The following is a 243793-nucleotide window of genomic DNA, read 5'->3' on the forward strand; positions in this document are numbered from 1 at the left end:
CCCTGCAGAAAAGCTGTGTGCTGGGGGACTTTCCTGGTCGTCCACTGGTTAAGACTCCACGCTCCCAATGCAGGGGGCCTGGGTTCTATCCCTGGTCAGGGAACTAGGTCCTGCATGTCACAACTAAGAGCCCACATGCTGCAACTAAAGATCCTGCACGCGGAGAGACCTTCAAGATGGCGGAGGAGTAAGATGTGGAGATCACCTTCCTCCCCACAAATATATCAGAAATACGTCTACATGTGGAACAACTCCTACAGAACACCTACTGAACGCTGGCAGAAGACCTCAGACTTCCCCAAAGGCAAAAAGCTCCCCATGTACCTGGGTAGGGCAAAAGAAAAAAGAAAAAACAGAGACAAAAGAATAGGGACAGGACTTGCACCTCTGGGAGTGAGCTGTGAAGGAGGAAAAGTTTCCACACACTAGAAAGCCCCTTCACTGGCAGAGACGGGGGTGGTGGAGGGGAAGCTTTGGAGCCATGGAGGAGAGCACAGCAACAGGGGTGCAGAAGGCAAAGTGGAGAGATTTCCGCACAGAGGATCGGTGCTGACCAGCACTCACCAGCCCAAGAGGCTTGTCTGCTCACTCGCCGGGGCGGGTAGGGGCTGGGAGCTGAGGCTCAGGCTTCGGAGGTCAGATCACAGGGAGAGGACTGGGGTTGGCTGCGTGAACACAGCCTGAAGGGGGCTAGTGCACCATAGCTAGCTGGGAGGGAGTCCGGGAAAAAGTCTGGACCTGCCTAAGAGGTAAGAGACCGCCTAAATGAGCTCCAGAGATGGGCGCAAGCCCCTGCTATCAGCGTGGACACCAGAGATGGGCATGAAATGCTAAAGCTGCTGCTGCAACCACCAAGAAGCCTGTGTGCAACCACCAAGAAGCCTGGGTGCAAGCACAGGTCACTATCCACAACTCCCCTCGCGGGAGCCTGTGCAGCCCGCCACTGCCCGGGTCCCGTGATCCAGGGACAACTTCCCCTGGAAAATACACGGGGTCCCTCAGGCTGTTGCAACGTCACACTGGCCTCTGCCGCTGCAGGCTTGCCCCGCATTCCGTACCCCTCCCTCCCCCAGGCCTGAGTGAGCCAGAGCCCCCTAATCAGCTGCTACTTTAACCCCGTCCTGTCTGAGCGAAAAACAGACGCCCTCAGGCGACCTACATGCAGAAGCGGGGCCAAATCCAAAGCTGAACCCCAGGAGCTGTGCAAACAAAGAAGAGAAAGGGAAATCTCTCCCAGCAGCCTCAGGAGCAGCGGATTAAATCTCCACAATCAACTTGATGTACCCTGCATCTGTGGCATACCTGAATAGACAACGAATCATCTCAAAATTGAGGCGGTGGACTTTGGGAGCAACTGGAGACCTGGGGTTTGCTTTCTGCATCTAATTTGTTTCTGGTTTTAGGTTTATCTTAGTTTAGTATTTAGAGTTTATTATCATTGGTAGATTTGTTTACTGATTTGGTTGCTCTCTTCTGGTTTTTTTTATATATAGATATATTTTCTTTTCCTTTTTCTGTTTTTGTGAGTGTGTATGAGTATGCTTCTTTGTGTGATTTTGTCTGTATAGCTTTGCTTTTACCATCTGTCATAGGCTTCTGTCTGTCTGGTTTTTTTTTTGTTTGTTTTTTGGGTTTTCTTTAGTATAGTTTTTAGGGCTTGTTATAATTGGTAGATTTGTTTTTTTGGTTTGGTTGCTCTCTTCTTTCTTTTATTATTACTTTTTAATTTTTTTATATTTTTAATAATTTTATCTTTTATTTTAATAACTTTATTTTATTTTTCTTTCTTTCTTTCTTTTTTTGTCCCTTTTCTTGTGAGCTGTGTGGCTGACAGGGTCTTGGTGCTCCGGCCAGGTGTCAGGCCTGTGCCTCTGAGGTGGGAGAGCCGAGTTTAGGACATTGGTCTACCAGAGACCTCCCACCTCCATGTAATATCAAACGGCGAAGGCTCTCCCAGAGATCTCCATCTCAATGCTAAGACCCAGCTCCACTCAACGACCAGCAGGCTACAGTGCTGGACACCCCATGCCAAACAACTAGCAAGACAGGAACACAATCCCACCCATTAGCAGAGAGGCTGCCTAAAATCATAATAAGGTCACAGACACCCCAAAACACACCACCAGACGCGGTCCTACCACCAAAAAGACCAGATCCAGCCTCATCCACCAGAATACAGGCACTGGTCCCCTCCACCAGGAAGCCTACACAACCCACTGAAACAACCTTACCCACTGGGGACAGACACCAAAAACAACGGGATATGAACGTGCAGCCTGCAAAAAAGAGACCCCGAACACAGTAAGTTAAACACAGTAAGCAACCAAATCAGTAAACAAATCTACCAATGATAATAAACTCTAAATACTAAACTAAGAGAAACACACAGCAGATGAAGGAGCAAAGTAAAGACCCACCAGACCAAACAAATGAAGAGGAAATAGGCAGTTTACCTGAAAAAGAATTCAAAATAATGATAGTAAAGATAATCCAAAATCTTGGAAATAGAATGGAGAAAATACAAGAAACATTTAACAAGGACCTAGAAGAACTAAAGAGCAAACAAACAATGATGAACAGCACAATAAATGAAATTTAAAATTCTCTAGAAGGAATCAATAGCAGAATAACTGAGGCAGAAGAACGGATAAGTGACCTGGAAGATAAAATAGTGGAAATAACTACTGCAGAGCAGAATAAAGAAAAAGGAATGAAAAGAATTGAGGACAGTCTCAGAGACCTCTGGGACAACATTAAACACACCAACATTCGAATTATAGGGGTCCCAGAAGAAGAAGAGAAAAAGAAAGGGACTGAGAAAATATTTGAAGAGGTTATAGTTGAAAACTTCCCTAATATGGGAAAGGAAATAGTCAATCAAGTCCAGGAAGGGCAGAGAGTCCCATACAGGATAAATCCAAGGAGAAACACACCAAAACACAGGTTAATCAAACTATCAAAAATTAAATACAAAGAAAGAATATTAAAAGCAGCAAGGGACACACAAAAATAAATATAAATAAATAAATAAACCACACACAAAAAAAGCAGCAAGGGAAAAACAACAAATAACACACAAGGGAATCCCCATAAGGTTAAGAGCTGAACTTTCAGCAGAAACTCTGCAAGCCAGAAGGGAGTGGCAGGAATATTTAAAGTGATGAAAGGGGAAAACCTACAACCAAGATTACTCTACCCAGCAAGGATGTCACTCAGATTTGACGGAGAAATTAAAACCTTTACAGACAAGCAAAAGCTAAGAGAATTCAGCACCACCAAACCAGCTTTACAACAAATGCTAAAGGAACTTCTCTAGGCAGGAAACACAGGAGAAGGAAAAGACCTACAATAACAAACCCAAAACAATTAAGAAAATGGTAACAGGAACATCCATATCGATAACTACCTTAAATGTGAATGGATTAAATGCTCCAACCAAAAGACATAGACTGGCTGAATGGATACAGAAACAAGACCGGTATATATGCTGTCTACATGAGACCCACTTCAGACCTAGGGACACATACAGACTGGAAGTGAGGGGATGGAAAAAGATATTCCATGCAAATGGAAATCAAAAGAAAGCTGGAGTAGCAATCCTCATATCAGACAAAATAGACTTAAAAATAAAGACTATTACAAGAGACAAAGAAGGACACTACATAATGATTAAGGCATCGATCCAAGAAGAAGATATAACAATTGTAAATATTTATGCACCCAACATAGGAGCACCTCAATACATAAGGCAAATGCTACCAGCCATAAAAGGGGAAATCGACAGTAACAGAATCATAGTAGGGGACTTTAACAGCCCACTTTCACCAATGGACAGATCATCCAAAATGAAAATAAATAAGGAAACACAAGCTTTAAATGATACATTAAACAAGATGGACTTAATTGATATTTATAGGACATTCCATCCAAAAACCACAGAACACACTTTCTTCTCAAGTGCTCATGGAACATTCTCCAGGATAGATCATATCTTGGATCACAAATCAAGCTTTGGTAAATTTAAGAAAACTGAAATCATATCAAGTATCTTTTCCGACCACAACACTATGAGACTAGATATCAATTACACGAAAAAATCTGTAAAAAATACAAACACATGGAGGCTAAACAATACACTACTAAATAACCAAGAGATCACTGAAGAAATCAAAGAGGAAATCAAAAAATACCTAGAAACAAATGACAATGAAAACACGACGACCCAAAACCTATGGGATGCAGCAAAAGCAGTTCTAAGAGGGAAGTTTATAGCAATACAATCCTACCTCAAGAAACAAGAAACAACTCAAAAACAACCTAACCTTACACCTAAAGCAGTTAGAGAAAGAAGAACAAAAAAGCCCCAAGGTTAGCAGAAGGAAAGAAATCATAAAGATCAGAGCAGAAATAACTGAAAAAGAAATGAAGGAAACAATAGCAAAGATCAATAAAACTAAAAGCTGGTTCTTTGAGAAGATAAACAAAATTGATAAACCATTAGCCAGACTCATCAAGAGAAAAAGGGAGAAGACTCAAATCAATAGAATTAGAAATGAAAAAGGAGAAGTAACAACTGACACTGCAGAAATACAAAAGATCATGAGAGATTACTACAAGCAACTATATGCCAATAAAATGTACAACCTGGAAGAAATGGACAAATTCTTAGAAAAGCACAACTTTCCAAGACTGAACCAGGAAGGAATAGAAAATATAAACAGACCAATCACAAGCACTGAAATTGAGACACTGATTAAAAATCTTCCAACAAACAAAAGCCCAGGACCAGATGGCTTCACAGGTGAATTCTATCACACATTTAGAGAAGCACTAACACCTATCCTTCTCAAACTCTTCCAAAATATAGCAGAGGGAGGAACACTCCCAAACTCATTCTACGAGGCCACCATCACCCTGATACCAAAACCAGACAAAGATGTCACAAAGAAAGAAAACTACAGGGCAATATCACTGATGAATATAGATGCAAAAATCCTCAACAAAACACTAGCAAACAGAATCCAATGGCACATTAAAAGAATCATACGCCATGATCAGGTGGAGTTTAACCCAGGAATGCAAGGATTGTTCAATATACGCAAATCACTCAATGTGATAAACCATATTAACAAATTGAAGGAGAAAAACCATATGATCATCTCAATAGATGGAAAAAAGCTTTTGACAGAATTCAACACCCATTTATGATAAAAAAACTCCAGAAAGTAGGCACAGAGGGAACTTACCTCAACATAATAAATGCTATATATGACAAACCCACAGCCAACATCCTTCTCAACAGTGAAAAACTGAAACCATTTCCACCAAGATCAGGAACAAGAGAAGGCTGTCCACTCTCACTACTATTATTCAACATAGTTTTGGAAGTTTTAGCCACAGCAATCAGAGAAGAAAAAGAAATAAAAGGAATCCAAATCGGAAAAGAAGTAAAACTGTCACTGTTTGCAGATGACATGATACTATACATAGAGAATCCTAAAGATGCTACCAGAAAACTACTAGAGCTGATCAATGAATTTGGTAGAGTAGCAGGGTACAAAATTAATGCACAGAAATCTCTTGCATTCCTATACACTAATGATAAAAAATCTGAAAGAGAAATTAAGGAAACACTCCCATTTACCATTGCAACAAAAAGAATAAAATACCTAGGAATAAACCTACCTAAGGAGACAAAAGACCTGTATGCAGAAAACTATAAGACACTGATGAAAGAAATTAAAGATGATACCAACAGATGGAGAGATATACCATGTTCTTGGATTGGAAGAATCAACATTGTGAAAATGACTATACTACCCAAAGCTAACTACAGGTTCAATGCAATCCTTATCAAACTACCAATGACATTTTTCACAGAACTAGAACAAAAAATTTCACAATTTGTATATAAACACAAAGACCCCGAATAGCCAAAGCAATCTTGAGAAAGAAAAATGGAGCTGGAGGAATCAGGCTCCTGGACTTCAGACTAACTACAAAGCTACAGTAATCAAGACAGTATGGTACTGGCACAAAAACAGAAATATAGCTCAATGGAACAGGATAGAAAGCCCAGAGATAAACCCACGCACATACTGTCACCTTATCTTTGATAAAGGAGGCAAGAACATACAATGGAGAAAGGACAGTCTCTTCAATAAGTGGTGCTGGGAAAACTGGACAGCTACATGTAAAAGAATGAAATTAGAACACTCCCTAACACCATACACAAAAATAAACTCAAATGGATTGAAGACCTAAATGTAAGGCCAGACACTATAAAACTTAGAGAAAAACATAGGCAGAACACTCTATGACATTAATCACAGCAAGATCCTTTTTGACCCACCTCCTAGAGAAATGGAAATAAAAACAAAAATAAACAAATGGGACCTAATGAAACTTAAAAGCTTTTGCACAGCAAAGGAAACCATAAACAAGATGAAAAGACAACCCTCAGAATGGGAGAAAATATTTGCAAACGAAGCAACTGACAAAGGATTAATCTCCAAAATTTACAAGCAGCTCATGCAGCTCAATATCAAAAAAACACAACCCAATCAAAAAATGGGCAGAAGATCTAAATAGACATTTCTCCAAAGAAGATATACAGATTGCCAACAAACACATGAAAGGATGCTCAACATCACTAATCATTAGAGAAATGCAAATCAAAACTGCAATGAGGTATCACCTCACACCAGTCAGAATGGCCATCATCAAAAAATCTACAAACAATAAATGCTGGAGAGGGTGTGGAGAAAAGGGAACCCTCTTGCACTGTTGGTGGGAATGTAAATTGATACAGCCACTATGGAGAACAGTATGGAGGTTCCTTAAAAAACTAAAAATAGAACTACCATATGACCCAGCAATCCCACTACTGGGCATATACCTTGAGAAAATCATAATTCAAAAAGAGTCATATACCACAATGTTCACTGCAGCTCTATTTACAGTAGCCAGGACATGGAAGCAACCTAAGTGTCCATCAACAGATGAATGGGTAAAGAAGATGTGGCACACATATACAATGGAATATTACTCAGCCATAAAAAGAAACAAAATTGAGTTATTTGTAGTGACGTGGATGGACCTAGAGTCTGTCATACAGAGTGAATTAAGTCAGAAAGGGAAAGAGAAAAACAAATACCGTAGGCTAACACATATATATGGAATCTAAAAAAAAAAAAAAAGGTTCTGAAGAACCTAGGGGCAGGACAGGAATAAAGATGCAGATGTAGAGAATAGACATGAGGACACAGGGAGTGGGAAGGGTAAGCTGTGACGAAGAGAGTGGCATGGACATATATACACTACCAAATGTAAAACAGATAGCTAGTGGGAAGCAGCTGCATAGCACAGGGAGATCAACTGGGTGCTTTGTGACCACCTAGAGGGGTGTGATAGGGAGGGTGGGAGGGAGACCCAAGAGGGAGGAGATATAGGGACATATGTATATGTATAGCTGATTCACTTTGTTATAAATCAGAAACTAACACACTATTGTAAAGCAATTATACTCCAATAAAGATGTTAAAAAAAAAAAAAATATCCTGCACGCGGCAACGAAGATACTGCGTGCCGCAACTAAGACATGGCACAGCCAAATAAAGAAATAAATATTTAAATAGAAAGAAAGAAAGGCTGTGTGCTGTGTACTGGGAAACCTATCCAATCAGAGCCCACTCCTTGGGCAGGATAAATGACAGGTGATCAAGAAGGATCAGGAGGGAAGGTCCCCAGGAGGGAAGCATGTCCCTCTGAGCTCTGGCCACATTAGCACTGGAAGTCAAAGCAACTGTGTAACTGCCCAGAGGGTTCCTGGAGCTGCCCAACACCCTCATTTAGCCTTATAATAATCACTTGTCCATGATGATCACTGGTGTGCATCTCTTCCTTAGAACTTTCAAGAGCCTGATGCAAGTGCTCTCCCTATTAGCCCTGCCTAATTATTTCTTAAAAATTCTTCAGAATATTTTCACGTCCTGTTCCTCTTTTTTCTCCCAGTCCCCATACATCATTTAAAGAGACTGTTAATGGCAAGAGACAATGGTTGCTAAGAACAAGGAAGCCTGGGGAAATGGAACAGAGCATTCACAGGAACTTACTGTGTATTCTTAGGCATTCATTGGACAGATATTTTTGCTCAGTTTTCCCATCAAAAACATAATTGTTATAAAGAACAGTTATGCTGAAGGATGCATATATAGCATTACTCATTCTCTATGGTTTGGAGTTGGCTTGAGCCAGAGTAACAAGTCAGTGTAAATTTAAATGAAGTTCATAACTGGACCGGGAACTAATCCTCAGTGACAGCAGTACCTACCAGATATTACTTTTGTGCAATAGAAAAATAAGCTGTAATATAAGAAATATAAGCTATAAGACAAAATTATCAAAGATGAATAATCAACTGCCCCAGAATAAAGGTAAGTCAAAAACGCAAGAAAAGTTACATTTTTTGTCTTTAGTATTAACATAGAATAGATTCTCTCATTCAATAGTATTTTGAGTATTCAATAAATATTCTATGATGAATTATAGGAAACACAATACTTTGTTGCAGAACTCAAGAAGCTAAGAAAAACAGATGTAATGAGAAATAATATCTACTGGGCCAAGTGCCAGGTACTTTTACAGCTACTGTATCACTTATTTCTCCCAAGTGTTGGAGATGCATATTATTACCCATTTTATATCAGAAGAGACAGAGGCTTGGCGAGGTAAAGTACTTACCCAAGGTCCCACATCTAGCAAGTGCCAGAATCATGATTCAGAACTGGGTCTCTCAATAGATCCAAACCCTTACACTTCCCATAAAGATATATTTTCTCCTAACAAACATGGCAACTATAGGAATAATTATGAATTTTTAAAATTTCATAAGGGGACACATACATGATGCTGTAAATACTGAAAGATGTAGAGAACATGGAATGTTTCTCTCATAGATATTAACAGGCAATAGCAAAGAAAGGAGATGTTCACTACTTAAGCTCTGCAACAAAATGTAATTTAAAAGAAAAGCACCATGTACTATCATGAGCATAAAGGTTAAAATACAAGAAATACTCATGCTGTGTGTTCTCAGCTCTTTCTCAGCCCACCTAGTTATAGGGAACTCTTTAAACTACCGAATGGTGTATTTTTTTAAATTTTATTTTCTTTTAACATTCATATTCATTTTAAAGGCACCTGCGTTCTGAACTCCTGGATCTTTTTGGTCTCTATTTTGACTTCTTCTTTTTAAAATTAAACCTTTTTGCCCAGGTACAATACATGCGTCTTGTCCCTGACATCCCTGCATCTCCGACCCCCTCTCCAGCTGAGCTTGAATGTGCTGGTCTGGTGCAATGTATCAGTTATTCGTGGCCTAGTGTAGAAAAAGAGCCCTTAATGAGGTTTTATATTTCAAGCAGGGGACTTCTCGATTCCAAGCTCAACACAGAGATTCCAATACTGAGATGGCATTAATTAGTATATTACCTATGACCTGAGAGATCATGGCATTACATGGGTATAATTTATCACAGCCAAAAGCTGAGGGCATTTCATTTGAAATGAGACCATGTTCTCAGTGTGTAAGAATGAGAAACCGCTTGCCTTCACATCCTATCCCACTTTTATCACACAACCAGAAACAGCATCCAACTAGTCAGATGAACTCGTGCCTCTCTGCACCTGCCTGGTGGTTATGCACAAACAGGAAGCTGCACGTACAAATGACCCTGCCCGCCCTACCTCCCAAAGGGGACGTCAAGACTTCTTCGCTGGTCTTGATACTTACTGGTCACCTGAAGTATTTGATCAAATTTTCCAGAAAGGAGGGACAAGATACAAGAATGGAGTAGAATCAATCACAGACCACAAATTGATCCTGGAGCTAAGGGGTGATGACAACACACACCATTGGGAGGTAATGGGGCAGAAGCAAGAAAATGAAGACACTCACCAGTGAAGACCATGAACTAATGGCAGGAAACTAGGTTACAGCAAATTTGGGACATTTTATCATCTAAAGATGTTATTTACAGCAAGAATATCTGAGCAAAAAACAGCAACAGAATCACTGGCCACTTTTTCATCTCAACACAGGAGATAAGGATTACCCTAAGATCTTCATTTCCTTCTGCTCCCACATAATGAGCACATCATGAACGTTTGTTAAATGAATGACTGATGTCTCTGGGGAGCAGCTCCACTGAGGCAAGTCATCCCTCATTCTCCCATATTTGTACCATCTTCAAAGCACCTGAAGATTTTTCCATGTTTTCCCAGTAATCCTGTGGTGTAACTGGGCAAGGATATCACCCCATTTTACAGATGAGGAGATTATGATTCAGAAAGGTAGGATGACTCACCCAAGGTCACACAGGTATTTAATACCAGACGCTCACCTGGAACAAAGGTCCTCTAGTTCAGAGCCTTTAATTACATCCTTGAGAGGAGGCTGAAGAGGAGAAGCTCCATTTTTGCTCTCTTTATGTATTTCTCTCATTTCTGTGGGATCAGTGGTCACATATCACTGGGAATAATCCAGGTTATTTGTAATAGTTGCTAACAATGAGTTTAATAAGTGTTACCTTTGTGCTTCAGATTCCTCATCTTCAAGGTGGGATGTTGACAGTTCCTACCTTACAAGGTGGTTTTGAGGATTAAATGAATTAATGCATTTAGAAGAGTGGCTGGCACATAGCTAGTATTAGTGATACCTCCTTCTTTCTAATCTTGCAACCAAAGTGCACCTGCCCGCTGAAAATGCTTCCCTAGTTCCCTCTTTATGCAGTAGAGATGCAGTGTCTTCCAGGCTTCTCAGTTCTGCTGGCAATCAGGGTCCTCATAAGCCGTAGTTTAGAGGCTGAAATGCTTCCTATTTTTTGATTACCAAGAAGAAGAGTTTTATTATTTTTCCTATGTGTACTCATGTTTTAAAATTTTTCATCTACCATTTGCATTTGTTAAATAAAAGTCTACATGGCCTCCTTAATAGGAAATACACTACTGCTTTAGGTCTTTTAGTTCACAGACTTAAATTACTCTCTTAAGGACCACAGACTGAGAATCACTGTACTAACCCAACTTCTTGTTTCTGGGATAAAAAATGGAGGACCCAAAATGTTGGAGGATTTGTTCAAGGTCACTCAGCTAATTAAAGTCTGAACAGGATCCAAATCTTTTGACTCAATTGAGGGTGTTGAAGCTTTCCTACTCTAAATCCATATACCTAGTTAGGTCTTTTCTTCCAATGAAACCATTACACCAGTGCTCTTTGCAATCTGGACTTCTTAAAGTCAACACCAGCCCTCATCAGAATTGTAAAGAGATCTATTTTCACTATCCCCAGTGCAGAGTAAATGTTTCATAACCAGGCAACAGTCAAAAGGCTGAGCACTGGAAATGCAGATGCTGACCTGGCTATTCCAAGACATACATCTTGAGTTTTCCATTTGCTACAGCTGGATCTGTTGTGACCTTCAGGTCATTTCCTGCAATATCTCTGCCCCAAGAATTAGGTACTCTCTGGTGCTGTGCAGTTTGATGGTTCTCTCTAATATTACTTGGTAACTACCCTCTAAACTTCTACAGTTTTCAATCACCCATTTCTTCTTTTTTTTACACAGTTCAAGACTGACTTTCCAAGATACACGCCACCCCACCCAGCTGTTTTTATTGGCAAAATTAATGAGCAGATTCCTATTCCATCATCCCAGTGATTAAGGAAACGTTGACTAGGACTGGACCAAAGAAGGTCATTATGGAATTCCACTTAATCTTCCCATTGGCTGACACTGAACCAATGACATAATATTAAGCTACAATGCAGACTGGCTTTCCAAGTCATCCAGAAAAGACAAAACTCTAAAATCATTTTAGCTGTGTTAAGAATGGTATTTTAGCTGTGTTAAGGAAAAAAACAAATTTAAATTGAGAACAAATTTTACCCAAAGTGGGTATTCTAGCCCCTGATTACAGGAGCTATTAATATATATCTCTCCCTGCAAAAAGTCACACATCTGAAAGGAAATATTTAATGGAAATTTAGACCACACTTTTCTGTAATACCACATGCTTCTCGGCATCCCCAGCTGTGTTTTCCAGCATCCAGAGTCACCAGGGAATTTTCAGGCAGCTTGTAGTTTTCCACATTCATCAGCTGAGGCCAACTCTAAACACACAATCTCATCTCCAGTATGGGTTGTAGTGCGTGACTCTCCCCAGAGGGCCAGGCTACGGCATTTAATGAATATATTATAATGAGAAATATTCTTAAGTGTTTTTCATCTGAGAGAGATAGACTCTTATTCCAGTATTGTTCTTGTTTAGTTATTCCTTAACAAGAAACCAAAAAGCTGTCATTGTATAGTGAGCATAAAGACACAGTTGATCTGACAGCACCATACAATTTGGTAAAAGAGCCATTTCCTTTTTCTCACAATTTTCTGCTAACATGAACAAGAACCCAGTGGAATCCAAACCTGAGCACATGGCATTTCTGGCCATGATACAAAGGTCTACAACCTCCTCCTAAATATTTGATGACTCCTGGGATACCGCAGTGTAGCGCTGCTGTGGGAACAGCTGAAGCCACTAACGTGCACAGTACAGCTGTTTTTGTCTTCCCACACAGCTCAGAAGGCTGGCTGTGGGAGGCTGTGGAGAAGGAGGTAGAGTGCTGTTTGATAAAATGAAAAGTCCTCACCAAAGCCCACACAGTAGAGCCAGGCTGCCTGAGTTCGAAATTGCTGAACTCTGCTCCCCACAGACTACCCATCTGTAGCTGCCACCTCCAGTCCCTCCTCTCCCCTTCCTCACCAGGCTGAAAGATTCATGTCACATACAAGGCAAGCTGCCCAAAAAAGCACTAACCTCTCAGGGAAAGGGTGATGGCAATTAGTCTGGGGCTGTGTCCCTAGGGAGGGCAGAACAGAATGGTAATGATGGCAGAGGTGGTAGTGGTAATTCCATCACGACTAGTTATGCCATGAAAATAGCCTCCAGATAAGTGTTTTCAGGTGGTTGGGAAGGAACTGGTGGCTTCTGATAAAGAACAACCTGCAGATGCCTTGGTAATAAGAAGCTTGGTTCAGTTCCAAATTTCTGTAAAAATAATATCGCTCATTCTTCCCACATCACAGGCATAGCCATTCCAAGGGTGGCTTGGGGCTGAGGGGTCCTCTGTAATTTCCATAAGCCTCCTCCCATGTGACTCCAATAAGTACATATAATAGTGTGCTTGCTGTGCAAATGCCGCCTCAAGACAATGTCCCCATCCCCCCTTTCCACCCCGTCCAATCAGACAGCCACTCCAAAGACCCTTCCATATAGTAATTATGTAGCCACCACGAAGCACGGGGTTGATCCAAACAAATTAGAAACCATCCACAAGAATAAAAACACTACTGGGAATAGTATAATGGAAGAGCAAAATAAAAGAATAGAGTATTTTGTGGGGTTGTTTGTTATTGTCATGAAAAAAATAAGGGGTGTGTGTGTGTATTTGTCTGGTAGTGAGTAAGAAACGAAGAGTAAATACAAATTCATAATAAAAACCTGGGTCAAATGAAACAATATAAAATATTCTAGATATATAAGACTTACGCCAGTGAAACCTAGTGTTTTTTACTAGAACTAGGCACTCACTCCAGTATCATCTTTATTACCTCCTCCCCTAATCTCTTCTCCCTCCTTATTTTTCTCATCCTCTTCACTGTTTTCCCCTTCTCTTCCTGCTTCTCTTTCCCTCTAGTGTATCTGAAACCAATCTCAAGAGCTAACTGTGAGCCTCTGAGCATCCCTGGAATTATTGAATGATGCATGGTCGGCACAAAATTTAACCCATCACTCTGACAATATCACTTTCTAAGCATGCAGCTACACGCTCCAAAGCAATGTTTAGCTGTTGTTAACGCGCTGCTTCTAAACATGAAATATGCAACATCCAAGGCCTCTGTAGCCGTGGGAACCTGCCCAGCAATGCTCCCAGCAGTTTGCTGTGATAAGCAATCTTCTTATTACATACTTTTGACCCATAATGGTGACAGGTGACATTTTGCCTAAACAATGTCAGTGATCATCCATCATGGGTCACCCCTTTGCATTATCTGCCTTTCTGTGGGGATCATGTTCTTTCATGATCATTCAAAATGTGCTTTAGCTAATGTAATTTCTGGCTCTGAGATAGATCAAGGCAAAGACTAGATCATTCAGTATAGGAAACCAGAAGAGCACATTTTGCATTGGAAAAGCCTTTATACGGATGCCTTATGTAGGTTTCAGCCATCACAGGTCTCCAGCACAGTCCATTTACTCATGGACTACATTTCTTATGTTATCACATGCTCAGCCTCAAAGCATCCGTAAAATGAATTAAAACTGTTTTCTTTTAACCTGTGGTGCACTGCCCAGAACACCCCTCAGTGCAAAGACTCTGCTGTCTGGAGTTTTGACCCCTGACCAGATCAAAGCTAAGTTCCTGTGCAGGAATTCCCCTTGACTAAGGACAGCTGCCTCACTGAGGTTTACCCTTATCCCTCGCTACCAACCCTGGGGGCAGTGGGGGGGGGGCAGCCCAAATTCAATGACTGGCGAGGGTTCAAAGGTCTGGTTACTTCACCTCAATTTGGGATAACTGTCCAGCAGTTCAACATCTGCTACTACCCAATCCTCTTCCCTCATTCCCTACAGGTGTCCCAGGGAACATCCCTCAACAAACCTCCCTTGGGCTAATCTCCATCTCTGCTTCCTAGGTTAACAGACCTAGGACAACATCTAAGCAGAACTCCAGTAAATCTGGCGAAAGGTGCACCATTCTAAAAGCAGTAACAAGGGGATGGAATGCAACATGAGTGAACACTGACCCTTGCTATGATTCATAATGATTAATTTGCAAAGTTCCACCTTAGAGCAGTGGTTCTCAACTGGGAATGATTTTCCCCCCAGGGGACATTTGGCAATGTCTGGAGACATCTGTGATTGTCCTGACTTGGGTGGAAGGGTTGCTACTGGCATCTAGTGTGTAGAGGCCAATGATGCTGCTAAACATCCTACAAGGTGTAAGACAGCCCTCACAACAAAAAATTATCCAATCTAAAATGTTAATAGTGTTGCCTTTGAGAAACCCTTTTCTAGAGATATAAAAAAACATTTGGTATCTTATTCAAGTGAGCTATTCTTTGTCTCAGGATAATGTCTACCGGCTGGTCCTAGGCTAGACATGGTTCAAAGAAATATGACCATGCTTTGTAAGAGTATGGATCATGAGCTTGACCTCTCCCAGCCATGGGGAAGGCAGGATCAATGTGCCTAAGAGCTGCTGAGCACCCCATTTATCTGAGATGGGATTAACAACCAGGATTCAGTCATCTGGAATGCTTCTGACAGTGGAAGTGAGAGTTCAACCAGTGAGTAATGGGATGATCTGCACACCTATAGACTAGAAGAGGGCAGTTCCTTAGGGAAGGGACATCAGTGTTGATTGTTAAGAGGTAGGAAGGACACCAGAGTTAGGTAGAAGGTTTATCCACCTTATTTGTAAATGAGTAGGACTGCTGGAAGGAGGGCATTTGATACTCTATGGGGAAATACTATGGCTTGGTGAGTCTTCAAAATTTTTGTCACCTGTTGGGCGTGCAAATAAGATAATATTAGCCTCTCTTTCAAACTCCCTAGGGTAATAATTCTTAACTCTGCTCTTGGAAGTTGAAGTCACCACTTGAGAAGCTTTTAAAAAATATTAATGCCTAAGTCCCACCCCCAAGGACTAGATCAGAATTTCCATGGGTAGGGCTTAAGAATTTGTAGTTTGAAAACCCTGATACACAGCCAAGGTTGAGAACTATTGGTCTAGCATGCCCACCGAGAAAATGAGAGCAGAGGGGGCTGCTGCCAACTTTGTGGAAGAGATTGTGACCACAGGAGGCCCTGGTAGAAAAACAGTCTTCATCCAGGGCTTCAGGGAAGGCTTGTGGGCTGCATCTTGCCAGACTCAGTGGAACTTCATGATTTTCCTGTTGTAGGATGTATGCTCTTTGCAGAGTTTCTGTCCTGTAAGAAACGTTCTTGTAAACAGATTTCTTATAACTTGTACAGCTAGTGCCAGGCTGCTGAGTTCTCCATTAAGGAGATTTCACCACATCTTGAAAAGGAGCTCCAATCATTAGAAGCATGGGGACCATAAGAGGGACTTTGATTCCACTGTCACTTGTGACTCAAGAGTTACATGAATGACCAGAACTTAACACCAGCAAAGCCATTCATTGCAGATTCTAAAGACTAAAAAAATGGTCATAATTCGATTCACATGGAACAATCAGAAGTGATCATGAAAGTGAGACCATGTGTGGGTTGGACCACTGTCCATTTATCCATTGACAGCCATATAATTTTATATATATAATTATATATTAAAATTTATTTTATTTTACATATTATATTATTTTAATATATGATTATATACTTAAAATTATATAATTTTATATATTATTCTATATAAGTTTATAATTAGGTAAATTATATATGTCCTATATATTATTTAAATATATTATAAATAATGTGTTTATATATTCTATTATTTACATACAAATATATAATATTAAATTATATATATTTATATACATATATAATTATATTTTATATGTATATATATAATCTCATAATGGGAATTAGGAAGACAGTAATCTAGAAAAATATAACACCTGAACTCTGGATTATAAAACATTGTTATCAAAATTTTTTTTTAATTTCTTGAGGTTTCAGTCTAGTCTTTCAAGATCAGGCTATGAGCAGTAATGCTGACTTCCATGGCTGGTATTAGAGTAGAGAGAAATGTTATGCTTAAAAATGGTGTAAACTCATTAGTATACTAAGCTGCTAAAAATGCTGTCTGATCGATTAGTTAGTCCAAATTTCCTGCTTATGAAATTGTACAGATTAACTTGTTTTAAGAGGATAGGTCTTGCAGCCAAACCTCACTTGGAAAAGGCCTATTTAAAATTTAAAAACCAGAGGATTTTCACTCTGGCTTCTACCATTCACTTGCACAATATAAATATAAAGAGGACTTACTGGCCCACCTCCAATGTGCACTCTGAGCAGCCCAGATAGAAAATTAGAATTTCAGACCCTGAATTAAAATAGATTCTATATTCACGAAGGCCCTATGGTTGTCCCAGGTACCAGTGAGAAGACAAAAAAAAACTAAAAAATAATAAAAATCTTCCAGGAACTGTTTTTAATAGTAATAAAATTCCTATGTTTAAGTATAGCCAAAAGATACTTTCAAGACTCTAATGATGCAGAACCAATAATAGATTGATGAATTGAATATTGATTAACTGAGTACTTGAAGATAAACACCCAGACAGGTAAATAATACAAAGGAAAGGGATTTCCACGAGTAAATTAAAAATGCACGGCTGCAGGACCACCCTACAGAGCTCGGGTTTCGCTAGTCTACTTGATTAACACTTTTCTGGTGATACAGCTTATCTCATTTTCCCAAGAAGAGAACTGTTTATGAAAGTCACAGCCCTTTCTTTGACTGGATGGAAATGCTGCCCTCAAGCCGCCAGCATAACCTGGAACAGGAATGCTCACTGCCTCCGACAGGACCCCGGGGACTCTTACACACACATATTTATCTTCTCCCTGTGCGTACGAAATTCCACCATGAGGAAAAGCCATGCTCTCCAAGTCACTGGGCTTTCCACAACCCAAGTCTTCCACGGATTAGGGTAGCACTGCCTTCTCTAAGGCTCTCTGCCCCTACTCTAGCACCAGGGGACTGGCTTGTCTCTCAAACCCTGGGGCTCTGTGCCTTCCTCTTCTATTTCCTCCTCTCACCAAGCACCACACTCTCAAACCCCCTGCCCTCCATTCACTGGTCTTCAATCTCTCTGTGACCCTGAACGATAATCCTATTACATCCCTGAACTCTCTCCAGGACGTTCATCTCCATCCACCTTTGCAATGGCATTGTTAATGATTTGAGAGGAGTAAATCACAGTCAAGATAATGGCTGCAAAAAATTAATAGACATGATTTTTATGATATAATATACTAGTGTACTAATCGTGAGAACAGTTAATTGAAAAGCACTAAATATTTTATTATCCATTCAGCATTCTGTCTCCTTTTACCATTCAGCATTCTGTTTATTCTTTCCCCCATTCTGAACTTTTTACCTATTATTCTTTCATAATTCCCCATAAAGTGAAATTGCAGAGTAAGATAAAGGGGATTCTAATCACTACATCTAATTACAGAGATGAGTAAATCACAGTTTAATGTTTCATGGTCTTAAGAAAAAGGGACAAGGCACAATTCAAGGAGAAGTGAATGACTTAAGCTTGAGGTGAAATCTCAGATAACCTAAAAATTGTTCAAATACTTGAGAAAATGAGGTCTTTTTTCTTTCCAATTCCTGAGCAAGAAGCATCAGTAGCTCTTTTTTTTTTTTTAAGCCATGCTGCACGGCATGCAGGATCTTAGTTCCCTGGCCAGGGATTGAACCCATATCCCCTGCAGTGGTCCTAACCACTGGACTGCCAGGGAATTCCCCATCAGTAGTTCTTCTAAATGACAATATTTTTCAACTAACTAAACTGCTCATTGTTGGCCATTTAGGCTGCTGGCCTCATACCTGAGAGGGGGAAGCTCTGTGTCTGGTCCATCTCTGCAGCCTCAGCCTGGGGCCAGCACCAGGGCCCAACACTGAGGAACTTCAGGATTTCACCAGCACTCCACTTTTCCCACCACATATGCCATGAGAACACTGTTTCCTTTAGGACTGTAGAATATACTCAATTATTGTATATTTACCTTCTTCAAAGTTAAGAAAAATATGATACTCACTACCGGAACCTTCAACTTTCCACCATCAAATTGCAAAAGTGGCCTCCTCAGGATGAAGTTGGATACTTTCACATCTAATAAGTTCTAATAAAAGTTCTCAAAGACTGCGTTCAGCACTCAGACTTGCTGGTTAGTTTGCTTAATTGTTCAATTTCATTTTGTTTCTTAGGTTGAGAAGAGGATAAAAATCACAATACCATATAAATTCTTGAAAGCTAACAACCCTCTACCCCACTTATTATAATTATCATCTTCATCTCAAAGGAAGTAGGATAGCAAAGGTTACAAGCTGTGTTCACTCATCCAGAGCTGGCCCTGAGCATGTTTGTCAAATGGGCCAAGTTCCTCTTTGATTCTCCCCCCAGACTTTTTGATTTCCGAGTCCTCATTCCTCAGGCCTCCCCTCCACCATCTTCCACCTCCTCCTACCCCACTGTCTCTCTGCTGTCCCACCCACCAGCCCCACTGCTCTCCCCTACAAGATGAAAGGCCTTAAGTAGTAACTTTGCCAGAACATTTACATTTTTTCAAAGGATTCTTAAAGGTTGGGGAGAAAACTATATTTGGAATTTTAAGTCCTTGGAAACATAATCTTTGATCATTAGCCCCTAAAACCTAGAGGAATTTCAGAATTATCTGGGGAGATCGTATACTGGTCTGTTCCACAGGGCTGGAATCTCCAGAGGGCAGCCTGGCAATCTACCCCAGCAATTTTAAGGCAGCCAGGCCAGGGATCATCAACAGCCTGGCTTCAGGGAATTATCACATGATCTGCTACCTAAGCTCCTTCTCCAAAACTGGGCCTGCCTTCAGCAAGTTAGAATGGGAGCTTGAGGGGATTAATTACCAGCAAAGGCTGAAGCCATAATATTGATAATATGTACAAAATGGAAGAAAACAATCAGTCATATTAACCACATTTATATTTTGCTAAACAGGATGCTAGCTTCAATTCAATCAGCTGAGTCTACCAAATTGACACATTTGACCAGCCAATTGTATCCAGTAGGAAAATGAAATTGGCTATTTTTAACTTCTTCATTCCATTAGGCTACTGTAAAAGGCAGGATTTATAGGTATGCACAAAGGCCTTTCCTTTCCTTCCCTAGAAATGAGAATGAACCCTGGCCATCCCTAAACCCAATCTAACGTGTTTCAGTACCAGACCAATGTTGAGCAATATTCAGCTCCATTTTCACCTTATGAAATAAAGGCTTCCAGCCAGGGGAAGCCTCTTTCTTCACCCTTCCTGCCCTTTATAAGTTCATCTAAGGAAGGCTGACCTGGTGGAGGGTGCTCTGAGTTCAAGATCCTGCTCACCAACTCCATGACCTTGGGCATCATACTTACCAGTGGGGGGCGAGCATCTGTAAAATGGGCATCAAAGGTCCTATCCAAAGGGAGATGTTACGCCCCTCATCTCTCAAGGTCTCTTTCATCAGCTTCATCTCAATTCAGCCAGTCCCCTACCCTGTCATCCCCCAATTAAAACTATTTGATGCAAATGAGGACTCTTGCAGTTCAAACCTGATTATTTTCATACACTAGTAAATTTCTTTTTCAATAATAGACAATTATAATGTAATTAGCCATATTACTATGATAAATTAAGACTACGTTTATCTGAACCATGACAAATGTTACTTGTTGAGGAAATAATGTCAAGCATAGCTCAGATGGCCTTTTTGGAGGGTACAGAAGAAGGGGTCCAGGCATTAGCTGAGTAAATGCACCATAAACTCTAAGGATCCTTCCAACCACAGAGTCTGTGAAGTTATTATTAATCCTAAATAGTATTCATTCTTACACATATTATTAGTATCAGTCTACCTTTACTCAAAGATGCATTCTTGAAAACTACATTCTGGTAAATCAAGTCATATTTCACGTTAAATTACTGTGATTCTGCTACTCTAATGCAACATATACGCAATCACTTTGAGAAGCAAGGAACATTTATTGGTGTAAATAACCCCCTCATTTACCTGTTTTGAAAACTAGATTTCTTTTGGACCCATTTGATTCTTTTTCAAGTAGCACACCCTTGAATAGAGATTTTACACATGTACAAGAGCATAAAATTATGTATTATGGAAGTTGATGAAACAAGCTTTTTTGGAGTACTGTGTGACTCAACCCATGAAATTTACTTAATAATCATAAATAAAACAATAGATTCTCTTCCCATCCTCAAAGCATCATTTCCAAGATGTTATTGCCTTTGACCTATCATACAAAGTTTAGGGTCAAAACAACATTGGTATTATTGCCAAAGCCCTGGATCTGCAATATCATACAATTCTGCCTGAATGGTAGTCAGCTGTCAAAGAGAGTCACTATAAGCCATAAGGTCACTAAGAAGGTGCAGAATGTCCTTAATACTAACAGCAACATAATTACCCTCAGTGTTCACAAAGAACAGAGCCATCCGTGGCCAGATATTACGCATAGTTGGGGACCCCTTGCTTCTGTTTGTCCCTTCAGGTCCCACTCTCTACACTTCTCACTACTCTGGGTAACTTGTGTGAACTGAATCAGTGGGCTCCCTTGCTCTCAGGCATCCAGGTGGGTTCAGGCATTGGGCGTACCAGCAAAGGGAAGGAAGAGAATGAGATAAAGATATTTATTTTATTGACTGCCTCCCGGCATGGTGGCTTTGTGCTGGCTGCATGCTTCAGCTGAAGGCCCCAGTACTTGTCAAGCAGCCCTCTCCTTATAACACACATTCTGTCTCTCTCTGAGTTCCAGTAACCACTTATTCCCCTGCTCCATTAGGCCTAGTGGTGTAATACCTCTGTGCTGGGATTAATCCAGCAGTTATATACTATGCTTAGTTGCTTTTCCCAAACCCTACCCACACATTTGTAAATAGTCCATTTGTTAATCTCTCCTCAATCACCCATCTTGAATATGCTATCTGTTTCCTGCCAAAGTCCTGAATAATTCACTCCTTATATCACAGTTTACCTCTTTGATCAATTTATAAGATCTATAGGGTATGTCTTTTGGTAACACTGGGGTCTGTGGTCAGTAGCTCAGGTTCTAGTAATGGATCCAAGTAGGTCAGACTAGGAAACAGTGAGAGCCAACATCCAGCAAATAAATTGCAAGATACATCAAAGTCTAGAAGTCAAAAAAAAAAAAAATGGAGCTGGGCTACAAGGGATGACTACCTCACAGGTGAAGCTGAAGGCATGTCCAAACCAGGACAAAAGGCACAAAAAACTATTAGAACAAGTGCCAACTGGTGTTCCAGTCTAGGCAGGACATGGCAGGTGATCAGCTTACAGCCAAATGAGAGGCATTAAAGGTGTGTGTGTGTGTGTGTGTGTGTGTGTGTGTGTGTGTGTGTGTGTGCAGGTTTATGATGACTCAGCTATGGGGAGAACGTCAGTTCAGAGACAAGAAACAATGCAGGAAATAAAACACTGGGGAAAAAAACTCTTCTAATATCACTCAGAAAGAGGTACACATGGCAGGGCCTCAGCCACAGAAGAGCTGAACTGTCAGGCTCAGAATGAGACCAGATGCAAAAACCAACCAAGCAGATCAATGAGCACATGTCCTTGGACCCCTTTAAACCATCTGCCTGGAGTTAGGAATGGAACTGAAATCTGGGAGGGACTGAGCTGGAAAAGTAAGGAGAGTGGTGGATGGGGGTTAAATAAACCCAGTTGGCAAAATGATAGGGATTCATGAGTGGGATAACATGAAGGCTATTAAACACCACCCTACTTAATCCTACCTCTGGAACCTCATTTGGGGAAAAATGACCAAAATGTGGGAGTTTAAAAAAGAAAGGTAGTTTTCTGTATGTCTAGCATTTACTGAGAACTTACTATGTGCTAGGAATTGGGCTTTACATATATCTTCTCATTATGTCCACACAACAACCCTACAAGGTAGATACTACCATTACCTCATTTTATGGACCAGGAAACTGAGGTTTAGAGAGGATCGATCATTTCCCAAGGTCAGATGGGAAGTTAGTGGTGAAACTAGGATTCAAACCCATCCTGAGGCTACACTACCAACTACTAAGACACAGTCTCTGTAGCAACATAAAAGAGTCAATTAAGGCTGTACATATCAGTCATCAGTGGTGTGTACACAAGTGGGTGGTGTGTATATTTATCTAGACAAATAACTGCATAGTTGTAAGCCTCTGGGGAGTTATGTTCTGCTGCAGAGCACTCTCATATGTTATTGTTAGGACAATTTCCTTGTTCTCAGACTGTAATGTTATCTTTCTCCAGGAGAGATTTGTCTGCCTTCTCACCGGTGTGATCAGCGCTGGGTCTACTGCAAGGTGACATTCAAAAGTCCTACTAATTACCTGCCTTACAATGAAGTTTACCTATTGTACTCCCAGTCAAGATCAAGAGTAGAGGAGAAGGTGGGGAAAAAGGACCTTTGTAATGGCACATTAGGTATTCAACAGCTTTCAAACTGTTTTTTTAGCAGCAGAATCCTTTTGTAAATGCAGTCTTAACTCAGAAACTCAATAAATAAAGTTCATAAAATCAGAACTTCTCTGGTCTAAGTTTTGGGAGCAGCAGCAAAGCACAGCCAGCTCAACTTTCCCCCATTACCCTGAAACTCTAAGTTAAAAAACACTGATCTTCAATGGGACAGGATAAAAAGCCCAGAGATAAACCCACGCACATATGGTCACCTAATCTTTGATAAAAGAGGCAAGAATATACAATGGAGAAAAGACAGCCTCTTCAATAAGTGGTGCTGGGAAAACTGGACAGCTACATGTAAAAGAATGAAATTAGAACACTCCTTAACACCATACACAAAAACAAACTCAAAATGGATTAAAGACCTAAATGTAACGCCAGACACTATAAAACTCTTAGAGGAAAACATAGGAAGAACACTCTTTGACATAAATCACAGCAAGATCCTTTTTGACCCACCTCCTAGAGAAATGGAAATAAAAACAAAAATAAACAAATGGGACCTAATGAAACTTAAAAGCTTTTGCACAGCAAAGGAAACCATAAACAAGATGAAAAGACAACCCTCAGAATGGGAGAAAATATTTGCAAATGAAGCAACTGACAAAGGATTAATCTCCAAAGTATACAAGCAGCTCATACAGTTCAATATCAAAAAAAAAAAAATGCAATCCAAAAATGGGCAGAAGACCTAAATAGACATTTCTCCAAAGAAGATAGACAGATTGCCAACAAATACATGAAAGGATCAACATCACTAATTATTAGAGAAATGCAAGTCAAAACTACAATGAGGTATCACCTCACACCAGTCAGAATGGCCATCATCAAAAAATCTACAAACAATAAATGCTGGAGAGGGTGTGGAGAAAAGGGAACCCTCTTGCACTGTTGGTGGGAATGTAAATTGATACAGCCACTATGGAGAACAGTATGGAGGTTCCTCAAAAAACTAAAAATAGAACTACCATACGACCCAGCAATCCCACTACTGGGCATATACCCTGAGAAAACCATAATTCAAAAAGAGTCATGTACCACAATGTTCATTGCAGCTCTATTTACAATAGCCAGGACATGGAAGCAACCTAAGTGTCCATCAACAGATGAATGGATAAAGAAGATGTGGCATATATATACAATGGAATATTACTCAGCCATAAAAAGAAACGAAATTGAGTTACTTGTAGTGAGGTGGATGGACCTAGAGTCTGTCATACAGAGTGAAGTAAGTCAGAAAGAGAAAAACAAATACTGTACGCTAACACATATATATGGAATCTAAAAAAAAAAAAAAAAGGTTCTGAAGAACCTAGGGGTAGGTCAGAAATAAAGATGCATACATAGAGAATGGACTTGAGGACATGGGGAGGGGGAAGGGTAAGCTAGGACAAACTGAGAGAGTGGCATGGACATATATACACTACCAAATGTAAAATAGCTAGTGGGAAGCAGCCACATAGCACAGGGAGATTAGCTCAGTGCTTTGTGTCCACCTAGAGGGGTGGGATACGGAGGGTGGGAGGGAGACACAGGAGGGAGGAGATATGGGGATGTATGTATATGTATAGCTGATTCACTTTGTTATGCAGCAGAAACAAGCACACCATTGTAAAGCAATTATACTCCAATAAAGATGTTAAAAAAATTTTTAAAAAAACAACACTGATCTTTTGCAGTTTCTTATAAAGCTCAGTATAATCTTACTATATGACTCAGCAGTCAGACTCTTAGATATTTACCTAAATAAGTTGAAAACTTATGTTTACACAAAAACCTGCATGCAAATGTTAGTAGTAGCTTTATTCGTAATTGCCAACAACGGAAGCAATCAAGATGTCCTTCAGGAGGTGAATGGGTAAACAAACCTTGGTACCTCCGTACAAGGGAATATTATTCAATGATAAAAAGAAATGGGCTATTAAGCCATGAAAAGACATGGAGGAACCTTAAATGCATGTTAATAAGTGGATCCTTCCCCAGGGAAATATCTAGGTTCCCCATCCTCTAATCAATGATCACCCATCCAGTCATGACCTTAAGCAGTATATTATGGGGAAATATAACATACCATCACAGTTCATCACGATATATTTTTCAGAATAATGCTTAAACTAGGTTCACTTAAAAACAAAAACAAAAAACTTCCATTTCAACTGACTGTTTTATTGGGGGAAAAAAACACTTTGATGTACTGCAAAGAGTTTGTGCTTTGGAGCCAAAAAGACTGAATCTCAACTCCGACATTAGCTTTTGGTTATAACCACAGTACTTGACCTGAGCTTCTGTGTCTCACTGAGAAGTGATAAAATATAATCTACATAAGAATACAAAATATATAATGATATATAGACACACAAAATAATTTTCTAATGTATATAATGTTTTCAAGAAAATAAACACTGGAAGAAGTGTTAAGCTGTTCCTCTTTTGTTTTCAGTGATGTTCACTGAGCACATTATATACCAGTACCTCTAAGTAAATCACATGTGCCAGAGATTGCAATGGGAGAAGTGGGAAAGTGAAGAGAAGCAGGTAAATGGATCAGTCAGTTTATAATCTATCAACCCATGTAGTTTCCCATTTTTTAAAAAAAGCACTAACATTAGATAATTCGGTGATGTAGGTGTAGGCTCCTACATTTTTAAACTCAAAAGCCTGCCTATCCCTGATGTTTCCGAAAATGCCTCTGCTCCTGCATCTTCAAGATGTTTTCAAGATGTTTCCTGTTTAGAATTCATTGATAAACAAAGAACTTCACAGCAGAACTGGATCAATACCCTGTGTCTCTCTCTAAAAGACCGAATAGGTAATCCTCCATTGTTCAGAGTAATGATTGCATTTAACCCTTCAGTCTTGTCCTGGATACCACCAAAACCGCCCTGGGTAATTCACCTGCAAAGGATGTTACACAACTGAGTGAAAGATGATTCTAACAAGAAATGCTGAGATTTCTCTTTCCTAAAAGATTTGCAAAGCACGCTACCATTTTTTTTCTTTCCCAGGAAGTGTACAAATTGTTCTAAAATATAATCACCAGGCAGGCTCCCATGAACACAGAAAACATAATGCATCCTTTTAAAAGTAGCACCAACAGGGGAATTCCCTGGCAGTCCAATGGTTAGGACTCAGCACTTTCACTGCCGAGGGACTGGGTTCAATCCCTGGTCTGAGGAACTAAGATCTCATAAGCTATGTGGTGCGACTAAAAAAATAAAATAAAAATAAAAGTAGCACCAACAGACTTCCTGTCCCGTGGAAGGTCGATGAGACATCAGTGGGGTGAGGCATTCACTTGTACTTATCTACTTCTGAAGATTATCACAGAGCACTGAAAACAAGATAAAGTTATTACTCAACCAAAAAGATATATGACAACTCATAAGATTTTATCGTAGTATAGAAATATGTACTCAGCTTGAAAATAACTCCATGTGGGTGTATGTCCTGTATTTTTGAGCTATGAGATAAATCTATAAAATAATGAGATCAAGTTTTGAAAAATATGGCAGGACTTAAACGTTCTCAACAAAAGGTATCTCCCTCAAAGCAGAATCCTAGAAAGATATGTAATTCCCATGATACTGCTTTTATCAAAACATTTTTGTAGCTCCTTTCGAGGAGCTGCATTCTGAACTCAGGTATATCCTTCTGATATAATACAACGTTACTGGTTGCACATGTTGGTCCCTTGAGTGATGGATTTTATTGTTGCAAAGAATCCAAAGTCATTTGAAGCCTTGTTTGATTAGCAATGTAGGTTATCAATGGAGATTAAGCATTATGGATCAAAAACAAAGTTTGAAAATGAAATAAAAAACTGGCCAACAAGACAGCTCTAAAACAGAAGATTTAAAAGTGGACTGAGGGCTTCCCTGGTGGCGCAGTGGTTGAGAATCTGCCTGCCAATGCAGGGGACACGGGTTCGAGCCCTGGTCTGGGAAGATCCCACATGCCGCGGAGCAACTGGGCCCGTGAGCCACAACTACTGAGCCTGCGCATCTGGAGCCTGTGCTCCGCAACGAGAGAGGCCGTGACAGTGAGAGGCCCGCGCACCGCGATGAAGAGTGGCCCCCCACTTGCCACAACTAGAGAAAGCCCTCGCACAGAAACGAAGACCCAACACAGCCAAAAATAAATAAATAAATAAATTAATTAATTAAAAATGCAACTGCAGGAAAAAAAAAAAAGTGGACTGAGCAATGACATCACTAAACTAGGAATATAGGATTTCAAAGTGACTGTTTTGAAAGGAGAAACCCTCACTTGATGTATGCTACAGCATCTGTTTGAGAGAAAGTCTCATCACTTTTGAGAAGCAATTCTTAAATGCTTGGCCTCAGGACTCCTCTACACTTTTAAAATTATGCAGGACTCCAAAGAACTTTTGTTTACATGAGTTATAACTATTGATATTTACCGTATTAGAAATTTAAACTGAGAAATGTGTAAAATGTCTGTTGATTCATTTTAAAATAATAATAATAACCCCACTACATGTTAATATAAATAACATATTTTTATGTAAAATGACTACATTTTGCAGAACAAAACAAAATTTACCATGAATATGGCATTGTTTTACATCTTTGCACATCCGTTTAATTTCTGACTTAAAACTGCCAGATTCTCACACCTGCTCCTGTTGTGTGTGTTCTGGAAAACACTGTACACTATGAAAAATGAGAGTGAGAAAGACAGATAATATTTTAATGCTATAATGAAAATAGTCTGATTTTACAGAATCCCTGAATCTCAGCACCCCCAGGTTTCCTCAGACCACACTGGGAAAACCACTGCTTTAGAGTCGCACCTGGAGTCTGACAATAAACACAACTGTGTGTGTGAGTGAATGTGAGTATGTGTGCAGATGTCTGTGTGAGCAAGTGTGTGTGTGTGTGTGTGTGTGTGTGTGTATGAAAACTGAGAGCTAAAGCAAATACAGAATGGGAATTCAGAAGCTCCTTAACGTTGCTCTAAGGAAAGTAGATTCGTAAGCCTTCCTGTTTCTAACCTCACTTTTTACCCTAATAGAGTGTTGTGTTAATTTGCCCCAGCAGTTCAGCTAAAACACCATTATTTCCTGTACTATTTAGCCACACTGTTTGTGCCCTGAGTGTCCTTGCCTGCCAATTAAGTAGTCGTTTTAGTCTGCAGCAAGCAAAATGAGTCAGAGGAGCAACCTAGACCATCAACCACAGGTCTGTTGCTTAAGGAAACCATTTAAAATGGCTGGGGTGAGGACTTTTTTAATTTTAATTTTTCCTGATAACTCAATAATTTACATTGTTTATTCTAAACACACAGACTGTTCTCATCCCAAAGTGACCCCTGATATTACTCAGTTAACAGATCAGCCATGGAAGACCCGAGCTATCCATCCACAAAACACAGGGAAAGCATGGCGGGGAGGTGGTACAGGCATTCAGCTTCCAGAACTCCAAAAGCTGCAGGCACGCTCTCTCAGATAGTCAAGAAGGCATTTGCTGATGTCCGATGGTGAAGGTTTTGAAAATGAATATGTCTTGGACTGAACATTTGGGGAGAATATGATAGATTACAAAAAACTTCCATTGTCGGCGCACATAAATCGAGCTCTCCATGTGTTCTGGGTACTGCTTTCTTAGTAGAAAGATCACTCAATTGTGGAATCCAGATATCTGGGATCTGGTCCCTGGGCTGTATCTAACTAGCTGTGTGTCCCCGGATGAATCACCTAACTTCTCTAACCCCAGGTTTCCAAATGGTAAAAATGGGGACACTAAAACAAGTGAACTCTAATGACCTTTTTGTTCTAACATTCTGTAATCCTAAAGCCTGGTGGCAACCTACAAATACAGAGCAGAAAAAAAGACACTTTTAGCTGTGTGAGGAAGGAAGATTGTGGGCACATTTCTCTTATAACTGGGCATAAGGTCCGGGGCTCTTTCAAACGGTGTGAGTGCCCACCAGTGGAATGGAGGCGCTGACAGACGACGCAGACACCATCTAGAAATTCTTCCAGAGCCCCAGGAGCTACGGGCCATGAGCATTCCCCACCTCCACCAAGTATGGCTGCTTTCCAGGAACTCTGCCCTTTGCTGCTCAAGATCTCATTATTCCCAGCGCTCCAGATGGAACACACAAAGCCCTGTGACGCTGAGCATATGGCCTGGCTCAAGATGTGCTCTCCTGTGCAGAGAAATAGGACAGGTCACAGAGACAAAAATACCTGGTTGTAACCAGAATTCTCAATGGAATTATCCTTATCCTTGGAATCTGTGACCACAGCTAATGTTAAGCCTTCAGCTAAACATGAAAATTGTAGTAGCCTAGACTGTATTCACCTGAATGACACTTTCCCCCACCTCTCTCTCAGCTCTGCCACATGCTCACATGAAATATCAAATTGCTTGCAGCTCATATTGAATAATGAATATGACCACCTCAGCCTATCACCAAGCCTTCAGCAGTCCGCCTGGGGAACTGGGAGAGATGTTAGAGGTTTGCAGGCCAAGCACAAAATTGAAGACAAGCTTGAATTAATAATTTGCTTATTTCTATACATGTGCTTCAAAATAAAGTGCAAATTGAATAAGGTAATAACAGAGCTTGAGAGGGGGGAAAAAAAAAAAGCTTTCCTTTTGCAAACTGCTGACACTTCAATTTCATTATCTCTCACCACCCTGAATGCGATTTGCAAATGTGTTCTCCCTATGTCATCACGTGGAAATGTCTTCAGGAAGAGCCAAAAACGAATCGAAAACAATTCCATGGGGACACAGAAAAAAAAGAAATTACACGTCTCATTTTAAGCTGATTCTTTTAGAGCACTGTTTCTTAAAACTGGGCTCTGTGGACTTTTGCATCTGAATCACCTGAGTGTTCCTTGGAAATCTCAGGGAAGTTTCACATATTGTCTCTACCAGGTTACTTCAGCTTTGTCCTACACTGACACAAAAATCTCTGTGCTCTTCCTGCCAAACACAGCTGCATACATACCTCAGGAGCAATGTTTTTTGAACTATCATTTTCAAGCACATTTGCCCCTGCATGTTGGTGCCTTAAAATGTAGACCCATTCCCCCTTGTGTTTTTAATCAGTGTCTCCCTTAAATCATAATCAGGCACTTGTAGAAGAATGAACGCCTATTTGAATCTATTCCCAGCATCTTACCCTATCTAATTCAATTTTTTCTGTGGTCTGAGGACATTAGGGAGGAAATAGGTAAAAAGAGGTAAGGAGATAGGTACGTACACACACACACACACACACACACACACACACCCAGAAACAAATTTAGACGCAAAATATTGGAAAAAACACATCCCAAACAAACCTCAAAGAAAGAACAAGCTGAAGACTTCCCCTATTTCCCTGCTCCTGTGGAATAGAGGATTCTGAGGAATCCTGTCTCCTTAGCAAAAGTGATTCCTCTCTTCCTTCCCTCCCCTCCAAATCCCCTCACCTTCTCACTCTTATTCTGTCAGTCCTCTGCAAGCCTTTCGGATTCCTTAAGATTGGGTTAGGTTTCCTTCACACGTGTTCCCACTCTGGATTACAACTGCCTAATAATTTGTCCATAATTTCACTAAAATATAAACTGTAACATAAGGACTCCAACTTGTTGGGTTTTGCATCCCCAGTACTCTGTTCACTGGCTGGCATACAGTAGGAACAAAGGTTGGTTAAATGAATGAGTAAACAAACCAGCACACTTAGACCAGTCTGACTTGTTACCCAGAGGAAGGAAGGTAAGGCAAGCACAGAAAATGAAGTTTATGGATCTGGAGATTAGTGATGGGATACTATGTCTCCAATGATGAGGCAAGAATGGGTCCCAAGTTTCCAGTTTGGATAACAGGATGAATACCAGTGTCATTAACTAAGATAATGAATACTGGAGAAAAAGCAGATTTTTGAAAGGAAGGAGTAAGAGTTCAGCTTTGTACATGGGGAGTTTGAGGTTACTGGTTTGCATCCAAACTTGGTAGGCAACATGAAAATTGATATCAATAAATTCCTATTTGGTCATGGGTATTAACATCATTTCCAGCAGCCAAAATCCAAAGCCAGAGGAAATGGAAAATCACTATTGTCCATTTTAATTATCTCTATCCTCCAAGACATAAAGGGTTGGTTGGACAGTACAGGCCAACAATCATTTTTCCTCTAGAGGCAGGTTAGGAACCTCTTGGTGATCACAATCCATGAAAACCCAAACAAAAAGATGTCCCTGTGGACGTTCATCTTGCATTGCCTTTTGTCTTCCATTAAGAGGCCCAGGTAAGGACAAAGATGAGGAAGACAACCTAGCAAGGTCAATGATGACCACCTTCTCCCTTTGCAGAGAAGACCCTATACCTAAATATTAGAAATTGACAGAGATGAGACTGTGTAACATAATCTTGGAGAGATTTCAAGAAGGAGAAGGGAAAAAAACAACACAAAATGCCATATGGATACATTACAAGCTACTGGTCAGAAGTGAAGAGAAAGAAACAAAAACACCTCCACTTGGAGGTTTCAAGGGCATCAAAATTCTTTTCAGGGTATATCAGCCAGACAAGAAGAACCACTATAATAAAGAAAGTGCTTTCGTAGAAGGAGTAGGCCTTACACAATTGTGGATGCTGATGGAGTGGTCTATCTTGGCCATTGCCTCTGCATCTAGTTCTGACCCTGAAGTTATCATAGATCAGAAGGGCTGGTGATCAGAAGGCCAGCTGGATGTGGATGAGAGCAAGAAAAAATTGGAACTCATGAGGATGAACTGGAATCCACAAGGACAAATTGGAACCCATGTCTGCCTCTCACTACCTCCAATTTCAACTTTGGCCATGGAGCTGTCCACTCATGGCCCAGGACACGAAGAAGCTGAAGTAGGAGATCTGGCGGGAGCTTGAGGAGCAGTAGATCCAGGTGCTGCCTCACATCATTAAGGTGAGCTAGTGGATCTAAGACAGCATGCATGATTCGCCGCAGCCCATGAAGCCCTGCACCAACCTTCAGTGCATGAAAAGTATGGCTGGTGCTTCACTTCTGCCTTCCAAATCTCCCGCAAAATGTCTTTTGTGGCCTAACCAACCCACAATCATACAAGCAAGGGATTTCTGGGAAACACGGTTCAGCTTAGCTAAGTGGACACAATCCAATGCCACCACATGTGCCCTGTAAAAGCTGGCATGATCTGACCCCTGCCTACTTCTCCATCCTTGTCTGAGTGAATTTCTCCCCTTTTCTATTCTTTAAAGGTCATTCTCCGAGAAAGATTCCCTTGACCAAGATCTTCTGTAAAATATATAGTGCCCTTTTAATTGCTTGTTCAAAGTCTAGCTTTATCATTAGAGTACAAGCTCCAAAGGGGCAGGGACCATATGCACAGTACACACTACTATAGCCTAGCCCTGAAAGCCTGGTGCCTAGCACAGAGAAGGCACTCAATAAAGACCGGATCAGGAACATCAATCAGTATATCAATAGACGTCTTAGATAGGATTCCAGTTAAACAACACAGGATTGATACTTATCAAGCTTTATTTTCAAAGAATTTCTGAAGTATGAAAGACAGCTACTTGAATGAGAATTCATTCCAAAGTCTGACATTCATTTTCATTGTAATTCACCTAAATCTTTAATGCCTTTAAAACTACCCATTGACATTCCTATCTAAGAGACATAGGCCACTAAATTATTATATATTAGCACCGAGGAAGAGAAGAAATTCTCTCTCTTGGAGATTTATTAAAAACAGTACACAGCTAACATTCTTACATTATATTAGAACCACCTGCCCAAAAGCAGGAAGATGGCTTCTATGACCCTTTAGGGAAATTCTCATTCAATGAGCCTATCAAAGTTATTTTACTAGCACAGCCGTGTAAGATTAATCATCTTTGTGAATTGTTAATTGCTGTGGTTGGACAACCCCCAGAGAGTAATCATACACCGTGGCAGAACTCACACTCCTTTTTCATTCTTCCATAATGAAGGAGAAAGCAGGAAGAAGCAGTAGTTCACTACCATTTACTCATTAATTCATTCAAGAAATAACTATGGATGTTTCCTGCACAGTAAGTGCTACAGATACACAGATGGCTAAAGGAACTCAGAGTCTAGTGGGGAGAAAGGCACGTGAACAGACATGGTTGGTACTTCTTTAGAAGTATTTAAAGACAAGCAGATGCTTTAAAAAATCAATAAATAAGTGACCAAAATATCATAGAAAGTGCTCAGTAAGTATTAGCTAAATGTCAGATACTGATGTAAGCACATTACATGAATTAACACATATGTTCCCCATAACAACTCTGTGAGATGGATATGTTTATCGTTTCCCATTTCCATAGATGAGAAAACTAAGCCACAGAGAAGCCAAGTAACTTGCTTAAGGCCACACAGCAGGTCTCCAGAGCCCACTGCTTTACCACAGTGCTACCCTGCCTCAGTCTATCTCCCCACTCCCTTCCATGATCCCTCCATGACTATTAGGCCTAATGATTACAAATTAAGTTATTAGAGGTTCGATAATTAATTTTTAAAACATAATGAATTGTTGGCATTTTAACAAAAATTACATTTAAAATCTATAGAGGGATCAGCTTTGTAAACTCTTCATTTGTGAACATAAATATCTACATAGTCTCAAAAGATAAATACAAATTATTGCCCAGAAGCAATGCTTGCCATTGAACATGTCTCATCCTTGTCTGCATCTGTGCTTCCCCCTTTACCTAGGCCTGAACAATGAAGGAATTTTCCACTACCCAGCATACAAGTCACCACATTTTGCAGGAGAAAAGGGACAAAGGAATACCCAACAACTACACAATAAAATAGTTTCTACTCTTCTCCCTCAATCCTGGGATTTCCTCAGCAGGTTCTGCTGAGAAACAAACCGGTCTCAGCTCAGTCCTAGATGGAAGAGGGAATACAGCATATACAGAAAATGTGATTCTTTTCATTCTATCAGGAGAGGTAAATAGGCTTACAAATAATTTCTTGTTTGATTTCACACTGAAATGGACAGGATTGGCACCTAGAAGAACCCTCTTAAGGTGGTTCATTGCAGTATCTAATGTATTCCCTCACCTACCCAGCTCCAGTTGGTCCACACTGGATGCTACTGAAGCTCACTGAGGCAGCAGGAAAGGCTTCTCAGAAGATGCTGGGTTTGAAGAATATGACATGGTGAATCTGTTGAATTCAAGTAGTTCCCTATGACTGGAGGTTAGAGTAGTGGGTAAAACAGATGGTGAGGGTGAAGTGGGACAGTCCTAGAGATGAGCCTAAAGACATAATCAGGTGCTGGATCACTAAGGGTGCATAGACTTGACTCAGAGGGCTATGGAGAACTGCTGGAGAATCTGAACCAAGGGAGATCACTCCCAACAGTGGCGGTTTAAGGACAGATGAGAAGTCCTTTCCCTAGAACTTGTGTGGTGATCTAGCATCGAGGTAATATCCCTGCCTACTTAGTTGAGGTTTGCCATGGCACCTAATAATAAAAGATCAAAATAAAAGATAAGAAGGATCTCTTTGGTTTTCCCTTCTTCTTAGCTGTGGTCATAGAATATACATGAACCTAAGTCAGGTTCAAATGTTGACAGCAAAACTCAGTGAGATTCACAACTTGCCCAAGAGACTGTCTGGGGAAAGATGGATGAGAAGTTGAGATCTAGCCATGAGAAATGAAGAGTCTTTCTAAACTTGTTTATAAAGGGATAGATAATAGTCTTGAAAAAGAGTCCAACAAATGACAAGAAAGCATCAGATATGCTTAAACAACCTATATTGGGAACTGACTTTAAAATATGTGTAGGAGGATGCAGAAATTTACCCTCAGGACCATAGTCTGTCCTCTCTTTGTGGTGGCATGCCCACAGATACCACGGACAGAGAGGGCATGCATCAAGAGCAGCTTATGATCCTTTGTCTCATAACATTTGATCAGAGGAGAAGTTTTTATGATACTTTACAGTACATAGTAGTTAAATTGAACAAATATTATGACCACAATAAAACACATTCTTATCACTGGAACATAAATCAGTAATTGCTACATTGTGAGGGAGTGTCTCTCACAAGTCCAGGGATGCTGCTAGCATCAAATGGAGAAGTTTAATGGCAAAGCCACACCTTCGAATATCATTTAAAATCAAAACACCACAAAATTAAAACCTGTTCCCTCCAGGGCTTGAATGCTGCCTTTCAAACCTTTTACAAAAAGCTTTTTGCTCTGCAGTCGATCACTAAAAAGCCACCTACCTAAAGCCTATTAATAAGGACTCCAGTGGAGAGACTTGCCATAAAGTCAGGAATGCTTTGGAGCTCAGTAGAGATTCACTCCTGCCACACACAGCTTGGCAGCAGCAACTGCACTCAACCCCAGCACACATGTTTTCCATTACAAACTGAAGATTTCTATCAGTTAAAATTAATTGTTTTATACTGCTGGCATGGGAGAAACTCTTTGAGGAGGCAAATGTCTATAGCCCACGTAGTTGGACTTCTCAGGAAGAAGGCTGCACCACCCACTACGTGTCCAATTCAAGGAGGGGGAAGTGTTAAGACCCCGGAAAAGTGAAATCTGTTTTGCAGCTCTGCTTTGAATTCCTTGAGTTATCACACCTTCTCAAAATTGTGAAATCAAAGTTGCATCTCGTAACAACCTAAGGAGTACTTCTTATTTCTAGACTCTTTGGAGCATGGTAAGCTCTGGATATTTGAGACAACATTAAATGTCCACATTTTGCTCTTTCCATAGCTTAAGGTAGTCAAAATAAGGTAGCTCTGAAGGCAGTTTGAGGAACTTCTAAGGAAAATGAGCTCAGAGAGTGTTGCTCTTTCTTGATTTAATTTTCCTGATTCATATAAGCTTATGAATTTACAAGGTTACTATCTCCCTTTAAAAAAAAAAGATCTCATTTTTACGGAATGATCCAAGACAAGAGTAATTTTGGAGAAGAATTTTTTTTTAATTTAAAGTAACAAATTCCCCCAAAACATGGAAAGTGGTAGTTCACATCATAATTTTTTTTTTTAAGCCAGCAAATACTGAACACTTAGTATGTGCCAGCCATTGTGCCAAGAGATCACTCACTCAATCCTTAGCATCATAAGGTATGTGTTCTTATCCTCCATTTTATAAGTGAAGAAATTAAGGCTCAGGCAGTTTAAGTTGCTTGATGTGACACAGCTAATAAGGAAGGGTAGTAGGATTTGAACTCAACACTGTATCAGGGCTTATTGCTATAAAATGGTGCCGCCCTCTCAGAAATAACAACTGGTGTGAGGCCTCCATTTTCCCTCTACTGATGCATCAGGGGACAAAAGTCACCTCATTAAACATATCAACATTCATAACCATCATGCCTCTACTTTTTTACCAATCACTTCAATTACGTAAGGCATGTATTTCTAGGGAAGAAGTGACTTTATTGCTTTGGCAATAAATATGTATAAATAAATATGTATGCAAATGAGATCACTTTGCCTTTCATTGTACCTCCTAAAATGTGACATACAGATCACATCTGTGTACTCCAGACAACCAATGTATTTTCCGGTGCAGTAGATAACCACTATATTTATTACATACCCCAACAAGGGCACTGACAACTTTCTTACTTAAGCTTTTATAAGTGTGTCTTTTTTCACAAGAGGAAACAAGGCATGGTTTCTAACACACATAACAGAAATGTGACTCAGTTTTCAAGTTTAAAGTTTGCCGTGTGTGTTGAGACGTTCTCCTGCGATTGCTAACAATTCACCTTCAACACAATTGCAAAGAAAAGAGGACTTATTCAGTGCTCATTTTTTGGTGCTACCCAACTGCAATAGTTTCCCATCCAACACAGAGTTAACAATATATAATATATTTTCATTGCTCCAATTAATGCAGGGAAAAAAGCTAAAAAACTCTTAGGGCAACCTGCAAAAGGAACTCAAATCAACCTTGTAAAGAGTGCCTGTCTCTGGTTCTATGCTAATTGCCGTGTAAATTAAAAAAAGCGCAGCCCCACCAGCAAGGAAAATGAAGGTTTCTTCACAGACCATCAGCAATGTCGCCCCAGAAGCCTAAGTAGCATCATGCCTGTTTCTTTAGACAATAAAATGCCAAAGTTTTTCTTTTGCTGTCAGCAAATGATGAATACATGTGGTACTGATTATTTAATACCACTAGACCACCAGGGAAGAAGATTTAGGTGAACTGCAGCAGAACTATGCCATTTATTTTTATTACCATGCATTAAAAATTACATTTACAGATAATTGTTTTTCTCCTTCCAATAAAGCAAGATAAAAAAATCCAGAAGAATATTTAATAATACTGGACCGCCAGGGAGGAATTTTTAAAGTTGATTTTTTTATTGAAAAATTAGATTTGTTTTTTTAAAATTTCCAATTATTTTTAAGTGCAATTTGTGAAGAAATTATTTTAAACCAGGGCAGTATGAATTTTCTACTGGGGGAGTGTCTCACAGATTAAGTTACTCCTTTACAAGGGTAATTACCTAATCAAATCACACCCCCAGAACCATCAGATTTAAAATACCTGTGTAACTGACTGTGCGTTTTACAATTCTGTTCCATAGCACATTCTCATGGTTTCTATCAGAGTCGGTGTTTCTAAAATCCCCAGGTAAAATAAACTCTTGATTTTTTTCCAATGACGTTGTACTAAACTGTACTAAAATTCTTCTATTTACCAGTTTCTTTTAAAAAGGAGAAAGAAAAGTAAAAGGAGGAGGAGTAGCCACAGCAAACTGAGAAAAGGACAAAAAAAAGGAAAAAAAAGAGAACAAATCAAAAGGAAATTATATTAGGCTTCACTCAGTAGTTGAAATAATAATCTCTCTAAACTTCAGCTGGCATATTTACAATTAGGAAAGGAATTAATTGTCTCCCTCCCCTCCCCTCTCTCCTCCTCCTCCTGTCCCTCTCCCTCCCTCCCTCCTTCCCCTCCCCTCTCCCCACCCCCCTCCCTTCCCTACCCTCTCTTCCTCTCCCTCTCTCCAGAGTGCTAAGCCCTTCAATTAAAGGGAACTTTAGAGCTCTTCTAAGCTTATCCTCCATCAATATCATCTATATCAGAATGCCCTTCTCTGCATCCCTCACAGATGCCTGCCTACCATGCCAAAGCATTAGCTGATTTGCCCAAAAGGCAGGTCACTCTCTCGTCAGTGGACACCCCCTGAGGTGAGAGAAGTTCCTTGTCTCCCTGTTACTCTCACTTTGGGTCCTACTGCTACTCTTTGAAGCAATGAAAAGGAAGAAGAGTAGTTCTCAAGGCAACGTCGCAAATCTATCAGCCAACCCAAACTGCCCCTGCAGAATATGTACTTCTCTGTTTTTTTAATTAATTTCATGTAACAAAAGCAGTCCCTGTGTTCCGGGCTAAAATCAGTCAGGGAGGTAGAAGGACACACATACACACCTCAACTAGCGTTTTCCAAAAAGAAAGCTCCTTCCCACTGGTTCTCAGGATAAAAGAAGAAACCAGAACCAGACCCAGGCAAAATTATGAAATCATTCCAAGTTCTCTGGCTCTTCCCACTTCTTTTCCAGTTTGTAGATTAAGGGGTTCATTTCATCACAACATTGTTTGCTAAAATATCCTAATTATATTAAATAAGTTCATCAAAGATTAGTTCAAATTACTCCATTTTTTGTGTTTATACCTCTAACTACACAGAGCCCGTTCCCATGATGATTTTCAGGATGGACCTCCTCTATGGCTCATGTTTGTTATAGAACTACCAACATGCCCACATGTAAACCTGAAAACCATTTTCAATGCCAAAAGCTGTGTTTGTCTTGAGAGGCCAAGAATGTTTACCTACGATGCGGGACAAACCCGGATCACGCAGTGACTCCCTGCGGTAACCATACGGTCTTGGTACAGGTTCCTTTGATCTTAAGGCCAGCTTTGCTATGACGTAAAGCTAGCTTGCTGTGCTCAGTTCTTTCTAGACTAAGAAAAGCGCAGGCAGGCTGGAGATGGATCTGGTCATGGCTGATTGGAATTGAACTTGTTCTCACAGAGTGCAGGCCCCAGTTGGTGGGAGTCATGTGTGACCATGGACAGGCTCCTCGAAGACTTCTGGGCATGGCCCCTCACACTGGACCCTGACAACAGGGTCTCTGACTGACTTCTTCTGACTTCAAAGTATTTAATCTTCCCTCTGCTATAAAGCCAAAAATAATCTACCTCTTTATTACTTCTCCCTTTCAAGGAAATCACTTGCCCTTCTACCCCACTAAGCTATTATTCCGGAACATATGCCTTTAGATGTCATTTCTCTGGTTCCCATGTGCAGAGGCCCAGGAGCTCTGTGGGCCTCGAAGCAAAGGATCAGAGAAGGAGAAGAGGGATCAAATGCAAGCCTTACCCAGCTTAACACACTTCTGTGGCTCCTTACTGCCCACAGGGACCATGGCCATCTCCTTTCATTGGTCTACAAGGCTAGCCTATTTGGCCCTTGCCCTCTCCTGCCTCAGTGTCTCACACAATGAATCCCTCAACTACTTGGACTTCCAGGGACTTAGTGACCTCTGAACTTTTACACGTGCAGCTTCCTTGCCAGAGCTCTACTAAGAATGTCTCCCCATCTTAATCAGCAAGAGTAACGTAAGAACCTTGACAAAGGTAGAGCTCTAAGAAGGAACTAGGTCACTATTGGAGGGAAGAGTTTATGTCTAGAACAAATGTTCCCAAATTTTCGCGTTTGTGAGATTTTATTACCAAAAAAAAGAAGACGACGACAAGACAACCAAGACAGCATGAGGGTTTCAGACTGTCGATATCATGCATGTTCAGAAGACAGGGAAGTCCCTGTGGCTGCTCAAGGACAGTGTTTTGTCTTCTTGGCCACCTTCCTACAGCCATGTGGACCTCAGGAGATGAAGGTGGTTTGCAGAGAACAGGTATTCTAGAGACCAGAGGAACGTGCTGGTGGTCACGTATCACTCATTGCTGCTTATTTCCTGGGGTGGGGGTGGGGTGATTCTGAAACTAATGAGTCACCTCCCCAGCAGGTTGGTGGGCAGGGGGGTGCGGCTGGGGGGTTATCCAAAGAAGGTATGCCATCAGTTGACAAAGATATCCTGGGTCTGATGTTACCCTGCTGTATGCAGGTTCTCAGATCACTGTATGACTGTATGGGCCAAACGCACTCTCCTATAATCAAGCGTGGTACCTTTCCTCATCTAGTTTGCAACAACCTAACTTACTAGAATGTGGGCCACTGAACTGGAAATCAACTACAATTGTAATAATATAATAATAAAGCTACCACAGTAGTAACAAAAACCAATATGCCTCACGTTTGAACAGTGCCTCCCATTTTAAAAGACTTGCATAAATATCGTCTTTCTTGAAGATATAACCCTGCTTCACAACATTACTGTGAAGCAAGTGATCTTATCCCCACACCACAGATGAAAAACTGAGGTTCTGGAAGCATAAATGACTGGCTGAAGGCTACATAACTCATAAGTGGAGTTAGTATTCTAAGTCCATGTCTTCATACCAGGTCCTGTATTGTACTTTGCTGATTTTCACCAGGACTGAAAGCAACAGCAAAGCAATCAAGTAGAGACTTAATTCCCTAATCAGGACTCAAACTCAGTTCAACAAATGTTTATTCAGCCTCAACTCTGTACCTGCACATGGCATCACCCCAAATATCTCTCAAAGATCATGAGGCCCTCGTAACTTTCAATTGTCCAGGCTCCTGTTTTATTAAAACAAACTATATTATGCCAAGACAATTATAAAAATTGAGGGCACTTAAATGTTTAGAGTTAACAAATTAATGTGCTAAACACACATCCATACAATTACAATGACTGGATATAGATAACTCACTTGCAAATAATGTCCAAATCTAAATAAGAGCCTTGGTCAAGGTGAGACCTTCTGGGCCCTTGGGACAGACTACCTGTGCCAGGGAATTCCTAATTCACTAGAGAATCCAAGGATTTTTAGACTCTAAATGGGTTTTAAACAAAAAGATAGGTCTTTGATTAAATTCCCAAACTGCCTAATATCTGCAATTAATAAATGCAAGTGGGGCTGGGAAAGAGCACTGGACTAGGAGTCTAGAGACACAGGTTCTAGACCCAACTGTCTTGTACTGGCCAGGAAGCCATGATGTAGCCCCTCAACTTCCCAGCACCTCAATTCCCTCATCTGTCCATCAGTTGCTGGACTGTGCTGTGTGAGATGCTTACAGCTTCATGTTCTGTGATTTTAGTGCCCATCCCTGGAGAAGCTCCTTCCTGGTCCATGAGCTAAAACTAATGATCACTTCAGGCAAGGAGGACTGTGGAAACTATGTGAGAAAAACAAACAAGCCCTGCCTTCAGAGACCAAGCCATACCAAATAATGACAAATGGCAGTAACTCAGAGGCTTGCTGCACCCAAAAGGGTGTTTTGTTTTACATGATACTTGGGACCATTGTGAATTTTCATCAACATTCATGCACAGAAATTTCCAAAGCAAACATTCTTTGGAAATAAAAACTGCAGTCCTAGATGTCATCATTTTCCTAAGGCTGTGAGCACTCAGGTGACTGCATTCGGTATGTCCCTACCCCTAGGGGGCTTAAGAAATCTTAATTTGCCTAAGGATGCTAATCAAGTCTAGAGGCTTAGAGTTATGAGCTTGTGTGCTGATGTGCTGTGTTTGTTTTAAATCAGACCGCCTACTTGGTGTAAGGCTGAACCCTGTTATTAAATCCCCTTTTGTTCTGCAGGTACACCCATCAATCTTATCTTACAAATCAAATAAAGAAGAAATAGCATGTTTATAATTAATTCCTATAAGCTAATTCCAAATACCCAGTCAGGTGCCCTATACAAGGTGTATCCATAAATATCCTTAAAGTGAAGCTTATCTTAATGGTATTTATAATCCCTTTTGCTATAAAACAATGGCATGGAATCTCTTCTGGTTTTAATATAATTTAGACTATAGAACCTGCTTTGAGTTAGAGTATTATTCTGGTTATCTTGATTATATACAAGACAGGATAGTTTTATTAGAAATAAGGAAAAGAATCACTTATAACCAATGTCAACTAACTCTAAAAATTCCAAACTCATAAATATATTATTGTTTGTGTTACTAATTTGGAAATTGGGCAGAGACCGTTAACTGTCCCCCAGTATTCATCTCCTCCTTCTCTCTTTTAGAAATAGAATCCCCTTGTAAGCTTTAGCAAAGCACAGAGCCATCTAGATAAAGATTACATGGCTTCGCCTCCCTTGCAGCTAGGTGTGGCCACGCGACTAAATTCTTATAAATAGGATGTGAGCAGAAGTGATGTGTGCAACTTCCAGCTCATGGCATTTAAAAAAATCTGAGTCTGCACTCTTCTCTCTCTCATTTCCCCTTCCCGTGGGCTCAAGTATGGACATAATGCCAGCTTCAGCCAGGCAGACATGGGGAACACCTTTGGGAGTAGCAGAACAATAGGAGAGAAAGAATCTCAATTCCTGGATGATGCCGGACCCCTGCCTTCCTCTAGGCTGTTACATGAAAGAGAAACGAACATCAGTCTTGACTGAGCCACTGCACTTTGTTACAGCAGTTTAGTAAATACCCAAATAAGGAAATGCTGATTTAACCTTTTACCATACAGTCCCTTTTCCTACAGAAAACCAAACTTCCCCATGTATTTTTCTTACTGTGTGGACAGTCAAAAAATAAACATTTTAACATGTAGTGTATATATCTAGGGAGGCAGAATAGTGTAGTATTTCTGAGATCAGACTCCATAATTCAAATATTGGCATTGCCACTTACTAAGCTCTATGTATCTTTGAGGAAATTACCCTATCTAACCTCAGTTCCATCATCTATAAATGTGACGGTGACAATGCCTACCTCATAGGGTTGTAATAAGAATTAAATGGAATGCATACTGAGAACATAAGTTAAAGCTTAAGAAATCTGAGTCTGCACTCTTCTCTCTCTCATTTCCCCTTCCCGTGGGCTCAAGTGTGGACAAACTGCCAGCTTCAGCCAGGCAGACATGGGCAACACCTTTGGGAGTAGCAGAACAATAGGAGAGTTGAAGAGGGTAGAGAGAGAAGTGGTGTAATGACCAAACACTGGCCATTCCTGCCCTGGGGCTTGAGGAAGTCTAGGGGTGGGTGGAGAAGGTAGAAAGAGACCGTGTTGAGAACAATGGAAAACTGGTCATTATCAGATCTAGGACATTTATATTTTAGGTGTATAGGCTATTGATGATGACAATGGTAAAAATGAGGGATGATTAAACACTGTAGGGTATTAGAGTAAACGTTAACGTAAATACCAATTACAGACCCTAGAAGACTGAAATGAGAGGAGAAAACTCAAATTGCAGAGTTTTATAAATCATAAATTTTTATAAATCAGAGTTTTATAAATGCCTTAAAAACGAGGCATTAATAAGAGTGATGATAACGATGATGATGAAGATATTTGAAGCAGACACCTTTCACAATGCCTGTCATGTACAACCTCTCATGAGTTTAGCCTGCCCTGCCTGGGGCAGAGTAGCTCTTCAAGAACTACAGTATGCCATTCCCTTTGGCTGGAGCTGATGAAATGACTAGAAACACCTATTCCAAGATAGACCCTTTGGATTCTTTCTCTAGAACAGTTGGCTTCCACTTTTGGCTGTAATAAACTCGACTTATATCAAACCAACCCTCTTGCCAAGAACAACCAGATGAGTTAAAATACAAAACCCAAAAAATTAAAATATTTATTTATTTATTTTATGTTTGGCCGCGTCAGGTCTTAGTTGCGGCATGCGGGATCTTTCATTGTGGCGCACAGGCTTAGTTGCCCTGCGGCATGTGGGATCTTAGTTCCCCGACCAGGGATCGAACCCTGCATTGGAAGGCAGATTCTTAACCACTGGACCACCAGGGAAGCCCCCCCCCAAATTAAAATAAACTAAAATAGCTACTAAGGTAGCAAGACCTGAGAGCCAAGTTCCTGGAGAAAAGGAAAGGAAAGCACAGAGAGAGATTAACCTGACATTTGGCAATGCTTTTCTTCTTGAGGCATTGTAGCAAAGAGGCTGAAAAGCTGAGAAGAGCCTTCTCTTTCAGTTTTCTGCTACTGAGATAAAAAATCAGAGTTCAGGCCTCACCAAGAATAAGGGTCCTGGAAATACCCCAAACTTTCCTTTGGAATCACTGAAGGGCCACACCCTAAGGACATCTCTGTAAAGACTGAAACACAAATTTGAATTAGCTCAATTTCAGATTGGATTAAGGTAATTAGCCTCTATCCTAATAACTCTGTCCAAGGATCAGAAGCAAAAGTATATCCTCTCTGGGGAACGATAACATCATCTAGACCCTTAAACGATTTCTTCAATCTTTCATATACAATTTTCAGCACTCAATAGGAGACCATTTAACCAAAACCAAGAGATGAAAATATATCAGACAACAGAAACAAAGTTCAGGAGATCCAAATTTTGGAGTTATCATTTACTCACCAATTCACTGCATACCTGCTACATGTCATGAACCGTGCTAGGCAATGAGAATATACTGATCAGCAAAACAGTTATGGCTACTGCCTTCATGGAGCTTATAGTCTGGTGGGGGAGATCAACAATAATCCTTCATTTGAAATAAGAGAACTAAAAAGTCAGTGAGAGTCCATTAGATGGTGATAGGTAAGAAACTGAGATCATGTAGAGCAGTGGCCAGACCCCATGCGGGCATAAGTTTTGAAGGAGCAAAACCTAAGAACCTTGCAAAGAAAGCTTATCTGCCACAGAGGAGAATGGAGTATATTTATAGAAAAAATTTAGATGCAAGAATATATAAGCTCAAAGAGAGAGCCAGAGAGATCGAGAGTAGCTCCTTGATGGCGTTCTAGTCTCCAGGAAGCCCAGCTACATTTCCCATAACTGGGTTCCATGTGATTGACCCTATACTCTTTTAATCAGCACTTTGTTGACTTGAGCTTCCTTAAGTGAATTTCTGTTCCTTGCAACAAAGAGGATATCTGACAAAGACAGGAGTCATTTATGTGACCTGGGAACTATTAGGTGACTGCCATGCTGCAAAAAAGAGAAGAAATATTAGTTAAATGTGTTGGATTAGCCTGTTATGAGTTTTATCTGATTACCCTAGAAAACTCTACATAGGTATGATCAGACTTACACAGTGTAGTCACATGCTGAGAATGTAAGACAATAAGAAGGAATAGTAGGTACCAAGCAGTTGCGATCTGTGCCCCAACATAAGCTAAGCTGTCTCCAAATAAGTTGAGTTTACCTCCCAGACAAGTGAAAATCTAAATGCAGTTTTATTATGTTGTACTTTTGGACCAAATCTCAAAATATGTTCCCAGTGTTTTTAGCCATGCAGTTGTTCTTTTTCTGGAAGTATCTTATTGTGTTTCACCTGTCTTTTGCTTCTCTTCCTGCCACCTATGGCTCCAATTAGAAGGCTCCTCTGTCCAAATTGCATATATTCAAAGTGGTTCACGAAGAGAGTGCTCTGCAGAGGCAGACAGGGCAAAGATACATAAAGGCACACGAATGCACTGGGGGTATGTGCAGAAAGGTGGAATGGTACATGGGGGTTAGCAAAACAAAACCAAAAACCAATTTAAAAGTAACACAACTAAAAAATACTGAGCATATTTTAATTCCTAGAGCCAGAACTTCAGGACTCTTTTGAGACCTTGACCAAACATCCTCCGGGGATGGTAATTATACTTTCTCCTCACTCATTTTGGCTTATTTGCAAGTAGGTCAGATTATGTTCATTTACAGGTTCATATAATTTATGTTCATTTACTGGTTCATCTGTACACATATACCTCAAAACACATATAGTTTATGAATTTCAATCAAGCAGTATTTTTTTAAAAAGAGAAATAAATGTCTTCTGTTGGTGAATTCAACAGAGCACAGCTAACAATTTCACCCATAGAAACATCAGTTCCTTCTTTCCTCATCCAAATCCACAAAAATGAAACAAAGGAAACAAGCCTCAGTAAGTAAAATGAGCTAAAATTAACAAGCAGCAAAGATGATGCCAGTTGCCCAGGGCAACAAATGGTTGATGGATGGAATAATTAAGATCGACAGTAAACTAATCTCTGTTCCTTTATTAAAAACAAAGTCCCCTGAATCAATTAGCCTTGTCATGGATACCTTTTGTAAAACAACTGTGACATCCCAACCACTTCTCTTTGTTTATGGATTTGCCCACACTTCAGCAAATGCAGGGACTGATTTCACAAGCATCAGGAGATAATAATGGAAGATTCCAGTACATTAGGTACTGCACAAACAAATATAGCCACAGTCCTTGAAAAAAATATAAGTATCACAAAGTAGGCCCAGAAGACTTCATGGACATTTTCAAATAACGTCTCCAAAGTTTTGCTGCTAAGCGAAGTCTAAAAACCATCCTTTAAACGGGCCAAGCGTGTACCTGTTAGAATGGACCTCCAAGGACCTACCCTCATAAATGATAAGCAAATGGTGTTAAGAGGAGATCCTCTTGTGCTCACATAGTCACTTTGAGATCTGAGACAAAACAAAAAAGACAAGCTGAAAGAAACACAGAGTGTTTCCAGAGCAGGATGTTTGTGCTAACATTCTATACCAAATAGATCAACTCTGCGGCTACTGCAAGCATTACCCTTAAGTTAGGGAATAAATTGAAATGATCAGAGATGGCCAAGAACTATACTCTGGCTTCTGGTGCTTCTGTGACCTGAATTAAAGCAATGGTTGCTACAGTCACTTAAGAATCAGAGGAATTCTACAGTTAATCAAAAGGCTTGGGGCAGAGGGTTATGACTTAAGCATAAAACCCCTTTTTGAGTTATTTTTATAGAAAAGCCTGCTCATTTTATCTGTGTACTCTCTTCCTTCTTTTTCAGTCCAGCAAAAGAAAGCCATTTAGGGCTTCCCTGGTGGCGCAGTGGTTAAGAATCCGCCTGCCAATTCAGGGGACACGGGTTCGAGCCCTGGTCCAGGAAGATCCCACATGCCGCGGAGCAACTAAGCCCGTGCGCCACAACTACTGAAGTCCACAAGCCACAACTACTGAAGCCTGCGCACCTAGAGCCCATGCTCCGCAACGAGAAGTCACCGCAATGAGAAGCCCACGCACCGCAAGGAAGAGTAGCCCCCGCTCAACACAACTAGAGAAAGCCCACATGCAGCAACAAGACCCAGCGCAGCCATAAATAAATAAATAAATAAATAAATAAAAGCCATTTAATGTTTCTTTGATGGTATGGCTTCTTGCACTGTTTTCGAAATAGTACTTCTGAATATCCTGGTTGGCTAAGTTTAGGAAATATGGGTTTAAACAGAGTTTAAAGGATTTCTTTGCTGCAGAATATTTCAGAGCACTTAAAGTGAGTATATGAATTGAGAATGGAGTTGGGAGGTGGTATAGTACATAGTGTTTTAAAAATTTTTTGAGCACAGAACCCTTTTTTCACAAACATGTTATGAAACTATCTGTTGCCAAAATGCACTTCTAGAATTCCTATTTTAGAACTTAAATGGAGATGTGAAAGGTGCATGAAACTGTGATGAATAGCTATGACCTAAGGATATATCTTATGAACTGTCCATTAAAACCTTATATATTAGTGTGAGAGAAATAGGAAGGAGACTGGAGTTATTCAGTAAAGGAACTTGCTTTTTCTCTCTAAAATAGTCAAATGTCACAAATAAAAGCTAAGCAACTTAGGATATTTAATTACTTGATTACTTTTTTAAATAAGATTTTATTATAATGGTAATAAGCCTGGTAAATTTTTTTATGTAAGTATATGTGCTATACACATCTACCTTGTAATTTTTGCCTATAGAATTTTATCACACTGCTCTAAGATAAAAGATAAAAGCTTTAGCATCAAAGCTAAAACCAAGTGGTTCTGATTTGCCCCCAAAAAGTTGGCATCTGTCACAAATGTGCTAACCCAGGTCATATGTAAAACATCAATATTTCTGAAGTGAACATATACACAGCAAATCACAAGAGTTGGCTAACGTAGTCTGAGGTCATTTTACCTCCCAACAGAGAATGATAAAAGGGAATAATAATAGGTTTCACCTCACTGTAAAAATTTAAACCCTTTTTAATTGGCACTGACAGAAGTAGATTATTCCATTCTATTTTTTAAAATAAACATTTACTTTATGCAGATTTTAAAAGTAATATTTGCTCAGTTTAGGAAATCTGGAAATCACTGGACATTATTAATAGACACAAGACTAAAATAGCCTCCTAAGCTTGCCACCCACTATGGGCATTTTGGTGTACGTCCCTCTTAATACCTATTGTTTCAGAGTTTAGATCATACTGTGTATATTTTGCATCCTACTTGTTTCCTTCACTTACTAATGATCTGAGGCATTTTCTCATGTCTTAAAAACTCTTTGAAAACATCATTTGAAATGGCCGTCTGTGATTTCCAAGCCATTAACACACCCATTATAGAGAGCGCTCAGCAATATGGGGCTCTGATTTCTGCCTCTCCTGAGACCTCATCCTGGTGAAACTTCCCTGGCCGCATAGTTAGGACCTTGCCATGGGTGTATAGGCTTTGGGAGCCAGACCACTGAATATCCACTACACAAAAACAAGTATTTTCTTTTACATGGTCAATTTCAAGGGCCAAAGCTGCATTTGTCTCTCAAATTAAAATGTAAAAGGTACCCTACGGCCTAAAACACTATTTGCTTTTGCCAAACTCACCAAACGTAGGAATCATCTGTCCAGTGGCACAAGAGAGAAATGGCCGAAACTCCCCTCTGAGCGCTGTGATATTACAAACCCTCAATTCTGAGGGAAGCACACAGCCCAGAATTCAGTGAATCACAGGGTGGAGTTTTACTACCAGTAAGTGTATGTGCCTCTGGCCATTTAAAGTCCCTCTTTGTAAATAAATACATCCAGTGGTGAAAAGAAAACAAGTCTTCTTACATTTTTTTTCACGTGATTATGGGTCCCATGAGAAGTAATACAAAAATTCTATTATCAGTATAGGCAGTGGTAGGGAAGCTCCCTCCAACCATTCAAAATGCCATCCATTAACTAGGATGGTGCCATCTGTTGGAGAGAGAGGGCAGTTCAAGTTGAGCAGGTATTCCTCCTTCCTGGTGGGCTGAGGCTAGAGACCTCCAAACACCTTTTCCAGGGGTCAGGAAGAACCATCAGCAGGAAATAACTTTGAACCACTACTCATGTGGGCTGGATATGAACCAGCCCCCTAGAAATGCTGATCTGGACAGAGCAGCACTAAACTCCAGGCCCTGCCAGCCTCCCACAGCCCTGGCTGCTGACACTTTTATTTGCTGGCATTTACAATGTTGCAGCAGCTCAGCTCTGCTAATGTGGCTGCTTACAACATAGCACTTAGGCAAGGACTTCTTTGGGAGGAAAGCAAAAGGATGCTTCTCGGGGGTAAGAGGCCTCCACCAGTGCCATTCATGCAAAAGGGAACTGCATTGTCTCAAAAGCAAAAGCTGAGGACTGACTAGCCCCTAGTGTTTTCTGCTTCCCAAAGATCGTGATTATTCGTCACACACACGCACACACGCATGCATGCACATATCTGTTAAGGTACCTACCATTATTTTTTCCTTCTCCTCGTAATGAAGAAAAGAAATTTGCCATTTAAAACTGCAGCTGCCTCTTAAGGAAAATGGCCCTATTAAAAGGAAGATGAGCATCTACTAAAACTGGAGATAGCCTGGTCATCGGCCCGAGCTTTATATATATTAAAGATGGGTGTGGAGTCCAGTTTGGAAGTCAGCCTGGAGCAGTAGAGCTTAACCGCGTTGCAAAAGAGACAGAGGGAAGAATTGGGCATTCCCAGCCATCACTGTGGAGAGAGGCACAGAGGTGTAGGTTATGGAAAAGCAAAGGCAGAGAAGAGGAAGAGACAGGGGCCAGGAGGGAGCCGAAGGCCTGAGCCCTTTGCTGGGAAGTGCACTGGAGAGAAATCCTGATGGTGGATGGTCAAGAAGACTTTTCCCAACAGAGATGTCTTCATTTATTTGCTGTGGTGTGACCGTGGGGCCTGCAAACCTTCAGTGAAAATCCTGATAAATCCAACAGCCTTGTTTATTTAGTTGACTGGGAGAGCTAAAATTTTGAGACCTACTATATCTTAAATTCCTTGTACTTTACATGTACAAATGAATTGAATTCTTACGAGGGACCACAAGGTAGGTGCTTTTACCAAAATCATCTCCATTTTACAAATAAGGAAACTGAGGCAGAAAGAAGTTAGCAAGCTAGTAAATGGCAGGGGTGGGATTTGAGCTTAGGTGGTGGAGCTCCAAGGCCACATGCACTATACTACACTATACTAAATTAAGGGACAATAAGAATTCAATGCAAAAGGGAAAATGAGGCAGAAAGTAATAAGCCCTAGAGATAGTCCAAATACCTTAGACAAGGGCAGCCTTGGCCAGCCTTCCCCAGATCATATTGGGTAGGATGATCCTAGCTGATATCTGTGTTATATACCCTTCCTTTCATGATTCACTGATTCAATGCATATTTAATGAACATCCTACAAGGTGCCAGGCCATGTATTCGGCACAAAGAAAACTATGAACAAGGCAGTCCTGGCTCTTGCCCCCATAGAGCTTATAGCCTAAAGGAGAAAGAGACAAATGGGCAATCCTTACCAATATAATTGTGCTATGATAAAGGAAGTGTAATGTGCTTTAGGACACACAGGAGGGGCTCCTAACCCAGACTTAGAAGACCAGGCAAGGATTCCTGGGAAAAAAATCTAAGCTGAGTTCTAAAAACTTAATCAGAGTTAGTGAGGAATAAAAAGGGCAAAGAGAATCCCAGGCAAAAGAATCAACATGTGCAAAAACCCACAAACAGAATAGGCCAATAGGTTTGGTAGAGCTGGAACCATTCAGGAGAAAAATGGAAAGAAATATATTTGGATGGGTTACCAGGATCTGGATCATGTTGGCCACACAAAGATGTTACACTTTATCACAAGGCCAGTGAAACCAATTATCATATTTTAGGCAAAAGAAGGATATAATGCATTCATTCAACAAATATTTATTGAGCACCTACTACATGCTAGGCACTACTCTGGATGCTTGGGATAAATTGGTGAACAAATCAAAGATCCCAGCCTTACATGGGAGATGGTGAGGGCAGAAAATTAATATCAAACACAAAAAGTAAATTATGTAGAATGTTAGGAAGAGATAGAACTATAAAAAAGAAAAAGCCATGTGGGGTAAAATGGATAGGAAGGGGGGCAGGTGAAGGAAGCATGGCCAGATGCAATAGCAAATGAGTTGTCAGCAGTAGGCCTTATGCAGGCGATAGCTAGCAAAGACTCGAAGAATCTTATTGTTGGTCACTCTGCAACTCACAATCAATATATGCAAACAGATGATTAAATATTCAAAGCAAAACTTAGGACTTTTTCATGTCTGCTCTATGCCTACAAAGTCTTGCTTACCTAACCTGAAGTCATAGTCCCACTTTAACTCAGAAACACAAAATCACTTTAGACTATAGACTCCAGAGTCTAGGAAATTACCAAAAGCCAGAAATAAACTGAAATTTAGCCCAAACCTCAAGTATTTCCATAAGCTACTAATACCATATGTACTCCTTAGATGTCTTTAACTACTTGAAACCTTCTATATCCCCTTAGCTTCATGTCCACCTCCTCTAAAATATAACAGGTTAAAAATATTTGATTTACATCTGTTTTTCCTATAGCCACCCCAAGGACTTGCTTCCCACTGGAAGACAAAAGTAACCATATTTGGTCAATTTGGTTTCTTTCCCCCCTGAGTTTATAATTGTCAGGAACAGCTGTGTGCGTTGCCAATGCCTTCCCCCAAACTAACAGGGCTCTGACATACAAAACATCTACTCTGCTTCTAAATTTGTTTTTAATTATATTACAAGATGGAAAAAGAAATGCCTTAGCTGTTAACACTGGCTCGGTGGGGCCGACAGTAGACATAGAGCAGACATGAGGAAATACTTCAAAAAAAGTTTTTTAGCTTGCCGTGATTTAATAGCAGATATTCCTGGCTTTGAGTGAACTCTGCAATATCCCTGTGCGACAGAATAAATGACCATCTACCACTATTAATTTTAGGTCATAATGTCTGAAATGCCACTTCAAAAATAAATGCAGTATTTTCACTTTATTTGGTCAGGTAAATACTAAACTATTTTGTCATAATAACTTTACAGCACTGTGTTTCACCTTGTCTTGCCTTGACTGCTGAAGGTAATGGGGACCGTTTTATTATGTCCATAAATTGAGTCAATTGACTTATCCTTATATCCTGTTTCCTGAACTTAACGAGAGATTCTGCATCATTAGGAAAACACACCATCCTGCAGCAGGATCAAAAGCAAAGGAAGCCTGATAATAAGTCATTTTGATTTCAAGGAATGTTCACCAGGCAAACTTTCAATATTCTGGCAGAAGTAAAACAAATAACTGACTTTGCAAAGCATGGTTTGCTCAGAGCTGTGCTTATGCTGGAGACATCCCAGAAGGGTCCATATACCAAAAAAAAAAGAAAGAAAGAAAAGAAAAAAGAAAATAATCAACCTCTTTGAATATGAGGCACATGTAATGAGTCTGTAGATTTAGGTGGTTCAACATACCCATCAAAGAGCAAAATCAAAAATATATTTTTGCAAGGAAACTTTTTGAAAGATTTTTACAGTCATAGTTTTTAAAATTCAGACTAACAATCACAATGATATTCTTGGATTAGATGATATTGTGAGAAATGAATGCTCATGGTAAAGCCAAGCTATTCCTTCTGGAACTTAGAAAACTGTGGGGTCGTTTTGTTTGTTTTTGCTTTCTTCAGTCCCCAGACCCTAGTAGAGTGCCTGGTACCTAGCTCAATAAATAGTTGTATTGTGGCACTGTATTAACCATGACGATGGCAAAGGTGACAGGGTCTTCCATACTGCATTCCTAGGAGGATCAGGACCCAACCCACGAATACTGATGGCAGTGATGACAAGAAATAATGATTTTAAATACTAGCTGTCACAGATTGAACATCTGTACTGTGCTGAGCACTTGCCATAGATTACTTCATTTGCTCTTCCCGACATTTCTATGAGTTAAGTACTACTATTATTACCACCTTACAAATGAGTAAACGGTGGCTTAGAGAAGTTAGATAATGTACTCAAGTTCACACAGCTTCTAAATGGCATCTGCTTCCAAAGCCTGAGCTCCTGGACACTATACTACATTGGGAATCCAGAGTCCAAATCTTGCAGGCTATCATCCAGAGAAGGCTCACCTGCCAGAAGACACAGATAGCCAGAGGAGTCTGGTGAAAAATGAGCAAAGACCCTAAAGTGCAGAGCCAAAGACAATGGGCAAGGTTGAGCTGAGCAGACAGGTCTCTTGTTGAAGTTACTTTAGCTTCTTGTAAACCACACCCCCAGGAGCTATATTTTGGACCTATTACTTCTCTGGGTCTCTCCCACCTGCTAGGACCACATGAAATTCCTCTGCAAGGGCCATTGCACTTCCATCCTCATTATTTTATGGAACTTCCAGATTCTCCCTGAGATCTCTAGACCAAAGAATTCGAAGATCTCCAGCTTCATAAGAATAAACTCAACTAGCATAACTACCCTCTAAAGTACTGCCCAAAATACTTAAGTGTTAAGGACCACTGAGACTGGGTAACCTTCAGGAATTCCTACTAGATAGTGAGCCCAGGAGCAACAATATAGGAACCACTTCAGGCTATTGTTACATAAGCCAAGTAAGTTAGGGAATTGAGTGATTACTAGTGAGTTTTATTCATATTGTAGACCATCAAGGTACACAATTATTTCCATTCTCCACTATACAGAAGTAAAAGTAAGAATCATCAAGTGTTCTGTTGGAGTCATCCAAAACAAAGGGAAAATTATAAGCCTAAGTCTGTAAGGAGTCCAAATATAAATTATTAGCTAATATCCAGGGACAATAGTGGCATGATCTAACCCCCACCAGCTCTCCAGCTTCATCTTCCTCCTCACTCACTCCTCTCTGACCATATGGGACTACTTTCTATTTCCACTTCAGGGCTATGCATGCATTGTTCTTCTGATCGTGTGGCCTTCTCCACTCACACTCATTACCTGGATTACTCCTGTTATCTTTTCAGGTGCAAAGAAACAAAAACTCAAACTCAACTGGCTCACATAACGATGAATACATTGAAAACTCCAAAGCCAGGGTTGCTCCATGTTGACTTATACAGTTAAGGAAGCCAACAGAAACCCAGATTCTTTCCATCTTCCTGCTCTGCTTTTGGTGAGTGGGATTTGTCCTCAAGCGAGCTCCACTCAACGTCAGACATGACAACATTCAGAGGCAAAAAAAGGTCACCTCTTCCTTGTAAAGAGTGAGGAAACCATTCCCAAAAGCCCTCTAACAGACTTCTTTTTTGTCTGAATAGTCAAAATCATAACATATGCCCTAACACATGCCTAAACCAATCAATGGCAAGGCACTGAGAACACCATTATTGACTCAGATAAATCAAGACCAGTATCTTGGGGTCACCTCCCCTGCAGCACATGGCTAGACAGAGAAAGGTGGATACATGAAAATATTAATGGAGGAGGGCAATCCTCTAAGGAAGGAAAGGGAAGGGAAGTGGGTGTTTAGTGAGCAATCTATAGGGTCTGTTACAAACAACTCAGAGGGTTTATTCTAGATGTCACTTTCTCAGGAAAAACTTCCCTGAAACCCACTCCAAGCCCAGACTCAGATCTCCCCACCACATGCTATCAAAGAACACTCTACTTTTTCATTATGGAGTTGATCATAATTGTAATTAAATAAATGTGTGCCTTAAAACTTAATGTCTTTCTATCCCACCATACTCTCTTGTTTATTATTCTAACCGCAGCACCTAGGACAATACCTCACAGCGATACTGGCCCAAACGGGGTCTCCTTCTACCACTGGGGCTTCACTGCTGTCAAGACTCCACCTCATCCCTTTCCTTCAAGATGTACAATTTTCACTATGTCTGCTCCACAGACTCTAAGATGTTGACAGCAATCAGTCAGCTTAGGAGTCCGTCTGCCTCCATGCCTCACGGCCAGCAGTACTGCTGGCAGTGACATGCCCTGCTCCATCTCCCTTATCCATAAAGGCAGCCTATGTCAGCCCCTGCCAAGAGAGCAGATGGTCAGGCCATGTCCAGCTTAATTTCCTAAGGAGGCATATTTCCTTCTGCAGCTCACAACCTCCAAGAACAAGTAGCCTATGAAACAGAAATTTGGCACTAGCTAGTCAAAATTTCTCCAAACCTGTTTCTCTGGTGGCATCAGGGTAAGATGCATAAACTGTGTTTTATTCCTTCCCTTTGACAGAACAACTGAGATAGAAACACTTGAGTTCTTTGGAGTTAGACAGACTTTGGAGAATTATTTAATCTTTCTGCATCTCATTTTGCTTATCTTTAAAATGGAGAAAACAATCATTCCCCCATTATGTTGCTGAGAGGCACCACAGGATAATGATTATAAAATGTAACAGATGACAGATTTCATTAGTCTTGTTGCACTGACATCTACAGACTGACTATTTTATACTCAAAACTGTGTGAGGCTACCATCCAATGGAAGGGGGGAAGACCTGGTGTTGCAGGCCTCAGATTGCACATTGTTCACTAGAAATAAAATGACAACTGTGATTCTGCCACGGCTGGTTGGCCAGGCCCAGACGGTGTTTCCTGAAGAAGCTGAAGAAGTCTTCTGTGTTTAGAATGCGTTGCGAAACTCCACATTTAGAAATTAAATCTAAGAGTAAGAGTCCAAAGGGACTTCCAGTTAACACACTTTAAAGAAACAATATCTAGCCCAGGAATCATGATCATGAGAACTTAGTCATTTTTTTCTAGAAGTTTATAGCTTCCCCTTGTTATCCCATACCTTTACCATTAAAGGGACTGGGTGCTTATCTTCAAAGTCAGCTGGGAGTCAGGAGATTGAGGACATTGCGTCTCACTCTATAGCTATCTTCTGGAAAAAAGAATAGCAGGATAAAAGGTGGCTGGTGGCTACTTTTATAAGTAGAGGAAAACAGCCTGTATCACTGGGCTGAACCAAAGAGGAAAAGAAAGACTGGTCAAGTCCACTAGCAGGAGTGAGTATCCCCTCTGAAGGTTTTCAAGACCACTGCTCCCTGATAGCAACACACCCTTCCAATCAGTGCCTTCTCTTGGCCTCGTGGATGTGGCAATGCCATGCTCTCTCAGGTCAGTCTTAAGCTGTGCTGGATGAAGGATGAAGGATGGACACTCCTTGTCTAAATGGACTGCTCCTCTCTAACCATGGATCCCTCACCCCTGCACCCTGCAGAAGTGCAGCCAACATTTTAAGAGATCACATTCTATGAATGCAGTGATTCCAACCTGAAGAGCTCAAGAAAAGGCATGGTTGGAAGATGTGTTGCTCCACATTTATGCCATAAACTTAAGATTGGGAAATTTAGAACTATGAGAAAATGATCATTTGCATTTTCCTGCATACCCTGGGTAAGACTTGCATCTGTAGTCATCAAGGAAGCACAGTATAATCAGAGAGTCACTGAAAGCCAGTATGCAAGGATGCAAGGTAAATGACACCATGTCATGAGTAATAACATAACCAGCATTGAAATAAATGGTGTTAGGGTACTGAAGTTAGGTATTCCGTTTCAGTGCAAAAGTTCTGAAGAGTCATGTCATTGTGAGTAATAACAATATTGCTACTTTTTTATTGCATGGGAGATACAAAATTAGCCAGGAACAATGCAATTAATAATAAAGAACATGAAGAGATGCCTGTGCACTGATTAGACAATACACAAATATGTAAGGACCTCTTCTATAACCATTATTCTAAATCTTCATCAATAAATCACTTAACTTCACATAGGCCCATGGATTTTGTAATATATTTGTAATCAAACTGCATAGATAGATAGGGGTCCTATAAAAACATATTTGCCCAAGTCCCCATACACCCTCCAAAAAGCCGGAAGCTCCGTCTTCAACATCAATTCTCCGCTTCTACCATAGAAATAAAGTTTTAGTTGAACACATGATCACATAAAGACAATATTTCCCAGCCTCCCTAGTTGTGAAGAATGGCCGTTTGACACTTTTTCTCTAAAAAAGAAATGTGCAGGCACTCCTTTGACCCTTCCCCTGCCCCTGCTGGTGGGATATGATGAAGACTGAAGCATTCCTGGAACCCAGAAATGGAATCCTGGGGTTAGGATGTAGAGTCACACTACCAGCACTGGCTCTCCTATCTCTAGACTACCCTGTGAAACAGAAATAAATTCCTGTTTTATTTAAGCCACTGTATTTTGAGGTCTCCTTGAGACAGCAATTTATTGAGGTCAGACAAAAAGCCTGTGGAGAATAAATCTAGGATTCAGTTTTAGACTTAAGTTTGAAATTCCTATGAAATATCAAAATGGTGATGTCAGGTGAATAGTTGGATCCACAGTATGAAGCTCATAAGAAAGATCTATGTTAAAGACATAAATGCAAGCACTGTCAGCATACAGACTTTAACCAACCTTATTGAGGCATAACTTACAATAAACTGCACCTATTTAATGTGTTCAATTTCATAGGCTTTGACTGGTATATACACCTATGAAACCACCACACAATAAAGATACAGAACTTTTCACCACCCCAAAAGCTTTCCTCGTGGTCTTTTGCAGACCATCCCTCCCTCTGCCCCCAGCCTCAAGTAATGTTGATTGGCTTTTGTCACTATAGATTAGCCTACATTTTCTAAAATTTTAAATAAGAAGAATCAAAGTATGTACTTTTTTATGTCAGTCTCCTTCCACTTAGCATGAGGCATCCATGTATAGATAGTACATTTTGTTTATCCATTTACCTATTGATGGACTTTGGGGTTGGTTCCAGTTTGGGGCTATTGTAAATGAAGCTGCCATGAACATTTATGTAGAAGTCTTTGTGTGGACTTGTGTTTCCATATAGATGGATTTTGAATCTTTAGGATTTAAGAAAAAAAGAAAGTCTAGGACCAAGCTCTGAGATATTCTATGTAGAGTTTGAATAGAAGAGAAGTTCCTAAGACAGAGTTGGATAAAAAGGCCAGTGTAGTAGAAGAAAGCTAGTTAAATATAGTGTCATTGAAGCCAAGAGAAAAAGTATTTCAAAATGGCAGGAGTTGACATCTCTGACAAATGCTGCTGTAAAGCAAAATAGGATGTGAACTAAAAAGTGTCAATTAAATTTGATAACATGAATGTGATTGACAATGGAGAGGTTGATGGACTAGAGGTCTTAATGAAGTACTGCTGAGTGAAAGCAGGGAGGAAAGGAAGTAGGGGTTGAAGAGTGGCATATTTGAGTAAGTGACTTCAGGGTAATGCAGTCTCTGGCAATAAGTCTGGAAAGTGACTGTGGAAGTGAGTGGCTAAGTCAGAGTGGAAGAGAAAGCCATCATCAATGTGGAGGTCAAGAAACTGAGGTATGGGGTGTTTGCTGTACAGGCTGCCCACAATGAATTTGCCAAAGGCAAAAGCAAGAGTTAGGCTAAGAAAGAATGCTGATGACAAGCATGCTTGTCTCTAGGAAAAAGTCAGACTTCCTGGTCAAGATGAACTGGGCATGGGAGGGGAAAATTCTAGAAGGGGAGTGGTCCATAAACACCTGAATACAGGCTGTAGGATCACTGCAGCAGGTCTTGGGGTTCCACCTCAAATTCAAAAGATGTGCAAATCCATGAGTCGGAGGGCAGGGTAGGAATCTGGTTTTTATGGAAGCTCTTAATTGGTTAGAAAGCTATTCTTGTGACATTAATGTCTTAACAAAAGAATACTAGAGAAAATCTATGTTTCTGCTATTTCCAGCACAAGTTGTTCATGTAGCCGAAGTACCAATCCTATGAGATACAGCCACCATTATTTTATATTTATTACTGTACTTAATCTTTTAAGAAAACAGGATTAACTTTCAGATTAAACACCATGTAAATGTTGCACTGTACTTTAATTAAAATGAATAAGCTAATTAAACCAGAAAAAAAGTTCAAGTAAACCCTTGGGAGTCTAGCATTAAAGGATATACCCTTTGTTAATGCTTTGTGATGTGAGTAAAGATTATAGCACATTAGAGATAAATATTAGCTGGCTTTTAAAGACTCCTGGATCATATATCACACTATTAATGGCTAGTTTATATTAATTATGTCTGCAGACCAAAGCAATATTTGCCAATTATATGATATATGGTATATTATAACATGACTAAATTCTGAATAGCATTGTTAGTATAGATTTGAACTCCCCTTTTCAATTCAGATTTCTGGGAATTCTTGTGTTTAGTTAATGCCAATGGAAATGAGCCTTTTTAAAAGGAAAAGCTAACAACAACTTTGTCGAAGTAAAGGCAGAAATGCATTCATTCCATCCTGCTTGTTACACTAGGATCGTAAGTGTGTAAGGGTTCCACTGGAGCTATTACTACCAAGTAAGGGGAAGTGCCTGGTAGCTCTCAATGAGCATTCAGTCCACAGCTCATTGCCACTGAAGGCCACGGTCTGCTGTGTAAATGTGCACTGCGGGGCTCTTTAACACACAGATTATGGGTACAATAGGCCATTGCTGCTCTTCTCTGCATAAACGCATTCCTGAGAGATTAAAACATGTATACTGTTGCTCAAACAGTATAATTTCTGGGATTGTTCTTATCAATAAAATCACACAGCTTTAATGGGGACTTTCTCAATTTGCAAATGAGTGATTTCTCCACTAAACTATGAATATAACAGTCCACTGAGATTAACTGTATCCAAACACATTTCACAGTTTGTCCTTAATGTGAATTAAGACACTTAGTGTTCCCTCACTTAGTGTGGATTCTTGATAATTCCTACAACACTCTCTTTGAATTCAATTGATTCTGAGATCATGGATGGGCGAATGGACAGATGGGTAGATAGACAGATAGGTAGACAGATAGATACAAGTGGAGGTAGCAGTGGGCACCAATCACTGTCTGGTGGTCTTGGAGTCCTCTTTTCTATGTAGGACCATCCATTATTTACAGACAGCTGGCAGGGTATCCTGCAGAGTCCTCCTTCAAATAACCAGCTGTGTAAATTAAACAGAAGCCACATGCCAGGAACTGGCAGGATATCTATCCAAATGCCTCCTAGTCACTTCTCAATAGTTTCAGTTACACATAGCCCACATCCTTATCATAGTCAGCCTCTACAACACCCACTCTTAAAATGGTTGTCCAAATAGTCTGTATGCATAGTATTAATCTCAGCCAATATATCATTCACAGTTGAACACACTTTTAATCTATTTACTTAATAAACATTCTGTGTCATTTCAAACTTACAAATATATGGGAGAGAAACATTTGAAAAAGCCCTTCCCCATTCACTCCCAACAATCTTACTAAACTGCAGGGATGCCTTACAATCTGAACTGCATTCTGCATCCTGCAAATCACTGAAAAACTTGTAGGCTTTCATCAGCCACTCCAAAAACAGAGCTGAGCTAAGTTTGTTTTCACTGCTTGCAAATTTGACTACATATTACTTTTATTGTTAGCATTATTATATTGCAGTTTTATAGCCTCTATTTTCTGAGGAGATGAAATAATTTAATCTTCCCCCCTTCAAGATCACTTTTCATTTTCCAGAGAACTGAAGGAACATAGAAGATAAGAAGAAGAGGAAAAACTACAATAAAAAGAAGGGGGGGGGGAAGGAAAATGAAGAGGAAGTAATATTTAGAACAAGTCCTTTCTACAAGTATCGATGGAGTCCCACATTATGAGAAATGTGTTTAAACCCAATTCTTATATGTGCCATTTAGGTACTAATAAATAATTCTTTACCTTAATATACTTGTTTCTTTCAAAGCAATTTGATATAATAATAATAATAGCTAACATATATTGAATGCTTACTATGTTCAAGGCGTTGCTCTAAGTGTTTGACGTATAGTAATTCATTCTTCACAACAACCCTATGACGTAGATACTGTTTTATTATCCAAATTTTATAGGAAAGTGAGGCACTGAGAGGTTGAGTAACTTCCCCTAGGTCACACACCACTAGGAAACAAGGGAGTTGGGGTTTCCCTTCCATTACCACCATACCCTTGAGGTGGACAGGAGTATCATTTCCTTACAGGTGAGGCCCAGAGGCCACATGATTAGCCCAAGGCTACAGATAACAGCAGATCTAGTTACAGAAGACCCACACTTGGGAACAGGTTTCTACACCAAAATTGTCAGTTTCCCAGAAGGTCCTATTAACAATCATCTTGTTTTACACAACATAAGCTAGAAATGGCTTCTGTTTCTTTGAGATGGCTGAGGTGTTGAGAAGGACTACCAGGGAAATTCAGGGGACCAGCCACACATAAACAACGTATGACAGAATCTCCCCACTGTCACTGAATTTAGAAAGCACTGCAGGACCTGTGGAACAAAAACCACATTCACAGAAACATACACAGGATGAAAAGGCAGAGGGCTATGTACCAGATGAAGCAACAAGATAAAACCCCAGAAAAACAACTAAATGAAGTGGATATAGGAAACCTTTCAGAAAAAGAATAATGATAGTGAAGATGATCCAGGACCTCAGAAAAAGAATGGAGGCAAAGATTGAGAAGATGCAAGAAATGTTTAACAAAGACCTAGAAGAATTAAAGAACAAACACCTAGAAGAATTAAAGAACAAACAAACAGAGATGAACAATACAATAACTGAAATGAAAAATACACTAGAAGGAATCAGTAGCAGAATAACTGAGGCAGAAGAATGGATAAGTGACCTGGAAGACAGAATGGTGGAATTCACTGCCACGGAACAGAATAAAGAAAAAAGAAAGAAAAGAAATGAAGACAGCCTGAGAGACCTCTGGAACAACATTAAACGCAACAACATTCACATTACAGGGGTCCCAGAAGGAGAAGAGAGAGAGAAAGGACCCAAGAAAATATTTGAAGAGATTATAGTCGAAAACTTCCCTAACATGGGAAAGGAAATAGCCACCCAAGTCCAGGAAGCGCAGAGAGTCCCAGGCAGGATAAACCCAAGGAGAAACATGCTGAGACACATAGTAATCAAACTGACAAAAATTAAAGACAAACAAAAATGATTGAAAGGAACAAGGGAGAAATGACAAATAACATACAAGGGAATTCCCATAAGGTTAACAGCTGATTTCTCAGCAGAAACTCTACAAGCCAGAAGGGAGTGGCATGATATACTTAAAGTGATGACAGGGAAGAACCTACAACCAAGATTACTCTACCCGGCAAGGATCTCATTCAGGTTCGACAGAGAAATCAAAAGCTTTACAGACAAGCAAAACTTAAGAGAATTCAGAACCACCAAACCAGCTCTATAACAAATGCTAAAGGAACTTCTCTAACTGGGAAACACAAGAGAAGAAAAGGACTTACAAAAACAAACCCATAAGAATTAAGAAAATGGTAATAGGAACATAAATATCGATAGTTACCTTAAACATGAATGGATTAAATGCTCCAACCAAAAGACACAGTCTCACTAAATGGATACAAAAACAGGACTCATATATATGCTGTCTACAAGAGACCCACTTCAGAACTAGGGACACATACAGACTGAAAGTGAGGGGATGGAAAAAGATATTCCATGCAAATGGAAATCAAAAGAAAGCTGGAGTAGCAATATTCATATCAGATAAAACAGACCTTAAAATAAAGAATGTTACAAGAGACAAGGAAGGACACTACATAATGATCAATGGAGCAATCCAAGAAGAGGATATAACAATTATAAATATATATGCACCCAACATAGGAGCAATACATAAGGCAACTGCTAACAGCTATAAAGAGGAAACTGACAGTAACACAATGATAGTGGGGGAATTTAACACCTCACACCAATGGACAGATCATCAAACAGAAAATTAATAAGGAAACACAAGCTTTAAATGACACAATAGACCAGATAGATTTAATTGATATTTATAAGACATTCCATCCAAAAACAGCAGATTACACTTTCTTCTCAAGTGCACATGGAACAGTCTCCAGGATAGATCACATCTTCGGTCACAAATCAAGCCTCAATAAATTTAAGAAAACTGAAATCATATCAAGCATCTTTTCTAACCACAACGCTATGAGATTAGAGATCAATTACAGGGAAAAAAACATAAAAAACACAAACAAATGGAGGCTAAACTATACGTTACTAAATAACCAAGAGGTCACTGCAGAAATCAAAGAGGAAATAAAAAAACACTTAGAGACAAATGACAATGAAAACATGATGATCCAAAACCTATGGGATGCAGCAAAAGCAGTTCTAAGAGAGAAGTTTATAGCAATACAAGCCTACCTCAAGAAACAAGAAAAATCTCAAATTAACAATCTAAACTTACACCTAAAGGAACTAGAGAAAGAAGAACAAACAAAACCCAAAGTTAGCAGAAGGAAAGAAATCATAAAGATCAGAGCAGAAATAAATGAAATAGAAACAAAGAAAACAATAGCAAAGATCAATAAAACTAAAAGCTGGTTCTTTGAGAAGATAAACAAAATTGATAAACCATTAGCCAGACTCATCAAGAAAAAGAGGGAGAGGACTCAAATCAATAAAATGAGAAATGAGAAAGGAGAAGTTACAAAAGACACCGCAGAAATACAACGCATCCTAAGAGACTACTACAAGCAACTCTATGCCAATAAAATGGACAACCTGGAGGAAATGGACAAATTCTTAGAAAGGTATAACCTTTCAAGACTGAACCAGGAAAAAATAGAAAATATGAACAGACCAATCACAAGTAATGAAATTGAAACTGAGATTAAAAATCTTCCAACAAACAAAAGTCCAGGACCAGATGGCTTCACAGGTGAATTCTATCAAACATTTAGAGAAGAGCTAACACCCATCCTTCTCAAACTCTTCCAAAAAATTGCAGAGGAAGGAACACTCCCAAACCTATTCTATGAGGCCACCATCACCCTGATACCAAAACCACCCTGATACCAGATACTACAAAAAAAGAAAATTACAGACCAATATCACTGATGAATATAGATGCAAAAATCCTCAACAAAATACTAGCAAACAAAATCCAACAACACATTAAAAGGATCATACACCATGATCAAGTGGGATTTATCCCAGGGATGCAAGGATTCTTCAATATACGCAAATCAATCAATGTGATACACCATATTAACAAATTGAAGAGTAAAAACCATATGATCATCTCAACAGATGCAGAAAAAGCTTTTGACAAAATTTAACACCCATTTACAATAAAAACTCTCCAGAAAGTGGGCATAGAGGGAACCTACCTCAACATAATAAAGGCCATATACGACAAACTCACAGCAAACATCATTCTCAATGGTGAAAAACTGAAAGCATTTCCTCTAAGATCAGGAACAAGACAAAGATGTCCACTCTCACCACTATTATTGAACATAGTTTGGAAGTCCTAGCCACAGCAATCAGAGAAGAAAAAGAAATAAAAGGAATCCAAATTGGAAAAGAAGAAGTAAAACTGTCACTGTTTGCAGATGACATGATACTATACATAGAGAATCCTAAAGATGCCACCAGAAAACTACTAGAGCTAGTCAATGAATTTGGTAAAGTAGCAGGATACAAAATTAATGCACAGAAATCTCTTGAAATCCTATACACTAATGATGAAAAATCTGAAAGAGAAATTAAGGAAACATTCCCATTTATCACTGCAACAAAAAGAATAAAGTACCTAGGAATAAACCTACCTAGGGAGACAAAAGACCTGTATGCAGAAAACTATAAGACACTGATGAAAGAAATTAAAGATGATACCAACAGATGGAGAGATATACCATGTTCTTGGATTGGAAGAATCAATACTGTGAAAATGACTATACTACCAAAAGCCATCTAAAGATTCAATGCAATCCCTATCAAATTACCAATGGCATATTTTACAGAACTAGAACAAAAAATCTTAAAATTTGTATGGAGACCCAAAAGACCCCGAATAGCCAAAACAGCGTTGACGGAAAAAAACAGAGGTGGAGGAATCAGGCTCCCTGACTTCAGACTATACTACAAGGCTACAGTTATCAAGACAATATGGTACTGGCACAAAAACAGAAATATACATCAATGGAACAGGATAGAAAGCCCAGAGATAAACCCACACACTTACGGTCAACTAATCTATGACAAAGGAGGCAAGGATATACAATGGAGAAAAGACAGTCTCTTCAATAAGTGGTGCTGGGAAAACTGGACAGCTACATGTAAAAGAATGAAATTAGAACACTCCCTAACACCATACACAAAAATAAACTCAAAATGGGTTTGAGACCTAAATGTAAGACTGGACACTATAAAACTCTTAGAGGAAAACATAGGAAGAACACTCTTTGACATAAATCACAGCAAGATCTTTTTTGATCCACCTCCTAGAGTAAAGGAAATAAAAACAAAAATAAACAAATGGGACCTAATGAAACGTAAAAGCTTTTGCACAGCAAAGGAAACCATAAACAAGACGAAAAGACAACCCTCAGAATGGGAGAAAATATTTGCAAACGAATCAACGGACAAAGGATTAATCTCCAAAATATATAAACAGCTCATGCAGCTCAATATTAAAAAAACAAACAACCCAGTCCAAAAATGGGCAGAAGACCTAAATAGACATTTCTCCACAGAAGACATACAGATGGCCAAGAAGCACATGAGAAGCTGCTCAACATCACTAATTATTAGAGAAATGCAAATCAAAACTACAATGAGGTTCCACCTCACAACAGTTAGAATGGGCGTCATGAAAAAATCTACAAACAATAAATGCTGCAGAGGGTGTGGAGAAAAGGGAACTCTCTTGCACTGTTGGTGGGAATGTAAATTGATACAGCCACTATGGAGAACAGTATGGAGGTTCCTTAAAAAACTAAAAATAAAATTACCATATGATCCAGCAATCCCACTACTGGGCATATACCCAGAGAAAACCATAATTCAAAAAGACACATGCTCCCCAATGTTCACTGCAGCACTATTTACAATAGCCAGGTCATGGAAGCAACCTAAATGCCATCGACAGACGAATGGATAAAGAAGATGTGATACATATATACAATGGAATATTACTCAGCCATAAAAAGGAACGAAATTGGGTCATTTGTAGAGACGTGGATGGATCTAGAGACTGTCATACAGAGTGAAGTAATTCAGAAAGAGAAAAACAAATATCGTATATTAACGCATATATGTGGAACCTAGAAAATGGTACAGATGAACTGGTTTGCAGGACAGAAATTGAGACACAGATGTAGAGAACAAACGTATGGACACCAAGGGGGGAAAGTGGCGGGGGGTGTAGGTGTGCTGAATTGGGAGATTGGGATTGACATGTATACACTGATGTGTATAAAATGGATGACTAATAAGAACCTGCTGTATAAAAAAATAAATAAAAGAAAAAAAAAAAAAGAAAGCACTGCAGGGACGATGAAACCACAGGCAGGCTGATGAGACCTGTTGAGCGAATAATCTCATGGCCCCTGCCTGGAATACCTGCTGTCACCAAGAAACCCCTGTTCTTATGAATGCTCAGGCCAAGCTGGTGTAGAGAAAGACCCTCTGAACTCCCAAAGTTCCAATGAACTATGAGACCATGGACAAGTCATTTCATCTGAGTGTTAGGTACATTATTATTAAAAATAAAATAAATTAAAATAAAATAAAATAAAGGCATATGGTTGGTTAAGTTCATCTCTTAACACTTCTCATTATCTTAAATTTGTGATTCTAAAAATGATACCCTGCATTACAAGTGGAAAACCTGAGGTAAAAGCTAAAAGAATTGCTTAGGGCCAAAGAAAATCCCAGCACCAAATTTGCTAAATTTACAGATACTTTCTAGACACAAAAATGAAAGATTGTAATAATTAGCTACTGGCTACTTATCAGATACTTTTTTAAAAAGGAATTTGTGTAAATAAAATTTATTCCTATTTAGCTATAAATTGTTTTTAAAAATGTTGTATACTGAAATGTGATACTGTCCTGTATTTTTTTGACCATGCTAATTGTTCTGTAGGTAAGGCTAATGAGACAATTAGTTTTATATCATAAATCCACCCATATAAAGATTGTTTCCTTTTATTGTTCTAATTCAAAAACAATTAATGTTCTAATCTTCATACAAAGTAGCTCAAATTTGGAATGATTAGAACTAATGCAGTTATCACAGTCAATAAAAGGATTAGGATCCCATAATAATAAAATAAAATATAAAAAGTGCCAGTAATTATTCAAAACTCTGCTTGTGTGTGTGTGTGTGTGTGTGTGTGTATGTGTGTGTGTAAGAGAAAGAGATGGACAGAGATAGAGACAGAGGGAGAATGAGAATAAATATTTCAGGGTTTCCAGAAAGAGAGTAGTTTGCAGTACATGAGACGTTTACAAAACCCTTGCGGATTTATGAGTCAGCCATTTTTGCTTCTGCCAACATTCAACATCCTGCATTTGGTCATGTTGGATTGCCTAGTGTTAACACACTGACTTTATCTGGTTCATCATTGCTGGCTCCTTCCTAAGAAAGGAGGCTGTGTTAAGAAGGAACATACTGGGAAACTCTGCTCATTCACCCAAACTGTCTCACATTAAAATTTCTTGAAAAAGTATATTGAATGTCATTTTAAAGGTAATAAATTTGCAATGGACTAAAGAAAAAGTCATTCCTAAGGATGAGTGATAGTTGGTTTCCAGTTGCTCACCTCTACTCAGCTTGCCAATCCCTAGAAAACACAAGTACTCTTAGAGACACAGGCAATCAAGGGAATAGAACATGGCTCTTTGCAGCTGGACTTAGGTGAGCCACTGTTCTCAACTGACTGTGCTAAAGAAGCCACTTCCCATGTGCCTCAGGTGAATTCACAAACCCCTGCCATTTATTACCCAAGCATGATGACTGGATGAAAGAAAATAAGTAGCTCAATGTAAACTCATCATCACTTCCAGGAAATAGACACAACTTATGCCTTGCTAGTCTTTACACATAAAAAGGAGCCTATTTTTTTATGTCACCCCTACTTAAATTTCAGTAATAATAATTGAGATGAGAGACTCCAATGTGTCACTCATGTTTAAACAGTCAAATTGCTAATTAGAGAAACAACACGATAATTTATTATAATAAAGTTAGACCAGATACTATTCCTTCTACTACAGTTACCAAAAGACTAAGCAAAGGTGAGTACTGGCCTACACATTAATGATTTTGAGTGAATGACCACGGCTCTTTACAACTCACCAGAATCACAGAAATGTTCTGAGTTTGATCTTAAGTCCTTGGAAAATAGAATACTCTTAAAATAGTGCAATTCAACAAAGTAAGCCCAGGAGCAATAGAACTGGAAGCTACTCAGTAAATACTGTTGGGCTCTGAAAGAATGGTGCCAAGCCATGGGCCTCACAGCAAGCTTCCTACTCCAAATGGCAAGCCCTTTTAAAGCTATACATCTCCTTCAATCCATTTATCCATCAGCCATAAAACTGCTTTGATGGGATTGATTTAATACTAGGGAGAGTGCTGAATTTGATGAATGCATGACAGCTGCTTATTTTGGCCTCTTTTGCAAAGCTATAGCTAGCATTGTTTGGCTCTTTTGCATAGCTGTAGCTAGCTCTAAATGGAAATTCTATTTCTTCCCTTTGTTTCATTTATCAGAACATACTCAGGGTAACTGTTACAGAGAGCAGAAAAGAAATGGCTCCTGGAACCCTTTTGGCACGGAGGGTCGGTATGTGCTTGAAATGGGCATGCTGGCTGAACCGGTGCTTTGAGCAGTCTCTTTGCAGAATGATGAATAACATCTCCACCTTAGTACCAAAGTCATCAACTACAGACAGACAGACCCTCCTCAGGTCTCTTCAACTCCCTTCAAGTCATGATAGGCCTCCTGCCTTGTTTCTTCCAGCTACCATGCCTACCGTTTTTGGATGATCCTCTCAGGTTGCAGGGAAGTTTTTGAGGTTCCTCAAGATGGCAAAGGCCTCCCACCCATCCCTACTTGACTTTTTTCCCCAACCACTTCCTTGAAATTTCCTCCAATCACAAACACCCAGGGTGTTATTTTTCTTGTGTTTCTTTGCAGCAACTCCAAAACTCTCCCTTAGTGGCTTTACGTCACTTTATGGGGTTAAAAGTATTCTTTAGATCAAATGGCAGAAAATAAACATGCACATTGCGGAATATACTCCACTCAAGGTAGAGAGGTGGCGGGCTGGTTGCTGACTGCATGGACAGTGTGGTGGGCTAATGCTTCTTAGCTGAGAGGGTTCAGTACCTTCTGCCCTGAAAGTTTTCAGTGACTAAGAGTACACAATCACACTTGGATAAGGAGAAAATATATATTTTATAATTATAGTGCACTATAATAGACTGTCATATATACATATTGATATTTATATTTATTATACATTTTCATTCAGTTTTACAAATTTTAGGAAAATATTTCAGAAACATATAGTATTATAACAAATCAGGGTGATGTAAAACATGATATATTTGTGTTCCCTGGCAAATGCCTCAGATTTTTTTTTTTTTTTTTTTTTGGCTGCGCTGTGAGGGGGCTTTCTCTCTATTTGTGGTGAGCGGGGTCTGCTCTTTGTTGCTGTGCACGGGCTACTCTTCGTTTCGGTGCACAGGCTTCTCATTGCAGTGGCTTCTCTTGTTGCGGAGCACGGGCTCTAGGCACGCTGGCTTCAGTAGTTGTGGCGTGTGGGCTCAGTAGTTGTGGCACGTGGGCTCTAGGGTGTGCGGGCTTCAGTAGTTGTGGCTCACGGGCTCTAGAGTGCAGGCTCAGTAGTTGTGGCACATGGCTTAGTTGCTCCGTGGCATGTGGGATCTTCCCGGACCAGGGCTCGAACCCGTGTCCCCTGCATTAGCAGGCAGATTCTTAACCACTGTGCCACCAGGGGAGTCCCTGCCTCAGATTTTTGAGAAAAATAGTTTAACTCTTCAGCTCCACCTCATAAATCTTCATTCCAAACTTAAGGGCAGTATCAGAGGTCAATTTTTGCAGCATCAAAGCTCCTCCTCTGCCTGAGTTATTTAATTGAAAACCTCCGAAAAACAGCTCTCCACTACAGTTCTGGCTGATACAGGGGAGAGGTGGGATGCCATCGACGACACAGACTCACTAAGACAAGGGAGGATGGAAGATGCCAGCCTAGCAGAAGGTGGTGGGGAGGACTCTACAGCAAGGGAAGGAGTGCAGTGGTTTCAGCCCTCATGATGAAGGCATTGAGGGTATGAGGGTATCTGAGCAGGTCTGGGGGGCAAAGAGCAACTAGAGAAGCAGAAGCAATTCAGTGTTTAGGGGTCCGAGGCTGTGGTCATGGCTCTAGGAGAGCTGTTTGTATAGTCCAGCAGAGGAAGCCAGCACTCAGTGGGGAGGGACTGGACAGGTGTTAGTCAAGCAGGCTTTGGTTTAGGGAGAAGCAAGCAGGAAGCCCATGATGCTGAGAATAGAAGCCCCGTCCTTGGCTTAACTGAGATGAGCGAGGGGGATAAACCTGGGACCAGGGTAGCCGCACAGGCATCGAGGACTTAAATGACAGATCAGTCATGGTCCTGGAAGAAAACAGACGCATACACGAAAGAGAAAGGAAGAGTTTCACGAAGGGATGATTTTCAGTGGAGGGGCAGGGTTAAAGAAAACCAACAAGGGACTTGATGTGCTCTGGAACTGGAACAGGGCAGCAGAAGGAGTTACTGCCCCTGTGCCTGAAGGGTCAAGGGGAAGGAGCTGGGGGGAATTGTCTCTCAGGGGCTCTGATCTAGAGAGTCACCAGCTGTGGCTATGGGAGACAGCCAGCAAACAGAAGCTGTGGCCTTTACGGAGGAGCACAGCCACTGCCAACACAGGGCCTGGCAGGGAGGGAGCCCAGGAACAAATACCACACATTGTCTTGCTCTGCTCTTCACTGGCCAGATGCAGCAGAGGGGGAGGGGGGAGCCCGGCTGACGCAGGACACACAAGACAGTCCCTCAGAGCAAGAGCAGGGTAGACAAGTGTGGAGAGTGAATGTGCCGGGGAAAACTAAGAACACAGAGCACAGCGAGAACCCTGGGACAGAAGGATACTGCAGCCCAGAAGTCACGCTTTGGACCCCCAGGTCGGAATCCACAGAGTATGATTGCTTCTAAGCCCACACAGAAGTGGAGAAGTGAGAGGGAGGGTCTTAATAATTTAGTTAATGTTCTTTCTCTCTCTTTTTTTTTTTTTGTCAGTTTGGCCCAGGTACTGGTGCTGGTCCAAACACACAGGTGGGAGTCATCTACATTTAGCTAGTGGAGCAAGGGAGGCAGAGGCATGGAAAATAAGACAGGGATGACCGGCTGCTACAGCTCCAGGTAACCCAAGAATATCAAAAACATGTCAACTCTAACACTTGTACTTGGTTCTCAGGATACCTTCTAGTGGGTCGGGTCAGCATTATCAGAGTCTAAGCCCTGTTCAGAAACCTGAGGAAATTTAGACAGCCCAATAAGTTGACACCAACTCCCTCACTTGCAAGCATATTGGCCACATGAATCACAAAAAAAAACTTTATTAGAAGAAAATCAACTACCATTAGAAGAAATTTCTGTTCAAAGTTAAGGAGCCCAGGAAGGCTCCTTCACCGGCAGAGACCACACAGCCCTCGCTCTGGGCTAGAGCTGCTCTCACCCAGCAGGGTCACTGACCCCAGCAGGTGTCTCTAGCCTGGACTGTGTTTCCACCCTCTGCCTCTCCCCACTCACTGCTCATGCTGGAGAACACGCAAACAGCCGCTGCTGGCCAAGGCCAAGGCCGAGGCCACTTCCCTGGTCACTGGGCGGCTCCCCAGAACCTCCCTTCCCCAGCCTTAAAGTTTCTTTTAAAGCTCCCAATCCAGTGGGTTCCCTTACAGCTCCCCATGTTGCAGTGTTTGTCTGCTTGCTTGCTCACTTAATTAGGCTCATTTAGCTTCTAGGCTGTAGTGGAAGGTCAAACCACAGTAAGTCATTCAAGCCAGCTGCCCTCCTAGCACAATCAGCAGGGGCCCAGCATGAAGTCCAGGCACCTCCACTCTCTCCTGCCTTCCTTCTCCACCAAGCACACGCTCAGAGGCTGTAAAGAGCCTTTCTCTTCTTTTCTGTTTGATATTTCAGACCTGGTGCTAACCATCCATTTTAGCCTTTCCCGTCACTGATTTTACCCACTGGGGTTCTTCAGTAAACACAGGTTTTATGGATGCTTTACAAACGTGTTGAGAGAGAATAAAATGGTATAGCCATCACATCTCTGTGTATTTTGCCCATAGTCTCATCTCATCCAGATGCTACACAGCTTGACAGGCTCATAATTAGTTTGACCCAGAGAATCTGAGACCTTCCAAAAGGGCTTTCAGGAAGAGCAGCACAAATCATCACCTCATAATAAAAGCCACCATTTATTGAGACCAACTAGGTCTCATACATTAATCTGCGGGCGTTACCTGTTTATACTTTAATCCCCATATAAATATGTAAAGGATATACTTACCCTTTAATACAGCAGCCCAATGTATTATGTATTCTTATCTCCACTTTAGAAATTAGCTTAGAGTGTTTAGGTAATATGCCCAAGATTAACAGCTAGGAAGGTGCAAAGACAGGATTGGAATTCGGGTAGCCTGGACAGGCTAATCTGAGTGCCTGCAATGCCTACTAACCCATTATAAGCCCCTGCTGGAAGAGGGGGCTAAATCACCTCATTATGTAGAGGTATAGGAATATGTTCATTTAAAATAATAACAATGTCAAAGCATGGAATTCATAGTACCACGAATATGAGAATAAATAAGATATATGGGTCTGAGTTTTCACCCACTCACATCTGCGTATTCTTAGATACATTTCTTAGGTGCATTATTTTCCTGGCATGCTATATAATTTACATATTTACTTTTCATACCACTTATGGAACTACTGAAGGTACAGGACAATGACTCTTCTCACAGCTTTATTAATACACTTAATTGTTATAGAAATTATTAATTCAGTATTTGTGTTTAAGGCTGGCAAACTCCTTTCCCTAAAGCACCATTTCCAATTTCTGATCTTAAGCACATTCAAAAGATCTTGTGACCACCATCCATATGGGCCCTCCCTGATGTCATGATACATTTCCCTAGCTTTCCTGATATCCCACTCTGATGTGTACTCTTTACTTTCTAAGATCCATAGACATTAGCAGCAGGTCTTGACCAACTCAATTGTAGGAGGACCTCTCTCCTGAAAGACCTTTTCTAAATGTCCACAGCTTGATCCCTTTACTGCCCAATAGAACACCCTTCCTGCCCCATGGGGGCCTTTCCTCTCCAACCAATCCAGAAAACACCATTCACATTATATTCCATTACTATTGACTATTTGCTGTTATGTTACATACCATTTGCTTATTCTTTTGTACCCAATAGCATTTTCTTAGCTTTCCCTGAATTATGATACTTTAATTGGTAAAAAAAAGAAAGGAAATCAACCATTCAAGAGTATGAAGAAGACATAAAGAAGGTGGCAGGGGGTGTTGAGCAGAAGGTACTTGGGGAGTTAAAATAATGGCTGTCAATTCAGGCAACTAAGTACCCTCACTGTTGACTCCAAAGCTCGTGTATATACTATATGGCAGCACAACCCATGTCCATGCCCTGCCTCACTTAAGGTTCAGCCTTCTGGAGACTCTAGCCCAAGGTCTCTATTACAGAGCTATGCTTGGAAAAGAGAGCAGGTGATGATGAGCGCCAGGGGAAGCAACCAGGGCCGATGTCCTTTACAGTGATGACTAAAGGACGATATTCCTGACATCGTCCTTTAGTCATCAGGAACATCAGCAGGGACGAGCAGTTCCCTTGGGAAGCCAGGCAATAGACAGCCTCCCTTCCCTAGGCCAAGACAGGCTGAGTCCAGAGCTTACAAATTAAGTGCCACACAGGCAGAGCAGATGATGTAAATGAGTAAGGTGACCAAGAGAGCGGCAATCAAGTGTGCACATGCAGGGACTTCCCTGGTGGTCCAGTGGTTAAGACCCCATTCTTCCAATGCAGAGGACGTGGGTTCGATCCCTGGTCCGGGAACTAAGATTCCACATGCTGCGCAGTACGGCCAAAAACAAACAAACAAACAAACAAGAGTGCACATGCCAACTGTAGAACTCCTGCCCAAGCAGAAGGAGCCAGCCACCTATCACTGCATTGTAGGATTGTGGTCAGTGGTGCCAGCTCCTCTGATTTTCCCAGAGAACTCATAAACCCACATTTTAATGTGAAATATCTCAACTTTTAAATGTTATTGACAATTTTAATATATTTTTAAACTATGTGTGCCCTTGCCTATGGACATGCAGATGTGACCTATGGACTGCCAGTTTGCAACCCCTGCCTGATGCCTGAAAGTTAAGATTAGCTGCTTCTTTCCTTTCACTAGATTGTTCCTTTAAATTGTGCCCTCCCTGCAGCCTCTACCCCTCCTCCTTGGCTTTTCCTCTACCTTTTCTTTTGCTTCCACTCACATCATCCTAATTCCTTCAATCCAAACCCTCACTCCCTTCTCTAATGCTGTCCACTTATCCAAATTCCATTATAATGATTATATAAAAAGACCCAACCCCCCCATCAAATAAAGCAATTTATGAAAAATCAAAATGAGCAAAACTTTTAAACCTTGCATTAAAAGCCACCTAGTAGACTCCTCTGTCCTGAGGGAACTTCAGGCGTATTAATAATTCAAAGGCTCACACTTGGTTGAATTGATTTTTTTATTCCTACTTGATATTACCTCATACATACGCTGTGTTTTCTCTTTAAGCTCTTGAAGTGAAGAGCCCTATCAGCTTCCCTTGTTCAAACCACTCCAGCTCCCAAATGTCCCTCCTCCTCTCCACAAACATAAAACTGCTAACATTTCAGACCTCTCTCTTTGGAGTTAGCCGACAGCAGTGCCTGGAGCCCTCCTTGGACCTCCTGGGGCTCTAACCCTCTGTGAGGAACCATGGCCATGGTTGGAAGATCTCAGAAGGAATTTTCTAGATATTCATCTAGCACTTCAGCATCCCGACACTCCGCCAACACTGAGACATTTTCACCCCTCATTTTCTGGATTAGACCCAATTTCTGGTCATTTCATAAGACTGAGGTGTCAAAACAGGGCCAATCTTGAGTCTAAAGAGAGTAGGCAATTACCTACCTACGGAGATTTACCAAATACAATAAAAACTGAAAACGTCCCCACCTGTTCACAACGACTGAAACCTCAGGCCAAGCTTTTCATTCCACCTCCGAGGTACAGGAGACTGTGTCCGAGGAAAAGCTTCAGTAAACTTCAATCCATACTGAGGGATAACTACCAGATGTCGGATGTCGGGCACATTCCTCAAAGCAAGGTTAGGTGGTAGGAGAAAGGAGAGACCTGGGGCCATGAAGTTGGTGGGAGGCCCCACCGAGGCAGGGACGAGGTACCTGAGGTGGGAGGCGTGGCAGTCACTGCACTATTTTGCCTGACTTTCCTTCCTACCCTGCTCCCACTTTGCTCTTCCTCCAACCTGCAGCACAGTCAGTATTTTTGCCTGCCACAATCAGAGAATTTGGGGAAATACTTTAACACATCCTCCAATCATTAACACAAGATCAAAATCCTGAACCCACCTCCCACCCCCAACGACTCCTGCACCACCCCAGCATTTACAACGTTTACACAGACAACTCAGGAGACCATAAAATCTGCTGGAGTGTTACGCTGGTAATTCCTGAATCTGAAAACTTGAGGCAAGTCCTTTTTCATTGAGGAATTTCACTTCCCTCATCCAACAGAGATACAGCCCAGAGGGCAAACTCCCATGTTGGGTATAATTCTTTGGGTGAAATGTTTAGAAGAGTCCTGCCAACACAGAGCAGCAATTTCCATGCAAATTCGCACCTGTGGGGAAAAATGCAATTGGTCCAACCATTGTACTGATGGGACACCCCCTTCCCACTCCACTGGGGTGTGGAAACACGAAGGAAGAGATCTGTTTGTTCAGCCTCTGAGCGTGCCAAACATAAACGACTCCTGTGTTGCAAAGGAGGCGTTCGCTCCACACTGCTGCTCAGTGGCAAGGACTGCATAGCAATGAGAAGTTGTGTTCCCCTCCTTCTCAGCGGGACTGTAAGAACAAAGGCAGTGTTTTTCAGAAAGAAACAGAAAAACAAAGCCAGGGCATTTATGTTTTGTGAAACAAAAAAGGCTGGTTAACCACGTGGAGTTTACAAAGAAAAATAATAATAATCTACTCAACTTGGTTAATTCCTGGGGTGACAGTGTTTCAATCCACCCACCTCAATTCCAATGGCCTGTGGCCACGCTGGGGCAGTGGTGGATACAGTGGTGCAGAGTTCAAGACCCATAGATTGTTCTGGTCTCTGCCACTAACTATCAAGATGAACTGGGGCAAATTGCAATAAATGAGTTGAAGTAGCTCAGTGGTCTTCAAACTGGGGTGCAGTGACATTTGCCCTGGTGCATGAAGACTTTCTGAGGGCTTTCCAGGGGAAGAGAGAGCTTTGGGGAATCAACTGCCAAATCTTCAACTTCCACATGTCCTCTTTCCTGAAATTAATCTGCTAAAATCATGTCTCAAGGACTCTTTTTTTCCTCCAATAATCCTTTTCCTACTTTGCAAAAGAAAAGCACACTCTTCACCCACCACAGTCCTACTCAGGTGCATTGTCCTGAGGTGTGAAAACCTCCAGAGATTCTTCCTGAGGGAGAGTCCTCTGAGAGAAAAGCAGGAGCGTTTCAAAAAGAAACACTGAAGGGAGGTGAAACACTCATGGCAAGCCTCTTTCTTTCCTTCTTCTTTCCCTCACTCTCTTCTTTCCTTCCTTCATTTCTTACAGTCGGAATTCAGAAGCAAGAAGGTTCCAAAGGGTAACATACTAACACATTCATTTGAATTAAAAAATGAAATAAGATTTTTTTTTTCTGACAGAAAGTAAGCCCAATTTGGCAGAATGGTTTGACAATAAGGACTAGCTTTGCCAAATAATTTATATGATGGACACTCTCCATAAATTTAATGAGCTAAATCTGCAGCTCCAAAGTTTTGATGAAAATATAGTTTTAATCATGGATATAATATTCAGTACATCAGCTAAAATATACTTTGTAACTATTTAAATTTATGATAAAAATTTTAGATGTCAACTCACAAAGGACCTTTCCAAATTATTTTACAGACTACATGAGCAAAAAAGACTGAAGCCACTAGTCTAGGAAGGAATTCCACTAGTCTGGAGTTCTTTCCAGGTCAACTGCATGTGAAATTTCTTGGTCTTTTCTCTTTCTCCCTCTCTCTGCACCCAGCCGTATACCTGAGTCTCCTAGCCTTGCCACAATGCTTTATCAATCACAGTATTTGAGAGGAGACTTTGTTACTAGTGTTCAGTATCCCTTCAGCTACCCCCAAATAAAACTAACCTGAAAGACCCAGAAAAGTCGAGGGAGAAGCTATGGGAGCCAGGCAGAAAGTCCCCAGAGCACTTTCCATATGTCTTAACCATCTTACAGACGAGGGGACTGGAATGAACAGACTGAACATCTCAACTGGTCGGTAAAAATAATAAACTGGTCTGTCCCAATCTCCCCACAGCACTAACTTAATGTTTACTTCCCACTCATAAGAAAGAGATATGATATTCAAGGTCAAACACCAACGTTTCTTTTTAACTTTCTCTTTGTAATGCACTTAATTGACACAATTCTCATATTTGTCCACAATGATCACTCCTGGATGTGAAAATGAGAAGAAAAAAATACATAGATATAGAAAGATAGAGACAAATAGAGATAGAGAGATAGAGATAGATATAGAGATATATAGAATAGCTCCCACTCCCTTTGCTTGATTTATAGAAGGCCAGAGTGGTAAGAATCTCTATTGTTACCAATAAACCTCAGAAAAGGAGATAAACTCTTCAGTGACTCTGATTAGCTATACTAGCCAGCTGGTTTTGCTTTAGACAAAATTTCCCTAATTTTTTTGTGCCATGGCCCCCTTTAGCCATCCAGTAATGTCTATGGAACCCCTTTTTTCTCCAGAGTGGCTGCACCACTTTTTTTTAAATTGTGGTAGCACTTAACAGGAGATCTACCCTTTTTAAAAATATTTATTTATTTATTTATTTGATTGCGCCTGGTCTTAGTTGCGGCAGGCGGGATCTTGTTCCCTGACCAGGGATCGAACCTGGGCCCCCTGCATTGGGAGCGTGGAGTCTTAGCCACTGGACCACCAGGGAAGTCCCAGGAGATCTACCCTTTTAACAAATTTTTAACTGTACAATACAATCCTGTTAACTATAGACACTAGAACTTATTTATCTTGCATAACTGAAACTTTATGCCTGTGGAAAAATAACTTCCCATTTCCCCCTCTGCCAGCCCCTGGTAACCACCATTTTACTCTCTGCTTCTATGAATCTGACTATTTCTGATTCCTCAGATAAGTCAGATCATACAGTACTTGTCCATGTGTGTCTGGCTTATTTTACTTAGCATAATGCCCTCCAGATCCATCCATGTCATTGTAAATGGCAGGATTTCCTTCTTTTTTAAGGTTGAATAATATTCCATTGTATATATAAATCTCATTTTCTTTATTCATTCATCCATCAGTGGACACTCAGGTTGTTTCTATATCTTGGCTATTGTGAATAGTGCTGCAAAGAACTTGGAAGTGCAAGTGTCTCTTCAAGATCCTGATTTCAATTCTTTTGGGAGTGGGATTGTATGGACCCCTTTGCAGAATACACATAAGAAATAAGTAAGATTGCAAAAGGAGACAATCATCTTGAAATACTGTTATAAAAACATTTTTAAAAGCAATTTTGTGGCATAGTAGTATTTGTGCTTTTTTATTAATATATTAAATAGCAAGTGTCAGGAGCAAGAATAATATTTATCATAAGTTTAAAGTAGTGATTAGTATACAAAGTATATTGAAATATCTGTAACCACTATAATATGTTATTAAAAAAATTTATGATTTGGTGAAAAATTCACAGATACTGCTGATATAATTGGGGTTTGTTGCTTATATACATAATAAAAGGAAATGTTAAATTTCAGTTAGAATTTAGTGAAAATACTTAAGTTTTTCCCATTCAAATTCACAGATCCCTTGCTCTAGACAAATTATGACTCAGGCAATATTTTGAAGGCCTGTCCACCTTCCTTTTTGAGCCCTCTTTACTCTTCTGGTTGGCTCTTCCTTCCCTGTATACCTACCCTATGGTAGTTTTGATAAGCTGATGTGATAGCATAGCTCATGTATAATAACCACCATTCATTGACTGTCTACCATTTTGCACACATTATTTATGTGCCTTATGACAACCATCCAAGACATTTTATGGAAAAAATAAAAAAACACAACTGAAGCTCAGGAGGTTAAATAACTTGCCCAAGGCAACAAAGTGGAAGACTCGGTGTTTAAACTCAGGTCTGTATGGCTTAAAACTTACTCCCATTTCCACTACACTCCACTGCCTCCTTCTGGCTTGGAGAAATTTTGCATTTTAATAGGGAGTCTAAAAACCAAATACCTCCAAGAAATAGATTTCTGATGGAATTTCAGGGCATCAGAAGAAAGCTATTTGGAGATAAAGAGTCTTTAGACGCTCTTTCAATTTTGCAATACAAGTAATTCTTTTCATCCACCACCCCACTTCAGAGAGATAAGGAACTGAATCAAACCACAGAAATATATCCCTAATCCTCGCGAGGGCTGCACAAATTTCAGAACATTGTGGACAAACAGAATGCTTCAGTACTTTTGAAGGGAAAAGGGAGATTGTGGGGAGGATATTTTACCCAGCTGCCACTGCAAGCACTGTTCTAGATGCATTCTGGATTTTTTTTATTACTCCAAAGACAGTAAAGAAACTATGATCCTTACTTGATAGAGGAGGAACTGAGTGCCAAAAAGGATGAAGAAAAGGGAAGGAAGGGCTCTCCCCATCCCCATATATACAACTTCCCAGTAGCTTTCTGTTGTTAAAAGCAGATTCCCCAAATTCTAGAAGGAAGAAAGTACTGGGCAGGGAAAAGAGAGCATCTAAAACATTGTTTCACAGATGAAGTACAAAAACAACTTGAAGGCAGCGCCCTCCTTCTAAACTGTAAACTCCCCAAGGGAAGGGACCGCGTCTTTTACACGCCTACTCTCCTGAGCAGCTGGAGTGGGGTCTGACACAGGAGAGGCTCACGGTGATTCTTTTAACCATACAAGGCAACACTGGCCTGTGAACTTCCTCTGTAGCTCTTTAGAGGATCCAAGGCATTCTGTCAGTATAGGACACCCAGTGTTTCTAGCAGCTTGATTTTCCAGGCAATAAACTTTGGACAATGCTGTATTCATTAATCACTGAAATGATCTCTATCTCTTCTCATTATCCTTCTCTCTTATCATGCTTTCTACTATTTTAAGGCAGAACTGGTAAGTATTGTACCCACTGCAACCACTGGATGACAGGCTTCATCTGGCTTTTTACTAATATTTGTCAAGTTCAAATATATGGTATTCTATTGAGTGCATTAGAAAATTAAGATGGATGCGAATGGATTATGTCTAACATCTTTTATACTACAAACATTATAAAAAGTCTCCACTAGTCTCTAACTAGATCTTCTCCCTTATCTAGTGTTAACTCTAAGAAGCCATTTCAACAAATACTTATTAAACACCTACTATAAACTTTGTCCTATTCTAGGTGCAAGGAGTAGGGAATACAACGTGATAAGTCAAGGCAGCAGTATAAATGAAGCTCTCTGAATCAACCGAGAAGTAACTCATTTTTGCAGTGCTTCCTACTTTTTAAATTGCTTTCACAATACTAGCTCACAGTTTTCTTAAGGTCACATCCTCCCCTAGGTGGTAGGTAGAGCAGGTATTATTACCAAGTATTAACAAGTTTGCAAGACTTGCCCAAGTTCTGACAGTGTATCAGTAGGAGAACTAAAGCTAGAGTCCAAACCACAGAGATCTGGCCCAGAACTTGAGTCTCCACTTTCATGATCTATTCCTTTTCCAGGCAGACTGCTTTCCTATATAACCAACGTCATTCAATAACACTGCGATACATACTCTGAGACCTCACAATCCAACTCATGATGGAGACCCCTGTTGTTCTACATCTCACCCCAAAGTTCCACAGGCAATTATTCCACCAGGTTAATGAGTAGAAATGGTTAATGAACTATGAATTCCATACCTAGGGGTTCCACTTATCTATTGCTACATAAATTATTCTGAAACCCAATGGTTTAAAACAACAATTTTACTATGAGTCATGATTCTATCTATCAGGAATTGGGGCTGAGCTTATCTGGGTGATTCATCTATTCCACGTGATGTTGATGGTGATCACTCTGCTATATTCAGCTGGAAGATGGCCTCAGTCACAAGTCTGACACCTTACAGGGGAAGGAAAATGGCTGTAACACTGGACTTAGCTGGGACTATCAGCCAGAGCACCTGTATGCGACCTTTCCAGTTTGGCAGCCTCAGGGTAATCAGACTTTTTACCTGGAGTCTCAGGGCTCAAGAGTGATGAGGCAGAAGCTGCATGGTCTTTTGTGACCTAGCCTCAGAAGTGACATAGCATCACTTCCATCATACTCTTTTGGCCGAAGCAGTCACCAGCCTGCTCAGATCCAAGGAGAGGAGACACAGACCCCTACCCCTCCATGAGAAGTGTTAAAGGATTCATGGCCATGATTTTAAACAGTTCCATATGGGTTTCTTATATTAACTTATAATTCCTCCTCTTAGCCAGTGGTGGTCAAGAGAGCTGTCTCTGTTCCCATGCCACCCACTTCCTCTTCTCAAGTCACCCAAATTTGCTAGCCTTCTGACTGTTCTGCACACTCGGCATGTTCCTGTCCCCTGCAGTGTTGTGTTGGATGGTCATTTCCTGGATCAGGGCCCTTGTTACATAAGGTTCTCAGTCTTCATCCATGGCTGCATGAGGTATACACTAAGGGACTGAGTCCTCATTACCTTTATTACAAGGTGCTGGTGCTGGTTGTTTAGTGCCAGGAATGGCTTCTCTCTCCACTGGTGCTACTTTTGCATCGTTCAGTCCCTGAGGCACTCCTGCTGTTTCCTTGTATGTATGTCAGCTGTGCACCGATCTCTGCCAACTTAGAACTGAGCTCTCAGAGTAGCGTCTTTACCTGTCCTAATAGGATGTTTTGTGTTCCCAACAGCACACTTGAGACCAAATTGCAAAGTAGATAAGAACACAAGCTTTGGGGTCAAAAAGCTCTGGATTTCTAATCCTTGCGCCACCACTGTGTAATCTTGTCCAAGCTACTTCATATCACTGAGCCTTAGTTTCCTAGTCTGAAAAATGGAGACAAAGATATATACTTCCTGTCAAAGGGGTTAAAAGGTTCTATGTAGACAAAGCAATTATCACATCACTGGTACTTAGTAAAACCCACTAAATGGTAACTACAGTAATAGTAGCACTACCAGTAGTAGCAATGGTGGTTAACAATATCTAACTGACAAAGGACTATGATGACATAAAGTAAAGGACTCATGAGCATGCAAATGAATTCCTTTCTCTACAGATATATAAACTGGACTTAAAATATGTATGGATATGAGTATGAACATACATACACATGTGTAAGTTAAAATATTTATATTTTCCCTTTCACCAGCTATATTTTATTTATATTTTTTAAATGTCCACATGGGTATTTTCTGTCATTCATTCATACCAGCTTTTCAAGTAACTTTTACCAAGAGAATCTACCTATTTTTAAAAAGCATTCAAATGCTGTGGTTGGGCTCGGCATATCACAAAGAATACAGCATGATGAAAATGTCTCTAGAGCATCATAAAGAAACACTTCAATATTTAATATGGGCGGATTTACTCCAAGGGCTGAAACACAGTCTGCCTATCACCAGCTCAGTTTCGAAATACAGTTCTTGGCTCCACTCCACAGTTCAATGAATGTGATCAGTGCAAATTCACAAGGTAAATAAATCTTAAAGATATTGAACTAAGTTATTTCCCAACACAAGAACACAAGGGGCAAGAAAATCTTGATTAGTCAATGCCTGAACTAATATTTCATCTTGGACTAGATGATGTAAAGTTTCATGTTATTGACTCCCTGTTTGAATCTTCTTTGGAGAAAAGCAATATTCCACTCTGAATTGGTTATTATCACAACACCATCCCCATAGTTAAGATCTGTCAATATTCCTTCATCTGGGAGATGCTTAAGGTCTAAGGTTTTACTGGTCCAGACATGAAGTAATCTGCATCACAATTCACATGTAATTCACATCACTTATACAGTTCACCCTTTCTGAACAAGTGAAAATCCTCCCAACAGGGACTATATTTACCTGCCATTCATCTACAACTGTGCAGAAGAAACTGGGTGGAGGATAGAGTTAAGGGCATTTTAGAGGGTCTGAAATTTTACTTCCCAATAGGCAGCAAAGGATGGGATGAAACATTGAAAGTTCCTAGGTTTGGTATAAGTACAGTGTATTAATTTCCTAGGGCTGCCATAACAAAGTACCGTAAACTGGGTGGTTTAAAGGAGATTTACTGTCTCATGGTTCTGGAGGCTAGAAATCCAAAATCAAAGTATCAGCAAGATTGGTTCCTTCTAAGAGCTATGAGGGCAAATCTGTTCCATGGCTCTCTCCTAGCTTCTGGTGGCCCAAGGTATTCCTTGGCTTGTGACAGCATAACTCCAACCTCTGCCTCCATCTTCACATGGCTGTCTTCTCCCCTGTGTGTTTACATCATCTTCCCTCCACATACATGTATCTCTGTGTCCAAATTTTTTTTATACAAAGACATTTGTCATATTGGATTAGGGTCCACCCTTATGACCTCATTTTAACTCAATTACCTCTGTAAAGGTCCTATTTCCAAATAAGGTCATGTTCTGAGGGGGTTAGGACTTCAACAGATGTTTTCTGGGTGACACAATTCAACCCCTAATATTCAATATGCGAAAATAAGAGCAAAACAGAGCAAGGAAATGGCACAGCCATATTACAGCAATGTAGGACCAGGAAAAATGCCAAAGTAATACAAAAGATTATCATTCGTGCCTTCCAAAATTATTTTTCCATTGTTTAGTCTCCTTTTATGCAAGCTACCATTGTTTCACTTTCAATCTCTGTAATTCAAAGCACAGAGAACAATTTGATAAGCTTTTTTCCCAGATCTGTCTTGGGATGTCTAGTTCCCAAATAGGTTATTCTGTTAGGTACAGGATTTCCCTGAGCTTTCTATATTTGTTATTTCTTTAGCAAAAGGGTTTGGAATAACTTGCAGCCAACTGTTCTGTATCATATTTTGCTGAGAATAATAGATGTGTATGGTGATTATCATTAGACTTGAGTTAGTTATAAGTCGACAAAATCCTTCCAAACATTGGAAAGTTGATCTCATCTTTCTCAGAAGAATGTTTTTCCTCTCTTCACCTGTGGCCTCCAGCTTCTTAGAACCAACACCATTCAGGAAGGGTTTAAATAAAGAATCTACAGCATTTATGATGTTCTTAGGCCATAAATAATGCCTCTGCCAAGGACTGGGCTCTTAGAAATGGACTTTTGCTTTCTCTCAAGTATACTGCAAGGAGGAACACTATGAATCTGGGAATATCTCCTTCCTTTGCCAAAAGTATATGTTTTAAGCTTTGGAACCTCCTAAAGGACTAGCTGGCAAATACTGTATGAGAAACGAAGGACAAGAGACCAAGTAATAGATATCATATCTGAATCCAACTTCGGATATGCGTGAGATTTTGAGATTGTACTCCACAGTGGAAGCAATACCATATAAAGTAGAGCCAATGTAAGAAATGCGTAGACTAATCTTTGTAACTGCATTTTCCCCCTAGATTGGGTGGAGTTTTGAATATTCCAAAGTCAGAAGAGGAGCCACGATTCAAGAGATATGTAAAGAAACCTTGGAGGAAAATGTCTAGTCTCCAGAACTAACTAAGAGTTAACAGAATTATAACTAATTCTAACAAATCTGAAAACCAAATAGCAGAATCAAAGGACCATATAGTGGTATCATATTTTTACCTGAGTAATTGATATTATAGAAAATCAAGTTGTGGAAGATACCGTTGCAGCAACCGCAGCCCTAGATTCATGTTCAACATGTGGATTTCTGGATCTTTCAAAGGGTGCCAACATGTGCTAAATGAAAGAAAAAGAAATATTAGAATCATCTTCCTCAAACTTGACCTACTAATTTCAGAGATAAAAGTCACTTAGCTTAATGGTTGTTTGGCTGCTTGGGCTAGAGTAGTGGCTTTAGATATTTTTCTTTCAAGTGAAATTGTAGCTTTACTGTAATACATTTTATGGCATCTCATAACATTGGTATGGTGTAATAACTATAATTGTGTTACATGATCTCAAAACTAGGACAACCCTTAGAGATTGTCTGTCTTTTCAAAGTAGCTTTTACATACATGATCACTGTATCTCAGGTTACTAACTCAAAAGAATACGGAGGTCCAGAATGGATGTGTGACTTGCCCAAACTCACCCACAAGGCAGAGCCAGGACTTTGCCCTCCATGCTCTCTGCATCCTCTTTTCCATTTCTATTTCACATCCATATCACCTCCAAACACTTTGCTCAAATACTTCAGCATCTGAGTCACAGTTGCTTTCTCTCCCCAATCTTCAGCCATCATTCTCAGGAACAGAATCATCCAAGCTGATGACCAGAAAATTTCTCAACAACTCTCATCCTCAACTCCATCACACTTCAGCCACAACTTGGATTTTCTCATCACTAAGAACTGCTTACCTCTGAAATCTCTAGTCAGTTTTCCTTTTCTGGCACAATTCACTTTCCTCTCACATATCTACTTAATCTGCCTATTGCAATAATCAGTCAGTCAAAAGAATACCAACTGAGAACCTACTGCACCCAGGCCTGGGAAATCAGTGTAAGACCAGCTAACCACGGGCCTAGCACCCTCTTGGACCTCTTGGTCAGGTAGCAGCTCACTATACACCAGTGCACACCTGCTCTGAAGGCCTCAACTGTCTCCTTAGCAATGGATGGTTACCCTCTCTAGCATCCTAAAATCCTTCAGTTCATTGATCGTCCATCATTCCAATCCCCAAATCCAGGTCACTTCATCATTCACATTCTCTGCTCCCAGACTACCTTGCTGCTAGATAAGATCATAAAACTACAATGACTAGTTCCACCACAAATTCAAATTCTTCAACTTGATCTAAGAAGTTTAAACTACTTCAAAAGACCCAGAGAGAACCAAAACATGGATGGAAGTCTTAAAGATGCAGATTTTTGATGACACAAGATAGCAATTTATAACCAGGTCAGCTAACCAGGAACAGAATAGTAATGAGCTCAGTATTGCTATTGGTAGCATAAGTAGAGTTCAAATCAAAGGTTCCCAAACATGACTGGCTTTAACACCTGAAGAGAATTATTAAAATACAGAGTCCCAAGTCCTACTTCAGACTTACTGGATCAGAACCTCTGGGAGGCATATTTCTAAAGCTCCCTGATAGATTCTGATACAGCTAATTCACAGGCTGATATTAGGGTCCCACTGGGCTATACTCTTGGCCATACTTTTTTCCAGGACACAATGAGAGGGATTTCTTCACTAAAGAGGAGTCTGGACTGAATGGTCTGCCTTTATATTTTATTTCTTCTTCTTTCTCCTCTACCTGAACCTGAAGTCTGTTAATGTTGTCTGTTCTCTGTCCCACATATGGCTCTTAGAACTCAACACACTGATGCAACTCGGGAGCACAATCCCTGCCCAGTGAGCTGTGGGAGTCCAGGGTTCCCGCCAGTCTAGAAATAACAGTGGTGGATGCACATGCAAATCCTACTTATTCCACCTCCGTGGACATGAAGCACCACAACTTCTCTTAATTTTCCCCCTGACAAGGACGGGCTGCCTGCTTTTTACTCTCTTCTGCCCTCTTGCCTCATTTGTAATGACTTTATGTAGCCAAAATGAATGTTTCTTCATTTCTGCCCTTCTAGCAGAAGTAAAAGCAAGATGAACATCACATCTTTGCTGGACTAAACACTTAAATACATTTGTTGCTGCAGTGGCCTCTGTGGACTCTGCCAAGGTGCAGCTTATGTCACTGTTTTGAAACATCTTTATGGTCAGTGAAAAGATCAGCATTACCTCCAGTGATGGTAAGATTCAAATAGCCAGTTCCAGTAACACCCCTGAAGATAAGTCATAGTCTGATCAGTTGATTTATAATAAATCTTCCCTATGTGTATCTTGATAAAAGCAGACTTTTCAGGATTTTTTTAAGTTCCCTATCAAGGCTTTCCTTTTCATACTTTTCAGTTGCCAAATTATACAAAGTTATAATTTTCCTCATTTACTGTGGATATGATTGACTACATAGTCCTTAAAAAACAGTTACCTGCAAATAAAATTACTTGACCCCAATTTCATATACACACAAAAAATAGATAATACTCTAAATGCTATCTCATCTTGTCATTTTTCGTTGAATTACAAAAGGTTTCACACAGGTCAGCATTGCTGGTGTCGCCTTACTTTCATTTCTGTAACAATCTTCTTTATTATTAATAAGGTGATGGCAATAAAAGTGATAATAATGTCTGCATATTTTCCCAAGAGCACAAACGTCTTGGCTCTGGGTACCAACATGCACTAAAATATATGACAGATGCTGTGTATCTTTCTTTTTTTTTTTAGCATCTTGAATGTCTTAAACAATTTTCCTTTAGTTACTATGGAAGTTCCTAACAATCCCAGTTACTAAAGGCAAGAGAGTGGTAAAAAAAAATTAAATTTTCCTTCTTTCCTTTTGTCCTTTTAACAGAGCGGCCTCACATTTTCGATATTTCAAGTCTCATATACACATCACAAATTCTTTGAAATTTGAATGTTATTAGAGAAATAATTCTGTTTTCTTCTCAAGGAAGAATAAAAACCTAATTTATGTAGGAGTTTTTCTAACAGGAGAAAATGGCCATGACTTATGGAGAAGTAAGCTATGTCTTTGAGAAAAAGCTGGGCTTCAGGTCCACAGTCTGGACTATTCTCTTCTCACCCAGATTCATTCACCGTATTCTTCCCTTATTAAATCAGCCTTTTGGAAATGTTACTTCTCTTTGAGTCATCTGGTAGACCACTTACCATCAATGAAATAGACTTTGATTTGTTGGTTATTTCTTTCTAGGCACCATACTCACGAATCCAGAGGCAGCCACAAGACGAATGAGTCACTAGGTGCAGATCAAGTTCTGAAGTACAGAAAGATGAGAGTGATTAAACAAAAGCCCCCATTTGGTTCAGATTGTATTTTTTATTCATTTCAATTTGTTAAACATTTATAGAACTTTTACTGTCCTGGAATAAGTTCCCTTGAAAATTGAGCCTGGGGCAAGTCTTAAATTCTAAGCTTTACTGGGAGATATAATTCCAGGGCAGTGTGAGTGATAGAAAAGAGAACTGAGGCAGGTAAGATTGGGAACCACATACAAGGTATTGTGTTACAAAATTAGTCATTTCACAAAGACAAACAGTCTCTTGGGATAAGCTATACAGAAAGCTTTCTCTTGGTATAGTCCATCACGGGGTGGAAAAGAGAGAGAAATTAACCATCAGCTTCCTCCCATCTATTATATCCCACAACCATAAGTTGCCATCCAGCAACTGGAGTGGAAGAAGAAATCCAGAGCTCTAGAGAGACATAAAGGCCAGAGAATCTGAGGTGGCACAAAAGAGGTGTCTTGATACATTTATCATGTACAATGAAAGCCCTTTTATAGTATATTTCCTAGTCAAATACAACTATCAAAATTAAAATTAAATATATCCTACCTGTATTTTCAAATCACAACTAAGAAAAAAGTAACTTCTGATCATTGGTTGCCTTTGAAGAAGACATATGTAATAGTATATAAATTTTTTAGGAATTGTTTTTACCTATGAATTTCATTTCTAGTATTGCTAAACAATAAACGTCAATCAAAGAAAAAACAGTTGATTTTTCTAGAGAAGACTGCTGAAGCCCCTCTAGACTAGCAGAATTAAATAAATATTAAACAGAAGCTTCTAAGGAAACATTCAAAAATCAAGTGAGTTCTCCAGGTGGTCACCTATGGGAAGGTGGTTAGGGATGACTCTAACTTCCTTAACAAAATGTGAGTATCATGTCCACTGTTATGGGAGAAGGAGGGAGAAATTTAGGAAGAATAGATTACTTCCTTCATTAGTATGCAAATAAATTATTTATATGCAAATAATATGAGCAGCACTGTGGTTATAATACTTGGTCTTACAAAGAAATCGTTTAAATTCATCTGCCTGGGGGAAGAAAAAAGCTTTTTTTACTATCCTACCAAACTTTCCACTGAATTATTTGGGCCAGAATAACTCTGCATATGATGTAATCTGAACCAGTATTGTTGGACATATCTTTAATTGTGATTAAAACACTTCAGCTCAGTCTAATTTCTTTCTGCTTCAAGAGTGTCCAAATGTCCTTAAGGACAGATAACTCCATCCATAACTACCATCACCACTACCATCATTAAGTACTTGGATAACATAATATCTGATGTTAAAGAAGTCATTTATTTGAAAAGCATAGAAGACAACTTAATTCTGCTATGTACCAAGTCTTACTTGCCATGAATTAGCAGTTCAAGGTGCTTACACTGTTAACCCCAAATCTTTGGACTACTTTTATTTTCAGTTCGTCCAAAAATTCTCAAAAAAAAATCTATTACTTACATGTGGTAATTCTCTACCTACAAGGAGAATAAGGAGTCTGCTCAGGCCATCCAAAATAGTAATAGGGGACCTTATCTTGTTATAGGACTAGTCCACACAAAAGATGTCCTAGTTTGCTAGGGTTGCCATAACAAAGTACCACACACAGACTGAGTGGCTTAAACAACAGAAATTTATTGTATCATTTTCCAAAAACCAGGAATACAAAATCAAGGTGTTGGCAGGGTTGTTTCCTTCTGAGTGCTGTGAGGGAAGGATCTGTTCCAGGCCTCTCTCCTTGGCTTGCAGATGGCCATCTTCTCCCTATGTCTCCTCACAACGTCTTGCCTCTATGCATGTCTCTGTGTCCAAATTTTCCCTTTTGGTAAGGACAACAGTCATATTGGATTAGGTTGCATCCTAATGATCTCATTTTAACTTGATTACCTCTGTAAAGAGCCTCTCTCCAAATAAAGTCACATTCTGAGGTACTAGGGTAAGGACTTCAACATATGAATTTGGAAGGGGACACAATTCAACCTGTAACACTCCCTAACACTCTTGCATTTTGGTTTTATGATCTGCAAAGACGGGTTCCACTGGGGTAACGGCAAAGGTCAGAATGCAAGCTCCAGTGTCCAATCACAGCCCCTGGCTAACTGTGAGACCTCAAACGAGTCACCCAACCTCCTTAAGCTCCATTTCTTCACCTGTAAAATGTGAATGATAATAGTTCCTACCCCACAGGGTGGCTGTGAGGAGTAAACTGTCAACCATGTGAAGTGCTTAGCCCAGTGTCTGGCACATAGTTAAGTGCTCCTAATACACTAGTTATTATTAGCATGAATTTTTTAAAATTAATTTTTACTGGAGTATGGTTGCTTTACAATGTTGTGTTAGCCTCCACTGCACAACTATTAGCATGAATTATTAACCTAAAATGATCAGTCTAAACTGAAAAGTAAAGCTCACAAACCCAAGGGTGGGAGAAAACAGTTTCGAGCTTTCCTCTCCCACCAATTTACAGCCCCCTCTACTTAGGCTGCCTTTTAGATTAAGGTGGACTCTCAGAGCCAAGCTCTCAGGAATGGCTGACTTAGAATTACAGTGGCTGATCTCCACATTACTCCACCTTTAATGCTACAAGATTTCCTAAGAGGCAGAGCTGAGGTCACTGAATTTACTGACCAAATGTCCTACTTTACATGGTGTCCTTTATACTGAGATATTATGCTATACAGCTTTCTTCTCACAGTAACTGCTTTTCCGTATCTCAGAAGGTCAGCTCTACTCTACATATCCTGTTTCAAGCAGTTCATATTTTCTCTTTTATTCAGCCAAAATTAGATTACCAATTTTTTTGCGTATGTGTGACTGTGGTTTAAGTTTTTTCCCCAAAACCTTCCTTTACAAATTCATTAATATTCATGGAGTTTATATATTAAATTTACATAAGTCTGTGATAAGAGGGAAGTCTCTGCTCCCAAGATTCTAATCTTACATTAGGAGGCTCTGAGGCTTGTTATAAATACCTGTTTTTATTGTTTTGTTTTCATGTTTCGCTTATCTCCTACCTTTTCGTGGAGCCAGAAATAAAAACAGAAAGATCTAGGCAGTGGATAGGTCTCTGACCACCCCAATGAGCCTCCTTTCTTGGTGTATCTCAGGAAACGGTGAAATTAGCATTACAAAACTACTCAGTCTGACATGCTCAAGAGATGTGTTTTCTGGGAGAAAGTCTACAACGTTATTAAAGCATCTAGGGCTACTTTATGACTTTTGTGGTCCCCTCCATTAAAAATAAAAATAATAATAATAATAACTATACTTTTCAACTGCACTGGTATAAGGATGTATATACTAATGTTATATACTGAAATATTTTCTTCAACCTAAAAGCTTATTTTATTCTTCTGATTTTAAAAGAAATTAAAACAATTTCATGGGCCCCTAGAAGTATTGTGGGCCCTCGGCACTGTATCTACTGTGCCTAATAGATGTCGGCCCTGAAAGCATGAGAGGAGCTATAGTATTTCATTTAAGGTTCCCAGTTGTTGACTACCTTAACCAACACATTATACGGCACCAAAGATGCACTTGACTTTTATAATCCTTCTGTTAGTGGCTACAACCTAAAGTTCTATAAGAAAGAAAATAAGATACAGGCCTATGGGGCTCTGTATTCCAGCATACAGTTAGAGCAAGGATTACACAAACTCTCTGCACATTTTCATACTTATCACATCTCAGTTTTAAATTCTCTCTGAATTTCCTTTATAGTTGTATAAATATAAAAAATAGCATTTGCTGCTTTTTAAAGTGCACCTTTCATGAATCAAAGTTACTGATGAAGAAAGGAAACTAACATTTCCTGAGAACATACTATGTATCAGGCATTGTCTTGGGTGCATTCACATAGATAGTTCAGGGGCACAAAGACTATTATCCTCATTTTTATGTATAAGGATAGAGACTAACTAGGTCAAGTAACTTGCCTAAGATAACAGAATTTAGTAATGGTGGAGCTAGGATTCAAATCCAGATCCTTTTGATGTCAAAGTCAATGCTCTTTCCATATACCCTGAGAAAACCATAATTCAAAAAGAGTCATGTACCACAATGTTCATTGCAGCTTTATTTACAATAGCCAGGACATGGAAGCAACCTAAGTGTCCATCAACAGATGAATGGATAAAGAAGATGCAGCACATATATACAATGGAATATTACTCAGCCATAAAAAGAAATGAAATTGAGTTATTTGTAGTGAGGTGGATGGACTTAGAGACTGTCATACTGAGTGAAGTAAGTCAGAAAGAGAAAAACAAATACTGTATGCTAACACATATATATGGAATCTAAACCAAAAAAAATGGTTCTGAAGAACCTAGGGGCAGGACAGCAATAAAGATGCAGACGTAGAGAATGGACTTGAGGACATGGGGAGGGGGAAGGGTAAGCTGGGATGAAGTGAGATAGTGGCATGGACATATGTACACTAACAAATGTAAAATAGATAAGCTAGTGGGAAGCACCTGCATAGCACAGGGAGATCAGCTCGGTGCTTTGTGACCACCTAGAGGGGTGGGATAGGGATGGTCGGAGGGAGACCCAAGAGGGAGGAGATATGGGGATATATGTATATGTATAGCTGATTCACTTTGTTATGCAGCAGAAACAAGCACACCATTGTAAAGCAATTATATTCCAATAAAGATGTTTAAAAAAAGAGGTTACTGAATCCTTAAAGCATATATTCTCAAGGAAGTAGTCTTAAATAAGGTCAAAGGTTTATATACAAGTATTTTTGCCACAGTGTTATAAAAGCAAAAATGTTTCTAAAACATGGAAACAACCAAAATATCCAAATATAGTAAAGTTAGTTAAGTAAACGATGGTATTCCCAATTCAATAAATTTCACGAAGCCACTAAAAATAATCTTTTTGAAAAATATTTAGTGACGTGGAAAATGCTGGTAATGCAACGTTGAGTGAAAACGCTGACACAAAACTGTACATGAGTTTGACGCCAATTATACAGAGAATTTTCTTAAGAATACTGTTGTGATTATCTTGCCTTAGGAAGAGACCATTAGTCATAATGAACATGTTTTAGTTGATAATGCTCTGCTTTCAGCAAATAAATGAGAGAAAACTTTCATGTATCAGCATTACTTGGCTTAAAGAATGTTTCAATTCCTACTATTAGTTCCGTAAGCATAAGAAAGGAGGTGAGTCAATAATAATTGGACTCCACTTCTCTGAGTAGGTCTTAGGAGTAAATAAGCCAATGAAAAGTAAGACCCATTTCTGATGTAGTAACACTGAACCAGTGGGGAGCCAGCGACTGCTCATGGACCCCTTGCAAAGCCAATGTTCAAAAGAAAATGAAAAATTATACATCTACCCCCATCTAGAAGGAAAGAAATCACAGTCATAGCAGTAGTTATCTCTGGGAAATGGCACTATGGGTAATTTATTTCATTGTTATGTTAATAGGCATGTGTCACTTTGATAATTATGGGAAAAATGTTTTTGTTTAATTGGGTTTGTTTGTTTGTTTGTTTGTTTAAATAAAGGAGCCAGTGCTTAAGACTGTGGAGTGCAGGAACAGAAAAACCAAAAAAGACTCAGAAATGCCTTCCGATTCAGGATATAAAGGCTTGATAAAATATAGTTTACAGTGTAGACATATTTCATAGACTTTCCAAATAAAGAGGATTATAGACATTTTAGACATTAAAGAAACCTAGGTAGGTAATTTTCTTGGGCTTTTCCCAAAGACTCTGTGTAGAATAAAGTAGAAAAGTGAAACAGTGCAATCTCTCTAACAAATCTTCCTCAAACTTCTAAGATGGCTTTCAATCAGCACTGTCAGTATAATAATGCAATGCAAGAACATTTCAAAATTTCAATTACTAGTCCAAAACAAGCAAAACACAACTTATAAAAAAGGAAAATACACAGTATTGCTGTGACAGTTCTGAAAGACACTGAGTTCAGGCCCATCCTTTTCTTACGCAAGTTCTCAAATCATCATTTTATAGATCTCAACACTACAGCTACTTCATAAATGCTAATCGGACTATAACATTACTATAATGATTTGTAAAAATGAATATGGAGTCTCCTAAATCAGCAGTCTCCATTTTCTGTCAAAATAGTCAACAGGTAAATTTCATTTTGCCATAAAATTTCTATTTCTATTATTTCAGTTGTTAAACCAAATGGTAATGAAATGAAAATTTACAATGCCTGATGTGGCCAGAGTTAACCCAGTCCTGCCCACAGTCTTCATGTGGAATTGACTGTGGCCTTCCTCCCTGCTCCCAACTTTCCCAGGAGAAACAGACACCTGTGGACCTCCCAAAGCTTCTTGTCAACTCTAACAAGAATTTCGCTGGATAATTATGTGAAGCTCAAATAAAATTAAATATAAATCAGACATGCTCTGGAAATCAGAAATACTGATAAAAAGTAACTACTAAGAAAAGTTTATACTACAATCTACAGAGCATTGGTTTCTATTGTAGCAAAGGATGCATAATATATGGAAAGGGATTAACAAAAAAATTCATATTATATGTTTTTGCGGTCTTTGACATGTTCATGGTTTTTTCTGATCTCACACTAGAAAGCTGAGTCCTCCTAATTTGTATTTAAACCTTTGCATTGTTAGGTGACCTGAAACTGACCAATTAAGCTTCCTGAGGCCCAATGGCCTTATCAGAAAAATTTATTTAACAAATATTTATTAACCAGTTACTCTCTGAAATGCACTATTGAATAAATAGGTGTTGAAAAATATTCATTTATTTAATCAGTGGCAATTTTAAAACAACTTATTTGTTTTCTGTTGCCCACTAGCCATTCTTCCTCAAAGCCTTTTCTACCCAATAATATATGAAAAGTAATAAAATCCAAATGTTAAAATATCATTACCATAAAGTTTTTAACTTACTCATATTTTCTGATTCTATTTTCAAGTACAGAGCTTGAGAATATATACTGTATGACAATGCTAAACTTCAAATCAGTGACGTGTCAATTAATGAATGCTTAGAAAATTTTTCCCCCAGTTTTATTGAGATATAATTCATGTATAACACTGTATTAGTTTTACATGTGTAACATAATGATTTGATATGTGTATATATTGCAAAATGATTACCAAAATAAGTTTAGTTAACATCTATCATCTCACCTGCTTACAATTTTTTTTTTCTTGTGGTGAGAACTTCTAAGATCTACTCTCTTAGCAACTTTGCAATGTATGATACGGTATCATTAACTATACTGTTAACCATATTGTTAATATATATTGTTAACTATACTGTCACCATGTTGTACATTACATCCTCAGAACTTATTTTTTTATTTATTTATTTTTAATTTTTCACATGAGAACATGGTTTCTTTTATTTATTTATTTATTTTTGGCTACGTTGGGTCTTTGTTTCTGTGCGAGGGCTTTCTCTAGTTGCAGCAAGCGGGGGCCACTCTTCATCGCGGTGCGCGGGCCTCTCACTATCGCGGCCTCTCTTGTTACGGAACACAGGCTCCAGACGCGCAGGCTCAGTAGTTGTGGCTCACGGGCCTAGTTGCTCCACGGCATGTGGGATCTTCCCACACCAGGGCTCGAACCTGTGTCCCCTGCATTGGCAGGCAGATTCTCAACCACTGTGCCACCAGGGAAGCCCTATTTCTTTTTTGTAATTAATCTATTTATTTATTTATTTATTTTTGGCTGCATTGGGTCTTCGTTGCTGCTCATGGGCTTTTCTCTAGTTGTGGCGAGCGGGGTCTACTCTTCGTCATGGTGCGCAGCTTCTCATTGCCGTGGCTTCTCTTGTTGCGGAGCCTGCGGCTCTAGGCGCGCGGGCTTCATTAGTTGTGGCTCTCGGGCTCTATAGCGCAGGCTCAGTAGTTGTGGCGCATGGGCTTAGTTGCTCCGCAGCATGTGGGATCTTCCCGGTCCAGGGCTCGAACCCACGTCCCCTGCATTGGCAGGCAGATTCTCAACCATTGTGCCACCAGGGAAGTCCCAGAACTTATTTGTTATTTTTTATAACTGGAAGTTTGTACCTTTTGACCAGCTTTAACCATTTTATAAAGCTCTTTAAAGACCCTAAATGGTAAGACATCTACATATTCAGCAACATGATATATATATATATATATATATATAGTAGCCTCTAATTGTACTGAAAATCTTCTTGTACAAATATGAATGCACCCTGAGTTTCCCCAGGCCTCCCCAACCTCCATCCAGCAGGACCTCAATACCCTCTAAAATGTTCTCAAGTCCCCTGGAGGTCCAAGTGCTCTCTGAAGTCAGGTACTTCTGGAATTCAGGTGTTCTCATGAATAATCTCACAACATCTCTGGTGGCTCTCTCCAACATCTGCTGAGCACTTCCATTTCACCAGGCACTGCTGTCATGTCACCAAGCTTGCACTCTGCCAGACCACACTGCTGCTCTTCTGCCACCAGAGGTGCCAGAGATGTGTAATGAGACCTCTATTACTGGGACAGGCATGCCTGGCTCCTCCTTTCTTTAAAATGAGTTCTCTCCTCGGAAGCTCCCCAGTCCCCCTTACAAATCTTCTTTAGGGCTGTCCCACGCGTCTACCAAATGTGTCCACGTATATTTAAACTCTAGCCCAGGCTCAAGCCGAGATCCCCATATACATTCATCACTGAAAAGCTAAACAAAGGCACTAACTTTGGAAGAAGAAAAATACCTTTTTAGTTTCCTCTAGAGAAGGGCTCTTTGGTTAAAGTTTTGGGTTTATTATTTTAGAGAAATAATTTTTTAATTAGAAAAAGTTACTATATTTCTTCCTTTGGTATCAATTTTCACCAAAATAATTTAAATTATGACCCTAAAATTCCCGTTTGTCCACTCTCCCAGAGTAAATGAGTAAGTAAACCAGGCAAACAGAACCAATTATATTTAATGATGTCACAAATGGCTTGCAAAATAATTTAACCATTTTTAATCTTTTGGGCCCTTACAAACAAGGAATGAGAGAGTAGCTTAGGAATGCTCTAAGATTAGTAACATACACAAGAGTTTAGTAAGTCTCCTCTGTCCCACCCGATAATTTTCACCTGTCTAAAAGGAAGCACAAGAAGAAATTGACAGTGGGTCTCAGGAGAGCTGTTTTTCTCTGCTGATCTCTTCATTCTGTACATTTGTTCCCCCACACAACAGTTTTCTCAGGGGTTATCAATCTTGGCAATGACAGACAGCCTTTTCATTCCACAATTCATTTTAAGATCAACAGTTTTGAAACATGATACCAATTCTTTCCTTATCCCCTCACTTGTTTAACCACCCCCTGATTCTGGTGAATATGTTTGGGCTACTTGTTAGCAAGAAATCCTGATTCCATCACAAAGCAGAATCTCCTTTACATTCTCAAAAAAGTCTTGGTTCGCATTTTGAGAAGCAGTATAGCATGGTAGTCAAGAACACAGACAATGGAAATAGATAATGCAGACTTCAAATCCCAGATTTTCCACATATTATTCAACAGTTGTATAACTTTGGGCAAGTTACTTTAACTCTCTAAACTCCAGTTTCCTCATTTTCATAATGGGGATGACGATAATAATAGGACCTACCTTGCAGGGCTGTTTTTAGGATTAAGTGAGTAATAGATGTAAAGCAGTTAGAAGAGTGTCTGGTACATAATAAGCATTAGTTGTTGTTATTAATACTTTAGAACTATTCTGTTGAGTACATGAGGAGGCAAAGCAGGCATGACAGGACACCAAACACCATTATCTTACCCTAAATCTAAACGCACTCTCTGGATATTTGATTGGTGGCTACTGAGTGACATTGAGCAAGTAACTCTCTAAACCTTTGTCTCCTCATCTATAAAATGGTGATAATTGAAAAAAAAATACAAGTAAATTACTTGGCAATGACCTGACATGCAGTAAACATTAATATCCCCACTCCCATGCAAAATTAAACTAGAGGTCCAGCCCAGTCCAATAAAGCAAGAAAAATAAATAAAATGTATAGAATTTCAGAAAGAGAGGGACTTCCCTGGTGGCACAGAGGTTAAGAATCCACCTGCCAATGCAGGGGACACTGGTCCGAGCCCTGGTCCAGGAAGATCCCACATGCCGCAGAGCAACTAAGCCCGTGCACCACAACTACTGAGCCTGTGCTCTAGAGCCCACAAGCCACAACTACTGAGCCCGCTCGCCTAGAGCCCATGCTCCACAACAAGAGAAGCCATTGCAATGAGAAGCCCACGCACCACAACCAAGAGTAGCCCCTGCTCGCCACAACTAAAGAAAGCCTGCGCGCAGCAACACAGACCCAACACAGCCAAAAAGAATTAATTAATTAATTAATTAATTTAGAAAAATACCTCAGAGTAATGCTATTTAAAAAAAAAAAAAAAGCAAAGAATTTCAGAAAGAGAACAAACCTATCATTATTCAAAAATGATGTGATTGTCTACAAATAAAAAGTTTGTTAAATATGCTAAATGTAAGATAATTATGTAAACTCTATTGTATTTCTATATACCAGTAATAAGCAGAAAAAAATTAGATGTCATTTCTTATAGCATCAAAAATATGATGTACTTAGAAATAAATCTAACAAAAGATATATAAGACCTTTAAGGAGAAAAGTATATACCTTTACTGACAGATATTAAAGAAGACTTTAATTAATGAAGAGCTATACAATATGATACTTTTTAAGAAGGGAGGGGGGTATAGAACCCTAGACCAATGGAACAAAATAGAGAGTTCAGAAGCAAACCCACACATAAATTGCCACTTAACATATGACAGTGGTGCTACTGCAGATCAGCAGTAGATGATGGATATTTTTCTCAGTAAGTAGTGGTAGAACAATTTGTTTTCAACATGAAAAAATTAAATTAGACTCCTACCTCACACAGTAGACAAAAATCAGTCCGAGGTAAATTATAGACTTAAATGTGAAAGGCAAGAAAATAAAACTTTCAGAAGACAATATAGTAGAGTATCTTTATGGTCTCAAAGTAGGAAAAGAGTTCTTAAACTAGACATAAAAAGTTCAAATTACAAAGGGAAATGTTGACTACATTAAAATTAATGTCCTCTGTTGATCAAAAAGTGTTATAAAAGGTGAGGAGACAAGTCCAAACTGAGAGAAGATAGTTGTAACACATTATGTAACAGAATGCAAAATGTACTTTTTTAAACTTCTACAAATCAGCAAGAATGACAAACAACCAAATAGAAAAATGAATCACAAATAGCACACAAACACAAAACAAGATGTTCAACCTCATGGCAAATCAGGGAAATTAAACACATGGAAGACCTTTCCAAAACTGCCAGACTTAAGAAGTGTGATATAACCAACTGTTCATGAGATTGAGGAGGGATGAAAATGCTCATACTCTGCTGGTGAGAATGTAAATTAGTACAACACTTTTGGAAAATAGCTTGGCATTACCTAGTAAAATTAAGCTTGCATATATACTCTGTGATCCACTCCCAAGTATATACCCTAGAGAAATCTTGTATATGGTCACCAGGAGATATGTAGAAAGACGTGTATTACAGCATTGTTTATTGCAGTGAAAACTGGAAAACAATCTCAATGCATTCAACAGACTAGATCAATAAGCTGTGGTATATTTTCATAATCAAATACCATACAGCAATAAAAATTTAGTATAGCTATAAACCAACGTGAATGGATCTCAAAAATAAAATGTTAAATTAAAAGAAACAAGTCATCAAAGAATATGTATGGTATGGTTTCATTTATATAGAGTTTTTAAATGGTTCAAACTAAATAATACAATGTTTAAGGAACATACAAATAGGCAATGATGACCATAAAGAAAAGTAAGGAAAGGATTAACAAAGTTCAGAACTTTGGCTACTTCCAGAGAAGGAGAAGAACACATAGGGAACTTCTGGGATACAGTAATGTTTTTTTTCTCAGCCTGGCTGCTAAAAATAGAGGAATCCATTTTATTTTCCTTTAACCTGTATACATATATTTTTATACTTTTTTTGTATGCCTGCTATATTTTATAATAAAAATAAGATTAAAAACATTTGACATATGCCTTGATTATCTGAATTTTTCAGACTAAAACATTTTTTCCTGAATTACAAAAATAATTATTCCAGTTTTGTCTTTTGCACTTGTAAAAGGGAGTCACAGAATTTGAGGTTTCCCTCTATGATAAAACTGAAAGAAGTATTTTTATGCATAATCCCTGTTTATTTAGCAATAGGTTTCAATTAAGCAGTGAAGGTTTTTATAGTCACTGAAAGCATGTTAAAACTTATATCACATCCCTTTTATTCTTAACAGCATTCAAAATACTCAAGAAATATTACTCTACAGCCGTGTTGTCTGATGGAAATATAGCATAAGCCAAATATGTAATATTAAACTTTGTAGTAGCCTCATTTCAATATCTGATCAGTATTTTTTAAATGATTAATGAGATGTTTTATATTCTTTTTTCATATTAAATTTTCAAAATTCAGTGTGTATTTACCACTTACAGCACATCTCGATCTGGACTAGACTCATTTCAAGTGCTCAGCAGCCACATGGGGCTTGTGACTACCATGCTGGACAGCACCATTTCACAGTCTCCACATGAATAATGATCTACTTGGCATCAGCTTTAGAAATTTTTGCTGCTGAAATGGCCACCCACCAAATCCAGAGGCCTATTAGACCTCCAAACTACAAAGGAGATTTCTAATTTTAGCTTTAAGTAGAAATAAGTACCTTATTTACACAGAACAATAGAACTAGTCAATTTTCTCTTTATATCCCTGAATTTCCTCTGGATTAGGCCTAACAGGAACTTCTTGTAAAAGGGAAATAATAATGCTTTGGAGTTCTTAAGCCCATTTTCCTCAGGAATCTAAAACATTTTAAGGGACTTCCCTGGTGGTCCAGTGGCTAAGACTCTGCACTCCCAACGCAAGGGGCCCAGGTTCAATCCCTGGTCAGGGAACTAGATCCCACGTGCCGCAACTAAGACCCGATGCAACCATGGCTTCCCTGGTGGCACAGTGGTTAAGAATCTGCCTGCCAATGCAGGGGACACGGGTTCGAGCCCTGGTCCAGGAAGATCCCACATGCCGCGGAGCAACTAAGCCCGTGCACCACAACTACTGAGCCTGCGCTCTAGAGCCCGTGAGCCACAACTACTGAAGCCCATGCACCTAGAGCCCGTGCTCCGCAACAAGAGAAGCCACCGCAGTGAGAAGCCCGCGCAGCGCAACGAAGAGTAGCCCCCGCTCACCGCAACTAGGGAAAGCCCACGCACAGCAACGAAGACCCAACGCAGCCAAAAATAAAATAAATAAATTTTTTTTAAAAAAAGACCCGATGCTGCCAAATAAATAAATATTTTTTTAAAAATAAAACATTTCAAGAACATTGGTTCACTAATTGACAGTCTTGACATATTCTGCCATTGCAATTCATGTATATTTAGAAAAATTAAGCCTTAGAAAAGAATGGCTAACATCCCATATGGAGACAGAAACTGAACCCAGGTCTGGGATTCTGAGTCCCTGAGCTAATACCCCTGGGCACACATACATGTTTCCTTAGGTTATTAGATTTCCTTTTGCTTCCACCTGTCTAATCATTCATGCTTAATTGCTTACATTATTTCATATTTCACTTTACTTCATTTCAATATTCTCCCACTAAATTGGTGCAGGAACTAGATTTAATATGTTAACTTCATGCTATATAATGTTTCTAAAAGGAAATATACAACCGGTAAAAGGTTTTGTTTCCTTATTTTTTAAGGACCAGATATTATAATTTTTGTAGAACTTTTGTAGCAATAAAAGCCAAATACTGACTAATTACCAGAGAGCTAGAGAATGAGATCATCAATATTTATGGGATTTTTTTTTCTGACCCATTTTCCCTATTTTGCATAGGAAATGTGAATTTTCCTAGCAAGTGTTGTTCAGCAAGTGTATTCATTTTCCAGCAGTAATTGCATAAAGGTGTTACTAATAAGAACCAAGCACTGATTTTCTAGGACTCATTTGTATACTTATATACACACTCATTTTCCTGGTCTTTCCCTATTTTTTAAACTGTATTTTATCCACAGCAGCAGAAAATATTATTTAACTAACCTTCAGTACATTGGTTTTCGGACTTCCAGGTTTCATAAACCAACAAAAAAATACATGTTTTAACTGAGGGACTAGCATAAAACTGACAATTTCTTATTTTGCCAATTATGGTTATTAAAAAAATAATTAAAATCTACCACATTTTATCACCATCATTTCATTAAAGCAGTGGGTCTCAAAATTTAGCATGCATCAGAATCACCTGGAGGACTTGTTAAGCCACAGATTGCTGGGCCCCACTGGCAGTTTCTGATTCAGTAGGTCTGGGTTAGGGTCCCAAGAATTTGCATTTCTAACAAGTTCCCACATGATGCTGATGCGACTGGTCTGGGGGACCACACTTTGAAAATCACGGCATTAAAGAGGCCATTTCAGCAGCAAAAATGAAGAAAGATCATCTCAGAATAAAGGAGAATCATTTAAATTGAGTAAATTGAGCTTATGTTTCTCATTTCTCCCAAGGTCAGTAAAAGTTTCACAAACGGTAAGTCTTTGAAGTAACATTTGAAAACCAGTGCCCTAGTACACTGTCTGATAAGGTAGCCCTAACCAGCCATATGTGGCTATTGAATATTTGAAATATGGCTAATCTGAATTGAGGTATGCTGTAAGTATAAGACACACACTGGATTTTAAGGATTTACTACCAAAAAAGAATGCAAAATGTTTCAGAAATAATTTTTATATTAATCTGATGTTGAAATAACATTCTGGATATACTGAAGTAAATAAAAGTTATTAAAAATAATTTCACACTTCACTTTTAAAATATGGCTACCAGAAAATTTTAAATTACACATGCAGCTCACAGCATAATTTTAACAGACAGCACTGCCTTGAGCAGGGGTTCTCAGTGTGGTCTCTGGACCAGTAGCATCATCATCACTTAGGAAGATGTGAGAAACATACATTCTCGTACCGCACCCCAGAACTACTGAGTCTGAATTCTAGGGATGGAACCCAGCAATCTGCATTTTAATAAATCCTCCAAAAGATTCTGATCCAGGTTAAAGTTTGAGAACCATTGCTAGAACAACTTTAATCAAAGTTTAGTGTGCATACAAATCACCTGGGGAGCTTTTAAAATTCAGATCCTAGTTCAGTAGGTGGAGGGTGCAGAACTCAAGATTCTGCGATTTTAACAAGCTCCCATGTGATGTTAGATGCTGCTGGTCTTGGGTCATTCTTTGGGTTGCAAGGACCTAGAACATTTACTTTTTATGCATCACCCTAACCAATATCCATTACAAACAAATCGACACACATCTCCAAACTCCAAAGGATTCGAATCTCAAGATTCTAGTTGGGCTGCTGTAAGAGAAAGGAATTGTGTTTCTCTGACAGAAGAAATTTTGTGAAGACCCTTTGAGAGCTATAAATAAATTCTTGCATTTAATTGTTTGCATTATCAGACAACCTGCCATGTTCATCTAATAAGAAAGTGTGTGTTTGTGTTCCTATTTTTCCAGTAGGTTAATGGTGATTCAATATATTTAGAGCTGGAAGCTACTTCTACTAGACTGGAACATTTGAATGAAAAATGGGCACTCCTGCTGCATCTCCCTTGGCAAAGTGATCCATTTAATCAGTACTGTTGTTTATATCTAGATGGTGGGTTTTAATCTGAGTTACTGTCTGCTGATTTTAACCAAGAGAAGGCAAGGAGGATAAGGAAAGGAGAGGAAACTCTTCTCTTGAGCTGTGCTGAGTCAATCTGTAGTTTATCCATTATGACAAGAGCCGCTAGAGACAGGGGCAGACCTTCTCAAATTTTCCTTGGTCCCCAGGAGACTCCATCATACATACAAGAAACAGCTGCCCCCATATTTGAAAGAGGTGTTATTTTTCTTGATTTCCTCCTCCTCTGAGTCTCTTATATTTTCCCCACAATTTGCTATAGTAGAAGATTACAGAAAAGCAAACATATTTACAATTGTCTGGAGAAAAAGAAAAAGCTTACAATCAATTGAAAAGATAGAAAGTGATTATTAACTGTTTATCTTGTATCATGCCATGTTTTTTAAATAAACCAGAACACAGAGATGAAAAGTTAGGAAACATGTCTCTAAAATTTTGCCAATAGTCTTTGAAATAAAACTATAGAAGGCTTTATTTTTTAACCAAAATCTATCTCTTTCATTGTTTATTCTAACTGTAGGAAGAAAAACAGAATTAAATGGGCGAGGCTTTTTTAATACGTGATTTATTACCCTCCTCTTTCAGTTTTGACAAAAACCTATAATACATGGTACATAATCCGTGCTAGGTACAAGAATGTGCTGTAGGGACTTCCCTGGTGGCGCAGTGGTTGGGGGTCCGCCTGCCAATGCAGGGGCACGGGTTCGAGCCCTGGTCCGGGACGATCCCGCGTGCCGCGGAGCAGCTGGGCCCGCGTGCCACAACTACTGAATCCTGCCCACCTAGAGCCCGGGCTCCGCAGCAGGGGAGGCCACCACAGTGAGAAGCCTGCGCACCGCAACGAAGACCCAACGCAGCCAAAAATAAATAAATAAATGATTAAAAAAAAAAAAAGAATGTGCAGTAAAATAGACTTTTGGTATATACACATATACATATACATATATATATATGTACATATATACCTTTTTGTTTTTTCAACATATGCAGTGACTTAAACCCAATCATTAAATTCAAATTATAAAATTCTTAGTCATGAGAAGTCAGCCCACTTTGTACCTGGTCCACATGCCATCTGAAGAGATAAGAAGTCATATAACACTAGGGGCGATTAAATGAAAAATTTAGCTATTGAGATCTGTGAAGATGGCTCCTTATGTTGCTATAAATATAAAACAATCATTTATTGTTTGGATGGAGAAAGTAAAAAGTTCTATAAATCATTGGGTTAACTACAACATAGGAAAAGGTTAAATTAAAATGTTTATTGTACTTGAGAACAATTTGTGTCTTTTGCATGAATTTAGACATATGTGTAGTATAGTAGAATGAGGCAGGTTTTTGTGAAAATTGAATTTGCCCAGAAAGGAAAGTGCCTTGTGGTGTCAGTGAAGAATGAACAAGGCATCCCAGAGGTCTGGACATTTAACAGGCCATCTCCTGGGGCAGGACACTCAGTCTCCCTCTGGTTGCAGACAGCAGTGTGACAAATTCTCCTTCCACAGACCAGGTTTTGGATCCCAGCTGTTCCAGTCACCAGCATAGTGACTTTGAAGAAGTCACTTACCCTCCTTACGTCCCAGTTTGACCCTGAACTCAGTTTGACCCTGAGTGAACAGCAATGTTTATCCCAGTCATCTCTGGAAATCCTTTTCTTCCTTAGACTCTAGCGCCCTGTGATTCTTAGTTCTTTTCAAAACACGGGGTGACAACATCTACTTTTTAGCATTGGTGAATATATTGAAAATATTATATGTCCAGTACCTGGAACACATCAGTTCTCAGTAACGGTACTGTGCAAATGTGGAGGCAAACTCAGGAAAACTGGGGATGCGACAGGCGGAGCTGCAGAGAGATTCACTGCTACTCTTACCATTGCCCTCCTACCTGGTGATTCTGAGCCTTCGTATTCTGGCTCCTGGGGGAGATACTTATTTTCTTTGATTAAGCCACTGAAGGCTTACATAATCTTTTTAATACCACGGGATTTTCAATTAGTTCAGAAACCAGTGCTTACTCTGCTATGCTGCCATCATACACTTTCCTTACCTTCACAAGTCCTAGCTTTCTCCATTCTTTCATTTATTTGCTTATTCAACAAATGTTTAACTCCTACTATGTTAGATTTTTTAATGTAAGAGGAATTTTTATGCCTATATTTCTCTAACTTTCCATTTCTGAGGGAGTACTTGAAGCACAGAGCTCAAACCCAGCACAGCTCAGCTGAAAGTCTGGCCAAAAGATGATACCGAGTGCAAATGACCTAACTATAGGTTCAGAAAGGTTCCACGTTGCATTCAGAGTAAAATTCCAACTCCTAAGTGTGGTCCCTGCTGACCTCTCCAGGAGCACCTCTCCCCTCTCTGCACCAACTATCCTGAGAGAGTTCAAACATTGCCTTCTCCCGGAGGCGTCCCTCATGGCTCTACCCCTTTCCCATATCCACTGCACCTGTCACAGTGTACTCAATTGTCTGCTAAATGGATGCTCCTCCCAGAGACCAGTGGGTATCAAATTTTATCTGAATCACCTGGAAGGCTTGTGAAACCAGCGTGCTGGCCCCCACCCCCAGTTTCTGATTTAGTAGCTCTAGGGTAGCGCACAAGAATTTGCACTTTCAACAAGTTCCCAGGAATACTGATACTGTTGGTCCAAGAACACACCTTGAGAACCCCTGCTCTAGTCTACCAGTTCCTTGGGGAGAAGAACCCCAATTTCTTCTATTTGGTATCCCTAGTACATAACACAGAGACTGACATATCGCAGACATTCAAACAATATCTGCTGAATTGAAGAAATGGGTGAAATCATGAATCCCTTGCCATTTCATTTGGAGATGGAATGACTAATTGGTCTCACAGTACAAGAACCCAAGACAAACCTCCATTAGTATCAAGCTCCTCTTAAAACAAACAGAGGGTGAGGGCCACTCTGCTGGGCTCTGAGCTGTAGCACACTATCTAGCGCTGCTGAAAGCTGTTATATGAAAATACAAATTTTATTTTTAATACATAAAAATCACCCCCTAGGATCACAGACTTGGTTTGACTAGAGATAAAAATGTTAAACCTTCTCTTCTGTTAAATAACTCCTCTTTGATAGCATTCATACGTGAATAAGTAAAAAGACAAAAAAAGACACCAATATTAGAAATGTCTTTAGGACCACTAAATTCATCTGAAAATATATTACATGCTCTTTCCCAAGATCAACACCCTAAAACAAGCTGACCAGATTTCCCTGATCGTCTGGGAGTCTTGTTTAAAATACAGATACCCAAAGCCCTCCTATGGAGAGTCCAAAATCAGTAGGTATGTGATGGGCCCGCAAAATCAGTCTTTTTAACAAGCTTCAGGTGGGCCTCGGATGGTGGTCTTTTTAAGTCCTCCAGGAGATTTTAATGTGCAGCTAGGACTAAGAATCACGGCAAGAACCCAAGTAGAAGTTTTCTTACGAAATTATTTTTCACCTGTAACAGGTTAGGTCATGGTGCAAAAGGCCAGGATCTCAATCTGGAATGTGGCTTTATTGCCCTTTGGTTTCCTGGAGGCAATCAATGTGTAAGGCATTTCTACCAAAGATCAAGTTTTGCGTCATAGCTCTACGGGGCTTGAGCCACTCCAACAATAACAATAGGGACATCAGTCAAAAGGCCTCAGGAAAAGGGGAAACTTGTCACAGGATGATGCCAATTATCCAATTATTCTGAACTCAAAAACTAAACCTTTACTACTTGTCTTATGGCATCAGAACCAAGGGTATGATCTGGAGATGTAATTAGCATATCAGAATCTTATGCTGGGACAATGTCAGGGTAAAACAAAAGTAGGCTCTGGAATGTTACAAGGGATGGAACTAGAAATAGTCTTGCACTTGAGTGTAAATATGGTGGTGTCAACAATTAACCTTCCACTGAAAAAAAATTTTCCTGTTTATACGTATGCTCTGGTGGAAAAAAAATTTGATGTCATTGGTTATTATGTTTTGAAAAGAACTTCCTTTGCGCTAAGTTTATTTAAGGTAAATTAGAGATTTAATTCAGAAAGCAAGAATTTCTATCTTCTTTTAAATCAAATTATCTTGGAATCACACTTGCTTTCCTACCTCTCTTCACTCTCTTGCTTTCATGTTAAGTCCCAAGAATAAAATCCAAGCATCTCACCAAAGCACTCTGATTAGCCTCTGCTCAAGGGTCTAGGGGAGGCTAGTCAGGCTATGTGAGGTCTGAAGCACTTTGGATCATTAAATTGTTTAATACGAGCACTAATTTTTACTCTTGTGTAATAAAAGTAAATGCTTTCCAAAATGAACAGAAGACAAAAGTAGAAAAGTGTATTGGCTTCCAGGACGCACACTCATGAGGACTTTACAGCTAAGGAGTCATTTTTCTAAAAAATAAATAGTGTTGCGAAGTGCCATTCATTATTAGCACATCACCAGCACACAGGAGTCACTGAATAAATGTTTGATGATATTAGCTTCCTTTCAATAACTGCCCAGGTCTTTCATTAAACAACTACCATCAAAAAAATCATTTCTTACATAGGAATGATTTGAGGAAAGAAAGGCTACAAATGTGCAAACTAAAGTTCACTGCATTTTTAATAAGAATTTCAAGCACAATAAAGACTTTATACCCAAATATATTTACAAAGAAATAGATGTGATGCTACATTAAAAGTTTACCACACTACGTTCATTTGCCTCTTTCCTTTTTTCCCATAAACAAAGCTCCAGCCTTCCCTTAAAAAGGACCAGGTCTGAGATCCATGTAATAGTCCCAACTTTTCTGTCTGCAAAGTCTTTGGGCACCATTTGGTCCCCTAGATCCCACTGTTCATGATGGGAGCCTGGGCTGCACAGGCTAAGGGAGGGGACCATTGCAGCAGACTCACATCTCTGCTAGGTCCACACACCCCTGACCCCCCACCCCAAAACTGGCCAAATTCATCCTTAACTCCCTGTGTGACAGATAAAATAGTCAAAATATGCAGATAAATCTACACCAAGAAAGCAGAAATAAAAACAACCTCTCTCTCCCCTATCACCTAGATTCACGAGGCTATTTAAGTTTTTTATATTCAGTAAAATTTTAAATTCCATTCCTCGGTTGCACTAGCCACATTTCAAGTGCTCAATAGCCACCTGTGTCTAGTGGCCACCATATTCAACAGCAGACACAGAAAGGTCTATTGGGCAGAACTAGTCTCCAGAGGGCATAGCTAAGAAGGAAAATAATGGTTCCTTTACCACTTGAAGTGTCAACCAAGGAGAGAAGGAAGAAATAGGGCAGTCCACTATTTCTCTAGCATATTTTCAGTTCTACAAATCCACCTCCCCCATAGATCTGACTAGTTTTCTAGTCAGAAACTATCTGACTAGTTTTCTAGTCAGAAACTATCTGACTAGTTTTCTTCCCCCATAGATTCTACCCTTTCTGCTCCTCAAATTTTTCCATATTTCCTGAGCACAGAGGAGGAACGGGGTAATAGTGTGTGAGAATTTTCAAAGGCAATTAAAAAAAAAAAATAGCAAATACATCTTGTGTTCAAAATGTGGTGCTATGCCTGCATTTGTATTGCTGTCCCATACAGTAAACCGGCTCACTGGGGTAGCTTCGAAAAGGAAGTTGCTCTTATAATCCCTAGATGCTCAGCAGGGGCACATTTATTCGGTTATAATTGTTTTTGTCATACAATCATCATACTGGTTGGTGGTTGGAATTCATATTCATGCTGCATCAAGTAATAGCCTTGATAGTTTAATTTCAAAGTGAAGCTATTAAAAACAATAGTTTTAATATTAATAAAGACTGACCTTTCTAATTCTTTTAAATAAAAAGCTGATTGGCAACAATCTTACACATATTAAAATATTAAAAAAGAATAATGACTAATAGTAATGAAGTTATTTTTTTCTTTATGCATGAAAAGCACAACCCTTTTATTTCCAAGTCACATGGGTGGAGCTGAAGTGATTGGCTTTAGCAGACATTAGTAACATTCCCCAATATTCAGCCGTTCTCCACTTCAAGAACTATTGTACTATCAGGTCACATCTCAAGATGGTGAAATCGCCATCTCTCTAGGAGATGACTACATGGAGCAGAATTCCCCACCCACTGACACATCAATCTACACTGGACATGAAGAGTGAGCAAGAAATAAACCTTTCTTGTTTTAGCCACTGATATTTGGGGTTATTTTTATTGCAAGCACAACTAGCCTATCCTTACTAGTACCCCAAACCATAAGCAACATAATCTTTCTCTGCTGGCATAGCAAACTGTTACTATTACTTAGAGATACGAAACCAGATTTTTCGATGTGTTTGTCAGTTAGACACCTTTAGAAATACCTTTTAGAGCTTTTTCTGAGAGTGGGCCTCCGGTAAAACTCCACGATGATGTATCATGGATCTCCTCCTACAAAAACACATTGCACCCCCATTGTCGGGAGCTGTCCTTTCAGTACCGTTGAAATGTTATCCCTGTCCTCTGACACCATTGTTCTGTATTCTGTGCATGTAGCTTGCTTCCATGTGAATCCTTCTCTGACATGTTTTCCATCCTGTGCTTACTGGAACTCTATTGAAGCACAATACATTGCACGGTTACTACTCAAATATATGAAAGTGAAATCCTGGGAGGAAGGACTCATGTGACTTATCCTTTTTCCCCATGTGTAGCACATTATCTAAGAATAGACAACTACTAACCGAGTGAACAGACAGATGTATTTACAGGCTTGTTCATACCTTCTCTAGCCCATCTGTAATCTCCATTTTTATCCCCCTCTTCCAGCACCATCTCAAATATGCAAGCTTGTAAATACAGTGTACTTGTTATACAAACACAGCTTCAAGCAAGTCCCTGATGCCCCATCCTGCCATTGCAGTTGTATTACACTGTAGTTAAGCTCATGACCTCTGAAAACGGTCAGCCTAGATTCAAATTCTGGCTCTGCTACTTACCAGCATTACGGACCCTGGGCAAGTTGCTGAACTGCCGTAGGCCTCAGTTTTCTCATCTGTGAAATGGAAATATAGACAGTACTTCTCTCACAGGCTTATGAGCATTCAACGCCTGTGAAGCACTAAGCCTGGGGCCTGACAGAGTCAGCCCTCCCTCCACCCCACCACTGTTAGATCTAAAGCTTTGCTGTGCTCAAGGTGCCCCTCGGGCCAGCAGCCCCCAAATCACATGGTTGCTTGTGAGAAATACCACAGTTTAGGCCCCACTTCCAGCCACCTCAACCAAGATCTGCCTTGTAACAAGGCCCCCAGGCAATTCACACGCACTACTCCAGAGTATTGTCTAGTTGCAAAATTCTCTAATTTAAAATAATTTCAAAAGGTGTGAATGATCCTGTTTTCTTCGAGTAAGACTGCTTAAAGCAGTGGTTCTAACCCCTCACTGTGCATCAGAATCACAAGGTGAACTTTTAAAGAAATCACATATGCCTGGGCCCAAGCCCACCTACCCTAAACCACCTCAACCCCCTAGAGACTCATTGTATTGGTCTTAGGTGGGTGGAACCAGGCATTCTATTTTTTTTTTTTAAGCTTTCCAGATGATTCTAATGAGATTGAGGCCCACCAGCTTAAAGAGACCATTAAATTCTGGCAAGGTCTTTGTGGTGACTGGCCTCATCAGGAAAAGAAACTGGGTCAGTAAAAAGCCCATCTGTGACTTGAGGAAAGAATTGCAGGAAGCCCTGTCAGGTTTTTCAGTCTTCCTCTGTTCTCCCCTCCGCCTACTCCAGCCCTTCACACCCCTCTCCTCAAATCATGACCAAGCTGCTTGGACTCTAGCCTGTACCTTCACCCCCCTCCCCCCTCTGTCTGCTTCATCTCATCCCCAGCTGCAGCTACCCCTGGTTCAGGCACTGTCTGGTGACTCAGCGCCAACTGCTCAGTTCCTCTCTGCTTGTTCACCCACATCTGATGTTTTGGACCCAGGGCTGGTCCTTGATACTGATCAGATCTAGGAGAGACTCTCTCAGGGTCATGGTTCTGAAAAAGAAAGAATACAAACCCTTCCTCCCAAAATAGAAGATTCGGGGGATGCCCTTCAATAGCAGGATGGGGCATCAGGGTGAATCTGAATGCACTCGTAAAATCTGTGCTGCTGTCATCAGTGAATTCTCATATAAGACTTGGATATCTTAGGATATAGAAAGGCAGCACTGCAGTGCCCACTTCCTACCAGGAAGACACATACTTCTTTTTTTAACTGCAGTACAGTTACTTGAGTTCATGGTAGATGATCATCTGTCCCTCCTACTCCTTTCCACTCTATACATACACACTCCAATGGGTTTGATACATTAACTTGATTTGTCTGAATCCCTTTAAATTGTCATGTTATTTTCTTTGTGGCTATTTTAAATGTGTATAAATAGTACTATGCTAAAGATATCACTCTCTCATACAGTTTTCACTGAACACCATTTTTTTAAATCATAGGATGTTACTGTAAATCTATATAGACATCTTCTAACTACTGCAAAATATGCAACTACCACATTTTATTCATTCACTCCCTTTGTGATGGACACATAGGATGCCTCAAACATCCCGCTATCACAAACAAGACTGTGATGAACTTTTTTGTGTGTATGCCTTACTGGACTTATGGAATAATTTATCTGGAATATATACCTAGGAGAGGTCATAAGACATTTACAAACTTTAACTAAATACTGACAGATTGCTCTCCAGAACGGCTATACAGTCCAGACTACCATCAACAGTACATGGGGGTTTCCATTGCCCATGCTTGTTACTGTCCACCTTTTAATTTTGCAAAGTGATAACCTGTTTAAATTTGCTGTTCTCTGATCACTGTTAAGTTTCAGCATCTGTTCACATTATACTTGTTACATTTTCCAGTACACCCTTGCAAAAATAACCTATTCATATCTTTTCACCATTTCTCTGTTGGGTTTCTTATCTTTTACATGTTAATTTGTAGTAGGCCTGCAAATTATAATTCTTTATATTAACTATTTGTTTCTTTCAAACACTGCAAATATCCTTTCCCAGTCTATCATCTGTCAGTCAAGTTATCTGTCATCTTTCTACATTTTCAATGGTAAATAATAAGAACTTTTGGTAAAATGACATTCTCTTTCCTTTATGGTAGAATGGAAAAATGTGAAGGCCTACAGCATTCCTAATTGCAAAAGCATCCCTTCACCAAACTATGAGACACAATGACTCAGCAGGGAGCCTGAAAAGTAAATTTGAAGTTCTAGTTCCCAGACGACTAAACTGGTGATTAAGGAATGCTTTTGCTGTGTTCTATTATTAAGCTGAAGCCATTTTTTATTTACCCCACCTTGTTCCACAAAGGATCTGAGGAAGCTTACAAGAAAACAAGCAATAAAATTGAAAAAATATAAATAACCAAAAAATCAGGAACAAGGAAAACACAGAGCAGAATAGAAGGTCAAGACCAGGAGGAAACTGAGAATGCAGATATGTAGGCCACAGGGTTCCACAAAGTTATTAATGTTGAGCCAAAAATTTGGCTCTGAGCTTCTTGGCAACCAGAGGGAAAAGGGAAAAGGGAATACAATCAGGCACATTCAATGATATTCTCTTTGTTGATAAGAAAACATACAAGTTCCTCAGGGAAAGATAAGCTTTTCCTGGCCCTGAGTTCCAAAGGAATTTCTCAGGTGGGCTTCATATTAGGGACAGTTCCCTCACCAACATCTCTGTGGTAAAAGCCATGTGTCTTGTTTCTTGTAACAGCTCTCAGTGAAAGCTAATGGCCCCCAAATTATCATCACCTAGAACATGGAAAGTAACCCAGTCTATCATCACCCAGTTAAATGTGAGGAGAAAATGAAGAGAGGAGGAGACCCAAAAAAAAGTCCATCCAAGCACGTAGTCTTTGAGAGTTCAAATTAGTCTAAGAATCAAACCAAAAATATCTGGAAGAATTAATGACATATTAGTTAAGATAACACAAATTGCTGAAACAGAAACCCTTAAAATCTCAGAACACTGAGATCTGGGAAATTTGGGAATAGAAGTTTATTTCTTACTCATGTAAATCCAAAATGAGAACCAGTCTCCTTCCATCTTGAGGCCCTGCCATATTCAACACATAGAGAAAAAGCACAGATAATCATGTATGAGAGGTTTTTATGGGCCAAGCCCGGAAGTAACAATACATCACTTCTGCTCACATGCCACTGGCTAGAACCTAGAACACTTTCATCCACAAATGATCACTTGTGTCTTTCAAACATTTCTTCATAATTTCAATTTTCTAAATCAAAGTTCAGCAAGCTACAGCCTGCAGGTGAAGTCTACTTCACCACCTGTTTTCATATGGCCCATGAGGTAAGAATGATTTCTCCATTTTTTAATGGTTGAAAAAAAAATTAAAAGAGGAATAATGTTTTGCAACACATGAAAATGATATGAAATTCAGATTTCAGTCTCCATAAATGAAGTTTTATTGGAACACAGGCACACTCATTTGCTTATATATTATCCATGGCTGCTTCTGCACTACACAACAGCAGAGTTAAACAGCTGGAACAGAGAGCATATGACTGGCAAAGCCAAAATATTTTCTCTCTGGCCCTTTATAGAAAAGGTTTGCCAACCTGCCCTTTAAACTGATAAGAATTGATAAGAGTTAAATGACAGGTACTCCTAGGCAGTGACCTGCAACACAAATATTCCTGACTGGTGGCTGAAGTGAATCTGTAGGCATCAGCAACCAAATGAGCTGATGGTAAAATTGATATCTTTGGGAAACACTGAGGAGTCTGAACAAGATTCTGGTCAGTCCACTACATGCAGAGTTGGGTCAAGGAGAACCTACAGGCTGAGCCAGAATTTTCCCTTAAGAAGCATTTCTGGATCCACATCAGTTCAAAAACAAATGATTAATTAGCCATTTGTACACAGGCAAGTAAGGAAATACTTGCTTTCCAAACACTTGCTTATTTGGAAATTTGTTTTCCAAATTTCTCATAGAAGAGAGTATGTCAACAGAATTGTTAAATATTACGCTAGTGTGGTTTGGTTTTTAATAATTTAAATAAATTTAAATAAAATTTAAATGTTTTAAACAATTTATCATTTTGTTATAGAAAGGATACTATTTTCTGAGGCTTGTAAATATCTTAATTCCAATAGTGAAAAGGTAAAGAATATGGTAAATAGCTAAGAATCATATTTTATGAAACCAAATATCAAGAATTTTGGGAATTCCCTGGTAGTCCAGTAGTTAGGACTCAGCGCCTTCACTGCTGGGACCCGGGTTCAAGCCCTGGTCTGGGAACTAAGATACCGCAAGCTGTGTGGCACAGCCAAAAGAAAAAAAGAAGAATTTTCTTTATAGGTAGTTTCCTGATGACTGTATTAGCATAACTGTATTTGTTTTTTTTTTTAACATCTTTATTGGAGTATAATTGCTTTACAATGGTGTGTTAGTTTCTGCTTTATAACAAAGTGAATCACTTATACATATACATATGTTCCCATATCTCTTCCCTCTTGCATCTCCCTCCCTCCCACCTTTGTTTCTTAATTACTCTAGAATCGTATCAAGAACAAAAGTAACTCCTTTTTATCAGAATGCCTTATCGACCTCAAATATTAACTGACAGCATTTCTTTCTACTGAAATTCCAAAACATAAATAGGTTCACAGGAATGTGTGTTCCTTGTACAAACACAAGACCAGTTTAAGAATTTAAGAAAGAATAAAATGTACCAATGTATCAAAATAAGCTTTAAAAGAAATCTCAGCATTAATGTCAATACCCACCCACCCCCTAGCCCTGCCCTTGAGCATCACAATGATATAAAGCATAGCCTCAGGACAAAGTTTTTCCTTTAGCCACTACAGCTGTAGTCACTCAGAGCAAACAAAACTCCCAGTCCTAGGGACCCAAGCTACCTGAGACCAAGACACTCCAAATTTGGGAATGACCACAGAGATCATTGTTCCAGCATCCAATATCAAACTCCTTGTTTTATTTAAGAGGAAACTGAGCACAGACTGGGTAAGACCTGCCCAGGCAACACAGCCAGTGAGCCATAGCATTGGCATTACAGCCCAGCCAACCATCCCCCAGCCTGTGCTTCTTCTTCGACACCACAATTCATCCTCTTATGCACTGGCTCCCTGGAGCCATCAGATCACAGTCTCAAGCAAGGTTCATGTAGCCTCCTTCTAAGGTAGATATATTTGAATCCAATACCACTTACTGCATGAACGTCTTCCCAATGAGACATACAAAGCAGAGACTTTGTCTGCTTTGTGGGGCCCCAAAGAGCCCACTAGACCTGACTAGTGTCAAAACACAGAGGCTGGAGTCACAGAAGGTAAAGCATCTGGATTAAAAAGTTTAAAAAGGCAGATTATGTGGATGCTTGGGGGTGTATATAATCCATCCAAAAGCCAGTTCATTTTTCACTTTTAACAGAAATACCTGAAGTTAGAGCTTCATATGAGTTACAGACAGAAGGGACTGAGAAGTTCTACCCCTCTATTTAAAAAAGAGACAGGCAACCCAGTGTTGTGGTTAAGAGCTCACACTCTGGAACTTGATGGTCAGGGTTCAAATCCTGACTCCATCACCTTCTTTTATGTTAAGTTGATCAAGTAGACTATCTCCTAAATCTCAGTATTCTCATCTGTAAAATAGGGTAACAATGACATTTACTTCATTCATTTCCTGAGGATTAAATAAAATAATATAAATACTCATTTGGGATTTAGGAGGAACTAAGAAAGAACCTATCATTAGGTAAACACTTGATAAATATTAGTTTTTTGTAGTATTGATTAAGATGTTAAGGCCAGGAAGACTATGTGACTTAGCCAGTATGACAACACAAAAAGTGCTGGAATTCCTAATCTTCCTACTCCACACCCAGAGACCCTACTATGCCATCCTCCTTCTTGCAAGTGTTTTGATTTAGTAAATGTTTTGATCTAGTATAAACATGAGCTTACCTATAAACACTGCTTAGCATTAAAGCAACAGCTGAGGCAAAAGCAAGTGCTTTTATCAAGAATAACAATCAATCAATGTGATACACCATATTAACAAATTGAAGAATAAAAGCCATATGATCATCTCATTAGATGCAGAAAAAGCCTTTGACAAAATTCAACACCGATTTATGATAAAAACTCTCTAGAAAGTGGGCATAGAGGGAACCTACCTCAACATAATAAAGGCCATATATGACAAACCCACAGCAAATATCATTCTCAATGGTGAAAAACTAAAAGCATTTCCTCTAAGATCAGCAACAAGACAAGGATGTCCACTCTCACCACTTTTATTCAACATAGTTTTGGAAGTCCTAGCCACGGCAATCAGAGAAGAAAAAGAAAAAAAAGGAATACAAACTGGAAAAGAAGAAGTAAAACTGTCACTGTTTGCAAATGACATGACACTTTATATAGATAATCCTAAAGATGCCACCAGAAAACTACTAGAGCTAATCAGTGAATTTGGTAAAGTTGCATGATACAAAATTAATGCACAGAAATCTCTTGCATTCCTCTACACTAACAACAAAAGATCAGAAAGAGAAATTAAGGAAACAATCCCACTTACCATTGCAACAAAAAGAATAAAATACCTACGAATAAACGTACCTAAGGAGGTAAAAGACCTGTACTCAGAAAACTATAAGACATTGATGAAAGAAATCAAAGATGACACAGACAGATGGAGAGATATACAATGTTCATGGATTGGAATAATCAATACTGTGAAAATGACTATACTACCCAAAGCAATCTACAGATTCAATGCAATCCCTATCAAATTACCAATGGAATTTTTTACAGAACTAGAACAAAAAGTCTTAAAATTCATATGGAGACACGAAAGACCCTGAATAGCCAAAGCAATCTTGAGGGAAAAAAATGGAGGTGGAAGAATGAGACTCCCTGACTTCAGACTCTACTACAAAGCTACAGTAATCAAGACAATATGGTACTGGCACAAAAACAGAAATATAAATCAATGGAACAGGATAGAAAGCCCAGAGATAAACCCACACACTTATGGTCAACTAATCTATGACAAAGGAGTCAAGGATATACAATGGAGAAAAGACAGTCTCTTCAATAAGTGGTGCTGGGAAAACTGGCCAGCTACATGTAAAAGAATGAAATTAGAACACTCCCTAACACCATACACACAAATAAAGTCAAAATGGATTAAAGACCTAAGTGTAAGGCCAGACACTATCAAACTCTTACAGGAAAACATAGGCAGAACACTCTATGAAATAAATCACAGCAAGATCCTTTTTGACCCACCTCCTAGAGAAATGGAAATAAAAACACAAATAAACAAATGGGACCTAATGAAACTTAAAAGCTTTTGCACAGCAAAGGAAACCATAAACAAGATGAAAAGACAGCCCTCAGAATGGGAGAAAATATTTGCAAATGAATGAAGCAACTGATAAAGGATTAATCTCCAAAATTTACAAGCAGCTCACACAGCTCAATATCAAAAAAACAAACAACCCAATCCAAAAAAGGGCAGAAGACCTAAATAGACATTTCTCCAAAGAAGATATACAGACTGCCAACAAACACATGAAAGGATGCTCAACATCACTAATCATTAGAGAAATGCAAATCAAAACTACAATGAGGTATCACCTCACACCAGTCAGAATGGCCATCATCAAAAAATCTACAACCAATAAATGCTGGAGAGGGTGTGGAGAAAAGGGCACCCCCTTGCACTGTTGGTGGGAATGTAAATCGATACAGCCACTATGGAGAACAGTATGGAGGTTCCTTAAAAAACTAAAAAATAGCACTACCATATGACCCAGCAAACCCACTACTGGGCATATACCCTGAGAAAATCATAATTCAGAAAGACACATGCACCCCAATGTTCATTGCAGCGCTATTTACAATAGCCAGGTCATGGAAGCAACCTAAATGCCCATCGACAGATGAATGGATAAAGAAGATGCAGTACATATATACAATGGAATGTTACTCAGCCATAAAAAGGAACGAAATTGGGTCGTTTGTAGAGACGTGGATGAATCTAGAGACTGTCATAGAGAGTGAAGTAAGTCAGAAAGAGAAAAACAAATATCGTATATTAACGCATATATGTGGAACCTAGAAAAATGGTACAGATGAACTGGTTTGCAGGGCAGAAATTGAGACACAGAAATAGAGAACAAACCTATGGACACCAAGGGGGGAAAGCAGCGGGGGCGTGGGGGTGGTGGTGTGATGAATTGGGAGATTGGGATTGACATGTATACAGTGATGTGTATAAAATGGATGACTAATAAGAACCTGCTGTATAAAAAAATAAATAAGATAAAATTCAAAAATTCAAAAAATAAATCAATTAATAAATTAATTAAAATAGAACTACCATATGACCCAGCAATCCCACTACTGGGCATATACCCTGAGAAAACCATAATTCAAAAAGAGACATGTACCACAATGTTCATTGCACCACTATTTACAATAGCCAGGACATGGAAGCAACCTAAATGCCCATCGATAGGCGAATGGATAAAGAAGATATGGTACATATATACAATGGAATATTACTCAGCCATAAAATGGAATGAAATGGGGCCATTTGTAGAGACGTGGATGGACCTAGAGACTGTCATACAGAGTGAAGTAAGTCAGAAAGAGAAAAACAAATATCGTATATTAACGCATGTACGTGGAATCTAGAAAAAGTGGTACAGATGAACCAGTTTGCAAGGCAGAAATAGAGACACAGATGTAGAGAACAAATGTATGGACACCAAGGGAGGAAAGTGGGTGGGGTGGTGGTGTGATGAATTGGGAGATTGGGATTGACATATATACACTAATATGTATAAAATAGATAACTAATAAGAAGCTGCTGTATAAAAAAATAAATTAATTAAATTTTAAAAAAAAGAATAACAGAAGACTCCCACAAGTATGGATGCAACTTGCATCCCGTTTTCTAACTGAAGGCAGTGCTGTAATACTGCCCACATTTTCATAGCCAGCTATGGTGATTTTGCTGTTCCCATTAGTGTTACTCTCACCACCCTATGAGAAGAGTGATTCCTGCTGTCCCCACTCACAAATGAAAACTGGGGAACTGAGTTGGTCACAGAAACCAACCTCCCCACAAACCTATACTTTTATGAAATTACACAAAGATTTAGCTAGGTATCAACTTCTTCCAGGAAATGTGAACATTTAGATTCTTATATGACTGAGAAAGAAGGCCACTTTGCATGCCACAAAAGACCAAATGTAGCCAAACAAGTCTTCTAGAATCAATTTGAGACAGAAAGTAATTCTATTACCATAAATTAGGGTAGCATGCCCTGGTTCAATAATAATTTTTTAAATCTCAGGCCGTCTTATACACTGACGAAATTCAAATAAGCTATATTTTATTTTTATTTTGAGATGAAAGGAAAAAGGACTATAAGCTTACCTAACCTTTGGTAGTTTAAAAGAGGATATTTAAAACCTTTCCCTGACAAGTGCCCAAAGATGTAGGAACCAGGTTATTTGTTACAATGTTGTTTGTAATGTATAATGTATAAAGTAGATAACAACTTAAATACCCAATTAGGGGAGGATAGAGTAAATAAATTATGGTCTATCACCATACTAGTATACTATACAACCATCAACATTGGTTATTAGGCATACATTTGTCATGTAAAGATGTTTACATTAGTGAAGAAAAGAAGTTATAAATAGTAAACCATTATGACCCCATTTTAATAAAAATATAAGTGAAAATGATATTTTACATGCATTAAGAATACACAGAGAGGATTAACCAAGATGGTGGAGTAGAAGGACGTGCTCTCACTCCCTCTTGCGAGAGCACCAGAATCACAACTGGCTGCTGGACAATCATCGACAGGAAGACACTGGACTTCACCAAGGAGGATACCCCACGTCCAAGGACAGAGGAGAAGCCACAGCGAGACGGTAGGAGGGGCGCAATCAGAGTAAAATCAAATCCCATAACTGCTGGGTGGGTGACTCACAGACTGGCGAGCACTTATACCACAGAAGTCCACCCACTGGAGTGAAAGTTCTGAGCCCCACGTCAGGCTTCCCAACCTGGGGGTCCGGCAACGGGAGGAGGAATTCATAGAGAATCAGACTTTGAAGCCTAGTGGGAATTGATTGCAGGACTTCGACAGGACTGGGGAAACAGAGAACCCACTCTTGGAGGGCGTACACAAAATAGTGTGTGCATCGGGACCCAGGGGAAGGAGCAGTGACCCTGGGGGAGACTGAACCAGACATAACTGCTGGTGTTGGGGGGTCTCCTGCAGAGGCGGGGGCTGGCTCTGTTTCACCGTGGGGACAAGGACACTGGCAGCGGAGGTTCTGGGAAGTACTCCTTGGCGTGAGCCCTCCCAGAGTCTGCCATTAGCCCCACCAAAGAGCCCGGGTAGGCTCCAGTGTTGGGTTGCCTCAGGCAAAACAACCAACAGGGAGGGAACCCAGCCCCACCCAGCAACAGTCAAGTGGATTAAAGTTTTACAGAGCTCTGACTGCCACAGCAATAGTCAGCTCTACCCACCTCCAGAGCCTCCCATCAAGCCTCTTAGATAGCCTCAACCACCAGAGGGCAGACAGCAGAAGCAAGAAAAACTACAGTCCTGCAGCCTGTGGAACAGAAACCACATTTACAGAAAGATAGACAAGATGAAAAGGCAGAGGGCTATATACCAGATGAAGGAACAAGAAAAAACCCCAGAAAAACAACTAAATGAAGTGGAGATAGGCAACCTTCCAGAAAAAGAATTCAGAATAATGATAGTGAAGATGATCCAGGATCTTGGAATAAGAATGGAGGCAAAGATTGAGAAGATGCAAGAAATGATTAACAAAGACCTAGAAGAATTAAAGAACAAACAAACAGAGATGACCAATACAATAACTGAAATGAAAACTACACTAGAAGGAATCAATAGTAGAATAACTGAGGCAGAAGAACGGATAAGTGACCTGGAAGACAGAAGGGTGGAAGTCACTGCTATGGAACAGAATAAAGAAAAGAGAATGAAAAGAAGTGAAGACAGCCTAAGAGACCTCTGGGACAACATTAAACGCAACAACATTCGCATTATAGGGGTCCCAGAAGGAGAAGAGAGAGAGAAAGGACCAGAGAAAATATTTGAAGAGATTATAGTCGAAAACTTCCCTAACATGGGAAAGGAAATAGCCACCCAAGTCCAGGAAGCGCAGAGAGTCCCATACAGGATAAACCCAAGGAGAAGCACGCCAAGACACATAGTAATCAAAGTGGCAAAAATTAAAGACAAAGAAAAATTATTGAAAGCAGCAAGGGAAAAACGACAAATAACATACAAGGGAACTCCCATAAGGTTAACAGCTGATTTGTCAGCAGAAACTCTACAAGCCAGAAGGGAGTGGCATGATATACTTCAAGTGATGAAAGGGAAGAACCTACAACCAAGATTACTCTACCCGGCAAGGATCTCATTTAGATTTGATGGAGAAATCAAAAGCTTTACAGACAAGCAAAAGCTAAGAGAATTCAGCACCACCAAACCAGCTCTACAACAAATGTTAAAGGAACTTCTCTAAGTGGGAAACACAAGAGAAGAAAAGGACCTACAAAAACAAACCCAAAACAATTAAGAAAATGGTCATAGGAACATACATATCGATAATTACCTTAAACGTGAATGGATTAAATGCTCCAGCCAAAAGACACAGGCTTGCTGAATGGATACAAAAACAAGACCCATATATATGCTGTCTACAAGAGACCCACTTTAGACCTAGGGACACATACAGACTGAAAGTGAGGGGATGGAAAAAGATATTCCATGCAAATGGAAATCAAAAGAAAGCTGGAGTAGCTATACTCATATCAGATAAAATAGACTTTAAAATAAAGAATGTTACAAGAGACAAGGAAGGACACTACATAATGATCAAGGGATCAATCCAAGAAGAAGATATAACAATTATAAATATATATGCACCCAACATAGGAGCACCTCATTACATAAGGCAATTGCTAATAGCTATAAAAGAGGAAATTGATAGTAACACAATAATAGTGGGGGACTTTAACACCTCACTTACACCAATGGACAGATCATCCAAAGTGAAAATAAATAAGGAAACAGAAGCTTTAAATGACACAATAGACCAGATAGATTTAATTGATATTTATAGGACATTCCATCCAAAAACAGCAGATTACACGTTCTTCTCAAGTGCGCACGGAACATTCTCCAGGATAGATCACATCTTGGGTCACAAATCAAGCCTCAGTAAATTTAAGAAAATTGAAATCATATCAAGCATCTTTTCTGACCACAACGCTATGAGATTAGAAATGAATTAGAGGGGAAAAAGCATAAAATACACAAACACATGGAGGCTAAACAATACGTTACTAAATAACCAAGAGATTACTGAAGAAATCAAAGAGGAAATCAAAAAATACCTAGAGACAAATGACAATGAAAACACGACAACCCAAAACCTATGGGATGCTGCAAAAGCAGTTCTAAGAGGGAAGTTTATAGCTATACAAGCCTACCTAAAGAAACAAGAAAAATCTCAAGTAAACAATCTAACCTTACACCTAAAGAAACTAGAGAAAGAAGAACAAACAAAACCCAAAGTTAGCAGAAGGAAAGAAATCATAAAGATCAGAGCAGAAATAAATGAAATAGAAACAAAGAAAACAATAGCAAAGATCAATAAAACTAAAAGCTGGTTCTTTGAGAATATAAACAAAATTGATAAGCCATTAGCCAGACTCATCAAGAAAAAGAGGGAGAGGACTCAAATCAATAAAATCAGAAATGAAAAAGGAGAAGTTACAACAGACACCGCAGAAATACAAAGCATCCTAAGAGACTACTACAAGCAACTTTATGCCAATAAAATGGACAACCTGGAAGAAATGGACAAATTCTTAGAAAGGTATAACCTTCCAAGACTGAACCAGGAAGAAGCAGAAAATATGAACAGACCAATCACAAGTAATGAAATTGAAACTGTGATTAAAAATCTTCCAACAAACAAAAGTCCAGGACCAGATGGCTTCACAGGTGAATTCTATCAAACATTTAGACAAGAGCTAACACCTATCCTTCTCAAACTCTTCCAAAAAATTGCAGAGGAAGGAACACTCCCAAACTCATTCTATGAGGCCACCATCACCCTGATACCAAAACCAGACAAAGATACTACAAAAAAAGAAAATTACAGACCAATATCACTGATGAATATAGATGCAAAAATCCTCAACAAAATACTAGCAAACAGAATCCAACAACACATTAAAAGGATCATACACCACGATCAAGTGGGATTTATCCCAGGGATGCAAGGATTCTTCAATATACGCAAATCAATCAATGTGATACACCATATTAACAAATTGAAGAATAAAAACCATATGATCATCTCAATAGATGCAGAAAAAGCTTTTGACAAAATTCAACACCCATTTATGATAAAAACTCTCCAGAAAGTAGGCATAGAGGGAACCTACCTCAACATAATAAAGGCCATATATGACAAACCCACAGCAAACATCATTCTCAACGGTGAAAAACTGAAAGCATTTCCTCTAAGATCAGGAATGAGACAAGGATGTCCACTCTCACCACTATTATTCAACATAGTTCTGGAAGTCCTAGCCACAGCAATCAGAGAAGAAAAAGAAATAAAAGGAATACAAATTGGAAAAGAAGAAGTAAAACTGTCACTGTTTGCAGATGACATGATACTATACATAGAGAATCCTAAAACTGCCACCAGAAAACTGCTAGAGCTAATTAATGAATATGGTAAAGTTGCAGGATACAAAATTAATGCACAGAAATCTCTTGCATTCCTATACACTAATGATGAAAAATCTGAAAGAGAAATTATGGAAACACTCCCATTTACCATTGCAACAAAAAGAATAAAATACCTAGGAATAAACCTACCTAGGGAGACAAAAGACCTGTATGCAGAAAACTATAAGACACTGATGAAAGAAATTAAAGATGATACCAACAGATGGAGAGATATACCATCTTCTTGGATTGGAAGAATCAACATTGTGAAAATGACTATACTACCCAAAGCAATCTACAGATTCAATGCAATCCCTATCAAATTACCAATGGCATTTTTTACGGAGCTAGAAAAAATCATCTTAAAATTTGTATGGAGACACAAAAGACCCCGAATAGCCAAAGCAGTCTTGAGGGAAAAAAACGGAGCTGGAGGAATCAGACTCCCTGACTTCAGACTATACTACAAAGCTACAGTAATCAAGACAATATGGTACTGGCACAAAAACAGAAACATAGATCAATGGAACAAGATAGAAAGCCCAGAGATAAACCCACGCACCTATGGTCAACTAATCTATGACAAAGGAGGCAAAGATATATGATGGAGAAAAGACAGTCTCTTCAATAAGTGGTGCTGGGAAAACTGGACAGCTACATGTAAAAGAATGAAATTAGAATACTCCCTAACACCATACACAAAAATAAACTCAAAATGGATTACAGACCTAAATGTAAGACTGGACACTATAAAACTCTTAGAGGAAAACATAGGAAGAACAGTCTTTGACATAAATCACAGCAAGATCTTTTTTGATCCACCTCCTAGAGTAATGGAAATAAAAACAAAAATAAACAAATGGGACCTAATGAAACTTCAAAGCTTTTGCACAGCAAAGGAAACCATAAACAAGACGAAAAGACAACCCTCAGAATGGGAGAAAATATTTGCAAACGAATCAATGGACAAAGGATTAATCTCCAAAATATATAAACAGCTCATTCAGCTCAATATTAAAGAAACAAACACCCCAATCCAAAAATGGGCAGAAGACCTAAATAGACATTTCTCCAAAGAAGACATACAGACGGCCAAGAAGCACATGAAAAGATGCTCAACATCACTAATTATTAGAGAAATGCAAATCAAAACTACAATGAGGTATCACCTCACACCAATTAGAATGGGCATCATCAGAAAATCTACAAACAACAAATGCTGGAGAGGGTGTGGAGAAAAGGGAACCCTCTTGCACTGTTGGTGGGAATGTAAATTGATACAGCCACTATGGAGAACAATATGGAGGTTCCTTACAAAACTAAAAATAGAATTACCATATGACCCAGCAATCCCACTACTGGGCATATACCCAGAGAAAACCGTAATTCAAAAAGACACATGCACCCGAATGTTCATTGCAGCACTATTTACAATAGCCAGGTCATGGAAGCAACCTAAATGCCCATCAACAGATGAATGGATAAAGAAGTTGTGGTACATATATACAATGGAATATTACTCAGCCATAAGAAGGAACGAAATTGAGTCATTTGTTGAGACGTGGATGAATCTAGAGACTGTCATACAGAGTGAAGTAAGTCAGAAAGAGAAAAACAAATATTGTATATTAACGCATGTATGTGGAACGTAGAAAAATGGTACAGATGAGCCGGTTTGCAGGGCAGAAGTTGAGACACAGATGTAGAGAACAGACATGTGGACACCAAGGGGGGAAAACTGCGGTGGGGTGGGGATAGTGGTGTGCTGAACTGGGCGATTGGGATTGACATGTATACACTGATGTGTATAAAATTGATGACTAATAAGAACCTGCAGTATAAACAAACAAACAAAACAACTAATACTAAACTTTCATTGGGTTATTTGTATGGAAATATGTTAATATAAATGTTTCAGACATTACATGAAATTTCTAAAAATCTTATATGTTCTGGTATAATGTTATAAGTCATAATCCTAGTTATTACTTTAAAATGTATATCTCAGAAATAACTAATTTTCTTGTCAACTGCATTATTATGAACTTTCATCAAATCTTTAACCGTGGTCATTTTTAAGTCTTTTGTCATTTACAGACAGTTCTGGGTGTACTCTGATGCTTTTGTTAATATGTTCCTATAAAAGGGTTTCATCTTCAGGAAATTCATGGAAAAGACTCTGACAAGTACAGGTTTCTGGTACCTGATTGTACTGCTGAACTGAATGAATAAGCATTTTCAGAACTCTAATGAAAAACTGATGAGCTCATAAAAGTGCTAACAAAAGATCAAGATGAAAAAAAAAAAAATTAATTACATGGGACTGAGTGAACTGATGAGGATGAGTATAATTTTTGTGACTTTCTGGTTGAATTTAAAAAAAGAAAAAATCCCACAAGAACTCAGAGGCAAAGAATATACAAATCAATTTTCACTGCAAAGTAAAGGAGCTGTTGCAGTGGAGGATTACTGGACTGAATGTCAATATTATGACATAGTATGAGTGTGTTTCATGTTTGGTAATTGCAATCATTGTTGCTTTTGTTGTGGTCATCCATGTACAATGCTTGGTGTCAGTCTATTTATCTCTTGTAAAAATAAAATACAGTGTGTGTGAAAAAAAAAAAAAAAAAAAAGAATACACAGAGAAGAAAGTTAGAAGGGCATGCCTTGAAATAATAATAAGGTTTATTTCTGGGTAGTAGAATTATAGGTTGGTTGTTTTTTCTTTTTTTGTATTTTCTAAACATTTACTCTAAGGTTTCACTTGTTAAAAAAAGTAATAAAGCTTTGTAGTATATCAGAAAGAGCTTCATCCAAAAAGGTTAATATTAAGAAACTGTTTTCAGCCATGTGGTCTTGCCTTCTGCAGCATACTTCATACCAGCTAAGTGAGAAATTGCTTTATTTTCTTTCTGTCCCTGAGTAAACTGAATTACCAACTAAAAGCAGAGGCAGAACTCTAAGATCAAAACACAAAGTTTCAGGATTTCAATTCCCATTGCTAAATTTCAGTTATTCATTTATTAAATATTTATTATGCAGCTAAAATTTAAGAAACATAAGAATAAATCATGTACAGATCTCCTCTAAGAGACCACAGTTACTAAGAGGGATCTACTTAAATTTAAAAAGAGATAATGCCACAAGAAAGGTATGTATGATGGAGAGGTTTCTTTTTACTCAGGGAATTAGGGAAGTATTATTAAACAATTAAAAAAACACACAATTGAGATTCGGTACTAAAAAGCTGAATTTCTATGGTTATTTGATATAATTACCTTATAATAATGAACTCTATATAGTTCTAAGTAAAAAAAAGGAAGCTCCAAAATAGTATGCATGTTTAATATACACATTTTACACACAAAGGCCCACACATACACCTCAGAAATATGTATACCAAAATGTTAACAATCCCAATCTTTAGATAGGGGTGTTACAGGTGGTTTGTTTGTTGTTTTGTTTTGTTTATCAATTTGTTATCTGTTGTGTCCTATTTTACTACAATAAACCTGAATTATGTATTACATACCAATAAATGCAGAAAACTTGCCCATGGTGACCAAATAAAAGCTTGCATCATGCCATGATTAGTGCTGGACTATGAAGGAGCTAATGCGGACACGTCATAGATTGTGACCAGGATGAAGAAAGCTTGTCCACTTTTCAGATAGCCCTTGCTCTGATTTTTTCCACCTGACAACACTGAATGACAAAATTATTGTCTCTACTTTGGTTGTAACAATCAGAGAACTGAGTAGATGCCTAAAGACTGAAAAATGGACCAAAATAATCAAAATTCTTGAGGGTGTTTGCAATTATCTGGTCATGAATAACCAATATGACTTCACAAAGAACTTGTCCTGTCTTGGTAATAGATAGCCATCTTCTTACATGGCAAAGTGGCAGGCCTGGCAGGTCACAGGAGATAAATTGATGAAACCTAGTTTGACTTTAGGAAGGCTTTTGATCCTGTCCTATAAGACAGGCTGGGAAAATATGACCAGGAGCAGACAACTGTCCATTAGCTAACTACAGCTTGGCTATCAAGCAATAATCAACACATTCAAATGTAGAAGATCACAGATGATGTTTTGTAACAACAAACTGAACAGTGGGCATGCGAAAAAGGGTGTTCAGAAGGTAAAATAACCATTGAAGATGAAACTGTACAAATGTCCAGAAGCAAAATTCAGACCTTAACTTAGTATGAAAAATGTGCTGCAAGTATACCTGGATTGTGGGAAATAAAGTATTTGGATAGAAATCAGACTACCAATAGACACTGAAATAGCAGCTTAAAATACTGTTCTGACAATGGATACAGAATTAGGACTATGACGTACAAGTGCACGTTGTACACACTCACATTAGCAGTAGCACATTGTATTGCCATTATTTGTTGGCAAGTCGTTCTCTCCCTCAAGTTTGTTTTTTCCTTGCTGTATTCCCAGCATCTAGCAGATTCTGGCAAGAGGAGTCTTTCAATAAATCCTTAAGAACAAATGAAATCATCTTCCCATCTTCCTCAGTATACTCCTCTAAAGCACTAAGCTCCCCCCTGGAGTTCTGTAATTTTAGATGGATATGAATAATTCGCTGACCATTCAGGGGAGAAGTTAGAAATGCTGGGGGGTTGATAAATGAAATGGGATTGTTCAGTTTATAGAACTGAATTATTCAATTTCTGGAAGAGAAAGCTGGAGGTATATTAGTTACAATTCTCAAATTCTAAAGACATCTTACACAAAGGATATATCTTTTTCCACTAGATATGTCCCAAAATGGCTGGGTCTGAAGCCTAGATTAGGGAAATGAACCATTAAATATTGTAATGGATAATAACAATAACAGCAGCAACAACAAAACTAAAATACATTTTGCTGACTGCTTTCACCAAAGAGCTAGCTCCTCAGTTCCGGTGACGAAGGCTACACATGAGCCCCTGTGAATTAAGGAGCTGGTCTCTCGAAAGCAAGCCCCTTCCAGAGCCAGGACCCCACAATTTCATGATAAGTATGAGTAATCAGCCATCATCAGAAGCTTTGCACGATTAAGCTGAAAATGCAAAACTCAATTTTATTTTCATGATATTTATGTTCAAGGTGTCATAGAGGTCTATATCAATAGAATATAAAATACACTGTGGATGTATAGAAAGCAGATTTCTGGAAAATGCCATAATTATTTCTTTATGTATATTTGCATAGATTTCGATTCTTTTTTAATTAGCTGGCTATTTATTAATTCAGAATGTTCTAAATAAAACCTGATATTAAACATGATATAATTATTTCAGTTTCAAAATGAAACTAATGTGTTCAGTATACACAGTAATATACAGTTGTAGTGAGAAATAGTGAGAAAACAACCCAACTCTTGTTGATTCTTCTGACCTATTTATTGAAGGTTATATTTTTCTATTTTTTGGCCATTATTTTTATTTGCAATATATAACCATTCTAATAACCCATTTGTCAACATAAAGAGCCTTTGGGTTTCTTTTCCTTTCCAAAAAGCAGTGAAAGGGTCCCCAAACCTATTGATTTAGCACCAAATTTAAATAAGCCCAGAGACCCTCTCACTTTTCACATTGAATAGAACAAGGTCAGACTGGGCATCTTCCAAACGTAAAGGCTTAATTGGACTAATTCTTTCATGATAATAATCTATATTTAAGATAGCCACTAAAAATTGTCAATGCTAATTTAGTAGATCAATTCCATTAAATGCTTTGAACTTTTCACCATTTGCTAATCGCATCTATTAAAGCTGCTGTTTTGTTGAAAATCTGAAGCTATAACTTAATACCAAACTACAAGTCTAGCCAGACCTAAGAAATACTTCCTTATATGTGAAATATAGCCTTAAAGGATCTTAAGTTGTGTTAAATTGTAAGAGTCTAGCCATAAAAATTTCCTGCAGCCAAAATGCAGAGCGATCTTATCAGTCTACTGGCAATTGACATTATGGTAGGAAGCTTGCAGGGTTTTTTAAAATTTCAGAAATATATGTTTTTTGTGTCTGAGGCAAAGCTTTACCATCTGTGATTATTGGTTATAGACCAACCTTTACACAACTACAAGGTTCAGATTTTAATATCAAGTACCATGTCATTCCGGTAATAGTTCAATTCAGATCAATAAAAATATCAAGATTTTGCTCAACATTTTGATGAATGACTTAAGCAATATAACTCATTAATGTAAAAATAAAAATATATTTGTTAATTAGCTAATGAAGAATTTTGAGAGAAGAGACTCCACACCACTATCAAATATCCACCATGTCTCATTTGTTTGGAACTAGACTTCTAAGGCTATTTTTATTCCCTGTGATTTACCACCAGTATCCTCTGGGTGATAGTTGAGGAAACAGATGCTGGGAATCTCTCTCTGCTCAGTTCCTGAGAAGAGAATTCTGACTCAAGGCCGTGCCAGCTCCCTGCTTTGTACTCGCTCTTGCCGAGGGTGGTGGAGTAAAACGTAAATGACTGCCTGATTTCCAGTCTCTCACTGCCAGTTTCCTCAGAGTTTCCACTTACGCATTTGACTCCTTTACCAACTTCGTTTGAAGTTCCCATTCCAAAATCCTGAACGGCATGTTCCCAGGATACATTTAAATTTTTTTTAACTCATTCAGTGGGGATTTTCCAACTGAAATAAAAAATAAATTGAAAACTGGGCAGGGGGGTGTTCTTTTTTTTTTAGTTTTCTCTTCACTGTTGATTGGCATTAGTGATATCTGCAGAAGGAAGATGCAGGGGGAAAAAAATTGTAAAATGTTCCCTTCCAAGCTCTAAGCACATTTTCTTTTGGAAAACCATAAATCTGTTACTTACTGAGAAAGGGTTTGAAAGAAAATAGATCTGCATCTATTTGGAGATTATACTTAAACTGTTAATTAAAAAAATAACATTTATTAAATGTCCACAAAGTATAGAGCTTTATTCTTTCTTAGTGAATGTAGTAGGCTAATAAGAACATGGGGGTGGTAATCTAAGCAGTTTACCTTAGCAGTTTACCTGAGTAAATACCTTTTATAATGGATTTATAACAGAAGCACATTACAGATGGAGAATTCAGTTTCACAAGGCAACGGTTTCTATTAAGTCTCTTATTACGGAGAATTCACTGGCCAATCTATGTTTTTACAAAGCTTTTTTAAAAAGCTTACTTTATTTTAAACAATAGGCTCTCTATTGGTGATTTTTACAATTTAATTTTACATAAACCAATGGGATATCCTTATTAAGTACCACTGAATTACCTAAAGGTTTACTTATTAATCCTGTTATTTAGTGTGGTTTAATGATAGCCTAGAATAATTGATTTAGGTTATTTTTACATTAGGAAAACTTAGCAATTGTTATTGTATTTCAGATAAAATGAGTTTAAATTGATGAATTAGATCTCACAACATAACTGCAACACTTGCTCTTGGTATACATCTATGTGAGACTGAGGCAACAAGTCAATTTACTAATTTAATGGAAATCTGTCTGTTCTTGGGCGTGGGGGGAAAGGTGTTGGTTTATTAGCATATAGATCAAGCAACCAACTACAGACTAAATTATTGCTTTTCCATCATAAAGACACCTACTCATACTCAAATTTGCACCATATGAGTCTCTGTGGAAGACCTCACAGGTAGATTGGGGCTCAGTGCCTCCTCACTACCACCAAATAAATATTTTTACCAGCCACATATACATATATATATATACACACACACACACACACACACACACACATAGTGCCATATTAGTAACATTGTAACAGAAAATGAGGCCCTTTGAATAAGGAAAACTACTTTAATGAAAAAATTTGGTGAGATGCCCATAATGAGCAAAGAACCTTAAAGTGCAAGAGATTCTCCAGTGGAAAATCCTCACGAGCCACTACACAACAGGCAAAAAGTCAACATAAAAATTGACATTAAAAAGTCCATTCCCAGCTTAGAGGGGTGGGATAGGGAGGGTGGGAGGGAGGCTCAAGAGGGAGGGGATATGGGGATATATATATGCATATGGCTGATTCACTTTGTTGTACAACAGAAACGAGCACAGCATTGTGAAGCAATTATACTCCAAATAAAATGTATAAAAATAAAATAAATAAATAAAAAGTCCATTCCCCAATAACATTCTGCACAGATATTAAAAGAAAACTACACACACACACACACACACACACACACACACACAAGGAAAGCGTATATGATGCTGAACTACTTTTGTAGCTGTAACAAAAACTGATGTTTAACAGCAATACTCCTGGGCTCTATGTATGTACAAAACACAAAATAACCAACTGATTCAGCCAGACATTTGAGCAAAGAAAGTCCATCAAACACGCTGGGTGATCTAAACAACTATACACCCACACAGGCAAAGAGGTAAATTCACCACTTATGTATAAATGAAAAAAGGGTCAGCAATATGTTTATGGTGAAACAGACTAGACAAGGGAAAAAAAGTTTTTTTAATGACTACCTCAGCCCTGGTATATGAATCACAAAACTAAAAAATCCCTCCAATATACACAAATACAGTTGCCTAGTGTAAGAGTCTCAGTGCCAACAAGGGTAAGACATACTTTCATTTTAATGTACCCCTGATACCATCAAGTGGCCTAATAAGTGTAATACTTAAGTCAGTTCTACAGCATCTCAAGGGTTAAGTTCTGTGTTGTGAATAATTTTGAAAAAGTATCCCAGTAAGAATCAGGCTTAGGCTAGTTCAGCAAGAAGAACTGTTCCATAATGAGGCTTGGCCTGGACCAGTCCCAGTAGAATTAATTTTGTGCAGTAGAACACCTAGATAAATTAGTTTTGCTTTAAATATTGAGTCCTAAAAGAGTTAAAAGAGGGAGAATATCAATCAATAATTTTTAGATTAACTACTTTGTATATGACAAAACAAAATTAACTTTGGCATTATAACCCCTTCTTCTGGCATTTCAGATGAACCCCAAGTTTAAAATAAATAATTGGAGATTTAAAAACCAACCAAACATGTGCATTTGTTTCTTGGTACAGAACACTAACTCACTGCCTAGTTTGTAAAAAGAAAAGATTACTCATACATTTAGTAAAATTACAAATATGGTTATTATATTTAATTATTAAAATAATCACTTAAGAATTAAGATTCCTGAAAAAATATAGAAGATTTCTGTAGGGTTTTTTTAATGGAACTACTGAAGCAGTTAAGCTTTAAAAATTAAGTGAAAAATATCTCAATTAACAATGTTAGAGTCTTAAATTTTTATTTTAATAGATTAATCTCTCCAAAGTCTACCTATTATTTCCCTTTTATAAAATTGAGTTCTATGGAAACATATGTGTAGAATTAAAATCATGTCTACAAATGGCAACAAATTTAAACCAAAACTCCCTTGTGTTTCAATGGCTTTTTCTAGTTAAATGACTACCAAAAAGGTAAGTACAAGACATTTCCACGGGAGATGAAGTCAGGCTTTTAACCTGGCCAACTGCCCATATAAACAATCTTAAATGTTATTTGGTCATCATTTGGTAATTAAAATGGCAAATCACAACCATACTGAATTTACATCATGTGCCAAAAAGTTATTTAGCAGATAACTAGAGATAGAGGAAATGTCTCTTTAACAGATTCTTTTAAGAATACATCTACAGGAAGCATCAGGTTTTCAAACAATCATAAAAAACAAGAAGCAGTTGAACAGTGGCACCCAGAGGTGAAAAGTATATTACTTCTAGAGATTTATATGGTTAACCATAATCTGCTTTTCAGCCATCATTTTTGTCACTTCCAGGTTTTTCACGAGTAATGTACCAGAAATCATTATTTTCCTAGTTGCATATTGAAATACCATATTTTAATGAATAAAAATAAATGTTTTATTTTAGAAAAAGTACTTTACTTCTGGGTTAAACTGTATATCAATTTCCCCCCTTCAAAACAATAAACAAACTGAACAACCAGGCAAAATACTTTCCAGAATTGAATATAATGCCCACTTGTCTACTTCTAGCCTACAAAAATTAACTAAAACATTTTTAAGAGAAGGTTCTGTGACTACTACACAATTTCCATACACCCGAAATTATGTTTTTTCTAAAAATTATGATGCTGAACTATTGTATACCCCTAAGGCAAAATTATAATCCTAGGGAGAGTTTTAAGAATTCTGTACTGAACCCTCCCATTGTTATGACAGAAGAGGATGGGAATGGGTATAAGAGTGCTGGGCAAGTACAAGAAAGGGAAATAATTCTGTTTTATTCCACAGGAAGTTTAAAAATAACAAAATCTATTTTGACCAAAATTAAAAGGAGCCTGCCTATTTTCAATTAAAGAAGTTCCATACCTTTGAACCTGCCAACTAGCAGCTGCATTAAGCACTTGGCTGGCACTGAATTCCTAAACTAAACTGCAGAAAAACACCTCCTCCTGGGTCTAATCAACTTCAGGGAGCTTCAAATAAACCTTAGTTTGTGGGGTCAGAGCAGGTCAAGTTTTTTAAGAGCCTCAGAAGAATAGAGTCTTATTTTTGCTCTTGAGCTAAAAGGCACACCTGTACTTCGTAGAGAGTGTTTTCCGGGCCAGTTATGCTTAATCTATCACGGATTTTCATCCATTACTGGGTTTCCATTACCTTTTGTCAGACATTTTCTCCAAGATCCCGCTGCTTCTTTTTAATCACCTAAGTAGCAACACTGATGTGACAAGCTCCAGAATAAAGATCATCCTTTCTATTCTGCATCTTCAGCCTAATGATGAGAAATGGGCTTCCATAAACTTGAAAAAGGCAGGGAAATGCTGCCAAAGTCATTATCCATTACTTTGAATTGGAAAGAAGAGATTTGTCCCTTTTAGAATGTTAATAAAGTATAAAATAATTTTACAAAGTCTTCAGCATTTCGTATGTGAAATAAGTGAAACTGTCCAGTGCTATTTCAAAAGAAAAACAAAATAACCTCATTTCCTACTCTCTGAAATCTACATCAGAATATATCCTCGATTTTGCATATCAAGCAGAGTGTTCAACTGCCTGACAGAAATGAGAGGATTACTGCCTGCATGAAAGCTAATATTAAAATAATCTCTCCCATTTAGATACCTTCTTCTTGTCTCTTTTTCCCTTTCCCATAAATAGAAGTGTCGTTGCCTAAATCAATACTTTGGCATCAAGGGGTAGCTTCTATGTAGCTTCTAAATCGCCAGCATGCTATTTGCCCATGAGTAGGCTGTGGACTGCAGCTCATGCCTGTCTGCCTGCTTGTGGCTAAGTCTCAGAGGGCAAAATCGCAGGCTTTCTCATACTCAAAACCACACCATCATTGACCATATTTGGTGATTCCATTACAGTAACAATTTGAAGGAGCACCAGGCTTAACAGCATTTTGGAGCAGACCTTAAGGAAGCTGCTACACATGGATCGTATTGACCTCTCCAGCCACTCTTAGACAATTCACAGCTGTTCCCAGATCTGCCGCCGGCGGAGGCAAGACACAGCGGTAGATCTGGGCGCCATCTAGTGGATTCTATTGATCTGGGAGAGTCGTCAAGAGAATATGGAGGTTATATAAAATTTGGGCAACAATTACTACAGCCAAACTATAAAATAAATTTTTCTTCGAACTACAATCGAAGCAGTAGGAAAGGAGGCATTTCTAAAGATAAAGGAAAAGAAGAATATATATTAACTCAAATGACTTATAGGAATTTCACAACTGGTTTTTCAATATGAATCTTAAGTCTTTGAAAGGTCAAAGTACTTCATTATTTATACACTTATTATGAAAAGGAAAATATGAAAAGTTTATTTTGCCAAAATATTACCATTTTCCTATAATCTGCCAAATTGGATACTGTACAGTTACATTTTACCTTAAGGGTTTATAGTTTAAGCCAATCCAAATGGAATTGAAACTTATTTTTCCTACTACCTAATATATAACATGAGTCCTAAAGATGCTGCTTATAAAATACTCCACCAAGTATTTCTCCCTTCTTCAGCCCAACATCACCTATTCCTAACACCTCAGAAAAGAGGTCTTACTGTTTCTCCTCTCTGTTCTTTGCACACAAATATTTTCTGGATGACAGAACTTCAACTTTCTCCTTGGCAAAGTTATGTCTACTACTCAGTTTAATATCAGATTCAAAATACAACTCCTGGAAAGCTGTACTCCTGACTGATCCACAATCACTTCCTACTTTATGTTTCCGAATGTATTTTATTTAGCGTTGCCACTTGTCTCTGATTTCCTAATGCTTATCTCCACAAATCGTTCTTTTGTGTGACCCACAACCCCTAGCACAGTAGAGGAGCCTATTAAATGTTGAATAATAGCTATGACATAAGTAGATGACTATCTGTAAAGATCTGTTAATGAATCCTCTGGTTATTCTGCCCTTTTGGTAGGCTAAATGTATCAACAGTATCTAACATTTATTGAACTTTGCTAAAGTAGACACTATGTTAAGCACTTAATACATTTTCTTATTGGATGCTCAGCTCACAACAGCCCTATGAAATAAGTACTGCTACTGTCCTTATTTTATAGCTCAGGATAGCTGAGTCTGAAAGGTTGAGATTCACCCAGTTGTTATAGGTAGTAAAAGGTAGACCTAGAATCTGATCTCAGTCTGTCTCCAGAGCCTATATGCTGAACCACTCTACTATACTTTGCCTATTTTGTTATTTTGTTATTTGTCTATGTTATTAAATATATGATACACTGTGATCTTATTACTGGTTGTATTATATTTGGATGATTCATTTTGCAAAAATTAAGTAGTTATTTGATCCCATGCAAAATCAGTTATTTTAGATAGTTACTGAAAATTATTCAAGTTGTTCGTATTTTTTACCATGTTTGTTCTTCAAAGAATGAGCTTACTATAATTAAAAGATCTGTACAGAGGAAGGAAAAGAAATTACTTTGCTGATCAAAGGACTGATGTAGGAAAATATGCAAGCTGACTGCATTTAGCTAAGATTGCAACAATGAAGTGGAAGAGCTAGGGGAAATGGGAGATCTGGTAATAACTGTTTCTTTGTTTTTTCAGTTCACCTGACCTCTTTAAACATTTTAATTTAGAAATGCCCCTTGCAGTCCTCAAGCTTGGCCTCATGAGTAAGCAAATCAGGAACCCCACAGGAACCACCTGTGGGGTTTCATTTCATGGGAATTGGAAAGGGCTCCCAACCTCCTAAAATATTTTAAAATGTTTAAAAGTGCGTTCTTAGAGCTTCTTGCCTTCAATTTAATCAAAAAAGGGACAGCATTGGTCTTAATCGCTCAAAACTAGAAAGAACTCACATGTCCCTAAACAATAAAATGGATAAATAACATAGTAAATTCATAAAATGAAATATTATTCAGCATTGGAAATTAATGCAGTAATGCCACACACAACATGGATGAATCTCAAAGTATAATTTTGAGCAACTGAGGCAAGACAGAAGAATACACATAATTCCGTTTACCTAAAGTGCCAAAACAGTCCAAACTAAACTATGTTGCTTAGGGATGCATAACTAAGATGAGAAAACTACAGAGAAACACAAGGAAATAATGCCACAAAAGTTGGGCTAGTGGTTGCCTTTGAGAGGAGGGGGAATGGGATAAGGAAGGAGACTGGGAAATTTCTGGAGGTCTGGCAATACTTCATCAAATTGTACACTCATGCTGTGTTCACTTTTCTGTTTGTATATTTCCTACACTGTAACATATTAAATGTAAAATTAAAATTACACTATAAAAGTGTAAAATGAGCACATCCAATGATCATTCCAAAAATGCATCAGGAAAAAGAACACATTAAGCTTTATCCATTATTTGTGCTTTTGTGAGAATAAGTTTATTAGTTCTATGACTGCAGGCAGATTTGAGAGGAAAGGAGAAAAGAGCAAGCATGAAGACAACTAAATTCTAGACGAATGCAGTGGTTGGAATGTGAGCTCTGGAATGAGACGTGAATTTGGCCTAGAGCCCTGCTACCTGCCAACTGTGGGCCTTGGGCTGGTGTATAAACCTCTCAAATCCTCCATTCTCCACCTACAAAATGAAGACCATAGTTATATCATAGGGTCACTATGAAGCTTACACAATGTACTGCTTTTCATTAATTGCCCAAGAAGTGTTTTTTTCTTTCCCTGAGATTGGAAGCAGAGGAAGAAATCACCACAGGGAGTAGAGAAGTCGAAAACGCAGAGACTGCACTCACAGTATTTCCTTCCCACTCATCCCTAGTCACTCCTCAATCCCACTGGCTTCTTCCTGAACCACTCACCCAAAACTGCTCTAGCAAGTCACCAGGGACCTACCTTCTAGTTATTAAATCCAGTGAACATCTTTTCTCTACATCATTTGACACTGTTGACTGTTCCTTACTCCTTGAAATTCTTCTCTTGGTTTGCTCTACCACTAACAGCTGTGGGAGACTCAGTAAGTCACTCAACTGCAAGTTTGTTTTCTCACCTATTAAATGAGGGTAAAAGTAACCCATGGCTTTCTTGTGAGACTAAATGAACTAATGTACCTAAAGCACTTAGCACATTGCCTAGCACAAATAAGTATGCAATAAATATTAGCTATTACTATTAATGCACAATTAAGACAGTTACTCCACAAACTATAATTTATTATTCATTATAATGCTCTGTACTTTTCAGAACTAAGGGTCACCTAACCTTTAAGATTAAGACCTCAATAATGAGAGAAAGAGAGAGATTTTTAAAATATATAAACATACAGGGGAAAAAAACTAAAAAATACACTTGTGTACTTTAACAGTATAACTACCTTGCTTATTTTATAACTGAAAAATATCTGAACTAGAATAAATTAAGTGAAAATATAAGTAGATTCCAGTCAGCAAATGTCAGTGTTTTCACAGTGGAATCCATATCTTTTATTATTATTAAATAATAATATTAAATACTCATTAATCATATATGTCATTCACTGGTAAAATGTGCTTTCAGTAGATAACATGAAAAATCTGATACCACAAAACCTTTGCTATTCCTATTTTCTGTGCTTAATATTGCAATTCAAATTTTGTTAAATTTAAAATTATGGTTTTGGGCTTCCCTGGTGGTGCAGTGGTTAAGAATCCGCCTGCCAATGCAGGGGACACGGGTTCGAGCCCTGGTCCGGGAAGATCCCACATGCCTCAGAGCAACTAAGCCCGTGCGCCATAACTACTGAGCCTGCGCTCTGGAGCCCACGAGCCACAACTACTGAGCCCACGTGCCACATCTACTGAAGCCCACGCGCCTAGAGCCTGTGCTCCGCAAAAAGAGAAGCCTGCATGCTGCAAAGAAGAGTAGCCCCCGCTCGGCGCAACCAGAGAAAAGCCCACGCACAGTAACGAAGACACAACACAACCAAAAAAAATAAAATAAAATAAAAATAGTTATTTAAAAAAAAATAAAATATAATTATGGTTTTGAAGAATGCAATAAGAACAGAAAAAGGAAGTGAAAGAAAATAGAATTGATTAGATAGAATTGTATGAGGACACTTGTATGATCTTTGTAAATATGAGGACAAGATCTTTGGAAGATGTTCTTGATCTTAATTTATATTATAAATATATTTGTATTTTTAAATGTCATTAATCTAAAAGTAAAGGTCTGTTTGTTTTAGCTACAAAACTTACTTTCCCTCTCTTAATTGCCCCCCCACAAAAAAAAAAAAGACACCAAACATAAACCATTTATTCAAAAAGGAGAATCTCATGACAATAGGATTAACATGACAACCATTTTCCACACTTTATTCTTCATGCCCAGAATGACATTGGTAAGATAAGACATTTTAAAAGTCAATAGCACTTATTTTGAAGTTTAAACTATCATGTTAAAAAAAAGTCATTTCCTTAAACAGGAAATGTATTAATAATGGCACAAAAGACAGTACAAGTCTCACTATAGAGTACAACGTTTCCCTTCAAAAAGAATATAATATCCTTATCCTCAAAGAGTAGTAACTCTTTAAGGAGTTGTTTAAAAAATAAATACAGGGGAAAAAATCTTGGCACCTTTCACCTCACATTTGTATATGTTTTGCTGAGTTCTGATCATTTGATTAAACTAAAGATTTAAGTTGAGACTATCTGATATTTAAAGTTGCATCAATATTCTCTAGTTCTCACCAATCAAACAAGTTCTATTTGCTTTATACCAACATCTCCCAAACTATCGTATTTTTGCAGGTGATCCATTCTGTTAAGCATCATACCCCAGAAAGCTCTGCAAAGAATGACTTATTAAGATACATTTTTAGACTCCTAAAGTTTTTAGATTTACTTATAGAACAAGATTTTAAGTTGGAAGCATTTGGGGCATTATTTAATTTGTATTTTATTTGCAAAGACTTTGGATTAGATAGTATGGGGTGGGAGGATTCCAAGCCATGTAATTGTACCTGGATTCAAAGTTATGAGGTGTCACAAACAATACAGTTTAATTACCTATTAGCTAAAAGTACATAACCTTATATTCTGTTTCAATTCACTGCCTAACTCATTTCACCAACAGGCCTGACTTCCCCACTCTTACCTAGATAAAATTTCCCCATTTGATTATAAAGCAAAACTTTAGTTTTAGTTTAGCCTATTGACTGAGGGGGTGTGTGTGGGGGTGTGTGTGTGTGGGGGTGTGTGTGTGTGTAGTCCTTTGTGTGTTGACCAGCTACTGTTCAATCAAAGGCATTGTCAAATACATCCTGAAATATAATAAACTAGATTCTGTCTGTCCACTTCAAAAAATCCATCTAGACACATAGAAATTAAGGAGTTTGTGTCAAACATTCCAAACTCTTTTTTCCAAAGTAGCTGACAAACAGATTTCCTGGAGCTAACAGAGGCTAGTATGGCCACTCTCTCCATGGTTTGAGTCAATTCATTGAGTCAGCATGTTCGCGAGTAAATGGTTACTTGAAGACTGTGAACCCAGTGGAAGCCCCTTATTTCCCAGGCTGAGGTTATAAGTTGGTCTCTGGAAACAAATGGTTCTCTGCTTGCTAATACTAACTTTCTAAGATGGGACATTCCCAAGTCTCCAAAATTGTTGTTTTGCTTTTGAATCAGCACTCTCAGGATCCAGGATGTAGTTTATTCCCTTGAAAATAACTTTTTACTAAAAACTGTTTTGAGTAGTGATTTAGAAATGCTTCTTCTTAAAGTCTCCTTTTTATGAGCAAAGAGGATCTTTGCTGACCGAGTAACAGAAAGAGCAAAGATGGACTTTTTACTTTTCCATAAAGTTGAAGGCTGCATAAATACACCAACATGAAAGGCACATCTTTTTTAATGTGAATTACCTAAAAATGTGATTTTAACCAAACACTGAGCAAGAGAACGCATGGTAACACCAAATCCACCTATCTACTAGACCTGGATTCATTTGAGTTGAGCGGGGGGAAAAAATCGCTCCATTAAGTTGATTTAATAAAAGCCAAGAAATAAGCCCTTGCGCAGAGCATGGGTGTAAGGATGACTCAGTCTTCCACTGCTTCTTGAACTGTTTCGTGGGCAAAGATGTTTGTTGTGATGGGGATTTAAGAAATCCAGGAGGTTCCTTTTCCATTTAAAATACAAACAGACCCCCCCAAAAAAGAATTTTTTCCTGTCCCCAAATATCTTCCCTACTAATGTGTGAAATTTCACCAGTATATTAAAGTAAATAAAAGAGCAAGTCTATATCGTAAGGAGACAGAAGCCCTAACTGTCTCACAGTTCTATCCCCAGGACGAGATCAGTGCCTGGCACAGAGGCTGATAAATATCTGTTGAATGAACATAGTTCCTGATATTTTTATGCAAAGGAGAGTTTTTAAATGTTATTTGTTATTTGTTCAGCCATATATGAGTATGGCTGAACTTGCAAGCTGTATAGGACAGGGGCAGGCCACATTTGGCCTATGGGCTGTACTTTTTGGATGCTTGATCTAGACCTTAAGCTACTGGTGACCATTTCCCCCAGGGATGTTGATTTTAGTTGGTTTTTGAACCTCTGCCTCTCGAGTCATTTTTACTAACTTAAAACTCATACACACATCTCCCTGTGAGATGTGTGTATGAGTTTTAAATCAATTCTCTTTCCAATTAGATTTATGCTAGAACTGAAAGAAATTATTGAAAAGCTAAGAAAGGGGGAACTTCAGGGTAAACAAAGTATACTTATTATTTCAGAAAAATGGAGATGAGGGCAAATTTCTGATTTCTAACAATTTTTTGGCCTGTCTGGCTACAATCTAATAAACGACAGGGAGAGAATAAGTGTTCTCTTATGAATTTGATTACATAATAATGGATAACATTCTTTACCATCAAAATTTTGTGATCCAAAAATCAGTGGGTGGTAGTGTGTCCTTGTCTTTATAAGTTCCTATAAATCCTAACTCCAACCTTATTTAATTGAGCGGTTGGGGTGGCAGTGGTGGGGAAACCAACAAAAAAATTAATCCAGCACATAGATTTTCACTACCACTCCATATTATCAGATTTCACAGTAAGAATATTTATTATTGGCATTGAGCATTAATACACTAAAGAAGGACAAGTAACTGATGCCGGAGATATAGTTTAATCTTTATGAAAATTATTACAAGAATAAAGGTTTTTTCTTCCCCCAGGGGCCTGTGGGCCTGTGTTAATTTGCACAGTTTATAATCTAAAGTCTGAATAAGGCACTAGAATAAGTCAAATGGAGAGCTGTGTACTGTAGTATTATGCCAACTATTAAATTACCTTTGAAAGAGGGAAAAAATATATGGCAGGTTTCATTTCAACACTAGAAAGAAAAAGGCAGTAGGATTATGTTAATTCAGAAAAGAAAATTGTTTGGTTGCATCTTTGTTAGCAATTTGAAAGTATCCATTGTGTTACTTCGGTAATGCTATTGAGCTAGTTTTATTAAGGCAAATTTATAGCAATGTTAGAAATTAATACCACTCTTATTTCCTCCACTGCCTGATTTTATTGAATGCTATGGGGCATATTAATCAGTAAAGCCAAGTAGTGCATGAAATAAAAGTATAAATTAACCTGTAACATGAATATAAAAGGGGCTTAATAAAATAGAAATAAATAACACTTTAATGATAATCAACCTGCCCTGTCTGAGCCAAGCAAAAATTGTGATAACACCAAACACAGGGTCTAAAGAGCCCTATATATTTACATAAAGTTAGATGGAAGTACTCATTGACATGGAAGTCAAAGATGACAATTAGGGCTGCATAAGCCAGAAATGATGTGTCGCTTGAATCGTGGTACTATTGGTTCAACAGATAAACACATGTACTGCATTAAAAAAGTATGAACACTAAGCACAGCTAATTATTCTAAGTCCCCATTCTTTGTCAAATGGTTTAGAAGAAACTGATTTTTTATTGGGCTTTCCTCCCCACCCCCAAACACATTCTGATACTTTTTAAAGTATAGTATATGGCCTTTTAATTTATTGATATAAACTGTATTTTATATCAGTTTTTAAGTTTTTAAATATTATATTTTACTAAAACTTTTTAAATCTCTTCTCTGTCTGTAATTAGGACTCCCTTTAGCTTTTTTCATGTTATTGTACTTTCTTCTTTCTGGACAAAATAAAATACACTGTTAATATTAATATTAATGTAGTATGTCTATAAACTATAAATTTTTTTTAGAAAAAGAAAGGCAGTACTGAATACTTACATGTAACTGGATGACACTCTAATCTATTCCCCTCCAAAAAGTGTTTCCTATGAGTACATATAATTGAATCAACTATGGTATCACAATGTAAGACACCTACAACGTGAAATCCAAATCTTACTTAAAACAAATAGCCATAGAACAATATTCTCAACTCCTGACAGAAAAACTGAAATAGCTATAAGCTTCAGTCTAATCTAGAACTCTGCATTTACATATGCAATCAAAAGGAGATCATGGAGGTAAAGGGAGGGGCTTATAAACCTGTTATTTTTATAAACATCTGCTAACATTACCAGATCGATGGAACAACAAAACAACCATTTGGAATAATAAAATACACTCCCCAAATGCACAATGTTGTTATTAATATTCATGGAACAAAAATACCCATACATAGCTCTACTCAGATTTGTTCTCCCAGACTTTAGCATTGACTGTATTAATCAAGGAAGATGATATAAAAACACTTTAAATCATATTCTAAAATTATATGAACAGTGACTTTTAAATTATAACTCCTTTATTTTGCTTTCTAATGCTGATGCTAAATCAATTTGATTAAATCTTTAAGGATCCTGTACCCTGTCACCAAATCAATCTCCCTGGAATCTTATTCCTATTATGTCTCCCTCTAAAACCCTCCCTGGCTCCCACTGCCTCCAGAATAAAGCCCTAACTAATTAGCTGCACACTGAAACTTCACAGATAGCCTCCCACTCCCCTGTAGTTACCCAAAGTTCCTATGTCCCGGTCTAACAAGGGCCCCTTTGTTTATGATCTTCTTTCTGCCTGAAGTATCTTTCTCTCTCATCACTACTATAGTCCCACCACCAACCCCGTAAAGTTCTTTCCAACTTCAAAGCTCTGCTCAAATACTACTCCTCCCTAAAGTTTTCTGATCACTCTGAGATTGCAGATTTTAATTTCAACATGGGGGAGAACCAGAAATGTGGATCCACAGAATTGTCATTCCATCATAGATTTTTTTTTTTTTTTTGGCCACACAGTGCAGCTTGCTGGATCTTAGTTCCCCGACCAGGGATTGAACCCAGGCCCTGGCAGTGAAAGAGCCACGTCCTAACCACTGGACCACCAGGGAACTCCCCATAATAGAATTTTAAGTCTTACACTGTTTTACAAAAAAACCTAATTCTTTCTTAATCTTTTTAAAAATTGGGGCTTTCCTGGTGGCACAGTGGTTAAGAATCTGCCTGCCAATGCAGGGGACATGGGTTTGAGCCACACATTAAGAGATAATTTTCCTGACAGTATGGGCAAAATCACCAATTCAGGTATGGGAGTATCACTCTTGAGTTCCTTCCCCTCCAATAGAGCAGAATAATCTAGGAAGGGCTACAATATATAAAATGTATGTCCAGAGATATTACAATGGCTGATTTAGAAAGTAAAAAGTCATTCAGATATTGTGAATTATTTTACGGTAGTGAAAACCTACTAACCCAAGGACCTCATCAAGCATAAGAGAACAATATTAAAGACCACTGGGCTGGGACCTCCCTGGTGGCACAGTGGTTAAGAATCTACCTGCCAACGCAGGGGACAAGGGTTCGATTCCTGGCCCGGGAAGATCCCACATGCCAGGGAGCAACTAAGCCCGTGTGCCACAACTACTGAGCCTGTGCTCTAGAGCCTGCGAGCCACAACTACTGAACCCATGTGCCACAACTACTGAAACCTGCGTGCCTAGAGCCCGTGCTCTGCAACAAGAGAAGCCACTGCAATGAGAAGCCCGTGCACCGCAACGAAGTCCCAACACAGCCAAAATAAATAAATAAATAAATGTTCCTTTAAAAAAAAAAAAAAAAAACACTGGGCTTTTGTATTTTATTAACTTCCAAAGTGAAAATTAAGTCTGAGTCATATTAGAACACCCAGTGATTGTGGTAGGACCTCCTCTCACCATCACAATCTCAAAAATATGTCAGATGGTATATTTTAACTTCTATGCTTTATTTCAGGGGGAAAAAAAGGGGGAGGGGAGAGCTGTAAAGGCCAGAGAAGAACCACAGAGATTACATAAAGATTTTAGCTGATTTCATTTTTCAAGAAATAAAAAAAATTGTAGACAGAATCTTTCCCTGGATTAAAGACAGAAAAGAAAACTTACTGCCAAATTCTTGCCTATCAATTATTCTTAGCAGTATCCTAATAATTTCATATAATTAAAGAATAAAATTGGACCCTCTGTGACTTAAAATTGTAAGAGTCTAGCAAATGGAGATTATCTGTATTCTAACCATCTATGTTATAAATGTACATAGATTGTAAACATCTTTGTTATAAATGTAAAACAACGACGATAATAATTATTATAATAATAATCCAGCCAGAGAAACTGCAGAGCATAAAACAGTATGGTCTTCCCCTGCTGTTTCTACTGCTAAACTTAACTAACACTTCCGGTTGTCAGGGCTTGGTGCCCTGACTTTAAGGCTGATTCATAAACAAAGAGTAAACAAAACAAAATTAAAATGCCATTATGCCAATAAATCAGTGGGTTGAGGGGAAGAGGAGAAATGAGACTGTCGATGCATTGAGTGTAATAAGTAAGCACGCACATGACGATGAGCATTGCCTGGAATTCCAAAAGCTACGCTAATGAGCTTCTGGGGAGCAGCAAGGCTGTCCTGCCACCGCATTTAGATTAAGAAATTTTCCAAGTCCGACTTGCTGTGGAACTTTATCAAATCTGAAGATCATATAATGCCCTTTAGCAAACTGGACACAGGGCTGCAATCTCAAATCTCTGCAAGTGAGATATGTAGACCAGCTCAAGCCCAAGAGGGCACACTAAGGAGATTATTTTGTAAAACCATAATGACATTGAACAGGAGGCTAGCTTAACATCTTGTCCAAGTGAGATCCCAGCCTCCTCCACGATGGTTGCTTGGAGTTCTGAAGGCTAATGAGGGGAACCATCTGTAGTACTTTGCTGGCAGATGTGTCTCCCCTCATAATGTGTCCCCCCTCATACTGTGCCAACGTCTCCTAATGGGGAGGTCTGTAGAGGGCTCCAGTATCACTCTGTGAGGGAAGATGGTGCTATTTAGCAACCGCGTTATCTAGAGGCCAAACCAACATTTAACTATTCGTAAATATGCATTTTAGTATGCCTTGTCTCTTCAAATATGAATATCAGAATGAGGTATGAGTGTATTTATTTGTAAATTTGTTTTCATGTTGTCACATTCAGGGACACCCACGATTAAAAATGATATCCTTTTGTAAAAATTTTATAGACTATTTCAAATGAAAGGAGGATCCAAATTGAGTGAACTAGTTATTTGCTAATATCACTATTAAAAAGTCATCAGAGAAATCTCCAAAGATGAAAAATATATATATATTCAGGTATGTTTTCCTTCCTTCCTTCTAATGTGTTCATTTTGCAATATAATTTCTAATTTTATAATATCAAAAAGTAATGAGAAATTAAATTCAAATGATAAATCAAAATATGAGTAAATTTTGAATTATGATGGAATGACATTTCAAAGCATTTATTTGGCAGCATATGGGAAGTTACATAAGGATTATAGCAGGCATCAAAATATTTTAATGCAACCATTAACAGTTTTAAAGATAGACCTAATCACAAACTCAGCAATTAAAATAAGTACATACATACTTACATATTACAAAGCTGTTTTAAAAGAGCATAAATTATTTTATCTTGCTGTAACTCTCAAACTTTTATGGCAGTTAAATTCTATCATTCTTTTCAGTTTCAATTAATCTACTGTCATTGAAAGAGCCTTGTTTATATTAATTTTCTTTTTCAAAAAAATAATAATGCTCCTTTTCAGATACTGATTTGAAACTCATTGAATTATATGAGCTCAGCTTCCATCTCAAGAAAAAGATAAAAGAGACACAGAGGAGACCAGATAAGATGAAAATGTTAAGATTGTTAACCAGGGCCTTATTATTCACCAAAAGTTACAAGATGCTTAAAACCAAAGAGAAAATATCTACATTTTAACTTGGCTAACAAGGTTAGGCGAATTTTTAATATGAAATATGCAGCTTTTAGCAAAAGTGTAAAATAAGCTTAAAATAGTAGTTTATGTAAATCTCACAGAGCGAACCATGACCAGCTATTCTACCATCTATCTCACATAGAAAAGATTTTAAATGCATTTCCCCAACAGCAGAGTAACATAAATTAGACTGCCAGGTAAGACTGACAATTCTTCCTGCCTGAAACCTCCTCTTAAATTAGATCTGCCTTCCAAAAATATTATTATAAGAAATTCCAGTTCAGATTATTCTTATTCTCTATAACTGATAGAGACATAGGCACACAAATGACATCTAAAAAGGAAAGTTCTTCACAAGCTTCAGCTTGTTTTCATAATAAATTCCACACCAAATATTAGTACTAGTAATTGATCTTAGCAATAAGTAATAGAGTTATAAACAGCTCCCGCTATTTAATGAAAGAAATGTCTCAGCTTCAGGTTTTATTTATTAGCATTTGAAGTCCCTCCATAACCCTAGTAAGATCAGTTATGGCTTAATTAAATGAGAAAGATGGCCTGCCAAAGATTCTTTGTTCTTAAAATAAATACTGTATGTTTTCAGTTTTCCTGCAAATCATCAGAACATATTTCAATTGGAGGACAGACTGGGCTCAAGCCTAAACATACTTCATACATCCCAAATAAAGTGTCCTTTGCCTGGAATTTTTATATTTTTTTCATAGTGTACCAGCTACAAATATCATCTTAAGAGGTTTCTGCTTTATTAACCATTTGAGAGTTATTCATCTTAAGAGTTGTACCAGTGAGAAGGTAGCAGAGCCTGTTCACAGTAGAAATATTTGCTACTTAAAAATGAACACAAATTTAGACTTACAACGTGTCTGTCCTCAGTGCTGTGTTTGTGGTGAAGTTCCATAGTTATTACATGTCCTAAGTATATATTCAAATATATCTATAAATGAAAAACAAAAGGCTAAACATTCACTGGCAAAAGATTGAGCTGCTCCATCAACATGTCAGGAGTACTTCAAATAAATGATCTCTTCTAAAATCCTTTGGAAGAACGACTGCATTTGTCTGGCTTTTCCTCTCTCCGCCCCTGCTCACCACTTTCCTCTACTTTCATCTGTAATCACGTCTGCCCCTCTCTGGCCACACTGCAGTGATCCCCCATTATATTGACCGGAAAAAATGGGGAAGAACGATGGTTAAGGGGAGGCAACAAGATGACTGCCGCTTTCTCCGATTTGAGAGCGACAACGCCGCTCCCCTCTTCGGCCACTAGCTGGCGCCAGAGCTCTAAAGATGCAGTGATACATTGCGTCACAGCTTGCTAATTAATTAACAAAGATGTTTTTAAACTGACCATAGTTTTCCCAGGAAAACAGGAAATGACTTTAACTGTGAACATATAGTAAACCAGTAGCATAGGAGGTGCCATTCCGATTAAAATAACCCAATTTTATGCCTCCAAGCTTCTGTCGTCAAAAAAGAAAGAAATGCATCATTAAAAATTAGTGGGTTTTTTTTTTCTTATTCAAATAATAAACCGAGGGGAAGTCTTTTTTCCTCCACAAAGTATTCACTATACATATAAAATTAAAATTTTCCGGTTATATAATGCTCTGTTAACCTAAATAAAGTGTTTTTATTATGCCTTTAGTCTAAGACAGAAATGTCCCATACAACAAGGTCACACACAGAGAGCGACTTTACTGGTTTAGCTCCTAATTAACTCCTACATCTTCCTCTCTTGTAACTAGCTTCAGCTTTCCACTTCCTGGCTCCAAGAGACCAGATTTCGGTTCTTTCATCCTGCCCTTCCAGGCACTTCCGTGCCTGCAGGTCCATGGGGAGGAACGGGTCAGCCATCTAAATGCACACAACTGCTCATTTTAGGGAAAGCCAGCGCCTGGACAAAAGGGCAGGAAACAGTACATGGTTCACGACAGAAATTATCGTTATGCAAGTAAGATATGCTGAGATGTGGGTCTGGATGGGACAAAGTCGTACGCAGAAAATTCAAAGTATATGCTGCCATGGAAAATATTTTTCATTTGGGAAAGTTTCATATATATATGTAGTACATTTTTACAATTAGAAAAATGACAGACACCGTTTATTTTGGCAAGAGAAGGTGAATACAGACAAAACTACAGTGAAATGTCATAATTTCAAAAAGAAATAATTTATTGTTTGACTTGCCAACGTTTTAAATAGCAGGTGATACTCATTCGAGTCACCGGCCTATCACCCCCACCCTACCCCTCATTTCCTCCTGCCACAGTAGAGGTGGGAGGCTTGGGAGAAGACTGGGAGGGAAGGGCTGGTTTCCCTGAGCTATCCTCTGCCTTTCATGGGCAGGAAAATGTCAAGCTTTCCTTCCCTCACCCTGATTTCTCAAAGAAAAAAATGCTAAGCTTTATCTTGGGCGGGCTTGCTTTACCAACTACACTGTAAATGAGATAAACGTGTTTTCTGTACGTACAAGCCGGTCCCTCCCTGAGTCAAACGTATACATGTGGCACCTCACAGGGCTACAGGGCTAAATCCCTTCCTGAGCTGAGTTTTCCCTTAGGATAGCAGTGAATCATTGACCTTTAGTTTCCAAATAAGGTCCCAGAAATGAACCAGGACAGACTGTGGTTTATAATATCAACGGATATTTGTGTTGATGACTTTTAGGTTTTCTAATTGAAATCTTCGTGAACGCTTATCTAAGGACATCTAGCTGACTTTGATGCAGGAGGGAACATTCAGAAGGTGAAAATAAAATTTGAGGGACATGTCAAAAATTCTGTATAGCAAACGCAGTGGAGGAACTCAGTGTATCTACAGTGTAATGGAGGGTCAGATTTAATCCTTTGTTATCAGTCATCATTTTGCTGCAGCTATCCAGGAGACATAATGACAAGGGAACTTTATTAACCACCATTTGAAATGCCCTGATCTTCAGGCTAACTGCGGGTTATCTTTTGTGACTTACTGGCCTTGACCTATAGATGTAGGTCAGTAGAGCACGGGTTGCTACTGAAACCAGCAGGTCCTCTCCAAAGCCTAGTGCAGGCCTGAGCTCTATGCACAATTTAATTCATATTCCACTCAACATGCCCGTTTTATTTCCAGTGGAAATTGCTCATTTAATTGCACTGTAAGTTTTATGGGGTATGCCCCAGGCTGCGTTCTTTATGTTAGGCATTTCAGTATTTATAGGCAGAGCTATACCCAAAACTTCAAACATAAAGTAAAACCAGCAAAATATGCTCTCCTCTGGTTCCATAAATACTTTTTACCAGTTTCATTATTTTTTCCAATGAAATTAAATGAGTGTGTTAAACCTGTAACATAGACTATTGCTTTGTATTTCCAGGGCTGCTTTTGTCCTTCATATTCATATCTGATAACGGCTCTGCTTTCCTGCTAAAGAATGAGACTGCAAAAGAGCAAGCGTGGTCCATTCTGTGTATGGGCTAGTTCTCCAGTAACCAAAAAAAAAAAAAAAAAAAAAAAAAGACTTCCTCTGCCAATAGTCTATAGAATTTTTATCCCTGCAACTAACCTGATTATTTTTTTAATGAAGTAGGCCTGCTTCTAGGTGACAGCTACACATACCAAATAAACACTCTGGATTACAGATCTAATGCATGTGTTACAGAATAGGGCTGGTTTAAAGAATAAATATCTTTTGTCAGCCTTCTGCCACAGATGGTTCCTGTGTTTGGGGGCAGGGAAAGTCAGACATACGATTTTACCTACAGCAGATCAAAATGCATTCCTAAACTACTCAATGCTAATGCGGTTCTACTGTGTTTTACTGCACTTATGATTGTTTTTATCTGCTACTATTATCTCACTATATGAAATATATGAAAGCATGTTTCCAGGGAATTCCAGAGTTTTAGACAAACACTTCTTGATAAAGGCCATCAAGGGCTTTTTAGAACAGTTTCAGTGGAGTGGAGCAAACAGAAGCCTCATCACGGGGGGTTCAGAAAAGGTGAACAGGGAGAGAATAAAGGCAATAGTTATAAACAACCCATTTGTCCATGTATTTGGAAGGTGTAATAGGGTCAAGTGAAGATGATTACCAAATTGAGGGAGGTAAGAACATTTTTTTTTTTGGCCACGTCACATGGCATGTGGGATCTTAGTTCCCCGACCAGGGATCATACCCACACCCCCTGCATTGGAAACGAGGAGTCTTAATGACTGGACCACCAGAGAAGTCCCAGAACATATTTAGAGCCACTGGGAAAGATGACAGAACTCCAGGAGTAAGGTTTGAACACAGGAACAAGGCAGAATTGAGCAAGAAGAGAGCTCTGTTTTACAAAAATTGGGAACATTTTCTAAACAGAAGGAGCTAGGGATGACAATGTAAACGGTAGGAGTGGGAATTCTTAGAGATTTGTCTCCAATGTACTAGATCTTAATGATTCGTGGATGACTATAAATGAGATGGGAGGAGGAGGTGTTTCTCCCAGAAAACCCTGGGGAGAAAATGACCCCTGCAAATCCTGCAGAGAATAAGGGGGACACTCAGCAACAACCTCTCTTATGGGACTTGGTTTAAACCTACTGATCACAGCACTGATGTGATCATTCCTGTATTGGTTGGGATTCAATAAAGTTGAAAGTGGCTGAAAACCCAAAATAATAGTGGCTTAAGCAAAACAGAAATTGCAGTAGTCATTAGGACAGTTCACATACTCTGGTTCTCCTCCCTTTGGGGCACATGGTAGGACTGTACTTCCATACCCTCTGAGATTAGGCATGGTAATGTGACTTGGATTAGCCAAAAAAATGAAATGTGTGTCATTTTCAGGTGAAAGTTTTAAGAGTATACAATTCACCACACTCCCTTTGCCTGTCTCAGCCATGGTGGAAGCGTTGGTTGAGGTGGAACACTTCAGCCTGGGCCTCTGAGTACCCGCAATGAGCCGGGTCTCCCTGCTGACCAGCATTGGATGAGGTGATGTGATCAAGAAATAAACTTGTGTGGTGTTAAGCCACAGATTAAATTTCTTTCTCACATAAAAGTCTGGGTGGGAGGGCCAGAACTGACACAGTGATCCACAGTTTTAAGGACCCAAGCTCTTCTGTCTTGCTATTCAGGTAGGTGTGGCCCTGTGCTCAGGTTCTAGGATTCCAAGCAACAGGAAGCAGAAGCTCCCAGACGCAGACTCCCTTCCACTTAGATCACCCTGGCCAGAACTTGGTCACATGGCTACCCCTAGAGCTGCAAGAGAAGAGGAATGGAGAAAGGCTGGATGAGGTTCAGCCCCAAAATGGACTGTTTCACTGCATAAGGGGAGACAGGTACTGCTGCTGTGCTTCCAACTCGCAAAAACTCCTTTTGCAAATGGAGGCTGGTGATGGGACTGCTCTGCCCCAACCACCGCCATTTTCATACAAATGCAGAAATCACTAGACTACAGATCAATGTGGATGATGAGAAACTGAGGCCACCTGAATTTAGTTTGCTGTTAGGGAGGGGCTCTTTTTCTTCCCCCTCTGTTAGTAAGAGGCTTTGAGATAACAGTCCTCATTATAACCTTCAACAAGATTTGAAATGACACTATTTGTATTAATTCCATGTACTTGCTCATCTGGCTACTTTAAAAAAAAAAAAAAAAAACCACAAAAATCAAATTTATATTATCTGCTATGATATCTTACTAACGGTCCCAGAAATACAAAATATAGGGATAGTGAGTTTGGCTATACATTCGTTGTTTCTTGCAAAGACCAGAACTAAAGAAAAATCAATCAAGGTGATTAGTTCTAACTTGGGGGAGTTGTTTTCCCACTGTGTCTGAGCTGAAGCTGGCCGCAGGAGTTAGTGCTGCCATCTTTAAAGGTGCACACCACAACTGATCCAGCTCCCAAGATGCTCGCTAAACAGACACGGTGAAAGTGGTCACGGCAAAACTGTATCACACTGAAGAAAGAGCCTTGTTCTTTTCACAATGTACTCAGTTCAAAGCAAAGTAACAAGTTTTTTCGTTGTTTTAGTCTCACATCTAAGTTCACTTTTGGTCACCGCTCCTTGTGTAGAAAAAAAATTTTAATTTTCAAAAATGTTTCTTAAGCATTTTTGGTGAGCACTACACCTAGGCCAGGAAGAAGCCTGACCCACAAAGTATTTATGGTCCAAGATGTAGAGAGAAGAAAGGCAGACCAGTGGGTGTACCACAATTTTTGTTCCAAAAGAAACATCAAAATGCAAATCAAAAGGGGACCTGAGGCAGAAAGTGACGCAGTGTCACGCTATCCTTTCATTCTCCTTTCTTTGACCTCTGCTTCTTTTCCTGCTTCCTTTCTTTATTTACATAGTGAGAAAGCTATTGTCCATTGCTGGGTTTCAAGCATGCCTGAGCATGTTTGTCAAACTAACCTTGCAGAAGCCTGATGAGCCTCTGGCCGTGGACTCAGACTGGGTCTGCTAGTAAAATTCAAACACATCCAGACAAGTCTGGCAAATTAGTAGTGGGAGGAGAAGGGGTATGTGTGACATTCAGAAAAATCTCCCAACAAAAGAACTCATTCTCAGCGAAGAGAGAGAGGCTTATTTGCATGACACAAGGACTGATTTATTTTCCCCTCTCAAAATATTTTTTTAATTGAAGTATAATTGACATACAACATTATATTAGTTTCAGGTACATAACATAATGATTTGATTTATGTATATGTTGGAAATGATCACCACAATGTCTAGTTAACATCCATCACTGTACATAGTTTCAGAATTCTTTTTTGTAATGAGAACTTTTAAGATCTACTCTCTTAGCAACTTTCAAATATGCAGTTCAGTATTAACTATAGTCACCATGCTGTACATTACATCCCCATGACATTTACTTTATAACTAGAAGTTTGTACCTTTTGACACCCTTCACTTATTTTGCTCAGTCCACCCCACCCTCACCACTGGCAACTATCAATTATGCTAATCTTTTCTGTATGGGTCAAATTTTAGTATATGTGCTGCCGAAGCAAGCACTCAAAATAATCCTTATGCTTGTTTTTCAGTCCTGGGATAGTGGGACACAAGGTCAGAATCTGTGTACCTAATGGAATCATCACTGTTAGAGGCTTAAGCAGGTTTTGGTACCAGGACAAAAAACAAGCCTGAAACAACCACGGCTTCTCCAGCTTAGATGCCCTGCATCAAACCTGGCTGAGGGACAGGCTGGGGCAGGTAACTGCAGTTCACAGCCAGACAGCCACTCATGGAGGCCCTCACTGGAATGATATTCATGCTATTAACCGAGGGACCCAAAAGTACCCAACTCCTGCATCAGCCCAGCCACTTCTCCTCCCCACAGGTCCTGGGAAAGGTATTTAGAAGCAATGAGAAATGAGAAATCAAAGGCCCATGTGCCCAAAATCCCCATGCAGAGCTCTTTAGTTAACAGGCCAAGAACAGGGTTTAGGCTTAAACTCAAAATGAGTTCTCTCCCCCCCCTTACGCCCAACTTGCGTCTTGGCATCTTTCATCCCTTAAGCCAGCTAGTCTCATGGGATAAGAGGCCAAAGTAAAAATAGTCCAAATAATGACCTGACATTTGACCTAACAAAGACTGAGAAAGGAGCAACAAGAGGAGTGGGGGTGGAGACCTAGGGAAAGTGATCTAACGCTTAAATCGCCAACACTTGATGATAACGTGATTGACCGTATTAGTTCTCAAAGTGCAATTTTAGGGAGCCACTTCAGCAAGCAGGAGAGGGAAAACAAATTAGGGAGCCAAAAGTGATGTGGAATAAATCAATATGGTATTCCAATACCATAATCCAAAAGGAACAAAAATGTTAACAAGAATTTAAATATTAACACTGCTCCCTGGCACATAATACCTAGAGGAGTGGCATTTTTCTGGAACACATCCATTTCTGTAATTACTTAACTGACTAATCCAATAAAGGCTAAATTTACTAAACTCTAAGCTCACAACCAAGGGTTTTTCTTTCTTTTGATGTATCTTAAAACATCTTAAAGTACTTTAAACTGTCGTTGTAGATTTATTAGAAAGCTAATGGTATGTAATGCAACTGCTATAGTTTTAGTAAATAATAAAATCAATGCAGTCACTTAAAACAAATACCCATGTAAACAGTAGAACGATTCATAGTTCTTCCAATTATAATGTTCACTATGTGTGTTGCTCAGAAAAAAAGAAAATTTCCAACTGAGGCATCGTTTTCAAACTTCTTTGTGGCCGTGAGACCTTTCTCAAAAGCTCTATTTTACACAGACATTTTCTATAATTTACTCTTTTACAACAAGTAAAAGCAGATCTGCTACAGGGGTGTGCTAGTAAATATTTAACAAGGAGCATTCCAGGAGAAACTGATTTGGAGGCTTGCTGCTTTCTATGGGGTAAATGCTCCCACCATGGCCATCACTGAAGGAAGACTTGGGAAGAAACGCTCCCTATCTGTTCCAGTGAGCAGCCCACCTTGGAGAACTCTGCACCACCCCCAGTACTCATTCTCCTCCACATTAATACCCCAGGGGGCCCAGTTTGAAAACTAAAAGTAAGATAACTTTGTAACAGGGAAACGTTTTGATGATTATCTCCAAGATTGCTAAATTGCTGCTTATCAATACTTAGAAATCTTATTTTCCTAGTCTTATGATTCAGTGATGGAGCTTTGAAAAAACACAGTAGGAATTTAGTAACCACCAATAGACAACACCCCCTCTCCATTTAAATAACCTTTTGACCTTCATCCTATGACATTCCCAGTATATATTTTACATACATTTTGTCTCAGATTTGGCGTTATATGGAATTCTAAAGAGGGCACACAAGTTAATTCTTAAAAATTTGCTCTTAAAATTATAAAAATCAGAGCACACAGACATCTAAGACCCACTTTCCCTCCCTCTCCTTTTCCTTATCTCTTTCTCTGAAATTCTCTCTCATCTCCCGCCCACCCCTCCCTCTCCTTCACTATCTTCTCTTGGAAAGTTACAATAAATTTGGAGCCAGTCAGCCTAGTTGAACGAGGAATTTGTACAGAATCCAGAGCATGTTCAATCCTTTACCCTCTCCAGCCTTAGATTGAAGGACACGGGCCTTTTGATTTGGGGGAGTATAGGGAGAAGGCCAGAAGCAAATTACCCTCCGTCTAGTGTTTCTGTCTCAGACAGCCCAGGAAGTCAGAACAGTCAGCTATAGTCACTTGACAAACAAATGCCCAGTTAGAGAATGCTGCCAGGGAGCATGACAGTCAGCTATGGATAAAAGGATCAAGGAGGAACTGATCAGGAATCCCACTTTTGCCATTTCTTAGCAATACCCATGTTTTCTCCCCTCCTTTCATGTGTTTGCTTTCTTGTTGGCAGACAACCATTCCATTTTTTTCTTCTTTTCATGGTTCTCTCTAGCCACCTTTTTTTTTTTTAATATTGCTAGATGATGCTATCAGGGGACAAGAAATAAACATTTCCTCACACTTGCTAGGAATCCACAGTGAAATACTTAAGAGCTCTCTCCTCAGGCAGATCAAGATAACCAACAAAAGAAGGGGGTGGACAGAGTCCCAAGTAAAGTACAGACAGGAGCCCTGGAAGGCTGTCCTTCCCAGACTGCAGCCTGGCTGACAGGCTGAGCCAGCTCAGTATTCCACACATGTTTAAGGAGCCCCTACTATGCATTAGGCACTTGCTAGGTGAAGAGGCTCTGCAAATCCGTTTTACTATCCAAGAGCCCCTGTTTGCCCTAATTTTATTGTTTTAGTTGTTTGTTTTTTGTGGGGGCAGGCAGCTAGGTAGTCTATTCTCATTCCTGGCAATATTTAAATACCTTGCATACAACCCATAGGGACTTATCTAAGACTCTGAGCAAAAGCCCGCTGGAATGACTGTGCCCTCTGCCCCAGAGGGACTGAGGGAAGGAAGGTGGGGAAGGAGGCAGATGTGTCCTCTGGATCCAGGTAGGCATATTGAGCTTGGGGAGAGGGGCTTGTGAAGAGCTGAAGACTTTCAAGAGAAACCGTAAGAGAGGCTCCAGAATGTACTGACGTAGAAGAGAAGAGCTCCAGCAAGGAGCAAAGGCAGGAGAGGACAGAAAGAGAATGCTTGCTGATAGGAAGCTCACCACAGGGAAACTGATCAGAGGGTGAGTTTTCATAACCAAGAAATACAGTCCAGGATATGCAGCTGGCAAGCCAGTTAGGTGGCTGGGGAGAGAACAGTGTCAATACTGGAAGGCAAATCTGGTGAACTAGAGCAAAGTCAGGAAAAAGCCTCCTCCAGGAACCAGAGACAATTCATCCTAAACCTGGAAATAGAAGGATGATGCAATAACCAGTATAGGCTGAGCCAGGAAAGAAGCTAGCAAAAGAGCTAACACTCATACTGTGTGGCAGGCACTATTCTAAGCACTTCCATGCATTAGCTCATTTAACCATCAACAAGAGCTCTGTGCAGTGGTTATTATCATGCCCATTTTACAAATGAGAAAATTGAGAAACAGAACGGTTAATTTATTTCTGCCCAGCTAGTAGGTAATGTAGTCTGGATTCACAACCAGGTAGTGTAGCTCTTCAGTTGTAGAGCCTGCCTCTTAATCACTATGCTATAGTCCTAACCCAAAGAAGAATAACAAAACTGGGAAGAACAAGCTAATGTTTTCAAATGAGGAACATAAGATTGTGTTTTTACAACCTCATTCATTAGTAGAATGTGTCTCCAAGTTCATATCATAGTAAAGATATTTGCTCACATGGCAGATTTTGAGCACAATGTACAACAACAGACACATACTTTCACTTGGCAAATATTTATTTATCACCTCCTCTATTCCAGGCACTGGGGTAAATGATGGCAATTCCTGCTTTCCTGGAGTTTACAGTCAAGTGTGGGAACTCAGTGGTCATAGATTATTACTGGAGAACGTAAGAGAGAAAAACCCTCAGACTTTTAAAAACATATCAAAACTTTAATATTAAACACTACCAATTACTGATTCCCTATCTTGTACCAAAAACTTCACATGTAATTACACAGTCCCTAAAGTAACTCTGTACCTATTTTACAGACAAAGAAATAAGGCAGTGAAAAGTTAAATTGGCAGTAGTCACAGAGCGAGCAAGTGGCAGAGACTCAAATCCAGATCCGTTTTAAAAGTCTGTTTCCTCTATTCTACACTGAAATATAGAAGTTCCATGAAAAGAATGAAAGTCAATGATAGTTAACTAACCCCCCATGGACTTTCTAAATAATAATCACAATTTTCTTACAGTTTGATACGTGAATTTTTACAGTAAAATCCATGTGTGTATTGGGCAGGGAGTAGATTTGGGAGCAAGGGGATGTTAGATTAAAGGCCTGTTAGTTCTGAAGTAAAGTCTTTAAAGGAAATATCTTTAGTTTACGATGAAAAACATTTTGCCTTTACCTCCTTTTCTGAGGGTGTTGAAAGGTAATGGCATTCTCAGGACAGCCTTAAAGTATGGTGGCACCTTTACCTAACTTCTCATCTAGTGCTGGGGTAGAATAAAGTCCCCTTAGTAACTTAACCTACTCTGCATTTTTGTTAGAAAGCTCCTAGCTGGCAAACTGATCTCAACACACTCTTCCCTTACAGGTGGGGGGAAAGCCTGGGATGTTGAGAACAGCTGTAATTGAAACTCTGGAGATCCCAGTTCAAGTCGAGGATCCCCCATTTTGCCCTGTTTTAGTGGAGATACAAAGCAATCCAAGGCAAGTAAAAGTAGCTCTACCCTCAAAATAGGTTTGCTCTGTTAACACACACACACCCCCCATGATCCAATGGCTATGTGTAAGCATCTACCAAGAAGAGTGAAAAGTGAGAATAAATACAGAACCAACATAACAAGAAAAGAGGACGAAAAATGATACAAGACCTTCATAAGGTGCCCCCATGATAATCTCTCTGGGATCCTCCAAGCAAGTGCCACTTTGTAGCAAGTCTTTATTTCCTTAGTCACAAGAGCATCCACTGAAGTAATCAAAGCCTATCCTTAAAAAATAAAAGTTAGGTGTTACTACTTGATTCTAATACAGCTGTCGGCAGTTAGGTTCTAATGCAGTAGCTCGCAAACTTGGCTGCATATTGGAATCACCTGGGGAGCTTTTTAAACTACTGGTGCCTGGATTCCACTCCCAAGGATTCTGATTGAATTGGTCTGGGGTACAACTTGGACATCAGGACTTTTAAAAGCTCCCCCAGCTGATTCTAATGTGCAGTCAAGGTTGAAAATTAGCATTAATGTTAGGTTTGAAATATGTGACGGGCTTTCATCTAACTACTTAAAAATAATTGGTGAATTATTTGTGTCCAGACAAGCCAGACCCAGAATCCCTGGCCACCCGTGTTTAATAGTCTGGATTAGACCCCATTGGCCCCATTAAAAGGTGACTTTGATGGCCATCTTTTCTGGATGGGCTGAGGCAACAGGACACACACCTGATCTGTGTACTTTCGTTGTCCTGCCTAGCCCAGGTATCAGACTCTCTGTTCCTCTCCTGACGTGACGAGGGGAGTCACAGCTTCCAGGAGGTCAGAACCACCCCCAACCCCACTACCTCTGCTTTGTATGTAGACTCTGGAAGGCTGAGTAGCAGTGACCCTTAACTCCTTTAGAGGGCCAGATTCCCGACAAGAAGAGGAAACTTGCTCGAAATGCTCCTACGCTCTTGTACGAAAGGAAAAGTGGTCTACCTTTACTTCTGAGAAAACAACTTTTCTGTAACGATTTCGGTTCGAAAGTTTGCTCCTTTCAAATACATTTATCATCACCTTACCCATTTGCTTTTGTATTTCATTCTAAAAATATTCCATACACTTTTATCAGAGGAGGTTCACACCTTTCATTCTATTTTAGTCAAAACATTTTGAAAGGGCTAAACATTGTTCTAGGGGCAAATGAAAAAAACTTGGGAAAATCTTCTATAAATAACATTCACTTTACTTATTTCCACTCCTCAGACATACTGTACCTGTGGCATCTCTCTGTGCAGTTTTTATTACTATTGTACTTATTAATATAAGGAAAATGATTTGATGTGTAGTCAAAAAATGAGGGGAATTTAAAGCATGTGTATTTCAAAAGCAATCAAGTCAAAAGGTTATATAGTGTCATAAATATTTATAGTGTTCATCAATTTCAAAGGCTTCTAGTTATTATTTGACTTATACTGTTTAAAACCTATATAGTCATTATTGTATTATCTCAAAATCATGAGATTTAAAAAAAATAATATTAGCATATTAATATTAGTTGCTGTTTAAAAAAGCATTTCCATTTGACTCAAAGTAAAACATAAAAAAATGCTACACCACCAATGCTGTACTGTACAATATTATACCAATACGATGCAGGAAAAAAGAAGTCTGTGAGCTCATAATTTCTTTTTTTTTTTGAATTTTATTTTATTTATTTTTTTATATAGCAGGTTCTTATTAGTTATCCATTTTTGTGAGCTCATAATTTCTAAGAAGGCAGGGACCAAGTCTGTGCTGCTCACTGTTGTGTGTTCAGCACTTAGCACTGTGAAGAGCACATGGTAAATAATCAATCAATAAATGTTTAAAGAGACTAAACATGCAAGGAGAATAAAAGGAAAGGGAGGAGGAAGGAAGTGAGAATATATCATGGAAAGTAAATGGGAGAACATTTCACAAATTCTGGTATGGAACGCTTTTTGTTTTGACCACATCTTTTATTTATTTATTTATTTATTTATTTATTTATTTATTTTTGGCTGCGTCAGGTATTTGTTGCTGTGCGCGGGCTTTCTCTAGTTGTGGAGAGTGGGGGCTACTCTTCGTCGCGTTGCGCTGGCTTCTCATTATGGTGGCTTCTCTTGTCGTGGAGCACAGGCTCTAGGCGCGCGGGCTCAGTAGTTGTGGCGCAAGGGCTTAGTTGCTCTGTGGCATGTGGGATCTTCCCGGACCAGGGCTAGAACCCATGTCCCCTGCATTGGCAGGTGGATTCTTAACCACTGCACCACCAGGGAAGTCCTGACCACATTTATTACCTTTGCTGTAAATAAGGTCTCTGCATAGAAAATCAAATATTTTAAAATGATGGTTATTAAGACTACGCAATCACATGCATATGGTCAGAACTTTTTGGTTGCAGGTGACAGAAACCCCACTCCACTATTTTAAGCAAATAAAGAAAATATTTTTGCTCACAAAACTATTATAAAGTTCCAGTTCTGAGCTGGCTTCAGCATGTCTATATCCAAATGCTCGAACAGTATTTTCTGGAATCAATCTCTCTTTCTCCCCCACTCCCTTTCTCCCTCCCTCTCCCTTTCCTTATCAGCTTTATTCTCAGGTGGGGAATATGGCCCCTGGCAGTTCACAAAACTCTCCCTCTTTGAGAATTCATGTCAATCTCCCAAAACAGTTGCCCCTGCTCAGACAGGTCACAAGCCCATTCTTAGACCAATCTTTATTACCAGAGGAGTAGGGTATTGTGGTTGGCCAACTATAATCACTCGGAGCAGGAGAAAGGCTGTGGAACAAACAAAAAAAATAACCAATCTATGAAGCCATGCAAAGGACTCAAAATATAAAACTAAATTTTTAAAAAAGATGCAGGGGCTTCCCTCGTGGTACAGTGGTTGAGAGTCTGCCTGCCAATGCAGGGGACACGGGTTCGAGCCCTGGTCTGGGAAGATCCCACAAGCCGCGGAGCAACTAGGCCCGTGAGCCACAACTACTGAGCCTGCGCGTCTGGAGCCTGTGCTCCGCAACAAGAGAGGCCGCGACAGTGAGAGGCCCGCGCACCGTGATGAAGAGTGGCCCCCGCTTGCCGCAACTAGAGAAAGCCCTTGCACAGAAACGAAGACCCAATACAGCCAAAAATAAATAAATAAATAAATTTTTAAAAAAGAAAGAATATGATTAAAAAAAAAAATGCAAAATCATGTTTGTTAAGGTGACAAGTATGTAAAAAGAAAAGAAAAAGGAAAAGGGGACCATGAAAAAAAAAAACCTGGAGAAATTCCTCTAAAATATTAATAGTGGTTATCTTCAGGTGGTAGAATTCTGGATAATGTTTTTTCTAGTTTTCTCTTGTTCAAAATTTTCTTCACTGATCACCCATCATTTCTATTATTTAAAAAATTCATAATATTTAAAAGAAAGGACAGGTCTTGCATTATAGGTACCTGTGTAAATATTTTATTGATATTTCACTTTCCAAATTGTGAAAGGACCAAGTTTTATGCAACTTGATTTCTTTCACAACACCTAATACACAGTAGCTTGCCCTTACCAGAGATTCAGGAAATATTTGTTGCACAAATGGCAAAACTTAGTTCCTTTACCACTTGCCATCATGCCTAAAATCCCTGTACTTGTAAATTCTTTGCATTAAGACAATGAAGACTCCTGATAAACCAAAAATACGTATTCCAAGAAATGTAATACACTTAACACCTTAGTTGATCCAAAAAAGCAAGTCTACATTCTTGTAAAATGCAGTAGGAAAGGGACAAGGAAAAAATAAGTTTTATTGAGCAGGGGAAAGGAGGGAGTTGAATTATTTTCAAGAATAAAGAAAGACATTCTCCTAATAGAGTTATTTTAGAGTCTGGGGGCCTACACAGAGGAAGCGTAAGGGAGAGACTTTCTTCAAATGATGCCCCTCCCCATTCTGATACATCCTACATGGTGTGTGGGGGAACACATCAGAGAGATGTTACTGAAGGAAGAGTGCTGGTAGATGTCTATTTCCCAGATATTGAGCTTAGAGTAAGTTCCATGTGAAAGACCAGGGAAAAAGCAAACATTGTATTTTATTGCCCTATAGGATATTAACCAGTTTTGTATCTATTCACAAATTCATTTCAGCATTCCTGACTGTGTATGTGTAGATATACTTATCAACACAATACTGATATTTATTGATAAAAACATGTTTTCCGGTTCTCCTTTGAACTGGTCTTAATATCTTACTGGTTCCCTCATTAATTAACAAGGTAACGAAATCTTGGACACATCCTCATTTTATATTTGCACGAAAATTATGTTCTTTCACTTTTTAAAAATTATATTTTAGCACCACAGATACTTCCAGGAACATTTTTACTGGTTCATATGTCAGCAAGCTCAAAATTGAAGTTTTAACTTTCCAAGAGATATCATTCCACTTTTAAAATGATATCAGCTTTTCAATAAATATCCCAAATTTCAATAATTTTCCCAAATTTGAATTTAAAAAATGTACCCATCAGATAATTTCTAAGTGGGATTTGAAAACAAGAAATTATGTCAATTGCTTTAAAATCATATCTTTAAATAAAAAGACAGATTAAAAGCAGACAGAACAGAATAGTGTAAAGAGAACAAAATTAAAGGGTGATCAATACTAAAGATGTATGATTTTAATACCAATCCTGGGCAAAGGTCAACAGCACAATTAGTTAAATAGATGCTTTGTGAGCATATACAAAAAAAAAAAATTGATTTTTAGCACAGAATTATTATTGAGTCAAGAATTACTGTGGAGTGTGATCCATACACCGACCTTGTTAACTCAATAAATACTTGTTTGATTGATCAGTACCTTAGAGTAGATCATGTATAAAAATGCTCTATTGTCCCCCCAGATCATTTACATTTCTCCTTTAAAAGTTTATCTTCAAACATCCCAGTATCTTGGCTCTTAAAGTTAAGGCATCAAGTTTAAAAAAAAAAAAGTATTTATTCTGCATTTTGCTTCCTAAATATTTTACAATTGGATTTTATAGTGATTCAAAATGTCAGTGGAATAAAGCAGATCTTAAATTAGTATGTATTATTTAAGCCAAAGATAATGAATGTTTTAGAACCTACCCCAGGTAAAGTTCTAGGTAAAACTTGTTTTTGGTGCCCCATTTTCTCGGTTTCAGCACCCCTTTCTACCAGAGATCTTGTTCTTTGGGCTTCTCCTTGATGTGCAGGAATCCCACCACATTGATCTACCCAGGCTTGTCATTCCAACTTTACTCCTGATACTCTCACCTATAAGCTTCCATCCTCACCAAAACCTTATTGTAATCTGTTTTCTTACATGTAGGAAAGTTGAGGTCTTTGCTCCTTTCTCTTAATTTCCTTTCTGGTTTTTGCCCAAACCAACTCTGAAGGGGAAACGCTATTAATGATTGGTCTGAGCCCAAGACATCAAGGTTATTACCTAATAATAATAAGTCTGATATTCACAAAAATCTTTCTCTGTAAGGAAGGCTGAAAAGGTGCCTGGTTAGTGCTAGAAATTTGTCCTGGGATGGAGTGAAGAAGCTACCATACGTATATACATATGTTAAAATAATCTACTGAAGTTTGTTTTTTTAGCCTAGAAGATATGGGTTAATGGACTGAAGGGAAATGAGCAGAGAGGATATTCTGTTAACTGGAAGAACTTGGTGAAGGTGCAATAGAAAAGGGAAGGAGTTAATGGTTCTGGTCTCAGTTACATGGAGCTCAGCCGAGAAACACTACTTACAGGAACACACTACTGGTTCTTTCATGAATATGTTTTTATTATTTTATAACTACTGTGGAGATTTTTTTTTAAGATCGAGGAAAAGGAACAAGGAGTTAAAAAGGTGCAGTTTTAACTTGGACTTTGCCTGTGGTTAGCACTTAGACTTTGGTCAAATTACTCAACCTACAATAAGGAGACAGCAATTTGACTGAGTTGGGAGGAAATGATAATAAATGGTTGTAAAGCACCCCATTACTAAATACCAACAGGATCAAGGTTTGGTAGTTTTTATTTTTGTTTTTGTGATTAAATGTAAATTAAATGTTTAACTTTTTAATCCTGAAAACATAACATTTTCTCAGCAACATGATGCTAGCCAAAGGTTCCTGAGTCTTCCCGAGGATGCTCACAGGTGACTGTGCAGACAAAACCATTAAAAGGAAGGATACCTCTGAAAATATCAAGGTGTAGTTCCTATCAAAAGGATTGTGAGGGGCTTCCCTGGTGGCGCAGTGGTTGAGAATCTGCCTGCCAATGCAGGGGACACGGGTTCGAGCCCTGGTCTGGGAGGATCCCACATGCCGCGGAGCAACTGGGCCCGTGAGCCACAACTGCTGAGCCTGCGCGTCTGGAGCCTGTGCTCTGCAACAAGAGAGACCGCGATAGTGAGAGGCCCGTGCACCGCGATGAAGAGCAGCCCCCGCTCGCCGCAACTAGAGAGAGCCCTCGCACAGAAACGAAGACCCAACACAGCCAAAAATAAATAAATTAATTAATTAATTAATTAATTTTTTTAAAAAAAGGATTGTGATATTTTATTTCAACGTAAAAAACTGAAACATGTTCCTTGGGCAGAATACCCTTTAGCTGTTTCAAAATCAGCCCAGCCAAACCATGCTCTTACATCTTTCTTCATCTCTCCTAAGCCTTATCTTATCTCTACATTCTCAGGAATTAGTGGTGCCATCATCTACTCAGTTGCAGAAACTTCAACCCCCACCTCTATTCAAATCAGTTATCGACTCCTGTAAACTGTCTTCAAAGCTGCTTCTTGTTTTCCTTATATCTAACAACTCTAGCGCATCACCTCTCCAAATAGGCCAAACCTATCCCTTCCTCTGCCTTACTCACCCCTAATAACAGTATATATTTAGCTGAAACAAAATAATTAATGTGTATTTATAAACCCCTTGAAGAAAACAAAATTTAGATCTGATTCATCAGTTGTCATCTACTGAAAATATATCAGATTTTATAAGAACTTTATATTATAAAAGTTTCAAATATGTACAAAAGAAAAGAGAAGGAATAATGGACCTTCATGACCTACCACCTATCACATGATCCTCATCTCCACTCCTCTCCCAACTTTTTTCCCTGGAGTATTTTGAAGCAAATTCTTTCATCATATCAGTTTACCAGCGTATACTTCATATACTGAATTTTTGAAATTTTAATTACACTCAAGAAAAGAGAGGAAGGAGATAGCTGATGGTCTGGGAACACAATCTATCCCCTTAATGATGAGAGTTTTTCATAGAGTCTTTAGGAATTTTTCTATATTCCCTCCCTTCATAAAATGTTAAGTTTCATAATTATATTGAATTCAATGATTTAAATTCAAGTAGGGTTTTTTATGCTGAATTGTGAGTTCTCAACTAATAAACTGTCCTCAAGTAAAATTAAATTCTTGAATTTTGCTCCCAGATCAACAAAAATTTATTAGGTCACATACTTGAATGTTAAATAACGGCCTAGACTATCTTTTGTCAAAAGTTCAATTCACTTATTCTCAGAATATCCCATAATTCAATATTACTCTAATGTGAATTATTATCTCAGTTTTCACTTGTGTGTAAATTATCCTGTAAGTCTGACTATGCTACTTAATATGTATTACTTTATTCACTCTTAAGCATCCAGGTTATCAAGAAGGTACCTTTCCATCAGAAATGTTTATTTTTATTAATAAAATTTAGAGGGCCCTTTTCAGAATTTTTGCCTGTTTGAAGATCCGGATTTGGAGTTTAAATTCTGCTTCATTTTGTATTTTCTTGTTGTTACTGTTTTAAGAAAATTGTCAAGTTATGAATCTTTGTATATCATAGATTAACCTGGGTTCTAGAGGTGAGTTTTAGAGGGTCCATAAGCCTCCAGGGATTCTGTTATGAAGAATGCAGGAGTAGTGAGTGCATCACAAGTGCCAGACACAGTCTGCATGCCTTCACTCAGAATTGAAATGCTCGCCTCCTGGTCTCTGTCTCCCCTCTAATAATTCAGATATTATCAATTCTTTAAAATGTCATTCAAGTTTCATCTCCATCATGAAACCTTCCTAGACACTTGAAACCTTCAATTATGTCCCCATTTCTCTGAGGCACAGCACTTTAATCCAGACCACACAAGTCAGTACTTGTATATTATCTCCCTGTCCTAACTATATTATGAGGATAGAGGACAGATAAGGCTTAAGACCTTTAAATGTTTCCAAAGCTTTGCATAGTGCTTCACATACACTAGATTCTCAATAAATTCTTGGTTAATTAGGATAAAAAGGAAGGGTCTTGGGAGTCTGAGGGGAAAAAAAAAAAAAGAGATGAAATTTACATCTAAGTGCCATAGTGTCCCTAAAATCACATTGAAATAATTAGCTATCATGCATGCAATTTGAAGATGTTGGTATAAAAATAGGTCTATATCAGTTATTCCTAAGACCACTTGCATTTGTACCTTACACATTCTCAGAATTTTATTTTTTCTGATTCATATAGCAGGCCTATGTTTTAGCCCAGTTTACTAGAAAACAAAGTCTGAGGGAAATTGAGTGCTCTTGCTTTATTTGGTAGGTGTAAACCCAGGGCAGTGAGAGTGAGAAAAAAGGGAGGAGAGGCAGGAAAGAATGGAAAGCTATGCATAGGAAGGCTGTATGGAAAAACTATGCCATGGGATAGTCAGTTAATGAAAGGGAGGAAGGAGGGTGATGACTGATCTGCCACACTCTCCTATTTGTATCGATCAAAGTTCATCCCATGTGAGTTAACATCCAGCCCATTGCATTGCATCATCCAGATTCTTTGGCAGCCATTTGGGAAGCCAGATACCATGCTCTTTAGTGTGGGGTTTCATCCAAGTCTCAAAGTGGTAGGAGGAGCCAGAAACTCCAAATGATTGGCACAGCAGCAGCCCAGAAGAGCCAATACCCCAGACAAGTGACTGGCCAGGCCCCAGGCAGCAGACTCATGCAGGCCCCAGAGCAGTCAGTCACTTGTGTTTGTGGCTAAGATAAAGCAACCAGCTCTGCAGGGGCAGGGGGAATCTGAGGAGGTGTATGTCTCTGACATAATCTATCATAAGGTTCAGAGGACAAGAAGACCATCTCCCATTTTCTCTGAGAAGTCTTTCACTGAATTCTCAAAAGCACCATGATATGTTAATTCTAGTAATCAAATGGAATGCCCCAGCTTTCATTCTACTTGCGTAGCACAAGGATCTTTGCTCACTTAAATAGAATTACATTATAGTCTAAGATAAAGAGGCACCCCTTCTGGCCAGCTATACCATATAGGGATGAGTGAGCAGTGGGAACTGGCTTCTCTGTTTTCCATGTAATACGTTATATATATATTGTATTACATTATATATATATGTAATTATTATATATAATATATACAATAAAAGTAATGTATATATATGTAATTATATAATGTATATATGTGTATCTATAATTATTATATATAATGTATATATAATAATGTATATATAATAAAAAAGTAATACATTATATATTGTATTACATTATATATATGTAATTATTATATATAATGTATATATAATAAAAGGTCCCAGGAAGCCAGAGCATGGTCTAGAAAGGGGGTTGTCCCCAGAAAATCCAGAATTGCAAATCTTGCTGTAGGTAGTTGAAAGCAGCGGACAGGCCCTGCTCTGTTTAGGCCTGAAGGCCTTCCAACAAGTTTCTAGGGGTGGTGTCAGTACTGCTTATTGACTGCAGATGACATACTGGCATTTGGGGTGAGTGGCTGCATATACTTCTGATGAGGAATCAAAGGCTTTGTTGTGCAGCAACAAAGGCTTTGTTTTGTTATCCTATCATGTAATCTAGCCAAGGAATTGATTATTGACATTCATTGGCTTATACTGCAGAGAATTTTTTGAGCAGAGAAGTATCAAAGCAGAATGGTGTGAAGAATTACATGGTAAGGAATGGTTAAAAATTACATGGTGAGAGGTACTAGGTGATAATTATAGCTTCACTTTAAATTGTGTACTGCAAAATACCTGTTTTGTTTCTCTTGTGGATGAGGAAGTAGAGAGAATTTGAGGATTAGCCAATTTCCCAGCCTAATTTCTCAGGGAGAGCCCTTGGAAGTAATTCATTCTTCTGGCATGAAATGATATCGTACACTATTTTGATTACAGTTTATGCCGTTTTGCTTTTCAATTTGAGAGATTTATTGTCTCTTGTGAGAAAGTAGCTAGTGGCTTATTTTATACCCCTTAACTCACACATCTAATTAGATGAGCAAAACACAATGAGCATCTAAATTTCACACCACTTTGGAAGAAAAAGTATCTTTACTGAAAGCCAATTCTGAGTCTTACGAAACGAGTTGCCTGTTAATTGAGAGAACCAAATGGAGAAAGGTTTGAAAGCACAAAAATAAGCCTGTAAGGCTTCTATGAGGTCACCAAAAGAGAAAGCAGCCGTGGTACAGGTGCCCCACATGGCCCTGCAGAATGAGCTAATATGGAGAATTTTCACTATAAAACTGCTAATGAAAGAAGGAATTCAATATTATACCTTAAATTTTTTATGGCATTTTGCTTGAAGTATACTGGGCAAGCCATGGCCTTTATTTCAAAAAATTAGGCAGCTGTCTTCATCCTGCACAGAGGTCCAGGGCTGCCTAAGCTATTACTGCTACTGTCCATGTGGTAGGACCAAGGAGAAAGACTGGGGTGAGCTGCTTATGGAGTGAGACATTTCACCACACACTCTCTGTGTCCCCAGTCAGATCTTTCTGCTCCTATCTTACTCTTATTAGCTATATGATCTTAGGCAAATTACTTAGCTTCTCTGACCCATGGCATCCTAGTCTCTAAAATGGAGATAATAAACCTACTTATGGCCTATAAAAGGATTAATAGAAATAAGGTATGCAAGGACTGTTGTCAACTAGTAAGCTCTTAATCTACATAAGTTTCCATCCACCTCTGAGTTTTTAAATATGGGTGGAAATGAGAAGCCACCCTGTTCCTACCTTATCTTTATTGCCTAGAAATTCAAGCTCACAGTACAGGAAATAGCACTGAGTCTAAGGCTGAAATTGACAGAGAGCCAGGAATGGGGGAGATGGCTGTAACTTTCTTACCTGAGAATTACTTAACTCTAGTGAAACAGGTTCTCAAAGGAATGAGCAAAACTTTTTTTGAAATTTTAGATATCTATTTTTAAATTTTTTTACTATTTAGGAATTTGACTTTATGAACACTATTTAAAAACAATCTTTGCTCCACACATTAAGGGATACTTTAATGACACCCTCAGACTTGGCTCATACTACCATGTAAAAAAATGTGTTGGCTAGAATATGATGTTCTTGGCAACTAAAAATAGCCTGGTGTCTGTCCTTTCCATCACTATGCTAAAAGACTCGTTTCAGTTCTCAAAGGTGTGCCATCACTAAAACATGAACAAATCTGAAGCGTTTGACAAGGAACTCTAGCTTGAGGACTTCAGAACACACATTGTTTTTAGCTGAGATGGTGTCTTGTCCATCAGAGCACTGCAATATTAAGGAATATATTATAGAAATACACCTTTTGTTATCAAATAGCATAAAGAATGTTCAAAAATTATAGTAAGACTTGGGTGGGATGAATTGGGAGATTGGGATTGACATATAAACACTATTGATACTATGTATAAAACAGATAACTAATGAGAACCTACTGTATAGCACAGGGAACTCTACTCAATGTTCTGTGGTGACCTAAATGGGAAGGAAATCCAAAAAAGAGGGAATATATGTATACGTATAGCTGATTCACATTGCTGTACAGTAGAAACTAATACACCACTGTAAAGCAACTATACTCCAATAAAAATTAAAACAAAAATCAAAGTCAAGCTTTAAAAAAAAATTATAGTAAGACTTAAGCAAGCTTTTCAGATTTATATATAAAAAATACTCAACATCAATGATATATTTAATATCTATGTATATTCGAGGCTCATTATGAAGGTAGGAGAATCACCTAAAAGTTGCTTTTATTTGCTGTAAACATGATGATCTTACTTCATATCTGTGAATAGTATGATTTAAGTAATACAAATTAAAACAAAAATCTATCCTGTATAAATATTCAGTTAATAATTACGGTGTAAATGAATAAAGTTTCATCAATAAAGATGAGGCCTCACTTGAGTTTCATTCCTTCTCCAAAAAGTGCTTCATTTTACGTAGTCCCAGATTTTTCCTATTCCTTCTTGCCACCTCAGTAATATATCAATAATCAAAAGAACAAAATCTGGTATAAATTAATAAGGGAGTTGGACCACATAATTTCTAATATTTCTTCCAGATCTAATATTCTAAATGCTATTATAATAAAATTTCATAAGTAATATAAAGAGGGGCTTCCCTGGTGGCGCAGTGGTTAGGAATCCGCCTGCCAATGCAGGGGACACGGGCTCGTGCCCCGGTCCGGGAAGATCCCACATGCCGCGGAGCGGCTAGGCCCGTGAGCCACAACTACTGAGCCTGCGCGTCTGGAGCCTGTGCTCCGCAACGGGAGAGGCTGCGACAGAGAGAGGCCCGCGCACCGCGATGAAGAGTGGCCCCCGCTCACCGCAACTGGAGAAAGCCCTTGCATAGAAACTAAGACCCAACACAGCCAAAAATAAATAAATAAATAAATTTATAAAAAAAAAATAATAATAATAATATAAAGGGAATTAGAGGAGAAAAATATCATCATAGCAACAGTGAATTAACTGAAACACCTTAGGTGTAGAATCCTTTCTGTAATCCAATCAGGCAATTCTTTTTGGATGGGTTTGAATGTATATGGAACTTCATTATTACAAAGTAAATTACAGTAACTCAAAAGAACTGAGGTCCCTAGAGAGTAAGTAATACACTCATGGTTACACGTCAATCCAATGCAAATTTGTTAAAATCATCAAATATCAAGGGAGAGAAATCTTTAAATAACATTGTTAGATTATGTTTGTCTGTCTTAGTTCAGGCTGCTATAACAAATACCAGAGACTGGTGGTGTTGGAGCTCGGGGCAGGTTGCCCCAAAATATGCCAAGGTGGCATACTGGTTATTTTGAATTAAAGTTACTTAAGAGACAGCCAATACAAGAAGGACACCTTGACCCTCTGAAAACAGAAAATAAATCTCCCATGTGAAAGGTATACTCCCTGCATCTGGAGGCAGAGAGACATCCTTATCACCAGAGATAGGGAATTCAGGGCTAAGAAGCCTATATAAACAAACCTTGTTACTTCTTTACTAATTTACTACCCCAAGCCCAAACTCAGATTCTTCACTAATTAAACACCCAAGCCTAAGTTTCTTTGTCTTGTCAACTCCTCACAAATTTGTTTCTTTGTCTAAAAAGTATAAAACCTTCTTGCTTTTAAACTTTTTGGGGATCCTATTTCTATGAGACCTCCATACATACAAATTAACATTTTTTCCTCCTGTTAATGTCTTGTGTCAATTTAATTATTAGACCAGCCAAAAGAACACAAAAAGGGTAGGGATGAGGCTAAAACCACTGGGGATAGCTAAAACCACAATGACTGCCTGTAGTGCTGGCTTGATCTATGACAGGCAGTTAGGAGAAAGCAGCACTGGAAAGGACTTCATAGGCCACCCAAGGTATTGGTTTACAAGGCTCTATGTTGCTAGTTTACTGGGAACAATGATTTGAGTACCTAGCCTGGTATTAATTGAACCAACGTGCTTCCTGAGAGCAGACTGGAGACCCAGGAAGGCTGGGGGTCTGATTCAGTGGAGCACTGAGCACCCACCAGCTGAAGATGTGATTACCTACCCCATCATCTACACCATGTAACACTGTTTCACCTGTCAGTAAATAGCAAAACTCATTGAAGGAGAGTCACTTTTTTACATTTTAGAAACTTAACTCAGGTTAACTACCTAATACAATTCTAACTTTAGTAGTTACACCAGTATGTGCCCTGTTTGTCTTTGTTACTTACTATAAGGTCTAGACTAAGGAATGTGTAATTTCAGAATTGAGAAATCAAGGTCATTTTTTAGCCAAAAGGAGAACTCAAAATTATTTCAAATTGGGGGATCAAAATTTGTGACAATTCTTCCTCATACGTGGAATGAAGTGTTCTGAACATATTAGCACATTTTGAGGTTCTTAATACTAATTGATTTATTATTAGGCTGTTTGAGTCACTGTTTAGGTATATTTGAACCTTCTCTTCCCCACACCCCCAAAACATTTTTATTGCTCTATTATTTAATAACAGTACTTTCTGCTTTTTTTTTTTAAAATCTATTTATTTTATTTATTTATTATTTTTGGCTGTGTTGGGTCTTCGCTGCTGCACGCAAGCTTTCTCTAGTTGTGGCTAGCGGGGGCTACTCTTTGTTGCAGTGCACGGGTTTCTCATTGCGGTGGTTTCTCTTTTGCAGATCACAGGCTCTAGGAGTGCGGGCTTCAGTAGTTGTGGCGCACAGGCTTAGCTGCTCCGCAGCATGTGGGATCTTCCCGGACCAGGGCTCGAACCCGTGTCCCCTGCATTGACGGGCGGATTCTTAACCACTGCGCCACCAGGGAAGCCCACTTTCTGCTTTTTAAATTTTCTTATCCCGGGACTTCCCTGGTGGCGCAGTGGTTAAGAATCCGCCCGTCAATGCAGGGGACACGGGTTCGAGCCCTGGTTCGGGAAGATCCCACAAGCCGCGGAACAACTAAGCCCCTGTGCCACAACTACTGAGCCTGTGCTCTAGAGCCCGCAAGCCACAACTACTGAGCCCATGTGCCACAACTACTGAAGCCCGCACGCCTAGAGCCCGTGCTCCGCAACAAGAGAAGCCACTGCAATGAGAAGCCCACGCACCACAACGAAGAGTAGCCCCCGCTCGCCGCAACTAGAGAAAAGCCCGTGCGCAGCAATGAAGACCCAACACAGCCAAAAATAAATTAATTTTTTAAAAATTCTAAAAAAAAAAAATTGTCTTATCCTTAATAGTGCTAGTTAATGCTTAAGATAAATCCAAATTTAAAATAATATTAATGAAGTAATATATAAATTTTATTTCCAGAACTCATTAAAACTGCTTTACATCTAAATCACAACATATTAGAATATTTATAATTACTCTTTTCATATGGTTCATATGATATTATCTGATTTAAGGGACATTACACCAAGACATAATTAACCTGCTGAAAAAAAGTACAGTAGGAATATAATTATAACATGTAGATAATTAAAATAATAAGACCCAACACAGCCAAAAATAAATATAAAAATAAATAATAAAAATAATAATAATAATAATTGAAGAAATCTGAACTATAAACTGAAAATATTTAATCTGGCTTTACTAGTATACCTAATAGATAGTATTTAAAATATTCTAACTACAATTTTAAAAGACCATGTAATACTTAGACTGAACATAATTCACAGTTGGTATTGTAAGCTTGAAGTAAACACACAGCATGTGCTAGTTAGCACGCTCTATGAATAAGCTACAGGATGTAAACAAGACCAAAGATGTGGTATCATCGTAGATTCAACAAGGTTAGCCCTACCAAATGGAGACTGCTTGTATATTACAAAAAGGAAAAGAGAGAGAGAGAGAGAGAGAAAGTGAGAGAGAGAGAGTGAAATGGAGAGAGAGATCATTCAGGGTTCCTTCTACTTTGTTGCAACAACCCTTTACATTGTCTCTCCTATTATGTCAGATTTCTTCCTAGTTGTCTTGCTTTGTTCTCTTACATTTACTCCCAAGAACAATCTGAATTGCACTTTCTTTTCTACTTGCAGTTTTGTGATTGTCATAATTGCTACAAGGGACTAACCAAAAGCACAGATTTGTCATATAAACAGCAGAGTAACATTGTTTGGATTTAATATTGCTCAACTGTAAAAAAAATTCATTGACTCAGCTTTCACCCATTTGTGTCTGTCATTTCCTATGGCTTTAAGGTTGTTTCCATTGTATGAACTGATAACACACTGAAAGTGTATTTATTCATCTACTAACTTTTAAAAGGATTGAATAGGTTATCACCATCTACATCATGCTACATCAACATCTATGAAGAATCAATAAACACCTATTTTCTATGCCCAAGTAGACTCTTTAGGGTTCCATTTTTCAGCCATTTTCTCCATTTTGTTCTATGAGTCATAATAATAATAATAATATATAATAGCTAACTTTTTTTAGTTTTTTCTATATCATGTTTTAATTAATCTAATCCTTACTTTAAAACCTTGTAAAAAAAACACAAAACAGGGCTACTAGTAAGAAATCTGACATAATAGGAGAGACATTACACAAAGCTGTAGGGACAAAGTAGATAGAATGCCAAAAGTCTTTTTTTTTTTTTTTTTTTTGGTAAGATGCAGGCAAACAATCTCCATTTGGTAGGACCAACCATATTGAACTTTATACTGATAATATATCTCTGGTCTTATTTACATCCTGTAGTCATGTAGTATGAGGCAGGTACTAGTATTATTGTCTCCTTTCATATTAAGAGTGATTAAGTAACTTGTCTCAGGTTACTTAAGGGATAGTAAGGGGTAGTGCTGGGGTTCAAATCTGGACAGTCTGGCTCCCAAATCCTTGCTGCAAATCACTATATGATGTGGCCTCTGTACCCATGTGTCATAAATTGAAGGCCAGGGCTTCCCTGGTGGCGCAGTGAGAATCTGCCTGCCAATGCAGGGGACACGGGTTCGAGCCCTGGTCTGGGAAGATCCCACATGCCGCGGAGCAACTAGGCCTGTGAGCCACAATTACTGAGCCTGCATGTCTGGAGCCTGTGCTCCGCAACAAGAGAGGCCGCGATAGTGAGAGGCCCGCGCACCGCGATGAAGAGTGGCCCCCACTTGCCGCAACTAGAGAAAGCCCTCGCACAGAAACGAAGACCCAACACAGCCATAAATAAAATAAAATAAAATTAAAAATAAATAAATAAATAAATTGAAGGCCAGAGCAAAGCAGAATCCCCTCTGAAACTGAACGCATCAGAGGTGCACACATCTCAAAGTATACACCCTCACCTGACGCTACTCCCAAGAGGCAGATCCCTCAGCAGGCCACAGGTCCACATCCTGTATCAGAGATTCTGGTCAAGGCCTTTCCTACTCCCCTTATCCCTGTCTCCAGGCTCTTCAGGCAGCATGATGAAGAGAGATATCCATCACGCTCCCTCCTTGGGACTCATTTTCTGAAGGAAGAAGCCATTTCACACGTAGTTTGTGGTGAAGACAGGACAGAACCAGTCTTCTACCCAAGATTATAAGATTGAGAATACCTCTTTTTTTTTGGCCGCGCTTCTTGGCTTATGGGATCTTAGCTCCCTGACCAGGGATTGAACCGGGACCCTCGGCAGCAAGAGCGTGGAGTCTTAACCACTGGTCCTGGTTCGCCAGGGAATTCCCATCAAGAACACTTCTTTGTTACATTCTCAGCTAGCAAGACCCATTTCCGAGCCTCTTGATGTTCTCAGAACTAACCCGCTCCTGACACTCAATAACCTCCCCCGGAGTTGCCCTTGGGCTGCCCAGAGCCCCCCATTATGACCTTCCACTCAGTACTCCCCTCCATTTAAAGTTTCATTCTTCAAACGACCTCTCTTTCTGTGGCATAAAGTGCGAATTATCCCAAATATCTGAATGTCCCTTCTTCCATAATGACAGAGCTCCCATTTTCTGGCCCCCTTGCAGTTAGTTATGGCCATGTGACTAAGTCTTGCCCATGTGATATGAGCACACATTGTGTGTGCAATTTATAGGAAATATCCTTAAAGGAAGGTGATGTATCCTTCTTTCCCCCTTTCCTCCTGCCTGCTGGCTGCAATGTAGATTTACTTTCTGGCATGAAGCACAGCAGATAGCAAGACAGAGGAGCCTAAGTCTCAAGTCTCATGGAATGCCATGCCAGTCTTGGACTGACAACCTTGTGAACTAAAAAGACTTCAGGAACATGATAAAGAAATAAACTTCTCCCTCGTCTACTATTATCTGGAGTATTTTTGTTACGTGCAGGCAACCTTAACCTAACTATTCCCCCTCTTTTTGCTATTGAGCAGCAAGACTTGTGGATTTGTTAATACGAACAGAAGAGTATCCTCTCTATACCGCAGAACTTTGTCAGCTGGTCCCTCCTGATTCAGTAAATATTAAAGAAATTTGGAAAAATCCTCTCTTAAGATAAAAACACAGCTTGCAAGGCCACCAACATGTATAACACTATTTTTGCTTTCAGAGGCTTTCAGAGGTGAGTATCATGTAGTTTTTTCTTTTTGTGCCCTTTCCATTTCAAACCCTAATCTCCCAGTTCTGCCAGCTAGATCAGCACCTCTGCCAAGCAGAGCAGAAATTATGTTCTGAGAAAAGCAAAAGAGAAAGTCACAATAATGGTTTTCAAAATATTATCCCATTAAATTACCTGAAGGAAAAGAGTTAAGTCTTGTTCTCGTGCATTCCTTAAGCCATTTCCCATCTACATAGCCACCAAAATTCATCTTTTTAAAATGACAGATAAATTCATAGAGACAGAAAATAGATTAGAGGTTACCAGGGCTGGGAGGAGGAGGAAGGGGGAGTCATTGCTTAGTAGGTACAGAGTTCTGCTTGCAGTGATAGAAACTTTTTGGTAATAGATAGCAGTGATAGTTACACAACATTGTGAATATAATTAATGTCACTGAGTTGTACCTTAAAAACAGTTAAAATGGCATGTTTTATGTTATATATATTTTACCACAATAAAAATAAATAAACCAACAAATAAATAAAATGCCAGAAAAAATGTCCATTAAGGGAGTAGAGCGTCATGCCCACCCCTAAAGATTCATATGTCTCTTCCTACACTACTCCTTTTTATTTTGCTTTCTAATTTTTATGTATACTTTTGGAGGTTAAAGAATGTGCCTGAGATATGCTGCAGTGGTAACCAGCTTGTTTTGTTTGCTCAGCTGAATAGCTGTACATAAAAGCACTTTTCTTAGTACATGGCTTCTTCCATGTATATTTAATAACGTGGGGGTAGGAGAAGTGACTTAGCCGCTCACACCAAGATTCCTTTTACAGAGAGAGACTTTATTTGAGCAGAGCTCTGAGATGAAAGGGAACCAGAGCTGGGGAAGGCACCACTTCAGCTACTCCATACAGCAAAGGAGAGAGAGGGAACACCTGAATTACATTTGAACCTGTCAAACCCACCTCCTTGATTAATTTACAAAGTATTTTCCTTCTAGGATTGTGTATAATTTTTTTTTTTAATTTATTTTTGGCTGCGTTGGGTCTTCATTGCTAGACGCGGGGTTTCTCTAGTTGGGGCGAGAAGGGGCTGCTCTTCGTTGCGGTGCGCGGGCTTCTCTTTGCAGTGGCTTCTCTTGTTGCAGAGCACAGTCTCTAGGCCCACGGGCTTCAGTAGTTGCGGCACGTGGGCTCACTAGTTGTGGCTCGTGGGCCCTAGAGCATGGGCTCAGTAGTTGTGGTGCACGGGCTTAGTTGCTCCTTGGCATGTGGGATCATCCCGGACCAGGGCTCAAACCCATGTCCCCTGCATTGGCAGCCGGATTCTTAACCACTGTGCCACCAGGGAAGTCCCAGGATTGTATATAATTTTATATAGTTGTAGGATTAGCAGAATCTCCTTCATAATTTTGTCTCCTGGAAAGATTTATCTAAATCAAGAAACCCAAAGCTCCTTATTTAGGAGAACTAAAGCATATTTTTAAAAAGTTCATGGCTGGAAGCAAATGACACTATATCAACTAAGGCAATGATAGTAGAAAGACCAGATGAACCAGAAGAAAGGGAAATATGAGGAAATTAAAAGCAACAAATAAAGTAAACATATTCTAAAATCTAAGTGGGGATCTAAGCAAATAGAATGTAAAGAGGTTGGGGATTATTGAAAAAACAGGCAATCCTGAATGACTTTTCCATTCTCTAAGCCTTCACAGAGAGTTATTTAAATATCCTCTATCAACAATGTCTTCAGTATTACTATATTCACAGCAACATGAAAGTATTTGTCCTTGCTTCTACAAGGAAGGATATTTCATAACTGCCACTCAGGGTAATTGAATCTTCTCTACCTTTTACATGTTCAATGTGATAAGACTGTAGCCAGGGCCAGAGATAGGTAGCAGAATAGGAATAGCTATTATGGTGTGACTTGTTGAACGAGCCGCTGTCGAAAATCAAATTCCTCCACTGACTTGCCTCAGTGGCCCAAATTCCCACCCTTTGAAAATGTTTGCTTTGAGTCAAGGTATTATTGTCACAAGAAATTTTCTTAAAATATAACTCTCTCATAACCCAAAGCCATGGGACTCATTTGTCAATGTGAGCTCATAAGGCCATGAGGAATACAGCACAGGACAGCTAAGTTTCTGTGTGCGGAGGGACCCATGGTCTGCTCTCTCCGGGTCTCAGTCAGAAGTCTCTCATCACCATACACATTAACATGCTTTTCTAATTTAATATCCCATATTTCTACTGATGAGTATTTCCCTTCAATTTTAATCATATTCATCGTCATTCTTCCTACACAAATAAGCAGGCAGTTCTTAACTTACAAACAAGCGAAACATTCATATAGTAATTTCGGCCTCCCGCTGTCAATAAATTCTGAGTAACAGTGGAGCTTTTGGTGAATCTGGGGCTCTGATGAAAGCAAGAGAAGACTGCTCTGGTCAAGATAAGCCTAGGCTGGCTGAGTCCAAGGACAATCCCACTGGCCTACCTATATAGAGGCCACTTTCTCCCTCTCCTCATCCCCACATCTTTTCCACATATTGCCTAAAATCCACTATAGAGTTTGCTTTGATTAATAAAATTCAAGTGTACCTGAGAGAGAATTCAAGTAAGCTCTTTAAGACTAATGGGAGCATGACAAAAAGTACATAGACGCCAAATTGGAGGCAATTCAAATATCAAAAGGAATAATGACTGCAATTAATTATAAAACATTTAATAAATAAAAAACCCATGGTAATGTGATTATATAAGAGGATGTCCTTGTTTTTAGGTTATGCAGGTTATATTAGGGGAAAAGTGTCATGATATTTGCAATGCATTTCTATACAGCTAGATGAAAAATAAATGACAGATGGTTATCAATTGTTGAACCTAGTTGGTGGGTATAAAGGTGATTTTTGTACAATTCTTTCAACTTTTCGGTATTTTTTTTTTTCTATAATAAAAAGATTGGGAGAAAGTAGCCCTGAGAAAAATTAAAGGTCTGTCAGTCAATTCGGGTGTTAATCTCATTTCTTTCAATCAGATGACTTTCTTCCAAAAGCTGAGACCAACTGTACTGACGGCAACACCCCCCCCCCAAAAAAAATTCTTTTTCTTACAGTCTTACACTTCGTACTATTTTCATTTTGTGTGTGCACTGACCTTTCTCAGCCACATAGAAGCCAGGTTGCTGCGTGTAGTTAAAACTAAAATCAAAATTAGGGTGGTATGGGTAGTGGTGGTATTGGCAAGCTTGAGAAATAAAGATAAAACTGAGGGCTGGCCAGTGATAGCTACCAAGATATCACAGTAAGAAATGCCAGATCCAAGTTGTTACTCGGGGCACTCCCAGTTGCATGAAAGTAATCCTGTGCTGGGGAACCTGTCCACCAAAATTAAGTCCATCTTCTTTCTAGGGCTCCCATCTCCTTCCTCTCACTCCATCTGCCTAGTTCCTTCCTAACATTTGACTTCCATTTCATGCTGAGATTCCTCCCAGATCCATTCAAAATTCTGTGACTTGCTCCCAGGACTGGAGCTGACAATTCACCCTCAGCTTCTCCAGTTCTGAGCCCCTCTTGCCCTAGTATTGCAGTTCTACCTACCATTCATGTAGGATGGGATATGAATTTCATTAACCAGACATCAGTACCAGCACTCTACGGGTCGTGGTCTCCTTTGAAGACCTGAGGCTTTCCAAAGCCCTCGCATCTAGTGGAATGTCATGTAGGCAGTGTGTGTATCATAAGCACACTCATGCATATTATCTCATTTAACCCTTTAAATCCAGTGTCCTTGTCCAACTAACCTAACACTCTGGCTTCACATTTCCCTGACCCCCTCACCTGAGAAGGCATCATCTCCCCTCCACTTCAGCCGGCCACTTCCATGGACTTTGTCATCACAGAGGACTCCTCCACCTCTGATATGTATCCCAGCTGATCACAACCTTTGATCCCTCTAGTTCTCTCATCCAGTTATTTCCACACTTCTTTTTTAATTTGATTGCTCAATTTTCTCCCAATCCATCACAGTCTTCAGCTCTTTATCTAATCTTCATTACCCATGACCTCAACCACTCTCTTAATACTCTCAACTCCTTTGCTCCCTAAGGCCTCCAATTCCACTCCCCAATCCTGGACCAAACTGACTGGCTGATTTCTTTGATCTTACTCTCAGTCTACTGAGACATGCTGGAGGAAATTACCTAGCTAAGGAGAGTGAAGCCACCCCAGTTCAAACTGCGTTTCTGGAGGACCTAATCAGTTCTTTCACAACATCTACTCAAAATTTTACCACCCTCCACTGCCCCTAACCATCTCTGCAGATAACCTTGTTTCTTACTCATGAGGGAGAACAGAGGCCAACAGGCAGGTACTCCTTCAACTTCCTGAGGTTCTATCTACAATCTTACTTGTACTATATCCATCCTTGAGTGGGACAACCGACTCCCCAGTCTAGGCTAAGCCTTCCCTCTGTGTCCCAGAGCCCACCTGCTCCCACCTCTAAGATCTCATTCCATCCATCAGTTTTCTTTTCTCTTGCATTTGCAAATGATCCCTCTCTGCTGCCTCCTCCTGTAAATATGCTCAAGTCTCTGACTGAGATATAATCCATGTTCCATGCTCTGGGATGGAAAGTCTTCTTATTGCAAAGAGGTCAGTTCTCTTCAAACTTACAATTTTATAGCAAATTTTTTTGGAATTTGTTTTTGGAAGCTGACAAAGTGATTCTAAAATTTATCTAGAAGAATAAATGGGGGACTTCCCTGGTGGTCTAGTGGTTAAGAATCCGCCTTTCAATGCAGGGACGCGGGTTCAATCCCTGGTCGGGGAACTAAGATCCCACATGCTGCAGGGCAGCTAAGCCTGAGCGCCACAACTACTGAGCCAGCGCGCTCTGGAGCCCGTGCGCCACAACTAGAGAAAAGCCCGCGCGCCACAACGAACAGCCTGCATGCTGCAACGAAAGATCCCACCTGCCACAACTAAGACCCAACGCAGCCAAATAAATAAAATTAATTAATTAATTTTTAAAAATAATAATAAAATTAAATTTAAAAAAGAATAAACAGGAGGAAATAACCAAGAAAATATTTAAAAGCTAAAGTATTTTTGTTTAATAGATTCTGTCTTTTAAATTATTTTTTCCATTAAATTACTTGTACTTTGCTTTATTTATTGAGGTTTTTAGCTGTGTTCATTAAAGTCTTTGTGAAACTTGGTGCAAGTGTAACAGAGCTGGGGAGAGGGCCATTCTCCCAGCCTGTCACCACTGTACCACAGCCCACACTGCACCCTCAGAGATGAGGGTGGTCCCTCAGAAGACTGCAGTGCTGTGTGGATGACGTTCTCATAGAGGTGGCTGGCAGCAGAGGCAAGGCAAGGTGCCATGTTAAGGAAGGTATGAGGCAGATTTATTTGAGACACTCCTCAGGGAATCTCTACGATAATCAGAAGGACTTGGGAAGGGAATGGTCCCATCGCTCTTTTGTTCCTTCAGCTCAGAAAATTGCACAACCCTGTGCCCTTCCTCCCACAGGGTTTCTAGTTCTTTGTCTGTCTTGGCTAAAATAAAGAACTCAAAGAACTCTTCAAAAAGAGTAGTCTTCATTCTTCTTCTTTTTTTTTTTTTTTTTTTTGCTGCACCATGATGCTTATGGGATTTTAGTTCCCCAGCCAGGGATTGAACCCAGTGCCCCAGCAGTGAGAGCGCCAAGTCCTAACCACTGGACCACCAGGGAATTCCCCCAAAAGAGTAGTCTTAAGAAAGGCCTCTGCAGGCCCTAGTGGTCTCTTACCCTTTCTTTCTCAAGGCGTTTCAGCCTGGGGCAGAGGATGAGGCTTTTTATCCTCTGAGGAGGAGTAAAGCCTCATCGTCTTGCTGGTTCACTTTTCACCTGAAAGATATACACCTTTGCTCTATTCCTGGGGTATATTAGTTGGGGCTCTTTTGCCCCGAGTAACAGAAACCCAATCCAACTTGCTTAAGTACAAAAAGAACTTAGGCTCTTGTAACTGAAACATCCAGGGGCAGATCCTGCCTTGAGCCTACCTGGATCAAGGAGCGCAAACAATGTCATCAGGACTTGGTTTTGTGCTTGTGATCTATTGGTTCTGCTTCGCTCCCAGTTTGCTCCATTCTTGCGCTGGCTTTTTCCTCATGATGATAAGGAGGCAATAAGAAACTGCAGACTTCCTCCCTTCATTTCAGCAGCCACATTGAAAAGAGTCTCTCTTTCCAACTGTTTAAACAAAAGATTCAGAATTTAGACTCATTAACTCTATCTTTGAGTATAATAACTCATTAACTCACCCTTGACTCCTTTCTTTCTCTCACGCCACATGTTCAGTCTGACAGGAAACCTTGTTGGCTATACCATCAAAACATATCCAGAATTTAACCATTTCTCATCAACTTCTTAGCTATCCCCCAGGTATAAGACACCGTCGTATCTAAACTGAATTACTCCAATAATCTTATGAGTATCACTACTTCTATTCTTGCCCCCTTACAATCCATTCTCAACAAGCAACTAGAGTGATCCTGTAAAGTGTAGCAAACAAAAAGTTCTTAACCAGCCATCCTCCCAGGGCTCAGTGCAGAAGGAGGAGACAGAAATGCCCATCTCCCAGACTGTCCCTGAAAGAGGCCTATTTGCATACTCTAAGAGTTACTGCCTGAAGGTCCACCATCCAATCAGCGTGCATCTAGGTGATGACTGAGATACTCCCCTTTGGGACACTGACAAGTCTTGGCATACCCTCATTCACTAAGAACAAAGAAGACTGCTTAGACAATCACTAAGGTTCAAAAGACACCAAGAGCTAGGGCCGACTGAACAATAAGTTTCATCTCTTACACAACACTACTCCTTCAAGACGGGGAGAGGTGGGTGTTTTATCTAGTGCACAGAAACCAACACAGAGAGTCATGGAAAATGAAGAAACAGAGAAATATGTTCCAAATGAAAGAATAAGATAAAACCCCAGAAACAGACCTTAATGAAACAGAGATAAGTGATTTACCTGACAAAGAGTTCAGAGTGATCCTGTAAGAACTTAAGGCTCAAAACTATCCAATGGATTCTCCTATCATAGTAAAAACCAAAATTCTTGCAAAGTCCTATAATTCTTGTAAGATCATACCTCCTATTACCTCTGACCTTACTCCAATTCTCTTAACCTCTCACTCACTCTGCTTTTAGCAAACTGGCTTCCTTGCTCAAATACTCCAGATGTGAATCTGCTTCAGGGTCACTGAACTTGCTATCCTCTCTTCCTTATTCTTCATTTCCTGTTCCCCCAAATGTCCAGTGTTCAATCACTCATCTCCTTCTAGTCTTTGCTCAAACATCAACCTTCTCAGTTAGGCCATCTTGGACCATCCAAATGCATTTTCTCCTTCCTCTCCCAGCACTCCCTACCAGCTTCCCTATTTTGTTTTGCTCCACAGCATCCATTTATCACCTTGCAATATCCTATATTATTTATTGATTTATTTTATTGTCTGCCTCCCTCAATTGAATGTAAGCTCCATGAAGGCAAGAACTTTTGTCTTTTTTTCCCCCTGTGATGTATCCCTAGCACCTAAAACATTACCAGGCACATGGCTGGTGCTCAATAAATATTTGTCGAGAGAATAAATGAATCAATGAATGATAAGACACTTGCCCAATCTTGAACCAGTTACCGAAGCTAGAGGACATAATGGGCTAATTGGCCAGGCCTAAGTCAAATGCTGCCCCTGTGGTCAGAGGTGGGATCAGTTCCCCCTGAACCATATCGTATAAGAAAGAGAAGTGGGTGGTTCCATAAGAAAGTCAGAGCGCTATGACTAGAACCCTGAAGGGAACTAGATGCTAGGCAGACAAAATTACAGATATCCATCCCAAAAGATGTGACTAGGGAAATACAGGGAAGTCATTTGTAAAAGACTTGCTACAAAGATTTTAGCCCTTTCAAATTTCCAAGTTGAGATCTGAGACTGAGCATAGTCATTGTATGATTGTATGATTCATTAATATTTCTAGTGTCAAATTACCTCCTCACCCTTTAAATCACCTATCCATGGTGTGTGTGTGTGTGTGTGTGTGTGTGTGTGTGTGTGTGTGTGTGTGTGTGTTGGGAGGAGGGTGTGATTCATCCCATCATCTCAAAACACTAATCAGACCTGACCACTACTTCAGCCTCCCAGGAGGCATGTACAAATTCCTTGAGGGTTCTCAGGCATGTATACCATTCACATTTTTCCCAGGGAAAGTGGCCACTCCAGGGAGAGCAATGGGTACACTTCACAAAGTCCCTCCAGAGGTTCCATACCTCAGTGTTAACAAAACCTTATGGGAGGGAGAAGGCAATGAAAGAGGGAAGGCTCCAAAAGGAAGCAGGGACAGTACTGAAAAAGAGAATCAACGTTCTTAATAAAGACAAGAGAGGAGAACACCAAAAGGAGGGATAGGCAGTAATATCAATCCCTGGGTTATGGGAGGTGTTATGGACTGCATGCTTGTGTCTCCCCAAAATTCATTTGCTGAGATCCTAATCCCAATGTGGTGGGCCTTTAGGAGGTAATTAGGTCATGAAGGTAAAGTCCCCATAATGGGATTAGTGTCCTTATAAAGAAGAAACACGAGAGCTAGTGCTCACGCTCTCACTGGTTCTCTCTCTCTCTCTCCCTCTCTCCCTCTCTCTGCCGTATGAAGACACAGTGAGAAGACAGCCATCTGCAAACCAGGAAGAGGGCTTTCACCAGAATCTGATCATGCTAGCATCCTGATAGGCTTCCCAGCCTCTCGAACTGTGACAAATAAATGTTTGTTTTTTAGTTCACCCAGTCAATGATATTTTGTTAAAGCAGCCTGAAATGACTAAAACAGGAGGATTAACATTGAGAATAGGGAAATTAATTTGACAGCTAGATAGTCTTTTTTGACTTTGGAGAAAGAATTTCCATAACTTGGGACAGAAACTAGATTCTGAACACATAAGAAATGAGTGGCTGATGAGGAAGTGGAGGTAGATCACAAAATGAAAAATGAATAAATCATCCAAAAGAGACTGAGAGCCTGCTCTAGACAGGGCACTACACTAGGCACCAGGGCCAGCATCAAGGTTGTACAGGGCCCTGCGTTCATAAGGGTCCTGGCTTGGCTTAATGCTCAGGTGTCACTGTCTTGAAATTATTAATAATTTTTGAGGAAGGGGTCCTGCATTTTCATTTTGCACTAGGCCCACAAATTATACAGTAGGTCCTGCAGAGCACTGAAGGGGACCCAAAAATTTCATTCATTGTTCATTCACTTATTTATTCAACAACAAATAAATGAATTGCTTACTATGAGCCATCCAGTCTCTGGAGACATGATGAAAAAAGGTAGCAAACATGACAGATGCATGACAGAAAATCTTTTAAGAAAATGTTGTTACTTCTAAGAATATTAAAATGTAAATACAGCTATGACATGACATTCTACCTCATCTCCTTAGTTGTAGAGGCTATATGACCCTGGTCAATTTATTCAACTTCCTAAGCCCTAGTTTACTCACCTAAAAAAAATGACAATAATAATAAGGCCTACTCCTAAGGTTGTTATGGGAATTAAGTGAGATCAAGAACATAAGGTGCTTACAACAGTGCAAGGTACAGGGTAAGTGTTCAATAATGTGAGTGACCATGATGAATTTCCAGCAGCCAGCATCTCCTGGCACATAGTAAGAGTTCAATAAATGACTGGTTTGGTAAGTGGGTGGTAAAAAGGAAATTTCAGATCAATCTGGATAGTTTTATATGTTCTGTAATGAAACAGATATGGCTATGTATACACATTTATATATACTTAAAGCTTTGATTAGGCCTAGAAGAGAATGTAAAAGCGTATGTACCAAGTTACACTGACTGCAGTCAAATCTGTGTAATAGGATTTGGGGGGAGAGATGTTTGTTTTGTTTTGTGTTTTACTTCATATACTCATTTAAAAACCAAGAATTTAGAAAAATAAAGCTATTAGCATGTTCTGAATATAGTAGCAGATAATAAAGCTTATATTACAATTCCTTCCTTCTAAGAATTACCCTCCTCCTGTCCAAAATATTTTCATTCAATTTCTCTTTTCTTTCTTTCAGTTCTGACTCTGTCATATTTGCTCTTAATTTTGGGGAAAAAAATCAACTCCTTGACCTGTAAAACAGCTTCCTCATTCATAAAATGAGACACACAATACAGACAGAGCTTCCCAACTGGTGGACTTTGGTGTGCTGGTGTCCTGAATGTAAGTGAGAAATTGACCCCTCCTGCATGGGGCAGTTGAGAGCAGTCGGGGGCAGCCAGAGCCCTTTGGGCTACTACCTCTGGCCATGAGCAGCCTTGTTTAGGTCTCCTCAGGCACCTGTGCAGAGCAGTCTGAGGTGTATGCCAAAGAAGCAACCAGCACTTACAGTTCTGCTGTCTGCATGCGGCCAAGGAGATGCCACACCTGGCATCTATCTGCAAAGCACCCCACTGCCTGTCATGGACCGAAGATCCTGGAGCCAATGCAGGAGACCCATGGGGCACAGCACACAGCCTCAGGGGTAATCTGTCAGGGGATGAGAGAGGAGCCTTGGCAGAGTGTAGTTTTCTGGTGGGCTCAGCTCCAGGCAATGCCTTCAATATCTGTCTAAACATATACTGGCCATCTCTATCCCTTTGCAGCAGTACACTCTTTGAATAGTGCCCAGGCTAGCTATTGACAATGCATGCGTGTTCTGAAAACTAGAGTTTCAATGTGGAAATCTTGATATAAAAATGGACTAAAAATGTACTATTGGGATTGAAATTCATTTGCATTATCATATGAAATTGCAACATTACATTTGTCAATAAACGAAACGAAAGAGTTGTAAGAATTGTTATTCTTTAAATATAATTACAATTGTACATTTTGAACGGTTGTATAAAATGGTTTTAAATATTTTATCACCCACTCTGACTCTTAGGTGATCAGAGTCCCTCACTGATAATTACTATTCAGAATATGAGTTTATCATTAAAAAGTCTAGATCAGAAACTGAATAAAGCCATTTCAACCATAAAATCTAATATCAAAGTATATTCACAGGAACAAATTCAAGTCGATTATTAAAACATGTGGAAAATTTTTATTTGAAAGTTTTATCCAAATTCAATTTTTAATATCTTCCCTAATACACTGTATTTTATTTTATCATAATTATTTAATTTAAAGAAAATGTGATAATTTTTTTTTACCATCATTTAGATGCCTCTAAATCTCTTCTTTTATGTAACCTTGTGTGCTGTACAAAATTTAGCATTTTCTGGGACTCCCCTGGTGGCGAAGTGGTTAAGAATCCGCCTGCTAATGCAGGGGACACGGGTTCAATCCCTGGTCCGGGAAGATCCCACATACCGCGGAGCAACTAAGCCCATGCGCCACAGCTACTGAGCCTGCGCTCTAGAGCCCGCGAGCCACAACTACTGAGCCCATGCGCCGCAACTACTGAAGCCTGCGCGCCTAGAGCCCGTCCTCGGCAGCAAAAGAAGCCACTGCAATGAGAAGCCTGCGCACCGCAACGAAGAGTAGCCCCCGCTCGCCGCAACTAGAGAAAGCCTGTGCACAGCAACGTAGACCCAACGCAGCCAAAAATAAATACATAAAATAAATTTATTTTTAAAAAATTAGCATTTTCTCTATGTGTTGTGATGTGAAAGAAGTTGAGAGGCCCTGATATAGATTATTCATAAAATCAGTCTGCCACCCCATCCCACCCTAGGACCCTTGTCCTCTGCTCCCTACCCCATACACTCTCTGTCTCTCACATTTCAAAAACAGCCAGGGTTACAAGGATAGAAAACAGCCAAGGTTCAAGTCTGTGTCCAACAGGGTCAAGAACTCCAACAGGGATATTTGAACGAGATATCATGTGGCCCCGGAGCTGGAGAGGAGGCTTAGACAAAAGCATAAAAAATAGCTAATGTCTAAAAACTACAGAATCTGTGTGAACAACGTATCTGGGAGGAATCCACATTTTACTGTAGGACAAAAGACTTGAACAAATGGACTGACATACCGTGTTCCTGGATGGAAGTACTTAGTATCCCATCCCCCACCATTTCTCAAATTAATATGAAAACTTCATACAATTCAAAGAAAGAATAACAGAAATTATTGATTAGAAATAACTTGGTTAGAAAACACCTAGACAAACATGCCCTAAAGTGAAGCCAAGTGATCAGTTTTCTTGCAGTTTCTCATAGGTACCTTGGTTTGAATACCATCTCCCTAAGGTCTTTAACTTCACGTTTTTCTGCATACTCAGAAGTGACCAAGTTATTCAAGACTATTTCATAGTAATCAAACTCACAAAGCTTTTACATATTAACGAGACACTAAGGGTAGAAAATTTCCCAATATCTCAAGTACTATTGTTGGCTATCAGGAGTACCTGATAAGCAGAATACGTAATAATTTGCTTGTGATAATAGAATCAGAGCAACCAGAGGAGGGTTACTTTGCTTGGAAGGTTGTTTCATCCAAGATACAGTAAGGCCTGGTGACTGGTTTCTGCCCCAGAACAGAGTACCTTTTGTTCGTGTCTCCCAAATCAAACACTGTTCCACTTGGGCAATGCTAGATAAACATCAACGAACTGTTATTCTTTGTGCTCATTTTTTTCCCCAAACTCCGAGCTGACCATTCCCCACTGGTTAACAAACTGCTTTTCAAACAACTTAGAATATAACTGATTAGATTTCTAATCTTTCCAAGGGAGGGCCTGATCAATTCTAAACGAGATGCTCATATGGATTGCTACATTAAAATATAGGGCATTTCTTAGCATGGTAGGGAGACCTGTCAACTGTGGTCACTTTTACCAGCACCTTTGCTTCAATACGGATCCACAGATTATTACCTTACAGCTGTCATGAGTGTTGGAGATCACCAAATCTTATCCGCATTTTCATTAAAAAAAACTCCTAAAACTAAAGCTCAGTAAGGTCAAATGACTTAAGGTCACTTGGGAGACCAAGAAAGAATTAGATCAACTCTTTGATCTTGTTTGTTTTACTTCACAAGTGAAAATAATTAGGTAAAAATCACTCGCGAATAGGGAGTGTATCTGGTGGTCTTACTTTTAGCAATCCTGTAAATCATTCCTTAAATCCAGTCCACGAGAACAGTTCCTTCAGCTCTTTCCACAGTAACTAGAAATGTAAGAAAATAGTGCCGACGGATTTCTTGAGATATCAGTGAGTACCTAATTAACTGACCTCGACCAGTCTTGCCTCAGCTCATTAAGGGTGAAATTTCAGTGTTTCAGCCGCGTTTTGAGGCCTTTCCAAGATGCCCATGATTCACGTATGTCAGTGTCAGGGATTTTCAGTGCGGGCCCTCACAGTGGGCACCCCAGTCACGGACACCAGGCCCTGCCATTTGGAAACGTGCGAGGAGACGCCGAGGGGCCGAGAGAGCTTTCTTACAACCCTAAAGTACAAGAAGGGAAAATGTGGTTTTATTCAGGCGCGGGAATGAAATGAATTCGATAATGGAGACCGAAAAGCCCACGTGGGGGAGGGGAAAGAAGCGCGAGAAGAAAGGGAAACAGGCCTTTTTCTCCGGTGACGCGCGGTCACGAGGCGTTCTCCCGACGTGGGCGCCGACCATTGGCGGAAGCCTAGCTTACGTCCTTGCAGCAGCCCGGGCGCGAACGGCGGCAAGGGCGGCGCCGCACGGGAAGTTAGCGAGGCGCGCGCGCTCCCGGGGCCTGCCACGCCCCCGTCCTCTGCCCACCAACCCGCTCGTCCAGTCCCTCTTCGCGCCCAGCTGGCCACGCCCCTTCCCAACTCGCCCCTCCCCCAGTAGGCCGGCGGCGCGCGAAAAGCGCGTCACGTGACGGCTGGCCCCGCCTCTTCCTCTCGGTCCCATATTGAACTCGAGTTGGAAGAGGCGAGTCCGGTCTCAAAATGGAGGTAAAACCGCCGCCCGGTCGCCCCCAGCCCGACTCCGGCCGTCGCCGCCGCCGCCGGGGGGAGGAGGTATTAGGGGGAGAGCGGGGGGTTGCTGGGTAGTGGCCGGCAAGGGGGGCCGGGCTCGGTGGGAGTGGGGAGGCCGGGTGGACTGGGTCGGCCCTCCCGCGCTCTGCGTTGAGACGGGCGGCGGGAGGGGGAGGGGAGCGGGCCTCGGAGGCCTCCTTGGGGCTTCTCGCCAGCCTTGCCGTCTCCTTGGGCTGCAGAAGTGGTCCCTCGGAGGCGCGGTGTGGCTGGGGAGACCTCGGGAGGGGAGCTGGCCCGCCGGCCGCGCGGCCTCCCATTCGAGGCCGAGGGCGGCATGGCGGGCCTCGGCGGGAGCGGTTGGGAGGAGGCGGTGGGGGAGGGGAGGGGACGAGCAGGCACATCCGGGCGAGCGAGCAGGCGGGCGGCGGCCACATTGACATTGATCCGCTGCCGCGTTACGAAATGGCGCATTGGCACGCAATGGCCGCCGCCCGGCTCCTCCGCTGGGAGAGCGAGCGTGGGATTGTAAGGAAGAGGGAGGAGGCGGCCCAGCAGAGAATGCCGCAAACGGCCTCGAAGCTTGGGGCCTAGTACTTTCAGTGATGTTCTCTCCACGCGTTTCCAGGCCTTACAGTCCGCGAAGGAGAATTTTCCGTCCCGTTCTGTACCTCGCAGCACTCGGTTGAAAATAATTTTTTTTTTAAGTTTGCTGTTTTAAAGTACTTCTTGATCTGCCGTTTTCGCTAAAGCCCTTAGAATTATACGTAGCTTCGTTCCATGTGGGTGAAGTGCCCCATCTCATAATTAAGAGTGTGGATGTAAAATAGGAAGTTGAAATTTTTTCACCTTCGTTTTTCCTATTCTGATGGGTCGGCTCAGGTTGTACTTTATTGTAATTTTGTTTTAGAGGATTGCAGCCAGAGTCGAATTTTTCATTTGTTTGGGATAATTTCATGTGGGTTATTGTTTCTTTCTCTCAACTTTGTGTATTGTTAATTAGATGCATTTAACCGGGACTTGAAAAGATGAGACTAAGTGAATAAATGCTTTAGGCTATTAATCATTTAACATTTTTTCGTGGCATGTGACAGTCTCTTCATATTAAATGCCTTAACGTCTCTACTTTTAGAAGACACAGGAAGATCTTAGAATGTAAATGTGAGTGCCTCTATTTAAGGACTTTGGATGAAAGTTATCTTAATGCATATATGTATTAAGTGGTAGTTATGTGATTTGTTAAAGAACTAGTTGAATTGTAAAACAATTCAGGCCATATCATTTTTTTTTTAAATCTCAATGTCTTTTTTATTGCGTTCCTTTCTTGTCAGACAGTATACCTAACATAAGTCCAAACTGCCCTTTTTGTGACCCAGTAAAATGTTGGTTTTGACATTTTTGGCATGTGGTACAAATGCAAATAGAAAATTTTTACGTGGCGAGTTTTTTCCATAGTTTTTTGGGGGGGGGAATGCTGGTGTAGCCTTTTATTGAGAAACACTTATTTTCACCTTTTTATTTGCTTGAAAGTGGTAAACACCTTTTTATTTGCTTGAAAGTGGTGAATTTCTCCACTCTTAAGTTGTAGTTCACGGTCTTGTGGTTTATAATTATATGCTTTTGGGGGTGTAGACTCAGGAAGGAAGACGAGAGAAGAAATGGCATAGATGAAACACTGCATTTACAACACTACTGGTGTCTTAGAAACTGGTTTCTCAGTAGCCACTTCTAAAATAATCTGTCCCCAGACACTTGTAGTTGTAGCTCAAAATTATGGGACTTTTGATTCTGGAATTCTCTTGGGCTTCAATTTAGTTTTTAAGTGATGTTGGCATTTCAAAGTCTGGTTATAGGTTTTCTCGGTCCCTTTAGTCAGTTGATGTGTGTGATCCTACTCCAGTTTTTAACTGGAGAAAGTGTTAATGGTACAGGAATTTGACGTTAAAGTTTATTTGTAGGCGATTAAAAGGCTTGTGCATCTTTGCATTTACCTACTAAACGAAATAATTAAAATATATTGGTTTGTTTCCTCAGGGCCATGATCCAAAGGAACCAGAACAGTTGAGAAAACTGTTTATTGGTGGTCTGAGCTTTGAAACTACAGATGATAGCTTAAGAGAACATTTTGAGAAATGGGGCACACTTACAGATTGTGTGGTAAGTTATTAAGGGAACAAAAGGTTCTTGAAAGAGGGCAGAGGACCTGTGGAGATGTGTTTCAGTGCTTTAAAATTTTTGTTTTGTAGGTGATGAGAGACCCCCAAACAAAACGTTCCAGGGGCTTTGGTTTTGTGACTTACTCTTGTGTTGAAGAGGTGGATGCAGCAATGTGTGCTCGACCACACAAGGTTGATGGGCGTGTAGTGGAACCAAAGAGAGCTGTTTCTAGAGAGGTATTTTAATAATACCATGTTGTGTGACATGTGAAATTGTTGTAAAATTTTTGAGGGTATTTTTTTTAACTTACATATTTTTTATTTGTAGGATTCTGTAAAGCCTGGTGCCCATCTAACAGTGAAGAAAATTTTTGTTGGTGGTATTAAAGAAGATACAGAAGAATATAATTTGAGAGACTACTTTGAAAAGTATGGCAAGATTGAAACCATAGAAGTTATGGAAGACAGGCAGAGTGGAAAAAAGAGAGGATTTGCTTTTGTAACTTTTGATGATCATGATACAGTTGATAAAATTGTTGGTAAGTAGCAGTTTCTCAGAACTTGAATGAGAAAGCAGAAATGGCTTCTTTGCTCTCTACTAAATTCGCTAAATTGCTTATAACTTTGTATTGTGCACAATAATAGCATATAAAGTGTATGGTTTAGTTTTCATGAAGTGACTATACCTGTGTAACCAGCATCTGGATTAAGAAATAAATGTTATTAACATCCCAGAACACTTTCTCATCACCACTCAAAGTCACTACCTTTTTGATGATGTTTTAGTAAGTTATATAGTGATAAAGGATATCATTTATGTGTGCTTTTCCAAACATCAAATAACTTTTGTTTGTTTGTTTGATGAAACGAAATTTAGTTCAGAAATACCACACTATTAATGGGCATAATTGTGAAGTGAAAAAGGCCCTTTCTAAACAAGAGATGCAATCTGCTGGATCACAAAGAGGTGAGTAGTACCATATATACATACAAAGTAGAGTTGAGTGATGTTTGTAAGGTTCTTAAAGAACTTTCTTGCCTGTGTTAAAGGTCGTGGAGGTGGATCTGGCAACTTTATGGGTCGTGGAGGAAACTTTGGAGGTGGTGGAGGTAACTTTGGCCGTGGTGGAAACTTTGGTGGAAGAGGTAGGACAGTTACCTTATTTCTAAGAACATGTCTACCTAAGTGTTATTGGTAAATTGAACATATTCATTTAATTCACACTTTCCTTTTTTTTCAGGAGGCTATGGTGGTGGAGGTGGTGGCAGCAGAGGTAGTTATGGAGGAGGTGATGGTGGATATAACGGATTTGGAGGCGACGGTAAGTTTTTTAATGTTTGATATTTTGATTTTGTTTCTATACTTTATTAAGAATGAAAGTGTTTGTTTACATTTTCCTAATTTAAAATTTGTGTGGCTTGGCCATTAAAGTATGCTTTTAAACTAATACTGTAGAAAACTAGACCTTAAAGTCCTAAAGGTTTAACATTACCTAGTTCTTTTTGGTTGATAAGATTTATTGTACTAGCAGTTGAGGTGGAATTACTGGTCTCAGAGGAGACTGTTCACTATTTTCCTTAGTAAGATTTTTAAAAATTGAGACAATTTTTTAATATCAAAAGATTTAAGCATTCATCTTAAGTGTTCCTAGCCCAGATTCTTGCTGTTTTATTAGCCAGGTATTACCAGGCTTTAGAGTGTTAAATCAATTCATTGACCTGTTTCCTGGGGGCTTAAAAGTACGGTAAACTAGCATTCAATAACTTGATCCTCTGTACATTTATATTTTTGTCTGACAACCCAATTTGTTGTTCTAGGTGGTAACTATGGCGGTGGTCCTGGTTACAGTAGTAGAGGAGGCTATGGTGGTGGTGGACCAGGATATGGAAACCAAGGTGGTGGATATGGTGGCGGTGGTGGAGGATATGATGGTTACAATGAAGGAGGAAATTTTGGAGGTGGTAGACTTTCATTTGTTTTGAATATTCAGTAGTTTTTATAGTTTCTTGCAGGTGTTTAAAAACATGTTAAAACAGCATTTGGTCAAATTTGATGTTTTATAATAGAAAATACTCAAATGGTGGGAAATTAAACTTTTTATTTTGCTGGCAATTTAGTAAATTGGCAAAGTGTATTCAACTCTTATTTTTGTATTGAAACGGACATTTATCAGTAATATTTGTTGCCTGAATTTTAGTTAATTCTAGGTACTTTTAAGCTGGACAGATGGGAACTGTAAATTGAATATGCAGACATGTTGAAATGAATCGGGTGTCATCTGGAGTCTAGGTGACAAAAATACTTTGAGTCTTAATGTGTCAGGTGCGTTGCAGACTCTTAAGCAGGTCTGCATCATTATTCCACGATGCTATAAAGAACTTTGTTATGAATGCACTGACTTTTGTTGAACTGTATTGATGTATCAACAACAGGTTTTTCTTAACAGTCAACTTGAAATGCTTTTTTGTCATTGATTTAAAAGTTATACGGTATTAGGGTGAATCAAACACAATTTTGATGCTGTTTAGTGGTATGAAGGAGAGAATGTGCTAGGGTGTAGCATCTAATATAAACAAAATACGGTAGCTGTCTAAATACGTAGTCTTTTGAGCCATCTTTCACTCTTTGTTTTTTCCTCTTCTGCCTATGTCTGAGGTCTGCTAGCGGGCCTCTGTAGTGGAAAGAGTTTGGTAGCTCTGTAAAATCTCTTCAAAGAGTTCTGTGTAAGTGTTAGAGCACATGCTGCCACGATTGTCAAAAGATAATGAGTAAAAAAAAAAAAAAAGATAATGAGTACATATTATTAAAAAAGGAAAATAATTGTGTAGGTCAGCCACAAATAAAACCTTTGTAATTTCAGGTAACTATGGTGGTGGTGGGAGCTATAATGATTTTGGAAATTATAGTGGACAACAGCAATCAAATTATGGACCCATGAAGGGGGGAAGTTTTGGTGGAAGAAGCTCGGGAAGTCCCTATGGTGGTAAATAATTTTTTTTCCTATCAAAATTTTTCATAGCCTTTTAAATTAAAAACTCATGTGTTTCTTTAAAATCTTTGTGTGTATGTTTCCAGGTGGTTATGGATCTGGTGGTGGAAGTGGTGGATATGGTAGCAGAAGGTTCTAAAAACTCAGAAGAAAAGGGTAGGTATCTTTAAATTTTTATCATGATGATAAAGAATATGTGGAACTGTTCACTGAGTGTAATAATTTTTTTATCCTGTATTATTCAACAGGCTACAGTTCTTAGCAGGAGAGAGAGCGAGGAGTTGTCAGGAAAGCTGCAGGTTACTTTGAGACAGTCGTCCCAAATGCATTAGAGGAACTGTAAAAATCTGCCACAGAAGGAACGATGATCCATAGTCAGAAAAGTTACTGCAGCTTAAACAGGAAACCCTTCTTGTTCAGGACTGTCATAGCCACAGTTTGCAAAAAGTGCAGCTATTGATTAATGCAATGTAGTGTCAATTAGATGTACATTCCTGAGGTCTTTTATCTGTTGTAGCTTTGTCTTTTTCTTTTTCTTTTCATTACATCAGGTATATTGCCCTGTAAATTGTGGTAGTGGTACCAGGAATAAAAAATTAAGGAATTTTTAACTTTTCAATATTTGTGTAGTTCAGTTTTTCTACATTTTAGTACAGAAACTTTAACAAAATGCAGTTTTGAAGGTGTTTCCTTGTGAGTTAACAAGTAAAGAAGATCATTGTTAATTAATATTTTGTATGAATTTTGCTAAAGTTAACTGTAAAGAAACACCTGCTGACTTGCAGTTTAAGGGGATCTATTCTCCCCATTTCCAAACCATGAAATGAATGGGCTCTGACATGTGGAGAGAATAGATATTTGTATGTTTGCAATGTGTGTTTTAGATAATAGAATTGGGTATTTAAATTAGCATATTTGTGAATTTAATAGCATTAAGATTTACTTCAAATGAAAAATCTCAAAATTCTTATTTGGTTTTTGTGCATTTTCTTTCAAAATGTAATCATATGATTTTAGTGTATTAGCTTTGCTGAGAGTCCTAGCTGTGTTTAGAACATCTCCGTTCTACATTCACCTTGGTCACATGTGAACTGCTGCCATAGTTTTATTTGGGTGTAAAGAATGTCTCCTGCCCTCTGTTTAAATTCTGGAAAGGGATAGTGAATGTTTTCCGTTTCCTCCTACCTTAAGAAACATTCTTAAAATCTTCAAAATACAGGACCACTAAGCCTGCTCTATCTGAGCGAATTAGTGGCTACCTTTTTTTTTTCCTTTTTAAAGCACAAGAGGCCCATAAATCTTCAGTTATTTTCCTTGGTTTAATATATACTTTTTTGATACAAGCTCTCAGAGCAAGAGAATAAAAATCATGCATTGTTGAACCCTTAACTGGCTGGCATGCTTTTCCTGTTTGTACCCTCTGCATTTTACTGGATGAAACCAAGGATAGTCTAGATATAATCATCCCAAGTGATTACTGCAGTAGAAGTGTAGCACAGTTGCTTAGTACAAACAAGCTTTTCACTTCCTCAAGACCTGAATTCAAATTTGGATAGTCAGAGTTTGTACTCAGTAAAAATCCCAAAGAACACACTGTTATTCCCATGTGTATGCTTGAACCTAAATCATGTTGGTATGAGTTTACAATTTGGAAGACCCCGGTTGAGAAGAGTCTTAGATAACAAGGTCATATATATATATATATATATATGTGTATATATATATATATATATATATATATATATATATATAAACCAATGTCTACTGTTTCACGCCAGCTAGTGCTTAAAATTTCATTCGAGCCCTAAGTATGTGCCCTGCTGTTATTATTTCTTGGGTAGTTGAACGTTAAATTTGAGATTCTTATTTTTGTTTTAAGAAGTACTAAGCAAAACAAGCAATAAAAGGGGGGATGGGGCGTGCTAGTGTTTGAATATGCTCTCGTTGCTCTAATTCTGTGCCTCTGTGCATTAGTATTTGGATGCATGCAATGCCAGCATGGAAATCGGTCTTCACAGACACTGCAGTTTTCCAGAAAACACTCACAAACCAATAAATGTAACAGACAACATTCCATTTGTTAATGGACATATGTGAATAAGCAGTGTAGAAAATAGGCTAATTATTAGAAAATGGTTAAGTCTTTAACAACTTCAAGTGTTGGTTATATAAATGGACACTGTCAATGTTCATAACTTAAAACTGGGTACCTGGTCAAAATAATGCTTGGGAAACATTTTATTAAAATTAAGCTAAATTGTCTCAAGTTCTTTTATTCATATAATAAAGGTTGAAGGAATGGGGGAGATTAACATTTCCTGTTTCTATGTTTGTGAAATTGTTTGACACAACCTTGACAGTATCCTTTAATGGCATATGAGGTTAATTTGTACTGTTAACAAACTTTCTATGTTCTGGAACTAGTTTAATAGTGAAAATATTGTCAGTAAGTTGATGTTTGCAACCTATAAGCAGGTGAAATCTGTGTATGTGACCTGTTTATAAGTTGTATTAGCTTAGTTCTTGCGAACAGTGTGGAAAAGTTAAGCCATGAGGAGAGCGATTTAACCAGCTTTAAAGGACCTAAGATGTGCTTTTTAAGCACAATGTGGATCAAAGGAGACTCACTAAGACAGGACTTCAGCAGCCTTTTGAGTATGGACAAGTCAGCATAAATAAAGAATGACAAGGCAGCAGCAAGAGCTTCAACTACAGAGAAGTGAAGGCATAAGATACTATGGTGATAGTGAGCAACTTTCCAAAAGCTAGTTAAATCTGCTTATTACAACTGAAATATCGAAGAAAGTCTAGCAGGAAGGAGCTCTTCGCCTTTTGGAACACCAATGAGAGATAGTTGGCCACAGTCACTAGGTCTAGCATTTAGACCTGCAAGGAAGGGCAATAAGCATTAGGTAAGGCTTGAATTTGAATTTTTTCACTAATTAAAGAGTAATTTTTTGTAAAGCAAGGTAAGAGTAATTTTTTTGATTTGCAGGTTGAATGAGAACCCTACTTGCCTAAATGAGGAATGTCTTTCCTACCATCTTAAATACGAAGGTTTCTGGCTGGGTAAGGTTTGTAGCTTACAGTAAAGCCTGATGACACCATTTGTTTCCCTATAAATTTATATTACATATTTTAAAACTATTAGATACATTGGCAAAATTGTTCAGCTGAAAAGTTTATCTTGGAGCCGCATCAAACACATTTTAAACAGTTTTAAAATTTTCCCTGCAGTGACCATGAGTGTTCATCTTGAGTCAGATATATACAATTCATTGTTGGTGTCTCTAGGATAAAGTCAATTTTTGACAAGAGAAAGAGTGACCAGGTTTTTTTAAAGAATTTTTGTAATAAGCATGACTTGTAACAGAAGCATTACGCTTCCAATCCTCATTCTAGAGAAAAGAAAATCTTGGAATGAAATTTCAGAACTGTCAGATCATACAGATACAAAAATGGTCTTCGTTCAAGTGGCCTCATACATAAATAAGTTCTCTCGCATACGACTTCAGGGAATTATTTGGACTAATAGGATAAACTTTTGGTTCTTTTTTAGGTTTCTTTGTGTTTAATCTGTTAATCAGAGGCAGTGGGGGCCTAATTCCACTAAAGCTCCTTTTTAAGACAACCTTTCCCAAAGAATAGTTAAAATATTACTCAATTACTACACAAATCAGATGCTAATTGTTCATAAGGGCTATTATTGCTGCCCCAAAAGGGCTTGTTAAAATTTGAGGTTTGATGTTAATTCACTTTTTAAAAAACACTTTGGGGGGGGGCAGATGGTTAAAATAAAACTAGTTTCTAAATTATAAGTAAGTCAAGTTATTTATATACAGGAGCAGTTAGGTTGCCACAGATTTTATTTTCAGAAAATAACTGGTTGGGTCTCTTTCTGTATCTATCTAAATCAGGACTGAATTTCTACAGAATGAAGTGTTGAATAAGGTAAATAGCCTTTTAATGATAATTTTTCTTTACAACATGGTTTTTAATGAAGCAAACTTCCTAAGATAGGAAATATTTTCTTTTTTAAAGGCATTGTTCTTTTCCAGTCCATCTCATTTCTTTATGAAATAAAGCGATTTTACTTAAATGTAGTTCCACTGTCATTTCTGAAAAATATGTTGCTGTTAAGTCATAACACCAGTAAACGAAGGAAGTTATACAAGGGAGAAATGGTCAAGGCAAACCTTAACTCATTTTGTCAAAGCAATTCATAGGTTACAGCTTCCCACACTACATTTCTTCTGAAAAAGCTCATTTTACACTCATGTCCTAAAGAACAAAAACTATCTGGTAACAAAGACTGTTAAGGAACTGAACAGTTGAAATACACTTGGTTTTAAGAGTTCTAATATGTAAGTCACCATTTGAAACATTTCTAATTAAATGCCAGTATCTCTTGGAATTCCAGTAATTGATGTCACAAAGTAGTGAGTAAGCATGCTAATGTGCAGGGGTAATGTAAGGATTGTTAGCCTATATAAATATTCAAGATTACTTTTAAATCTCAATGTTTTACTCTGATTTATAAGACTTAAGAGGTGGTCTGTAATGGATTCAAATGTTTCATTTGTAGTATAATGAAATGTTTACAGAAAGATAACTTTTTCATTAAAATATTTTTAGAAATGTGTGTGTTGTTTTGTCACTTCACAATGTTCATGTGACTTAAATGCTGTATAGGTGGACATTATATATTTTACTAGTAAGCAAAAAACAGGAAACTTGGGATGAGCCTTCAACATTATCAGTTGATTTAAAGGATGTAGACTTTATTCAGTGGAAAACAAATAGATCACACGAGAAGTAGGTGTGGGGAAAAATCTTAGCTTATTGCCACTTAAGGATTTAATTCTTGAAGGACAGAGTACATGAGATACTTGGGTGATTGGTGAGGAGTCAGTGAACTTTCTTTGGAAAAAATTGTGGGTAAGGACAATTATGTGAACGGTAATTTGGGAGAACGGTGAAATGAGGGTTCAAAATGTTGGAAGGTACTGCGTGTTTTTTGTTTTTGGAGGTACTTGGTTTCTTGAGAAATGCAATTGAGCATTTTGTGGTGTGAAGGTGGGTCGGGGAAAACTTTAATAAAATTAAGTAGTATTAAACTACTGTTACGCAGTTTAACCCAAGTGATAATGTGTCAGAGTTTGACAAATTGAGGGAATTCCCTGGCAGTCCAGTGGTTAGGATTCCATGTTTCCACTTCAGGGAGCCCCGGTTCAATCCCTAGTTGGGGAACTAAGATATTTTGGGCAACACACCCCCAAAAAAATTTGACAAATTTGTGAGGTATGGTTTTGATGTGATTTTTTTTAAGTTATTTTCATACCACACTTATTTGGGTTCATAGCATTGATAGCTGTTAACATGTGAAATGCTTTGTGAATTGAAGCCATGTGAGGATTTTAGGATTTTGACACATTTTGCTTGTATTCTATGCAGCTGTAAGTGCATTATAATTCCAGTTTAATGCTTGAGTTGTAAAATAACGTTTACCTTTATTTTCTCAGAGTGAAAATACATTAAATGAAACTGCAAAATGTTCAGGCAACAAGATAAATTTGGAATCTCCTGTGTACTCATTACAAACTGCAATTAAAATTTTTGAGGATTAGTGTTTTGCAAAAGTGGGATCCTGTTAATACATTAGGTTAATTAAACTTGGAACTGAATAAAAAGTACCAAGGGTTGGGGGAAGAGTAAGGTAATAGGTAATATATGCTATTTTTGCTTAATATATTTTCAATCAGGTAATGGCAAGGGTGCATTAAACTGCATTCACCTGGTAGAAGTTAAGTGGGCATGGTACTGAAAGCTAGGAAATAACAGATTTACCTGTATGTACTATTTTACTTCTAAAATGTACTGGTAGCGTGGATAGTGTTATGTATAAGGAAGTGGACAGCTTAATGAGAAATGGTTAAATTTCACTACATCCACGTGTATAGCCATTACAATTAATAAGGGTTTATCACAAAGATGAAAGAACTATCAGATATCAACTATATCTGAAAATTCGAATACACGGAATTTTCATTTTTAAAAACACATTGTATTAGTCTATTCCACCAACAGAAATGTTGAGTAAACTGCATCAAAAGAACTGATCGGTTATTTGGATTTAATCTCACTTTTCTACTCTTAACATCCTTATTTGGTAGGTTATCAGAAAAATGCAGTCAGGATTTTGTTTGATTCTGAGAGATTTTGCCTATCAGGAAAAATTTTAAGTTCAGAACTAACACGGTGGTTTGTGACCTTGATCAGGTTGTTTGGGGTTTCTTTTAATGCCATGCTCCCTTTGGCAGTTTGGTGATGGTGACAGACCTCTTACAATGTTTTTTTTATACGCGTTAAATATGTTACTTTGAAAGTAGTTAACCAAAAATCAGGTTTGATTCGGTAACGTGCTCTTAAGTATCAGGTAAGGCTAGTGGTGGGTCTGACTTCTAACTTTGAAGTTGTGATGGTTAAGTGGTATTTTGAGATGCTTGGCAACAGTAATCTGATATTACCTGCCCTCAGTAAGTGTGAAGGTTAAATGGGATAATGCGTTAAAAGAGCTTAAGCTGGCTCTTGGTCCATGGTCCCTAAAGATAGTATTTTTGGTAATAATCATGAGTACTGTTTTAAGAATGTGCTGAAGCGATACCTAAATTTTAAAGGGTGACAAAGTTAATGCCAATGGGAGGTTTTTTCCTCCACATAGGATTAAAGTTCTTGTGGTCTTCAATTTTTTTCCAGTTCTCAAAAAGTGTTAAAAAGCTGGAATTGGCCTGATAAGTATCTTTAAAGTAAAAATGAGAATATTTTGTATATGTTCTGAGACTTAGAAGAATGGGTATGGAAGTATTATAAGGTACATTTGAGCAGCTACTCCACAGACTTCAGGAAAATCTCGGCAAGAATTTTATATAACAAATGCAGTGTCACGCAGTTAAGATTTCTAATAGGGTGTGCCTCAATGTAAAAGGCATAGGTACACATTTTAAAATTAGGAACTGCATTCAGGTAAGGTTTAACAGTTGGATAGCCAAGTTTAATCTGAGGAGTCAGATAAACATTTTATGATCAAGAGGTGAAATCTACTTCTAGTCATGGGTTAGGATTTGTTAGATTTTAAAATTTTAGTTCTATGTAATGCAGTATGTATAGTACTTCAGAGTAATTTTTAGGCACAAAGGTTGTGATCAGTTATCTTCAACTTGCAAAGTTCTAAAGTTTGACTAATGAATGTGTGAGTGAAGGCATCTGCTTTCATGATAGTAGAAATCTGGTCTGCCTAGGTGTTCTTCCCCCTTGGTGGGGGGGAGTAGATAGTAGTAGGTACAAGTTAACTCCACGTGCTCCAGATGGGGGCTACTGTTAACAGATTGTTGCCATCACTCCCACCCATAATTTTGTTTAAGGGCACTTTATTCAAGATGAGATTTTTGTCTTCTGAGGTTGGAAAAGTGATGTCTCTTCCAGGGATCTCTAGAACACCACTATGGGAAGGAATTCTTGACCACACAGGACAGACCACAGCAGAAATCTCCACATTTGAATGCCTAGATAGTCCTCGAAGTCGTTTTCAACCCTGAACTTTCGGCTGAGTCAAATTCTTATTAAGCTGGTTTGACTTTAGTTTCTTTCACTTTCAACCAAAAGGCATGCTAATAAAAGGCTGAAGAAGAAAATCTCATTTATAGAGTGCTTACTATTAGCTAGGGTCAGTACTTTTTGTGGAGTAATTCACTGCATACTTATCCCTGCTTTACAGATGAGGAAGCAGCCTGGGTTCTTTGCCTCACTGGAGGTCATTCTTGGAAAATGGTAGCAGCCCAGGCAGTCTGGCTCTAGGGCCTGTGGACCTGTACACTATTGCTCCTAATGGATCGATAGGACTTTTGGTGAATAACCTGCACATAGTGCTTATTTGAAACATGCTGAGCCCTCAGGTGACTTCCATTTCCCCACTTCAAAACGAAACCAAACAAGACATGAATGAGGTATCTGACCAGATGAAGAAAATGATCAATGCTGTGAATGGTTTCTTGGGTGGCTTGCAGAGTCTCAAAATTTTGTGGGGCCTTGCTATTGTACCTGCTGTTTACATGTTTAATCACTGGATATGTCCCAAAGTGAACTGGTTTTCCCACCTAAACCTTCTAGCCACAGTCCTAACCATCTCTGGGCAACTCAGTTCTTTCAGATGTTCAAGTCCTTGAGTCTACCTTTATCCTGCATCCATTCTGTTGGAAAATCCTTTTAGTTCCTCCTTTGAAACATGCAAAATCCAGTGCCTTCTCACTACTGCTATCACTCTAAACCAAGACACCCTACCCCATGTGAATATTTCAGAGCCTCCCCATTGGTCTGCTCCTACCTTTACCCTTTAGACTACTGCTGACACACAAGGCAGAGCAAACTTTTAACTCAGATGTTACCCCTACTTAACACTGCCAGTAGTTCTCCACAAGGTAAAAGCAAAGGTTATGAAGGCTTAACAAGGATCTGTGCCATGTGCTTCTCTACTGACCACCGTTTTTCTCCCCCTCCATGTTCAGCCATATAGTTATTTCTCAAACAGGCCTCAGAGCCTTCCAACTTCCTGTGTCTGTAATACTCTTTTTGTTAATACGATGGTTCTCCCACACCTTCAAATGTATGGCATATACCTTGACAGGAGTAAAAGAACCAGTGTTTTCATGTCAAAGTATATATAGCATTTTTTTTAGTTGAGATATACTTGCTGCTGAAGAGAAAATCTTTTTGATATACTCTATTTTCCTGTATCTCCAGTACCAATTTAGTGTAGTGCTTTCCATATTATTGTCATGAAAGATTGTGAATGAACTTCGAAGAAATAATTTAACGGTCATAATATTCCTTTATTAGTACCAGCTTTTCAACTAAATTGTCTTTTGCCAGAGCTAAACAATTTAATATAAAAAAATGCCATTTTTTTGTTCATACAGTATTTATTTAAAAAAGTACATAGTGGTTAGTTTTGCAACAATTTGCTTTTAGCCAGATGTATCATACAAATCTATGAAAGTAACAAATGAGATAAGAACAGTATAAATAAGGAGTTTTTGTAGTATTTACATGTATATAGAAACTACCCCCAATGGTGTTTTAAGAAATTAAGTTTGCAGTTAAAGTGAAACTACTGATTCAGCATACTGATAACTTATTTTAATGCTTTTTAAAGTTTTATATTTTCTACACTAGTTTTGACTATAATTTTGCATAGAATTACTTATAAAGTATATTTCTGCATTTCACATCACAGTAGGAGCTTTTAGTATAACAGTACAACAACAACAAAAAAACCCACTAGCTCAGAAAAGGTCAGATCTGCTCAAATCTAGTTTTTCTTAATATCTGGCTTCTTACTTTTGGGAACAAGGAATACATTGCCATCTCTCGTTTGCTGCAAGGAGTATTCACTTGGGGAGTAAGGCTTTCCATCTTCATCACGTAGCATGCTGAAGACTTCAAGATACAAGGTGCTGAGTTGTTTTTTCAGTAGATGGAGGCTTTTGTCATTTTCTCCTTTTTCTTTGAGCAATTTTTCTTTTTCATCTTTTAAATGATCTAAATCTTGCTCCAGTTCCACTATATTTTCCAGTTTTCTTTTTCTGCAATTCTGAGCAGCCACTTTATTCTTACCCCTCCTACGTATATCTCTAATTAATGCAAGTTGAGCCTCGTTGAATTGCTCCTTGGACATCATTTCATTGAAGTCATCAACTGGGAGGTTAATGATTTTTTCTACAGGAAATGGGATATGGAGAGCTTTTGCCCGTAGCTCATCTCTTGTGAGATGAGCCTCCAAGCGGCTTGAATGTTTGTCTTTTGTGAATGGGGTTTTTCGATGACCAGGACTTACAGGCACTTCTTTCTTTGGTGTGTTTTCACACTGGGCATCACACACTGGAGCACTGTTCCTCTGAGACGATGACAAGGGTTGGACTGTATCCCCAGAAGGCCTTACTGGCTGTGTTTTAGGACCCTTCTGTTTGACACTTCCAGGGGAACTATCTATCTCTTCCATTTCAGAATCACTGAAGCCAAGCAGTGTGTCTCCATAGATGGAAGATTCCACTGAGTGTTCAGGTGATGCCATGCTGGGAGATGCCATGCTGGGACTTGTGTTCAGTGATATGCCAGAGTCAGAATCATTGAATTCTGCTGTTGCACTTTCAGGGTGGTTTTGGTTGAAGGCTTTACAAAGTGATAGATCAGAGATATCAATGGGCCCGTTTAGAAGTTCAGAGAGTGACTGGCTTAAAGTGGCAGAGGAGGGCATGCTGTTGCTGGTACTGGGCTCTGCTATGAAAGCAGAATAAAATTCATCACCAAAATCTGTATTTACTGTGGCATTTGAATTTAATGAGTTCACTGTCAACTGGCTGGACTCTTCTGTGGAGAGGATGCTGCTGAAGGAATCCTCAAAAGCATTGAGAAAATGTGGACTGCAGTTACCTACTTCTTTTTCCAGTGAGGGGATTGATGGATAGAAATGATAATTGTTGTTAATTTCCGTCAGTTTGGTTTCTGGACTTGGAACCATGCTAGTCTCAGCCAGTTTGTCATTTTGAATATTAAGACACTGCGTGGAAAAGAAGTTTATACTATGTTAAGTCAAGGTTAAGCTATTTTTAATAGCTGATAATCCATATCTGATGGTAATCTCTCCCCACCCCCATTCACACCAGGCTCTTCTAGAATTCAGAGGTAATTCCCATTTCCAACAGATACTTATGCCTAAGCATATGTATTATTTTCAGAGTTCCCAGATCAGACTTCAGGTTTATAACCTGATCTGTCCCTCAAGACATCCAGTCCATTTAACTAACAAAAGTTCACTGAAGTGAGCATGGGCAGCTCTCATGACTAATTTAAAAGCACCCTCCAATCCTTCCTATAAGTAGGTGGCATATAAATAATAAATAACTGGAATGACTAATTTAAAGGGACTGAATATAAAATAGCATCTTTGGTATTTATTATATTAGATCTTAGTTACCTGTAATTCTGGAATGGATAATAGCTCCTCCCAAACTTGCTCAATATCCTGCTGCATATCGTCTAAATCAGCAGTGGCTAACTGAAGGACAGCAGTTTCAGGTGACTGAGCCTGATTAGGAGCAATAAAGACTGGGCTGTCGATGTGGCTGGGAATATCAGGAACAAGTGATTGAAACGTAGCTGAAGAAACCTAAAATTGAGAAGGCATTTATCTACATGAATCTGCCACCAGCAGTGGATGGGTACGCTCCAAGGCCATCACAACATCTTAGACTGGAATTGGCTGCAGTTCTGTATTTCTCTACTTAAAATGGTGACTTACGACTCCTATTTCTATATAATGAAACAAATGTTTTTGTCCTGCCCAGCTGACTCCAAATTTATTCATTTACTAGCTTAATTGCTTTATCCTATGCATTTGAAGGTAAACTTCAAAATGGGTAAGAACAATCTTTAGAATTTAATTTGTATATATGTATGTAATACCTAGTATAGTGCTTCAGACAATAAACTTATTAAAATTGTTAACCGAATAAGTCTTGGTGTACTACCCAGCTTGCTTTTTACTCACCAAAATTTATTTCTAAGTACCTATAACAAAAGAGTTATAACTTGTTTCCACGGTTATGCTCACCCACCCCTCTGGCTATGCAGGAGTAAATGTTTTTGGTTTTGTATTATGTGGGGGAAGGAGGGGTGTCATTTTTTTGTTTTTTTTCAAATCATAAAGTTACCTATAGGCTAAGGTTTCCTTGATAAAATTTGCTCCTGAAATATTTTTTCATTTTTTTTTTTAAATGGAGATACATCAAAGGGACCAATATACGATATGTTAGATATAGTTGTGGAGATTTGCTGTTAACTAAATGTTAATACCTCATTGTCATCTACAAATGGAAATGTCTCTGCCAAAAGCTGCATGCAGTCATCGAAGTACAAATCATCTGGTTTGGGAATGTGGGCTACCTGCATAAAAGAGAAAGACACAGAGGAAGAAAAAAATTGTTCCGTGTTCATAAAATGTTTACAGTCTAGTTAGTCAAACATTTCTCTTGTTTCAGAAGTCAGTTTAGTATAGTAAAGAGCACAGAATCAAACCAGACTATCTAGTTTCAAATCTTGGCCCCCGCCCCCCAATTTACTGCCCAGTTTCTGGGCAAGTTATTTAACCTCTTTGGGCTTCAACTGCTCATCTGTAGATAAAGTAGGATAATGGTAATTAACTCATATAATTGTTGTGTTGATTAAATCAGTCAATATTTCAAGTACTTTAGTAGAACAGTACCTGTCACAGTACATGAATAATCCCTACTACAACAGTCCTACTACTGTCACTACTGTTGCAGCTGTTTGATCCTTATAATTACATAATGTTTTTATAGCTTACAAAGCTCTTCCATGTAATTTATGTCCTCCTAATCCTTACACTCTGAGGTAAGTCAGTCAGGCACTGAACTCATCAGTAGGCTGAGGTTGGGAAGTTGACTTAATAAGATCATGAAGTAAAAGGCAAAGCTGGAACTCAAATCCAGATGTTTTACCTTCCCAAGAACTGAGTACCCTGTACCTGGGAGTAGTTGGCAGATCCACTGGTTTCCGATGGGATGTGTTGTGCTGGCTGAACCGGGAGGAATTCACCTGTCTCTTCATCTAGTTGTAACTGAGCGAAAAAGGCTTTCTCTTGCTCCTTTTGCAGTTGTTCTTGTCTTTCCTTTTCAAGTTTTTTCTGTTTTTCCAGCTCATGCTCCTTCCGTCGTTGACTGAAGTCAAATACTTCTCGACTTACCCCGAGATCTATATCTTGCCTCCAAAGTATGTCAATCAAATCCATGTCCTATGTTTAAAACAAAAAAGGAAGGAGAGAGACCATGGTTAAAATGGTTTTAAAACGGCAGACACCACATAATTTACATTATGCCATTGCTGATGGTGGGGGGTAGGGAGATTACAAATAAAATCTGAATGGGAACACAGATCCAATGTTCTGGAAGGGCACAGTTAATTCTATTCAATACATGTATCTTTTTTTTTTTAAATCACCTACAAATAGCTATCCAATGTAATCACTTATTACTTGGATTATTAACAATTTGGGTGATGGTAGAGGTCACTAACAACAAAGTAACAAATGTTGCACATTAACATTCTTGAATTAAAAGAATTCCCACACTTGTTAATGGAATAGAGAAATTAGAGCAAGCACTCCAAGCCAATGGTTTATTATGAGAAGTGGAGTTTGGAAAACATGATTGAGTATGTGGAATTTTTCCCTAAACTTGCTTAGCAAATACCAGTTTACAGGGGGAAAAAAACCCCCAAGTTAAACTGTCAACCTAGCAGTTGTGAAATATCACCTTTCTTTTGGTCTTTCCTACAGTGGATTATCTTTTCCCCATCATTTCTGACTACTTCTGTGTCTGTGGTTACTTATTAAAACAGTTTCCTCTTTTTTTTTTTTTTTTTATAAATTTATTTTATTTATTTATTTTTGGCTGAGTTGGGTCTTCGTTGCTGCATGCGGGCTTTCTCTAGTTGCGGTGGCTTCTCGTTGCGGAGCACGGGCTCTAGGTGCATGGGCTTCAGTAGATGCGGCACACAGGCTCAGTAGTTGTGGCTCATGGGCTTAGTTGCTCTGCGGCATGTGGGATCTTCCTAGACCAGGGATCAAACCCGTGTCCCCTGCATTGGCAGGCGGATTCTCAACCACTGCGCCACCAGGGAAGCCCCAAAACAGTTTCCTCTTGACTTGATTTTTAGCTCCTGAGGTATGAACAAATTAGTAAATTCAAGTCCTAGCGAATGGTAATCTTGTGTGGGTGAAGCAAGAGATTGCCAAAAGAACTGGGAAAGGGGTAGTGCCCACTAGGCTCACTCCTGAGAAATCATAAATAACCCTCTTCATAACACAAACCAAAAAAATGTGGCTCTAGGGAAGGATGGAAGGTAATACGTTCTAAGATATGGGGAGAATTGTACAATGAGGGAATGGTTATTCTGATTTATATTACAAGGCTAGGCTTAGGTTACCATGTCCATATTTTCCTAACCACAAATGTGTCAAAAGCAATTTTTCTGATTTACAACTTTAGTTTTTGTAAAAGTCTGAACAGGTAGGAAATGTAAATCAGTTTCCATTTAACAAATCATCTATGTTGAAAATGAGATGGAGACTGGAAAAATTGACAGAGAAAGGGAATTGGGATCTGAAGGCCAGCAGACACAGTGTGCACAGACATCAAACTTTGTATTGCTGTTCGGACAACAGCTGGCAGCACTGGGCTGCCCAGTGCATTTACGGCTCTACTACTTTCAGCCTCCAAAGGACAAAAAACAACATGGCTGTTGCTTCACTGAGCAGTCAGGCTATTTCACCCAACAAAGTACAAGCACAGACCAGCCAGCCTAGAGGCAGCCCAGCTAACTGGATAGTAGAGGCCACCTCTAGCCTTGATTGAAAGTTGGTGTTAGAATCTTAAATGCTATGAAACCCTGCTCATGAGGTTCATTATTCTAGCTTTGAACAGTATAACTTGTAGTACAAAGCACACACAGTAGGTATAATTAAAGCAAGTATCTGTAGCTCTTCAGAACTGGCTAGGGTATACTTAACTGTTTGTAAGCCAACATCTATTAAGGGCTTTCTATATATGCCAAGCATTGTTCTAAGTACTTCAGATATACACAAACCAACGCTCAAAACCACATACAGAGAACATGTATCCCTATTTTACAGATAAGTATATTGAAGCTTAGAAAGAAGACGTACTACGAGAAAGTGCCAGAACAGGGATATATACCCAGGCATGAGTACAATATGAGTCAATCTTGGACTCCTGATTTTTAACCACTAGCCCACACTAAAAATATGAAGTCTGATCATTGGACAGTGGTTCCTAAGTGGGGCAGGAAATAAAATCCTCCTTTGTTGTATATGTAGACTTTGCCTTGATGTATTGGTGGTGGGAAGAAGTGGCCACCACCACTTTAGAAGACTGGATTGAGCAAATGTCACCTGGATTATTTTCCTGGCCACAAGCAACAAAATAGAAATCGTAGAGCATTCAGTCATATGTGGCTATCTTCTCAGGGGGCTCCCCACTAAAATAAAACGTGAGAATTTCCATTTTAAAAATAATTTGTTTCCACTTTAATAGACATGTTTACACAAAGGTCATGTGAAAAGAGAAAGGCCCAAGGTATAGAGAAACCTACTTTAAAATTCTAATTAGGTTGGGCCATATCTTCTGGGGGAATCTAGCTACAGCTGAGTATCCTGTCTGGGCCATTCTCCAAACTGGAGCTAACGACCAAGGCGCTAAGGAGACGTTCAGGGTGTTCACTGCTACTAAATGCTAGCACTAAAAATTAAGGAAATGCATACTCAGGCTATCTCAATTGAACTCTAGTTTCTCTATAAAATGAGCAGTACCTGTTGCCACCTCTCAAAAACTGACACGGAAAGTGCATTGAGCTCTTCAGAAGGTCAACAATAGAGAAACCCAAATATTTGTCCCTGCACCTGGGGGTCACTCTGCCACATCTGCCCTCACTTCCCCAGACTGCCCTAGGCCTGGGGCTTCTCCTTGTTAAGAGACCCCAGGATAAAAACCAGTACTCAGTTTTGACTTTTTCATAAAAGAACTGAAAGAGCACTGAAGAATTTATGTTGGAAACACCTCACAAATATGACTAGTCCAAAGTATTCCTAGAACCCAGAACTATGGGTGGGAGGAAAATTTCTAATGTAATTTACTCTAAAATTGTCAGTGGCAATCACACCAAGAGTTGATACAACTCTGTTCTTTCCTTTTCCCCCCTTTCTTCCCCATCAGATGAGATGTCTTGAGTGGGTTTAGGTGTTTTAGCTATAAATTTAGTGTAATTGTTCCATCCTACCCCTACCATACAGATGTTGGTGGATCAAATGAAATGTGGAAGAAATTTCTCTATAAAGTATATGTAAGTGTTGTTATGCATCCCAACAAGAAGTAGGATGGGCCCTACTACTTGCTGTAAGTGAGACCAAGCTCCAGGCCAAAGGATAATAATGACATTACAGACTGAACTGTAGTGGGAGCCTTGAAACAACACTCAGCCATGAAGCTACTTGGTTCCTCCTCAGGGAAGGTCTGAAATTGACCACTAGGCATGTGCATCGTGTGTTGTAAATAAAATAACATACCCTTTTATGTACACACGCAACACCCTCTCAATTCCTGACATGACTACCCTTCAATGCACAGCTCCAAACCAACTCAGTGTTTTAAAATTTCCCATAACATAATTAGCCAAGGACACCTTGATGGATCCTCATCAACAAACAGGAAAAATAAAACACAAAATGTCATTTGGATCAGCTCTTGAGCACCTGTTCTTGTTATCTGATCTGAAACAATGCTGGACCCTGGGAGGTGGAGGGGCTCCTACAGCCAGAGCTGACCGTCTCCACCAGGAATGCCACCAAAAGATGTTTCAAGTGACAACATCTAATTGTTCTTAATGAAGGCTGGGCAGCCTTCAGTGAGATAATAGACCAAAACAGGTTTCAAAGTGTTCTCAGAGGTTTTCATTTTTATATAATGTTGAATCTTGCCATGCGAGGTCTCTGAAAGGAAACATCTGCTTAAAAAAAAAAAGCTGAGTTTTAACCACTTCGAATTCCTTTAAAACAGATGTTCTGATCAAATTCAGAATGCAGTAACAAGGGGCTGCTTGTCATGGCCTTGATATATCATACACTGTGTTACTCAGATTTTCACATAAGGTTTGGAAGAAAAAACCTGCAGCGATTTGATATTGCACGAAATATTCAAAGCTTTATGTTGAAAATGAGAACAGCAGAAGTTTGTTGACCCACGACTCACTGGTGGGGAGCCCTGCAGGCCCAGGACTGTGTTCTGTGCTGACCTCAGGCAGTGAGCTGTCTTGAAGAAGCCCCGTGACGGCACATGACTTACTCCACAAATGACCCATCTCTCTGCAGAACTCCCGAACCATCTAAGAGGAAATAGTTGGGGTGGTGCCCATAACAAACAAGAGCATGACAACGGACAGTGTGGAAGGAAGATGCCAGAGGAAGAACTAAACTGCTCTCCCACACTTCAACCTGAGGCACTGAGGAAGCATGGCTGCCCTGCAAGAGGGCAGATAAAAAGGGTCTGGGGAGGGAGAGGAAATGTATGGCATTTCAACAGGTATTTCCTTAAGCTTCCCAAGGGCAACACAGGCACTGGCTGTGAGCCTTCACATGCCATATGGAGCAAATGCCGTCTGCCATACTTGGTGTCTGAATTTTTGTTGTTGCTGTCCTTTTGCAATTCCTGAGTGTATTCCACGTTATGTTGCTAGCTTGGCTTCGACAAAATAGGACAATTTAATAAGAAACGTAAATGTTTGACAATTCACGTTAAATCACCATCTGGCCCAATGGAAACAGTCATATTGAAAATGTTTCTCTCTATATATATATACATCATTTGCCATCTGGGTAATCTGTTACACGTTTTATGGGAAATCTGAAGTTGGACTATTAACTCATACCACTTTAAAACAAATGTCTTTGTTCCAGGATAAACAGAAGAAAGCCCTTGAACACAGAATCCCATAATAATATGTCTTTTGCAAGCCAATTTTAGTGCTTTGAACAAACAAGCATTTATCATGCTCAGATGATCCCCCAAAATCAGAAAAGATAAACCAAAGACATCATGATCTCTTCCTAAATTAAAGCAATTCAGTAAACTAAGGCTTTAGAAAAGTATTTGAAATGAAAAATAAAATGGTTTCTATTATATACATTCAAATGTATAAATGAAGCTTGCACCTCCCAACCCCTTTCCCTACCTTCCCTCTCCCAACCTGTTTTGTCCAGAGGATGACAGGAAGGTGGTGGGAGGTTTCTTCTAAAAACAAATTTCACCAATAAACTGTTTTTTAAAAAATTGCACAGATAACTAACTTTGTAAACAGACAATGAAAACTGATCCTCACTTCCAATTTTACAGTATAAGTGTTAAGACAATGTCTCAAGTGATTCCTTTTTTAAAAATTTTTTTTATTTTTATTTTTTTTACATCTTTATTGGAGTATAATTGCTTTATACAGATTCCTTCTTAAAATCATGTATTTCCATTAAGAAAATAATAAATCTTTTAAAGTTTATTCTCCTGAGATCGATCTCTCCATCCAAATATTAACTACTGGCATTCAGAGTCTAAATTACACCTGGTAATGCTTTTCTTTCATACATTTCAGTCTTTATATTATGCCCAGGTGGTTATATTATTCACCTAAAAGCTAAATCTGGTTTAATATTTTTTTCCATAGAAGCTGCTCAAATATTTTTGGGCAAAACCAGATGGAACATGAATCTCATCCTACCGTCCGTTAGAGTATAAACCAAACAGCTATAGGAAAGTACAAAAACAACTGAGGGCATGCTCGAATTCTGAAGAATTGACTGAACAACAAAGATCTCCTTGATTCACAAGGCTCTACTCTGCAGTCACAAACCTTACTCCTAAAGTAAAATGACACGAAGCAGGTGTGTTTTTAAAATACATCTCGCTGATGACTACTCTATTTCATAAATATTTATCTGCCTATTTACTTCTCTCCTGCTTCATTACAAGAAGATACACAAGACAAGGCCAGTTGTTTTCTCAGACTTCTAGAGAAGGCAGATGAGATGACAGGTTATTCTCTATAGTCTGCCCACATTCAGGTACTTTTGAGTCTACTGGACTGATGTGCTAACTTCTGAATATATTGCTGTAATAATTATGGAGCAGGTGATAAAAAACAAAGATCACAAAAAAACATTTATACAGAATAACAGAATGTTAGAGATGGAAGGGGACTTACAGCCACCTAGGCCAAGTGTAAATGTCACTGGGTTAATTTGTGTTAACTATAGCTCCATTTTTAAAAATAACTGGCCTAGCAACCAGTTTCTATGTCAGCAGACTCCTAATAGGTAACAGTTACCACTAATCCAAGTTTTCCTTCTAGAGAAAACTTACCAGGGATTATTTCCTCAACTTCAATAACTAGCAATTTTTTTTGTTTTGCTTTGTTTTTTAATTTATTTTTATTGGAGTATATAGTTGCTTTACAATGTTAGTTTCTGCTGTACAGCAAAGTCAATCAGCTATAAGTATACATATATCCCCTCCTTTTTGGATTTCCTTCCCATTTAGGTCACCACAGAGCACTGAGTAGAGTTCCCTGTGCTATACAGTAGGTTCTCATTAAAATAACTAGCAATTTTTAACAGCATAAAAAATCTCAAACACACATCAAGACATGAATTATTCAACAAGTTAAAACTCTAGGGACTTCCATGGTGGCGCAGTGGTCAAGAATCCGCCTGCCAATGCAGGGGACACGGGTTTGAGCCCTGGTCCGGGAAGATCCCACATGCTGTGGAGCAACTAAGCCCGTGCGCCACAGCTACTGAGCCTGTGCTCTAGAGCCCGCGAGCCACAACTACTGAGCCCGCACACCTAGAGCCTGTGCTCCACAAGAGAAGCCACTGCAATGAGAAGCCCGCGCACCACAACAAAGAGTAGCCCCCGCTCGCCACAACTAGAGAAAGCCCGAGCGCAGTAACGAAGACCCAATGCAGCCAAAAAAATAAAAGGAAACAAACTCTAGATCACAAATTTGCTATTCCCTGGATCACAGATGCATCCTTCTACCCTTTTGTCTTTCAGCTAAAAAATGGTCCAGTTTCCTCACAGTCCAGCTTGTTACTGTGTACAGACATTTTCATGGGCTGCTTCCTGTTCACAAACAAGTTTCTCAGCAATGACTCAATCTAAGAAATGTGATCCAGCCAGTTTACTGGAACTCTCACCCATTACGCTTGTCTGTACACTGTAAAGCATGATGCAAAGATAAAAGCAAAACTGGAAAGTGAATAGAATAGGAACTTGGACTATTTCTCAAGAGGCACATATGTGTTTGGCCAAAAAGAAATCATAAAGGACAGTTAATTTCCAAAATAGCAGGTGATGCCACTGCTACGAAAAGTGGATGGATCCAACTTTCCCACGGGAAGTTTCATACCTGGATGCCAGCAGAGTTAATTTCTGGTTGTTTGCATTTAAGCAGGATGCTGCTGCTGGGCCTCAATCAAAGGGCTTATGCAAGGGTCAGTCACTATGTCAAGAGAATGGCTTGGTTAGATAAGCAAACTTCAGGACATGTTTTTTCTCATCTCTTCCCCGTTTTTGAACAAGCCATGAATGTACTCAGTCCTGGATGCTGTCCTCCACACATGAAAGGAACTTTGTGACTAGGTCTTCCATCACTATTAGAATGAGTCTACAGGAAAACATACACACCCATCTTACCAATGTAACCTTCAGGAGCATTGGCTGTAACTCCCTAACTCACTTTACCTAACATACACTGAAATTAACCTAGCGTGGACTAACCAGGTCGTCAGATATCTACCTTGAGCTCAAACAGCCCTGTTTGCTCACCCTCCTGCCCCCTCCTCCTAAAGGGCAGCCCCCATGAGGGAGGGCAGTACCCCAGCACACTGGAACTACTGGGGCTGTTTACTGCTACTTCTGAACTTCCTCAGTGATCCTTCACCATCTGTGGATCCTGCATTTGTAAACAGAAATTATTTATTTCAATCTTAAAGCTCCTTTTCAGATTTAACTGCCTACAATTAAGCTTTAAAAGCTAAGAACTGGGACAGTCACCCAGGCTTGCTGTTTCTTGCCGCTAGCCGAAGACCTGTGTGCCTGTGCTGGTGGTGGCAGTGATGAATTTTAGATACATATGTATTATATATTGTAATATAGAAAGACTCTAAAACACTTAGATTTTTTTCTTTTTCTTTTTTGTGCACCCTGTTAAAATACTTTCCAAAGGGGGGGGGGTCTTTAAATTCTTTTTTAGTGTGAACTTTTTTGAGTATGAAATATTTCATACTAATAGCTAAAATATCACTTCAGAATGGTGATAGTTATAATAAAGGTGGTGGTCAAGATTAACAAGATTTACTGTCCATACTACCCTAAATGGATCATTAATCCAGCAACCCATCTACTACATACATATAGCTCGCCATTCAGGTGCCAGGAACTGCACTAGGTGCTGGGGACACAGAGATAAAAAGAGGACAGTCTCTGATCTGTTTAGAGACTCAAGGAGAAACATGTAGGAGCCAAGGCAGCACACAGGAAGTGTCACTAAACTGCAAAGAAAGACCTCACAGGAGTGACAACTGACTTAAGTACGCCGGTCACAACTGCATGAACATCCCACCTGCTTAAACAAGGGCTAAGCCAGGTTTTTCCAAACGTCTAGTCCACATGACTATCTGAAAGCAAAGGAGGTTGTGGAGTGGAGAACACAAACGACCCAACTCCACTCACTCTGTTTTCTTGGTCTCCCCTCTTGGTGGCAGCAATCCCCCCACACCTCCCCGTTTCCCCCCAGAGGCTCAGATCCTCCACCACAAGGAAAATTCTCAGAGACTTCCTCCTCACATGTGGACTTTTCGGTCAGTATGACTCATCTCAGCTGAGATGGGAATTACTGCTAATGCCACACTGTCACAGAATGCTGCGACTGGAGGGGCCCAGAGGACGCACAGCCCCTTCCATTTTTCAAATAGGGAAACAGGTCTAGAGGATGAAATGACTTGCCCCAAGGTCAGAGGTCAAGGATTCCAAAACTACTATGGTCTACTTTTCTAATTTTACAAATCCTGCCAAGTTATTTGGCAGAGGGGGAAAAAGATACATTTTTGCTTCACTGTTTCAATTTGCACCTCTGGCTCCAGCTTGCCAGTCTGCAGGTGCCTCGCAGCTTCTATTTGAGCTGGCATTTGCAGAGCACTTCATGGTTTGCAGGGGTGTTCACTGCAGAGCAAGGGGGAGGTGGCTTATCTTCATCTACGAATGAGCACAATTAGGCTTTGGGCCTCGAGCATCCCTACCCCAAATTGCATGCTTGGCACGTGGCAGAGCCAGGACCCCAACCAAGATCTGATTCCGAGCCTGTGGGCTCTTCCCGCCACTGCAGGACAAAGGCTGCAAACTGCTTTAGCCCCAGGTGGGATGCTAAGGCTTGGAAGCTGGCTCTGCTGAAGCTCAGACCCACCCGTCCTGATGACTCAGGGCAAATCCAGTCAACCGCACACACACAGCTTAGCATTTAAATCTTCCCATAAAGCCAATATTTACCCCGTACTTTGTATATCTTATGTTAACTGGTCTGACTAAACTGCAAACTCCTGCAAGGCATGACAATGTCTTTTTTTTTTTTTAATTTATTTATATTATTATTTTATTTATTTATTGTTTCTGGCTGCGTTGGGTCTTTGTTGCTGTGCGCGGGCTTCCTCTAGATGCGGTGAGCGGGGGCTACTCTTCATTCGTTGCGGTGCGCGGGCTTCTCATTGCGGTGGCTTCTCTTGTTGCAGAGCACGGGCTCTAGGCGCGCGGGCTTCAGTAGTTGTGGCACGTGGGCTCAGAAGTTGTGGCTCGTGGGCTCTAGAGCGCAGGCTCAGTAGTTGTGGCGCACAGGCTTAGTTGCTCCGCGGCATGTGGGATCTTCCCGGACCAGGGCTCGAACCCGTGTTCCCCTTCACTGGCAGGCAGATTCTCAGCCACTGCACTACCAGGGAAGCCCGACAATGTCTTTTCTTAATAGATAGTAGATGTACATAGTATAAAATTTAGAAGTTGCAAAAGTAATCTCTCAGTTATCCTTCCCCAAGGCAACCACTGGCATCAGTTTTCTGTGTTCTTAGGAAGATACTCTATTAAATACACACCCATAGGCACACACACAAGTAGCATATAATCATAATGTTCCACACTTATTTCTCCCTATTTATTTTAGAGATGGTTCTATATCAGGGCCTAGAGTTGTTCGATTATTTTTAATGGCTGAATAGTAGTTCATTATGAGGATGTACTATATTATTTAATAATATAATTACTTAATCAGTCCCTCATTGGGTTTTTAAGTTATTCCTAATCTTTTGCTGTTACAAATGATGCTATAATGGCTACCTTTGTACATAAATCATTTCACGAATGTGTGAGGACTATCTGTGGGATAGATACTTAGAAGTGGAATTGCTGGTCAAAGAGTATATGCATTTTTATTTATGATACAAACAGCTCTCCACAGAGGCTGTACCTTTTACACCCCACCAGCAATGAGAAATGCTCATTTCCCCACTCTTTTCCCCACTCATGTGTCCTTCACACCTTGCGGCATATGGCACGTGGTACCCACTCAATAAATACATTGTAATTGTTGATACAAGGTCTCCTATATTAATTCCAGAATCATTTCAAAATCAGCCCCCCCACTATTTTTAAAGATAATAAAATTAAGACTAAAGAAGAGAATATACTGTACATAGAATCAGTTGTCCAGCAAACAGCATTTCTTTAATCACCAGCCTATGTCCAGCCAAGATAACCTTGGTTGGTGCCTTTGGAGCTGGTAAAACATCTGCAGGGGCAAGAAATGTAAAGGCCATGGTGCACACAGATAGAGGCTAGGCTAAGTCTCAACAGGTGAAACAGGCAAAATCAGCAACCTCAGCCCTTCTAACAGACAAGGTAAACTCCAAAGAAAAACCAAGTCCAATTAAAAATGGAACTACCATATGATCCAGCAAATCCACACCTGGGCATATATCTGAAGAAAACAAAATAACTTGAATTTGAAATAATTGAAATAATTTGAAAAGATATATGCACCCCAATGTTCACTGCAGCGTTGTTTACAATAGCCAAGATATGGAAGCAACCAAAGTGTCCATCAAGAGATGAATGTTTAAAGAAGATGTGGTGTATATATACAATGGAATATTAGCCACAAAGAATGCAATTTTGCCATTTGCAACAGCATGGATGGACCTGGAGGTATTAATGCTTGCTGAAATAAGTCCAATAGATAAAGACAAATACTGTTATGTTTTCATTTTATATATGGAATATAAAAAATAAAACAGGGGCTTCCCTGGTGGCGCAGTGGTTGGGAATCTGCCTACCAATGCAGAGGACACGGGTTCGAGCCCTGGTCTGGGAGGATCCCACATGCCGCGGAGCAACTAAGCCCGTGAGCCACAACTACTGAGCCTGCGCGTCTGGAGCCTGTGCTCCGCAACGGGAGAGGCCGCGATGGTGAGAGGCCCGCGCACCGCGATGAAGACTGGCCCCTGCTCGCCACAGCTGGAGAAAGCCCTCGCACAGAAGCGAAGACCCAACACAGCCAAAAATTAAATAAATAAAATAAAAAAAAATAAAATAAAATAAAACAAATGAATATAACAAAACAGAAACAGACTCACAGATACAGAGAACCAACTAGTGGTTACCAGTGAAGAGAGGCCTGGGGGAGAAGAGAATTAAGAAGTAACAAACTACTAGGTATAAAATAAATAAGATACAAAGATGCAATGTACAGCACAAGGAATATAACCAATATTTTATAACTTTAAATGGAGTATAATCTATAAAAGAAAAAGCAAGTTCAGCCAGGCTGACCCATCTACCAGCTCTTTAAAGACCAGGAAAAGGCATCCTGTCTAGGGATGTGTCTCTCAGAAACATATGTCTGGTGGCCATTAAATTACATTGAACACACAATTGACTAAGGAGAGCTGACAGTGATCTTGCAGACCACAGACCAAACCCCAGGTTTACAAATGAGGATCCCAGGGCCCAGAGATGCTAAATGGGTAAATGGCCCTAGGTCTCATTTGACTGAGCAGAACCCAGGAGGGGTCATCTGGTCAACTAACACAAATTAGATTTCAAACTAGACTTTCCTATTTCATGCACGCATGCATTCATTCATTCATTCATTCATTCATTTGGCTGCGCCGGGTCTTAGTTGCGGCACTCAGGATCTTCATTGTGACACACAGGATCTTCGTTGCAGTATGTGAACCCCTAGTTATGGCATGTGGACTCTTAGTTACAGCATGCATGCAGGCTAGTTCCCCAACCAGGGGTCAAACCCAGGCCCCCTACACTGGGAGTGCAGAATCTTAACTACTGGACCACCAGGGAAGACCCCTATTGCAATTTCTATTCCTTAAATTCATGAAATACTAGGAATTATTTTGAAAACAGACGTTTACAAAACTGTTGTATGGCATTCGACCCTGCAGCCAAATTAATGGCCTATAAAACTGTTACCTGACCGAAGTTTCTGCAGAGAACTTTCCTTTCCCTACTCCTAATCTCTAAATCCTGGGTGGTCTGTGCCCATGCTCAATACAATAGGGCTAAGAGCCTCCCAGTTCTAACCCTTACTTCAGGCAGATCATCTCCACTACCAAGAGCAAAAGTGGCTCTAAATTAAAGTGGACCCCTGAGAACTCCCAAATCATGGGGTCAAGGCCTTGGACCCACTAAATGCACATTCCAAATGTGACTGACTCATCCAAGGGCTCACCAAGACCAAGTGTGGCCCCAGAAATAGTTCTACAACTCCTTGGAGAAAGGAAGCCCTCAAGACACCAGTCCTTCCATTTGCAGTGCTTTCGGAGCACAAAATACTTTCACTTGCATGATTGTATCATTTAATCCTCATGCTACTCTGTGTGAAGATTAGTGGGATGAAGAAACAGGTTCAGAAAGGTTAAATATCAAAGGTTGCCCAGCTTGTCAGCTGCATCTGTAGCAGAAGCAGCCCTCTCTAAACCTGATGGACAGACCCATAAATCAAATCACCATTTAATAACTCGTAATGCCTCCCTTTCCTCCTCTATGCCTCAAAATAGAAATAAAATTCTGGTTTGCTCTAAGGGTGCCCATTGCAGTTGTTGGTGCCTTCTTCCTTTAAGTCAGTTTTGTTAATAAGAAAACAATACCATACAACAGGCCTAAACTTTTACTGAATGATCTCAGGCAACCTACCTAAACAATAAACACATGAAGTCAAGCTCTCAGTCTTTTTCTCAAGGACAAAAGCTGTGGGTCTGGTTTAAAATCTCTGGCTTTGGGAAAAGAACTCTCTAAATTAAAATATGAAAGCCAGATGTATGGAGTTTTCTAAAGTAAATGATCACACAAAGTGTGGGTATTATTTGTACCTTATTACTATTCCCCATGAAAGTATCATTATACTGCCCAACAAAAATACATGTCAAACATGGAATCAATCACCCTATCTACTGGTAGGCACAGCACAAAAATTCCTTTCTCTCAGTGCCTAAAATAATTTCTTTTTAAAGGCTTTTTCTTCGGTCTGGATCTCGTGGAAGCTCTTTGCAGCCCTGACGCCCACCATGTTTCCAATGCCAAGTAAACCCAGGACCCAAAGCAATAGGCTATAAAGAACATTAAGTTCAGTACCCATCTAGAATTAGGGCATGCCATGTTACAGTAACTTTTAGCCTCAGTTTCTCCATTTGCTGAAGGACAGGGTTGGGTTAAGTGACTCCTAAGATTCCTTCCTCTAAACACCTCTGATTCTATAAAGTCAAAAATACAAGTCTGAAAACTAATTTTGAACTTTAGAACAAACTAATTTCAGCTACCTATAACAGATGCTCTAAAGCAGTACTTTCCAGTAGAAATCTAATACAAGCCACATGTGTAATTTAAACAATTTTAGTAGCCTTACTAAAAAAAAAAAAAAAAGTGAATTTAATTTAAACAATATATTTATTTCACCCAATGTCAAAAAATTATTCTACCATGTAACCCAAATGTTTAAATTATTAACGAGCTATTAGAAGTGACAAAACACTCAACATACATAACAAATCTCACCTGACAGGATCACATGAAATGCTGTCCCCCCCAGAATAAAGTTATATTCAACAGAAAAATATCTTATACTGCTTCTGTTTTAAATTTTAAATAATTCATTAAGATTAAAAATGCGGATCCTCAGTTACACCAGCCCCATTTCAAGTGGTCAAAAGTGACCAATGGCAAGTGACAGTGCAGCTCTGGGGACCTACAGAGTGAGTCCTCCACACTCCTTAGGGGGGAATTCTAATGAACCAAACTCCTCTGTTTCACAAATTACTTCCTGAGGATAGGATGGGAACATTAACCCTTCCAAAGGACACTAGGCAGTATTTATACTGTTAGCAATTATTTGCAAAAAGCTACTTCAATGACCTGAAAGTGACAGTGTGAGTCTTAAGTTACTAAGACGGCTCATAATGACTACAGGGATCACCTGGATGTTAATGAGCAATGTTATGGTCCAGAGGCCACACAATTACCAGATTATTGCAAAGGTCATATGAAGAATGGGTAGAAATAAGGGGCTTAGGTGCTAGGAAAATACTATGTTCCAACTAAGGATATGAATTAACCCTGAGTTTGGAAATTACATTTCAACTGCTTCAAATGTATACATTTGAACATGCACAGTATCCACTGTTGTCACCAACTGCCAGGCAGCAATTTGGAGCTCTTAAAAAGTAATTGATAAGTATATATACCACATTTCATTCTCTTAAAATCAGTATAGAAGGGGCTTCCCTGGTGGCGCGGTGGTTAAGAATCCGCCTGCCAACGCAGGGGACATGGGTTTGAGCCCTGGTCATGGAAGATCCTGCATACGGTGGAGCAACTAAGCCCGTGCGCACAACTACTGAGCCTGCGCTCTAGAGTCCGCGAGCCACAACTACTGAATGAAGCCCGCGCACCTGGAGCCCGTGTTCCACAACAGGGGAAGCCACCACAATGAGAGGCCCGGGCGCCGCGGCCAGGAGGGGCCCCCGCTCTCTGCAACTGGAGAGGGCCCACGCGCAGCAGCAAGGACCCAACGCAGCCAAAGATAAATAAATAAACTTATTAAAAAAAAAAAAAATCAGTACAGGAATCTTTTACTTCCTTAAGGTAAATCTTTTCATTAACCCACTAAATAAATATATAAGGACAATGGCTACCTGGTGAGCCTTTACATTAAGATTTGAAAACAAAAGATCACAGTGCCAATATTCTAAATCCAGGTAAAGGTAAGTATGACACAATCTAACAATACTAACAGTAAGTGCATTTATTATGCGCTTTCTATGTGCTCAAGACTCTTCCAAGCACTTGTATCCATAAGCTCACTTGTACTCACACCAATTGGCAAGGAAGGTGGTATTAAGATCCACACCCTGTTTATATTACAGAAGAACTCACATAACAGAGGCTCTTACTCAGAATACCCGAGGCCTCTTTAAGGAGGCTGCACAGTGCAGTCCTGCCAGGGCTCTGCTGCTGACTAGCTGTACAGAGAGCTCTGGGCTGTAAGGGAAAACCGAGACATCATACCTGTCCTCACAGAACTGTTTTTCATGTGAGAAAAAGGTATGTGAATGCCCCTTAAAAATACAGAAGACAAGCCAGGGGTGAGGTATTAACGCTATTAATAAGTTCAACACCTGTTGCAGATGTCAAAGGAACATGAGAAGCATCTAATTCTGAGGCTTCTGGGTCTAACCACTATACAAAAAATAGAAGGTGAGCTCCTAATGTATTTACATATCAGACATCACATGGCAACACCGAAGGGCAGTAGGTGTAAAAAGTTTTCAGCTGGGGCTTCCCTGGTGGCGCAGTGGTTGAGAGTCTGCCTGCTAATGCAGGGGACACGGGTTCGAGCCCTGGTCTGGGAAGATCCCACATGCCGCGGAGCAACTGGGCCCGTGAGCCACAACTACTGAGCCTGCGCGTCTGGAAGCCTGTGCTTCGCAACAAGAGAGGCCGCGATGGTGAGAGGCCCGCGCACCGCGATGAGGAGTGGCCCCCGCTTGCCACAACGAGAGAGAGCCCTCGCACAGAAACGAAGACCCAACACAGCCAAAAATAAATAAATAAAAATAAATAAATTTACAAAAAAGTCCAGCCCTCCAAGTATTAAAAAAAAAAAAAAAAAAAAAAAAAAAAAAAAAAAGTTTTCAGCTGTGTCATCTCCCCCATGGGTCTTACAGAAGGTCTTTCCCTTCACCACTCTGCCTTTCTAAAGAGTTACTTAGGGGTAGTTATTACAAAAGAAATATTTTAGTCTTTAAAGACTAAAAGATGGGCTGGGGCTGGGAAGAGGGCAAGGCCACAGGGGTCAGCTCAGGTCACGGCTGGGTTTAGCCTTCCACTAACACATCCCCCCCCACCCCCACCCCAGCTCTTTCTGTTCATACAACTTGCCTGTGGACACTGCCCCATCTCTAGGCCCAGAACCCCAGAGTAAGAAATTCTGCTACCAGTGAAGGAGTGTGTCTGGGATGGGGTTCAAAGAGATGGCTCATCAATCCACATAAGTAGGGGATCCAGCGGACAAGCTGGAGGATCCCACAGAGGAGACAGGGCACACATAAGGCCTTGCCATGGATTGGTTTTCTGTCTCCACAACAATCAGGCCCTGACATGAGACCAGGACAAGCCACAGGAGAATATGAAGCTTATAGCAAAGAGCGAAAAGGGGCATGGATTACCAGGATTCAAGGAGGGATTTTTTTTTTTTCAAGTGGGCCAAGGAAATCTCAGATGCCACACATTCAAACATTCCTGACAAACAAAATGTATAATTATAATAATATTCATCACAGCCACCAGCTGTTGTGTGCTAGATCTTGTGCCCAGTTCTTACTTAATTCTAAGAATGCTGTGACATACCTATCACCCACATCTAATGATAATAAAGTCGAGCCACATCCCACTGTATTATCACTCACTCAAGCTCTCTGGGCCTCGGTTCTCTCCCTATAAATCAGGGATAAGGCTCCTTACCTCACAGGGCGGAGTAAGGAGTACACATGACAAAAATCAGTGTGTGAAAGCACCTGGCACCTGGCCGGCATGGGGAACAGCCTGAGAGACTGCGGCTGCCTTCCCCGACATTGCTAGATGCCCACATCTGTTAGCTCAGGGCGCACAAGCAAAGCCGCGGGACAGAAAAGAGAGGATATTGTCTGTTTTTTCTTTCTTGGGTGAATTTTGCTAATCACTGAGGCTGGAAGGCAAGGATGAGATGGTTCCAGCCGAATGAAGACGGTGAGAGCAAAGGGATCTTAGGGAAGGTCAGGAAGAGAGAAACTCCCCCGGTGCCACCACAGGGAAGAAAACAATTCATCCTAAAAGCAAACCGGCAACTCTGGCCCGTTCTTCCTCTCCTTTCACCAATGGAGTGAATACCCTGGTGATGAGTTTCTGTTAAAACCCAGGAACAGCAGGGCCTGCAAGCTTGAGCACAGATGGTTTCACAATGGGGCCAACAGAAGGAGAAAAATCTACTCCCTCCTTGAAAAAGGGAGCTTAAAAAACTTCTTAAATGGCTAACAAAGGTGGTACAGATCAGAGTGACAGTTACAGATCCTCAATACTGCGCTGGTGATGCCAAGGCAACTAAGCCACACCCGTACCACAGCCAGAGCCCCTCAGCATCTCTGCCCCCACCTGTCCATCTTCTGATGCACGGGCCATAGTAACTTCCTGTCCACATCCAGCTCATGTGTCTTGCCCTTTCCAAAACCTCCCATGATTTCCAAACGCCTTAGATAAACGTGAAACGCCACGCATGGGCACCGAAGGCCCTGTTCAGCATGCCCCACATGAACCTTTTCACTCCAAGTGACCCAATATGCCACCACAGGCCAGATCACGCCTGCACCCTTCCTCCAGCTTCCAAGTGAAGTTGAGCCAAGAGGAATCCTACCAGCTTAAAAAATCTAGATAGACTGCTACCTCCTCCAGGACGTCCTCTCTGAGCACCCCAGTTGGAAGTGACATTTTCTCCTCTGCGCTGTCATATATCACCAAAGAATACAGCTTGTATAAATACCAAGTTCCTAGAGGGCAGTAATGGATTCGTTCTCACATCTGCTGAGCAAGTACTATTAAATAAGCACCAGGCATGGTGCAAGCCACCAGAATTACAAAAATGACAAAAATACCGTCCCTACCCTAGAGGAAGTCATACCTTAAGCAGGGGAGATGGAGATGTAATTTATACTCATTATGATACGAAACATGCCCTATAATCCAGGTGTACAAAGAACAAAGGGACTGATTAATTAGGAGGAGGGGTAATTTGAGAAGCAAATGTCCTTCAAGGAGGATAATATATTTGCTACACTATCTTAGAAGATTAAAACAACTTCATGCCCTGAAAGTTCCCTAGGGTGTGTTAATACCTAATAATACTTGTGGAATGAATAAGTTACATTTAGGCTTAGAACTCAGCATTTTCATTGTGTACCTAAGGTGTCTGGGGGGTTAAAGAATTCTAATTACTTAATAAAGGTATCATATTTAGTATCAGTTATAGCCCAACTACTAGTCATAGAAAAATTATTTAACTTCATTCAAATTATTCTCTGGGTACTCTACTAAAAACAAAATATTATACCTTAAGAATCATAAATGCACACTCCTTCAGGTTAACAATAAAACTGATCTTTTGAGACAACAAACAGTGTTAGTATTTTCAAATACCCATTAAGGAATTGTGTAATCAGGATAATATAACAATCAGTCACTATAAATGCGGATTAACTGTATTTTCATAGAGGACACTAGCTATTTCCCTCAGGCTGATAGTCAGGAAAAGGACAAGAAAGCAGGCAACCTCACTTTCCTCCCTATTCTAGACTTTGTTTCTAAAGCATCAATCTATCACAGAATAGCTCAACCTCTTCAGCTACTCTATAGCTTCCCTTACTATCTGTCCTCAGTACCCAAACTCCTTCAAAAAGTACCCGGTAGAAAAGGCAGTCAAGACCCAGAAAGGTATGGCATATGACTTTTAACTTCACCCTGAAATTTTAAAAAATGTTTAGCTTATCTTTTTAGGACTAGTCCCCTGCAGCTATAGGCTGGAGAAATGGTAAATATCAGCAGTAACGATCACCAGGTCAAGTAAAACTGCTCTGTGTTAAAGGATCTGGAGGAGACACTCTACCTGAGTAAATGAAGTAAACTTGGTCCCTCTGGTTTCTAGAGTTTCATCACGTTCTGTGTTCTCTCTCCCACTACCCCCTTCTGGTTTAGAGTAAGAGGTATGAACAGGCTGCCGTCTGAGGAGATGGTGGGCTACCCTGCAAAGAACAAGGAATATCCTGAGGTTTCCTGAGAACAAACAGTAATATCCCGGCTTCAAACTGTCTCTGGAAGTCACTGCATCACAGTGGTTTCACTGGGGCTGGGACCACCACCTAGAAGCAACTGGAACGGTGTCGGGACAGGGGAGGGCGGCCCTTTCTGGTTGTCACAGTGAAGCTAAATACCCTGTATGTGGGACAATCCCCCACTCCAAAGAGAAGTCCAGCCCCTTTGCCAGCGGTACCCTCTTTGAGGAACACTGAGGGAGCTCCTTGAGGTAGAGACACTGTCTTAATGAATCTCTGTAAAGGAGCCCCTCATTCTTTAGCATCTAACCAAACACCCATAGTCATCAGACAAGGAAGGAAAGAAAGAAGGGAAGGGAGAGCAGTGATTACGGACTTTCTAAATCCCTGTTCTGCCATCGAGAGTGGCATGGCCTTGGACAAGTTACTTTACCTCTTTGAATAGGTTTCCTCGTCTATAAAAAGGGGGTAACAGCTGCCATCACCATAGCTTTATTGTCAAGATCAAGTAAGAGAGAACATGTCCAGGACTTAGTACAGTACTAGCAGCTGTTCAGTAAATGTTAGTTTTTTCCCTTTTTCTTCCCCCTGAAATTGCCAGTTGCCTGTATCCTGATGTCTTGTAACATCCAAAGGTTGGTTCTCTTTACAATGTTGCAAGCGAGTTGGTAATGCAAGCGAGTTGGTAACGTGAACAAAAATGAAAGAGTAATTGTTCCCTCCGCCTCCATTATTATCTTTGCCAGCACACACACGGGTCACTGAAGCTTGATGGCACAACGGTGCTGTTATCAAGTGAACTTTGGAAACCTGTAGCACAGGGCAATGCTGTGCACTCCGGAGCCACAGGTTTCCAAGAGTCCCACAGGGACAGAGAAAAGGGGTGTCATTTTTACCCACATCTCTCCGGGGAGAAAAGCCTTTATTTTTCAGGATCAATAGAAGAGGTGTTCCCCCAGCTCTTCTTAAGATGCTTTTCCTCCTTTCTGAACCTCCCCCCAAGTTCAAGACCCAGAGGCCCAAGTCCTTCAACAACACCAAAAACTTCCGTATATAATCAATCCTGCCCTGGCATCCCAGGGGCACCTCATGGGGGAAGGGAGCACAGAACCTACCAATAGTGGGAATGCTTATCGAATCTGGGAACTCCCCTAATGGAATCTCCATCCGCACTCTTGAGAGGAATTCCTAACATTTCATTATTATTGAATCACTCTGTGGTCACATATGTGCACTCTGCTAACCAGAAGAAATATATAGCATAAAATGTGCCATGCAAGTCAGAATAAAGTAGGCACTGCGGTCTAAGGGGATTCCCATGCAACTTGCCCCCAAGCAGGTGTGAAAAGTGCCCCAAAGGCAAAGCATCATGTCTGGTCTAAGGTTCCTGAAAAGAAGATGGTTTGGAGAAAAGTGCAAGGACTCTGATGGCAGAGAATGCTCCAGTGCCAGCTCTAGCTCTTACCAGCTATGTGACTGCTTTGGTCATTTGCCCATGGCACTCAGATCCCTTCCCCATCCATCCCCAGGCTCCCTTGCCATGTGGCTTCCAACTACATTCCACCAAGGGTCTGCGAGAGGGGCGGGGGACACTGGAGAGATGCTGGATGGGAGGAGGCAGAGCCCCTCTCTCAGTGGCCCCAGCTCCTCACTCGGTCCAGCTGCGGGAGGGCCGGTGAGGTCCTGGAATTCCACCTCCCCTCTCTGCCCCTCCAGCTCTAGGGCTGGCAAGTGGTTTCCAGAGGCTGCTAATCTCTGGGTTGTCTGGTTTCTCGGCTCTCCCATCACCTATATAATTAATTTCCTATATAAAATCCTTCTGCTTGAAATACCTCATGTGGTTTCCAGTTCCTAAACCAAACTCCGGACTGCTTAACCTCTCCAAAGAGTTTTCTCAATAATGACAAAACCTACCTTAACAGGGTTGTTAAAAGAACTAAAGATAATGAGTGTAAACACAGCACAAGTAAATACTCCCAAAAATGCTTTCCCTTTTCTCACATGAAGGACCTAAGTACAAGCTGCATGTTGAGGAGCAAATCGAAATGTTACAGAAGAGACCAAAAAGCTATATCCCTCCTGGGTTCATTAAAAGGAATCCTTTAAACTAGTTTTCCTTTTCCTCCCAACCTCTCCCCCTTTACTTCTAGAACCCTTTTTCCAAGTGGAAGGTTACCTGGAATCTCCCCACTCTCAGTCCACTGCCCCAAGGATTCTCCCAAACGTGCAGCCTGGTAAAGAAGTTTCCAGCAGAGGGTGAACCTCTGTCTCTGGAGAAGAAAGAACCTGAACCCACAGTTTGGTTCTCATTCTTGGCCTCGTCTCAGCTTGGGAAGCAGCAGAGAAAGAACATACGAGCTGGGGGTAGCACTAAGCACACCGGCCCCGCTCCTGTCCTCTGGGGTTGGTTTCTCAATGTACATTTTAAATATGTTTCATTGAGAAGTACCAAGAACAAAAATAACTTCTTCAAAAACTGGCAATTTTTTCTATTACAAGAAAAAAAGATAGTTTTTATTTTTGGTGGTTTTCATTACCAGGATTGTAATGATTAAAAGAATTTTATTTTTTTGGCTAGGTCAAAAAAATTCATGGTTCTTCAACACGCTCTAGCCACAGCAGCAAGACTCCCTGGCTCCAGGACTGTAAAACCCACCAGCAAAAAGCACAGGTTCTTAATAAGCCAACCCTCAGGCACCTGGAGAAGCGGTGCACGCCCACCTTGGGTCACACCCCTGTTCCGATTCTGTTCACAGAAGGCCTCAGAACCTGATCAATCATTGCTCCCTGTATTCTAATCCCTTAGAATTGCCGGGGGGATAGGCTGGGTTCTGCATCCATGTAATCCATACAATTCTGTGCTGAAGCAGAGCACACACAAGACTGTCAAGTCTGGAGTAAAGCACATTTCTATACCGTTTAGCAGCAGGCCCCTTACATACACAGTTAATACTGTCCCTGCCTCCCAAACAGAATTGGGGGTGGGCACTAACCCACCCCAAAATCAGCTACATCCAGGAAAGGGAAAGGGCATTTAATGCGAAGAATGATTCACTGAAATACAAGTATGCACTGCAAATACCGGTAACACCAAAATCCTTCTGTTTTAAGGTACTTTAAACACATAGGTACATCATTCAGCACAAAACAAGCGAAAGAACAGGACTGTTTTTTAAATCTTAAAACAATAATAGGAGGGACAAGTTAAAAGAATTTCAAACTACTGATGACTAGAATTAGAAAAGCAGGCAGCTTCCCGAGGGCAGACTAAATGTACCCCCCCATCAGGTGATGGCCGGAGGAAGACTGGACCTGGGCCACAAAAAGAGGGGCCTGGCAACACTGGAGAGAGGTCACGGCTGGCTTGGGGCGCCCACGCCCTGCTGGCCCTGTTCCCACCCTGTCTGCAAGGCAGGGCTGAGGCAGCTTCAGAGGGCCCTGAACCAGACCCTCGAGTGTGGTGCACGACACACACACACACTCGCAAACAATTCAGAAGTTAGCCCCAGTTTCCAAAGTGTAAACCAGAAACCATCCAGGTAAGTACAAACGATAACCACTGTGGTCAGAATGTAAAGTTGACTTTACCAAGTATATACAGAGAATCAAAAAGCTGAGTTGCTAAAAGTGGCCTTGTAGGTGTAAGTTTTTTGTTTTTTAATGGAAGATAGAGGCCCAGGGATGCAGAGCTCAGAGCTTCCTCTAGGAGGCAGTGTTGGGTCCTGGCCTCCAGGCTCTCCAACCTCCCCAGTGCCCTGCATTGGTCCTCACTGCCTTTTCTACGTGATTGCCAAATAATCTACGCTGCAGGTTATCACTCGCCACACTCCTGACCAAACACACTTCTACTAACCCACTTGGGGAAAACCTTTTGATAATAAAATTATCACCCAAATCTCCATGAGGGATTAAAGAGCTCAAATTATATTTACTGAATTTCAAACATTCACCAGGCATCTTAAACACATCTCCCAGATTTAGGTATTAATCTTAAGGCTGTGAAGGTCAGTGATCAAATATAAAAACACTTCCTTTCATGAATTAAGCAACATCCTAACCAGATTTTCTAAATCACTATATAAATATAAATACCTTTCATGGGTACCAAGCACTGTGCCAGCTTCTCTAGGGTACTGGTTCTCAAAACTAATTGCACAAAGGAATTCCTTCCAAAGCCTGAAAAGATATTGATGCCTGGGTCCCACCCCCAGAGATTTTAATGTAATGAGGTGGTAAGGCCTGGGCATCAGTATTTTAAATACTGATGGTGACTCTAATATACAGTGAATTTTAAGAACCATTACCACAGGGAACAAAAATATACACATAAAGTAGAAACAACCCAAATGTCCATGAACTGATAAGTGGGTAAATAAAATGTGGTGTATCCATATAATGGAATAGTATTTGGCAATAAGTACAAAGTCCTGATATATGCTACAATATGGTCAAACTGTGTAAACATGTTAAGTGAAAGAAGCCAGTCACAGAGAACCACACATGCTATGATTCCATTTATATGAAATATCCAGGAGACAAATCCACAGAGAGAGAGAATAATGAGTGCTTACCAGGAACTAAGGGAGTTTGGGGGAAATGGGGTGTGACTGCTAATGGATATGGGGTTTCTTTTCGGGGTGATGAAAATGTTCTAAAATTGATTGTGATGATGGTTGTACTACTCTGAATACACTCAGTCACTGAACTGTCCATTTTAAATGAGTGGACTGTATAGTATGCGGATTACATCTCATAAAGCTGTTTAAAGAGGAGAGAAATATAAATTCTATGCCCAGCTCTCAAGGAACTTAAAATCTAGCTGTAGAGGAAAAAACCATAGATACATACATAAGACAAGTATCAGAGATTTTTTTAAAAAGCAATTAGAGAATTGCCTAATGCAGAAAATAAAAACTCTAAGTTCAGAAGAAGGTTTCAAAGCCAAAATGATCTGATAGTTTTCTTTTCTTACCCAATCATTCTTCTCTGATTTGAAGAAAAGCAATGGAGAGTTTGGATCTCATCAGTATGCTGCCGATATCAAAGGCCCCAAAGTTTCAATTTCCAAGTTTGTGAGAAACGGAATGACTAACTTAGCATTGCCAGGGAATTTTTTTAATCCTTCAGGATACAGGCTGTTGGGAGTTCCCTGATGGTCTAGTGGTTAGGATTCTGGGCTTCCACTGCCGTGGCCTGGGTTCAATCCCTGGTCAGGGAAGATCCCAGCAAGCCTTGCGGCATGGCCAAAAAAATAAACAACAACTAAAAAAACAGAATACAGGCTGTTGATGGATTACAGTGACTCTCAATTATCAACAGGGTCTTTGAAAGATGAATTTGGTGCTCTATATACTTCTTACGTCCCGGGTTTGTCTTCACTTCTACCAGAGTTTGGGCCAAATAAACTTACATGCTCACACACAAAGGAAGATTTTCATATATAAGGCTCTGTGATACACAGGTGTTACAGGACATATGCCATAAAAACGATAGGTTCAAGTGCTTCCTATCCTCGGTGTTCCTAAAATTCTTCGTACTAATAGTTAAAAAGTGTTTACTGTGGGAGGGGCTAACCCAGAGAAAATTCCTACTTTAGGCAAGATAGGATTTTGTTTAGCAATCTTGTTTTGTCTTGGCAGGGAAAGTTAGTGTAAGAACACCATTTGTATTTTTCTAACACTTTTTGGGAACGTTATACATTTGAATATATGTTTTGCTTTCATTTCCAGAAAACATACCATTATCAATGAAAGAAGGCTTGGCCTGTATCTTAGAACCTCTTTAATAAATGTTTGTTAGAGCATATTTAAAAGCAGGTGGTAATTACATTTTTAAAACTCCTAGAAATCTTATTATCAAAATATAAATTCTGTTCTCCATCTTACAGTAAACTTAAACATATAGCCATTGGTGAAGGAAGCAGGTTGAATTTAGTAAATTTAGTATTTAGTATTTAGTAAATACTAAATCTGTAAATCTGTCCTGCTATACCCTGGTGTGCAACAAGAGATTCCAGCAAACTTTCAGAAGCGGCTTGACCACTGTTAAATACCCTGGGATTAGTCAGACCAACTTTTAAGGCAAATCATCCACTGAAACCTAAAAAATCCTGCAGCATCCTTAACTCAGACAAATAAGACAATAATTCCGAAAACAATTTGTTTAATAATAAGGACTAAGAAATAAAGTATTTAATTTTGAAATGTACTGTTCTCAAAACCCCAAGAAAGCTTCAATTAGACAGACCTGAGCCCTTGTGCTTGCTTCAAATCAGAAATGCCAGAACAGGAGATTAGTGTTTAATGTGAGCCAACAGGTTTCTACTAGCTGTTTTCAACTCAAATTCTCCCCATTTTTCCCACTTTCCTTCAACCAGGTTTAACCCTGTCTGTCCCACTCTTTACCATATACATAAACATCTTCACTACCAAACTTATTTTTGAACACTATTTCAAAATAAAAAGAGCCAATGTCACTGTTTGCAGATGACATGATACTATACATAAAGAATCCTAAAGAGGCTACCAGAAGAAACTACTAGAGCTAATCAATGAATTTGGTAGAGGAGCAGGATACAAAATTAATGCACAGAAATCTCTTGCATTCCTATACACTAATGATGAAAAATCTGAAAGAGAAATTAAGGAAATACTCCCATTTACCACTGCAACAAAAAGAATAAAATACCTAGGAATAAACCTACCTAAGGAGACAAAAGACCTGTATGCAGAAAACTGTTAAGACACTGATGAAAGAAATTAGAGATGATACAAACAGATGGAGACATATACCATGTTCTTGGATTGGAAGAATCAATATTGTGAAAATGACTATACTACCCGAAGCATTCTACAGATTCAATGCAATCCCTATCAAATTACCAATGGCATTTTTCACAGAACTAGAACAAAAAATTGCACAATTTGTATGGAAACACAAAAGACCCCGAAAAGCCAAAGCAATCTTGAGAAAGAAAAATGGAGCTGGAGGAATCAGGCTCCCTGACTTCAGACTATATTACAAAGCTACAGTAATCAAGACAGTATGGTACTGGCACAAAAACAGAAATATAGATCAATGGTACAGGATAGAAAGCCCAGAGATAAAGCCACGCACATATGGTCACCTTATCTTTGATAAAAGAGGCAAGAATATACAATGGAGAAAAGACAGCCTTTTCAATAAGTGGTGCTGGGAAAACTGGACAGCTACGTGTAGAAGAATGAAATTAGAACACTCCCTAACACCATACACAAAAATAAACTCACAGTGGATTAAAGACCTAAATGTAACGCCAGACACTATAAAACTCTCAGAGGAAAACATAGGCAGAACACTCTATGACATAAATCACAGCAAGATCCTTTGTGACCCATCTCCTAGAGAAATGGAAATAAAAACAAAAATAAACAAATGGGACCTAACGAAACTTAAAAGCTTTTGCACAGCAAAGGAAACCATAAAAAAGACAATGCTCAGAATAGGAGAAAATATTTGCAAACGAAGCAACTGACAAAGGATTAATCTCCAAAATACACAAGCAGCTCATGCAGCTCAATATCAAAAAAACAACAACCCAATCCAAAAATGGGCAGAAGACGTAAATAGACATTTCTCCAAAGAAGATATACAGATTGCCAACAAACACATGAAAAGATGCTCAGCATCACTAATCATTAGAGAAATGCGAATCAAAACTACAATGAGGTATCACCTCACACCAGTCAGAATGGCCATCATCAAAAAATCTACAAACAATAAATGCTGGAGAGGGTGTGGAGAAAAGGGAACCCTCTTGCACTGTTGGCGGGAATGTAAACTGATACAGCCACTATGGAGAACAGTATGGCGGTTCCTTAGAAAGCTAAAAATAGAACTACTATATGACCCAGCAATCCTACTACTGGGCATATACCCTGAGAAAACCATAATTCAAAAAGAGTCATGTACCACAATGTTCATTACAGCACTATTTACAATAGCCAGGACATGGAAGCAATCTAAGTGTCCATTGACAGATGAATGGATAAAGAAGATGTGGCACATATATACAATGGAATACTACTCAGCCATGAAGAGAAACGAAATTGAGTTATTTGTAGTGAGGTGGATGGACCTAGAATCTGTGTTACAGAGTGAAGTAAGTCAGAGAGAAAAACAAATACTGTATGCTAACACATATATATGGACTCTAAAAAAAAAAAAATGGTTCTAATGAACCTAGGGGCAGGACAGGAAGAAAGATGGAGATGTAGAGAATAGACTTGAGGACACGGGGAGAGGGAATGGTAAGCTGGGACGAAGGGAGAGAGTAGCATTGACATATCTACACTACCAAATGTAAAATAGATAGCTAGTGGGAAGCAGCTGCATAGCACAGGGAGATCAGCTCGGTGCTTTGTGACCACCTAGACGGGTGGGATGGGAGGGTGGGCGGGAGACCCAAGAGGGAGGGGATATGGGGATATATGTATACATATAGCTGATTCACTTTGTTATACAGCAGAAACTAACACAACATTGTAAAGCAATTATACTCCAATAAAGATGTTAAAAAAATAAAAAGAGCCAACAGACCAGGAGAATGTACCAACTAACAAGGCAAATAAAGTTAAACAAAGACTCCAGGAACTAAGAGGTTTAATTAAGAAAAAGGGAAAGAGTCCCTGAAAAATGTGAGGCAGAATCTCGGACACTGATGAAATACCAAGAATTTTAAAAACTATTATTATATTAAGAAATAGTCCTGCCTCTCTAAATTAAACCCCGCTAGGCCTGTGCAACTTGATTAAAAGACCTCCATGTGTTAAGTCCAATTGATAGGTTGTATTTACCTTCACTGTATTCAAGGTCCACCTCCCCTCTCACAAACACAAAATATAAAGTTATTATATTTCTTGGTAACTAGAAAAGGTGCAGAGATTAACCTTTTAAATCCCTGCCTGTCCTTCTCTGAGTTTTTCTCAATTTATCCACTTTTTTAAGTGTAAGAGTTTCCTCCTGTTTAAAGTTTAACTAGTCCTGGTCCAGTTTGGAAGTGGAGTCATTCTACCTAGGTTTGGAGTCAGACTACCTAGGTTTGAATCCCACCTTTGTCACTCAGTAGTTGGGTCACTTTAACCAGAACTCGGGGCGGCTGTAGGCCCCTTTCCTCGCCTAGAAACTGGAGATAATAGTATTTCCCATGGGGTTACTGTGAAATTATGCACGTGAAGCAATTATCATGCTGCCTCGCACACAAGGAAATACTCAATAACTCATCTATGACCATGTTAGTGCCGAACTCTTCCTGAGCCCAAGAGTTTACACTGACGAGTTAACCGCAGATCAAGGAAAAATCAAAGAGGAAACATTATTTATGCAAAACCCCCTTTAAATGTGTTCAGCCAATAGAGAGAAAATTCCCAGAAAAAAAATGTGCTTATAGTGCACAGAGGGTTCTTTTCTTCATGCAGCTCTGTAAGTATAATTCATCCTGAATAAAAATAAAGAAAGAAAACTAATGTATCTGGCTTTCAATGCTTCCTGGTTATCCTGAAGAAAGTCAGGTTTTGAGGTTTTTTTCCCCCAGCATTGTTTATAAAAACCCAAGTTAACAAGAAAGAAAGAGTCCCAAATGGCCCAAGTTATTTTTAATGCAGAAAGACTTATGTGACTTATGTATTTACCCTCCTACAATCTTTCACAATCTATCAAGAGATTTTTTTCAAATATCTAAAAAGTCAAGTTGTTCTTTGCTCAACATTGATTCAGGAGATGAGAAACCTGTCCTATTTTTCTTTAAAAGTTATCTCATTGGTCTAGTCCAAGATCAACTTCATCCCTCATGTACAAAAATACTTTCTCCAAGACACCCTTGAAAAGAGTAATGGATGGTTCCTTCCAGCTACTGGAAATAAAGAATATAAAACTCTCTTTATTGCTATTCATCAACACCTCCTCCGCACAGAGGGTGAAAAACTGTATCCCAGTACCACTTCACACCTGGTGTTTCTTTGACAAAAGGTTAGAATCCACTTTTAACTCTTCAAATCTTTCTGGACTACAAAGATTTAATATGAATTATAGTTATAGGCATGAAATTGATTCCAAATTTTATTCCATTTTTTTTATAGTCTTCAAATATGCAAACTGACGTCTGATTACAAAAGGTGGAAAAGCAGTTACCTTAACAAACGTAATTGGAAAATTCACATTTAAAAGAGAAAGCAGTATAGATGGAATCTTAAATCATACAGTAAACAAAGAAAAAAAAATTTTAATAACACTCTAGGCTACATTCCTGAATCTAGGAAAACTAAAGTCTATTAGCATTATATGTCTTTGGGTCATACAGAGTATTAAAGAAATGGCTATAGGGATTAGTCTTGAACAGCAGCTAAATCGGAAAGCACAATTTACTTCTTCACACTAGTGGGGAGGGGGAATCCAATCCTAATCATTACTAGGGGAAAGTTCAAGACAAACAGCTTTAAAGAAAAAAAAAAAAAGGCACAATTAGTACATTGTCAATAACTCAAAACCTTACTTTAGATCTTCAGGATTAGTCTAAAACGTGACGTTTCAGATCATAAATGTATTTACCGTTCCTAATAAGTTACACATTTCCTTGAACCAAATATTTTTCCAAAGAACCCATTCACACACACACAAAAATTGGAAATAAAAATATCTACTCCTTTAAAAGTCCCTACAAAGTATATACAGAAACTTGTTTTCACATTTGTGACAATTTACAGAACTTGTTAGCAAAGCCTTATGAAACACAGCTGTCCCACCCTCTGCCCTCGCAAATGAAGCAACAAAATAAGAAATCGAGGCAAATTCTCAAACAGAAAAGGAAAACTATATAAAGCACCCAAGGGAGAATCAATATATGAAAGAACAAAATGTAGTTAACAGTCTAAAAACAACAGAAATTCTAATCTACACTCGAAACTCTTACCCTTGACAGCACAGAACAGAATATCCTGCCTTACACATTTTGGAATTACAATTCCGAAACGCTAAATCCAAAAACAAAGCCGCCCGGGGGAAAATAACAATTGCGCAACAGATCAACAGCTCCAACTTGTCCCTTGGCCCCGGCGCGGCAAGGTTTGCACGCTATAAAGCAGGAAAGGGCCAACTGAGGGCCGCCGTGACAGCCAACCGGCCACTGTCACGGCGGCCGAGGCCACGCTCGCGGCGTACGCCCCCGGGAGGCACCACGCCGGGATCGAGAGGCCGGGGGCGCAGCCGCCTCTGACCTCAGAGTCCACTGCCCCGCCGCCACTTCCCGGCGTGTTGCACGGGGAAAACTCCCGGTCTCCGAGCCCGAACCTTTCCCTCGGCGCGAGGGGGCGCGCGGGGCGGGGTTCGGTCGCTGTACGTCGGGGCAGCCTAGCGCGCTAGGCACTTTATGACCTCCTCCCGCCCCCACCCTGGGGACTGGGCATTCTCGCCAAGCTGCCTAAGGGAGAGCCCATGGATGGACCGATCGATTACTTTGCACAGGAGCACCCTCAGACGGCCCAGCGGAGTGAGGGCGCCGCAGCCCGCGCCCGCGGAGGTCATGGGCCGAGGGGCAGCGGCAGAGGAGGGGCTCCGGCTCCCAGCCCAAAGGAGACCTCAGTTCCCCCGAGAGCGGCCCCGTGACTAGGCACATTTTTGCCGGTTCCGAGGCGGGGGAGCCGCACAGCCCCGGAAGGGCCGGGCCGCGCCGGCTCAGACCGCCAGCGTCCGCCCCCTCCTGCCCCGCTGCCTCCGGGCCGCTCAAATTCGGGAGGGGGCCCGGCCGGGGCTCCAGCGGCCCGGGGCGTGGTTAGAGACGCCCTTCGCCCCACGCGCGAGGGCGTAGCCCCCCAACCCCAACACAGTCTCCCTCGGGGGCTGCGGGCGCGCTGTCAGTCCCACCACCCCGTCGCGTCCCCACACCCCTCGCAAGCCCTCTGGTCCCAGCTCCCCTCCCCCGGCCCCAGCGCAAGCGCAGCGGTTCTGGTGCGCGCGCGGCAGCAGCAGTCCCGGCTCAGGCCACAGACGGGAAGAGAGGCCAGCTGCGGCTGTCCCTCCCGGGCCGCGGCTCCCTCGCGCCCCCGCCCCCATCCTGGCACCACCTGCTGGGACGGCAGTCCCGGCGGCTGCAGCTCCAAGTCCATCATGCTGAGCTAGGGACGGTGCTCTGAGGCTCCCCGACGGCGGCCCTGTCCCGGCTGCCGAGGCGCGGTGCAGAGAGGGCGGTACTGGCAGCGGCGGCTTCTCTAGGATCCTAGGAACTAGCTTCTCCGCGACTCGGCCCGACTCGCCGGCCGGGCTCTTGCCCGGCTCCGCCTCCCGACCCCCGGGGGCGGGGCAAGAGCCCAGGCCCTTTCTTCCCCCGCCGGCCGCGTGGGCTGAGCTTCCGAAAATCCCCCACCCCCGCTCCGGCTGACGCAAGAAGCGGGCGGTCCTGGGGCGGGAAAGGGCCGCGGGAGGGGGTAGCAGTGGGCGGCCGCGGGCGGGATGCCGGGAGGAGGGTCGCCTTAGGTCCCCGCTCCCCCGCTCTCAATTTACCCTCCCCGCAAATACAGCCAACGCTGTCCGCCCGCGGGATTAAGAGTTGTTTGCCGAAGGTCGCTGGGGTGCGGGTGCTTTGAAAGTTTAAACAGTTGGAACAAACACGCCTGGAGAACCCGTAAAGGCGCTGGTATCGGAGCTGCGCTTCCCTGATTTGGACTTGCAGAACCTTACCTTGCTTTATCTCACCCCACCGCCCGAGAGTGGCGCCAGCCCCGGGGGCGGGGGCCGGAGGCTGGGACCCAGGCCGAGCGCACCGCGCGCCGCCCTCTCTCCCCGGCTCCCCTCCGGGGCTTGGGCCAGTGGGACTTGCCCGGGGGAAATGAGGACCGCGCGGGGAGTTCGTGCTCGCAGTCACCCTGAACGCCCTCCACTTACTCCCACGCCTTGCACTCTCGTCAGGCTCTAGTCGCCGAGGGCAAATGAAGTCTCTTTTGGTCGGAGAGTGGTCGATGTTGCCCACCCGGAGCGTTCTTTTCCCGCCAGACCGTACACGCCACACCACAGATGGCGTCCTCTAACACCGTGCGATGCTACTACATGTCATACTCCTCATAAGTTTTCTTTTCACGTACTCACGATATAATTTTTAAAATAAAAATCCAAAAGACCAAGTTATAAAACTGTAGTGTGGACCCGTTCTGTGAAAACGTGTACCGAGAAAAAAGATTAAAAGTCGTTCCTCAAAATATTAATGGTTTTAGGATCATGAATGATTTTTATCTTTCTCTTTGTTACTTTAAGTATGTTTTAAATCTACGATGAGTATGTATTACGTTCCACATTAAAAACAATTATTTAAAAATTAATCATTGCCCAGAGAAAACTTCAAGTACTTGAAAACAGGAATATTGTGAAATCTTATGATTTAAAAGAGAGTAGATAAATGGTTTGGTTTTGCTTTTTTCTCTTATGCAATAGCAATCTTTCTAACT

General features: G+C 39.6%; 2 protein-coding genes and 1 long non-coding RNA gene across 10 annotated transcripts; 1 reads left to right on the forward strand and 2 right to left on the reverse strand.

The window, feature by feature from the left end:
- Window positions 1-76329: 76329 nt before the first annotated feature.
- LOC133098980 (uncharacterized) lies at window positions 76330-192567 on the reverse strand. Its single transcript, XR_009702278.1, has 5 exons — window positions 192358-192567; window positions 185143-185332; window positions 88670-88776; window positions 85564-85680; window positions 76330-76367 (listed from the first exon to the last, which is right to left on the reverse strand). It is a non-coding gene; the product is annotated as an uncharacterized LOC133098980 (long non-coding RNA).
- Window positions 192568-192980: 413 nt separating this feature from the next.
- On the forward strand, window positions 192981-202810 carry HNRNPA3 (heterogeneous nuclear ribonucleoprotein A3). Of its 3 annotated transcripts, none has more exons than XM_061185349.1 (11): window positions 192981-193122; window positions 195112-195234; window positions 195324-195470; window positions 195562-195772; window positions 196111-196200; window positions 196284-196379; window positions 196475-196555; window positions 197052-197192; window positions 198095-198217; window positions 198310-198379; window positions 201219-202810. In XM_061185349.1, the coding sequence occupies exons 1-10, from the start codon at window positions 193051-193053 to the stop codon at window positions 198360-198362; spliced, it is 1137 nt and encodes a 378-aa protein (XP_061041332.1). In that variant the 5' UTR covers window positions 192981-193050; the 3' UTR covers window positions 198363-198379; window positions 201219-202810. The 3 variants fall into 3 exon arrangements, with proteins under 3 accessions (XP_061041332.1, XP_061041325.1, XP_061041338.1); XM_061185342.1 differs by lacking the exon at window positions 201219-202810 and adding an exon at window positions 198472-198834; XM_061185355.1 differs by lacking the exon at window positions 201219-202810 and adding an exon at window positions 198472-198834 and having other exon boundaries at window positions 192986-193056.
- A 4277-nt stretch (window positions 202811-207087) lies between these two features.
- On the reverse strand, window positions 207088-242654 carry NFE2L2 (NFE2 like bZIP transcription factor 2). Of its 6 annotated transcripts, none has more exons than XM_061185387.1 (5): window positions 242420-242654; window positions 210822-211088; window positions 210131-210220; window positions 209253-209444; window positions 207088-208835 (listed from the first exon to the last, which is right to left on the reverse strand). In XM_061185387.1, the coding sequence occupies exons 1-5, from the start codon at window positions 242462-242464 to the stop codon at window positions 207588-207590; spliced, it is 1842 nt and encodes a 613-aa protein (XP_061041370.1). In that variant the 5' UTR covers window positions 242465-242654; the 3' UTR covers window positions 207088-207587. The 6 variants fall into 6 exon arrangements, with proteins under 6 accessions (XP_061041370.1, XP_061041356.1, XP_061041378.1 ...); XM_061185373.1 differs by lacking the exon at window positions 242420-242654 and adding an exon at window positions 241812-241923; XM_061185395.1 differs by lacking the exon at window positions 242420-242654 and adding an exon at window positions 241270-241395.
- Window positions 242655-243793: the final 1139 nt, after the last annotated feature.

This window comes from Eubalaena glacialis, chromosome 1 (assembly GCF_028564815.1).
Source record: "Eubalaena glacialis isolate mEubGla1 chromosome 1, mEubGla1.1.hap2.+ XY, whole genome shotgun sequence".
NCBI classification, from domain to species: domain Eukaryota; kingdom Metazoa; phylum Chordata; class Mammalia; order Artiodactyla; family Balaenidae; genus Eubalaena; species Eubalaena glacialis.

Coding starts and splice junctions, on each gene's coding strand:
- NFE2L2 (XM_061185373.1), bottom strand. CDS start 241,880: ATGACCTCCGCGGGCGCGGGCTGCGGCGCCCTCACTCCGCTGGGCCGT. Junction 210,221..210,821: donor GATCTGCCAACTACTCCCAG/GTACAGGGTACT, acceptor TCTTTTATGCAG/GTAGCCCACATTCCCAAACC. Junction 208,836..209,252: donor TATCCATTCCAGAATTACAG/GTAACTAAGATC, acceptor TTTTCCACGCAG/TGTCTTAATATTCAAAATGA.
- HNRNPA3 (XM_061185349.1), top strand. CDS start 193,051: ATGGAGGTAAAACCGCCGCCCGGTCGCCCCCAGCCCGACTCCGGCCGT. Junction 195,235..195,323: donor GCACACTTACAGATTGTGTG/GTAAGTTATTAA, acceptor TTTGTTTTGTAG/GTGATGAGAGACCCCCAAAC. Junction 197,193..198,094: donor TGAAGGAGGAAATTTTGGAG/GTGGTAGACTTT, acceptor TTGTAATTTCAG/GTAACTATGGTGGTGGTGGG.